At 47.8% G+C, this 287,706-nt stretch overlaps 3 protein-coding genes and 2 pseudogenes across 9 annotated transcripts; 3 read left to right on the top strand and 2 right to left on the bottom strand.

Moving 5' to 3' along the window:
• The first annotated feature begins 8,198 nt into the window (after window positions 1-8,198).
• MLLT11 (MLLT11 transcription factor 7 cofactor) lies at window positions 8,199-12,173 on the top strand. Of its 2 annotated transcripts, none has more exons than XM_083715413.1 (2): window positions 8,199-8,471; window positions 11,731-12,173. In XM_083715413.1, exon 2 carries the CDS (start codon window positions 11,737-11,739, stop codon window positions 12,019-12,021), a length of 285 nt encoding a protein of 94 aa, XP_083571539.1. In that variant the 5' UTR covers window positions 8,199-8,471; window positions 11,731-11,736; the 3' UTR covers window positions 12,022-12,173. The 2 variants fall into 2 exon arrangements, with proteins under 2 accessions (XP_083571539.1, XP_083571538.1); XM_083715412.1 differs by lacking the exon at window positions 8,199-8,471 and adding an exon at window positions 9,654-9,781.
• Window positions 12,174-18,629: 6,456 nt separating this feature from the next.
• On the top strand, window positions 18,630-33,759 carry GABPB2 (GA binding protein transcription factor subunit beta 2). Its single transcript, XM_083715890.1, has 9 exons — window positions 18,630-18,855; window positions 21,253-21,392; window positions 23,067-23,234; window positions 23,808-24,002; window positions 25,452-25,602; window positions 25,745-25,858; window positions 26,995-27,177; window positions 28,397-28,548; window positions 29,518-33,759. Exons 2-9 carry the CDS (start codon window positions 21,285-21,287, stop codon window positions 29,794-29,796), a joined length of 1,350 nt encoding a protein of 449 aa, XP_083572016.1. The 5' UTR covers window positions 18,630-18,855; window positions 21,253-21,284; the 3' UTR covers window positions 29,797-33,759.
• Window positions 33,760-40,653: 6,894 nt separating this feature from the next.
• On the bottom strand, window positions 40,654-52,347 carry LOC310833470 (cortexin-3 pseudogene; annotated as a pseudogene). The gene is made up of 2 exons (XR_014568616.1): window positions 51,282-52,347; window positions 40,654-43,753 (listed from the first exon to the last, which is right to left on the bottom strand). The product of XR_014568616.1 is annotated as a cortexin-3 pseudogene (transcript).
• Window positions 52,348-72,244: 19,897 nt separating this feature from the next.
• On the bottom strand, window positions 72,245-197,754 carry SEMA6C (semaphorin 6C). Of its 4 annotated transcripts, XR_014558578.1 has the most exons (20): window positions 197,428-197,752; window positions 124,991-125,169; window positions 124,285-124,399; window positions 123,209-123,266; window positions 122,429-122,485; window positions 121,966-122,067; window positions 120,973-121,063; window positions 119,086-119,208; window positions 118,536-118,624; window positions 115,448-115,665; window positions 114,045-114,176; window positions 109,909-110,064; window positions 109,146-109,319; window positions 106,363-106,500; window positions 102,760-102,837; window positions 99,354-99,409; window positions 98,609-98,659; window positions 93,727-93,882; window positions 73,417-75,771; window positions 72,245-73,369 (listed from the first exon to the last, which is right to left on the bottom strand). XR_014558578.1 is itself a non-coding variant. In XM_083715592.1 (19 exons), exons 2-19 carry the CDS (start codon window positions 125,088-125,090, stop codon window positions 74,534-74,536), a joined length of 3,132 nt encoding a protein of 1,043 aa, XP_083571718.1. In that variant the 5' UTR covers window positions 125,091-125,169; window positions 197,428-197,752; the 3' UTR covers window positions 72,245-74,533. The 4 variants fall into 4 exon arrangements, 2 of the variants coding, with proteins under 2 accessions (XP_083571718.1, XP_083571719.1); XR_014558577.1 differs by lacking the exon at window positions 93,727-93,882 and having other exon boundaries at window positions 197,428-197,754; XM_083715592.1 differs by having other exon boundaries at window positions 72,245-75,771.
• LOC310834424 (small nuclear ribonucleoprotein E pseudogene) lies at window positions 110,101-112,260 on the top strand (annotated as a pseudogene). Its single transcript has 2 exons — window positions 110,101-110,104; window positions 111,742-112,260. The product of its transcript is annotated as a small nuclear ribonucleoprotein E pseudogene (transcript).
• Window positions 197,755-287,706: the final 89,952 nt, after the last annotated feature.

Raw genomic sequence — 287,706 nt, forward strand, 5'->3', positions numbered from 1 at the left:
CCGATCAGAAGGTCGGCGGTTCGAATCCCCGCAACGGGGTGAGCTCCTGTTGCTCGGTCCTTGCTCCTGCCCACCTAGCAGTTCGAAAGCACGTCAAAGTGCAAGTAGATAAATAGGTACCGCTCCGGCGGGAAGGTAAACGGCATTTCCGTGCACTGCTCTGGTTCGCCAGAAGCGGCTTAGTCATGCTGGCCACATGACCTGGAAGCTGTATGCCGGCTCCCATGGCCAATAAAGCGAGATGAACGCTGCAACCGTAGAGTCGGCCACGACTGGACCTAATGGTCGGGGGTCCCTTTACCTTTTTACCAACAGAGGGTAGCAGCTGATAGCATGGGGGGGGGAGAGGACACCCACCTGTCACTATCCTGTGCCTGGCTCTGTCTAGCAGAAATGTCTCAACAACAGCTGTTCTATATTACTTTCTTTTGAGCTGTATGCCGGCTCCCTCAGCCTATAGAGCAAGATGAGTGCCGCAACCCCAGAGTCGGACACGACTGGACCTAATGGTCAGGGGTCCATTTACCTTTACCTTTAAACAAGCTATAGCTTAGGGCCTTACTCTCTTGGGGGCCCCAAAAAAAATTAAAGGGGAAAAAAAACCTGGGTGCACATTTCCAAAATATAAGATAAAAAACCCGACAATTATTATCTCATGTTGTAGCAATTTGTGAGTCTTTGCAAATTGTGTTTCTAAATTGTGTTTTTGCTATTGCCAAATGCCAATGTGTTTGCATGATTAAGTTTGTTATCAATAAAAAATCATTTTACGTTAGAGCTTAATAATTATTTCACTTTTAACATAAAGGTAAAGGTAAAGGGGACCCCTGACCATTCGGTCCAGTCGTGGCCGACTCTGGGGTTGTGGTGCTCATCTCGCTTTACTGGCCAAGGGAGCTGGTGTATAGCTTCCAGGTCACATGGCCACCATGACTAAGCCGCTTCTGGCGAACCAGAGCAGCGCACGGAAACGCCGTTTACCTTCCCGCCAGAGCGATACCTATTTATCTACTTGCACTTTGACATGCTTTCGAACTGCTAGGTTGGCAGAAGCAGGGACCGCGCAATGGGAGCTCACCCCGTCACGGGGATTCGAACCGCTGACCTTCTAATCGGCAAGTCCTAGGTTCTGTGGTTTAACCCACAGCGCCACCCGCATCCCTATCATTATCGATATACTTCTTCTTAATTGTATGTCACTATTAATATACTTCTTCTTAATTGTAGTTCAGTTCAACAACTACTTTGATAAAATATATATTTTGTTATGTGCAAATGGCTTGAGATACCTATTAGGTATCCACCTGAGAAACAGTTTCTATCCAAATGCGATTTTGGTTTTAAACGCAGTGTAAGATAGTCTTTATGTGAGTATATTGTATTCAATTATGGGGTATCAGAGTTTTTAGGGGCTAACCAGGCTGGGATAGCTGGGATAGCAGGCTTTAGGGGTTTTTGAATTTCTGATGTAGATTTTTTTCAATTTCGTTGTTCTGTATGGGACAATGACAATAAAGATTATCGTATCGTAGGTCCATAAATTACCATATAGCATATATTCAACAGAAAAAACAGCGACAATTTGTTGTTGACAAAGGACAGCTGGACATAGAAAGGGCCCTGTTACCTTCTGTAGCTTAGGGCCTCATCAAACCTGAATCCGGCCCTGGGCCTGATCCTTTTCTCCCTTGATGATTCTGACGCCCAGCCCCAGCGGTTGGGCATCTGTTCTGTGTGCTGAAGAGCCTCCATGTTTAGAGGCAGTCTACCAGCAGAGGGTAAGGATGCGGGTGGCTCTGTGGGTTAAACCACAGAGCCTAGGACTTGCCGATCAGAAGGTCGGCGGTTCGAATCCCCGCAACAAGGTGAGCTCTTGTTTCTCGGTCCCTGCTCCTGCCAACCTAGCAGTTAGAAAGCATGTCAAAGTGCAATTAGATAAATAGGTACCGCTCTGGCGGGAAGGTAAACGGCGTTTCCGTGCGCTGCTCTGGTTCGCCAGAAGCGGCTTAGTCCTGCTGGCCACATGACCTGGAAGCTGTATGCCGGCTCCCATGGCCAATAAAGCGAGATGAACGCTGCAACCGTAGAGTCGGCCACGACTGGACCTAATGGTCGGGGGTCCCTTTACCTTTTTACCAGCAGAGGGTAGCAGCTGGTAGCATGGGGGGGGGGGGAGAGGACACCCACCTGTCACTATCCTGTGCCTGGCTCTGTCTAGCAGAAATGTCTCAACAACAGCTGTTCTATATTACTTTCTTTTGACCCCAAGCGCTCAGAAGAAACCTGTGCAAATCTTTCTACAATTTCTACTTTCAGTATTTTTATTTATTTATTTATTTATTTATTTATTTATTTATTTACTTGATTGGGGGGGGGAGATAGCCCCTGAGTATGCCCATGGCTGGTAGACTGCCACTAAACTTAGAGGCTCTTCTGCTTCGCTGTTTAGGGACAAATCCAGGCTGCTGGTTTTCTCAGTGGCTTTCGGGGGTTTCGGGCGACAGGCGTTCCTAGCCCTCCTTGGATTCGCCAGAGTTGGAACCCGGGACTTTTGGTACACCAAATAAAGTTCTCTGCTGCTGAGGTGCGTGGCCCTTCTCTTAAACAGAACAATAAGATTCCAGTCCTCATTGTTGCGAAGGAAAGGGCTGGTTTAAACAGAAGCTGCCCAACATATAATTTAGTTTTGCTTGGTAAGTAAAACGTAAAATTGCATAGAAATCATTAAAATGATTGCCATTTATATTCTAATTTTAGTAGTAGAAGTATTTAGCATTAGCTGACATTTTCAGAAAGTAAAATTAAAATTATTTGGTTTTCCAAAAGCACTTGATGTGCTGCTTCGATGAATGTAGACTTACCAAACTAAATGTAGGACATTCGCTAGACTTTAAAAGGCCTCTCTTATCTGAATTTTCATTTTTCACTCAGCTCACTAAATTTCTTAAATGCCTGCTTGCAATAATAATATTGTTATAATTAGAGCCGATTTCCAAAATCAGCCTAACCCTTTTCATGTTTTTTTATTGAGTAGGCCCACTGAAATTAACCAGGTCTATGAAGTTCAATGGTCCTACTCTGAGTAGAGCTTAAATTGGCTGCAACCCTTGTAAGATATGTATGCATGTGGGATGTTTTGCAAATATTCATCAACAGGATAGAAGGTTGCTTACATAATATATTTTTTAAAGACCTTGAGTGGAATGCCTCTGAGCGCGTCCAGAGTTCTTCTCCCCCTAAAACACAGGAAGAAGCAATCTGAAGGCAAAGATTGAAAGCATATGGAGCAGGCTTCTCTTTTTGTTTTTGAAGGGATGAGATCCCCTCCCAGCGTGTCAAATGACATGGACAGGAAGCTGATAAAAAAATAACATCGAATAAAAAGCAACAGAAGTTTGTACAATTACTTATATTTAGACTCACAACCGCTATGCATTACAAATCTTCAGGGCCGTTTTCTAAAAAGAGATTACTCTTCCTAAAAGGAGGCTATAAGCGACGAGATTACGTCAGCATGAAACACGACAGCTCCCATAATCTACCTCTTCGCGAGTGCTCAAAAAGCATCCGCTGCTGAAAGATTCATGAAATTGAAGACAAGCTGCGAGGTTGTTCCGAGACCTGCTGAGCAATGTCTCCCAGGGGTTTTAAAAGAACACGTCGTATCCATTGCTGGCAATGCTACAGGCTCATTCAGAAGAGGTTATTAAAGCATTTCCCTGTGACGGGGAGTTCCACAGGCTCCCTGCAAATGCCGGCAAGGCATAAGGATGGGGAAATGAGTCAATTTCAGGTTCTGTTTTTATTTGTTTCCAGTCTTCAGTCCCCCACATTTCCACATTAGTTTGGGTTTAGGAAAGAGAGGGTCATGAACACATTCTCTTTCTCCCAGTCTAGCCTGCCTCACAGGGTTGTTCTGCAGCTACGATGGAGGAGGACAGCATGCAGATCATAATCTGAACTCCCTGAAGGCTGGTCGGTGCGTACTGGCTGTCCACAGTCTTTCCCAGCCCTCCCTGGAGATGGAGTGGACCTGGGACCTTCTGCATGCAGAGCAGGTATCCTACTACTGAGCAAAATCCCTTAAGTAAAATATCAAGTTTCTAGTCCTCATAGTCCTCATGACAGCAGTCACGAAATTAAAAGACGCCTGCTTCTTCGGAGAAAAGCAATGACAAACATAGACAGCATCTGAAAAAGCAGAGACATCACCTTGCCGACAAAGGTCCGTATAGTTAAAGCTATGGTTTTCCCAGTAGTGATGTATGGAAGTGAAAGCTGGACCATAAAGAAGGCTGATCGCCAAAGAATGGATGCTTTTGAATTCTGGTGCTGGAGGAGACTCTTGAGAGTCCCATGGACTGCAAGAAGAACAAACCTCTCCATTCTGAAGGAAATCAGTTCTGAGTGCTCACTGGAAGGACAGATCCTGAAGCTGAGGCTCCAAGACTTTGGCCACCTCAGGAGAAGAGAAGACTCCCTGGAACAGACCCCGATGTTGGGAAAGATGGAGGGCACAAGGAGAAGGGGACGACAGAGGACGAGATGGTGGGACAGTGTTCTCGAAGCTACCAGCATGAGTTTGACCAAACTGCGGGAGGCAGTGGAAGACAGGAGAGCCTGGTGTGCTCTGGTCCAGGGGGTCACAAAGAGTCGGACATGACTAAATGACTAAACAACAACAACAGTCCTCATAGTTCCGAAGAAAGTGCGGACGTGGATAGGGACATAGGAAGCTGACTTACACTGAGTCAAACAATTGGTTCATCTCGTTTTTCTTCTGTGCGTTGCTATGCGCAAGGACTGAGCTAAAACCTCCCTGTGACTTTCTCCCCAAATCATAGGCTGTTTTTGTTCAGTTTGCTCAGTAAAGTGTCATCTTTCACTCCAGACTGTGTTATTTAAGTTACCTTTCTAACTCAGGAATCTTTTTATTTTTAAATGGTGCAGGGTTCCCTGGGAAGAAGAGTTGATTGTTAAAGAGCTCTGGGAATTGTAGTTCTGGGAGAGGGGATAGAGAGAGGGGTCTCCCAACAACTTTCAGCTCTCTTAGTGAACTATAGTTCCCAGGATTCTTTGGGGGAAGCCAAAGTCTGTTAAAGTGCTATAAGAGTGCTTTAAATTTATGGTGCAGACATAACCAGGCTCCTTGCCTGAAGTGTTGGAGAACTGCTGCCTACCAGTGTGGACAATATTGATCTAGATGTGTAGCCTTATTAGACTTTACCAATTGGGTCTGCGTTGCTCCCGGGAGGAAGGAAGGAAGTCAAATGACACCGAGGTTGATTCAGAGAAAGAGTTTATTCTGCTCTCCGGATAGCAGAAGGCACTTGCGTGGTCAGCTCACAGCAAGTCCAAAGAAATGAGAAATTTCATGCAGTATATATATCCTCCAGGCACCCTCTCCCCCATTCCCCAGGAATCCAGCCATGTCAGCTTATACACACAGGTTGACATCACAGATGTTCCTGCTCCGGTACTCTTAACCATATAAGGTTGTTCCTCTTCCTGTACTCTTGACCATAAAAGGGTGTTCCTGTTCCTGTATTCCTTATCTTGGGGTAAGAAGGTCACCAACTATAAGAGCACTCCTGGCGCCGTTCCCGGACTAGGTCTGTGCGTCAGAGTGTGGTCAGGATGTAAGATAAGACCCAGACGTGCCATCCCTGCTCCACTTTGGAACGGACAAGGCCATTCATTAGGCGTCAAGGACTGATAAAGGAGAGAGCTTTGAGCACTTGTTTATACTGCTGGGTTTTGGCTTGGAGAAGAAAAAATGCGGATTTTGGGGCCCGTTCCAGACTGACTACACAGTCAGGTTTTGGGGTTTGGGAAACCCATTCCTTCAGATGGACTGATGGTCTCAGTTAAAGCCAGCTTCCTAGAGTATCACTAGAGCTATATCCCTGAGAATATTTAGAGATATACACTGCCTTTGAACATGGAGGTTCTCTCATGATCAAGAACGTGGCTTTATAGCAAGTAAAAGCTTTGATCCACATAACTCAGTACTGTCAGCCCTGGCTGGCAGCATCTCTCCAGAATCTCGGGCAGGAAGTCGTTCTCAGCCCTACCTTGGGACTGAACCAAAGAACTTATGCACAAAAAGCAGATTTTTCAGCGCTCAGCTACTGTCATTTCTCCTCCTCTTCCTCCAATCTGCCAGACCCGCCCCTTCAAAACACCTAAGGCAGCATTCATCATCAAATCCTGCAGCGGGGAGTTCCGCAAGTGAAACCCTGCCTTGTGTGGTGAAATGCTTCAACCGACTTCCCATCATGGCCACTGGTCCCATCGCCTCCTGGCAAATAGAAGGGGAAGAGATGGAGGCAGTGAGAGATTTCACTTTCTTGGGCTCCATGATCACTGCAGATGGTGACAGCAGCCACGAAATTAAAAGACGCCTGCTTCTTGAGAGAAAAGCAATGACAAACCTAGACAGCATCTTAAAAAGCAGAGACATCACCTTGCCGACAAAGGTCCGTATAGTTAAAGCTATGGTTTTCCCAGTAGTGATGTATAGAAGTGAGCTGGACCATAAAGAAGGCTGATCGCCGAAGAATTGATGCTTTTGAATTCTGGTGCTGGAGGAGACTCTTGAGAGCCCCATGGACTGCAAGAAGATCAAACCTCTTCATTCTGAAGGAAATCAGCCCTGAGTGCTCACTGGAAGGACGGATCCTGAAGCTGAGGCTCCAAGCCTTTGGCCGCCTCATGAGAAGAGAAGACTCCCTGGAAAAGACCCTGATGTTGGGAAAGATGGAGGGCACAAGGAGAAGGGGATGATGGAGGACAAGATGGTGGGACAGTGTTCTCGAAGCTACCAAGATGAGTTTGACCGAACTGCGGGAGGCAGTGGAAGACAGGAGGGCCTGCCGTGCTCTGGTCCAGCGGGTCACGAAGAGGCGTACACGACGAAACGACTAAACAACAACACTTCCCATCAATTTCGCCAGGTGACCCCAAGTTCTACTATAACAGAAAAGTACGATTATTATTATTTTAATCATCTGCAGGGGCCACATTTGTAAGAACTTGATTTTTCAGTGTGGCAGCACCTGTGGAACTCCCTGCCTAGTGACACCAGGCAGGCTCCTTCGCTGTGCTCTTTTTGGCACCTGCTAAAAACAAACCTATTGTTACCTTAACTTTCCAAAAGCCTTATCAATTGCTGCTGCTAATTTTTATTATTGGTAACTTTATCGTTTCATCTTTCTTTAAAAACTGCTTTGAGGTTGTATTTGTCTTTTTAACGACCAAGCAGTGTGCAATTTTTATTCAATAATTTGCAATCAGAAGAATAGGATGGATACATGTATGTGTGTGTACATGTGTGTGTGTATATATAGTTAGCCTTGGTGAAGACTTGACGTTTTTATCCCCCCAAAAGTTTTTGATTGAGTTTCCGCTGAAATGCGGCTGCATTTTAATGTTTTAATGTTGTATTTTCATCTTGTTTTTTAAGCTGTATCTCAATCAATTGCTTTTATATCTGGTGTTAGCCGCCCTGAGCCCGGTCTTGGCTGGGGAGGGCGGGGTGTAAATAAAATTATTATTATTATTATTATTATTATTATTATTATTATTATTATTATTAATGTGTGTATATATTCTGGTCTTTGCTACAATAGATAGATCAATAGATAGATAAATAGATAGATAGATAGATAGATAGATAGATAGATAGATAGATAGATATTATTATTAATGTGTGTATATATTCTGGTCTTTGATACAATAGATACAATAGATAGATCGATAGATATTATTATTATTATTATTATTATTATTATTATTATTATTATTATTAATGTGTGTATATATTCTGGTCTTTGATACAATAGATAGATACAATAGATAGATCAATAGATAGATAGATAGATAGATAGATAGATAGATAGATAGATAGATAGATAGATAGTTGATAGATAGATGATAGATAGCATCAAAGGCCAGAATAAAGACGTGTGTCACCAGCGTTTATCTTTCCTTTTCTCCACATCGTGCATCGTAATTGCTAATAATGCAGCAATTATCTAATCGTTGCCGTTTTAAAAACACACACACACCGGTCCTGGCAAGCTCACAGGGATTGCATCCGCCATGCATATATATATGGAAGGAAAATCTCCATAGCTTCAGCCTCCTTCCCCGACTGAAAATAGAAAATTCTTCTTAGAGCTGATTCACTGGGGCCGCTGCAGTCCCTGCGATGAAGGCTTAGGAGGGGCTGCATTGCAGCAAAAAAAAAGAGGAGAGGCGTGTGCGCAACAGAGACAGACCCACACAGAGACACACACACACACACACACACACACAGCCAGCCAGACAAAAGCAGGAGGGGAGAAGGATCACACCATCTGCCCATCTCTCTGGACCACTAGAGATCTCTCTGTCTCTCTCCTCCGGCACAAAAGGCATCTCCTTCTTCTGTTGCATTCTGAGCCCCTTTTGGTCCTTCTCTGAGGAAGGTAAGGAAGAGTCGGAAAAGAAAGAGGGTATTTGAAATATATATTATTTGGAGGGAAATGGGGGGGGGTGTATTTTAATTCTGGTCGGTTTCTTCCATCTTCCACTTGTCCTTTAAAATAAACAAATAAATCTCACATTGTTGTTAATCTGTTCAGAGTTAGCATCTACCTGCATACAATACATTTTATCTTATTTTTTTTAAAAAAAGGCTTATTCAGACCTGTTAAGCCTGTCTGGAGGGGTACGTTGGGATTGGAAGGGATAAATGTAATAATAATAATAATAATAATAATAATAATAATAATAATAATAATTTTTATACCCCACCCTCCCCAGCCAAGACCGGGCTCAGGGCGGCTAACAACCAATAATAAAAACAAGTTGATTGAAATACAACTTAAAAAACAAGATGAAAATACAACATTAAAACATTAAAATGCAGCCTCATCACAGGGGGAGAAAGGAAAAAAGAAAGAAAGAGGGGGAGATTATATAGATATAGATAGGTGTTTAAATTAGACTGATTGAAATAAATGGGCTTAAGAATGCCACCTTGATTAATTTCCATGGGTCTCCTCAGAGTAGGGCTAACATCGACTTCTTCAACCCATGTCATCGCCAGCCACCTGCTCAGTGTTAAAAACGTTTTAAAGTGCTAATTTGGTCCTCTTTATTGAAACGCAACCCTTCTCTGACCACTCCCTTGTTGTATGGAGAGATACAGGTATTTTTAGAAACCCGAAGAAGCGAGGGTGGTCCACAAATGAAATGGTCTTTGAAAATGAAAATTTTAAAAATCAGGTTTTTCTAAAACAAGAAGGCTGCAATCCTAACCAAGTCCACTCAGAAGGAAGTCCCATTTAACTCAAGGGGGCTTACCCCCAGGTAAGTAGGGTGAGGATCTCAGCCCATCTGATGGCTCTCTCTCTGTCCACCTCCTTTCCACTTATTAAATTAAGCAGGTGGTGATTCGGGGCTCGCGGAGCCTCTTCGGCTTTGATTCCGACAGTCATTTGGTTCCTTTCAATAAAACGATTATCCGGAAATAATGTTAGAAGGAAGTGTCTGCGTACATAGAAATATCCACGCACCCACCCCCCCATCTTGAAGAGGGGGCTATTTTCAAAACGCAGATGTCTGCCACATGCCTGGGATGCCACACAAAGGTCTTTCAGAGGAGCCTCCCCACCCCGCTTTTAAAATTAAAAGTGATGTAATTTTTCTTGGGAGCCCAGAAAGGCATTGAAGGCAGAGATAGATATAGCACAGCAGGAACCAGGAGATGGCTCCCTTGAAGGAAAACACGGAGGTGAGTTGCATGCGTACAATTATATTTTTAAAAAATGCACACTGAGGTGAAGCGTAACCTCCAGATTTCAATTCCTCTTTCTTTCTTTCTTTCTTTCTTTCTTTCTTTCTTTCTTTCTTTCTTAAAAAAGTGTAAGTTTCTAGAAGCTGAGATATGAGGCAAAATAGACAGGCGCTGCTCTTATTTTTGTGGGGAGGCGAGGCGAGAAACTAGCCTGCTCTCCCCCCTTTCGGAGTTTTATTTTTGAACCCCCGTAAAAGATACTTCGCTGCACCATGGGAATACAGTCTTGCTAGCCAAGGACAGCTTGTCTGAGAAAAGGGAGCAGTGAAAATTGGCAGAGAACGTGTAAAGAGGGGCAGGTTGGGGGGCAGCCCCTCCTTGGATGATGGCTGGATGGATGGATGGGGAGATGTGCTATGTGCCTGAAGAAAGGAAATCTCCAGACTGAGAGGTGGGGCAGTGAGGAGGCAAAGGAGATGTGTGCTTGGGGGGTGGGAGAGAGGGAAGGTACTGCAGTTAAGACCCACCCAGGGGTGTTGCTGTTGGGTGTGGGGAGAGGAACTCACAGCTGGAGGAGGGATGGGCCCAGAGCTCAGGGTCCTGTCCTCTCCCCCATGCTTTTCAAGATCTATATGCAGCCGCTGGGAGAGATCATCAGGGGGTTTGGGCTGGGGGTCCATCAAAATGCAGATGATACCCAGCTCTACCTCTCTTTCAAATCAGAACCAGTGAAGGTCCTGTGTGAGTGCCTGGAGGCAATTGGAGGATGGATGGCAGCTAACAGGTTGAATCCTGACAAGACAGAAGTACTGTTCTTGGGGGACAGGAGGCGGGCAGGTGTGGGGGACTCCCTGGTCCTGAATGGGGCAACTGTGCCCCTGAAGGACCAGGTGTGCAGCCTGGGAGTCATTTTGGACTCACAGCTGTACATGGAGGCGCAGGTCAGTTCTGTGTCCAGGGCAGCTGTCTCCCAGCTCCTTCTGGTACGCAGGATGAGACCCTCCATGCCTGCAGACTGTCTCGCCAGAGTGGTGCATGCTCTGGTTATCTCCCGTTTGGACTACTGCAACGCGCTCTACGTGGGGCTACTTTTGAAGGTGACCCGGAAACCAGTGGCATAGCGTGGGGGGTGCAGGGGGGGCCGGCCGCACCGGGCGCAACATCTGGGGCTTAGGGGGCGCAAATCCACGGGTTAGGGGGTGCAAATCCACGGGTTAGGGGGTGCAAATTACTTGCCTTGCCCCGGGTGCTGACAACCCACGCTACGCCACTGCCGGAAACTGCAACTAATCCAGAATGTGACTGCCAGATTTGGTGACTGGGAGCAGCCGCCGAGACCATATAACACCAGTCCTGAAAGACCTACATTGGCTCCCAGTATGTTTCCGAGCACAATTCAAAGTGTTAGGGCTGACCTTGAAAGCCCTAAACCAGACATAGGCAAACTCGACCCTCCAGCAGTTTTGGGACTACAACTCCCATCATCCCTGACCACTGGGGTGATGGGAGTTGTAGTCCCAGAACAGCTGGAGGGCCGAGTTTGCCTATATCTGCCCTAAATGGATCAGACACTGAGGTCCAGCTCCGAGGGCCTTCTGGCGGTTCCCTCCCTGTGAGAAGTGAGGCTACAAGGAACCAGGCAGAAGGCCTTCTCGGTGGTGGCGCCCGCCCTGTAGAACACCCTTCCATCAGATGTCAAGGAAATAAACAACTATCTGACTTTTGGAAGACATCTGAAGGCAGCTCTGTTTAGGGAAGTTTTTAATGTTTGATGTTTTATTATGTGGTTATATGAGTTGGAAGCTGCCAAAGAGTGTCTGGGACAACCCAGTCAGATGGGCGCCATATAAATAAATTATTATAATTATTATTAGCGACATGCCTAGCGCTCTGTCCCCCCAAGCGTTCCCCTAACAGAAGATCCCTTCTTCCTCTTTTCTTCTCAGCGAGAAATGAGGGACACAGTCAACTCCCAGTACGACTCCTTCCTGTACTGGAAGATGCCCATCCCAGAACTGGACCTGAGAGAGCTGGAACACCTGGGCTTAGCTGAGCTGGTCGCCTACAAGCCCAAGGGAGGCTATGGCAGCTTCGCGGCAGAGCGGAAGAAGCAGAACCGCAGCAGCTCCGACACGGAAGACGACGGCGAAGACACCAGCCTCCTCCAGTTCAACAGTTTCAATTTCTGGAGGGCTCCTATACCCTGTGTCGGCCCTTTAGATTTTGACCTGATCTGAGGCCTGTGCAGCTGGGCTCCTGTCCTTTAATGTGACGAGTGAGGCGGCTAAACCTTTTGTCTACACTCTTCCCCTCCTGACCAATTCCCCGTAGTGTTTTCCTTTTCAAATTGTACGGCGAGGCTGAATTGCAAAATTGCTTCTGTCGGTGTCGTCTGCCTGTGTCTCTCTCCTTCTCGTGTTCTGTCTCTTATGTGTTTTCACGGGCAGGGAAGGGGACTATGGTTTGCAAAATTGGGACTGAATGTATTTATTGGCTAGAGGGTGAACTACATTGAGATGGCCTGAGGTGCGCCCACGTTCCTGTTTGTGGCGATGGCAGCCGGAAGCGTGCGGGGAATCAAGCGAGGCATTTCCACACACCCTTGATCATAAAAACGACTCAGTACAGCTGGGTGGCTTTTGAGGGGATCGCAGCTAGGATCTGGAGCAGGAGTCGGCAACTAAGCAGCCTGTGAGCAAATTCCAGCCCACGAGTCTTTGGCCCGTTGAGCTGCAAGTTCCGTTTCCTTCTTCCTTTTGCCCGCAGCCACTTCCAGAAAGCGTGAAATTACACATCTTGCTTCTGAATAACTTGAGAGGGATAATTTGGGGGGGGGGGTTTGGGGGGTCTGCGCTGCCACTTCCGGGTTCAGTCGAGGGGGGTGGGGGGGCCAAAGAAGCGCCATTTCTTGGGGGAGGGAGGGAGATGTGTAGGCCAAGATGAAAGCTCAGCTCCTGGACGTGTTTGAGATTAAACTGCAAAAGAAAAGAGGTGTCTTTAAGAGTGTTTGTGGTGGTGATTTCATAATAACCACAAGAAATTTGCGCACCTGGAGATTTATCGTGCACCGAGCGGAGGAGGTCGGCTGCCCCCCGCCTTGCCGCCTGCACAAGTACACTATCAAATTACAGCTTTGTCTTTTAAGCAGCTGCTGGGAAAACAGGGTTGCGGTTCAAAGTCAGGAATCAGGACGAATCTTATTGTATCAGCTGGAATGTGGGATAAGACGGGAACTAGGTAGTGGCCCTTGGAGCGGGAATGACTTTCCTCTCCAACTGTAAAACAAAAAGGGAGGGGATTTTGGCCGACTGCAGCCACAATCCACAGCAGGAGTTAGCAACTAGCGGCCCGCAAGGGAAATCTGGCCCAGGGGGCAATGTGGTGCCAGGGCAAGAGGGAGTGAATTGGGTAAAGGCTGGCAGCAGCCAATACTATAAACACTGTTGCACCAGCCACCTATCCACTTATCCAGAGACCAGAACAAAGATCCGGGTTTTTCAATAACATCATGTGTGGAGACTCAGGCCTTATCATGTGACCTGCAGTGGCCCATTGGCCTCAGGCAGCACATCCCTGGGAGCAGCGCCAGTCTCTGCCGCTCTCATTCCCCGAGCCGGAAACCTTAAGAGAGCCAGCAGCAAACTTCTAAAGTTACAGATAGATATAGATAATTTATTACGGTCGGAGACCAGCTTATAAAACACACTTGGGGGTACAATCCCAGAAGGAAAACAAACATTTAAAACAATGTACAACAATAAATTTGAAATTTATAAATGCGATAAGCATATAGACACTTAAAACTTTAAGATAAGCTACCGCAGAGAGATGACCCAGAGTCACCTATGGAACTGAGTTTGGGGATTTTCTTAACGAACTAGGTTCTGTTAGGGGATGGTCTGCGCCTACAGATCTGTACACAGAATCCGGCGACCATCCGGGTCGTCTTATGATCTTTGCCTAACAGGAAAAGGTCAGATTTTTGCTTTTCTGGGAGGTCAGCGAGCCTCACCAGCAGGGGATCAATGTAAAGTTACAGTATTCTGCTTCTGGCACGGCAGAAACAGTGGCATCAGGTTCCCGTTGGGTCTGGTAGGGTGGGAGGCCGGGAGGCTAGCAGTAGGGGGTGCCAGAGCCAATGGCAGGTATAGCCAACTCATTCCAGTTTTGTCCCCATCCTGCTCCTCCGCCCTGCTGAGTTCCACAAGCAGCAACACTGAGACTATGGAGGAGAAGAGTCACGCGCCAGGGCGACCCCCTGAATTGGCTGTAAGTTAAGTGGGGAGGGGGTTTGAGAGGCTGGCTGAAGGTAAAGACTGAGGGTGGATGTACACACAGGAAAAAATGTATAGATGTGCGTCTTTTCTGGAGGTACGCAGGGGTATGCATACCTCTAAACATTTTGTGAATCTTTGTACTTTTGCCCATTTCCTGTATTTATTTCCCCCGATTTGAACTATAAAATGGTGGTTTTCTTGAGTCAAAATGAGAGTACCCCTAAACATTTTTTTTAAGCACTGTAGATATGTCAGAAATTATAACAAAGGGGAAAAAACCTCTTTGTAAAATCGCGTAGAAAGGTTTTCTGCTCTACAGCGCCATCTGGTGTCACAGTGTTATAACACATATAGAACGCTTTTTCTTTACTAACGTAGCTGAGTAGGGTGCCAGAGAAAGTTTTAAGGCAGCATGACTGATGTGGCTGCACTGAACACCGTGCTGTAGGGGGTGCCGCAAAAATGTTGTGGAACGGTGGTGGGCGCTGAATTTTAGCATTGCATGGGCTGCTGTTGAAATGTGAGAGCCCAAATTCTGCCACTGTTGGTCAGTGTCCCCTTTGCCCAAATGCACAAGTGAAGCACAATGCAAAACCTTGCATGTCCCTGATCAACGTCCGTCCAGCCTCTCTGTAAATACGTTCGTTGGAGGGCAGCCGGCCACCTCCCATTTGCCCTATCGAACCAGCCTCCATTACGTGGTGAAGGATATTATCCCATGGGCAGAGTTGGGATAATTCACTGCCAGTCTGGTCGGGTTCTGCAGAATGACTTGGGCCAGTCTTGTCGTGACAATCAGCTGGAGTGTGCGAAAAAGAGGAAAGGAGGGATTCGGAAAAAAGGAGGTGTTAGAAAATGATTGAAAGGGTGTGTGAGCGTGTAAAAAGAGAGAGGAGAGTGTGTGGCAGAAAGGGAAAGAGAGAAAAGATAAACAGAGAAAGAAAAAGAAGGAAAAGGGAGTGGCACAGTGAGAATAATAATAATAATAATGATAATAAATTCTGAAGGAAATCAGCCCTGAGTGCTCACTGGAAGGACAGATCCTGAAGCTGAAGCTCCAAGACTTTGGCCCCCTCATGAGAAGAGAAGACTCCCTGGAAAAGACCCTGATGTTGGGAAAGATGGAGGGCGCAAGGAGAAGGGGACGACAGAGGACGAGATGGTGGGACAGTGTTCGCGAAGCTACGAACATGAGTTTGACCAAACTGTGGGAGGCAGTGGAAGACAGGAGGGCCTGGCGTGCTCTGGTCCAGGGGGTCACCAAGAGTCGGACACGACTAAACAACAACACAACAACAATAATAAATTTTATTTATACCCCGGCCAGAGCAGGGCTCAGGGTGGCTAACACCAGTAAAATCACAGTACAAAACATAATAGGGGAAAAATGGGGGGAACCCAATTTAAAATACAGGTTAAAATGCAATTTAAAATGCAGCCTCATTTTAAAAGTAGCCGATAAATCAAGACCATAAGGGGAGGGAAACATAAGGGTCAGAGTGAGTCCAAACCAAAGGCGAGGTGGAACAGCTCTGTCTTGCAGGCCCCGCAGAAAGATGTCAAGTCCCACAGGGCCCTGGTCTCTTGTGACAGAGTGTTCCACCACGTTGGGGCCAGTACTGAAAAGGCCCTGGCCCTAGTTGAGACCAATCTAACCACCTTGTGACTTGGGACCTCCAAGGTGTTGTCATTTGTGGACCTTAATGTCCTCCATCGGGCCGATCAGGAGAGGCAGTCCCATAGGTACGTGGGTCCTAGGCCAACATGCAGCCCCACATAGATTTTCCTCCCCAAGGGAGAGTGGTCTTTGACATTGGGGGCTCCTGGCCTACACAAATCCTTTGACCACATCCCAGACTAAAAAAAACCCCAGCTTCTGTTAATACAGCCTGCGCCAAGCCAAACGAAAAGGCGGTCTGCCCGTATGTCTCACGGAGATCCGAGAGAAGAATGGGACTTTGAATACCCGAACAGTGCACTGGGGCCCAATGCATCGCAGCCTCCCAGCGCCGGACAAAAGCCTCATTCAAAAGACGGCAAGATGCCTGTTTGCACCATGCAGACTTTGCTCAAAGCCAAGCTGAAGGTCTCATCGATGGCGGTGGCCGCTGGCGAGGAAAACACATGACCTAAGGCCTCAAACGTAATAAATTGTGGGGTGTGGAGGCAGGAGACAAGTTGAGGCTCTGTTTCCTAAGAAAGAGAAGCCTTTCTTTTGGGGGGACAGTTGTTAACGGAAAAATGTGAGGGCTCCCTTGGACAAAAAAAAAAACCAAGGACACCAGCCAGGAATACCAGAGCAAAACAGCAGCCAGTAGGCTTGGTCTTGATTGAAGACTGTTGCAACAGGACTCCCACCTGCCACAAGGTGGAACAAGATGGAAGCCCCCAACAAAAGAGAACCCAAACTTTTATTAGCTGCTAATCCCCATGTTACACCCCCAAAACTGCATTACTCATACATCACGGTTACATCACGAAAGGGGAGGTCTGGTGGCCGCAATCTGAGCATCCTGGACCCTGCCCCATGGTTCTCCTTGCCCTCCACCAAACACCCATCAAGTGGAACAAAAAAATATTTACATTTCCCTGCTTCCCAGCCAAGTTAATCACACCCTTTTGTCTTCATCTGGCTTTGTTATTTCTGGAATGGCTACCTGTCTGGCACTCAGGTATCAGGATGCCAGGGATTATCACTCAGGCAGAGGGGCTGCTGAGTAGCTGAGCTCACATGTCTAGATTAATTTCTGAAGTTTTCCAGTGAGCCAGTACAGAGATACCCATTTATCAGTGAACATTTATCGTGCAGCAAAGGCCCTTTGAATAGATAGGAAGAAACTCTGATGAAGTGTTTTGTGGGGACAAATCACAAAAGTCACAAAAGGGATTGTGCTGGTTTTGGTAGTGGGCTGCATGTGCATGATATCTGCTGGAGGGGCAACCCCCCCCCCAACCTATACATAAATTCCTGCAACACAGTTCTGACGCCTTTGGGGGATTCATCAGATGATGCCCCTGCTGCGCATCGCCACAACCTCCCTGAGGTTTCCTGAAATGGACAAGAAGTGGAATAAATTGAGTCCTTCCAAATCTTACAGTGTGCTGCTGCATGCATAGTTTAAGTACATTTCATGAAGTTTAATCCTAAAGGAAGAATCGCAGGTCAGTGGGCGGACTAGCTGCCTTGAGTGCGGAAGGTGCCAGGTCCCCAGTTGCAGCCCAGTGTGGTGTAGTGGTTAAGAGCAGTGGACTCGTAATCTGGTGAACCGGGTTCGCGTCTCCGCTCCTCCACATGAAGCTGCTGGGTGACCTTGGGCCAGTCACACTTCTCTGAAGTCTCTCAGCCCCACTCACCTCACAGAGTGTTTGTTGTGGGGCAGGAAGGGAAAGGAGAATGAGAGCCGCTTTGAGACTCCTTCGGGTAGGGATAAAGCGGGATATCAAATCCAAACTCCTCCTCTTCTTCTTCTTCTTCCTGGTAGGACTGGGGGCAATCTCCCACCGGAAACCCTGGAGAGCTGCTGCCAATCAGTGTAGACAGCACTGGGTCTGGCTGGGTATGAGGCTGCAAGATGGACATTTAAAGCACCTCCCTAATCATGAATTATGGGAATTGTAGTTTACCATTGTCAGAGCTATGGTTCCCTGCACCTTTAACAATTGCAGGTTGATTTTTTTTTTATTTCTTCTTTTATTTCCTATACCTATTTAGACAATTCTATTTACTTAGACAATTTATTTCCCGCTAATTGCTATTGCCCCTAACTGGTGCACAAGGTACGCAGCGTAAATAAAAATAAAAATAAGTGAAGCCTCTAAAATCCATAGGATTAAGATTTTTAATAAAAAGAATGCAATGTAAGAAATAATGGGAGTGGTTAAAAGACAATTAGAAGTCAATGCAAACATTTAATGCGGCATCTCCCCTCGGGCCACCAGTGTGGAGTTCGCGAAGCACAGCCTGGGACCCCAGAAGACCGGAAGAAAAATAAATTTTAAATGACTTTTTGAAAAATATCAACAAATTTAGATTCACACTAAGGCAAACCAGTGCAAAAGAATGAAGCAGTAAGTCACGAGTAACGTCTCCCCTCTGGAGCAGAAAAATAAGCTGAAGACGTTAGCCTTGAGGTTTTTGGGCAGATTTTAGCTTTGAAAACCCTTGGAAAAAGTCACCAATATTCAAATTGCTACTTATCGCCATAGAAAAGCCCATGGCTAGAGCGGCTCCATCGCTCAGCGCCCATAGAATCTCAGTCTATGGGGCAGTCTTCAGTCTTACCATAGAAATGAGAGGGATGGAGAGGAAGGAGGAGGAGGAAAACATGGCCGCTCCCCATAGAGGTGGCAAGGGATAGAGCGTCCGAGAAAGTCCTCCGGGCAACCATGGCCGCTTACCATTGTACCATGGAGCTGGCGACGGATAGAGCGGCAACCCCTCTAGGAAGAGAGCGGATGAACGCACGTCGGAGGAAGGGGTGGGCCTTTCCCGTACGTACCGGATATAGCCATTGTGAGTCGCTCCCTCACCTCGAAAGGCTTCGTTTTCAAACCCAGCCGAGGCGCACTTCCGGTTCCGCCATTTTGCCTCCCTTTCGGCGCCGAGGGGGGAGGGGAGGAGAGGGGAGGGGCTTGAAAAACAAAACCAATTTAATATATATATATATATATATTCCCATGATGATAATAACCTATATTTTTAAAAAAGGCTAAGGGCGTGTTTTTTTTAAAAAAAGGAAAGATGCCGGTAGGAAGTTAGGAGAGAAGAACCGAACCCCAGACGCCTCTGAGGGGGTGAGTGAGAGGGGGAAAGGGGGTGGAGGGGGGTCGTCGTTGTTGTTGGGGAAGCCGGGTGGCTTTATGGGGGGGCAGTTGGCGTGAGGGGATGAGGCGGCGGAGGCCCGAGAGAGAGAGAGAGAGAGAGAGAGAGAGACGACCTCGCAGGGCTGTTGTGAAGAAGAAAGAGAGAGAGAGAGAGAGAGAAAGAAAGAAAGAAAGAAAGAGAAAGAAAGAGAGAGAGGACCTCGCAGGGCTGTTGTGAAGAAGAAAGAGAGAGAGAGAGAAAGAAAGAAAGAAAGAGAAAGAAAGAGAGAGAGAGAGAGAGAGAGACAGAGGACCTCGCAGGGCTGTTGTGAAGAAGAAAGAGAGAGAGAGAGAGAAAGAAAGAAAGAGAGAGAGAGAAAGAAAGAGAGAGAGAGAGAGAGGATTTCATGTAGGAATCAACAAATACACCAATGCTTTGAGGCTTCCTCTTCTTCTTCTTTTAATGAAGCGGTATATAAACAAACAGATAAATACTGGGAGCAATGACAATAAAGGAATAAACAAAAAAAATTCCTTCCAGTAGCACCTTAAAGACCAACTAAGTTAGTTCTTGGTATGAGCTTTCGTGTGCATGCACACTGTATCTGAAGAAGTGTGCATGCACACGAAAGCTCATACCAAGAACTAACGTAGTTGGTCTTTAAGGTGCTACTGGAAGGAATTTTTTTTTTTGTTTTGACTATGGCAGACCAACACGGCTACCTATCTGTAAATAAAGGAATAGACACTCGAAACAACCGCACCAACCAAAGCAGATCCTGCCCCACAGAAAAGAGGCCACAAATGTTTTTTTTATATATATTAAAAGCTTCAAACTAAGGGAAGCTTTTCCCCTAATGAGTTTGCTGGTTTTTCAAGGTTGCAGAAGACTCTTTGGGGCAGGGAGATCTGTAAATGGAGTGATGGGAGTGGTTTTCTTCTCCCCCCCCCCCAATGGGTATCGAGGATTAGGGATTTAATATGGCTTCATTCCCAAAAGAGACCTCAAAGCCCTTTGCCGTATAATGATGGACGAGCACACATTATGCATATATATATGTGTGTGTGTGAATATATATATGTATATATAATGTAATATCTAAAATGTAATGCACACACAAATATATAGGGACAGAAACAGGATGCTAAAATAGGACAGGAGGGCCGTGGCCTCTTGCCAATACATTTGAGTGGAAATATAACAAACAAGCACGCTTCTTCCTGTGACCCCACTTTCGGGTCTTGCCTTTGGTGGGGTTACAGAGGGAGGAAGAGGCCTCCCCCCTTTTTATCTTATCTCATTGTTTCTTGTGGGGGGGGGGGGGAGAGACATGCCTGCCTCTGTGGGCGGATGCCATGTGCATTTCAATGAAATATCGGCGTTCGCTTTCCCCCACAGTTTTAATATTTGTACATACCCCTTCATTTGTGCCTCCTGGCAGCCAGCTAGGCCAGTGGCAAGGGATGATGGGAGATGGAGTCCAGGGGAATTGGGAAGGCTGCAGGTTTCTCACTCCCTGCTGTAAAGAATTGGCCTTGCTGTACAGTGGGACCTCGGGTTACATATGCTTCAGGTTACAGACTCCACTAACCCAGAAATAGTGCTTCAGGTTAAGAACTTTGCTTCAGGATGAGAACAGAAATCATGCTCCGGCGGTGCAGCAGCAGCAGCAGGAGGCCCCATTAGCTAAAGTGGTGCTTTAGGTTAAGAACAGTTTCAGGTTCAGAACGGACCTCCGGAAGGAATTACTGTATTTTTCGCCGTATAGGACGCACTTTTTCCCCTCCAAAAATGAAGGGGAAATGTGTGTGCATCCTATGGGGCGAATGCAGGCTTTCGCTGAAGCCTGGAGAGCGAGAGGGGTCGGTGCGCACCGACCCCTCTTGCTCTCCAGGCTTCAGGAAGCTATCCCCCCAGCCCGGCAAGCTCCCAGAGCGATGCCAAAGCTGCGCACAGCTTCGCCATCACTATGGGACCCGTTCTGGGGGCTGGGGTCGGGGGAAGCTCGGGCTTCCCCCACCCCCAGCCCCGCAAGCTCTGGGAGCGATGCCGGGCTTCCCCCGCCCCAGCCCTGCGCCTAGGGGGGGAAATAATTACCCCCCTTTATTCCCCCCCCCCCAATCTAGGTGCGTCCTATGGGCCGGTGCGTCCTATAGGGCGAAAAATATGGTAAGTACTTAACCCAAGTTACCACTGTATTGTGAACCAGCGCTTAAGGTCTTACCTGTTGTACTGTGCTCCTGGTGAGTGGTTATAGGAGGGGCTGGAGCATTTGATAATTGTCATGCCTTTTAAAATGCTAAATTATAGCCTCGTGGAGTTTGATGTCCTCTCCTTGAACCGTACTGTATCCTCTGCTCTCTCTCGCACCCCATGTCAAACTCCAGATTTTTGAAACCACCTGTTCCCATGTATCAAGATGTCCCTGGTGGACCTGGGGAAGAGGCTGCTGGAAGCGGCTCGCAAAGGCCAAGATGACGAAGTCAGGACGTTGATGGCAAACGGTGCGCCTTTCACTACGGACTGGGTGTGTATGGAGGGCAACAATATTGCGGGGGACAGGAGAGGGAAATGGGGGAAAGGGGGAGGGTTCTTTTGCTGGGATCACAGCAACAGATTCATGGCTACTAGTCACAATGGCTCTGCTCCACTTGCAGACAGTGTTTCTAAATACAGTGGTACCTCGGGTTACATACGCTTCAGGTTACAGACGCTTCAGGTTACTATTGCTGGACTCCGCTAGCCCAGAAATAACCTCGGGTTAAGAACTTTGCTTCAGGATGAGAACAGAAATCGTGCTCCGGCGGCGCAGCAGGAGGCCCCATTAGCTAAAGTGGTACTTCAGGTTAAGAACAGTTTCAGGTTAAGTACGGACCTCCGGAACGAATTAAGTACTTAACCCGAGATACCAGTGTACCAGTTGCTGAATTCCATGGGAGCGGGATGTGCTGCTCAAATCCTACTTGGTTGTTTCTTATGTACTATAGAGCTATGGACTATTTTTTTAATTTGTTGAATTTATATCCTGCCCTTTGTCCCGAAGGAGCCCCAGGAGCAAGCAGATTCAGTGGTACCTTGGTTCTCGGACTTAATTTGTTCTGGAAGTCAGTTCGACTACCAAAACCATTCGAAAACCAAGGTGTGGTTTCCGATTGGCTGCAGGAGCTTCTTGCACTCAAGTGGAAGGTGCATCGGACTTTTGGCTTCCGAAAAGTGTTCACAAACCGGAACACTTACTTCCGGGTTTGCGGCGTTCAGGAGCCGATTTGTTCATCAACTAAGCTGTGCGAGAACCAAGGTACCACTGTATACAATTTGACAACAAAGCAAAACATTCTAAAACATTTCTAAAAACAATTACAATTAAAAGCATCTAAAAGCAGGTACAGTTAGGAACATTCTAAATGCAACTACATTGAAAAACATTTGAGCATCTAATGATCTTGAGGGTCTCTCTGTATTCTTCAGCCACCAAATTCCTGGGTAAACAGGAGAGTTTTCAGATTGCTCCTTGAAGTTAATGATGATGGAGACAGGTACACTTTGCTAGGGAAAGCATTCCACAACCGGGGAGCCACTACTGAAAAGGCCCTGTGATGGGTCAGTGCCAACCAGGCAGCCCCCTGTGGCGGCAGCATCAACAATGCCTCACCTGCTGATCTTAGGGTCTGGAGCATTTTGTACTGGGGAAGGCGCTCTTTTAGATACTTGGATCCCAAACCTTTTAAGGCGTTATATGCTCATACTAATACATCTACTGAAATAAATAATCGTGTATTTGTGATCAGTATATTATGACTATTATGTGCAGCTCTGTCTGCACCAGTTTCAGAGGAACCCACATTTGCAACCTCTCAGACAGTGTTGGACTCCCAACGCCCATCAGCGTACCTGCCCATTGGCTGTGCTGATGGGGAATGATGGGAGCTGGACGCCATTGACATCTGGAGGGGCTTAAGTTCCTTACACACTTGTTATGGAAGACTGCATGGTCAGCTGAAGCCCTTTGTCCCCCACTCCCCTGTCCACAAGGCACACAGTACCCGCACACCTCCTGAGTCACGGAGATTGTGTGCCGCCTTGAATACAAGGGGAGCGTCCGCAGAGCTATAGACGAGCCCGTTCATCGTGGAGTGTAGTCAGAGACGGTGGACCATGCGGTAAGAAGGTGGTAACATTTTCCTGTTCACTCGTCCTGCAGCTGGGAACATCCCCTCTTCACCTGGCAGCTCAGCATGGCCACTATTCCACGGCGGAAGTCCTGCTCCGAGCGGGAGTGAGCAGAGACGCACGGACCAAGGTGGACAGGACGCCGCTGCACATGGCGGCCGCTGACGGGCACTCGCACATCGTGGAGCTCCTCATCAGGGTAAGCGAGGTTCTGTCATAACGGGGGTGGCTTTAAAAAGACCTGAGCAACGGTTAAGGTTAAGCAACCAGGTGTCAGGTTGGGAATAACAGCAGAACCTAAAGCCCACCATCTGTTTTCACCCATAGAAGCAGTAATAAGAAATTATCCTCTATTCCCTCTCATCTGCTGAACCTTCACTGATTGGTTTACCCACGTCTTGCTTTTGTCATAGTGTCTTGTTCAGGCATAGGCAACCTTTGGCCTTCCAGATGCTTTGGACTACAATTCCTATCATTCCTGACCACTGGTCCTGTTAGCTAGGGATCATGGGAGTTGTAGGCCAAAACAGCTGGAGAGCTGAAGGTTGCCTATGCCTGGTCTTGTTGGTACATCGGGACAGACTAGCATAGTTGTATTCTTGTTGTCTCGACTGTGGCTAGAGTAGCATTTGCTGAAAAGCACTTCCTTGGAGCATCCTTGATGGTGTGGGTGGCTTGATTTCTTTGCACGTCCGGGGAGCAGCGTTCCCCATGCTCCTCCTGTAGTTGGCTTTGACCCATAGCTACTGTTTCTCTTCCCTCTGCTCATCAGAACGGTGCCGACGTAAACGCCAAGGACATGCTGAAGATGACGGCGCTGCACTGGGCGACGGAGCACAACCACCGCGACGTCGTTGAGCTGCTCGTCAAGTATGGGGCCAACGTGCACGCCTTCAGCAAGTTTGACAAGTCTGCCTTTGACATCGCGCTGGACAAGAACAACCCAGAGACCTTGTTAATACTGCAGGTAGGAGAAAAACGCTGCCTTTTTGTTCCCAACAGAACACCAGCCCTGATAAACTATATCTTAATGAGGATCTAAAAGGGATTAAATATCCCAAACGCCCTCCAAAACAGCAGTGCTTAATTATTATTATAATAATTTTAACTTGCTGTCTGAACCTCCATTGGCAAAGGAGCTGAGTGAATTCCTTCTTGGAGGGTGTGCCACAATCCAGGCACCCTCGCCACGAAAGGAGCACATCAGACAATGGGGGAAAGGGGTGAATAGGGGAGCAGGTAGAGGCTTTGGGGCAGGCATAGGCAAACTCGGCCCTCCAGATGTTTTGGGACTACAACTCCCATCATCCCTGACCACTGGTCCTGTTAGCTAGGGATGATGGGAGTTGTAGTCCCAAAACATCTGGAGGGCCGAGTTTGCCTATGCCTGCCTTAGGAGATCCTGGCCCAACACCGTTATCTGGGTCTAGGATAACGCTATGCTTCTGACTAGCAATACTGGCATTTATCTTTTTTAGACCCGAAGGACCGTCACCTAAAAATGACACTGTCCCTTTTAGATTTCTGATGTCTTTCTCCCACCTCACAGAATACGCCGACAAGCCTTGAAAGTTGAATTTCTTTTGACCCAAGGCAGTGGTTTTATCTACGTATTTGGCAAGATTTTTTAGCTGTTTGCATAAAACAGTATAAAGCATTCGTTAAAAATACTGATAGAACCAAAGGTTCAAAACTAATGGATGTCCAACTCATCAAAACAGAAATAAAACCAGAAGTTTTAAAAATAGACGTATGTCATAAGATTGTGTGTCTGAGTGTTTGTACGTAAATGAAAAATGTTTTAAGCAGATGTTGCAAAGAGTACAGTCATACTTTAGTTGCCGAACGCCTTGGTACTTGTACGTTTTGGCTCCCGAACTATCAAAAATCGGAAGTGTTCCGGTTTTCAAACAGTTTTTGGAAGCCAAACATCTGGCACGGCTGACGCGGCTTCTGATTGAGTGCAGGAAGCTCCTGCAGCCAATTGGAAGCCGCACCTTGGTTTTTGAACGGTACCGAGAGCCGAACGGTGACTGTATGGTGAAGGCATTTTCCTAATGTCAATGAGCAGTGCTGCAATGCTGAAAGATTGATTCCTTGCAAGTGTGAAATGGATGTAATGTGGCTCTTGTGAAAGTGGTTGAGTAGGAACATAAGGAGCAAGGTGATTCCCCGTTGAGTTTGGCTGGGGAACAAATCGGCCCCCAGTGCAGATCTCTGAGCCTGACGTGTAACACGCTGAGAGGGTCTTGCTCCTGTCAGGGGTCGTGCCGCAAGAACGGCAGTTTCTGGACCAAGGATTCTCCAGTAATGGGCTTGCAAAGAGGCGGGTGGATATGGCAACTGGAAGGCTGTTTGGGGGCAAGCATTTAAGGACGAACATCTGCCTGAATCAGGGCATCGTTCTCTTCCTCAGGAAGCAATGCAAAACCAGGTCAACACCAACCCTGAGAGAGTGAACCCGGTCCCAGGCTCCGTCACCGTGGGCCAGCCGTTTATTTTGGCTTCAGGGGACATGATGAGTCTGGCCAGCATCGTCTCCTCAGCAGGCACCAAAACAACCTCAGGTAGGACTCTGGAAGCGGCCACACCCACTTCCTCCCCTCTTGCTGTGTCAACACAGGATAGTGAAACCGCCTCTGCGGGTGTCTGCCATTCTGGGACGTCTCTGTTAACATCCTTTGTTCCCTCTTCCACCCTCCCGGGCAGGCGATTCCCACATTTCCACGGTGCAGTTTCCAAACTCAACAACCTCAGTCCTCGCCACGCTGGCAGCCATCGCAGAAGCCTCCGGCCCGCTTTCCAATTCAAACAGAGCCCCCGGTAGGTCGAAAGGAATCTGGGTATCTGTCGCCAGGGATGGGTGGACGGGTGGAAAGACTGGGCATTGTCCCTATGCAGGCTGTCTCAACTCTGACGGGAAAAAGCAGGTCTGTTCCCTCTCCAGCAGCCCTCCTGTCCGTCCAGATCATAAGCAGGGAGGGGGGGATTGGCTTAGCTCGCTGGACTTCCCCCAGTAACCTGGTGGGCATAGTAAGAACTAGTTAGTTATAGTAGCATTCTCTTCAACGAGTGCTAGTAATAAAAATAATCAGAAAAGCAATACAGAAAGTTACAGAATCCTATAAGCAAGACCAATGAACAAAGAAACAATTACATCACAAGGTAAACAAACAAAATTACAACATGAATTAATATTTCCAGTTTAAGGAAATGCAGCCCTTGAGGCTAGCAAGGCTGCCAGGTACCCACTGCTTAACCCCTGAGAGGCCAGCCGCAAAGACACACTTCTGAAATATTTAGGGGTAGGATAAGGAACCAGGACTCTTCAAATGCTGACTTCAACCCCCAGCAGCCAGCAGGTTGTAGGTGCAGCAATATCTGGATAGCGACAAACTCCCTATCCCTGTTCGGATCCTCACAAGCCTTTTATAAATAAATAAATGTGGAAATCACAAAGAGCTAGTAGTGTTACTCTGCTAAAGTTACTCCGCCTCCAATCCTCCCACAGTGCATTTTAAAGCAGGAAGAGGGAAACTGCCCGCCCCCCCCCCCCACCAGCAGGACAAACAGCCAGGGGTGAGCACCCGGCAGGCCTCAGGTCCCGCCAGTCCTGAGTTAGGCCATTCAAGGTCTCTGTGTTCAGAAAACGGCCATCCCCTACACGAAAAAGGGAGCAAGAAACCCTTCTGTTCTCTGTGTTGCCATGAGGTCTAGAAACCTCGTTTTGAATTTCTCGAGCCCATTCCAACAAACGTGAAAACCGCAGCTGTGTGTGGGTTGCTGGACCTCATTTGTTCATTTTCTTTGTGGCGCCAGTTCTTAAACGCTGTGTTTGTCCAGGTGGCCCCCAAAGCTGTGATTTGAGCTCTTTCCTCCCTGGTTAATTTTTTTAAAAAAGAAACAGAAGCGGCTGAGCTCTTCCCTTTTACATCTTTCTTTCTCTCTTTTTTTTGCAGCATCTGAAGAAACAGTGGACTCCAGCTCTGCCAGTTCCCCCCTCCAGCACGTGGTTGGTGGCGGGGGCCGGCGGATTATCACGATCATGACCGACGGCGTCCATCTGGGCAACCTCCAGGCGGCCCTTCCCAGTGGGGCCCTCGGCCAGCCCTTCATCGTGACGATGCAGAATGGGCAGCAAGGTAAAGGGGAGGGGGCGACTCCAAGGGAGAGGTACAAGCTGCTCCCTTCTTTTTGGGCTCAGCCAGCATCAATCAGAAGACCAGAGAGTGTGGGGGACACACCTCTGGCCCTTCCAGTGTGGCTGGACACTGACTGCATCTGGGACGTGATAGGAGAGCCACCTTCAGATACCTGGAGGAGACATGCAAGCTTGTTCTTCTGTTGCTCTGGAGGGGAGGATCCCAAGCAGCAGTTTCAAAGGACAAGGAGATGCCAAGCAAACATTAAGAAGAACTTTCTGACGGCAAGAGCTATTTGACAGTGGATCTTGGAAGGCGATGGACTCTCCTTCCCTGTAGGTTTTTAAGCAGAAGTTGGGTGGCCGTCCACCAGGACTTCCTTTGCTGTGATTGTATGTCAGGAGTGCTCTGATGGTGTTTCCTGCTTGGCAGGGGGTTGGACTCGATGGCCCTTGTGGTCTCTTCCAACTCTGATTCTATGATTGCTGCATTGCAGGGATTTTGGACTTTGATCGCCGTCCCTGGCCTTTGGAAGGCATCCCTGTCTGGAAGGCAGCAGGTTGTCAAAGGCCTTCATAGTATCTTTTTGGCCTGGCAAGCCAGACCTCATCTCTCCCCCACCTTCCCCTTACACAGTCCCAACTGTGTGGGGCCACCCATCCGAAGGAACTTTGCTGAAGATCATGGGTATAAAATAGGGTTGCCATTTGGAAAACCCCAAAGTTGAGGAGCCTTTTAAAGACAAACCCCCAAGTTGTTGAGATGATTTTTTTTTTTTTACAAAAATGCCAAAACCACCCTGCATTTTTTCGATTGAGTTGTCTGAGATCCAGGGCAAAGCCAGACGTCAATTCCGCCTTTGAAATCCCAGTAACGTCTGGCAAAATCTGGGTGTATGGCAGGCCTGTATAAAACAATAGAAACCATAATATAATAATAATTTTTATTATCTTTATTAGCATGCCACAATTCAGTCTAAGGTACCAATGGGGGGTTGCAACAATTTAAATACAGTATTAAAGAAATTGAATTGAGCTGTGAACTGAAGATGAACCGACCAAGCTCTGATCTGTAAAGGGGCGAACGTGAACTGCAATTAGTTGAGGCTGGAATGGCTCCTGTTCTAAAAACTGAACTTTCCAACCCCTGAGCAGCACTGCGTGCTTTCCTCCCCTCACCAGATTTCCCTGTGTCTCCCCCCCCCCCCCGCACCTTGCAGTCCTCACAGTGCCTGCTGGTCAGGTTGCAGAAGAAACCATCATCGAGGAGCAAAGTGACAGCAATCACCACATAGTAGAGGAGGAGGAGGAGGAGCCCCCTGCCAAGAAGATCAAGATAGAGGAAGTTGCAGATGACCTGGAAGAAAGCAAGGTAAAGGGGGGGGGGGAGAGACCCAATGCCTTTTGGGCACCCATGTCCTAGAACGGCGAGAGATTTTACTTATTCTTACAGTCATACCTTGGATCCCGAATGCTCTGGAACTCTGATATTTTGGCTCCCAAGCGATTGAAACCCGGAAGTGATTGTTCCGGTTTGCGAATGTTCTTTTGGAAGCCGAACGTCCTTCTCCGGCTTCCCATTGGCTGCAAGAGCTTCCTGCAGCCAATCGGAAGCTGCGATTTGGTTCTCAAACGTTTTGGAAATCAGGTGGACTTCCGGAATGGATTCCTTTTGACTTCCAAGCTGCAACTGTTTTTATTTTGTTGCAATCATATCCCATCATTTTCCCTCCCAAGAAACTCAACATGGCGTAATCTGGGGGACCGGGTTCGCTTCCCTGCTCCTCCACATGCAGCTGCTGGGTGACCTTGGGCCAGTCACACTTCTCTGAAGCCTCTCAGCCCCACTCACCTCACAGAGTGTTTGTTGTGGGGGAGGAAGGGAAAGGAGAATGTTAGCCGCTTTGAGTCTCCTGAAGGGGAGTGATAAAGCGGGATATCAAAGCCAAACTCTTCTTCTTTATTCTCACAATAGCCCTGTGAGGTAGGTTAGGCTGAGAGGCAGCGACGGGCCCAAGGAGCTTCATGGGCAAATGGTAGGATTTGAACTCTGGTCTCTCCCAGGTCCTAGTCCGACACTCTTAAGCACAAGTGGTTCTCCCTTTTTGCCAGAAAGATTTTACTTGTGCGGAATATTCCATCCCTTCTCAGAGGGATGCCTTTTCCCTCCGCTGCTCATGAGGTCTAGAACCTTGCTTTCCCCCCAGCAATAAAGTGGGATTTTTTAGCCCAGTCCTGCTCCACCATCCATCCCCTCTTTGGAAGAAGCCCTCTCTGCAGCTGCCCTGAGCCGCCCCTCCTGACAAAGACCCATGGGTCTGCTTCCCCCCCCCCCCCGTAGGAGAGGGAGATTTTGCAGCAGCAGCTGCAGGAAGCCAACCGCCGCGCTCAGGAGTACCGCAGCCAGCTGATGAAGAAGGAGCTGGAGGCCGAGGGGTACCGGCAGAAGCTGGAAGCCATGGACAGGCAACAGGCCAACGGGACGGAAGAGGTCGCGGAGGACGACGGCGAAGGCCAGGCGGTCAGCTCCGCCGCCGTGTCGGAGGAGGAGGCCGTCAGCTCCACGGTGGACCTGGAACTCCCAACCGACGTCGCGGTGGAGACCGTCAGCACCTCGTAACCCTTCAGGTCGCCCTTTCGCTTACTTTCTTGAAATAGGAAAATCAACAGGATTAAAGCTTGCCTGGGAAAAGGGGTATAGCGGAATGAAGGAAGCCACACCCCTCCCTCCAAAGAAACTCTGGATAAAAGTCCTTTGGTGGGGGACAGTTCACAGTCAACCCCCCTATCCCCTCTCCTGTCCTTTGTCCTCGCTCCCCCCCCCCTTTCAGAACAGGGCTTTAAACACCCACAGCCATAAAATAAATGCCTTTTTTATAATCTTCTTAGCCATTCAGAGAGAGATATTTTTGTTACCGGAAGCCCTTTTTATAAGCCGCCAGCAAGTGACCTAAAGCTCCAACCAAACCTGGCCCTTTTCATGAGGGCGACGCCGCCTTACTGTCAGGGTGCCGGCCCTCTCTGGAACGGGGTGGGAATGCAGATGTGTGCAGCCCAGTTTCTCGGGGGGCCGGCGGCAGAAAACAGGAGCAGATCCACAGGATGTTCTCTCCCTCCCCCCCCCCCCGGCCAAATGGCCCCAGTTGCTGAAGGACCCTGCGCACAAATTGACAGGAGACACTCACTTTCCTGTTTCCCGAGGCCTTGACAATAGCGGGTGCGGCAAAGGCAGGCTCTCCTCTTAGAAACACGGGCAGCGGCTTGTATCAAAAGCAGGGCCCTGGGTGCTGAGCCTCTGAGCTGCCCTCTCTGTACCTCCTGGGGGCCGAGGGAGAGGGTTTTATTAGCCCTGGGGGTGCCCTTGAATTCCAGTCGTGCCTCTCACTTATCTGGCTAGAGGGGCGTGTATGTGTGTGAGAGAGAGACTGTACAAACCAGCCTTCTTAGATTACAAAAGGTAGAAATCCATGCCCGTTGCTCCACCCACTATCTCGTCCCTGCGCACCTTTGCCAGGTGGCCCCTGGAAGATGGGGATGTGGCCCCTGGTCTGCAGAAGCTTCCGTGGCCCCATCATAAGTCTGCCTGCCTGTGCCTTGTGAGATGTGCATATTTACCTCTGGCTCAGGGATGGAGGGATGTCTGCAGCCCTTCCGGATGCTCCCAGGCCGCAAGTCGTGCCCTCCTCGTCCTCCTTAACCCCCATCCTATTCTGACCAGGGCTGGTGGGACTTGGGGTCAACCTGCGGAAGGCTGCAGGTGCCGTCTCCCCCCTGTTTCTGCCCCCCAGGCTTGCTCTTCGCTCTATTCAGGCCTTTGAAATATTCAGCTTTCAGAAGGACCCCAAAGGCTCCCGCCCTTGTCTGTCTCCCTTCACCCTCGCGCCCCCAGCCTTCAGTTCTACCCAAAATACAACATGTACCGTATTTTCCCATCTATAAGACGTCCCCATGTATAAGACGCCCCCTATTTTGTGGGGCTCAAATTTAAGAAAATGGGGAAAGATGGCTAAGTGTATAGGACGCTCCCCAAATTTTTGACATTACTTTAAGGGGGGGAAAAACCTAGTCTTATACACAGAAAAATACGATGACTCTTAACAACTAGGCCGGTATTTTAGAGGAAAGGAAAGAGCCACCCCATGGCAAGGAATCTTGCTAACGAATCTGTTCCCTTTGGACTGCAAAGCCACTGTGCGGCGGAAGCAGGCTTAATTTCAAAAGGTGCATTTATTTATATTTGCCATAGCTCTCTATATTTTTAATATATATATATATATATATTGTATGTATATAACTGATTGTAGTCCAGTTCCCAGGGTTTTCTTCGTGCCTTTGAGGACTAGAACCACATTTTTTAAAAAAAGAAACAACCCCAAAAACTGTATTCAGGTTTACACCCGTCTATCTGCTCTACTGTGTGTTGCACTTGATGCCTTAGGGACCGGATGGGAAAGCCCCCATTGCTATCCCTGATGATTGGCCAGACAGGATGCTGGGAGTTGAAACCCAACATTGTAGGGAGGGCCTACCCCCCGCCCCCACCCGGCTATTATAAAATAGAAGTGGGAACTGTAGGGGAACTAGTTAGCCTCTGATAACAGCCCTTGATGTCGCTCTTGTCTCCCTGGTTCTGGGGCGTGTGTGTTCAAGGGTGGGTTGAAAGGCAGCCAGCAACTGCACGCGTGTAGGAACATAGGAAGAGCTCTGCAGGATCAGGCCGGCGGGAGCTCGTCTGGCCCAGCACCCTGCTCTCACAGTGGCCAAACGCCCCAAGGAACCGAAGGACCTAGATAGACTGTCTCTGGGTCTGGAGGTCCCGTAAGAATGTACGGAGAGCCCTGCTGTGCAGGATCAGGCCGAAGGGGACCCATCTTGCCCAGCACCCTGTTCTCACTGTGGCCAACCAGATGCCCCAGATGCGAACGGGACTCGAGCATGACGGCAGCAACACACTCCCCACTTGGGATCCTTGCGAGGCCTTTGTTCCCTCCAGAGGATGATGGGCAAGACCTATGGTCAGCAGCTGAAGTTCCTCATTACCCAGATCAGAGGTAGCCAACATGGACGGGGTTTTGCAGCTCTCAGCATCCCTGATGGTTGGCCGTGCCGATGGGGGATGATGCGAGTCCCAGCACCCTCTGCAGGGGCACCTGAGCAGCTGCTCAATGAATTTGAAGAAGCGAGGGCCCTGGCAGAGCATCAGAGCGGCTGCCTTGTGTGCCGAAGGTCCCTGGCTCAGGCCCTTGAGGCACCCCCTCTCTGCCTGAAAGCCCAGAGAGCTGCTGCCGGTCAGTGCAGACAGTACTGCCCTTTGCGGACCAACAATCTGCATAAATCAGCTTTCCACATTCCTAAGATTTTCAGGGATAGCTTATAAAAGCAAATGTCGGGCACATCAGCAACTGGGAACTGATGATTTTGGCGGGGCAGGTTTCTTGCAGGGTTGTCGTTTAAACATTCCTAAGAGTTGTCCACTGAGCTAGAGGTGTCCATGCATTCTCAGGATACGCTGTTGAATCCCTGGGGCAAGCTGTGGGCTTCTCCGTTCCTCCTAAGGGAGGGAGGAAAATCAGGTATGCAAAGGACCACGGACCCACAGCCCCGTCCCCCACAAGAAATGGAGACCCCCCCCTCTCACAACACCTGTCACTAGGGCCAGATTCACACCCTGTATTGAAAGTACTGCAGTACCGCTTTAAGCAGTCATGGCTTCCTCCCAATGAATTCTGGGAGCCGTGGTTCGTTGTGGGTGCTGAGAGTTTTTAAGAGACACCCCCCCCAAAAAAAAAAATATAGGAGCTGTACGTGATTTAGCAATCAGTCCCTCTTCCCAGGGAACTCTGGGAATTGTAGCTCTGTGAGAGGAAATAAAAGACTTCTAGCAACTCTCAGCACTCTTAGCAAAACTACATCTCCCAGAAGTCTTTGGGGGAAGCCATGACTGTATTGTTGTGGTATATAGTGCTTTGAAATGCACGGTGATTGTCAGGACAAATAAAGTGTAAGCAAACAGGTTTCGTGAAGAACCTTCCCATCTAGGAGCGAGGGAGGCAGTGAGCACCGGATTCATGCTCCTGCGTTTTTAGGAAAAGGAAGCCTATTTATTTAATGTGCAATTTAGAGAAAGGAAATAAGAAGCTTTGCTGCAGCCTTTCACTTTTAAAGCAGCGATCTTGAAACGACCTTCTAAGTGCTAAAAACCGTAGCACCTTGGCCTTCGCCTGGTGCCTCGGTGGTCTCTAGAGAGAAAGGGGAGCAGGCAGCGCAATGACCCTCGTCTCTCGTCAAAACTGCAGCGTCAATGTCGGGGCCCCGCCGGCCTTTTACGGACACGGAAACCTCCTAACTTGACCCAGTGCAGACTCCAGGAGGCAGCTGTTACAACTGCCCTACAGATTTGTAGATGACTTTCTCTTTTTTTATTATGAAAAATAGCTTTATGTACAGGCTGGCTTGTTTAAGGGGTGGGGGGAAATATATTTTATATTTTAGGGTCTTTTGCCCGAAAATGTTACGTTTACAATGTGTACAATTTCCTCTCTTTTTTTGTACTCTGGTTTGGTTAATAAAAATGCCATGATCACCCGTTTTCTTTCCGAGCTGGGAAATTAAAACAAGGAGGTGTCCTTCGTGGAGTAGCGAGACAACTGTTGTTACGGGTTCTGTGGGTCTGGGAGTCTGCGGAGTTGAGCCTGACCCATTGCAAGGGGGTCCTGCTTCTGGAAGGGTTCCTTGACACCCTGGGCCATGTCTCCACATTTATTACCCATATCTCAGTCTCAAGGGATGGGGGAGCCCATAGCCCTTCAGATATGGCTGGCCCTAACCATTGGCCCTGCTGGCTGCCGGGAGTCGGGAGTCCGACGACGACATCTGGAGAGCTTCAGGTTCCCTGCTGCTGGCTGATAATCCCATGAGGCAGGGAGGGAAATGGAAGAAGGGGATTGCTGGGGAATACAGTGGTACCTCGGGTTAAGTACTTAATTCGTTCTGGAGGTCCGTTCTTAACCTGAAACTGTTCTTAACCTGAAGCACCACTTTAGCTATTGGGGCCTCCTGCTGCCGCCACGCCACTGGAGCACAATTTCTGTTCTCAACCTGAAGCAAAGTTCTTTTTTTTTAAAAAAAAAAATTTTTATTAAATTTTCCATTTTGACAGTCTAATCAAATCACATTAAATATTCCAAATTATACAAATACATATCATATAGTCCGAATATTCTGCCAAATTATAAATTTTTATTGGGACTTCCCATGCTTCAAGTTTTTTGAGGGGGGGAGCGCTGATCATCTCTGAAGCAAAGTTCTTAACCCGAGGTGCTATATCTGGGTTAGCGGAGTCTGTAACCTGAAATGTATGTAACCTGAAGCGTATGTAACCCGAGGTACCACTGTAATAGGAGTGTAGCAGTGGAAGGGACCCCAGAGCATCATCTAGTCGAGCCCCCAGCACTGCAGGAACCACCGCTAGAGATTCCCTGAAAAGTGAATCCCATACAAGTCAAACCAGCAGACTGACTTGCTAGAAGGCCACTTGCTAAATTCCCAGTTCAGAGAGGAATCAAATCGCCCTGAGAATCTTAGGAGAACCAGTCCAAAGGGAAGCTTGGTTAGGCTGAAAACAGCTGTTTATTTCCCTCCTTTGACTTGCCAACCCCAGGTGGGAAAACGAGCGCGTTGTTTTCATCCACGGATCTGAGGCCCCTCAAGGTGGCACCATCCGGACATCGGCCCCAGATGCCCCCGTCTTCCCTGCAAAGAGCCTGGATCTTGTTAAGATTCCTGGGGCGTCGCAGGCCTAGCTCTCTGCCAAGCGCTGACTAATAACTAACATTTCGCCGCTGGTAACGAGGCGCCAGCCGAGCCCCGCTTTGATTTATAGCGGCTTAGCGGGCTTTTGACGGGGAAAGTAATTAGCTTTCCCCAGGAAAATGAAAAGTGGGGGGGAGAATCGGGGAGCAGCTGAAAGGCAGCCGTGTGCCAAGCGAGGGATTCTGGGCCTCTGGCTCCCCTAAAGGCATGGAGTCGGGGACCCAGGTGGGTGTTCTGGGGCGAACATACCTGTCTCTTCCTCTTCTGGTCCTGGATCTCGGTTGGCTTACGAAGATGATTGCCCCTGCTTCAGCTTTTTGGCTTCAAATGTCCTTGTTGCTGGTTGCCCTTCTGCTACTGGGCCGAGTTCGAGGTGTCGTCCTAAGCAGCCCCTAACAAATTGGGGCCACTTTACCTGTGAGTTCACCTTAACCCGCATGCGCCCACTCAACGGCTCCGATCTGTGAAACCAGCGCCGTTATAGGTCTCACGTGATTCTCGATCCACACTTGTAAGACGTCAACCTTTTTTAGTGTGGCACTTTGGAACTCCCTGCCAATTGAACGTCAAGCAGGCACCTCCACTGCGCTCTTCCGCACCTCCTATAAACATTTGCACCCAGGCAGGCTCGCCCAGACATTTTGGACCTTGACCCGAGTTTTAATCCATTTTATCATTAATCTGAATGTTTTTTCCAATGTTTTTAAGAGCTGTTCTTAACTATTTTAAACCGATGGTTTCATTGTTCTTTTTGGAAAGAGCTTTTGAGTTTTTTCTGTTTTTAATTAGCCACCAAGCGGTGTATAGGTAAAGGTAAAGAGACCCCTGACCATTAGGTCCAGTCGTGACAGACTCTGGGGTTGCGGCGCTCATCTCGATTTACTGGCCTAGGGAGCCGGCGTACAGCTTCCGGGTTGTGGCCAGCATGACTAAGCCGCTTCTGGCGAACCAGAGCAGTGCACGGAAACGCCGTTTACCTTCCCACCGGAGCGGTACCTATTTATCTCTTTGCACTTTGACGTGCTTTTGAACTGCTAGGTTGGCAGGAGCAGGGACTGAGCAACGGGAGCTCACACTGTCGCGGGGATTCGAACTGCCGACCTTCTGATTGGCAAGTTCTAGGCTCTGTGGTTTAACCCACAGTGCCACCCGTGTCCCTACTGGACCTTTTATTTCCAGTCCAAGAGTCGCATTCCCTTCTGAGCAATCTTTTGGGGGCTGCATGCTAGAGGTGGGTGAGGCCACTGACAAAACTGGCAGAGCAACAGACATATAGTTTACACAGTGCCACCCACGTCCCAAGCGGTGTATACATTTTATGAAATAAATGATGTTGGCATCCATCCATTCTTTTGGGGGGCAAAGTCTAACCCCTGTGTTAGCAGCACCCAGTTGACTTCCCCGGGGTGGTCAGTGTGTATGGAGGTCCAGGGCTTCCCAGATGACAAGACCCCCTCCTTGGCCTTGAGACCACCTGCTGCCATCCTGTGCCCTCCGATAACCCCCTCCACCCTCATTTCTCGCCATGCCTGGGTCTGCCCCCCAGTCTCAAGCTGCCATTCCCTTTGCTCTTTTCCTTATTCCCATCCCAGGGCACCTGGGGGGGGGGGGCGATTCCTCTTCCTCTCCCCAAACCTTTTCCCTATACACCTTTTTTTCACAATACACCCCCACCAAACGATACAGAAACCATGGTCACATAAGCACAGAAGTCCTTATCAATCTGGCCCATGGCACACCTTTTATTCCCAACCCCCTTCCTCAAAGCGCTTTGACTGTGCCCGAATGTGTCATTGAGCCAGGATCATGCCCACACCCCCTTGCCAGGATGGAGGACAGAGAGTCAGAAACCTCCAGCTTTCACACGGCCATATTGTGGTGCAACAAACACAAAACCTCTCGTCTGCAGAGCAGCCTGCTCTTGCCTCTGAGCTCACTTGCGGCTTGAATGTGGACCTCAGAAGGTTTCATATGAAGGAATGTGGCCCCTGGGCTGAATAAAACTGCCCTGTGATATTTCCCCCCAAATCAGATGGGCACTGTTTATATAAGAATGGTGAGTTACTGTTCCCAACCCTAACCCTGCAGAAAGCCATCTAATTAGATTTTAATTTGATTTTGACCTGTCTTTGGGAGGTAATTTAATTATTGTTTTATTTTATACTAATGTTATATATTTGATGTTAGCCGACCGGCTGGGGAGGGTGAGATATAAATATTATTATTATTATTATTAATTAGAGCCTGCTGGATCAGGCCAATCAATGGCCCATTCGATCCCACATCCCCTTTCCACAGTGCCTGTGAATTTGAGGATTTGAGCATGAGATTTGAGCACTAGAGCAACTTCTCCCCTCCTGGTATTCAGAAGCATCGCCTTCTCCTCCATGAATTCGTCTCACCCTCTTCCAAAGCCGTCTCAGTTTGTGGCCATCACTGACTCCTGTGGCAAGGAGTTCCACAGTTTAACTGTGCAAAGCAGCAAGCGCCTCTTCTCTAGGCCAGTCTCCCCCAGCCCATGGCACCCTCCCCACCCAAAGGTGCTAATTTATCCCCGCAGTGGAGAATTTATGGGTAGCTACGACTGCTTTTAAGTTCAGGGAAAGAGACCCAAAAGCGCTTGGGTTGCGGGTCAGCAGCATCGCATTTAATCAAATATATATATATATATATATATATATATATATATTTGCTTTCGTAGATTTTCACGGGTACAGGAATGCAGGTTTTGGTGTCCTCGGGTGTCTTCCCGTGTAAAAGTTGGGGTGTCTAGGCGACGTTTCGACGAGGTCTCACTCGTCATCTTCAGGCTGGTGCTTTCGGCTTCTTGTTACTGGAACAGAGCGGGATCTCAATGTTTGAGTTCCTATAAATACTGTAGAGGGGGTGTGGTGTCTAGCCTCCAATGTTCTGGGCAGAGAGGAAGTTCCCAGGCTAGTGTGCCTTTTCTTCTTTTGTTCCTTAATTACTTGAGAGATACCTTGAGTGATTTCTTGAGTGATATCCTGAGTACCACTTAGGTGGGTCATTAGGTGTGGATTAGTTGCTAAAGTCTTTGTGTCTTGACCTCTTGAACTTTGTGAAGGGTTTTCCTGAGAAGATGGCTGTATTGCACTTAGTTGTGCTTTGGCTTGGCTTCGTGTATAGGGGCGAGCTGTGGTTTTGTGGCTTGTGTCAGCCAGATCTGTGTAGGGATTGCAGGGGGGTGCAGCATCCGGAGGTGCCACCATGGACTGGCTACTGGATGGTGTCAGTAATTCATCTGTGGAGAGGGTCTGGGTTTGGGTCTGGTGTGGTTGATTGGTGTTGGCGTTCTGTGTGCCTCTGGATCTGGTGTCAGTTTTTGTGGGGAGGGCTAATTTCCAGATGTCTGGCAAGCGGGATGTGTCGTCACGCTTGTTCATGTTGTGAGGGTGTTTCTCTATCTCGATGGCTTCCATGATTATTCTCTTGTGGTGATGTTCCGTGTTAAAGAGCAATTTGGAATCTGCAAAATTAATTTCGTGTCCTGTTTCTTTCATGTGTTGGAAAAGAGAGGAAGTTTTTTCTTCTTTTTTGACGGCATTCTTGTGTTCTGCGATACGTGCATTTATTCGTCTGTTTGTTTGTCCAATGTACGTGGCTGGGCAGACTTTGCAGGGTATTTCATAGACCCCTTGGTTTTCCAACTGGATTTTATCCTTGGGGTTTCTGAGGATATTGGCTATTTTTTGGTTGGTGCAAAAGGCTGTTTTGATATTGTGTTTATGGAGGATTTTGCTAATTTTATCTGTAGTGCCCTTGATATAAGGAAGGAGGGCCATGCCATTGTTTTCTTCTGTGTCTTGGTTTTTGGGGGGTGTTTCCTTTTGGATTAGCTTCGTAATCCTGTTTTGCTGGTATCCATTGGCAATTAACACATTTGAGAGATTCTGTAACTCAGTTGTCAAGTGGTCTTTGTCAGCCAGGCGTTTGGTTCTGGAGATGAGAGTCTTGGCTACGGAGTTTATTTGTGCAGGGTGGTGGTGTGATTGTGCATGTAAGTAGCGGTTGGTGTGTGTTTTTTTCTGGTAGATAGTGTGTCCTAGGGAGCCATCAGGTTTTTTGTAGATTAGGACGTCAAGGAAGGGAACTATCTACCAGAAAAAAACACACACCAACCGCTACTTACATGCACAATCACACCACCACCCTGCACAAATAAACTCCGTAGCCAAGACTCTCATCTCCAGAACCAAACGCCTGGCTGACAAAGACCACTTGACAACTGAGTTACAGAATCTCTCAAATGTGTTAATTGCCAATGGATACCAGCAAAACAGGATTACGAAGCTAATCCAAAAGGAAACACCCCCCAAAAACCAAGACACAGAAGAAAACAATGGCATGGCCCTCCTTCCTTATATCAAGGGCACTACAGATAAAATTAGCAAAATCCTCCATAAACACAATATCAAAACAGCCTTTTGCACCAACCAAAAAATAGCCAATATCCTCAGAAACCCCAAGGATAAAATCCAGTTGGAAAACCAAGGGGTCTATGAAATACCCTGCAAAGTCTGCCCAGCCACGTACATTGGACAAACAAACAGACGAATAAATGCACGTATCGCAGAACACAAGAATGCCGTCAAAAAAGAAGAAAAAACTTCCTCTCTTTTCCAACACATGAAAGAAACAGGACACGAAATTAATTTTGCAGATTCCAAATTGCTCTTTAACACGGAACATCACCACAAGAGAATAATCATGGAAGCCATCGAGATAGAGAAACACCCTCACAACATGAACAAGCGTGACGACACATCCCGCTTGCCAGACATCTGGAAATTAGCCCTCCCCACAAAAACTGACACCAGATCCAGAGGCACACAGAACGCCAACACCAATCAACCACACCAGACCCAAACCCAGACCCTCTCCACAGATGAATTACTGACACCATCCAGTAGCCAGTCCATGGTGGCACCTCCGGATGCTGCACCCCCCTGCAATCCCTACACAGATCTGGCTGACACAAGCCACAAAACCACAGCTCGCCCCTATACACGAAGCCAAGCCAAAGCACAACTAAGTGCAATACAGCCATCTTCTCAGGAAAACCCTTCACAAAGTTCAAGAGGTCAAGACACAAAGACTTTAGCAACTAATCCACACCTAATGACCCACCTAAGTGGTACTCAGGATATCACTCAAGAAATCACTCAAGGTATCTCTCAAGTAATTAAGGAACAAAAGAAGAAAAGGCACACTAGCCTGGGAACTTCCTCTCTGCCCAGAACATTGGAGGCTAGACACCACACCCCCTCTACAGTATTTATAGGAACTCAAACATTGAGATCCCGCTCTGTTCCAGTAACAAGAAGCCGAAAGCACCAGCCTGAAGATGACGAGTGAGACCTCGTCGAAACGTCGCCTAGACACCCCAACTTTTACACGGGAAGACACCCGAGGACACCAAAACCTGCATATATATATATATATATATATATATATATATATATATATAATGCCCCGGAACCAGCTCCGCCTGGTGTTATCTTGGGCTTCTGCTCAGTGGGGATCTGGAGAGTGTAAGCTCTGCGGGGCAGAGACCATTCTCCCCCAAGACTGCTATTCTGTAAATCATCTCCATTGCTGCTGCTGTGGCCACATCGATTTTTTAAAAAAGGACAAGACACCAACGCTCTTCAGATCTGTTCATTCCCAGAGTACATTTCTGTCACAAGCCACCCCCCTCTTCTGGTCTTACTTAACAATAATTTCTGCTTGGCATGGCAGCTATTTGCCACGCTCCTCCAAAGCTTAAATATGTGCTGATCGGATCATTCCCTCATTCGAGTCTCGCATAATGATCCATCAAAGACATTTCGGGATCTCTAGAAGTCTCGTTCTTCTGGCTGCGGTGCTGCCCTCTAGTAGAAGTTCTGGTCTGGTGCAGTTTGGTTGACGACTGGGAAAATTCCTCTTTCCACAGACTCCCCCCCCTTCCTGCGGTGTCGCTGTCAGAGGTAAGTAGGGGCATTATTTTAAGAACATCGGATTGTAGCTGGATCTGGCCCACCTGGTCCAGCATCCTCTTCCCATTTTGGAATCAAGATAGACTGCCACTGGACCTGGAGGTTCCATAAGGATATCAGAAGAACCCATGTCCTGAGATCAGGCCAGTGGTCCATTTTATTCCAGAATCTCATGTGGGAAACCCGCAAGCAGCATTTAAGCATCAGAGCAACACCCCTGCGATTTTCAGAAGCTTTTGTGTCTGAGCACGGCCATCATACCTAGTAGCCACTGGTAGCCTTTACTTCCATGAGTTTGTCTTTTAAATCCATCCAATGTGGTGGCAGGGAGTTCCATAGTTCAACCCTGCGCTGTGTGAAGAAGTCATTTCTGTTACCTGTTCTGAACCTTCGTACATCAATGCATTATACGTACGACTGCCTCTGAAGATGGTTCAGAAACTGGTGCCGAATTCGGCAGCCAAGTTGCTCACGGGGGGCCAGACGGTTTGAGCATATTGCACCGATCCTGGCCTCACTAGCTGCCAACTAGTTCCCATGCCCAATTCTGGGGTTGACCCATAAAGCAGGGGTCAGCAACCTTTTTCAGCAGGGGGCCGGCCCACTGTCCCTCAGACCTTGTGGGGGGCCGGACTATATTTTGAAAAAAATGAAGAATAATGAATTCCTATGCCCCACAAATAACCCAGAGATGCATTTTAAATAAAAGCACACATTCTACTCGGGTAAAAACACACTGATTCCCAGACCGTCTGCTGGCCGGATTGAGAAGGCGATTGGGTCAGATCCGGCCCCCGGGCCTTAGTTTGCCTACCCATGCCATAAAGCCTTAAATAGCTGAGGACCGCTGTTCCTCAAGGAATGCCTCTCCCCATATGAATCAACCCAGACCCTGTGATCAGTGCCTCTTTCAATAGAGGTCCGCAGGGTGGCAACACGAGAACAGGGCCTTTTTTGCACTGGCTCCTCAATTGTGGAAGTCTCTCCCCAAGGAGGTTCGGCTGGCTTCTTCCTTATATATCCTTAGGCGCCAGCCAAAAACGTTCCTTTTTAACCAGGCCCTTGGCTGACTGACCTCAGATGCCCTTTCAAATGTGCTGTGAATTTTTGGTGTCTTTTTGTTCTAATTTTATTACGCATTTTGCGTTTTTTATATTGCGGTTTTATGTTGTGAGACCTACGGTTGGAAGGCGGCATACAGATTTATTAAAGAATGAAAATAATAGCTGCACGTCGAGTTCAGGAGCTCCTGTTTGCAGAGTGAAACCAAAAAGCCCGCCTATTCCGGCATCCTGTTGTTGCGATGGCCAACCACATCCTTCTTCTGGGAAGGCGTCGATCAGGATCCGAGCACGGGAGCGCTCTCCTTGCTTGCAAGTCCCAGAAACTGGTGCCAATTCAGAGATTGGCAGTAGCCCAGAGCTGTGACTACTGGTAGCTGCTAAGTCATAGAGGGATAAGGCTAATTCCTTATCCTTATTCCTGTCTCTCTTGGGAATGAATTATCCCTGCTCTGTGTGAAAAGGTCTTTGCTTTCGCCTGCCTTGAATCTTCCAGTGTTCAGCTTTGTTCTCGCTGCCTCAGGACCAAGCGGGCGGCTGAGAGACTTTGTGGTCCCCAGGGAAAGATCCCCATGGGTGCCAGGTCTCACAAGAAATGCCGCTTGATTCCTGACCTTTGAGAGACTGTTCCTCCTCTGGATGAACGTGCCCGGTTCTCTTTAAAAGCCACCAACAGCCCAGGAGTCATACGGTCTTCATGAGGCAATGAGTTCCGCCGGTTAACGCTGCATTTCATCCCCTCTCTACCCTGGGCCAAAAGCACAGTTTGCCAGAAACGCTACAGGTGGTGTAAGCTGATCCAAGCCCCACAAATTCCAGGCGCCTCGGGGCCACATTTCTGACTTCCTAGCTGAAGTTCCCAGACAGTCTTCAAGGGGAAGCCCCACACAAACCTCATTGCAGCAGTCTAAAACTGCACGACTCACTTTGGCCAGGTTATCTTGAATCCAGGAATGGCTGATGTTGGGGGGAAAGGCACTGCGCTATTTAGGGTTTGTGGTGTGGTTTTGGTTTTCGTTCTACTCTTCCCCCTTTGTTTTTGGTTTAAAGATTAGTGTTGTGGTTTTTTTAAAAAAGTTTAAGCTTTTCTTGTTATAATTGCCCAGAGGACATCGTTAATTGGCTGGGTTACAAACAATGTACATAATATAAGCCACGACGGATCAGGCCATGAAGGCAAGAACATTCCCTTGCTGTTATTCACCCAGCAACTGGCATTTAGAGGTAGACCATTCCTGTCCATGGAGGTTCGACGCAGCCCATCCCCTCACTTCACCCAGAAACCAGCATTCGTAGGTAGACCATCCCTGTTTGTGGAGGTTTGACACGACCTACCATGACTTCCGGCAGGAAAGGGGGCAGATTCCAACTTTGGAAGCCCTGCGTATGTCTCTGAAACAGCCTTAAAAAAAAGTAATAGTCCGTCCATCAGGCCAGCCGGTAATCAAACGTATCTTTCTCCATGTAATCGGTCCATGTGGACGATGGCATGCTGCGGTACGGATCCAGCAGGATCCGGAAGCAGCGGACGATCAGGAGCCCCAGGAAGACGAAGAGGAAGAAGACGAAGACGAAGGCTGCTTTCTGCTCCAAGGTCAAGGTGGGGTCTGGACGGACAGCGCTGGCCAGGGCGGGCAAAGTACCAGCGAGACCATCGGCCATCGTTTCAAAACCTGAGAGCCAAGAGCTCATCGATCCAGGAGATCTGCAAGGAGAAAATAGCGGGTTACTAGCCACTCGGGACGGGCAAATTTGCAGGAATGTTTGTTTTTCTGCTTTCCTCTAAGTTCCGCTCTCCTCATTCCCATATTAGTCTGCAGATTTATTTCTTAAAAGAAAGTCCCCATGAAAATTCGCTAGCATTTGGGTGTGAATTTCATCTCTAACACAAACATTTTTGCCAAGCAATTTCAAGTGTTCCACTGGAAAATAGCCCAAAATCTTACGTTTGGTACCACTTGCCCTGGAACATCGCTACAATGGGGGAAATTACGTACAATTTGAGATTTTGACAAGGACCGGAACCTGCAGGCACTTTTTATACGATTTGATGTTCCTTTGGGACATATGCAACACAGCCATCATTTGCAAGACAACCCTCATCACAAACCTGGCAAATATGGTAATCAGATATTCTTTACCAGATATACCTCACAATCAGATATTCTTTATTTGGAGTTTTGTTGGTGCTGACCTTGACCCTGAATGAGCGTCTCCACCCCCATCGTCCAGCCCGGACACTGAGGTCCAGCGCTGAGGGCCTTCTGGCGGTTCCCTCCCTGTGAGAAGCGAAGTTACAGGGAACCAAGCAGAGGGCCTTCTCGGTGGTGGCACCCGCCCTCTGGAACTCCCTCCCACCAGATGTCAAGGAAATAAACAACTATCTGACTTTTAGCAGACATCTTAATGCAGCCCCGTTTAGGGAAGTTCTTAATGTTTGATGCTCTATTTTGCTTTTAATTCTGTGAGGAGCCACCCAGGGTGGCTGGGGAAACCCAGCTGGCTGAGTGGGGTATAAATATTATTATTATTATTATTATTATTATTATTATTATTATTATTATTATTCCAGCTCTATGATTCCCTATGACGGGACGCAGGTGGCGCTGTGGGTTAAACCACAGAGGCTAGGACTTGCCGATCAGAAGGTCGGCGGTTTGAATCCCTGCGACGGGGTGGGCTCCCGTTGCTCAGTCCCTGATCCTGCCAACCTAGCAGTTCGAAAGCACCTCAAAGTGCAAGTAGATAAATAGGTACAGCTCCAGCAGGAAAGTAAATGGCGTTTCTGTGTGCTGCTCTGGTTCGCCAGAAGCGGCTTAGTCCTGCTGGCCACATGACTTGGAAGCTGTACGCCGGCTGCCTCGGCCAATAAAGCGAGATGAGCGCCGCAACCCCAGAGTCGGCCACGACTGGACCTAATAGTCAGGGGTCCCTTTACCTTTATGATTCCCTATGCAGATAGGTCTGAGAGGAGGGTAGTGATTGGAGCAACGGCTCCCCTCTGGTGAAAAAGGGACTAAATTTCTTGTTGGTCAGACCAAGCTGTGATTGACGCTGGCCTGGAGGTGGGGAATGATGATCCATTTGCACGTTAATGGGAACACTCTGTGCAATTTCTTCAGTCAAGCGAGTGGTTCAGAGCGACTGTTCTGAAGCCCAAGTAGGACCCAAGCTGCTGCGTCTTCCCACCACGCACTCCCATCCCCAGGACTGGCAGCTTCAAAAAAGCAATTTATAACCCCTTCTCTTTGTTTTAAAAAAAGTTTGTAAAAACCTCCAACCGGCTCTTTGCAATTTCCAGAGCTTGTTCATTTGTTTCCGGAAACGAACTTGCTTTCCGAGGCGTTTTGTACCCTTATCACTGAAGGGGAATATAAATATATCTGTACCCCCGTTACGACAAACTCTCATTTATAAGGCTGATAAAAATCGACAAATCGCTTCGGAAGGCGGCCTGGAACATTGTTCTCGTTTTCTCCGGGTAGGGACTGACTGTGTACTGTTCCGAAATGACTGATGAGGGGAAAATGGCTGTGTTGAGCCTCCCCGCCCAGGGGCAGTCTACCTCTGAAGACCAGCTGCCAGGAGGCCATGATGAGGGACATTCGAGGCCTCTTTGTGACATGCCGGATGCAGCTTATTGGCAGCAGTGGGAGAAGAGAGAAGGCCCCTCTTGGTCCCGTCCAGCAGGATTTTGATTTATTTTTTTAAATTTTTATTAGTTTTTATTAAATATTACAAGAAAAAGAAAACCCAAACAAAAATCCATGCATAACATTGTAAACACGTTTGTCTACGTGTTTTCCAAAATGCAGACTAGAAAAGAAAAAAGACACAAGATAAAATAAAAGGAAAAAGGAAATACTTTTCATAATACCAAATTTATACTTTAAACATTACCATATATAAATCCTCGTTAAAATGTCATAAAAGACTTCCACCGCATTCACCACACGTCTCTTAATTTCTAATTCACCTTTACTTCTGTTCTTCAGTCACTTCCTTAAGTTCTTTCATAGCCCATCAAATCTTTGTATTCTTTATATTCTTCACAAGGTTAGTCTAAGCACAACCAAACTTTCATATCTGAGCCCTGCTTCTGTAAGTATTCATTTAAACATCCCCATTGTTTCTGTACCACACTTTTGGGTTTAATGCCTTATTAAATCTGTCAATTTTGCTAACTCCAGATACTCAGATAATTTACTTAACCATTCCCTTTTTGTTGGGATATTGTTTCTTTTCCAATAACTGGCTACCAATATCCTCGCTGCTGTTGTTGCATATAGAAATATGTCAATTTTGTCTTTGGCGAATTTGTCTTACTCAAAATTCCTAATAAGTATGCTTCTGCTCTTTGGTTATACGAAACCTTTATCGATTTTTTAATCTCTTCGTGGATCATATCCCAATTTTTAAAATCTCTGGCGCCAAAAGATTCAGCCGTGATGAAGAAGAGCTCTTGGCAAAGGTGTTAGAACCCCAGAATTGTAGCGTCAGAAGGGGCCCTACTGATCATCTAGTCTAACCCCTTGCAATGCAGTTATACTGCCCGCATCTTGTTCCTGGGTGGGCTGAAGAGGTCCAAAAATAACAGATTGGCAAATCAAATTACAGGAATTGGTGGAGACGGCTCAACTGACTAGTAAACTCAGAGGAAACTCAAAGCAAAAATTTGCGGAAAAATGGGATGGGTATAGAAGATATGTTCAAAAATACAATAATAGTATTGACTCCGTGCTAGCATTCGAGTGATAAAGGAACTAAAAGGAGGCGGACAACAATTAAGGATTTATTATGTTTTCAGAATGTATTAGAAAAATTATATAGAAAGGTTTATTGTTTTGTGTACATTCAAATGTAAGATAAAACATATGCAAGGGGACTTGACAGGAAGTCAAAGTTGAAGAAAAGATTTTGGAAGATAAAAGGGGGAAAATATTTACTTTCATTATTATCATTTTCTGTGCGGGTGTGGCTGTGTGGGTGGCTGCACATATGTGTGTAGTTGTATGCAATGTTTGGGAGGAAATAAGACGGTAAATAACAAATGAACTAAATATCGATGTATGTAATTTTTATTTCTTAATTATATTTAGTGGTAGTATGGCTGTATTGTTTTTTGTAACAAAACTATTCAATAAAAATTAATTTTTTTAAAAAAAAAGAGGAGGTCAATTTGCTGCGGGAACGGGGTCTGTGGAGGGTGCTTTGCCCAACGCCCGCCCCACATTGTATAGAAAACAGGAGCCTTGTTTCTCTCCCTCCCTATCTCTGCCCAAGGCTGCGATAGCTACGTAGATCCTCCAGATTCAGGAGCACTCTACCTCAGACTGCCAGTTAGTTAGTGCAGGGGCCAAACACGGGCAACGGTTCGCCTTGATGCTCTGTGTTAAGTTGTGGGTTGACATAGTAGACGACACAGCGATTTCTCCAAGCAGCTCTTTGTTTTGTAAGCTGGAATAGAAACTGAACTGCAAACAGCTCAGCCGGCCTGCTTTTATAGGCAGCCGGCTGTCAACATTGTAACAACAACAGCCCAGAGTTCCCGCCTAAAATAACTGACGCGGACCTGAGTGAAAACTATCTACAGACCTGAGTGAAAACTATATACAGTATCCCCCTGCTGGCCCAGGGTGAAACTTCACTACATAACACCCCTCCCCACCGAGATAAGCCGTTAGTTACAATCGTAATGGTTTCCTTATATACAGCACTACGCGTAATGGTTCAATTAGGCACAAAAGCATATCGGTTACATTTCCCATACTTAGACCAACAGTGTTACATGTCCAACAACATAGTCCTTTAAATACGGTCTACTGGCCTTGTGGATTTCCTGGGCGGAGAGTTCAACAGCTTCTGAGGCCACGGCCTCCGCAGTGGCTTTCTGCAGCGTGAGGTCTGGCTTGGCGAGAAGATGCCGTTGCAGACGGATGTCCCGGACCCCACAGACGATTTGATCCATCAGGGCATCATCTATGTCTCGGAACTCGCAGTGCATTGCAGCCGGTTGGAGGGCGGTGGTGTAGTTGTTGATTGACTCCCCCTCTGCCTGGTTCCAGTGGTAGAACGCATGGCGGGCAGCAATCTTGGACAGCTTTGGGGCATAGTGGTTGCGGAGCTTCTCTTGAATCGTGTCTCAAGGTGCTGCCTGGACTGCTAGAGGCGCAACCAATGCTCGGGCCGTCGCGAACACTTCGGGGCCACAAAGGCTGAGGAGAGGCCCCGCTTCTGCTCTACAGACCCTCTTGTCAGCTCATTTGCTTGGAGGTAGCAGTCAAACCGAGCGAGGTAGGAGTCCCAGGATTCAGAGGCTGGGGCAAACGGTGGTAGAGGCACGAGTGAAGCCATGGTTCCGATGCCGACGTGGAGGTGATGGATGGTACACTGTGCTCTAGCCAGAACGGTCAGCTCTGTATTGGTTCTGCTCCGTGATTTCGCTCAGTGTTTCAGCTCCGTGATTCAGCTCATCTCAGAGGGTGGCCGCGTCTGGCTGTGCTCTGATGTCCATCGATCCCACCTTCGTCGCCAGTGTTAAGTTGTGGGTTGACATAGTAGACGACACAGCGATTTCTCCAAGCAGCTCTTTATTTTGTAAGCTGGAATAGAACTGACTGCAAACAGCTCAGCCGGCCTGCTTTTATAGACAGCCGGCTGTCAACATTGTAACAACAACAGCCCAGAGTTCCCGCCTAAAATAACTGACGCGGACCTGAGGGAAAACTATCTACAGACCTGAGTGAAAACTATATACAGTATCCCCCTGCTGGCCCAGGGTGAAACTTCACTACATAACACTCTGCCTGGGGGGCTTCCTGGAGAATATTAGAAGAGGGGTGTAGAGTTGGGCAACCAGTGGCTCTCCAAAACGTTGCTAGACTCTTCACTGTATTGCTAATGGTTGCGGAAGTTTCGATCTCGTGCCCCAGGAGATTCTGGACACAGTCCCCAGTAGCATCTCCAGGTCGGATTCAGAAAAGCTCTTTCCCGAAACCCCGGAGAGCTGCTGCCAGTCTGTGTAAGCAGTACTGATTTAGAGGGACCAAAGTCTGGCTCAGTATGCGACAGCTTCCTCTGTAGCCTCTGGGAAGGAAATGACGGCCTGTGCCTCTGCCCCTCTAGCAAGCCAACCGCCTCAAAAACAAGCCCCCCATTCCAGAGGTCCTTCTGCGTCAAGTTTCCTTGAATGTCTCTGCAAAATTCGGCTTGCAACCAGATAAACCCGGGCCAGATCTGCGGCTGCATTTGTGGATTTTTTTGCACTTGGGCAAAAAAAAATGAGAGGCACAAATACAAGATGGGTGACACCTGGCTTGAGAGCAGTACATGTGAAAAGGATCTAGGAGTCTTGGTTGACCACAAAGTTGACATGAGCCAACAGTGTGACGCGGTAGCTAAAAAAGCCAATGCAATTCTGGGCTGCATCAATAGGAGTATAGCATCTAGATCAAGGGAAGTAATAGTGCCACTGTATTCTGCTCTGGTCAGACCTCACCTGGAGTACTGTGTCCAGTTCTGGGCACCACAGTTCAAGAAGGACACTGACAAACTGGAACGTGTCCAGAGGAGGGCAACCAAAATGGTCAAAGGCCTGGAAACGATGCCTTATGAGGAACGGCTAAGGGAGCTGGGCATGTTTAGCCTGGAGAAGAGGAGGTTAAGGGGTGATATGATAGCCATGTTCAAATATATAAAAGGATGTCACAGAGAGGAGGGAGAAAGGTTGTTTTCTGCTGCTCCAGAGAAGCGGACACGGAGCAATGGTTCCAAACTACAAGAAAGAAGATTCCACCTAAACATTAGGAAGAACTTCCTGACAGTAAGAGCTGTTTGACAGTGGAATTTGCTGCCAAGGAGTGTGGTGGAGTCTCCTTCTTTGGAGGTCTTTAAGCAGAGGCTTGACAACCACATGTCAGGAGTGCTCTGATGGTGTTTCCTGCTTGGCAGGGGGTTGGACTCGATGGCCCTTGTGGTCTCTTCCAACTCTATGATTCTATGTCGCAAGACCGCCTCCTGCTGGTGGCCAAAGGAACCACGGCACAACGGCTCTCAGTGTAGCTCAGTGCTGTCCGATGGCGGCAGAACCAAATGCCGTATTTAAGGAGGGAGAAAGCGAGTCGCGGTTACACACCTCCCAGTTGAACTGGGGGCAAGGGTTTTGAAGGCTCGGCCGACGTGGTGGCATCAGCGATGGGGTTTAGAGGAAGGAAGAGTCACTTAAGGTCTCGGGGGTTTCTGTGTGTGGTTCCTGGCTTAAGGAGCCTTGAAGCTGAAGTCATTTAAGAGTGTATTCGTAAAAAAGGCCAGATCTTTCTGGATCCTTGCTGGATTAGACGCTACGGTTGCCACCTGCCCACCGAAGATAAAATAAATCTTCCCACCCACTCACCCTCCCATTCCTGCCTTTTTTGTCACATAAACTGATTTTTGGGGGTCAATATATGTACCGGTATATTGATGCACCTACATTGATTCACATCAGCCAGAAAGGCAAAATACGTACATTTCTAGCTTTACTTATCAGCAATTCCGGAGGAACAGACCTAGAATTTATTTCTAAGTTCTGAAATTGTTTGGACGACAACCGCCTTGTCCCTGTATTTCACAGTCTCCGGTGTTTGAGAAGGTGAGTTCTTTTAAGAATCAAATCTCATCGGGGCGAGGGTTCAACTTTAGTGAATATGAATCGGAAGGGTGGGGATAGCTTATCCTCTCCCCTACGAATAAGGGGTATTTGGCCCTTCTCTCCAAAGCAGGGGGGGTTGTCTTGTTCGAACGTAATTTTGTACGATTTGGGAGTGTCAAATCAAATGCGTATCAGTTTTTCTGGTTTGTGAAATCGGGAATGTGTATCCCTCCCACCCACAAGGGAGGAAAAAAACCAAACACTTAGAAATACATTTTCAGCACAAAAAGGGTTTGAAATTATTATTATTATTATTTTAAAAAAGAGGAAAAGCAAGACTATATTAGCAGGGAAATATAAGCCTGTAAATTAAGTGCCATTATAGATTCTTGTTGTTTCTCCGGCGGAGATGAGAAGTGTCTCTGTGTTCAGGCAGCAAAAACGTGGGTTTTTTTTCCTGTCTCTCTTACACACACACACACACACACACACACACACACTTGAACTTACCGTACATCCTGCACTCTGTGCAGACCTGGTCTGTGCATATTCACCTGTACCCACCAGTACAAATTCAGTTACCATGCAAAAAAGAAACCCTCACCTGTGTGTCTCAGGTAAGTCAGCCTTCTGGAGTCCTCAGTGGGCGGATGCCTCGGCCCCCGTACCCATTCGCCTGGCTACGAAGATCCGCTTCTTAAACCCCATTCCTGGTTGGATCTGCAAACCAACCGGTGTATTGTCCAGCGGGTTCCTCCTCCTACCTTGCTGATGACTGGAAACATACAGAGGCAGAGCTTGGATGCTGAGGGTGGCTGGATGAGGGAAGAGCGCTTCCCCTTGAGGGGCGAGGGGGTGTACCGCTCAGCCCCACGCAGGATCGGGCCGGGGAATTCCGGGAGGCGACAGAATCGTTTTTCTACAGCTTTTCCTTGCCCACACACGCGTGGACAGAGAGATGCTTCAAAGCTGTTGCCGGTGGCAACCGGTTGCTATGGAGATGCCGGAGCAAACTCATTTGCTGCTGGACCAGGGAGGGGCCAGGAAGCTGACGGAGGCTTGGTGGGGGTCCCTCTCATTCCATTTCATGTCTGGCTGTTTTTTGGGGTAACCTTGCAGTTGTTGAAATGATATAGTGATGGGGGACAGTATCTATCGTTCTGCATTGCTGAGGTGGAATGATGGGCCAACCCGCTTCCCCCCCCCCCAAAGATACAAGGGTTAGGGACACCCCTCTCTTAGAATGAACCAAATCAGCTCATTCAAAGATCAGTCTTGCCGATGTGGTGGACTTGAAACCTGAAGATACGAGTTCAAATCCTCCTCTTTCAGCCTAGCCTATTGTTTGTTTCTCAGATTTGCAGACCGTCCCTCAGCTGGTAGGCTGAAACCAACCTCGCAGGGTTGTTGTAAGAGGAATAAAAATGGGGCGAGCTCCCCAAATTCTACCCCGCTGTGAGCTCTGTGGGGGCAGAACAGGCTGCAACAGAGATGGATAGGAGGGCTGTAGAGAAAGAGGGAAGGAAGAGCGTTTGGAGAGATAGAAAGTCAGATAAGTTAGTTAGATAAGTAAGTCAGAAGTACATCACATGGGGAAGTTAGATAAGCGAGTCGGAAGACAGGAAAGTAATAAGTGAGAAGTTGGATAAGTCTGTGAGATTGGTTCCGTAGGTGTTGTGCAAAACGGGAAACGACAGCAAGAGATCCACGATAATGCTCCAGAATGCACACCTAGCATTTCTCTATTTTTTGCACCAAATAAGTTCATACAATGAAGCAGAGACTCATAGAATTGTAGAATTGGGATCATCCAGTCCAACCCTTTGCAATTCAGGAATATGCAGATAAAAGCCAAAAAGGATGGATGAATGGCTTAGATCAGTGTTTTTCAACCACTGTTCCGTGGCACACTAGTGTGCCGCGAGATGTTGCCTGGTGTGCCGTGGGAAAAATTGAAAAATTCTAAAGATTTAAAAATAAAGTATTTTATAATTTTTCATATTTCTGTTTGCTTACTATTTCATAATAAAGTAATTATAAAATACTTTCTTTGTGTTTATTTGATTCCTATTCAAGAGAATTACTTTATAAATAGTCAATATAGGCACAGAGTTAATTTTTTTAACATTTTCTAATGGTGGTGTGCCTCGTGATTTTTTTCATGAAACAAGTGTGCCTTTGCCCCAAAAAGGTTGAAAAACACTGGCTCAGATGGATGGGAAGAATCTACCAAGAGAGAAGCAAGACAATATGTACAGTGGTACCTCGGGTTACATAAGCTTCAGGTTACATACGCTTCAGGTTACAGACTCCGCTAACCCAGAAATTTGTGCTCCAGCAGCGCAGCGGCAGCAGGAGGCCCCATTAGCTAAAGTGGTGCTTCAGGTTAAGAACTATTTCAGGTTAGGAACGGACCTCCGGAACCAATTAAGTACTTAACCCGAGGTACCATTGTATCTGAAAAGTGTATGAAGGCAGAGATGACCAGTCAAAAGGGATGAAACTTCTTGGAGTTGGAGAAGGAGAGAAAGGCTGTGCTGAAGGACATTCAAGGAAGCTGAATGTTAGAAAATTAGGGACAGTTAAAAGAAAGTCCTTCACGCAGCACACCAACTGATAGGAAGTGTCTACAGAGGGTGGGGAATACAGCATAAGATATTATGGGTTGTCCCATGAATCCGCTGGATGAAATAACGGGAGAACGTTGCCTCAGGAGAGTGAGGAAAATTCTCAGGGATGATTCACACCCTGGCCGGCACTTTCTTTATCTCCTGCCATCGGGCAGAAGATATAGAAACATGATTAGTCGCACCAACAGGGTAAAGAACAGCTTCTATCCATGGGCTGTTAGGCTGCTGAATGAAAAGATAACAACAGGGCAACTGAGTTTTGGGTTTGTTGGGTGTGCGTCAGTAAACGAGGGGAATTAAGACTAAGAGAGCGGAGTGGCGGGTGCTCCTGTAATCTCACTGTATACAAGTTGTACAAGTGACAATAAAGTATTTCTGTTATACTATGGAACTCCCTCGCACAGGAGACAGCGATAGGCACCAATTCAGATGGCTTTAAAAGAGGCGTGGAAAACTTCACAGAGAAAGCTATCAATGGCTACTAGCCACGATCAATGCCAGATTTAGGTTTGATGAGGCCCTGAGCTACTGAAGGCAATGGGGCCCTTTATACGTCCAACTGTCCTTTGTCAACAACAAATTGTCACTGTTTATTGTGTTGAATTTATGCTATATGGTAATTTATGGAGCTAGTAAAGGTAAAGAGACCCCTGACCGTTAGGTCCAGTCGTGGCCGACTCTGGGGTTGTGGCGCTCATCTCGCTTTACTGGCTGAGGGAGCCGGCGTGCAGCTTCCGGGTCATGAGGCCAGCATGACTAAGCCGCTTCTGGCGAACCAGAGCAGCGCACGGAAACGCCGTTTACCTTCCCGCCAGAGCGGTACCTATTTATCTACTTGCACTTTGACGTGCTTTCGAACTGCTAGGTTGGCAGGAGCAATGGGAGCTCACCCCGTCGTGGGGATTCGAACCGCCAACCTTCTGATTGCCAAGTCCTAGGCTCTGTTGTTTAACCCACAGTGCCACCTGCGTCCCTAATTTATGGAGCTAATAGGTATCTAAAGCCATTCACACATAACAAATAGGAGCCTACACAACACAAAACACTGTTGCTGTATGCAGGTTATATTTCATTTGTTTTTGGAAATGTACATCCAGGTTTTTTTCCTTTAAATTTTTTTGGGGGCCCCCAAGAGAGTGGGGCCCTAAGCTATAGCTTGTTTAGCTTATACGTAAATCCGACACTGGACACGATGGCTCTACTCTTGCCTCCACAGTTGCAGGCAGGAATGCTTATGAACATCAGTTGCAGGAAACCACAGAGAGATGCTCTTGTGCTTGAGTCCTGCTTGCAGGTTATCCCATTTGGCATCTGGTTGGCAACTGTGGGGACGCGGGTGGCACTGTGGGTTAAACCACAGAACCTAGGGCTTGCCGATCAGAAGGTCGACGGTTCGAATCCCGTAACGGGGTGAGCTCCCATTGCTCGGTCCCTGCTCCTGCCAACCTAGCAGTTTGAAAGCACATCAGAGTGCAAGTAGATAAATAGGTACCGCTCTGGCGGGAAGGTAAACGGTGTTTCCGTGCGCTGCTCTGGTTCGCCAGAAGTGGCTTAGTCATGCTGGCCACATGACCCAGAAGCTGTGCGCCGGCTCCCTTGGCCAGTAAAGCGAGATGAGCGCCGCAACCCCAGAGTCGGTCACGACTAGACCTAATGGTCAGGGGTCCCTTTACCTTTATCTTTTTGGCCACTGTGAGAATGCTGGACTAGATGGGCCCTTGGCCTGATCCTGCAGGCTCTCTTATGAAGGTAGCAAGTCAGAGGTTGGTGGGGCAGTTCCCCATTCGCCCAAACATAGCAGGCACCACTGCTTTATGGAATCCCACACACCGTTTAAAGCCCTAAACGGCCTCAGTCCAGTATATCTGAAGGAGCGTCTCCACCCCCATTGTTCTGCCCGGACGCTGAGCTCCAGCGCCGAGGGCCTTCTGGCGGTTCCCTCGCTGCGAGAAGTGAGGTTACAGGGAATCCAGGCAGAGGGCCTTCTTGGTGGTGGCACCCGCCCTGTGGAATGCCCTCCCACCAGCTGTCAAAGAGATAAACAACTATATGACATTTAGAAGACATCTGAAGGCAGCCCTGTATCGGGAAGTTTTTAATGACTGATGTTTTAATGTATTTCTAATCTTTTGCTGGAAGCCGCCCAGAGTGGCTGGGGAAACCCAGCCAGATGGGCGGGGTAGAAATAATAATAATAATAATTCATCATCATCATCATCATCATCATCATCATCATCCCAGAGGCACAGGAACCCTTGGCAAGGGGGGGGGAAGGTGGCAATAACCCTACCAGAACAGTTTCCCCAACATTGTCTTCAGGAAAGTAGCTTTGTATGTAAGAAGGTTCCTTTTTTTCAATCTCCGTTATCCCCTATTAGAAGGATTGAGTAAGACCAGACAAGAAAGGCACCCACTTCTACATTGGAAACCCAGGAGCAGCCGCTGCCAGCCAGAGTAGACAGTATGGAGCCAATCTGCCTTGTTTTATGGCAGATTCCTCTTCTGAGCCTACAAAAACATCCCCAGACGGACCACAAGGGGGCACATTTTCTCTTTGAAGAAGCAACATCTCATTCCCTTTTAAGCAATGCTGAGCGGTGGGAGACTAGGAAAGGGGAAGTGAAACCAGTCCAGCATTTTTTGTTTGTTTGTTTCTGGGGTCTCCACACCACAGATCTGCTCTTCAGCGCAAGAAAGTGGGCAACTGAAAAGCCAAACAGACAGACACAGATCTTGTGCCTTCAAATTTCAATAGAGAGCCTTGGACAATAGAGAGTTGGGTTGTATCTAATGCTAAAGAGGAAACGTAGAAATGAATCGACTTGGACTAACTTAGGCCCTACCTGGAGATGAACCTGGGATCTTCTGCATGCAAAGCAGGTGTCCCAACACCACTGAACTTCGGCCCTTCTCCTTAACTGGAAAACAAATGGAAGCAGATTTCAACTAGGAGAAATTCGCTTCCACTGCCCAACAATTGAACAGGCTGTCTCCCCGCAATTGAGTTATTTATGCAGGGGCTGGACAGCTGTCAATCAGGGATCTGGCCTTGCAAGGCTCTGCAGTTTGAGCAGCGGAGGCAGGCAGGTCCATTCGGATGAAGGGGGCACTGCCCCACCAAACTCGGCCTGCCCTCAGCCAGCCTCTACCTGCCTGCCCCCTTACTTAGAACCAGTTTTTTTTTGGGGGGGTGCTGTATCACTTTCCTATTCTTCCTCACTCTCGGCGCTGCCCCTTTGTGAACTCAGCAGAGCGGAGGAGGAGGAGGGGGACAAAACTGGAATGAGTCGGCCTGCCATTGGCTCTGGCGCCCCCTACTGTTCGACTCCCTGCCTTCTGTCCCATCAGTCTCACTGTTCACCGGGCTGAATGACTTGACTGATGGATTGCATTTATAAATCACCTTTTTCTCCTCCAAGGAGGTCAAGGTGCTGTATTCGGCTCTGTCGCCTCCTCATTTAGTCTGCACAACGACCCTTCGAGGTAGGATAGGCTGGGAGAGGCAGTGACTGGCGAAAGGTCAAACCCAGTGAGCTTCACGCCTGAGTGGGGATTCGAACCCTCGTCTCTCCCAGGGTTCCTAGTCCAGAGGTCCTCAAAGGGTGTGGCAGGAGAGGAAGGCAAGTGTGGCAGGGAGATTCAAGGACACTCAATACTCTATTTTGGGAATGATTCATGTTCTTATTTATCTGCATTGTTTGTACTTTCTCAGTGTCCCGTGATCACATTATGAAGCAGCTGCGTACTGTGTCATAAATCAAGCACGGCAAGTTGTTGTTTCTTTTCATTTTCCAGTGTTATTTCTTAATCAATAAAAAATTCGGTGTGGCGTGAGCAAATTTTTATTCCGAAAGTGTGGCCCAGAGGAAAAAGTTTGAGAACTGCGGTCCTCGTCCAACATAACCAGTACACCACACTGCCTTTCCAGTTCCACGATTCTACATTCTGCGTTCTCCTTGCAAGCATTGGCTGGGCTGTCACTAAAAACTGGGCCGCCTTGGTCGGATCCAGAAAGGCTCTGTTTGTACCCTGACTCTCTGCAACTCGCCGCCATAGATCTAATCGGAATGTCAAGATTCAGAGGACGTGCTCGTCTGAAGATCAGGCGCCGGGAACGGACAACTCCGCAGGCAACTTGCGGTTTCTGATAACCATCCGGCTGACCGCTGTCGGAAACAGCATACTGGGTTAGGCAGGACTCAGGATCTCAGCTTGCCAGCAGAGGGCGCCAGAGAACTGCTTCTGCAATGGACTTCCTCCTCCTTTTGATCAATAACTTTCTACACCTCGACTTCATTGAGCCAATTCCCCGCGCATTGTTCCCTGTAGGCAAGCGATTGTTTGGCCACGGCTGGTTCCTTCCTCTGCCGGCCCGAGATGAATGGTCTCTGGAAACAACAGCTGCCGCTGCATCTCGGACGTTTCCTGCTCAGCAGCTGCAGCAGGAGAAAGCAAGCTTGAATCAACAAGGCAGGCCCCGTATTCAACGCCACCCCTGCGGGCACAAGGCAGAGGACCTCGTGTGAGTTTGCATGCACACACGATTTGCATGCATCATAGTGCACACGCCCTGACTACGATTTGTCCCCTGCATTGGTTGTTTACATCACAATCCCCAGTTGTTCTGCGCCAGATTAACAGCTGGGAGGGTCTTTGTGTTAAAGCCTTGCTAAAACAAAGGGTCTTGGGAGAAAAGCAATGACAAACCTAGACAGCATCTTAAAAAGCAGAGACATCACCTTGCCAACAAAGGTCCGTATAGTAAAAGCTCTGGTTTTCCCAGTAGTGATGTATGGAAGTGAGAGCTGGACCATAAAAAAGGCTGATCGCCGAAGAATGGATGCTTTTGAATTCTGGTGCTGGAGGAGACTCTTGAGAGTCCCATGGACTGCAAGAAGATCAAACCTCTCCATTCTGAAGGAAATCAGCCCTGAGTGCTCACTGGAAGGACAGATCCTGAAGCTGAGGCTCCAAGACTTTGGCCACATCCTGAGAAGAGAAGACTCCCTGGAAAAGACCCTGATGTTGGGAAAGATGGAGGGCGCAAGGAGAAGGGGACGACAGAGGACAAGATGGTTGGACAGTGTTCTCGAAGCTACTAACATGAGTTTGACCAAACTGCGGGAGGGAGTGGAAGACAGGAGTGCCTGGCATGCTCTGGTCCAGGGGGTCACGAAGAGTCGGACACGACTAAACGACTAAACAACAACAACAAAAATGAAGGGGCGCTTCCTGAACTTTGGCTTGCCCTCAAGAGGTAGACTGGGGGCTGGACCTGGCAGATTTGACACCGTTTGCCCTGGGCCCCTCCCTCCTCTGCCAAGCGGCCCCTGGAAGGCTGCTCAGAACGGGGTGAGGCCCTCAATTCTCCTCTCTCCTTCTGCTTCAATTCCTTAGCAAGAAGGACCTAGAAACCATTAACCAGCTTTTCTGCAGAGACCAGGACCAGCCGTACCAACTCATCATTAACCTATTTGGACGCCAAGCCTCTAGTCATCATTATTCTTTCATCAGCACCCTTCCCCGAGGAGGCTTTCCGCACGCTCGGCCCTCACCTGCCGTTATTTGGGGGTAAATTCGGACAGGCAGGCTCCGGATTAAACAGCAAGCACTTAAATCGTGCTCTCTGTGTATCTGGTTTTTCCCCCTTCCCTTTCTATTTTTATTAAAAATGCCCTGAAATATTGACGAAGGATGGAACGCTTCAGCTGTTTATGAACTCCAGGAAGCTACCGGGGGCAGACGGAGGCGTTGGCCGCTGTTCTCCGCTGTGACAGGCCCATAACACTGTATGGCTTTTTACAGCTGGAAGTGGGGGCTGGCTACGAAAAACACTCGGCCGAGAGGGGGTCGCTTTACTGTCGAAGCGTCTCCCCTGCCCTTCCAGCCCAGCTCTCACGCACAGCCAAAGACTCTGTTCCCTGCCTTTTGCAGACTGTAATTTTCATTTGCTCTGAAATTGTCCACCTTCCGATTTTTTTTAAAAAAAGGGGGGTGAGACTCCTGTCGAAAACCTGCCAGCCAGTGTAGGCACAGACCCTACAAGTGTCCCTATTTTCCAAGGCTGTCCCAGATTTACAGAAACTGTCCAAGTTTCAGATCTGATCCCAGAATGTCCCACTTTCCCCTATTTTCTTTGCAGAAATGCTGGAGGGTATGGAGCTACTGTATCTGCCCCCCCCAAGCCATCTGAAGGCAGCCCTGTATAGGGAAGTCTGTTGATGTTTAATGTTTTATTAAGTTTTTATATATGTTGAAAGCCACCCAAAGTGGCTGGGGCCACTGAGTCAGATGGATGGGGTATAAATGTGGTTGTTGTTGTTTAGTCGTTTAGTCGTATCCGACTCTTCGTGACCCCCTGGACCAGAGCACGCCAGGCCCTCCTGTCTTCCGCTGCCTCCTGCAGTTTGGTCAGACTCATGCTGGTCGCTTCGAGAACACTATCCAACCATCTCGTCCTCTGTCGTCCCCTTCTCCTTGTGCCCTCCATCTTTCCCAATTGTTGTTGTTTAGTTGCTTAGTCGTGTCTGCCTCTTCGTGACCCCCTGGACCAGAGCACGCCAGGCCCTCCTGTCTTCCACTGCCTTCCACAGTTTGGTCAAACTCATGCTGGTAGCTTTGAGAACACTGTCCAGCCATCTCGTCCTCTGTTGTCCCCTTCTCCTTGTGCCCTCCATCTTTCCCAACATCAGGGTATTTTCCAGGGAGTCTTCTCTTCTCCTGAGGTGGCCAAAGTCTTGGAGCCTCAGCTTCAGGACCTGTCCTTCCAGTGAGCACTCAGGGCTGATTTCCTTCAGAATGGAGAGGTTTGATCTTCTTGCAGTCCATGGGACTCTCAAGAGTCTCCTCCAGCACCAGAATTCAAAAGCATCCATTCTTTGGCGATCAGCCTTCTTTATGGTCCAGCTCTCACTTCTGTATATCACTACTGGGAAAACCAGAGCTTTAACTATACGGACCTTTGTCGGCAAGGTGATGTCTCTGCTTTTAAAGATGCTGTCTAGGGTTATAAAGAGTAACATTATTATTATTAATTATTATTATTATTAGGGACGTCCTTATTTTCATTGGAGAAATGTTGGAGGGTCTGTAGGCAATACTGTAGTAGACTCAGAATAAGTACGATAAAGAGAGGCTGCAGTGCTACTATGGTTGAACATCTGCTTTGCATGCAAAAAGTTCAGTTTCTAAGTAAGGATGGGAACTGCTACCAGCTGGTGTTGACAGTATTAGGCTAGAGGGACCCGTGGCCTGATGCGGTCGATGCTGGCTTCATCCTATGTTGCACAGAAGGATCATGCCAACGAAAGTGTAACAAGGCAGTAGTCAAAGTGAGGGTGGGGAGAAGCAAAGTAAAAAAGCCACAGTGATTTTCCAGGGAGCAAATAGGAAAACGGGAACAGCAGCACTGGATTCCTAACTCTTGCTGCTATCTGACTCAATTAGAATGAAGTTTCTTCCAAGCAGTTTGGGAATCGGGCTGCTTGGGCCTGTAATTTTTAGCAAAATCTGCACAGACAGGGAGGGCTGGTTTTTGCAGCTCCCTGGGCCCCCATGTTCTCAGACACCGGTCTTGAATTTATGAGACCCTACGCAGGAGTCATATTTATACAACACGCGAGAGAGGGGCTCACGGCTCCCTTCCCATTCGGGTTCCACCTGATCTCTCACAGCAATGAGATACCAAGTTTCCTTTTCGATTATCAAGCCACCGGTCTTCAGAGAAAAGCTGCCTTTTAAACAAGGACGCAGATTGGGTATCAGAAATCGAATCAGCCGGCGGCCCACCTAGACCGGCATCTTCTTCGCAGTGGCCAACCAAGGTAGCCCCACTGGGGAAACTTTTAAATTCCCCGAGTGAGGGGTGCTAAAAAGTTGTAATATGACTGGGGAATTCAGAAGACATTTTGGTTAAATGAATTTAGTTTTGCTTGGTAGGTAAAATTGCAGAGAAAGCCTTAAAAATGACAATGGAGTTCGCCTCCAAGGGTGAAGTGAAACTGCTGCATTAGCGGGGCGCAAAAAAAGGGGGGGAAGGACTTGTAGTTATGCTATTTATTTATTTAGCATTTCCTGGCATTTTCAGAAGGTAAAATTAAAGTTCTTTGGTTTTCCAAAAGCAGTTTGTGTGTTGCTTCATCAAATGCAGACTTGCCCAGCTAAATGTTGCCCAATCACAAAAATAATGGATTTGAATTCCTCTCTCTCACACACACACCCAAATATTAAGACACCTCACGGAAGAAATTTGCAAAAATTACTGTATTTTTTGCTCCCATAAGATGCACTTTTTTCTTCCTAAAACGTAAGGGGAAATATCTGTGCGTCTTATGGAGCTAATGCATGGTCCCTGGAGCTGAATTGCCCAGGGGTGAAAAGCAGATCGTGCTCTCTTTTTTTAAAGAGGGAAGTGGGTGTTGAAACAAAGCCACTGATCGGCAAGCGATCGGGAGCGAGATAAGGGACCCTAGCAATAAAGGAGGCTGCCTGGGAGGGGGGAGGTAAAGACTTGCAAAGGGGGGAAACAGGAAGACGAAAGCAACGAGGAGAGAAATTAGAAGAAGAGGAGGAGCAAAAAACTGCTCCAGCTAAGGAAAAGACACTAAGGCAAACAAGAGGGAAAGGAGAGTTGAAAGGAAGCAGCTGATCAGTAAGTGATTGGGAGGGAGATAAGGGACGCTAGAGATAAAGGAGGCTGCCTGGGAGGGGAGAGGTAAAAGCCCATGGATCCTCAGGATTTTTACACTGGGTCACCCCAAATTCACCATCAGATCACATTGCATGTCCATGGCTACAGCCTGCACCCAAAAAATCACGCACCCACTGTTGCATGGGGCTGCAACGGCGCAAAAACGTGGTTACAAAGCATGGCTCCACATGGATTCTCAGGATTTTTGCATTGGGCTACTCACCGTCAAATCACATGTCTGTGGCCACAGCATGAACCACAAAAATCATACATCCACTGTTTCGTTCAGAATATTTTTTTCTTGTTTTCCGCCTCTAGAAACTAGGTGTGTCTTATGGTCAGGTGCGTCTTATGGAGAGAAAAATACGTAAGTTAGAAGGAGACACCTTAACGCAGGGGTAGGCAACCTAAGGCCCATGGGGGATAGGGGTTGTTTAACTGGCCCCTGAGCCGCCCCCAAACTGAGCCGCTCACTCAGCGAGTCCCCGTGCACTGCACTAAACCAGCACGGCGCGGGGACTCGCTTTTGCGGTGCCGGAAATCGTGTCTGTACATGCTCAGATGCCAAAAATCGTGGCTGCATGTGCTCACATGCATGTGTGATCTGGCACATGGAGGGATCTCCGCTGGAGTGAACCAGCCCAGGAGAGGTGAACCTTGCTGATCCCTGCCTGAACGCCACAAGGCAACCATTTCAGCCTCACGCGACACTCTGTTGATGCTCTTACAGTGACCATCAAGGAGCAAAGGAACTTCAAAAGGAAGGTGGCAGCAGGAAACAGCTGAACTGCGATTGATCTTGAGGTTCAATGCTATCATTTGTGGAGCGAATCAGGAGAAAACCTATTTTTTAAAAAACCACAGTACATCCGTCACTAAACTCACCAATGCCTGGATGTCTGCGTTATCAAGAACAAAGACTGATTTCTCTTAATTGTTCTTCTCTGCAGTTTTCTTCTTTACAACCTCGTGGTTCAGTCTCACCTACCTGACGATGGATGTGAACCTTGAGGCTGCAAAGACCCCCAAAATTAATCCTGTTCTGTTTGAGAGGAGCTTTCCTCCAGTCTGTCCCCACTCACCTGCCTATTTCATTTCTGATGACGCAAAGTATTGCGAGAAATAAATCCTCTGTTCTTCCATGTACTCCACACCTTGGCCAATACTCAACAGGGCTGCGGGAACATGAAAGCATGCTAATAGTGGACTCCTGGAGCATGCACAGAGTGTGTTTCCTTCAACATGTTCCTTCTATGTTTCCTTCAACATCCACGAGGTGGGTGGGTGGAGAATAGTGAAAGAGCGTCTCCACCCCCATCTTTCTACCCGGATTCTGAGGTCCAGCTCCGAGGGGCTTCTGGCGGTTGCCTCCCTGCGAGAAGCCAAGTTACAGGGAAACAGGCAGAGGGCCTTCTCGGTAGTGGCGCCCGCCCTGTGGAACCCCCTCCCACCAGATGTCAAAGAGAAGAACAACTACCAGACTTTTAGAAGACATCTGAAGGCAGCCCTCTTTATGGAAGCTTTTAATGTATGATGTATTATGGTATTTTAATATTTTGTCGGGACATGGGTAGCGCTGTGCGTTAAACCACAGAGCCTAGGACTTGCCAATCAGAAGGTCGGTCGTTCAAATCCCCGCCACGGGGTGAGCTCCCGTTGCTCAGTCCCAGCTCCTGCCCACCTAGCAGTTCGAAAGCACGTCAGAGTGCAAGTAGATAAGTAGGTCCCGCTCCGGTGGGAAGGTAAGCGGCGTTTCCATGCGCTGCTCTGGTTCGCCAGAAGCGGCTTAGTCCTGCTGGCCACATGACCCGGAAGCTGTACACTGGCTCCCTTGGCCAATAAAGCGAGATGAGCGCCGCAACCCCAGAGTCAGCCACAACTGGACCTAATGGTCAGGGGTCCCTTTACCTAATATTTTGTTGGAAGCCGCCCAGAGTGGCTGGGGAAGCCCAGTCAGATGTGTGCGGTATAAATAATAAATTATTATTATTATTATTATTATTATTATTATTATTATTATTATTATTAAGCCCAGGAGTAGTTGAGATTCTTGCATTGCAAGGGGGTTGGACTAGATGACCCTGAGGTCCCTTGCAGCTCTACAATTACAAAGCTGTTTCATTTTAAGTAGTTGGCAAGTGGGCAAGAAACGCCACTGCAAGGAAGCATTTCTGACACCCCCCCCCCTTCTCACCCTCTCTACCATTCCGGCAAATCTTCCTCAGGGCTTTTTTTCCTACTCCCCCCTCCCCAACCCGTCTTTTAATCAGTTATTTGAAGTGGAGTTAAACAAAGACTCAGAGACAGCCTCATATGAAGTGAGCACTTAAACCTCCCTTAAGGCGCTCTCTGAAACATTGAGGAGGGAGCAGCGCATCCACGGTTATTTATGAGCTTGAGACGGGGGGGGGGGGGGGAGAGGAAGGCCTGTTCTATTGGGCTTAATGGGTGTCCCTTTGGGGATGTTTACGTCCCCTGGGCCCCGGACCAGGCCGAACAAGGCCCCCAAGGATCCTCTGAAGGTGCCTGTAAATTCAGGGTGGCAATTAATAATAATAATAATAATAATAATAATAATAATAATAATAATAATAATATTTATTCCCCAGCCACTCTAGGCAGCTTCCAACAAAACACTAAAATACAATAACCTATTAAACATTAAAAGCTTCCCTAAACAGGGCTGCCTTCAGATTTCTTCTAAAAGTCAGAGAGTTGTTTATTTCCTTGACGTCTGGTGGGAGGGCGTTCCACAGGGCGGGTGCCACCACCGAGAAGGCCCTCTGCCTGGTTCCCTGTAACTTCGCTTCTCGCAGTGAGGGAACTGCCAAAAGGCCCTCGGAACTGGACCTCAATGTCAGGGCTGGATGATGGAGGTGGAGATGCTCCTTCAGATATACTGGACCGAGGCTGTTTAGGGCTTTCAAGGCCAGCACCAGAACTTTGAATTGTGCTCAGAAACGTACTGGGAGCCAATGTAGGTCTTTCAAGACCGGTGTTATGTGGTCTTGGCGGCCACTCCCAGTCACCAGTCTAGCTGCCGCTTTCTGGATTAGTTGTAGTTTCCGGGTCACCTTCAAAGGTAGCCCCACATAGAGCGTGTTGCTGTAGTCCAAGCGGGAGATAACCAGAGCATGCACCACTCTGGCGAGACAAGTCTGCAGGCAGGGAGGGTCTCACCCTGCGTACCAGATGGAGCTGGTAGACAGCTGCCCTGGACACAGAATTAACCTGCGCCCCCATGAACACCTGTGAGTCCAGAATGACTCCCAGGCTGCGCACCTGGTCCTTCAGGGGCCCAGTTAAGTCCAGTTGTGAACGACTCTGTTCATCTCGTTTTACTTGCCGAGGGAGCCACCGTTTGTCCGCAGACAGTTTTTCCAGGTCATGTGGCCAGCATGAGTAAGCCGCTTCTGGCGAACCAGAGCGGCACATGGAAACGCCGTTTACCTTCCCGCCAGAGCGGTACCTATTTATCTACTTGCACTTTGATGTGCTTTCGAACTGCTAGGTTGGGAGGAGCAGGGACCGAGCAACGGGAGCTCACCCCGTCACGGGGATTCGAACTGCCGACCTTCTGATCAGCAAGCCCTAGGCTCAATGATTTAGACCACAGCGCCACCCGTGCCCCTGCCCCTAATACAATGAATAGTATACCTTATTTTTTCAGACGTACAGCCGGTTACTTCTTGTGTGTTTATTGAATATGTTTCACGTAATCAGTGGTTTGTTGTTGTTTTGTGAGTGTTTATATACACTGAGAGGCAGGGGCTCTGCAGGGTTTTGGGTGGGGTGGGGGGCCACCCCCCAGCCCTGCTTGGCGATACCTTCAGGGACTGGACCTGGGATGTTCTGCATAGAAACCAGGTGCACTGCCAATGAACTACAGCCACTCTCTTAAAGCTCAGTTTCTAGTCCTCATGGTTCTGGAGAAAAGAGCTGATTTAGATAAGAGCAGAACCTCTTGCCGTATCCCAAGTCAGGCTACGGGTCTATCTCGCTCAGTATTCCCCACACTGACTGGCAGCAGCTCTTGAGGGGGTTTCAGGCGGGGTTCTCGCCCCCCCTTTAGCTGGAGAGGCAGGGGAATCAAACCTGGGGGCTCCTGCAAGCAAACAATGCAGTGGCCCCCCGCTAAAAGCAAAGCAAGAATCTAGTCCTCATTGTTCAGGATGAATGGCTACTAGTCCTGATGGTTAAGTACCACCTCCAGTATCGGAGGAAGAGGATGGTGGCAGCCCTCTCTCTTCCACTTTGAATTCATAGAATTGCAGAGTTGGGACCCCGAGGGTCATCTAGTCCAACCCCCCTGCAAGGCAGGAATCTCAACCAAAGCATCCATGAGAGATGGCCACCCAACCTCTGCTCAAAAACCTCCACGGAAGGAGAGTCCGATTCGTCCAATCCTCTTTTAGAGGCGTCCAAGTTGGTGGTCCTTGCCGCTTCCTGTGGCAGGGAGTTCCGCAGGTTAACGACGCACCGCATCACAAAGTCCTTTCTTCTACCTGCCCTGAATCTTCCAACACGTGGTGGACTTGTGATAAAGTTAAGAACTATTGGGAGTTAATTTACAATGAACTTAAGAAAATATTTAAACACACCTTTTGCTGGGTTTGATGGGGGAGGGCAATTAAGAAAATGGACCAAAGACTCTTTATGTGCGCCACAGCGGCAGCAAGAAACATGCTTGCCCCAAACTGGGAATTGCAAGAAGTTCCCACCATTGTGGAGTGGCAGGCGAAAATGATGAGTTATGCAGAGTTCGCCAAACTGACGGGAAGAATCATAGAATCATAGAGTTGGAAGAGACCACAAGGGCCATCGAGTCCAACCCCCTGCCAAGCAGGAAACACCATCAGAGCACTCCTGACATATGGTTGTCAAGCCTCTGCTTAAAGACCTCCAAAGAAGGAGACTCCACCACACTCCTTGGCAGCAAATTCCACGGTCGAACAGCTCTTACTGTCAGGAAGTTCTTCCTAATGTTTAGGTGGAATCTTCTTTCTTGTAGTTTGGATCCATTGCTCCGTGTCCACTTCTCTGGAGCAGCAGAAAACAACCTTTCTCCCTCCTCTATGTGACATCCTTTTATATATTTGAACATGGCTATCATATCACCCCTTAACCTCCTCTTCTCCAGGCTAAACATGCCCAGCTCCCTTAGCCGTTCCTCATAAGGCATCGTTTCCAGACCTTAACTGTAAAACTTTAAAAACACTGGCAGGACTGAAATAGCTCTTAAAATGTACGGCAGATGTAAGGTTAAAAAATAGAATAAGCAATATAAGAAGATAAAGGGATGGAGGGAAGTTGCAAGCGCCGTAGAGCTAAAAGTATCTATGTGATTTACTGAAGCTCAACATCAAAAAAACTAAGATCATGGCCACTGGTCCCATCACCTCCTGGCAAATAGAAGGGGAAGAAATGGAGGCAGTGAGAGATTTTACTTTCTTGGGCTCCATGATCACTGCAGATGGTGACAGCAGCCACGAAATTAAAAGACGCCTGCTCCTTGGGAGAAAGGCGATGGCAAACCTAGACAGCATCTTAAAAAGCAGAGACACCACCTTGCCAACAAAGGTCCGCATAGTCAAAGCTATGGTTTTCCCAGTAGTGATGTATGGAAGTGAGAGCTGGACCATAAAGAAGGCTGGTCGCCGAAGAATGGATGCTTTTGAATTCTGGTGCTGGAGGAGACTCCTGAGAGTCCCATGGACTGCAAGAAGATCCAACCTCTCCATTCTTAGGGAAATCAGCCCTGAGTGCTCACTGGAAGGACAGATCCTGAAGCTGAGGCTCCAAGACTTTGGCCACCTCATGAGAAGAGAAGACTCCCTGGAAAAGACCCTGATGTTGGGAAAGATGGAGGGCACAAGGAGAAGGGGACGACAGAGGACGAGGTGGTTGGACAGTGTTCTCGAAGAGACCAACATGAGTTTGACCAAACTGCGGGAGGCAGTGGAAGACAGGAGGGCCTGGCAAGCTCTGGTCCAGGGGGTCACGAAGAGTCGGACACGACTAAACGACTAAACAACAACAACAACAACAACTGTAAAAGTATGTACAAGACAAATAATGATATTTTATTTAAAAGAATCTTCCAACGTTCAGCTTCACCCGATGTCCTGAGTTAAAGTGTTAACGCATTGGGGCATTTGCGGGGGCTGCTGAGTGAGCTGTGAGGATGCCAGATTTGAGAGGTTTGGGGCCTGATCTGGCACATGACGCCCTTTTGATAAATTTTATTAAAGTGTGGCAGAAAGCATGCAAAGGTCTCCCCTCTGTTTTGTGCTTCCAGTGAGATCGGTTTCTTTTTATCTTTGATAACGATGATATTGAGTATTTAATATTAACAGGCATGGCCGTTATCCACCCGAGTTTGACTGAATCTCCCCGTTTTTTCCGGAGGGAATGAGGCCATCAGAGTAAATAAACAAAGAAAACGATGAGAGGAGAAGGAGGAGTGGTCACCAATGGCATTGGGCATCCATCGCTTTCCGCCCTGCCTTAGGAAATTAATTGAAAAATCCATTTGCCGTGGAACGGTGGGAGATTGAATTGTCGAGAGGGGGGTTGGCAGAGAAGGAATGCTTCGCGTCCCCCGCTGCAAGGTAATCACTGAGCAGAGAAAATCTCTGCTGGGTAATTTTCTGCTAAATCCTCCAAACAGCCGAGGAGAATTACACATCCCGTCTCCTTTATTGTGTGTACACACACACACACACACACACACAGAGGCGCAAACCCAGGCGCTTGCCTAGGCCAGATATTTATATATATCTATCTTTCTATATTTGGGGTTTTTTAAGGTGTTGTTGCTCCTTAAAAGTTATTTCCAAAAGAAAGATCTCCGGAGGATCATCTCGGCTAAGTGCCGTGTATCATCTTGTAATGGGATTGGCAGATCACCCAGAACTCTCGCTGGAGGGGAAAAAGCAATTTTGCAAACATCGGCGTAAACACTGGCGTCAGGATGGCATTTTGAGAGAGAGAGAGAGAGAGAGAGAGAGAGAGAGAGAGAGAGAGGTGGGAGTCTGGATTAAAGCCCCCTTTCAGGTTCCTTTTTTTTTTTGGGGGGGGCACTGAGACCCCAACAGTTTATTTTATAAATTGCATTTATATCCCCCCTCCCAAGAGGGTGCGCGTGGTTCTCCCTCTCATTTAACCCTCATTTAAACCTCACATGCAACCCTGTGAGGTAGGCTATGAGAGGCAGGGACTGGCCAAAGATCACACCCTATGAACACAGGTGGCCGAGTGTCAGGATTCGAACCCGGGTTGCTCCCAGGTCTGAGTCCGGCACTCTCTAACCGCTACACCATGCTAGTAAAGGTAAAGGGACCCCTGACCGTTAGGTCCAGTCGCGGCCGACTCTGGGGTTGCGGCGCTCATCTCGCTTTACTGGCCGAGGGAGCCGGCGTACAGCTTCTGGGTCATGTGGCCAGCAGGACTAAGCCGCTTCTGGCGAACCAGAGCAGCGCATGGAAACGCTGTTTACCTTCCCGCTGGAGCGGTACCTATTTAGCTACAGTCATACCTTGGGTTACTGATGCTTCAGGTTGTTGTTTTTTTGGGTTACGGGCCTGCCGAAACCCGGAAGGACCGGAACGGGTTACTTCCGGGTTTCGGCAGTCATGCATGTGCAGAAGCACTGAATCGCAACCTGCACGTGTGCAGATACGCAGGTGCAGGTTGTGAACATGCATCCCACATGGATCACATTCGCAACCCGAGCGTCCACTATAGTTACACTTTGACGTTCTTTCGAACTGCTAGGTTGGCAGGAGCAGGGACCGAGCAACGGGAGTTCACCCCGTCGCGGGGATTCGAACCGCTGACCTTCTGATCGGCAAGCCCTAGGCCACCCGCGTCCCCCACACCACGCTAGCCCTCATTTAAAGTAGTTGCCCTGCCAGCCCCGAGGGGAGGGGATTGTGCCGTGTGACCCGCCACTGCCGACCCCAATGTGACAAACCTGAAACCAGGAATATCCTTTCCCCCGTCTCAAGCCTCTCTGCCTTCCTTCTGCTCACTTGGAAGCCAGAAAGGCAAGCTGGTGGAGTAAACGAGGGGGTCAGCCTAGACTACTGCATTGGTATTGACATGGAAGCCACCCTTGGAAGCCGCACTTGGAGACCCGGGTTCGAATGTTGCACAGAGTGATGAAAGCTCACCAGATGCGACCTTGGGCCACACGCCTCTCAGCCTAACCTACCTCATAGGGTTGTCGTCGGGATTGAGGAGGGGCAGAACCACCTACACCCCTTGGAGGGCGATAGAAATACAAGAAATACAGGAAATAATTATTATTTTTTAAATGCAAAGGGCCTTTGTGATTTATTATGGCATTGGCTTTCGGGAAGCATGGCCATGGTTGATAAACTGTAATAAATCTATTACGGTCAAACGATAAACAAATTATATTGCGTTCTAATAAACCTGTCTGATTTCCGGACAGGCTCGTTTTCCAAGCCTGCTGCGTTCTCAGCCTTCTCCACCTGCAAAAACAACACGCCCCCCCTTTAACTAATTCAAACAATGAGTTCATCAATGGCCGGGAGATCAGGTGTTTCCTTGGTGGGTCGGGGGTCCTTCCGTACCCACCGGCCACCTGGGACGGTGTGGGGAGAGAGAGAGACAGACAGAGTGGGGGGAGCCATCTGTCAGTGGGAAACAGGAAGGAACAGCAGACGCCCCCCCCAAAAAAACCCATGGAGTCTCCGGCTCACAGCCATCAATTCTTCTTGCAGTCAACGCAAGTCAAGGGGGAGGAAAGGAGAGAGAAAATCTCACCCAGACGTCTAGCAGGCGGCCCGATCAAACGGAGTGGTGGTGGAGGAGGTCGTAGCAATCTGCCAGATGTTCAGGGAGAGTTGGAACTCGCAAGGAGAGCATAGATTCCCCGGGAGCATCTGGCCCGAATTTTGCAAAAGGACCACGGTTCCAAACAAGAGAACTCGCATCGCCCCTGCTAAATGCATCATTATTAGGCTAACCTGCATAGCTGTCAACTTCCCCCTTTTCTTGCGAGGAATCCTATTCGGAATAAGGGAAAGGGTGGGTGGGAAATCCCATCAATAAAAGAATGGCAAATTCAACTTTGTGAATATATAAATTTGGCAAGATTTGCAGCATTCTTAGGGGGACAATCGGACCAAAAATTAGCAAAAGAATGGGACTGTGTCAGCAAACTTTTTCAGCAGGGGGCCAGCCCACTGTCCCTCAGAGCTTGCGGGGGCTGGACTATTTTTTTTTTGGGGGGGGGAGAAATGAACGAATTCCTATGCCCCACAAATAACCCAGAGATGCATTTTAAATAAAAGGGCACATTCTACTCCTGTAAAAACACGCTGATTCCCGGACCGTCTGCGGGCTGGATTGAGAACGTGATTGGGCCAGATCCGCCCCCCCGGGCCTTAGTTTGCCTACCCATGTCCTATAGTAAGTATATTGGTATGTGACTAATGAAGCTTTGTAGGGTTAAAGAAATGGAAAAAAAGGTGTAAAAGATATAAAGATAGAGGTAATTTACATTAGAAGCAACAATTCAGAAAGATTAAAAACTTTGAGGTCTCAAAACAGAGGAAGGAAGTCAATGTGTACGTGTATTTGTACGTAAAGTTTGTTAAGATAATATGGTTTTCTTTGTAGGTTTGTTTTCTGCTCTTTTTGTTTCATTTCCTCCCCCCTTTATCAATTTTGTTTCTAATTTTTGTTGTAATTTCGCTTTGAAAATAAATAAAAATAAAAAGGAGGGGAGAGTTGCTCTTGTGTTGGAATCCTCCTTGTAGGTTTTCCACAGCCATTTGGTTGGCCACTGTGAGAAAAGATGCTGGACTGGATGGGCTCCCTCTGGCCTGATCCAGCAGGGCTTTTCTTATGGAATCAAATAAACAAGGAGAGTTGAGAGCTCACCAACTGCTTTATAGATCTCTGTGCAATTCCAGTTGGAGGGGCAGGTATATTAAGGGTGCAGTTTTATGTACCAGAGACTGGGAGCATCTATCCCCCCCCCCCTTTCTGGTGCTGCTAGGCTCCTTCCTCCTTTGCTCATCCCCTGTGGTCAGCATGACCAATGGTTGGAGCTGATGACGGGAGCCGGGAGTCTTTCAATATCTGGAGGTTCCCCCCCCCCAAAAAAAACCAAGATATAATCCAAACTGGCAACTCCGGAGAAAACTCACAAAACAGGGTCTCCACAGACGTCCCCGTTTCCAAATTCCGCGAGGAAAGAATGCAAAGAAACGGTTCTTCAAGACACAAAGAGATTATACATATATTTCAAGCATCGACTTGGGACAGATAATTCTGGATACCAAATGTACAGGTCCTCAGCTCTGCCGGACAGGGCCTCCGGATTGGTGTTCCTACACAGTAGGATATATTTATTGTCTCTGCTCTTTTCATATATGAAGTTAAACAAGGAAATATACACATCTATGAATACCTATGTACAACGCTTTTTTAAAAGACCTTCCGAGAGCAGTGTGCCAAAAAAAACCCAACCACCCTCCATGCGTGCGTTTTCCCCCTCCTTTTTTTGAAAAAAAAAAAAAGGAACGGAGGCTTTCGACCTCGCCTGACACCCGCTCGGTTTGTATTCGTGGCAGGATCAACTGTCCTTTCAAAGGCTGCGGAAGCAGACGACGGCTGCTGAATCCCTTCCAAAGGAGAGATTTCTCCCCTCTCTGCTTCTTGAATTGCTATCAAACCCATAAAGGATGCAGCCAACAGTTTTAGGGACTGATGTAAACATTTGCAGAGATTCAAACGGGGGTCTATATTTTTAAAAAGAGAACCCCCTCCCCGCTTTTTTAAATATCTCATAATTTTTTTAATATGGTTGCGTCTAATCAGCAAGGGAAATGGGGCTTTAGACCTGATCGCCTCTAGCAAGTCAGAAATGTTCCCAGGTGACCAAGCTGAACTTTTGTAAACTGGGGAGCTAGCCTGTCCTTCCTGTGTTTTGCTTGCTAGTCACCAACCCATGCATGTTCTCATACGTGGGGCAAATTCCTTGGAAACGAGGCCGCCGGAGGTCTTGAGGACTAGCGACTTGTGCGAACTTGGTTTGCAAAACCGGCTTAATTCGCGGAGCTAAAAACGAATAAAAAAGGAGGGGTTAAGGGCCAAGGGAATAAATGGACAATCTTAACTCTGGTGTCGGAAGGTGGCAGTGAAAAGTCGGTGAATGAAAAATATGAGGTTTAAGGGGATCTCAAATGCTACATTCTGCTCTCCAGAAGGAGCTGGGATCCGCACGGTCCAGAATATTCTTGCCGAAGAAGTAACTCGGAAGCAACTGTTCAAGAGTGAGCCACAAGCTTGTCCCTGTCCCAGTTCCACCTTCGCTCCAAAAGTCAAGCCCAACAACTTGGAATAGTTCTGGAAATTATTTCTCCAGGGAGACTGTCCCCAACTTTCAGAGTCCACTACTTCACATTCCCAGGATGGCTGCACCAAAGAAATAAAATAAACGGACACCACGTTCTGGTCTCGAAGAAAGAAAAGTGCTACAATTTTGGTTTGGGGGACAAGGTCTTCCCTTGGTGGGGGGCAGCCAACATACTACATTCTAGACTCAAGGAAGGGTGCCGATAAAATGGCTCCAAAGGCAGATTTTGTGCTGGAGGCGGCTGTGGCCACGTCAAGAGTCTCATTTCCAAAAGCAGTCCTCCTGTGTGTGTATAGGGTACCCAGCCCCAAAGCTAGCAAGGCCTGGGCCATTGTGGCTTTGAAGCCTGCTGTGAGAATATGGTGAACCTCAAACGAAGATCGGAAGCCAATTCAAGGTGAAAATAGCCTAAATTGGCCAAAGTGGTGAGCCTATTGTGATTTTTGCCCAGAGGGTGCAGAAACCCGACATTCTAGAAAGCTCAAGAGTTTGCGTTCTGCTTTAGCAACCTTCTAGTCCTCAAGTCCTCAAACGGGGGCGATCTGGACACAGAAGTCGCCCGGACTTCTCCTACAACAACCAGTTGCTACTTTCCTTCTCCCTTTATGAACCCCATCTCGGCCATCTACCTCCTTGCCCCCCAAACGAGCCTGCCCGAATTTTCGGAAGCAGAATTGCACGAAGGCGAGGCGAAAAGAACTGTGGTAACCTCTATTGGTGCATCAATTGTGGGTGCCCGGGATTCAGGAATGGCCTTTGCCCCTCAAAGCCACCTGTCTGAATGCCTTCGAAGACAGGAAAAAGGAGCGGAATCTGCTTATTTTGGCAACTCGGCTCAGTGGTCACGGGGAGGACCGGATAGGTCAAAGGAGCTGCCCGCAGCACGAGGCAGCCAATGGGGAGAGAGGAAAACCCAGCGCTTCCCCTCCCACCATTTCCCATATGCAAACGCCTCCCCCCCGGCGAACCGCTGCAAGGCACGCTGGGAGTTGTAGTCCAGTTGTAGGCAGGTTGGCAGAAGCGAGTCGGTCCGCTTGCCTTCCATCTTGAAACGGCTACGGCAGCGGGGGGGGGGGCTCCACTTTAGGCCTTGCTTGCCCCCCGGTACAGCTCCGGGCATCCAAAAAACAAACCCTGGAGGCTCAGTAACTGAATTGCCTGGAGGACTGGGCCGGGGGCGAGGACGGCATGAAAAGCCCCTGGGCGCCCCCTCCTGGCTTGACCAGGGAGACCGATCGCTTGATGCCCCCGTGGCTGGCCAACGGGACCTGATCGCCGTAGCTGTGCTGCCGGGAGAGGAAGATGGCAGGATGGGCACCCTCATGGGGCACCGAGGTCCCCGTGGAGTGCATGCGAGTCAGGAGAGACGAGGGCGGACGGCCCGCCTGGCCCAGGCTGTGGTGGCGCGACAGCATGCCCCCGCCAACGTTCACCAACTTGGGGGCGGCGCAGAGTGAGTGTCTGTGCGGCCGGGCGCCCGCTTTCTCGCCGGCCGCGGGTGGGTCCGGCGGCACGTCCAGCCTCCGCGGCAGGCTGTCCCTGGGCAGCGTGGAGGAGCTGTAGTACGGGGCGCTCTCCACGTCGGGAATCTGTGGCTGCACCCGGTTGGCGAAGGAAACAGCCGCGGGGGCGAAGCGGGGGCCGGCAAGGCCCTTGGCCGAGGAGCCCTCGGCTTCGTGGAGGTGTTTGAGAAGTTCCTCTAGGGCGGCCACCTCCACCCCTTTGGGCAGGTAGCACTGGGAGTGCCGCACCAGGACTCGTTCCGGGTTGGGGATCTTCTTCTCGTCCAGGTAGCCCGCCAGGGGGGCCTCGTAGCCGCGCAGGTGCCCGGGCCCCGCCACGGCGCTGGCGAATGGGAAAGGGTGGGCGTTGGAGACAGGGGTGTGGAACAAGGGCACCTTCCCCTGCGACTCCTTGGCATTGTTGAAATTCTGGTTCTTCTCCCACTGGTTGCGAATTGCTTTCATGTTCTTGACGGGAAGCTCCGGGGTGGATTCCGGGGTGGGCAAACCGGACAGCTCTGGGTGGTGATCCTTGACGCCCGCCTTGGCCGCGACGGAGGTGGCCGGCGGTTCCTTCTCGCTGGGCAGCAAGGTGGTGTACAGCTTGGTGGCGGCGCCTTCGGCCAAGGGGTCTTTGGCCTGCGCCTCCAGCAACCCGTTCATCTTGGCCAGGCTCCGCAGCGACAGCGGGCGCTGGAGGCCGCCCTCGGAGTCCTTCCCAGCTCTCTTGGCTTTCTGGAAGCTGTGGTTGCAGTAGCAGGAGACCAGCAGCCCCGAGAGGAAGGCCCCCAAGACGAAGGCCACGAAGATGCATCCGATCAAGAAGGTGAAGTGGACCGCCGGGGCGTCCTCGCGACCGCCCGACTCCTGACGCACGCCTGGAGCCAGAGAAACAGAGAGTTAGGGGGCTGGGCGCCAACGTGGCCGCCTCGCTTTACCTGGCAGGTGTGAGGGCACCTCTGGCCCTCTAGGTTGGGACAGCCACCTGACCTGCCGGGGTCAAGACGTGATCTCTGCGGGTTGGGCTGGATGACCCTCGGAACCCCTTCCAGTTGCCCAATTTTATGATTCGATGTTGCCCAACTACAACTCCCAGCATGCATAAGGAAGGATGATGGGAGTTGTAGTTCAACAATCTGGTGAGGGCGGGGAGCAAATTTGCCTCATTCGTATTATACTGGGTTGTGGCTAATGCAAGTCTTACTCAGAGGAGACCCACTGGAATGACTAAGACTAGAAGTAGAATTGTAGAGCTGAAAGGGACATGGGTCAGCCTCCTGCAACGCAGGAAACGTTTGTCCAACAGGTGACTCGAACCCACAGCCCTGAGATTAAAAATCTCGTGCTCTATCCCATTGTCCTGTTCATTAACTTCTATGGGTCTACGCTGAGTAGGGCTTGCGTTGCGTACAGCCCACCGCTCAGGTCCTTCCGAATACTAGGGAAGACTGGGAAGAGTTTCAGGGACGGGGCAGAAATTTTGGACTTATTCCAAAGTCTTTCCTACTTTCCAGAAGTGGCAGCCAATTTTTTAAAAATAGAGTTACTACCGAAATTTCACCTCAAGCAGACTTGAAAAAAAGAACAGAAGAAACAAACCCTCAACGTGGAAGAATCTCATATGAGAAATTTGGAAATCAGCCCAAATGAGAAGAAGGTTTTGCTGTAAAGATTAGCAGAACATCACAGCTAGAAAAAGAGCCGTGGGCGTGTGACTAGTCAAATATCTCAATCTGTCTTGGATTTTTCCCCCTGTCTATACATCAAAACAAAACCCACAGAGGTCACATCCACACCATACATTGAAGATGTATGACCCCCCCAAAAAAAAGAATTCTGGGAACTGTAGTTTACCCCTGCGGCGCTACAATTCCCGGCACCCAGAACAAACTATGTTTCCCAGGATTCTTTGGGAGACGCCAGGTGTGTTAAATGCGCTTCAAACGCACAGTGTGGGTGCGTCTGCTATTTCTCCTCCGTGGAGAGACAGAAAGGCGATGAGGTGGGATGAGGAAGGTTGAGATGGGCGATGGAAAATGGAAATGGTGGTGGATTTTGCAGGCGTGGGGAGACGGCGCCCCTCTTTACCCAGCCGCCACAAAGCTTCAAGGTTTCTCCTCCTCCCTGTGTGTCCAAGGAAATAGCCAGTAGGATTCACAATGCGGCCCTCTACAGGTCTACAGCAGCCACGAAATTAAAAGACGCCTGCTTCTTGGGAGAATAGCAATGACAAACCAAGACAGCATCTTAAAAAGCAGAGACATCACCTTGCCAACAAAGGTCCCTATAGTTAAAGCTCTGGTTTTCCCAGTAGTGATGTATGGAAGTGAGAGCTGGACCATCAAGAAGGCTGATCGCCAAAGAATGGATGCTTTTGAATTCTGGTGCTGGAGGAGACTCTGGAGAGTCCCATGGACTGCAAGAAGATCCAACCTCTCCATTCTGAAGGAAATCAACCCTGAGTGCTCACTGGAAGGACAGATCCTGAAGCTGAGGCTCCAAGACTTCGGCCACCTCATGAGAAGAGAAGACTCCCTGGAAAAGACCGATGGAGGGCACAAAGAGAAGGGGACAACAGAGGACGAGATGGTGGGACAGTGTTCTCGAAGCTACCAGCATGTGTTTGACCAAACTGCGGGAGGCAGTGGAAGACAGGAGGGCCTGGCGTGCTCTGGTCCAGGGGGTCATGAAGAGTCGGATACGACTAAACAACAACAAGTCTACTCGGAAGTCAGTCCTGCAGAGCTCCATGGGGCTGACCCCTAGGAAGTGGGGGGCTGGACCAGGTTGTAGGGATTTCAGCCTATTTCCGGTTTGTGCCGATGTTGCATTGGCCGCCCTGCCGCAATCTGTGGCCCGATTCCCCCCAGAAACCAGCCTGATCAATAGCCAGAGAAGTTGGGAGTTATAGTATGGCAACGCATGGAGGGCGCCAGGCTCCCAATGGCTGTGCTAATCGAGAGCGCCTTCCTTTCCTGCAGAAGGTCCTGGGTTCAGGTCCCGAGATCTCCCAGTGGGTCTGGGGACAGACTGTCTGCTTGAAACCCTGGACAGCTGCTGCCGGTCAGTGTAGACAATATTAGGCGGACCAGCAGCTCTGACTCAGTGCTCCCAGGCTTTGCGTACGCTCAAAGGTTCACAGAGGCCTTGGCCCTGGAAGCACAGCCACAAAACATTAAAGCAGATTAAAAATGCCTTATGCCTTTTTAAACATTCTTATATTAAGATCCCTTTAACGAGCCCTTTTAATGAGCTCAAACGGTACAATTAAAAGAAAATGGATCATTTAATATGGCTTTAAAGGGCGCTAATGTAAAATTTCCATTTATACCACACTTTTAATGGACCAGAATAATATATATATTACTATTTAATAATAATAATAATAAAAATCTTTATGCTATGGAAGATTGTGTCTCACTTACCCAGGGCACGGGAGAAGTCTAGAGTTTTAAAATACAATATTAATCTCAATTATTTTTAATCTTGCCGCTGCTTTTTTTTACAGAAAAAGATCTTTACTGCTGCGTCTCTACTGCAATTTTGCCAGGGCGGAAAAGGCAGAACATTATATGTATTTTAGTAATGAAGTTCATTTATTTTACTGGATTCCTGCTCCCTCCCTCCTCCCCGGTTAATTATCTTTGATGCTTTCACTTTGGGCTTTTAGAAGTCTGAACGCCCCAATTTAATTAATTTCAGTATTCGAACCCGATTCTGCCTTCCCCTGTGTAAATAACGATCATTGAGGGAAAAGACTTTCGAAAGGCAGAAAATATGCTCTCATTTAATATGGGAGGAGGGGACCCTCAGGGCATTGCTCACAAGCGGCCCTCCACACCTCTCTTCTGTGGCCCTCAGAACTCTTCCACCCTCCTTGAGTGCTTTTCCTGCCTGGAAGGAGACCTTGAAATACAATCACCTCTCTCTCTCTATCTGCAAATATCGTGACTTTTCCGTGGGCGGAGCCTACTATGCATCAGGGGGTGGCCTCTTTGGCCCCGCCCCTTTGGTCATTGACCCCGCCCACCAGATTCAGGGCATGTGTGTGATGGAGAATAGAGCACAAAAGCTCAGGAGAGCGAGAGATGGGCATTCTGCACATGCTCAGAGGCTTTTCATGATTCGTTCTTCTATTTTCCTAGAATTCCCTTTTAACTGTTCTGCTACTTTAATGGGTTTCATTGCACTTTTTAAAAATAGCAGACGCTTGTTTCCGTGTTTTGATGCAATGGTTTGATCGTGTGTTTTAAATGCGTGCACTTATATTCTTTCGGCATGTGATTTTCCGCTTGCAAACAGCTTGGGAGTCACCTTGACAATTAAGCGGTAATATAATACATGATTATTAATGATGGTGATGATAATACTACTACTAATAATAATTACATTTATATACCATTCAATTATTAGGGTGGCTTCCAAGCAAATAATAATAATAATAATAATAATAATAATAATAATATTTAGATTGATATCTGGCACTGTCAGCAAGTTCAGAAACAATAGTTTGTCTCCAACCGAGTCCTACTCAGAGTAGAACCTATTGAAACCAATGCACGAAAGGGAGCAATGTCAATTCACGTCATGGGCTCTACACTTAAGCAGGCCTAGCAATGGATCTAACACTCTGGTCCTGTGGGAGCCTAGAACATTAATGGAGTGTTAGGAGAAAACTGGTTTTCTTTTTAAAATATATGTTGTTGTTTTTTGAGCAGGATAAGTTAGGGGTGTGTGTGTATATAGAATCCACATGCTTTAAATTAATTCAGAACCAGAGGCAAAGACTCAGCCAAATGGCTCTGGGATGCGTTTGTTCCTCACAGACCTGGATGATCAGGAAAAGCCATCAATGTGCTGACCGTTTCGTTGTTAAAAATGTGGAAAAAGGATAAGACTGGGGTTTATTTGCGGGGCAGGGGGAGAAGGCGAATAGGGGGGAAAGGAATAAAAGAAAAAACAGATGGCAGGAGGGGGGAAGGGACAAAGGACGGCCTAAAAAGCAAAAATCTGTATATATAAAAAAGGAAAATACTAGGGGAAGATGAGAAGGGAAATGATGGCTGCTGTGTTTTTCTCCTTGAGAGGGTCAGTTCCACCCCAAATTGTGCCCGACAGTTTCTCTCCTTCCCACTTTTGGAAGAGAGGAGAAACGGGCCCCTTCAAACTGGCTCAAACTCCACAGACACCCAACTGTGCAAGCACCCAGGTTTCACAGAGTTATGCGTCACATGTGACGAAGAGCTCCGTGTTACCCAGAAGACTGCATTCAGCGACAGAGGTCCGCATGGTTTTGACCTCACCGCTTTTAGGAGGGTGGGATCCAGCTGCCTGAGGGGTTGCTGTTTCTGATAAGCCACCTGCGCAAGCCTCGGCTGTGACCCTCGCCGCCAAGGTGGACCTCATTTCTTCCCTGTTTAGCCTCCCTGCCCCTTCTCCTCCCTAAGATCTCGTGTGTGGGTCAGTTTCGCCCACACAGGCCTAGCCATAACCTGCCGAAATTGGGGGGTCCCATTTCGGAATGGAGGCTCCTAGGGGCCAGAGACCTACCTGCCTTGACAAACAACCTTCCTTTAACCACGGATATTTATGCTGTTAAAGGGGAAGGATCTTCGAAGAGGGAAGGTATTCGGGACACACAGAGAGAAGGAGGAGAAACCACGAAGCTTCGGGGCCCAATAATAGTCAAAAGTGATCAGCTTAGGGGGCAGGAATGGGGTCCCCTCTTCTTCCCTCCCCTCCAAACTTGTGCTCCTTTTTCAGAAGTCTTGATGGTGGCCAGGAAGACCCCAGGACACACAAAAAGAATCAAGCCCGCTATTTACTGGAACCAGACTTATCGGCTGCCGGGGAGAGGGCTGGCTCCAAAATTGAGCCCATCAACGTGGCACCTGGTCTACTCTGCTCCTCGCGTGAGCAGAAAAGTTGGGGGATTTTTTTGTGATCATCCAAAGGCCACGGAAACCTCTGGACCATGGCAGTTCCAGACACAAAGGCACGTCCGGTGGGTGCCAAAAATGGGGCCCGCCCCCTCCCTCCCTCCCTCCCGGCAAAACACATTTTTTGTACAATGCACAACCTGGGATGGGAAGAACAGGGTGAAATATTTTGTGGAACGGGCCAGCCTCTCCTCTCGAGGGTGCGATAAACCATGCGGTTAGTAACCGGGAAAATCTCTTTCAGGAGAAGCGCAGACTCTTAGCCCCCGCTTCCCCCCCCAAGGTTACCCGGAGCAAACGTGCACAAGTGTGTTAACACGAGGGTCATGAGACACGTGCGGAAAAGGGCACCCGTTCCACGGGGAAGCTACCAGGCTGTTAGAGGAAGGTGCAAGGCGCTGAGAGGAAACACGGAGCCACGTCAGACCGGCTGCCACACATAACCAGACCACATGCCTCAGGGGCTCACGTTCACCAGCCAGTGGCGTCGCACGATGGTGTTACGGAGAGTCTGTATTATCCAAACAGATCACACCTCTTCTGCTCATCTCAGCAAATTTCTCTTTCTGGGCCTCCATCTGGGGACAGCTGAATTCGAACCCGGTGCCTTTGGCCTCTATTGCCTTTCTGGCACCAGTCAGATAAACGCTACTCAGATAGATGCTTCTAGGAAGCATAAAGCCATGCCTGTTAATTGCAAGGGAGCTACTCTCGCACAATGCAGCACTTCATCCTCTAAACCGGCCTTTCTCAACCTGTGGGTCCCCAGATGTTGTTGGACTACAACTCCCATCACCCCTAGCTAGCAAGGCCAGAGCTCAGGGATGATGGGAGTTGTAGTCCAACAACATCTGGGGACCCACAGGTTGAGAACCGCTGCCTAAACTCTCTTTAAAAACCTCTCCCTCTTTCAATGCTGGAACCTAGAGGGTTATCTGAAGAGTCTTTTCAGACTCAGGAGCGGCTTGGTGATGGAATGCCTAGTAGGATGGAATAAGCCTGCGGAACTCCGGGCCACAAGATCCGGCAGTGGCCGAGGGCTTAGAGGGCTGGGGAAAGGACGAAGAGAGGTCGTAAGAACCTAAGAAAAACTGGGCTGAATCAGGCCAGCGGCCCATCTAGTCCAGCCAAAACGATGCTGCAATGGGAAGCGAGGGCGACTCTCCCCATTTACGACCCCCAGCAACTGGTATTCAGTGGAAGCTGATAGGCCTTCCATGAGCTCGTGTAGTTTAAAGCCATCTAAGTTGGTGGCCTCCTGCAGCGGTGAGTTCCACAGTTTTATCCATGCTCTGCGCATGAAGAACTCCTTCCTGAGTCTCTCAAACTTTGGCCTCCTTGGATAACGGTGTGATGGGAGAAAAGCATCCCTCTGGCTACTTCCTCAGTACCACAAATAATTTGAGATGCTCCTTACAGCGTCCCCCGCTTCCTAGATTTATCTTTTGAGATCTCTTCCCCTCCTGTAAGTTTATTTGCAGCTTAATAGGCCCAAAGTACGTCAGCCGGCGCAGCAGAGATGATCTCGCCTTCGGATTTCCCCCGCGGACAGACAGACTCTCCCACTGTCTCTGCCCGGCAATTTCTATCTTCTGTGTTCTTCAGGGGTCAGCGGACAAATGGATGCGTCCCCCCCCCATCGCATTATCCGTGCCTCAATTCCCGCCCCCCCTCCCAGTCCACAGAACAAAGTATGAGGTGCGCAGGTTGGGGGGCGAATTTTGTTAGCTTTCGGGAGTTGCAAAAATCCCATCATTTTGTCGGAAAGAAAGAAAGGCATTTCCCAGGGAGAAAACAATGAAGTGCAGAAAAAAGGGCCTCCATGGAAACTCAATTTCTTTCTTTGCTTTTTTATATTGTTATTTTTTTGTAAAAAGGAAAAACACTGGGCGAGCGGAGGAGAGAGGGACAGAAATAAACAAGGCGGCTATAAAACCCAATGAATGTCAAGAGCTATATAGCTAGCTAGCACTCCAGGTTTTTCAAAAGAGGGCATTAAAAAAAAACAACGACAAGAAAAGGTGCCGGTGCTTTAAAGGAGTAGATTAACCAACTATTTGTCGAGTTGATTAATCTGTCAGGACCCATTTGTAAGCATGTGGGCAGGAGAGTGGGCAGCTGTCGTGTTTTTTTCAGAGGCGGCTTGGGCTTTGTTAACAGGGGAAAAGAGGAGTGAACAATATTTCTAGACAGGCAGCCCTTTTTCTGCTAACAGCTGCCGTTGAGCTCATCACGGGCTGCACAAAAAGATCTGGATCGAGCCTTGCTTACTGTCCTGCTTCTCCAGCAGAGGCCAGGTTTGATGACTTGCGGGGGGGGGGGGCTCCAAAAAAAAGGGCATGGAAAACACCAGCCCTCTGCTGTAGTTACACCTGCTATACTGCTCCTGGATCTGGAGGCTCCACTTACCGTATTTTTCGCTCCATAGCACGCACTATTTCCCTCAAAAAACTAAGGGGGAAAGTCTGTGCGTCCCATGGAGCGAATGCAGGGGGGAGGCAGGCAGGAAAACCCCCCAAGAGTCGCACACGAGCTTTGTGTGGGCTTTTCCCCAGGAGGGAGAATGGACCACCGCTCCCTGACCTGTTCTGGGGGCTAGGGCTGGGGAAAGTTTGGGCTTCCCCCACCCCAGCCCTGCGGCTAAAAACGAAGGCAAGACAGTGAGCGGGATGGATAATTTTTTTTCTTTATCCCCCCCTAAAAACTAGGTGCACACTATGGTCCGGCGCGCCCTATGGAGCGAAAAATACGGTAAGTTCTCAATCCTCTGATTGGCCAACCTGCCCTTTCCTAGCTGTTATATCCCTTCAGAAAACCTGAGCGATGCCCCTTGTCTAACTCGCTTCCAACCCCCTCCTTGAAACCTCGTCTTTTCTGCAACCCTTTCGGCAGAATCCCCTGGTCTCTGATCGTGTTTTAAAACCAATGCAGTGGTACCTTGGTTCTCAAGCATAATCTGTTCCGGAAGCCCGTTCCAAAACCAAAGCGTTCCAAAACCAAGGCACGCTTTCCCATAGAATGTAAAGCAAAATGGATTAATCCATTCCAGACTTTGAAAAACAACCCCTGAAACAGTAATTTAACATGAATTTTACTATCTAACGAGACCATTGATCCGTAAAATGAAAGCAATGAACAATGTACTGCTGTCCCACAATCAATCAATCAATCAATCAATAGCTGAACTGGGTTCCACAAAGTCGCAAAAACAAAACAAATAAAGAGCTGCAAAAACAAAAACGCAAAATAAATAGCAAAAACAGACAGACCTCAAAACGGAAGTGTGACAACTCAAAACGGAAGCGTAAGACTCAAATGGAGCACGTTCGGCTTCCGAAAAATGTTCGCAAACCGGAACACTTACTTCCGGGTGTGTCGCGTTTGAGTACCAAGGTGTTTGAGAACCAAGGCACCACTGTATAGCAGAATAGTTGATCCTGCTTCCCTTCCCTTTGCTCTGGCACCACAGCATGATATACAGTCGTACCTTGGAAGTCGAACAGAAACCGTTCTGGAAGTCTGTTTGACTTCCGAAATGTTCGACTTCCTAAGTGCGACTTCTGATTGGCTGCAGGGAGCTCCTTCAGCCAATCGGAAGCCCCATCAGACGTTCGGCTTCCGAAAGAACGTTCAAAAACCGGTACACTCACTTCTGGTTTTCGATTGTTCGGGGGCTGAAACATACGAGTTCTGGGGCGTTCGAGAACTGAGGTACAACTGCACAACTGTAAGCCCTTTGGGGCAGGGGTCTACAAGGTCCCCTATTGTAACACCACCATGTGCAGAGACCGTGCTACATACGCAAGTAAAAATATATATTTTTCTAGCTTTAGGTAGGTATATTTTGTGGTGTATCATCCTTGCCCCTAAATCTGGATAAGGGTGGGGTTTAAGCCCTACTGAAACCTTGCGACAGGAACATAACATTGCTAACTATTATTTCTCGTCTATTTCCACCCATTGCATCAACAATCAGGACTAGCCTCTTTGGATTCTATTGGGGTTTGAGGAAGAATATCTAACCATCTCCCTCCTGGAAAATTCTGATTTCTCTCCCCCCTCCACTTCAGTTCACCACTTCCTGTATAGAAATTGAATTTTTTAATGCCTCGGTTTTCCTGGGACACCCCCCCCAAAAAAAATCCCTCAAATTTTGGAGGGATTTAGCAAGCAAGGCCCAGAATCTATTCAGACGCTGCAAGGTCCACAAGCATTTTTACAGGCAAGGTGGGTGGAATCTGTGGCCCTCCAGATGTGGCCAGAATCTCAACATCAGTCCTGACCATCGGTCATGCTGGCTGCTATGAGCTGGACCCCAGCAGCAACATCTGGAATGCCACATCTGTTCCCCAACTCTGCTCATTCATAAAACCCAGGTGAATTTATTTTGTTGAATATTACGGCTCTGCAAAAAAAAATCCAAACCACTCCCCCTTTGTAAGGACCTAATTAGAGTCTGGTTTCTGGATCAGGCCAGTGGCAAATTGAGTTCAGTATCCTGTTTTCACATTGGCCAATCAGACGCCTCTTTTGGGAAACTCAACGTTTTGTTCGTCTTTTTGGGGTGAAGGGGGAGAATGTAATCGCAAAATTCGGAGAGGTGTGAATTTCAAAGCTGCCGTTCAGTTATTGAATTCTTTCGGGGAGAGTGAATTACTTTTAAACACAGAATTAACTGAATTCCTTCCCCATCACTAAGCACTGCCTTGTTTTATAACGGGAACAACCTGGTGCTCTTTGGAACGCTAAAATTATTTCGGAGGTGCTTTTGAACGCAGCCCTTGCTTTCGGAAAGAAGATTGACAAGCCAGCGCTTCCTTCGATAAATACTCTCTCTCCGAGACCCCTTTTCTTTCTCCTTAACCCCCTTCATGGAAAACAGGAAGTCTCAAGTCTGGCGTATTTTTCCTGCCTTTTCAAAACTTCACAATAAAAGTCTCCCTGGCTGCAAGCCCAGATAGCAGCAGCCAGCGGTCTTATTTTACTGCCTCCAACTCACAACTATAACTTAAACCCAGAGAGGCTTTTGCCCGGCTAAGCTCTACTCAGAGTAGACATGTTGAAAATAATAATAATAATAATAATAATAATAATAATAATAATAATAATAAAATTTATTTATACCCCGCCCTCCCCGGCCAAAGCCAGGCTCAGGGCAGCTAACAACAGTAAAAATACAGTAAAAACATAAGGGGGGGGGAACCAATTTAAAACACAGGTTAGAATGCAATTTAAAATGCAGCTGTATTAAAACCATAAGGGGAGGGAAACATAAGGGTCAGACTGAGTCCAAACCAAAGGCCAGGCGGAACAGCTCTGTCTTGCAGGCCCTGCGGAAAGATGTCAAGTCCCGCAGGGCCCTAGTCTCTTGGGACAGAGCGTTCCACCAAGTCGGGGCCAGTACTGAAAAGGCCCTGGCCCTAGTTGAGACCAATCTAACCTCCTTGAGGCTCAGGACCTCCAAAGTGTTGTTGTTTGTGGACCTTAAGGTCCTCCGCGGGGCATACCAGGAGAGGTGGTCCCGTAGGTACAAGAGTCCTAGGCCGTATAGGGCTTTAAAGGTCAAAACCAGCACCTTAAACCTGACCCTGTACTTCACCGGGAGCCAGTGCAGTTGGTAAAGCACTGGCTGAATGTGATCCCGCAGCGAGGACCCCATAAAGAGTCTTGCCGCGGCATTCTGCACCCGCTGGAGTTTCTGGGTCAGTCTCAAGGGCAGCCCCGCGTAGAGTGAGTTACAATAATCAAGCCTGGAGGTGACCGTCGCGTGGATCACAGTGGCCAGATCAGGGCGAGAAAGGTAAGGGACCAACTGCTTAATACGGCGGAGATGGAAAAAGGACCTTTGTTTGCCATGCCTGCTAATTTCAATGGGGCTATCCTGAGTAGGGCCCTTGTGGGACGCAACCCTCCAAAATTCTCTTTGAAAAATCCCTCCCTTAGAGGATACTAGAACTTGCGCATCGTCTTGGAGAAACTGTTTTGCAGCATATTTAGGAGTGGCCAAAAAGGGGAAAGGCTTCATTGTGGAATGCGTAGTAGGATGGAACAAACCTGTGGAACTTCTGGCTACAAGATCTGGCAGTGGCCAGGGGCTTAAAGGGCTGGGAAGAGGAGGAAGAGAGCTCATAATCTAAGAAGAGCCAGTCACCCATCTAGTAGTTCATCAGCTTCCTCCTCCATGATTTATCTAATCCTCTTTCAAAGCCCTCTGAATTGGTGGCCATTACTGTCTCCTGTGGCAGGAAGTTCCACAGGGTAACGATGTGCTGCATCTATGGAAACGGAAACTGGAGAGGTGGCGGGATACGTTTAGCATTGTAATTGTACAGGCCGCAGAAAACCGCTTTCCTCAGCTCAGGATTTCATTGTTCGGGAGCTTTTTTTGTTTTTGTTTTAAAGTGGTGTGGGGTCAAATAATTAAAATAACGCCGAACAAGAAGAGCATCTGAAAACGGCATACACAAACACCGTCCCGTTCACCTCAGCAAAGGCAGGCCAAATGGAAGGTTTAATGCTGAACAGCTGATCTCCAGAAATAAAAAAAAAGGGAGAGCGTCCCTTTTAAAAATAAAATAAAAGACATGTTTGCCCCTTGGCAAGAAGATTGCAAGCTAATTAGCGGCGGGCTTCTGCCAAGCCTGCCTTCCTCTCCCCGCCCCAGTCAGGGTTGTGCAACGGTCTGATGTTTCGTTCCTTGAAAGCTGTTCTGTGGGTAGCTGTGCTTTTCTTTGCTCTGAATAGGAGGAAGCCCTCGTTTTGTTCAGAGGTTTCCCCCTTCTAACTGCACCCCCGTTTCCTCGAGTGCTGTTTCCTCGGGGCCTGCGTGTTTGGATCTGCGCGCCAGGTCAATAAAATGAGCAGAACCCAGAGCTAAGGGTTTGGCAGCCTCAGGGCGGCTGCCTGGCCCTTGGAACTACTACATCCAGGCCATTCGCTTTCTCTCTCTCAACCACATCCCCAAATATCACTTGCCTTTCTGGGACACGTCCCTGGGCTCTGAGCAATGCCTCTGGCCTGCCGGGCTGGAAGGCAGAGAGTGGGCAAGAGCTAGCCTGCAAAACACTACTAAACCTTAGGGTACCTAAATACAATCCTGGTAACAACACACACGACGTAACAGGCTGTTTTTGACTATGCAACTTCTATTTCAAACACAATTCAACATATAATAAATAAATAAATTTTATTTATACCCCGCCCTTCTCAGTTCAGAAAACCGGGCTCAGGGCGGCTTACAACAAATTTAAAACACTTAATTGATGCAACAAAAAACAGCATAAAATGCAGTATAAAACAGGAACAACAATAAATTCAGAATTCAAAAATCAATTTAGGGGGGAAATCCATCCAATAAACATCAGACGATCACCAGGGCTAGCTGGCTAAATTGGTCCTATTTGGGCCAGCGAGGAGACCAGGGGAGAATTAGCTGTGGGATCCCAGAGCGGGTAATCTTCATAAAAAAGGGGAGGGGGAGGGAAGGAAGGGGAATAAAAGATCAGGCTGAATTCAAATTGAAAGCCAGGTGGAATAGCTCTGTCTTACAGGCCCGACAGAAGGAGGTTAAATCCTGCAGGGCCCTGGTCTCATGGGACAGAGCATTCCACCAGGTTGGAGCCACCACTAAGAAGGCTTTGGCCCTGGTGGAGGATAGTGTGGCTTCCTTAGGGCCTGGGACCTCTAAACTATGGTTATTCATGGACCTTAAGGTCCTCTGCGGGGCAGACCAGGAGAGGCGGTCCCGTAAATACGAGGGCCCTAAGCCATATTATATCTCACAAAGTGTAATTCCATAGAGCAACAAAGCATGAAAACAGAACGTGGTCAGGAGACAATCCATTGGGCTTTAATTTCTCTTGACATGTTCTGCTTGCATGATCTGTTGGTCTATGGAATTACACTTTGTGAGATATTATATGTTGAATTGTGTTTGAAATAGAAGTTACATAGTGAAAAACAGCCTATTACCTTGTGTGTGTCGTTATCAGGAGCTAGCCTGGGGCAGGAAAGTAACCTCTCCATTAACTGGACCACTCCCTTTTGCCTCTGGATCCGTCCCCCATCAGAATGTGGCCCACAGGAGGTTTCAAAGAAGGGAAAGTTGCTCTCGGAGCACTGCTGGCAGTCAAGATGTTTTGACAAGCCAGAATTTGCTTTTTTTTTTTATAAATATTTTATTGAATTTTCAAATACATAATACAAGATCCCTACACCAAAAAGCCAGAACAAATACACCAAGAAACTATATAAAAGGAAAGAAATAAAAAATAAAAAAAGAAGAGAAAAATATAACCAACCGTTCAGAATAACTTTTCTTATATAACTAACTGGACTTCCTCACATCTCCTTACCCTGCATTATTTATAATAAGAATGTCAGCAAATTATTACCTTGTTTCATACCTTATTTTGTACTTTCCAAATATTATACTTCTAAATTTAAGGTAATTTTTATCAATTGCTCATACCTTAAAGTTAAACAAAGTGATGCCTTAAATTTCGACCTTTTCTTACTTATAACTTAATTTTCTATTTTACAAAGTCTATTTGCTGGAACAAGCCAGAATTTGCTTTTGCTTCCAAGGGTCTGGAAACCATGCCGGATGAGGAACGGTTGAAGGAGCTGGGTTTGTTTAGCCTGGAAAAGTGGAGACTGAGAGGAGATACAACAGCCATCTTCAAATATCTCAAGGGCCTTCACCGTGTTTTCTCCTGCTCCAAAGGATAGGGCTTGCAAGAAAGGAGGAGAGGGCCTTCTCCGTGGTGGCGCCCGCCCTGTGGAACGCCCTCCCACCAGATGTCAAGGAGATAAACAACTATCTGACGTTTAGAAGACATCTGAAGACATGTGGGTTGTTTTACGAATGCCACAAAACCCCTGGACCTGTTCAGGCAGACGAGTGTATGGCTCTCACCCCTCCAAACTGAGGATTTTCCTGCAGCCAGAGAAACGCTGCCCTATTTTCACAAGACCCAGACATGTGGGCAGGTGCGAGGATAAGAGAAGCTAAAACTGGCTGACCCAGTTTGGCCTTCCCAAAATAAGGATCTAGTCCTCATGGCATTGGGGGAGAAGTTAATGGCTGCCATTTATGGCGAAGGGGCAAAGCTGGAACAAGCCGATGAGATCTCTCTCGTTATATATACATATAAAGGAAGATGAGCTATGTCCCAAATTCCTTACAGGCTGTGTGTCCCGTCCCCCATTCTGCTTTATTTAGGATTACCGGAACGTATACTGACAGGCACTTAGGCATGTCTAGATCAATATAGCCCACACTGGCTGGCAGGAGCTCTCTAGGTTTTCAGACATTCTCAGCCCATCTAGAGAGGATGGCGATTGACCCCTGTTCTGCCGCTGAACTAGGTCCCTTTCCTCCTTGCAGAGATACAGCAAGGCCATATTTCTGCTAGAGGCAAAGCCTGAAGATTCACAACAAACGGATCAATCCATTTTATTTAATCCTTTTTTTAAAAAAGCCCTTTATAGTGGTGGTCATTACTGTTTCAAGTGGGAGGGAGTTCCGCCGTTTAACTATGCACCATGTGAATAAATCCTTTCTTTTATCTGCCCTGAGTCTTCTGAAGTCCACGAGTTCCAGTGCTTGGAGGGAGCAGGAGAAATTTTTTTCCCCTCGCCACTCACTCTGTGTCATGCATAACTTTATAATTTTATAAAATGCAGATTACCACGTGAGCTTCCTTGAAGCGGTTTGCTGCCTGTCTGCCTTAAATATTGGTAACTGCAACCCTCATCTAGTCTCTGCTAGACAAACCCTCTGTGATTCTTCTCTGGTTCAAAAATGAAGAGACATACAGACTCATATAATCGTAGCAATGGCTCTCACTGCCCTGCTGGGTGGAAAGGGAACCTCTGAGCATGTACAGAGAGGGACCTGGACTCAGAAGAGGAAACCATTCCAAAATCAGATTCTGCCTCGGGTTTGGCAGGAGAGAACGCTCACAAAACACTTTCCCAGGAGACCTGCTTCTCCCTAAATTGAAAAACAAAATCCAGCTTATTTCTGGCGGCTGTTCTCTCCCCTCGTACACCTTTATCTTCCCTGCCAGCTTAATTCTCTCATTTCTACGCAGCTGTCTGGGGGCATTTTGTTTGCAATTTGAAGGCTATTTTGTCCCCCCTGCCAAAACCCCATCTCCTCACATTTTGCTTCGGAGTGGGGGCAGAAATATATATATATATATATATATGCAAGTAACTGTTCCAGTAACAAGAAGCCGAAAGCACCAGCCTGAAGATGACGAGTGAGACCTCGTCGAAACGTCGCCTAGACACCCCAACTTTTACACGGGAAGACACCCGAGGACACCAAAACCTGCATTCCTGTACCCGTGAAAATCTACGAAAGCAAATATATATATATGCACCTTGTTGTGTTCAGGAGGGAGCGTGTTTGCAATACGCATTACGCCTAATTCTCCCAAAATGGATCAGCTCTTAAGAGCTATTTCCGCTGGGGACCGTTTTTCTGTTCTTTCTCTCCTGCTTCATCAGGGTTATTTCCCCCACCCTGACGCACAGAAAGCTTGCGGTTCTCTTCCTCTCCATCCCATCAAGTCCTCCTCAAACTCTGCCTGCCAGCGAGGGGATAGTGCCCACCACACAGCACCCCTGCGAGGTGGGACACACCAATCTCAACAATTTAATGTATTTTTAATCTTTTGTTGGAAGCTGCCCAGAGTGGCTGGGGAAACCGAGCCAGATGGGCAGGGTATAAAATAAATTACTATCTTCATCATCATCACCATACCTCTTGTTACATTTGCTTCAGGTTAAATCTTTTCTGGTAGCATCCTGCGGCGACCCAGAAGTACCAGAAAGGGTTACTTCCGGGTTTCGCCACTTGCGCATGCGCAGACACGCAAAATGGCATCACACCCATGCACAGAAGTGGCGAATCGTGACCCGCGCATGCGCAAACACGGGCTGTGTTCTGCTCATGTTGAAAATGGGGCTCCGGAACAGATCCTGTTCACAACCAGAGGTACCACTGTATTATTATTGTTGTTGTTGTTGTTGTTATTATTATTTACAGATGGGAAGACTGCAGACTGGACTCATTCAAAGCCTCCCCATGCCAGCTGAATCTGACAACTGAGCTGAACCTAGAGGCTTGAGAAGGAATTCGCTCCAGCTTGCACTTTAAAGCAAACCTCACTTAAGCTGCACCTGCAGAAATTTTGATTTGTGCTTCCCAGGATTTTACAAACTCGTGTAAAGAAAGGGGTGCAAGCTAGGGAAAAGTGTGCATAATTAAAAGCACATATATTCAATGAAAATAATATAGGGGGGAAATGAATTTTCAGGGAACACTCCTCAAGAAATGTGTATATATTATTAGGGCTACGCTGAAGCAGTACATCTAAAGCACTACAATACCACGTTAAATGGGCACCTCTCCCCCCCCCCAAGAGTTCTGGGAGATGTCCTTTGTTAAAGGTGGACCTAATGGTCAGGGGTCCCTTTACCTTTTTACCTTCACCCCAGTATGGCTCCTCTTCATCACATACAAGCCCAACAAGACAACGACAAGAATCCACCAACAGTATATGAATCAATATGGCTAACCTGACTCAAAAACACCCACCCACCCCACTCACACACGAAAACCAAGTTCAACACAAGCAACCGCACCCGGGGCCAACCCCAATTTCTCTCACCGCCAAAGGAACAGAAGCGATTAGCGAAGAGAACCTGCGCGAATGACGACAACACAAAAACCCACGCATACATTAAGCAAAATAGAAATATCGCCTCCCGACCCCACCCCCACAAACCATGGCCCCCTCCACCTCTTATCCTCTTTTTTCTTCCTAAAGGTAAGAGGACACCTGACCATTAGGTCCAGTCGTGGCTGACTCTGGGGTTGCGGCGATCATCTCGCTTTACTGGCCGAGGGAGCCGGCGTACAGCTTCCGGGTCATGTGGCCAGCATGACTAAGCCGCTTCTGGCGAACCAGAGCAGCACACAGAAACGCCGTTTACCTTCCCACTGGAGCGGTACCTAATGATCTACTTGCACTTTGACATGCTTTCGAACTGCTAGGTTGGCAGGAGCAGGGACTGAGCAACGGGAGCTCACCCCGTCACGGGGATTCGAACGGCCGACCTTCTGATTGGCAAGTCCTAGGCTCTGTGGTTTAACCCACAGCGCCACCCACATCCCTTTTTTCATCCTAATGTCTCAACAAATGAAACTGACCTGTGGAAAATGTAACTGGGAAAAAGAGACGTTGCGCGCATACCTTTGTAGACCAAGAAAACATAAATAAAATATTATGGAAAAAATAATAATAGAGAGAGAAAGCTTTCGCTTCCGGTGATCGCAATCGCACCTCCCACCTCAGAGAGAGGCGACTGTTATGTACTGAAGTTCTCACCCTGGGCTAGCAGGGGGATACTGTAGATAGTTTTCACTCAGGTCCACATATGCAAATAAGGGAATTGAAAGTGACGTTCAGTGATTGGAGAGTTACAGAAAATGGTTACTGTTGCGTTCTAATGGAGCTCTATATAAGCAGGCTGGCTGAACCCTTCAGTTCAGTTCTGTTCTGGCCTGTGAATAAACAAGAGCTGTTGAGGAATCGCTGTGTCGTCTGATATGCTCACCCACAACTTAACAGCGACCATGCGCGGCTTGCGCAACCCCCGCTCCCCGACGTGCAAGACGCGGCGACGCAACCGTTTCGCATGCCTCTGCATTCCAGCGCCGCCAGGCCCTCCCCGCGCAAGTTAGTGGTTCTTGCACAGCTTGCTGTTATCACGGGGGTGCCATACTGCGGGGACGAGTTGTGGGGACACGGCACATGTGTCTGTTTGTGCGCATGCGGGCAGAGAGGGTCGGGGGTCAGGTGATCGGCCCCTTCTTACCCTGCTTGCTCACAGCCACGTGGAGGGTGGAGCGTGGCCCTCCTGCGCCCGGGGCCAGGCGGGCGTCGGGAGCCAAGCTAGCGGGAGGAGACCCGGTGGGCGCTTCTGGGAAGGGAGAGGAGAGAGCGGTGGCGGCGGCGGAGGTCTGCGTCTTTCCTGCGTTGCCGGTGATAAAGACAGTGTCAGGAGGAGGAAGCAATACAATAATGACTTTTGGGGGGGGCCAGTTAGGGGTTAATGAGAGGAGGGCCCCCCGAAGAGCCACGGTGAAGGCTGCAGACCCAGGAAAGGTCTCCGCCAACACCATACAATCACCTCTTATGCAGGGGATCAGTTTCGAGGTTTCCTCAAAAACATACACCGTATTTTTCCGCATATAAGACGCCCCCATGTATAAGACACCCGCTACTTTTTTGAGCCCCAAATTAAGAAATAAATAAATGCAACATTCTGTGTATAAGGCAACCTCCAATTTTAAACTTTAATATTTTTTTTGGGGGGGGGAATATAGTCTCATACACGGAAAAATACATATTCAAGCCACTCCTTTGGCTTGTGCCACCGGCAAGGATTTCTAGACTTCCGTAGTTGGCAGGCTGAGAGCTCAAAAGCTGTTCTTTTTGCGCAGAGTAACGCATAGGGACCAGGTGTGGAAAGAGCTTTTATCCCTCACCTGCCAAGGCATATGGGGAAACCGTTCTGAAAGGGTTGGTTGAGTACTCAGTTCTACTCAAGAGTAAACCCACTGAAATGAATGGGCCGAAGTTAGTTGTATTCATTCATTCCACGGAGTCTGCTCCGGCCATGGCTAATGTTGGGTAGTGTCGCTGAGAGGAGCCCCACTGAAAATAAATCAACACGACTAAGTTCCATTCATTCCAGTGGGTCTACTCTGAGTAGGGCACACGCCCTATGTTTAAGGCACTGTGATATGGCTTTAAATCAGCCTTTTTCAACCTGTGGGTCTCCAGATGTTGTTGAACTACAACTCCCATCACCCCTAGCTAGCAAGGCCAGAGCTCAGGGATGATGGGAGTTGTAGTCCAACAACATCTGGGGACCCACAGGTTGAGAACCGCTGCTTTAAATGGTCAGGGCCTCCCCCAGAGAATTCTGGGAGCTGCTGTTTGTTGAGGGTGCAGAGAGACCCCTATTTCCCCTCCTGGCGCTACAGATCCCAGAGGGGTTTAGTGATTTCCCTGGAAGAGGGATCGCGGTGGGAATTGTAGCGCCGGGAGAGGAAATGGTGGACAGTCTTTAACCAGCACTGTTAACCAACTACAGCTGCCAGAATTCTATAGGGGAAGCCATGATGGTCGAACGTGGAATTATTGCGCTTTAAACGCAGGTGCGAATACGGCCTTAGTCAGATATCACCCAAAAAATGTAACCATGTGTCTATTTCCACCCTCAAAATGTTATGTGTCCTGGGCTTTATGTAGGCGATTAAGAGAAGGTTAAAAAGCCCCCCCCCCCCCAAAAAAACTGATCGGCAGAGTTTGTGCAACTGTTTTGCAATCCGCAGAGCCTCCGTCTGCTTGCGTGTCAGCTGGTCCCCCCAAAAACCGCCGAGCCAGCCAAGTTGCCTAATGAATCCCAGACACGTGTGCCCCCCCACGTCCCCCGCCGGCCCCACAGTCCTCGCAGGAAGTGGGGAGTGGAAGCGGCCAAGATTTGCAGCGAGACAGGGATAAGAAGCGGGGAAGGGGAGGAAGGGGGAGGCCTGTTGCTCCAGAAGACCCCCCCTAAAAAATCACCTTCAGCTGACCCTGGAGCCCTACTCAGAGCAGACCTAAGTCAACCGTGTCCGTTGCATTTCAATGGGTCTACTCTGAGTAGGACTGAGATCGAAGACGAGCCCGGAGAAGGACCCGTCTCAGGTCAGGAGAAAGGGGAGGCTTGAGAGGGGCTAGGAAATATGTGCGCACCCCCAAATTTTGCCCTCCCCCCCGCAAAAGATGCTCACAGAACACATAGCCTCCTGTTCCTCCTTCTTCCCGCTCCTTCCTCCCCCCACCCATTAAATCAAGAGATTTCTCCCCTGCTGGGTAATTAATGGAGTCGCTTCGGTTTTAATTTCCTTCCAGGCGTCGGATTGGCTCTGGAGCTCTCTTGCTTGGGGGAGCTGGACTCAGGGGGTGAGGTGGGGAGGGCAGAGAAGCAGGGCCTCCTGCGGGGAGATGATTGCCTGCGCAGAGAGCTTCATCGCCAGAGCTGCTCGCCCCATCTAAGCTCTGGAGTGTGTGCTTGTCGGCATGTCAGGACGCCTGGGTTCCACACAACCCGGATGCCTGGGTCCCGTATTCCCCAGGTGTCTGGGTTCCTCACACCCTGGACGCCTGGGTCCTATATCCCCCAGGTGTCTGGGTTCCTCACTCCTGCGGATGCCTGGGCCCCGTATTCCGCAAGTGTCTGGGTCCCTCAACCCTGGACGCCTGGGTCCTGTATTTCCCAGTTGTTTTGAGTTCCTCACACCCCGGACACCTGGGTCCTGTATTCTCTAGACACCTGGGTTTTGTGTGCCCTGGACTTACTTATTTAACTAGAAGGTGTGCTTGTGTGTGTATGAAAAGGTCTTTTCTACCCTACAAGCTCAAAGATGAGATAAGAGGGGGAAATACGCTTTTTTAAAAGGTTCTGAGATATGGGGCACTTAGGTGACATCACCAACCCATCCGATTTTAAGTTACGTAAGTGATGAGGAAAGGACTGAGGGGAGATATTTAGAGGCCTCCCGTATCCGTTGCATCCTTGACTTTGGCATCTTTTACCCCTCCAGAAAAACCCTTTGCTAATAATAATAATAATAATAATAATAATAATAATAATAATAATAATAATTTTTTATTTATACCCCGCCCTCCCCAGCCAAGGCCGGGCTCAGAGCGGCTTACAAGCAATAATAAAAACAAGATGAATGATTACAAACTTAAAAACAAAAATAAAACACAACAATTAAAATAATGGAACATTAAAATATTAAAATGTAGCCTCATCGCAGGAGGAGAAGGAAAAGAAGGGGAAAAAAGAGAGAGGGGGGGGGAGGGAGGGAATCAAACTGGCTCCAAGCCAAAGGCCAGGCGGAACAACTCTGTCTTACAGGCCCTGCGGAAAGAAATCAGATCCTGCAGGGCCCTGGTCTCATGAGGCAGAGCGTTCCACCAGACCGGAGCCAGAGTTGAAAAGGCCCTGGCTCTGGTCGAAGTCAATCTAACTTCCTTAGGGCCTGGGACCACTAGGGTGTTGTTATTTATGGACCTTGAGGCTCTCCGTGGGGCATATCAGGAGAGGCGGTCCCGGAGGTACGAGGGTCCTAGGCCATGCTTAGAGTAGAGGGAGCCTGTGGAGATCAAGTTGCTATTGGTCTCCCCTCAGACCTGGGATTATTGAGAGGACCATGGCTGAAGATCTAGGAGGACCGTGGCTGAAGATGCAGAAATTGCTCCTTCATCAAATAAACAGAAGCCACGTTTCCACCATGCATCTTGCTTTGAACGGTCATGGCTCCCCACCCAAAGAATTATGGGAACTAGTATGTTTTAGGGTGCTGAGAGGTGGAAGAAGGACCCCCTCCGCTGTATTCCCCTCCCAGAACTACGATTCTCAGAGTGGTTTAATGGCCAATCCCTCTTCATGGGGAACCCTGGGAACTGTAGCTCTGCAAGTGCAAACAGGGGTCTCAGCACCCATATCGAATGACCCGTTCCCAGAATCCTTTGGGAGAAGCCACGACTGTTCAAAGTTGTGTTATAGAGCTTTAAATGGCACAGTGTGAGCGTGCCCCGGAGATGGTTCGGTTTCGACCCTTCGGGCTCGACATAAAAACCGCAGCTGCGTTTGTTAAGGGAGGGTCAAATTCTGCCCTGGGAGAATGACACACACACATAAAAAAAAGGAAAGGTTTCTTGGTTCGCACGGAGACAATCTCAAAAGCCATAAAGGGGAGAGTGGGTTTTATACACAGTCTCTGGAAATAATTCAAAGAGAGCGGCAGGGGGTTGGTTAACCGTAACAAGACCTTTTGCCCACCCCGGCAGTAAATGATGGGAGTGGGATGTTGGTGGGATGGATGAGGAAATGGTGCTTGACGTGACAGGAAGTGAGCAGTGATTTGTCCCTTGTTAGTTTTGAAAACCAGTTTGTGGGAATTCCCGCATTCCCCAGACGACAGAAGCGGAGGGTATGGGGTTTCACTCTTCTTCCTCCTCCTCCTGTTGCTTTTGAGGAAAGAGTTTGCCCCTGTTTTAAGAGAATAAACCTTCAATGGACTTGGCCGGCAGCCATCTTGGGCCTAAGCAACAGGAGGCTGGTAACCGTGGCAACCGGGAAAGGCCTTGGACGGAGGCGGCTTTGTCCCAAGGGGTCTTTTGAGACCCTTGCGATGGAGAAAATAGGAACATCCTGTCATCAGTTCACATACCAGTAGCCTTTTTGCTAAAAAAAACAACAACCACTGGAAGCTGACTGCATCCTCTCAAGATGGCGCCTCCAATTGGACGTCAATGCAGAGGATCCCAAGATCCAATGGCTTGGTCCTGCTTAGTGCAGACACGTTGAAATTGACATAAACATGGCTAACGCAGAGGTCTATTAATTTCAACGCCTCCACTAGCAACAGAGCTGAGCTGGCTCTAACCCAACAAATCCAACGTTGAACCGCCATGATTGTCCCGTCCAATATGGCGGCCTTCCTCCATTTGAACCTCAATGGCCGAACGGGCTTTTGAGTGTTGACAAGGCTGACCTCTATGCCACCGCTAGAGCGTAGGGTGGTGGGTGATAGGGTTTTTGGGGGTGGAATAAGCGGCAGAAGGAGACTGGAGGCGTAGGAAGGACGATGAGCTTGGGGAAGGAGGGAGAGAGGGGAGACAGACGCACTGACCATATGCAGAGTCGCTGGTGCCATCGCGGTTCCCGGGGGCCGTTACGACATCTAAAAAGCGAAGGGGGAGACAAGAGACTGGGTCGGGGATAAAGGCAGAGGAACAGGGTGAACCTAGGCAGCTAAGCATGGGGCAAAGGAAGAAGCCATTTTGCTTGTGGGTAGAAACATCAGCCCTGGCCCTCCAGGTCTCTCCATCTGGCCCTTGGAAGCCTCCACAGACTACTCATGGCCCCTATTTCGTGCCCTGAGTGTCTCCTCTGCCCTCGAACCCAAGATAGTGCCTCTCGCCAAGAAACGAGTCCGCTGTGCTTCTGGTCCCGTCCGCCCCAGAATGTGGCCCTCGGGACAGTTGCTTGGAAGGGGGTGTGGCCCTCGGGAATTGGCGAAAAGGGCCGGAGAGGCAAAAACAAGCTGACTCGGTGGTCAACGTCTCGGAAAGACTCAATGGGCTTAGTGGAGAAATCTGGAGTGCTGCCAACTCAAGGCAAAAAGAGAGAAAAACCCTCTTTAGGGGATGAGCCGTTATTTCCTACACAAAACAGCTTTTCAGACGCCCGCCAACGGAGCCGATGTTTCTGTGCGCGAGCAACAGGAAAAGGACACACACCCAGCCATTTTCGTTCGGCTCAGTGAGTTTTATAACAGGATCGGAACTCGGAGCAAGCGCCGGTTCTCCGCGCGAAAACAGCAATGTGGCTTCCTGGCTGAGAAAAAGACCCCTTTGCCCCCAGAAGACTCTCACCTTGGCAGTTCCCCACGTACTTGACGGAGCCTTCGACGTCTTGCTCAAAGCCGCCTCTGTGGATGGAGGTGGGGGAGTGAGAGAGACAAGGGTGGAAGAGAGAAATCTCATTAAAACAGAGCCTGCCGGCTTGATTAAATCCTCCGCTAATTAATCAATTGGCTGGCACTCAGGGAAAAAAAAACACGAGGTGGGAAATTAAAGAAAGCAGAACCCGACAAGTTACGAGCCCCCAAAGAGCCAGACAATTCACCCTCCTGTTCCCTTCCTTCGCCAGTCAAAGATGTTTGAGGAAACACGCTGGCATGGGATGGCTGTGGGTCAAGGAGAATATTTAGAAAATGGAGCATTGTGGGGGGCTGGGGGTTTGCGGAGAGAGGGAGGATGGATGGGATTCGGGGTGAGGGGCAAAAAGAAGGTCTTCGCAAAATCAGCCAAGTCCTTCAGTGACCCAAAAGGCCCCTTTGGTTCATTGTTTCCAAGCAACAGAAAGTCAGGTTTCTAATCCTCATGGTGAGGCAGAAAGGATGCTGGGGCAGAGACAGTTGAGGATGCTCAAACTGACCGGGCAGGGGGTGTCTTGGGGTTTCTAGGAAGCACCATCAGATACAAAAGTGGGGGTGGGGTGGGGGGTAGAAGAAGTGAGGAGGAACTTGGCTTTATCTGTTAAATAAATCTTTACGTAGCTTGCTTTCCCCTGTGTACATTCAAAATGGTTCGCAGCAGAGCATGTACATCCAGCTACATTAAATCATTAAATGCAGGAGGGAAAAAAGCGAAAGTATATACAGTATTTTAAAAAAACCCTTAAGAAAATGCATCTGTCAGCTGGAAGAGCATCTCTTCAGGAGGAATTTGGTCCAATTGAGAGAAATAAGATGCTTTTACAGCCCTTATTTATTTAACAGAATGTGTAAGGCCACTGAATCGTAAAAACTTCTAAGCGGCTTGTGCAAAATATGAAATATACATTAAGGCGATCATAAAACATTCATTAAGATGATTGATAAGAGTCAGAAACAAGTTCACCCAAAAGCAAATTATAAGTGTAACCAGTAGTTGAAATGTACATTGTAAAACGAAATTACGTATTAAAATGAGCGGTCCTGACATATCTAAATAGGTTCGCCTCCTAGCAAATAGAAGGGGAAGAAATGGAGGCAGTGAGAGATTTTACTTTCTTGGGGTCCATGATCACTGCAGATGGTGACAGCAGCCACGAAATTAAAAGACGCCTGCTCCTTGGGAGAAAGGCGATGGCAAACCTAGACAGCATCTTAAAAAGCAGAGACATCACCTTGCCAACAAAGGTCCATATAGTTAAAGCTCTGGTTTTCCCAGTAGTGATGTATGGAAGTGAGAGCTGGACCACAAAGAAGGCTGATCACCGAAGAATGGATGCTTTTGAATTCTGGTGCTGGAGGAGACTCTTGAGAGTCCCATGGACTGCAAGAAGATCCAACCTCTTCATTCTGAAGGAAATCAGCCCTGAGTGCTCACTGGAAGGACAGATCCTGAAGCTGAGGCTCCAAGACTTTGGCCACCTCATGAGAAGAGAAGACTCCCTGGAAAAGACCCTGATGTTGGGAAAGATGGAGGGCACAAGGAGAAGGAGACGACAGAGGATGAGATGGTGGGACAGTGTTCTCGAAGCGACCAGCATGAGTTTGACCACACTGCGGGAGGCAGTGGAAGACAGGAGTGCCTGGCAAGCTCTGGTCCAGGGGGTCATGAAGAGGCGGACACAACTAAACAACTAAACAACTAAACAACTAAACAACTAAACAACTAAACAACAACAACAACAACAACAAATCAGAAGTTTTTAGTAGGCGCTGAAAACAATGCAGTGAAGGCTGTTGTCAATGGCCAGGGAGTTACAAAGTTTAGGAGATACCACACTGAAGAAGAAGAAAAGATCTCTAGAAGCAGGTGTGGGAACTGTCGCCCCTCCCTATGTGGCCGAACTACAACTCCCATCATCATCCCTGACCTCTGGCCATGTTTGCTAAGGCTGATGGGAGACGTAGTTCAAAATATCTGGAGGGCATAAGGTTGCAGGCAGTGTAAGAAAGAGGAAAGAGGGAGTCGGAAGCCAAAGAAAGAATGAGAAAACAGGATGTTAGAAAAGGAAGGAACGAAAGGAAAAGGGGTGTCAGAGGGATAGATATAAGATATATGTTCAAAAATACAGTAAAGGTTCGCTATCCATGCTAGCATTCGATTGACGTTGGAGAGAAATTGAGAAATAAGATTAAGGGTACATATTGATATGGGAATGTATTAGATAAAATGTAAAGAAATATACAATAATAAGAGTACATTCATTTGTAAAAAAGGAATATACAACGGGATTGACAGGAAGTCCAAAGTGTTGGTACATATATTATTTTGGAATAGCTTTTTGTCTTTGTTTTGTCTTTCTTTAGGTATATAAATTTTGTATATAAACTTTGTATACACATTGGAAATTATATTATAATGAGTCCTGTAATGTAATACGACAATGTATGCATATGTAACATAAGAACGCTAATAAATAAATAAAATGGAAACAAAAACAAAACAAAAGGAAAGGAAAAGTGGGTGTCAGAAAGAGTGAGGAAAGAAAGAAAGAAAGAAAGAAAGAAAGAAAGAAAGAAAGGAAGGAAGGAAGGAAGGAAGGAAGGAAGGAAGGAAGGAAGGAAGGAAAGGGGTATCGGGAAGAGTAAGAAAAGGGCGGTGTTAGAAAAGGAGGTGGAGAGAGAGGAAGAGGGGTAGCAGAAAAAGAGAGAGAAAGCGAGGCAATTCAGGGAAAACTTTTAGAGGGACAAAGGTCCTTGCCATAGCTGTCAGCCGTCCCTTATTTGGCGGGAAACTCCCTTATCCCAGCGCTGTGTCCCGCTGCTGTCCCTTATTGATGATGTCCCTTAAATTTCCCGGGTTTCAAAGGAAGCAGCTCCTCTCCCTCCCTCCCTCCCTGCCGGCCAGGGAGGAGGGAGGCTCCAACTGTGTTGATTGGCTGCGTTGCTCACCCAATAAGGAGTCTGAGAACGACTGGGGGGTGGAGCTTGCATGCCTTGTGCCAATCAAATCGGCTGTGTTGCCTGGGGACTCGCTTTTGCTCTGCGCTTCCCAGCGGAGAGGTGACTGTGGTTTCCCTTGCTGCATCCCCTTTGCCGGGTTGCTGCACTGTGGGAACCACCACTTGAGGCTTCGTTTGGCTGCTGGCTGAGCTTTCTGCCTTTGGCTCGGAGGGGCCCAGAAGTTGAACCTACCTGTGCTCTGAAAATCCCTTATTTTGGCTGCTGATCCCTTATTTTCGAGGCTGCTGGTCCCTTACTTTTCAAATCTGTAAATTGACAGCTATGGTCCTTGCCCACCTGCTTCGTAAGAACAGGGATGGCTGCCTCCCAAACCACCTCACCTGATCTCGCTGCTGAACGCAACGCAGGCCCCCGTGCTCAGCCAAACGCAGTACGGATCGCGGGATCCCAGGCAGCTCCTGCAAAAGGAAAATAAATGTGTTCACTCAGAAAGCGGGAAATTCAAAGGCCTCTGCCAACCCTCCCCTTAAATGAGCTGGAGTTCTTGTTATTAAATATACCAAGAAAAAAACCCACACCATGTAATTATTATTAATACTGATCATTTTCCGTTGTTGTACCCGAGAAACGTAGAAAATAATAGTGGCTGAATTTTTGAGTGCTGTGCATGTAGAAAGACTGGGCCATTATAAAGAGATTTAGTGGTTCGTAATTGATTGGTGATGTGGTAGTGTTATATTGTATTATTTACGCAAATTGAGATTTTGGGGGTTGCAGTGCCTTTGCGTCGCCCCCGAGCCCCCGTGTTGCTCGGAAAAGCCTTTCAGAGGCTTCTCCGCGCTTCCTCACTGTCCGCGATCCAAACCGGAAGTCGCAAATTGATTTTCTTTGGAGTTAAAGATCTGACTGGAACAAACCTTGTTATGCTGAATCCATATTTTGCACAGTTTGTATACGGTGTTTGTTTGATAATGTGTGGTTTGCTATGCCTAATAAAGGATTGACTTGACTTTATGTAGAAAATAACAGGATATATTTATCTGAAAGTCTTCAAACTTACACGACCCTTTAAAAATTAGGTAGGAACCAAACGTTATATAACACTGTTTTATAATTTATGACTGTTTTATAATTTATGATAATTTAGAATTTAAATGTATTTTCGTGTAATATTTGATACTTCCAGCTGAGGTGGGATATGAATGCAACAAACACACACACACAGGCCAGCTTCCGTTTTGCTCTAGCCACTAGTCACCGCTTCCCTGCCCCGATTTCTGCAGAGATGACGGGAAGGCGAGCCAGGATGCCGCCCTCTGTCAGCGCAGAGGCTGCCTCTCTCCCTCCCTCTCCGCCCCTAGAGATCTTTGGGTCCCTGCCACGCTGGGATTTAGAAAGGGGGTCGTGGCCTTTAGGAGAGCGAGAGAGCAGCTGGCTCAGTTGACCATTAAAGGAAGCGGACAGCTGCGGCCAGAATATCACGACGAGCGGCATTTCCTGGAAGCGGCGAGGTCCGGCAGCCCACACCTGTTCGGGGCAGGAGGGGCTGGGTGGGAAGGGTCATGCAAGGTGAATCAGGGGGCCCTAGGCAGCCCCTTGTAAGGACCACACACACACACACACACACACACACACAGCCTCTGTTGCCTTGTCGCAGCGCGTCAAATGTTTCAGATATCAAATTCCAAAAAGGAGGGGTGCTAAAAAAAATTGTAGCATGCCTTGGGAATTCAAAAGACATTTTGGTTGAATCTATATAATTATAATATTATATATATATATATATATATTGGTATTTGAAGGTGACTCGGAAACTACAACTAATCCAGAATGCAGCAGCTAGACTGGTGACTGAGGGCAGCCGCCGAGACCATATAACACCGGTCTTGAAAGACCTCCATTGGCTCCCAGTACGTTTCCGAGCACAATTCAAAGTGTTAGTGCTGACCTTCAAACCCCTAAACGGCCTCAGCCCAGTACACCTGAAGGAGCGTCTCCACCCCCATCGTTCTGCCCGGACACTGAGGTCCAGCTCTGAGGGCCTTCTGGCGGTTCCCTCACTGCGAGAAGCAAAGCTACAGGGAAGCAGGCAGAGGGCCTTCTTGGTAGTGGCGCCCGCCCTCCCATCAGATGTCAAAGTGATAAATAACTACCTGGCATTCAGAAGACATCTTAAGGCAGCCCTGTTCAGGGAAGTTTTTAATCTGTGATATTTTAGTGTATTTTTGGTTTCTATGGAAGCCGCCCAGAGTGGCGGGGTACAAATAAATAATAATAATAATAATAATAATAATAATAATAATAATAATAATAATAATTATTTTCCACACAGCAGCAGCAACAACAAAAAACACAAAAACAAGCATACAAAAACACACACAACTCCAAATCTTACAAATTAATAATATAAACACTAAAAAGAAAAACAAACGTTGACTTCCACCAATCGCACAGCACCTCCTTTATCTGTCATTGTATCTTCCTGTTTCCCTTATCATCTCTATCCTAACATCTAGATATAAATCCCTCTTCCTTATCCTTTTACTTCACAAGGTTATTCCAGACTCAGCCAGATTTCTGTCCTCGAACCTTGGCTTTTAAGGTATTCATTTAGGCACTCCCATTCCTTTTTCACTTCACTTTTTGGTTTTCGTCTTATTATATCTGCCAGTTTGGCTAATTTTAAATATTCTGAAAGCTTACATAATATAATTTAGTTCCGCTTGTTAAGACTGCACAGAAATCATTAAAGCGGATTGCCAATGATAACCGCAGTCGACTCCCATATAAAAATAAAAAAAAAAATCCTGCAAACACTCTCTAAAACTTTAGAAACCCTTGCAAAACCCAAACTACACCAGAGGGGGATGCTGGACTAATCGGCCTCCCCTCTGTGGCCGGTTCTTACTAGGTCCTTAGGAAGTCTTGGAGAGCCAGGCGGCATACAGACAAACAGGCTGATTTGGTATAAGAGACCTCCCTAGGCTCCTGTTTCAAATGAGCCCATCACTTGGAATCATGAGGACTGGAAACTTGGCTTTATTTTTAGCGAGAGCACCTGCTTTGCTGGGGGCGGGGAGAGGTTCCGGGTTCAATCTGCAGCTATGGGGCAGGGAGAAAGCGTATTCTATCGTAAAATAATAATAATAATAATAATAATAATAATAATAATAATAATAATAATAATAATAATAATAATTTATATGCCGCCCTCCCCAGCCAAAGCCGGGCTCAGAACGGCTAACAACAATAAAAAGCAAGACAGCATTCTAAAAGCAATTCATTCGAAAATCAATCCAGAATCAAATTAATGGCAACCATTGGGCTAGAGGATTACCAAATTAATTAATCTGTGAGGATTACCAAAGGAGGGGGTCAGACTGTGCCTTGGCCAAAGGCCTGGTTGAACAGCTCTGTCTTGCAGGCCCTGTGGAAAGGTGTCCTGCAGGGCCCTAGTCTCTTGTGATAGAGCGTTGCATCAAGTCGGGGCCACTATTGAAAAGGCCCTGGCTCTGGTTGAGGCCAGCCTAACCTCCCTGTGGCCCAGGACCTCCAAGATGTTTTTGTTTGAAGACCGTAAGGTCCTCCGTGGGACATGCCAGGAGAGGCGGTCCCGTAGGTACGAGGGTCCTAAGCCGTATAGGGCTTTAAAGGTTAAAACCAGCACCTTAAACCTGATCCTGTATTCCACCAGGAGCCAGTGCAGCTGGTATAGGACCGGGTGAATATGATCCCGCGGCGAGGTCCCTGTAAGGAGTCTCGCCGTGGTATTCTGCACCCACTGGAGTTTCTGGGTCAGTCTCAAGGGCAGCCCCACGTAGAGCGAGTTACAATAATCCAGTCTGGAGGACCACAGTGGCCAGATCAGGGCGAGAGAGGTAAGGAGCCAACTGCTTAGTGAGTTGCAGCCAGTCAGTGTAGACGGGCAGAGTTAGGAAAGAAGGAAGAGGCAGAAAGCAAAAAAATTAGGTCATCCCACTAACCTGCGGCAGGCATTGTAGGCAGCGCAGCGACTGAGAGGGACCCGCACCACGCACCCCGAGAAGGCCACGTAAACGGCGTGGTTGGCTTTGTCAAGCTTGAGTCCCAGGACGCGCCGGTCTTCCCTCCTGACGCTACACCTGGGATGGGGGCGGAGAGGGGAAGAGAACACCAAGGAAATGCAAGCTTATAGAAATCCAATCAAGCATTGCGGCAGGTTGGGCTGGATGACCCCTGGGGTCCCTTCCAACTGCACAGTTTGATACGATAATCTTTATTGTTATTGTCCCATACAGAACAACAAAATTGAAAAAAATCTACATCAGACATTCAAAAACCAACAAGCCTGCTATCCCAGCTACCCCAGCCTGGTTAGCCCCCTAAAAACTCTGATACCCCATAATTAAATACAATATACTCCCATAGAGACTACCTTACACTGCGTTTAGAACCAGAATTGCATTTGGGTAGAAACTGTTTCTTAGGCGGCTAGTCCTGGTCTTTCTAACCCTGAACCTTCTTCCAGAAGGCAGAAGCTGAAAGAGATCATTTCTGGGGTGCGCACTATCCTGCGCTATCTCTGCAGCTTTCTTATGGCACCTGGAAGCATAGATTTGATCCAAGGTGGGAAGAGTGCACCCAATTATTCTCTCCGCAGTCTTTACAACCCTGGACAGCATTGTTTTTTCCCTGACCGTGAAGTTCCCAAACCTGTGTTTTGTGATTCTCAGTCCATCTCTCTACCAGATGTCCGGTCAGAAAATTTCCCCTACGGGAAATTTCCCAAGACATCTGGAGGGCCAAGTTTGGGGGGTTTGGGTTAGGCCCACAGCCTTTCTCAACCTGTGGGTCCCCAGATGTTGTTGAACTACAACTCCCATCACCCCTTGCTAGCAAGGCCAGAGCTCAGGGATGATGGGAGTTGTAGCCCAACAACATCTGGGGACCCACAGGTGGAGAACCGCTGGGTTAGGGTCTGTAGAGTTTGCCACGTAAGAGGAAATGGTCATGTTTTATTAGGCATTTTAGCTGCGGTTGCAGAAAATTCAGGGAATGCGGGGGTTGGGTGAGTGGGGTCGCGAATGGGTGGTTAGGGGGCACCCCAGGGAGATAAGGAAATGGCGACGGGAAGTTGCGCAGAAGTGGGGTAGGAAACGGCTCGCCTCTCAAAACTACTTGAAGCGCAAAGAAATTAAAAATGGTAAGACAGAACCCTTTTCCCCCTCCAAACTCCGATAAGATAAGGATGTTATTGCCAATTAAACTAGCTGTTCTATTTTTGCCTCGGCGGCTCCTGCCGATAATATTTAGAAGGCTAAAAACAGCAGAATTAAGGGGAGTTTGCATAATACGTGTGTGTGTGTCTGGAATTGTTGGGGGTAACACCCCCCCCAAAAAACCACCCTCCATGCCCCTTTGCTGAGACGGGAAGCCGAAAGAGACCTTTTACGCCTCCTCAGATGCAGTAAATTTCCCCACGCTGGAACACCTGCAAATGTGGTTAGTAAGGCTGGGGGAGAAGGTTTCAAATTCAAAATAAAACAGGTTCCTGCTGCGAGAAGAAGGAGCCTAATTGAAAAGATAGTGTGGGTGGAGAAGGGCAGAGTTGATTTCGCAGGAGGCGGGGAGGTTCTGCCAGGCTTGGGCTTTTAAAAATATTTTTTAAGAGAAAGACTTGAAAGCCATGCGATGAAAGCTACCATTTGCTGGGACATGCCCAAGTTATTATTTTCCCCTCCACTGATGTCTTGGTCAAACAGGTCCAGCTGGCTTCTGAGAAGTACAGCAAAAACCTGCTGGACCTGATGTAGTAGGGTAACAAAACTTGGGAGGTGGACAGATTGCTGTTGCTCTCACATTTCTCATTGTTTCCTAGTTTTTAAGTTCAGTTTGCTACAATTTTTCTCTTCCAAAAGTCCTCACAAAAAAACATTAGTTAGTGCACGGTGCAAGAGACAGGTTTTTTTGCAATTCAGTTCCGCCCCCCCCCCCTCCGTAATGTGTGGGTTTTCTTTGTTTTTTTTCCACTGACCAATACATTTTAATGCGCCCTCTTCCCCAAGCTGAGCAGTTTTGTACGGATTTTTTTCCAGAGTTGGCAAAACTCTATTGCAAAATTCGGAGAAGCGTGGATTTCAAAGGATAGCTGTGCCACAGCTCACATATTGCTGTGAATTAGGCAAATGCACATTAATATACCAAGCAAACAGAAATGTGCATTAAATTCCACATTAAGTTTTGCATTGAGATGTGCATTCAATTCCACATTACATTTTGCATTGAGATGTGCATTCAATTCCACATTACGTTTTGCATTGAGATGTGCATTCAATTCCACATGAAGTTTCGCATTGAAATGTGCATTCAATTCCACATTACGTTTTGCATTGAAATGTGCATTCAATTCCACATGAAGTTTCGCATTGAAACGTGCATTCAATTCCACATGAAGTTTCGCATTGAAATGTGCATTCAATTCCACATTAAGTTTCCTATTTCTCTATTTAAATGGGCATTAAAATTCACATTAAGATTGGTACTTCACACTGAGATTTGCATTAGATTTTGCTTTAAGTTTTGCATTTTGCCTTCAAATGCACATCAAATTTTGCATTAGAATGCAGACCAAACCAAATCCCCCCCCCCCAATTGTCAACGCTCTGGAAGGAAACAGTGGCTGAGCTCCAATCCTGCAAGCGGAAGGCCTCAGGTTCAGCCCCAGATATCTCCAAATTAAAGGATGGAAATAAAAGAGCGTGCATGGAAACAGAGGGGCAGGACTCACAGCGATGGGTTGTAGACAGACATCTCCTCCAGCAGCAAAGTCTCGACCGTGGAATTCTCAGTGGTGGCGGAAAGGACCTTCAGCACCGTGCCATCTTCCGAGCCCAGAAAGAGGACCGTGTAATTTCGAAAGGGGCCAGCCGTTGTGTCCACAGCCAGCCGGGTCAGCTTGTACCTGGGAGGGGAATGGAAGGAGCCAGGAGAAAAGGCCACACTTTGTAGATTTTGCAAGGCTTGTTTAAAGAACTTGCAAAGGGGATGAGGCTTTCAAAAGCTAGCAGTTCAGGTTGTACGATGCTTCGTTTAAAAGAAGGTTTCACATGAGAATTTACCCAGCCCCTAGCTCAGGTCCTGCAAGGCTTATTTTAAAGGCGCTGGTTCACAAGGGGAGATTTCTCCCTAGCTAGCAGCTCAGGTTCTGCAAGGCTTATTTTAAAGGCGCTGGTTCACAAGGGGAGATTTCTCCCTCGCTAGCAGCTCAGGTTCTGCAAGGCTTATTTTAAAGGCGCTAGTTCACAAGGGGAGATTTCTCCCTCGCTAGCAGCTCAGGTTCTGTGTGGGTTCTCTTCCAAGAAAAGGAAAGCTCAGGTCTTGCAAAGCTTCCCCCAAAATGGCTACTATCGAGGGGAAAGCCAATCTCAATGGAAACAGAGTTAACTCAAGGGAAAGGAATTCAAAAGTATACCAGGAGCAGAGGGGGAAATTAAGCAGAACGGCACATGAGCTCCCAAACCTGGCTGTATCCATGACTGGCAAACATTTACCTGCTGGTGGTCTTCGTAAACCAGGGCTGCTCCGTGACCGAGGGCACGGCTTCATCAAGGAGAGGGAAGGACTTGATGAATCCAAGCATCTCGTCCGGGAAGCTGCTGGAGGTTTTGAAGCCGGACGCTTTTCCGATACCAGCACAGCAGCCCGGTCTGGAAGGGAAGTGCATTGGGAGATCAGGAGGCAAGATGGGTGGGTGTGGTAGGAAAAAACAGATAAAAAGAAGAACTACACACATACCCAACCTCCAAGCCTCACTCCTGCTTCTGCACACAGATTTCTACACACCCTGCCTACATGTTTGGACAATGAGGACTAGAATCTTGCTGCTTTATTTTAAATTGTGATGTGTGTGCAGGCCTCTGTGCATGTTTGTGTGTGTGAGTGTCAACAACTATTTGAAATTTTGAGAGACAAGACTGATGGTGCATTTTCAGTTCTGGGCATGGCTGATTTCTTTACACTCTCTGCCTTCCGAACATTTATTTATAGTGGTACCTCGGGTTACATATGCTTCAGGTTACAGACGCTTCAGGTTACAGACTCCGCTAACCCAGAAATAGCACCTTGGGTTAAGAACTTTGCTTCAGGATGAGAACAGAAATCAGGCTCCGGTGGCGCGGTAGCAGCAGGAGGCCCCATTAGCTAAAGTGATGCTTCAGGTTAGGAACAGTTTCAGGTTAAGAACGAAGCTCCGGAACGAATTAAGTTCTGAACCCGAGGTACCACTGTACTTGAACCATGCAGCTTAAAAAAACTAACAAAAAACCCTGATCTTTGGGGGAACATATACAGTCATACCTCAGGTTGCGAACGCTGCGGGTTGCGAGTTTTCAGGTTATGGATGCGCCATATGGGTTTCGCTGGAATGGGTTTTGGCGCTCGCGCATGCACAGAGACCCTAAATCGTGCTTTACGCATGGGCAGAAGCGCCGAATTGCATCACGTGCGTGAGCAGATGCGAACGTGCCTCTCGCACAGATCACGTTCGCAACCCGAGGTTCCACTGTATATATTATCCTAGAAATGAAGTTCTGTAAACAAAAAGTGAACAGCGCTGCTTACAATTATTTAAAAGAGTGGGAGAGGAGGATAGCAACGGCTGAGGATGCAGTTTCAAAAACAGCTGCCATCTGCTCCTCAAATTCAATTTAAAAAAAAAAGAAAAAAAGGCCACGTGTACCAGAGAAATCTCTCTCTGCATTGCATGACAATCTGCACTACTTCCCCCCCACCCTAAAATTAAAGTTTGCTGCCCAGGTGACCAAAACTCTGCATGCTCTGCCCAAATGATGTGAAGAATTGCTACTGCTTCTCCTGCAACTCTGAACAGCTAAGGACGTCAGGAGAGCTTGGTAGATCAGGCCCCTTCGAGTCCAGCATCCTGTTATCACAGGCAGGTGCCTTTTTGGAAGGAAACCTGCAAGCAGAATTCGAACACAAGACCGCTCTCGCCTCCTGCAGTTTCTAGCCACTGGTATTTAGAAGCAATTGCTGCTTCGACCGCGGAGTCAGACCGTAGCCACGGAGGCTAGTAGCCGTACCGGTAGCCCTCTCCTCCTTCCTGAATTTGTCCAATCCTCTCTTAAAGCTGTCCAATTTGGCTACCATCACTGCCTGCCTCCTGTAGCAGTGAGTTCCACAGTTTAACGGCAAAGATTCCTACAAGGGCGCCGGCTAATTTTTGGCCCCCAGCCCCTAGAAAACCTTATTTGCACCCTGCTCTACGCTTCTCAAATTTCGGCAGGCTTTCAAGCCTCTTTTCCCCCAAACGACATGGGCAGGAGCTAGATCTTAGGGACTAGAAACCTGATCTGTTATTTTTAAAGATGGAAACAGGGCGGTTGGCTGCCCCGTCCAGCCTAAGTCGGCTCGTCCTGTCGGGGTCGTTCCCAGCCCAGCTGCCGGCCAAGGCCAGAAGGTGCAGAAAATGATGGTGAAGCCCATCAACCTCATTGTCAGACACCTACAGAATAGGTCCAGAATTTAGGTGTGGCTGTATGAACAGGTGAACGTGAGGACAGAAGGCTGTATTATTGGATTTGATGAATATCTGAACTTGGTTCTGGATGAAGCTGAGGAGATTCACTCCAAGACAAAATCAAGGAAACAGCTGGGTTGAATCATGTTAAAAGGAGACAATATTACTCTTCTACAGAGTGTTTCTGACTAGAAATAGCTATTGAGTCTGTTTTGCTTATTAGTTTAATCCTTAAACCTACAGAAGAAAATATAGTTTAATGGTATCACTCCCAATTCTACCATTGGTGTCTGAAGAGTGAAGAATGAAGCCAGTTACTTAATTTGTGCTTGCATAATTTTCAATAACTTTTCTGCATTGGTGTTGAATTGTAAGGTAAAGGTAAAGGGACCCCTGACCATTAAGTCCAGTTGTGGCCGACTCTGGGGTTGCAGCGCTTATTTCGCTTTACTGGCCGAGGGAGCCGGCGTACAGCTTCCGGGTCATGTGGCCAGCATGACTAAGTGGCTTCTGGCGAACCAGAGCAGCGCATGGAAATGCCGTTTACCTTCCCGCCGGAGCGGTACCTACCGTATTTTTTGCTCTATAAGACTCACTTTTTCCCTCCTAAAAACTAAGGGGAAATGTGTGTGCGTCTTATGGAGCGAATGCAGGCTGCGCAGCTATCCCAGAAACCAGAACAGCAAGAGGAATTGCTGCTTTCACTGCACAGCGATCCCTCTTGCTGTTCTGGCTTCTGAGATTCAGAATATTTTTTTTCTTGTTTTCCTCCTCCAAAATCTAGGTGTTTCTTGTGGTCTGGTGCATCTTATAGAGCGAAAAATACGGTATTTATCTACTTGCACTTTGATGTGCTTTCGAACTGCTAGGTTGGCAGGAGCAGGGACCGAGCAACGGGAGCTCAAACTGTAGCGGGGATTCGAACCGCCGACCTTCCGATCGGCAAGTCCTAGGCTCTGTGGTTTAACCCACAGCGCCACCCAGTTCTTTATAAATAAAACTTTTTGTTAGTACAAAAAATAATAATAATAAAGATGAAAGGAGGGTTTCTCAGAAAGGAGGAGAGGCAGAAAGGGAGAGAGGAGTGAAAGGGGGAGAGACCACCCTCCTTTGGCTCTCACCAGGGCCGTCTTACCCATAGGCGCTAGGGGTGCGGGGCACCTGGGCGCGGGCTCTCAGGGGCGCCAGGCCGAGAGTCTGGGGCCCAAGAGTTGAGTCCGGGGAAGAGCCTGGCCGTTGGTCAGAGCGCCGCGACGGGCTCTTCTGCTGCAGACGGCTCTGCGCCGCGAGTTCGGGGGCGACTGAGCCAGCAAAATGCTGAGGTGGCCAGCTGGTATTGCCCTCCTGTCCGCCTGGGACTGGGCAACGGGGGGGGGGGGCGCTGGGCCGATCTTTGCACCCCGAGCAACACGGTCCAGGTCCAGTCCCGAATCCAAGGGTTCCGCGAGGAATTAGTCCGTCAGGACACGAGGCAGAAAACCAGGCAAGGTCAGCCACAGGATCACAGGCAGGTTCTGGCAAACAGCAACGTTGCTCCCAGAACCTGGGGCGAGGTCCGACAGCCTTTTATCTCTGTCAGGGTAACGGCGGGTCCTGATCCCCCGGTGACTCACCTCCCTGTTTTGCCCGAAGGCGAGCACTCCTCCTGCAAGTACTCAGGTCTCTCCTTCTCTCAGACCTCAGTCTCTGCAGCTCGGGAGATGTCAGTGGGTTACTAGACCCAGAGGCTGCCTCAGCCTCTTCTGACCCAACTGGTAGTGGAGCAGCTGTAAGTGATGGCCCAGCTGGAGGCAATGAGGGAATCCCCGAATCTGGAGCCAGGGCAGGCTCAGGCCCCGGACTCGGCCCAGCTGGTGCTTGTTGCAGGGAAACCTGTGCAGACTGGGGCGCTTCAGGATTAGGCCCCAGACTAGGTTCAGCTGCCGCCTGAGGCAAAGGATCCTGTGCGAACTGAGACTCCTCTGGCTCCGAATCCGAGTCCCAGGGCATCACACCAGCGCTGCATATGCTTAAACTCTGCTCACATCTGGCATGAGGCCTGACAGAGATTACCCCCTGTGGGAATATGCTACCATTGACAAGGGGGAAAAGCTTCTCTGCCCCTGATCTGTCAGTTCCAGGGGTGGGTGGGCGGGCAGGGGACGTTCCTACCTGGGCCGTGGTACTTTCTCCTCTGGGATGGGGGTCCAAGCCGCATCCACGTTCCTCTGTTCCTTGAACCTTCCGTTGAAGACCCTCTCTACTTCATCCATGTAGAAGGCGCAGACAGCCGAGCCCGTGATGCTGGATGCAGAGGAGACCAAGAACAGGGCAATCAGTGAGGACTAGCAACTTGCGACGTCTCCCCCACCCCATATTTTATTACATTTCAAAAATTTCACATATATAATGATTTGTTTTGTTTTGTCGACTTCCCACCCCATTTTCCATGTTTTTTTTTAGTTTCTCCCCCTTGCTTCACCCTGTCTTCTCCCTATCATAACCACAATACAATAACAATAACAATAACATTTTACGGAAGTTTTTAATGTCTGATGCTGTATTGTTTTTAATATTCAGTTGGAAGCTGCCCAGAGTGACTGGGGAAACCCAGCCAGATGGGTGGGGTATAAATATTATTATTATTATTATTATTATTATTATTAGCATCTCTAACTCCTTCTGTAGCTCAGAGTTCGAATCCTGCTTGTGAATTCATCATGCTATAATGTTTCTTTAAATATTAAAAAAAGGAAAAAGCTTCCATTCTTCCACAAAGAATCTTCATTAGGTTCTCTTATTTTGGCCGTTAACTTTGCCAGTTCTGCATAGCTCATTGCTCTAATGATCCATTCTTTGGTGGAAATCTCTCCTTCCTTCAATTTTTGTGCATAAAGGATCCTAGCTGCTGTTGTTGCATGCATAAACCATGCGCCGTCTTTAGGAGGGAGAGCTCTCGGTGGCAGAGCAGCCACACAGACAGCCACAAATTCAATTTCCAGGAATGACCTGGGAACATCCCCTGGACAGCTGCTGCCAGTCAGTGTGGACAATATTGTGCTAGATGAACCAACGGTCCGTCTCCCTCTAAGGCAGCTCCCTGTATCTCTCCGAAGCAAAGCAGCCTCATCTTGTCGCGTGTTACAGCCGCTAGGATGCAAAACTGCAGCTCAGGTCTTGCAAGGCCCTGCCAGAAAGACGAGAGTCATACAAGCTAGCGGCTCGGCAAAACTTACTGACCGACCACCTGTCCCATTCGTATCCTTCCTTTCCACCAAATGGTGGCTAATAGCAAGGAAGCCTTGTAAAAACAACTATCAGCTCAGGTTCTGCAAAGCTTATTTTAAGGCTGCCGGAAAAGAGGCAAGACTCATGCAAGCTAACAGCTCAGGTTCTGCAAGGCCCATTTCAACCACCTGAGCTCTGCGCAAGACCCTTTAATTCCTTCTTGCCAAAAGAGAGAAGATCCCTTCGAATTAAGTGCTCAGGTTGGGCAAAGCTCATTTTAAGGACCCAGACAAACTAGCAGCTCAGATTCTGCAAAGTTTGGGGGAAGGCAAGGCTTTGCAGGTTACCTGTTGGACTGGGTGGCAAAGACCCCAAAGATGGCCGGCCGGCCATTCACCTGCGTCACGTCCGTCACAGCCTGAAGGACGTCGAAGTAGAAAAAGGAATCTCCAGGGACAGAGCAGTTGAGGCGAGCTTTGAGGAAGGAGGTCCAGTATTTTTCCAGCACTCGGGGAGAGCCCCCCATGTCGTTCTTGCACACCCGCCCCACCCGGGAGAAGATAACCTGGAATCGGAGATAGAGGGGAGAGAGATCAAGGCGGGTTGTTTTTCCCAGAGGGACAAAATGCATCTCTGCTGGAATAGCTAAACAACGAACCTTTGGATATTTAATAATGTTATCAGTAGCTATTGCCACACATTCGGTTTCATTAGTCCTCTATGCTATCATATCACAATCAAACAGCGTCATCATAAATTTGCTGTTTTTATACTGTCATGATCCACCTTGTAATAAAGAATGCCCTCCTCACAAATTTAATAGTCTATACATTTAATAAGGGGACGCGGGTGGCGCTGTGGGTTAAACCACAGAGCCTAGGACTTGCCGATCAGAAGGTCAGAAGTTCGAATCCCTGCGACGGGGTGAGCTCCTGTTGCTCGGTCCCTGCTCCTGCCAACCTAGCAGTTCGAAAGCACCTCAAAGTGCAAGTAGATAAATAGGTACTGCTCTGGCAGGAAGGTAAATGGCGTTTCCGTGCGTTGCTCTGGTTCACCAGAAGCGGCTTAGTCATGCTGGCCACATGACCCAGAAGCTGTACGGCGGCTCCCTCGGCCAACAAAGCGAGATGAGCGCCACAACCCCAGAGTCGGCCACGACTGGACCTAATGGTCAGGGGTCCCTTTACCTTTACCTTTTACATTTAATAAGCTACCGTATAAGACACACTTTTTCCGCAGGGCCTGTAAGACAGAGTTGTTCCGCCTGGCCTTTGGCTTGGAGCCAGTTTGATTCCCTCCCTCCCCCCCTCTCTCTTTTTCCCCCTTCTTTTCCTTCTCCTCCTGCGATGAGGCTACATTTTAATATTTTAATGTTCCATCATTTTAATTGTTGTGTTTTATTTCTGTTTTTAAGTTTGTAATCATTCATCTTGTTTTTATTATTGCTTGTAAGCCGCTCTGAGCCCGGCCTGGGCTGGGGAGGGCGGGGTATAAATAAAAAATTATTATTATTATTATTATTATTATTATTATTATTATTATTATTATTTCTTCCTAAAAAGTAAGGGAAATGCGTCTTACGGAGCAAATGTGTGGTCCCTGGAGCCGAATTGCCCAGGCGCAAAAAGCAGATCATGCACTTTTTTTTTGAAAGAGGGAAGTGGGTGTTGAAACAAAGCTGCTGATCGTTTGTCAATCGGGGAGGGAGATAAGGGACGCTAGAGATAAAGGAGGCTGCCTGGGAGGGGGGAGGTAAAGATAGCAAACTTGCAAAGGGGGGAAACAGGAAGACGAAAGCAATGAGGAGAGAAATTAGAAGAAAAGGAGGAGCAAAAAACTGCTCCAGCTAAGGAAAAGACACTAAGGCAAACAAGAAGGAAGAGAGTGTTGAAAGGAAACAGCTGATCGGTAAGCGATCGGGAGGGAGATAAGGGACACTAGTGGAGGCTATCTGAGAGGGGGGAGGTAAAAGCCCATGGATCCTCAGGATTTTTACATTGGGTCACCCCAAATTCACCATCAGATCACATAGCATGTCCATGGCTACAGCCTGCACCAAAAAACACACGCACCCACTGTTGCATGGGGCTGCAATGTTGCAAAAATGTGGTTACAAAGCACAGATACACATGGTTCCTCAGGATTTTTGCATTGGGTCATCCCAAATTCACCATCAGATCACATGTCTGTGGCCACAGCATGAACCACAAAAATTACACATCCTCTGTTTCATTCAGAATTTTTTCTTCTTCTTGTTTTCCTCCTCTAAAAACTAGGTGTGTCTTGCGGTCAGGTGCTTCTTATGGAGCGAAAAATATGGTAACACACCAATGCTCCCAGTTACAGGAACAGATTATTTCTCCCAACCAAATCTCCTAAAAATGCAGTAAGGTTCCAGTCCTCATGGTCAGAATAAGAGAGGAAGCCCCCTTATTTCGCATAATTATAGAGCTGGAATGGACCCCAAGGGGTAATTTTTTATATATTTAAATTTTTTTTTAATTGCTGCTTTTATTTCCCACCCTTTTCCCTCCAAGAATTCAAGGCGATAGTTTTCTGTCTCCCCGTTTTATCCCCAAAACATCCCTGCTAGGTCGCGCTGCCCCAAAGTCACCCTGGGAATGTCATGTCTGAATGGGGATATGAACCTGGGTCTATCTCCCAGATCTGACACTCTAATCAGCACAATAGTCTTACGGCAATTCCCCCAGAGAGAAGAAGCCACAGCGGTTAAAAGCTAGTCGAGGGCGGGGCCCGCGCATGTGGCCCTGTCGAACACGCACACTCGAAACCCCAGAAAACTCATGCGCGCTGTCTGCCATCTTGGATACCCCAGAAAACTCATGCGCGCTGTCCGCCATCTTGGATACCCCAGAAAACTCATGCGCGCTGTCCGCCATCTTGGATACCCCAGAAAACTCATGCGCGCTGTCCGCCATCTTGGATACCCCAGAAAACTCATGCGTGCTGTCCGCCATCTTGGATACCCCAGAAAACTCATGCGCGCTGTCCGCCATCTTGGATAACCCAGAAAACTCATGCGCGCTGTCCGCCATCTTGGATACCCCAGAAAACTCATGCGCGCTGTCCGCCATCTTGGATACCCCAGAAAACTCATGCGCGCCGTCCGCCATCTTGGATACCCCAGAAAACTCATGCGCGCCGTCCGCCATCTTGGTTACCCCAGAAAACTCATGCGCGCCGTCCGCCATCTTGGATACCCCAGAAAACTCATGCGCGCTGTCCGCCATCTTGGATACCCCTGAAAACTCATGCGCGCTGTCCGCCATCTTGGATACCCCAGAAAACTCATGCGCACTGTCCTCATGCACACTGTCCGCCATCTTGGATACCCCAGAAAACTCATGCGCACTATCCGCCATCTTGGATACCCCAGAAAACTCATGCACACTGTCCGCCATCTTGAATACTCACCCGTCCCAAGGTGGTGTATTCCATGGAGATCTCCCGGAAGAAGAAATAGACGTAATTGCCGTACTCGAGCGCATGCAGGAAATGTGGTTCTGGAGGGGGAGAAGTTGTTTTTTAAAACGTGGGCGCCTGGCAGTTTCTCAGCAGCGCCGGGCCGTCCCGCCCGACGCCATTTTGTTTATCAAGGAAAGGGAGCAGAAATTGAGCAGTTACCCCCATTCTTCCCACAGGAGACTTCGTTCATTTCCCCCTCCACCGCGCCATCTTCCCGTATATGCGCTTAGGGGCGCATGTTCCCCTCACAGACGCATTTCCGCCAGAGAACCGCACTGCAAAATTTGGGGTTTTTGGCCTTCCGGTTGGCGGACCGCTTCGGAAAGCGTAAGTTGGGTTGGTTCCCCTTCCGCTGGCAAACCGAATCGAGCTCTTCCCCATCACCCGAACTCGCTCCCCCTTTCGCCGACTCCGGAATGTGGGCAAAAAAGAGGACTTGCAAATCGCATCTGTTGGTCACACTCCGCCGTCAACAGTTCCCTCTGCACCCCCCCCTCACCTCTCAGCCACTTGGAGTCATATTTGACAGTCCTCAACACCGGACTCCTCTCGCCCAGACTTCGGTAGATGACGGTGTCGCTGGCCTGGAAGTCTGCCACCGTGGCAGAATAGAGATTTCCTTCTGCGAAGGAGAGGGAAAAGAGGGAGGGGCACACCCCCAAATTTCCCATGAGGCTGCATTCAAACGTGCCAAAACCTCCAGTTATTAACTCCTGTTATTAACTTCCTTCATAGTATCAAAACAGAAGTGGGAACTTCAGCAAAGACGTTCAAAGACACGCAACATCACAAGCATGGGACCAAGCTGGAGCTGCAACCGAGTGTTGCAGCACAGAGAGAGCTTTCATTGTGATGCGCCATTACCATTCGACACCTTGAGCTGCTTGAACATCATGTCAATGTAATGTGCTTTTTCAGGGTGGGAAGGAGACTTTTATTCCAAACCGTGAGGACTAGAATCTTGCTTTTAGGGAATCTTTTTGGCCTTCCGGGCCAGATATTTTACCCTACACCCCACACCCCACCATGGACCAACTTTGATGGGTACGTGGGACCACCACCCCTGTCCGTCACCTGCCGTCAGAACGATGTGCCAGGTGATTGACACCTGTCAAAGCGCAAAAAGAGGTCGCTAAAAATGGAGCGTTTTCCCCTCCGCAGAAAAAGCAGCTTGTATTCAAATGGAGCATCTTTTCCCTTTTTAAAAAATATGTGTCTTTATTGACTTATAGAGAAGAAAATTAAAATCATAGAGAATTTTTTAATATAAAAAAACTTCCACTTAATCTCACTGTACTTTATCCATCAATTACTTTATACTGCACAGTTACATATCTCTTATACATCTTTTTCCTTCCGTAGAAATTTGCAGAGATCTTTGCAGAGATCTTTGCACAATGCTTCCCAAGGCCCCTCACTAGCCAGATGTCCGGCGGGTCAAATTTAGCCGGTGGGTTGGGGAAAACCCTAACTCACTCAGCATCTTTCAGGCAAGGCTAGGATGCCAAGGATGAACTCTTAAATATGCCATCCCACTTTTTTCTCCAAGGAGCTCAAAGTGGTGTGCATGGCTATCCCTCTGTCTTTTTCATCCTCACAACGACCCTGCGATGTAGATCACCACATTGCGCTTCATGATTTGAACCCTGGTCTCTCCTGCGTCCTGGTTGTATACACTCATACCTCGGTTTACAGACGCTTCAGGTTGCGTTTTTTCAGGTTACGGACCACTGGAACCCAGAAGTACTGGAACGGGTTACATCGGGGTTTCGGCGGCTGTGCATGCGCAGAAGCGCTAAATCACGCTTTGTGCATGCACAGAAGCACCAAATCGCAACCAGCGTGTGCGCAGACGCGGGTTGCGAACCTGCATCCCGCACGGATCACGTTCGCAACCCGAGCGTCCACTGTACACTCTAATGACGACACCACACTGGCTCTAAGCTGGAGGCGCATTGTTGGAGTTGAGTCCAGGTGGGATGCAGGTGGCACTGTGGGTTAAACCACAGAGCCTAGGACTTGTCGATCAGAAGGTCGACGGTTTGAATCCCCGCGACAGGGTGAGCTCCCGTTGCCCGGTCCCTGCTCCTGCCAACCTAGCAGTTCGAAAGCACATCAAAGTGCAAGTAGATAAATAGGTACCACTCCGGCGGGAAGGTAAACAGCATTTCCGTGCACTGCTCTGGTTCGCCAGAAGCGGCTTAGTCCTGCTGGCCACATGACCCGGAAGCTGTACGCCGGCTCCCTCGGCCAATAAAGCGAGATAAGCGCCGCAACCCCAGAGTCGGCCACGACTGGACCTAATGGTCAGGTGTCCCTTTACCTTTACTAGTCCAGGTACAAAAACGCACACCCTGAAACGCACCGCACAAGTTCAAAGACGTACCTGCGAAAAGCGCCACGTTGTTCTGCTTTGCGTCAAAGGGACACCGTGCTTGTCCGTTCAGCTCCTCCCCTTCCTGCTCCAAGTTGTTGATCTGGGGGCCACGGAAATTGGGGTGAATATAGTCAAAGGCTGACACCCTAAGCCACAAACCCAAGAAAGATCCCCACACGCTCGCTTGCGCAGTGCCACAACGTCCCAGCATGATTCCACCCAATTTGCGACAGGAAGGTGTCTCCCTTTGCGGGTGAGGACTCTTTCTTAGTGCAAGGGCCGCAATGACCGCTGAGGGCCGCATGCCAGAGGTAGGCGGGGCCAAAGGGGGCGGGATAAAACACATGCAAATTTCGCACGTGCAAATGCATTTGCAAATTTCACCGGTGTAAATTTCGGAAAGGCAAATCTCCCTGTTGCGCGGCAGGTAGGGTTTCCATCTTGTCTTAAACCTATTTGTTGTTGCCGCTTTTAGTAATCTTATGCGTCAGTTGCCTTCAGGTGGTTTGTTAGGAAGGCGGTTAAATAAGCCCATGACAGCAAAATAAAACAAAATAATTAAAACAAAATAAAAAACAGACCAATAAAAAAATTAAAAAACAAAACAAAAATAAATTAAATTTAAAAACAAAACAATAAAATAATTACATTACATTAGATGAAAAAAACAAAACAAAAATAATTTAATTAAATTTAAAAACAAAACAATAAAATAAAATAAAATAAAATAAAATAAAATAGAGGCTACTTTTGTCACCCTCTCACAACCCCTCCTCCATTCAGAAAAGCAAGAGGCATTATCAGATATTATCCAGCTGGTCAAAAACGCTCTGGGAAGGTGTGACTCAAGGTCAGTGGAGGGGCGTGGCTTGGGGACAGGGGGCGTGTCTAGAGGTGTGGCTAAGGAGAGTTCTGTGGAGCAGAGATAGGTGGCCGCATTTGGCCCCCGTGGGGTTACGGTTCCCGACCAATCCATCAACTGGTCCCAAACAATCTCCATACCTTGTAGGTCCGGCACATGGGGTTGAAGGCGTTTGTCCCACAGGCCAAGAGGGTTTCTTCGTTCTTTTGAACCAAGACTTTAATGTAGTTGTAACATTCGTTCTGGAATCGGGGCAGAGAGAGAAAGGTCAAGGACTTACCCCAGAGTTGGGGGAAGACTTAGAATATTTTTTTATTTTCATGTTGCGATTTTATGTTGTAAGCTGCTTGAGACCTGCGGGTTTATTTAATAAATAAGTAAATAGAATAATAGAATAATAGGATCATCTAGTCCAATCCCCTTCAATGCAGATTTATTTCGCACCACGTGGGGCTCAAACCCACAACCTTGAGATAAAGCGTCTCATGCTGTACCCACTGAGCTTTCCCACCTCACACAGGCAAATGTCGCTGTCAGTCCCAAGGATAATCAGGACACAGAAACTAATACAGATCCTAGAACCGAGACCCTCGTGGTTCTTACCCGGAGCTTTCCTCTCATCGCACAATTTTCCATGTCTTGCGTCTTCCATGTGAGGTGCTGAGGGTGCGGTGGAGGAAAGAGAAATCAGAACAAGGCAATGGTTAGAGGGTGGTGAAATCGTGTTCTAGGTGATACATGATCTAGAACAAGCAAGGGACTGGTTTTCAACGTTGCAGACATTTAGCGGAATTCTTTCTAGGTAGTATGCTCTTCTCAGTGAAAGAGCGGTAGGAGGCAACACAAAAAAGATCCTACTGAGAATGTGGTCTAGGTTCCTCATAGCAACAATGACAGGTTCTAGCTAGCACAACTAGGTTCTAGGTAGCTGGACTATAAAGAAGACTGATTGCCGAAGAATGGATGCTTTTGAATTCTGGTGCTGGAGGAGACTCTGGAGAGTCCCATGGACTGCAAGAAGATCCAACCTCTCCATTCTGAAGGAAATCAGCCCTGAGTGCTCACTGGAAGGACAGATCCTGAAGCTGAGGCTCCAAGACTTTGGCCACCTCATGAGAAGAGAAGACTCCCTGGAAAAGACCCTGATGTTGGGAAAGATGGAGGGCACGAGGAGAAGGGGACGACAGAGGATGAGATGGTTGGACAGTGTTCTCGAAGCTACCAGCATGAGTTTGGCCAAACTGCAGGAGGCAGTGGAAGACAGGAGGGCCTGGCGTGCTCTGGTCTAGGGGGTCACGAAGAGGCGGACACAACTAAACGACTAAACAACAACAGGTAGCACAACCAGGTCTTAAGCCATTGGGTTAAAAAAAAACAACTCACCCTTTTTGGAGAGAAGTCGTCTTTGGTCCGTCTGAGATCAAAGGCATAGACGTGGTCTCTGGTGGCCGGCAGGGCGGTAGGGAGAGAAAAGAGAAATAGATAAATAATTTCCTCACTTGTACAACTCAAGCACTGCTGAGGAAGGTAAAAGGTGAGAGCCACTTTGCATTGGAGCAGTCTGGCATCTGGTAGGTCCTCCATCATCTTGGAATCTCTGTATCCTGATTTTATTACGGCTTTGGCTGGTCCATGGCTGGTTCTCAGGATCAAAGGGCAAGATCCTAGCTCAGACCAGATCCCAGGACCCCAAATGTTGGAAATGCAAACAGAAGGACAGAAAGAGTGTTGGAGATGTGAAACAGAAGGTATATTTCTATCATATGTGGTGGGATTGTAAGAAGGTAAAATCCTACTGGGAAATGATATACAATGAATGGAAGAAAATGTTAAAAATAACTTTTGTAAAAAAAACCCAGAAGCCTTTTTATTAGGTGTTTTAGATCAAGACATACCAAAAGAAATGAGGACTTTATTTATGTATGCCACTACAGCAGCAAGAATGTTGATTGCACAAAATTGGAAGACTGGAGAAATACCAACTAAAGAACAATGGCAAGAGAAGTTGGTGAACTATGCAGAACTGGCAAAAATGGCAGACAGACTAAGAGAAAAAGACAACAGAGACTTTGAAAAAGATTGGGAACCATTCGTATTATATTTGCAGAAACAAAGAAAAGCAATAGACTTGATGGCAAGATTTAAATAAACATCCACATTATCAGCATCAGAAAATGTTTGAAAGATAGTGAAATAAGATGATGGATTTAATTTTATTTTTATGTTTTTAAGGTTTGATGTTATGTGATTAATAACTTTTTCTGTTGAGAGATAGCGAAGCGGGTGAGAATAGAAGCAAACCAGAAACACAAGTCTTGGAGGGGAGGGAGGGAGGAATATACAGTAACCGTTAAGGGTTTGAGATGTATGTACTGAATGAAAAATGAATAAAATTAAATTTAAAAAGGAAACAGAAATAAAATGGCTGCCAAGGCCACCTTCCCTGCTCCGTCACTTACCGCGCAGCAATGAAAAGGGTTTGATTGAGTCTCAGCATACTCTGGAAATCCAGGCCTAGCTGGGCAGTGTCATTGTCCCCTGCGAGGCCACGGAAAACAGGATACTGGGATGTTCCTGGTGGGTTGGGAGAGAAAGAATGCCCTATTAGAAAAGAAAAGGCCTCCTTCTACAGGAAAAGCATCTTCGGGGCCAGTTCTTCCCCCTGCCCTCCATTCTCTCCAGTCGAGGGAAGAGGGGAAAGCAACACCTGTTGAATACCTGTCTGCCTGTTAGAAAGACTGCTTCCTTCCTTAGGAGACGCACCTTCAAACAGAGCCGATTGTTTTCCCACTCTCCATTCCCTCCGATCAAAGGAGGTTGGGGGAAACAACACCTGTTGAATACCTGTCCGCCTGTTAGAAAGACTGCTGCCTTCTTCCTTCCTTAGGAGACGCACCTTCAAAAAGAGCTGATTGTTTTCCCACCCTCCAATCCCTCCGGTCAAAGGAGGATGGGGGAAGCAACACCTGTTGAATACCTGTCTGTCTGTTAGAAAGACTGCTTCCTTCTTCCTTCCTTAGGAGACGCACCTTCAAACAGAGCCGATTGTTTTCCCACCCTCCAATCCCTCCGGCTCAAGGGAGGATGGGGGAAGCAACACCTGTTGAATACCTGCCTGCCCTGGTTTCACCATGCAAATAGTTTGAAAGCGGGCTGCAGACTCACCTGCCCCGCCAACGGTGCTGAGCGGAGTCAAATCCTTAGGGAAGGAAGTCGCAGACGCCAGGAAGAATAAAAGGGCAGGCTGGAGGAAGGGAAGGGTCATTCTCAGAACTTTCCCGGGAGGAGAGGAGAAGCGAGGGAGGCGGGTCCTAGGAGCGAAACATGCTTCACTTTGGCAGGCCCTGGAAGAGAGCAGGAAAGAGGAGGGTTAATAATAATAATAATAATAATAATAATAATAATAAATAAATTTTATTTATACCCCGCCCTCCCCAGCCAAGACCGGGCTCAGGGTAGCTAACACCCGATATAAAAACAAATTGACTGAAATACAACTTAAAAACAAGATTAAAACACGGATGCATATATGGTGGAATTGTTTAAACATCAAACAATTTTGGGAAACAATATATAACGAAATGAAAAAAAATGTTCAGATATTCATTTAGGAAAACACCAGAAGGTTTTCTATTGGGAATAATACCAGGAAGTCTAAAGGAAGAAGACAAGACATTATATTTATACGCAGCAGTAGCCGCAAGGCTATTGATTGCGAAAAATTGGAAAAGTGGTATTATACCGACAAAAACAGAGTGGCTTGCCAAATTATTGGAGTATTACAATATATCCAAAACAATGGGAGAAACTGGAAGGATCTCAAAAGAGAAGGTAGACAAGGATTGGAAGGTGTTTAAAGAATATTTGCAAAATCATATTGAAAAACCAGAACTCCTATTAGAATAAACAAGTTCCGTTATAAATACTGAAATACTAAATAAGATGGATAACAATGTGTAACAAAAAAAAGTAGAAAATTGGTTTAAAAGTGTGTGAAAATTTCAATAAAACTGGTTTCACAGCAAAAATAAATAAATAAAAGGGGTGCATGTCAGGCAAACATTCATGCAGATATGAGCGTATTTGGAGAGATTTGCGGATATATTTTCACGAGGATTAAAAAAACCACAACTTTCCCAAAGTGATGTATGATTGCTAATAGGTGGAATGAATGAATGAATTTTATTATTTTGGTCACAAACCAGTACCAGCCCACATATAATATCTAGGAAGTCATAAAACACGATAGGGATACATTTGAATTTGCAATTAGGTAGAACAGGGACAATACAGATATAGCAACAGATATATATATATATATATATATATGCAGGTTTTGGTGTCCTCGGGTGTCTTCCCGTGTAAAAGTTGGGGTGTCTAGGCGACGTTTCGACGAGGTCTCACTCGTCATCTTCAAGATGTGAAGATGACGAGTGAGACCTCGTCGAAACGTCGCCTAGACACCCCAACTTTTACACGGGAAGACACCCGAGGACACCAAAACCTGCATTCCTGTACCCGTGAAAATCTACGAAAGCATATATATATATATATATATATATATATATATATATATATATATATATATATATAACTTGGCTAATAGGAGGAACAGCCCAAAAGTCAGAAATTAGGTGGCAACGATTGGATAAAATAACTTCAGACATTGATATATCGGCCCATTCCTTTCCAACTGCAGTCAAGCTGTGGGAAGGCTAGGTAAATGAACTCTGTGCATGCTCAGATGCACCCAACACACTTCAGGTGCTTGCTGAAGCAGAGCTGAAAAACTGAAAACAGCTTTTGGGGGGCAGGGAGGGTGAACCCACAGATTTTGGGGGGCAGCTACGGCTGCAAACGAGCCCCCTCAAATTTTCCTGCGGATCCGGAGAGAAAGGCAGGTCAGAGTCTGCTAAGAGAGCCTCAATGCTCACAGAATCAAATGCTATAAATATCTAATCCATGGCCACCCCAATTTGTTTAGTGAATTAACAGTGTGTACAATTTGTCTATTTCTGAATGCGCGGCCATGAATCGGCGTAGGACAGCTGGCATCCTCGATCGGGTTGCAGTGGAAATCCCCTTCCACAGATCGGATGGAAACAAGCTCCACCCCCCCCAAAATATTTTGGGGAAATGGGGACATCGACATCATCCCAGAGCCCTAGAGGTCAGATTGTGTGGGACAGGCTAGAATCCAGCAAGGATCAATTAAGGCTCGGAGCGTCTCTCTCTTTTAAGTTCTCTCAACTTTTCTTATACACATTGTATGTATATAAATAGTTATTTCCTTAAACAAACAAGGCAATTGCAAATCAGCACCTCCAACACATAAGCAACAGGTGTAAATTAGCATTCCCTATTGCTATTATTCAATGCTATGGTTTTCCCAGTCGTGATGTATGGAAGTGAGAGCTGGACCATAAAGAAGGCTGATCGCCAAAGAATGGATGCTTTTGAATTCTGGTGCTGGAGGAGAGTCTTGAGAGTCCCATGGACTGCAAGAAGATCCAACCTCTCCATTCTGAAGGAAATCAGCCCTGAGTGCTCACTGGAAGGACAGATCCTGAAGCTGAGGCTCCAAGACTTTGGCCACCTCATGAGAAGAGAAGACTCCCTGGAAAAGAGCCTGATGTTGGGAAAGATGGAGGGCACAAGGAGAAGGGGACGACAGAGGACGAGATGGTGGGACAGTGTTCTCGAAGCTACCAGCATGAGTTTGTCCAGCTTTGGGGGGGCAGGGTATAAATAATAAAAGTAATAATAAAATTGTTGTTTGAGAATAGGATGTTCCTATTTTCATTGGAGAAACGTTGGAGGGTATGTAATAATAATAATAATAATAATAATAATAATAATAATAATAATACAGCCATCGGTTTTTCAGAGTATAATTCCTCTCCCAAGTTATCGCTCATCTTTTTTGTAAAGACTACAATGCACAGGCCATCGGCAGAGAAAACAAACAAGCTCTTATTCTCCGCTGCTACCAGTACTAAATAATTGGCAACTGTGGCATGGACGGCGCTCTTATTACAGACAGGCCTTGCGCTAAATAATTAGCATTTATAGTATTTATGAAGCTCTCGTTACTTGCAGCTCCCAGCTCTATAATAACAAATCAGCACATTTATCGTATTTATGGAGTGCTGTTTCTGTACAGCTCCTAGCACAGAGTAATAACGGACACGTCTAGCATTTAAACTCTTTTTGCTTCCCTCTCCAAGTGCTTAATAATTGGTTAGCTTTTATGAAGCAGTGATTATTACAGCAATTACAGGCTGCTTGATAGCCTGCGCCTCTCGGAGAGGTTTGCAGACCATAAGATAATTATTTTTAAAAAGTCGAAGTGGAAATCAACAAATCAAAGTAACAGAATTGTGTAAAACCCGCAATAAAACCAGCAGCGATGACTATAAAAATCAAATCACATTTCCTACATGGGGATTTCACTTTCCGGACAAACCTATAATGAAATGAAGGAAAAGCATCAGCTAAATATTCAGTTCACTGGGTTCGATACCAGCAGAGCGAGAAGCACAGAATTATCTAGGATTTATTACAGCGCAGGCTGAAATCCACAGGATCGGATGAAGTTTCTTACTGGTGCCAAACTGTTAAGACTTCATCCGAAAAGGTTCTACTCAGAGTAGGACTCTTAGACTATCCATTTCAAGCCATCTATTCTCATCTTTTCTTAGCTGCCCAGTTCTACGCTGTAAGCTCCTTGAGGGCAGAGACTTTCCTCACCAGCCCTGATGAACAAATTACCGTATTTTTCTGTGTATAAGTCTAGTCCCCCCCTAAAAAATAAATGTCAAAAATTAGGGGACGTCTTATACATGGATAGTGTATTTAAGATTTTCTTAAACCTGAGTCCCCCAAAACAGGGGGCGCTCTTATACACGGGGGCGTCTTATAAATGGAAAAGTACGGTAATTCAGAATTTTAAAAGGAGTTGTCTCTTAAGGCCTCTCTCTCTCTCTCTCTCTCTCTCTCTCTCTCTCTCTCTCTCTCCTTTCCAGCTCTTCTTCGTCTTCTTTGGCGATCTCTCGTAGCCAAGTAAGATTGTCTTCCATAAACACGGTTTTAACAATGAGTCCATAAGTGACTGTGGGGGCCAATTCTGGACCCACACGTCCTTCCACAGTGGGGACATTGGTTTCCGGGTATGGATTTGCCAAGCGTGCCTTCCTCTTAGCATGTTTCTCCCTTGCGTCCTGAGTTCGAGTGTCTTCAAAGCCCATGACACCTTTGGTAAAGGCTCCAACTGAAGCGCTTGCAGGCCAGTGTTTCCCAGTTGTCAGTGTTTAAGCCACTTCTGACCTACGGAGGAGGTGGGGTTGCGGGTTTCACGGCCCCCTCCACGTGTGCGGGGACTGGAGCCCAGCCTCCCGCGAAATTGGGGGGATTCCCGGCCGCATCATGCCCTGGCTAGCCAATCGGCTGGCTCAGGGGGCGTGGCCTGCCCTATTTAAGGCAGGACGTGGCCGGGGATCTCCCTCTTTGCCGCCCGCCAGCTGTTCCTGCTTTTCCCGCCCTATAAGTTTTTCGTTCCTTGACCTTGCTATGGACCTCAGTTGGTCGCCATTGAGGGGCCTGGTAGGAATTTTTCCACTTGGAAAATTGGCACCAGCTGCTTGGTTTTCGCCTAAAGTAAAAGGGACCCCTGACCCCTAAGTCCAGTCGTGGCCGACTCTGGGGTTGCGGAGCTCATCTCGTTTTATTGGCCAAGGGAGCGAGCGTACAGCTTCCGGGTCATGTGGCCAGCAGGACTAAGCTGCTTCTGGCGAACCAGAGCAGCGCACGGAAACGCCGTTTACCTTCCCGCCAGAGTGGTACCTATTTATCTACTTGCACTTTGTGCTTTCAAACTGCTAGGTTGGAGCTGGGACTGAGCAACGGGAGCTCACCCCGTCATGGGGATTCGAACCACCGACCTTCTGATCGGCAAGTCCTAGGCTCTGTGGTTTAACCTACAGCGCCTAAAGGTAAAGGTACCCCTGCCCGTAAGGGCCAGTCTTGACAGACTCTAGGGTTGTGCGCCCATCTCACTCAAGAGGCCAGGGGCCAGCGCTGTCCGGAGACACTTCCGGGTCACGTGGCCAGCGTGACAAAGCTGCATCTGGCGAGCCAGAGCCGCACACGGAAACGCCGTTTACCTTCCCGCTAGAAAGCGGTCCCTATTTATCTACTTGCACCCGGAGGTGCTTTCGAACTGCTAGGTTGGCAGGCGCTGGGACTGAACGACGGGAGCGCACCCCGCCGCGGGGATTCGAACCGCCGACCTTTCGATCGGCAAGCCCTAGGCACTGAGGCTTTTACCCACAGCGCCACCTGCGTCCCCTAACCCACAGCGCCTACCTCGTAGCAAATTGTAGCAAGGTTTTCGCCTACCTTGTAGCAAATCGTCACAACTTTCTGGATATTGGCGGTTAGGCATTGGTATAGTTCTGTAAGGTGGAATAGGGGAGGTAGTGCCATCACCTGCCCCACATATTGAAGGGTAGTCCAGTAAAGGATTCTGGGGGGCGTGGTCCTGTCCGAATCCTGGGGAGGTGGGGGCCTAAGGCACGCCCCTTATTGGTGACCCTGGGGGAGTTTCTAGTTGATATGCGTCAGCAGAACTCCCCCTACTGGTGCTTAACCCTTCCTGGACTTCAAGCGGACGGGCTGAAGCCGGATATACAGTGGTACCTGGGGTTACATACACTTCAGGTTACATATGCTTCAGGTTACAGACTCCGCTAACCCAGAAATAGTGCTTCAGGTTAAGAACTTTGCTTCAGGATGAGACCAGAAATCGTGTTCCGGCAGCAGCAGGAGGCCCCATTAGCTAAAGTGGTGCTTCAGGTTAAGAACAGTTTCAGGTTAAGAACGGACCACCAGAACAAATTAAGTACTTAACCCGAGTTACCACTGTAGTCAGTTAGGACCAGTGCCTAAGCCAATACCGCTCATCACCTGTAACCAATAAAGCTGCGGCCTTATTTAGCCCATTAACCTTAATAATTGCGTCATGTGTCATTATTTCCACTGTGGGGGGGGGGCGGGAACTCGCCACACAATACTACATTTTTAAAGATTTGCCTTGAGACAGTCTTTAAACCTCCAGCCCCGCTTAACCAGCACCCCCCTCTCTCCCCACATGCCCCTGTCTCTCTGGATCCCCAAAGTCACAGAAGAATCGGTCACCGACAGTCTGGTGACGTGAGAGGAAACTCTTGTGGGAACTGTCTGTCTCCTTTCTCGACGTCTACCTGGCGTAGTTTTGCTTCCTTGGGGAGCGCAGTCTCTCTCTGTGTGTGCGTGAGCCAGAGGCCCAGATGTTCCTCCAATTACTGCAGGGGAAAAGTTGCACAGAGAGAAAAGGGGATGTGTGCCTTGCCGGCAGGATGGGACAATGAGATTTAATCCTACTTCTCTGCAATATGGGGAGGTATTGTCTAAACAGCGCCTAGAATAGCCCCTTTTAAAAAAAATAAAAGAGGGGTTTGTGTGCTGCAAGTTAGGCTGCATATACACACCGTAAAGCACACCCCTTCTTCTAAGGAATCTGGGAACTGTAGTTTGCCCTTCCCAGAGCTACAGTTCCAAGCACCCTTAACATACTATAGTTCCCAGGAGTCTTTGTGCTTTGAATGTAAGGTGCGTATGCAGCCTTATACAACGTCATAACAGAGTGAAAAGTTGAAACTGTAATGTTGTTGTTTAGTCGTGTCCGCCTCTTCGTGACCCCCTGGACCAGAGCACGCCAGGCCTTCCTGTCTTCCACGGCCTCCCGCAGTTTGGTCAGACTCAGGCTGGTAGCTTTGATAACACTGTCCCACCATCTCGTCCTCCGTCATCCCCTTCTCCTTGTGCCCTCCATCTTTCCCAACATCAGGGTCTTTTCCAGGGAGTCTTCTCTTCTCCTGAGGTGGCCAAAGTCTTGGAGCCTCAACTTCAGGATCTGTCCTTCCAGTGAGCACTCAGGGCTAATTTCCTTCAGAATATTACAGTTTCCTTAAGAAACTGTAATAAATGCTGACTAATAACAATAATAATTTGAAATGATGTATTGCTCTTTATCAAAAGATCTCAAGGCGGTGTACAACATTAGAAACATATTGCGAAGCATCAATGATAAAAACATTAAAAATATAGCGAAAAGCATGCTGACAGGCAGCCTAGTCACGGTGAAAATTACCTCTTGGAAATTGAGCCTTCTAATTCAAAAGCAGTCTATCTCCATTTTGAATCCTAACCAAGCCTGAGCATCTTGGCTACTGGCACATCGTACAGCGGCTAATCCTAAAACCTATATGGACTATATGGGGGGGGGGGAATGAACGAATTCTTATGCCCCACAAATAACCCAGAGATGCATTTTAAATGAAAAGACACATTCTACTCATGTAAAAAACCACTGATTCCTGGACCATCCACGGACCGGATTTAGAAGGCGATTGGGCCAGATCCGGCCCCCGGGCCTTAGTTTGTCTACCCATGTTCTAGAGTAAGTATATCGGTATGTAATGAATGAAGCTTTGTAGGGTTAAAGAAATGGAAAAAACGGTGCAAAAGGTATAAAGATAGAGGTAATTTACATTAGACACAACAATTCAGAAAGATTAAAAATTTTGAGGTCTCAGAACAGAGGAAGGAAGTCAATATGTACGTGTATTTGTACGTAAAGTTTGTTAAGATAGTATGGTTTTCTTTGTAGGTTTGTTTTCTGTCCTTTTTGTTTCATTTCCTCCCCCCTTTTTTTGGATTTGATGTTTGTAATTTTTGTTGCAATTTCGCTTTGAAAATAAAATATAAAATATATGGCCTAGAGGTTTGTAAGCAAAAGGCTGGCGGCTGCCTGATTGGTGGATTTTCTGCGTTGGTGAGGGGGTGGATTAGATGTCCTTGGGGGAGCCCTTTCAGCTCAACGAGTTGAACCCCAGGTGGCTTCAGCATTGCTGCAATAGTTCAAGCCCCACGGCGATCGCAGATTCATCCCAATTTCACTTTACTGCTGTGTTGTGGTTGTTTTTTTTTTAAAGGAATTTGCCTACCTCAAAAGGTCGTTGTGGAATAAGATCCACAAACGGAACGTGAGGAGAAGGAACACGAAGTGGATTTCCAATGCCCTGGGCAACGGGGCAGCCGGCCCAGATCGAGGGGCAAAGCGCCAGCCTTTATAAATAGCCCGTGGGTGGTGCACGTTTTAGCCATGCATGGCAATGAAAACAGCCGTGTGATATTTATGGAGGCAGAATCGCCTAGCCAGGGAGATGGAGGAGAGATGGAAAGGGTATGTGGGGAGAGAAACACTGGGTGGCCTTTGGAACGAAGAGGTGAACCAACAGGAATTTCGCACAAAACTGAGAAACACTGGACTTTTAATTTATTTTTAAATGTCAAGTTCATAGTCCTTGTGGCAGAAGAAAACAGGTTGCTTTTATGAACAATAGTCGTAATTATTTATTATTTATTCTTTATACCCTGCTAGAGATGGAAAGGCCGGGGGGGGGACGGAAAAATTGGGGGGAAAACAGTCCCCCCCCCGATTCCCCCCCAGAAAAAATGAAAAAAAATAGTTTGATATAGTTTGAATATTCCACCCCCCCCCCCATATTTCCATTTTTTCCCCAGGTTTTCCAGCACCCACACTTTGGAGCTCCCTGTGGCAACAGCTCAAAACGTTTTTGTTAGGACCGGCCCATCTGAACACGTAGAAGCTGCATGCGATTTACTTCCTTTTAACCACTGCTGACTTTGATCATCTTTCGAACTCTCTCAAATACCTGCTTTTAACTGTGTTTTATCAATCATTTTAATGTTCTGTTGTACATTAGTGTAAACTGTTTAGAAGCTCTCTTACCATCAAGTGGTTTATAATATATAATAACAAATTCAATTCAAAACACAAACACACAGACACTCCTTTTCCTTTCAAACAGAGTTTGAGCCTTAGTGCAACATACTATTCAGTAACTGGGTGTTGGTTCCTTCAGGGCCTGGCATGCAAAAGATTTGCCTTACGCTTTGCCCAGCTGTCCTCAAGTAGAGATGAGAAGAAGGCCTGGAAAAAAGCCGGAAAAATTGGGGGGGGAACACAGGTTTCCCCCCGTTTCCCCCCAAAGCTGTATTTTCAGAAGTCCATGAGAAAAATGACGAAGAGGAAGAAGAAATGGAAAATGATAGCAGCAGTTCAGAAAATGAGATGGATAGAATAAACTGCATGTATATGTTGTGTTTTCTGTTTTCTTTTTAAAGCACTACTCAAAGGGTAGACCTTCTATGGAGCTTAAATATTGAGGTGGACCTTAACTTTATTTGCTGTTGGTGCTAAGGGGCAAATCTGATTATCATTTATCTTGATGATTTCTTGCTTCTTCTTCTTTTGTTGCTTTTGAGGGAAAGGGGGGTGGTTACCTGTTTTATTGCAAGCATAACAACAACAACAACAACAACAACAACAACAACAACAACAACAATAATTTATTTCTACCCCGTCCATCTGGCTGGGCTTCCCCAGCCACTCTAGGTGGCTTCCAACAAAATAATAAAATACAGTAATGCATCAAGCATTAAAAGCTTCTGTAAACAGGGCTGCCTTCAAATGTCTTCTAAAAGTCTGGTAGTAGTTGTTCTCTTTGACATCTGGTGTGAGGGTGTTCCACAGGGCGGGTGCCACCACCAAGAAGGCCTAACCCTAACCCTCTGCCTGGTTCCCTGTAACCATAACCCTAATCCTAATACTTTTATATACACTGCGTTTCACGCAATTTGTAAAACTACTCCACAATGAACTTTTTTTCAATTTTTAGGAGGGAAAAAGTGAGTCTTATGGAGCAAAAAAAATCGGTATTTTCCCCCACTCCCAGCAACCAACACCCAACGAACTCAGAGACTCACTAAAAACATCTCCCCGAACACATTCATTCTCCAAACTCTTTCCCTCCCTCCCATATTCCATCACTCCAGGATGCCAGGAACTTGGGCAAACAGCCCCCCGCCCTCCTTCTTCATACCGCCCCCCCCTCGCACACACTAGCAATCAACCATCTGAAATGAGTTTGCCAGTGAACAGAACAGGCAGCCAAGCAACCTTATTTTGGCTCCCAGCTCACCCCTTCTTCCCTCCCACCTTGCAAACGCCACACATCCTTTTCTCAGGGAGCCTGAAAATTAATTTCCACCAAGATCTCCTTCATTGAAGTCTCCTTAATCCTTCGATGAGGCGCTCGTTCGCTGGGGTTGTCTGTGGGTTGTTGCAGAGGGTTGGGTTTTTTTTTTTGGGGGGGGGGGAATATTACACACACACACACATATATACATATATATATATATATATATATATATATATATATATATATATATATATTCTCCCAAGACGCGGACGAGGTGAGAAGACTGTGATGTCGGATTATGTTTACACTTGTTAAACTGAACTTTCCAGCTGGTGTATAATTAGAATCCAAGAAGCGAGACGCCAGAGATAGAATTGATTTAATAATAATTCTATATCGCGTATTTATATATCGTATAGGGAAGGAGGGGAGGATTCTGGGAGAGCACAGATACAGAAGGGATGGTGCACTTCTGGTCGGCAGGCCAAATCCGGCCCCCCGAGTAGCAGAATGCGGCCCCCGGGACCCTCGCAAGGCCACGCCTCTTTTTCACTTCCAAATACAGTGGTACCTTTTGTTCTGAAACTGAAACCGTTCCGGAAGTCTGTTCCAAAACCAAAGTGTTCCAAAAGCAAGGCGCGCTTTCCCGTAGAATGTAATGCAAAATGGATTGATCGGTTCCAGACTTTTAAAAGCAACCCCTAAAACAGGAATTTTTCGTGAATTTTACTACCGAGCGAGACCGTTGATCCGTAAAACGAAAGCTATAGACAATGTTCAGTGGTACCTCGGGTTACAGACGCTTCAGGTTACAGACTTTTCAGGTTACAGACTCCGCTAACCCAGAAATAGTACCTCGTGTTAAGAACATTGCTTCAGGATGAGAACAGAAATCGTGCTCCGGCGGCACGGCGGCAGCAGGAGGCCCCATTAGCTAAAGTGGTGCTTCAGGTTAAGAACAATTTCAGGTTAAGAACGGACCTCCGGAACGAGTTAAGTTCTTAACCCGGGATACCACTGTACTGCAACAAAACACCACCACCACAATCTGGCTTATAAATATACTAGAATAATAACTGGAATAGACAATGTACAACTGTACCTTAACATCTTGTACATTTATCCACTCCATGTTTACAGTATCTCCAGGCTTTGTTTTGCAAATGGCACCTTAGAATGTTTGTTGCTTGAATGGTTACAAGTCTATTTCTATTCCACTAGTGGCGTTGCTGTTTTCTTGCATTAGTATTACTGTCACCACATTTGATACTTTGTGCATATACCACTGTACTGCAGTCACACAATCGATCCATCAATAGCTGAACTGGGTTCCACACAGCCACAAAAAAACAAAAACAAAAAGAGCCGCAAAAACGCAAAATAAATAGCAAAAACAGACGGACCTCAGTGTAACACACAAAATGGAAGTGTGGCACAAAGCCACAAAAAGAAAAACCCCAAATACTGTATTTTTCGCCCAGTAGGGCACACCGGCCCATAGGGTGCACCTAGTTTTTTTTGGGGGGGGACCCCAGCCCGACCCCTGCCCCCAGAACAGGCTGCCATCCGCAAGCCTAGGGAGCCTGGCGGGAAGTTGCTCCAGTCTCCCCAGGCTTGTGGATATCTGCCCGAAGCCTGCAGGCAGCTCTCCGCAAGCCGTGGGAGAGCTGCACGACTTCGCGCCGGGCTCCCACGGCTTGCGGATAGCTCCCTGAAGCCCGGAGAGCAAGAGGGGTCGGTGCACAAAAGCCTGCATTCGCCCCATAGGACGCACACACATTTCCCCTTCATTTTTGGAGGGGGAAAAGTGCGTCCTATAGGGCGAAAAATACGGTAAACAGCAACACTCAAAACGGAGCAGGTTCGGCTTCCAAAATATGTTCGCAAACTGGAACACTTACTTCTGGGTTTGCAATGTTTGTGTTTGCAAATTTGTTTTGAGTACCAAGGCTTTTGAGAACCAAGGTACCGCTGTATCAGAAATGTTATGCTGACGCAAACTGGCCTCACCAGCAAACCTTCCTTTCTCTCTCTTTCCTCTAATTCTTCAATTAGCACAGGGGTGAAAAACTTGCACTGTGGCTCTAACTATCAGCTTGTGGGCGGCATTTGCATCCCTCTCTTCAAGGTGACTAAGCGTTGGCATTTCACGCCACACCAGATCAATTATATTATTATACTGAACAGGTGCGACCGACGCCTCCAACCACGGTGGCCAGATTTGGCACGCGGGCATCTTCCCTCCCCCCCCCCGGCTCGTCAAGACCTCACTGATTTGGGCAGGCAGGAGCAGTTGATGATGTTGATGATGATTATCAATTTGTGATTGTTGTTGTTGAGTCGTTTAGTCGTGTCCGACTCTTCATGACCCCATGGACCAGAGCACGCCAGGCACTCCTGTCTTCCACTGCCTCCCGCAGTTTGGTCAAACTCATGCTGGTAGCTTCGAGAACACTGTCCCACCATCTTGTCCTCTGTCGTCCCCTTCTCCTTGTGCCCTCCATCTTTCTCAACATCAGGGTCTTTTCCAGGGAGTCTTCTCTTCTCATGAGGTGGCCAAAGTCTTGGAGCCTCAGCTTCAGGATCTGTCCTTCCAGTGAGCACTCAGGGCTGATTTCCTTAGGAATGGAGACGTTGGATTTTCTTGCAGTCCATGGGACTCTCAAGAGTCTCCTCCAGCACCAGAATTCAAAAGCATCAATTCTTCGGCGATCAGCCTTCTTTATGGTCCAGCTCTCACTTCCATACATCACGACTGGGAAAACCATAGCTTTATTACAAAAATCAATTTGCAATAAAGAATAATAATTCATTATTTGTCAACTTGAGTTCCCTAGGAAGAGGGGGTGGCTGTTTAACCACTCTGGGAATTGCATGCCCTTCAACATTTCTCTGATGAAAATTAGGGGGTCCTATTCAATTATAATGATGATGATAATAATAATAATAATAATACCCCATCCATCTGACTAGGTTGCCCCAGCCCCTCTGGGCGGCATCCAACATATATAAAAACATAAGAAAACATTTAAAAGCTTCCCTATAGAAGGCTGCCTTGAGATGTCCTCTAAAGGTTGCATAGCTATCGATACAAACTGCAGCCTTCCTGATCATCAGATCAATAATTTGATGGTGACCTTCCACCTTCATCAGCAGAGAAAAGGGAGACACTGTGTGGGCAAAACACACACACAACGTGTGAGAACGAGTGATGACCACATTCACTCCTCACTGCATCCCCCTGCGGCCCCTGGGTGGGCGAATGCGGCCCTCGCTATCCTACCCACAATACACAGCGACCACTTCCTGTGGGAGGAATTTATTCTTTCGCCCCCTCCCTCCCTCCCGCTCCCTCCGCCAAGCCTTCCATTAATTAAAACTTGTTCCTCGCTGCGAAAAAGAAGAGAGAAAAGGAGGGGAGGGGGAGATGGAGAGATAACCGTAACGGAACAGATGGGAAGCAAGATGGTTCTGGAAGAGACACCCGTCTAGCTTTCCACGGGGCGACAAAACACGGGCCCAGCACCGACGCCTGAGTGGGGTGCGAGGTTTGAAAGACAAAATGCGAATTCGCAAGGGTCGGGGATCTCATCGCCGCGGCAACTGCCTCTGCCTCTTCCTTCTGACCAGATTGGTGTGGTGGATTTATTTTGCTAAGTGTGGTATAATGGTTAGGGTGTCGGACCAGGGTCTGAGGGACCAGGGTTCGAATCCCCACCCGGTCATGAAGCGCACTGGGTGTCACCGTGGGCCAGTCCCCGCCTCTCCCAGCCTAAACCTACCTCACAGGGTTTTTGGTGAGGACCTGCGTGTCCGACGAGGACCCGGGTTCTAATTCTACCTCAGCCACGGAGATCACTGGGCGTGATCTTGGGCCATCGCTGCCCCACAACCCAAACCAACCTCACAGGGTCGTTGTGGAGAATTCAGCGAGGAGCGGGGAGAAGCAATATTCTGCATCATCTCCAGCTCCTTGGAGAAATAGATGGGATTGCAACGTGGGGGAAACAATTCCCGCATTTCCCATCGGGAAAGAGAAACTGTTTGCATTGCCATGTGTTCTGGAGACTTCTGCGGCTGAATTTTACTTTTTTTGGAGGGGAAACAAGAACCAGAAAGGGGAGGGGGAGAAGAAAACACACACCACAACAACAACAAACAGTGCAAAAAGGATAGACCTGTGTTATCGAGTGAGATACTGCTAACACGACAGTGCTTGGGAAAACCATCTGTCAGCATCAAATGCTTCGGCGCTATAAATACAACCACAATCCAGGCGCTCGGCTCTGCATTTTATCCCAGGATCTCGGTCTACAATAGGAGGATCCACACCCCCAACATGATCACAGATGTGTCCGTGGCGAGGAAGGGAGAGAGTCTGGAGAGTTCTGGTGCAAAACCCAAAACCCCAGCCCTACGAGAGTCACAAGTTCCTAGAAACACACACACACACACCTCTGTCCAAGCAAGCCAGAGGTATTGTGCTGGGCCCAGGGGTTAACCCGAGCAACGCGGTCCAAATCCGGTCCTGAAACCAAGGGTTCCTCAAGGAGTCAGTCCAACAGGGCCAAGGCAGGAAACCAGGCAAGGTCAGCTACAGGATCACAGGCAGGTTCTGGCAAACAATAACGTTGCTTCTGCAACCTGGGAGAATGAACTTGAGACTTTTTGCATGCAGGGCTGCTGCTTGTGCTGGGCCCGGGGATAACCCGGGTAACATGGTCCAGATCCGATCCCGAATCCAAGGGTTCTGCGAGGAGTCAGTCCAACAGGGCCAAGGCAGGACACAAGACAGGAAACCAGGCAAGGTCAGGCGCAGGATCACAGGCAGGTTCTGGCAAACAGCAACATTGCTCCCACAACCTGGGACGGGGTCTGACAGCCTTTTATCTTTGTCGGGGTAAACGGCTGGTCATAATCCCCCGGGGACTCACCTCCCTGTCTTGCCTGAAGGCGAGCACTCCTCCTGCGAGTACTCAGGTCTCTCCTTCTCTCAGACCTCAGTCTCGGCAGCTTGGGAGACGTTGGTGGGTTACTAGACCCAGAGGCTGCCTCAGCCTCTCCTGACCCAACTGGTACTGGAGCAGCTGTAAGTGATGGCCCAGCTGGAGGCAACAAGGTCATCCCTGTATCTGGAGCCAGGGCAGGATCAGGCCCCTGACTCGGCTCAGCTGGTGCTTGTTGCAGGGGAACCTGTGCAGACTGGGGCTCTTCAGAATCAGGCCCCAGATTTGGTTCAGATGATGCCTGAGGCAGAGGATCAGGTGCGGACTGAGACTCCTCCGGTTCCGAGTCTGAGCCTGAATCCCAGGCCATCACAGGTATCATCATGGCTCAACGGAAACATTCCCGACTGGGCAGAACCACTCAAAGGGGGCGTGGCTTGGGCAAAGTCCCAAGGGCCAGATGGGAGATATTTTGAGGGCCGCCTTTGGTCAGTCTCCGTAAACGGACAAAGTCATTCAGAAGGAAAAGGAGCGGAACAGGGGCAATTTGGCTCATAAATGGTAAAAGCTGCTTTACGAAGCAAGGAGATCTACGTACCCTCCTCTCTGGACCCCCCCCCCCCCCCCCGCTATAAGATTTTTCAGTCATCTCGTGGCCCCTCCTGTTTCCCTCCCCTCAACTGAAATAATCTGCGCACCCCCAGCCGTATTGTTCAAAAGGATGTTCTTGATCCAGCACACGCATCGTTAGCAGAGTTAATTACCGCCGCGCAGCCAGCAGCGCCTCAGCCATGCAAAGGCGGTCGCTTTTAATTACAGAGCAAGGGGCTGCAGGGAAGAGGAGATGAAATTGGAAGGCCGGGCGCCGGAACGGGCCACTTGGACGCTTCCAGCACAAATTGGTCGTGGGCCAGCAGAGCCGAAAGCAGCAAACAGCCCCGTTCGGAAGCAAAAGAGTTCTCAAAGTTGGGAAGATGTTGCAGTTTTATATATATATTGCACAAGACCTGCTGGCCAGCAAGAGGAATGCAAAAAAAAGAAGAAGCTGCGATTGCGGGTTCGCGAAGTTTCCCAAGCAATGGCATTTGCAAAGGTTGCAATTGCGGGCTCTTGGCAATTTTTGCGCAATGGCAATTCCTCCCCAGACAGAGGGGTGTAGCCAGGGTCTTAGAAAGACATAGGTGCAAAATTTGCTGGGATAATTTATAAGAACAGGTGTTCCTGGGGACTTGAAGAGGCTGGGTGATTTCTCCCTAGGGTGGCTCGCCAGAAGACCCTCGGCGCTGGACCTCAGCGTCCGGGCGGAACGATGGGGGTGGAGATGCTCCTTCAGGTATACTGGACCGAGGCCGTTTAGCGCTTTCAAGGTCAGCACCAACAATTTGAATTGTGCTCGGAAACGTACTGGGAGCCAATGTAGGTCTTTCAAGACTGGTGTTATGTGGTCTCGGCAGCTGCTCCCAGTCACCAGTCTAGCTGCCGCATTCTGGATTAGTGGATGGCTCCGAAGTCATTTCAGCACCAGATTTGCTCCTCACAACACCCAACCACCCCTCCTCCAGTCCTGTAATTTGCCAGAGAAAAGGTGGCTGCCCCGTTTCCACCTAACCCTGATCTGGTCCCCAAATTGAACACCTCGGAGGACGAACAGGCAGGGTCCCCCTGAACGTGATGCTGAGGATTCCCTAGAGGGGTCCTGTGGGTTGATGAAACCCGATGAAGAACCTCAGAGGAGGAGGAAGGGGGACATCTGATAAATTAAAAAATCCCCAGTGACCTGCTTAAGATGTTTCCCTATGTTTTTATATGTGCTGTAAGCTGCCCAGAGCAGCAGGGAGAAAATAATAAAATTATAATTATAATGTAAGAACAGGGTGCCAGACTAAAATTATGGAAAGAAGGTTTAAAATTTGCTGCATGCAATGCCCTAAAAGAAAATGTGATGAAAATAATGTATAGATGGTATATAACACCTGTCAAGTTAGCAAAAATGTATAAAGTCAGTAATAAATGTTGGAAATGTAAAGAAAAAGAGGGAACATTTTATCACATGTGGTGGGAATGTAAAAAGGTGAAATGCTTCTGGGAGATGATATATAATGAGATGAAAAAAATGTTGAAATATACATTTATAAAGAAACCAGAAGCATTTTTACTGGGCATTGTGGGGAGTGATATAAATAGAAAGGAATATAAGCTCTTTTTATATGCAATAACAGCAGCAAGAATATTACTGGCCCAAAAATGGAAGCAAGAAGAATTACCGACAATTGAAGAATGGAGGATGAAGTTAATGGACTATGCAGAATTAGATAAACTAACAGAAAGGATTCGAAACCGGTGGGACCAGAAATTCACAGAAGACTGGAGTAAATTTACGGACTACTTGAAAAGTGTTTGTGAAGATCAGACAACGTTTGTAGGTTTGCAAGAAGTTTTGAGAGGAGTATTATTGGAAGTATTGCAAAAATGGAGAAGAGGAAGGATGATTTGTTAAGAGATGTAAAGGCAATAAAAATTTAAGAAATGCATAAGAAGTGGTTAAAACGGTGGATCATCAGAGGTGCTGATGGAAGTCTAAAAAGATTGTATAAGTGATAAGTTTTGTGGTACCTTTTATAATTTATATGTTAAAATCAATAAAAATTTAATAAAAAAAAGAGAGAGAGAAGAGGGTACCAGATTAGGTGGCCCTCTTTGGCCTGGCCCAACTTTCCTAGCTTCTTGCAGAACCTCCAGGTGTAGAGGCAGTCTATCTAGATTCTCTTCGGGGCATTTTTGGGCACCGTGAGGAACAGGAATCTGGACAGCATGAGCCAGAGGCCTGACGCAGCTTCAGAGCTCTCCGTACATTCTTAAGGACTAGAAACCCGCAGCGAAGTATGCAACAACAGCAGCAAGAATACTCATCGCGAAGTATTGGAAGACACAAGATTTACCCACCCGGGAAGAATGGCAGATGAAGTTGATGGACTATATGGAACTGGCAGAAATGACTGGCAGAATCCGAGACCAGGGAGAAGAGTCGGTGGGAGAAGATTGGAAAAAGTTTAAAGATTATTTACAGAAATACTGTAAAATCAATGAATGTTAAAAATGTTGGAATGAAGTTATACGGCTTTAGTAGAAATGTTATAAGGAATTAAGTACAAATAGATTATTAATGTATTAAAGGGAAAAATAAGGTTAGAATATGTGAAGATAATTACAGGACAGAAAACAGAGGAAGAGGGAAAGGAATTGCTGAAACAGTTAATTGAAGTGGAATACAAAAAGGGAGGTGCGAGGAAGTCGTTGAAACAAGTGAATGAAAGATAAGATATTGAAATTGTTTAATGTGTCTTAACTTGTTTTTGTTTTGTTTTGTTAGTTTAGTGTTTTAGTGTTAGTGTTATGTAGTGTTTTTGTTTTTGTATTGTATTGTATTATTTTGTTTAATTTTCTTTTTTTCCTTTGTAGTGTTTAAATTGTTGGAAAGTAATAAATATTATTTTTTAAAAAATAGAAACCCGCAGCGGCCTTGCAGAAACTGTCTGACCACGGCTGCTATCATCATGCCCCTGAACGTTGACGAAGCCGATGGGCGACGGAGACCCACGCTGCCCAGATCCCCACAAGCGCCCCACATTTGCAGGAAGGCTGGGGTCCGTTGCCTCCATGTTTTTGCAAGGATGCAAACACACGAAGCCGTCGCTTTTCACAAGGCAGTCACCAGGAAAAAACAGGTTTATTTTCCAGTCCTGGGGTGGGAAAAGCGCAGGAGATCTTATCCCACCTACACTGAAAACACTTTGGAAGGTGGGGGGGGGAGTGTTAAGAAGATAATATTTTTTTGGGGGGTGCCTATCAGAATCCAGAGTCCTCTCCTTGGAAATACAAGCGCTTTTCTGAAAATTGGGCATTTGTTGGAGATGGGCTGGAGTCGCAGATAAAGGCACAAACAGACGCTTCTCTAACCTCGCACCCAGCACAATCCCGGTATCAAAAACTCATTATTATGGTCTTAAAGCCTTCCGTGCTTATTACAGACAGTCATCTAGCGAGATCCACAACTGCTATTTCCTTCCGTCGCCCCCTTCCAGCTTTACCTGAAGGAGAGGGGGTAGCACAAACGTGCTTCTCTCATTCCCCCACCCCAATCTCCATGCCCAGATCTGTTTTTTCCCCTCGCAGCCCCCAACAAAAGCAGAACCCTGCTTGTTGTTGTTGTTTAGTCGTTTAGTTGTGTCCGACTCTTTGTGACCCCCTGGACCAGAGCACGCCAGGCATTCCTGTCTTCCACTGCCTCCCGCAGTTTGGTCAAACTCATGCTGGTCTCTTCGAGAACACTGTCCCACCATCTCGTCCTCTGTCGTCCCCTTCTCCTTGTGCCCTCCATCTTTCCCAACATCAGGGTCTTTCCCAGGGAGTCTTCTCTTCTCATGAGGTGGCCAAAGTCTTGGAGCCTCAGCTTCAGGATCTGTCCTTCCAGTGAGCACTCAGGGCTGATTTCCTTCAGAATGGAGAGGCCTGATCTTCTTGCAGTCCATGGGACTCTCAAGAGTCTCCTCCAACACCAGAATTCAAAAGCATCCATTCTTCAGCAATCAGCCTTCTTTATGGTCCAGCTCTCACTTTGCAGGCAGAAGGTCCCGGGTTCTCATTAGACCTGAGGATGCTTCTAGCCCTCATGAAGAGGGAACATCTCAAACAAGTTCCTGCATTGCAGGCAGGCATCAGGCATAGGAAAGCTCGGCCCTTCAGATGTTTCGAGACTACAATTCCCATCATCCCTGACCACTGGTCCTGCCAGCTAGGGATGATGGGAGTTGTAGTCCCAAAACATCTGGAGGGCCGAGTTTGCCTATGCCTGGACTAGATGAGTCCCTTCCGACTCTACAGTTCTGTGGTTCTAAGTTCTCATTTGACCTGAGGAGGCTTCTAGTCCTCATGAACAGGGAATGTAGCTTAGCAAAATACAGGCTTGCAGCCAGTTGCTAGCCCTTACAGTGGTACCTCAGGTTAAGAACTTAGTTTGTTCTGGAGGTCCATTCTTAACCTGAGACATAACCTGAAACACCACTTTAGCTAATGGGGCCTCCTGCCGCCACTGCCGCCGCGCGATTTCTGTTCTCAACCAAAGTTCTTAACCCGAAGTACTACTTCCGGGTTAGTGGAGTCTGTAACCTGAAGCATATGTAACCTGAAGCGTCTGTAACCCGAGGTAAAGGGTAAAGGGACCCCTGACCATTGGGTCCAGTTGCGGACGACTCTGGGGTTGCGGCACTCATCTCGCTTTACTGGCCAAGGGAGCCGGCGTACAGCTTCCGGGTCATGTGGCCAGCATGACTAAGCCGCTTCTGGAGAACCAGAGCAGCGCACGGAAATGCCGTTTACCTTCCCGCTGGAGTAGTACCTATTAATCTACTTGCACTTTGACGTGCTTTCAAACTGCTAGGTTGGCAGGAGCAGGGACTGTGCAGCGGAGCTCACCCCGTCGCAGGGATTCAAACCGCCAACCTTCTGATCGGCAAATCCTAGGTTCTGTGGTTTAACCCACAGCGCCACCCGCATCCTAAGTACAGAGGTACCTCGGGTTAAGTACTTAATTCGTTCCGGAGGTCCGTTCTTAACCTGAAACTGTTCTTAACCTGAAGCACCACTTTAGCTAATGGGGCCTCCCACTGCTGCCGCACCGCCGGAGCACGATTTCTGTTCTCATCCTGAAGCAAAGTTCTTAACGCAGAGCGATTAAGCTCCGCTTCACGGGGCAGCAGCCAAGCAGCGAAGGGGCATCTCCCCTGGGCCGTCTCAGCAGTAATTTTGCCGGCCTCACATCGGAGCTGCCTGCCACTTAAGAAGGACTCTGCCTTTCAGACGCCAGGAGGAACAGGCGGATTTCTTCCTCTCTGAAAGAGGGAATACGCCCCCAAGTTTAAGGCCATTAAGAAGCCGGCGTGACGGAGATGTTGGTGGGTGGCCCGCCGGGGACCAGTGCGGGCGAAAAGGGCCTGTCGCCGAGGGAACGGCAGGCCGGCTCCTCACATCTCACTACCGCTAGGCCAGAGCCTGTTGCCTGAGACTGGGCAGGTGCCAAACCCCCTCAGCCCAGTTTCTGGCTGCGGAAATCCCCGGGGCTGAGCTGTCCTGCGTTCGAATCCTCGGCTCGGCTGGCACGTTCATGACAGGGAAGGAGGAGGCCGTTGAGGAGAAGCAAAGCGTGTGCTTGCCTCGTTCTTGTTTCGCATGCAGAACAGCCTCTGCGCATCGCCAGAGAGAGGGGGGGGGAATGTCCCTACTGAGGACGGAAAAAGTGCCAGTGGTTTTCCCTATGTGCCAAAATGCTATTTGCAGCTGCTGCTCCTCCGCAGAAGTGGAGTGCCACTTTGGACCACTTGCGCCTCTTCTGAACATTTTCTGTGGGGCCACATGGGCTCATGGACTCATAAAATTGGAAGGGACCTCGGGGGGGGGGGTAATCTAGCCTGTCACCGAGGGAACGGCACGCCAGCCCCTCACATCTCACTACTGCTAGGCCAGAGCATGTCACCTCAGATTGGGCAGGTGCCAAACCCCTCCACCCAATTTCTGGCCACGGAAATCCCCGGGGCCAGGCTGTCCTGCATTCGAATCCTTGGCTCAGCAACGCAGGGATTTCGTGGTCCCCATCTCAACTTGACACCAGACTGGACTCTGCTTAGCTTTGCAAACGTACCAGCCGTTTTATTGCAAGGCAGATGCTCTACTATTGAGCTGCCGAGTTTCCCTTAAAAACAAAGTAAGCTTCCAGTCCTCATGGTTCGGAAGAAGAAGCTGGTATAAAGGAGAAGCAGCAGACCTAAATGGACAGGTCTACTCAACTCTGGTTTTCCCAGTAGTGATGGATGGAAGTGAGAGCTGGACCATAAAGAAGGCTGATCGCCGAAGAACGGATGCTTTTGAATTCTGGTGCTGGAGGAGACTCTTGAGAGTCTCATGGACTGCAAAAAGATCAAACCTCTCCATTCTGAAGGAAATCAGCCCTGAGTGCTCACTGGAAGGACAGATCCTGAAGCTGAGGCTCCAAGACTTTGGCTACCTCATGAGAAGAGAAGACTCCCTGGAAAAGACCCTGATGTTGGGAAAGATGGAGGGCACAAGGAGAAGGGGACGACAGAGGACGAGATGGCAGGACAGTGTTCTCGAAGCTACAAACATGAGTCTGACCAAACTGCGGGAGGCAGTGGAAGACAGGAGGGCCTGGCATGCTCTGGTCCAGGGGGTCACGAAGAGGCAGACACGACTAAATGACTAAACAACAACAACTCCATACCTTCCAACACTTTGGAGCCAAAATCTGGGATGCCATTTTCCCGTGTGTTTTTTAATCTCGAGCACGATGGCCATTTTGGATGCCACAATTTTGCACCACGGTCCCCCCCCAAAGCACTTTTTATGGGCACAGCAGCCCAGAATGTGCATTTGGGGGCACCATGCAAAATCACAGCCCCCCCCCATTTTTGCAGAGGGAAATCGTGCTGCGAAATCGCGGCGTTTGGCCGCCGTTCTTTTGCGATATAAAAACCACGGGATGTCCCGTTTTTCCCCAGGACATTTGTGGGGTGTGCTACTCTGAGCAGAAACAGAAGGAACTGACGTATATATGTTAGGTTCTCTCGCACCCAAAAAGCAAATCGGACACTTTTGTCGTGTGCAGGACACCCCTGCCCACTCTTCCTTCTGACTCCCTACTCACTGAGTAGCCCCGAAGGTCGGGAAGTGGTGCATGCTGGGAGCTGCAATCTTTTAACCCAACTTTGCAGATCCCCTAAGTGGCTCAAAAGGCCAGGAACTGTGGCAAAACTCTTTGCTCCATATCTGGCTAATAATAGTGACTTAATCATTCGCGGCCTTGGGAGGCAGGATGAAGCCTTTCACCTAATGCATGGGTGGGCAAACTAAGGCCCCAGGGCTGGATCCGGCCCAATCACCTTTTAAATCTGGCCCGCGGACAGTCCGGGAATCAGCTTGTTTTCACATGAGTAGGATGTGTCCTTTTAATTAAAATGCATCTTTGGGGTATTTGTGGGGCCTGCCTGGTGTTTTTACATGAGTAGAATGTGTGCTTTTATATAAAATGCATCTCTGGGGTATTTGTGGGGAATAGGAATTTGTTCATTACAGTGATACCTCAGGTTACATACGCTTCAGGTTACAGACTCCGCTAACCCAGAAATAGTGCTTCAGGTTAAGAACTTTGTTTCAGGATGAGAACAGAAATCGTGCTCCGGTGGCGCGGCAGCAGCAGGAAGCCCCATTAGCTAAAGTGGTGCTTCAGGTTAAGAACAGTTTCAGGTTAAGAACGGACCTCCGGAACGAATTAAGTTCTTAACCTGAGGTACCACTCTATTTTCTTCCAAAATATAGTCCCCACAAGGTCTGAGGGACAGTGGACCGGCCCCCTGCTGAAAAGTTTGCTGACTCTTGACCTAATGCATTGCCGCCCCTCACCTTTACCCAGAAATCTTCTTGGCTCAAGCTGCTCCAGGGCAGGCAGATGTTCAACAGGTGTAGCGGCCTGTTGCTGCACCCCTGGGCCATGGCAAAGCTGCATTAAGCTCCTGCTTCTCGTGCAACCAGGCTTGCCAACTGACCAAAAAAACCCCTCTCTGCCCGGCTCTCTCCTGCGGTTGCAAACATCAGCTCATTCTGTAGAAACTAGCTGCTAGAAGAGAAATGAGTGCTCAGTTCCTGCTTCCCCTTTGGGGCATCTGATTGGCCACTGTGAGCACAGGAGGCTGGACTAGGCAGGCCATTGGTCCATCTCCCATTGGGCCGATTTCCCATTGGCTTGAAGTTCTGATGGAGACTCCAGGAACAGTGGCAGTCTATCAGGATTTCTCCTGGCATTCGGCTGTTGTGAGAAGAGGATGCTGGAGCGTTGTAGGAGAGGATATCAATAGACAGGATTGTAAGTTGTTTCTAGTCGTAAGACTAGAGAATGTGGACATTCAGCGAAGTGAAGATCCAGCACAGTCCTTCATAGCTGGACTATGGAACTCCCTGCCACATGAGGCGGTGATGGCTTTAAAAGGAGATGATATTAACAGACAGGGTTGTAAGCTGTTTTTATATGCAATGACAGCAGCAGGAATATTATCGGCACCAAAATGGAAGTGAGAAGAACTGCCGACGAAAGAAGAACGGAGGATGAAGTTGATGGACTATGCAGAATTAGATAAATTAACAGGAAGGATTCGGAACCTGCGGGATAAGAGATTCTTAGAAGACTGGAGTAAATATATGAACTACCTGAAAAGTAATTGTGATGAACAGATTACCCTAGTAGGACTGCAAGAAGTTGTGTAAGGTGGGTTATTTGAAATATTGCAAGAAAGACTAAGAAAAGAATTATTAGTTAAGGATAATTAAGAGTAAAAGGAAATTAAGAAATGCAGAGTAAGCGATAAAGAACGGAAAATCATCAGAGGTGTTGACGGAAGTCAAAAATATTGTATACGATGTGAAGATATGTTGTATGACTGTTGGAACTGATATCTTAAAAAATCAATAAAAATGTATATTAAAAAAAAGAGAGCCTGATCCACCTAGCCGGTCTCTTCTTATGTAACCAGCGGGGGAGAATTTGTCAAGAGGCAGGGAGAAGTGTGATCGGTCGCCGCCATCTGCAGACCGTGTGTGATCTTAAGGCGGAGGAGCACGGGCTGGGAAAAAAGTTGGCAACCCGGTGTTCGAGGCAGCACCCTGCGAAGATATTGAGGGGGGGGGGAGTGTTGGCTGCCCTATTCTATATCTGCCCTCACGCTCAGAAAGTATGAATACCAGTCTGGCTTCCTCAGCGGGTTTAAGACTTGCCACTTAGCTACCCGCTAAGGAGTTAAAACCTTGTCACCGAATTGATCGCAAGGAGCTAACGGGGCCCCCATTATGGGGCCAGGCGCTGGAAAAGAGTCCCTCCTCGCATTAAGATTTAAGACCCCGCGATGGCGTGGTCTCCGAAATTAGACAATGTAATTAAATGAAATATTATGCCAATTAAAATCCAGAGCCCCCCACACGCCAGTCTAATCCTTACCCTGGGCCATCTTCGATGTAAATTTAATATATTACTTCTCATCAACTCCACATTATATTCCGGCGCCTCTGAGCAACGATGGGCTAATTTTAGAGAATTCTCCAGCTGTCTTGCTGCCTCCCCATAAAGGGGGGGGGGGGAGAGAAAAAGAGAAAGAGAGATGACTTTGGGGGGGAAAGCGGGGAGTTTGACTGTGTCGTTAGGGGTTTTTTGGAGGAGCTGACAAGGTTCCACATTGTTAGGCTTTCTACCTTCTTGGAATCGAAGTGGTTTAAAGCTGAGCAGACTTCTAGTCCCTATGAAATGAGATTTTTGGAATCCAAGCATTTTAAAGCTCAGCAGGCCTCTAGTCCTCATGAATAGAGATTATTGGAAACAAAACATTTAAAAGCTCAGCAGGCTTCTAGTCCCCATGAACACAGATCTTGGAATCTAAGCGTTTTAAAGCTGAGCAAGCTTCTAGCCCTCATGAACAGAGATTTTTGGAAACTAAGCATTTTAAAGCTGAGCAGGTTTCTAGTCCTCATGAACGTCCTAAAGCCGCCTGAACTTTGCAAAAGGCACTGCTAGTTTTTCTAGCCTCCAAATCCCCTTAAATCAAGACTCAGTGCTTGCTTACTCTGCGAATCACATATTTTGTACCGCTAAGCGAATCCAGAAGCAAAGAGAGCTGCCCTTCGCCGCGTCCATTAGCAGCTTTCCAAGTTTGCAGCCCGGGACTCTTTCCTCAGCCCTACCTAGAGAAGTCTTCACCAACCAAACCTGGAACCAGGCCCTCCCTCACGGCAAACACACAGACATCCTTTATAGCTCTTTTTTATATAAAAAAATCCCCAACCTCACGGCCGACGCCGCAATTCCCCGGACAGAACCGCCTCCCTCAAAACAGGGATCCCGAATGAAAAGAACGATTCAACAAGTTTCTGGGTGGGGGAAAGAAGACCAGCATCGCATTTTTGTCAAATCTGAGGGCAGGATTCGCACTCGTGCCCCTGGCTCCGCCCACCACGGCATGCGGCCCCCGGGAAGGCGAGGCGGCCCTGGGGTTTCGCCATTCCTGCCTTACAGTCTTCCTTCTAACTCCAGTCCTTTTCCGTCTTCTTTTGCAGGGGGGGACCTGGGGGGGTGGGCCTTCAAGGTGGGAGAACCCCCACTCACCCCCCACGTGTGGGTCCACCTTGTTCCGGCCACCAGGGGGCAGCAGCGACGGAATCCGGTCGGCACAGCCCCCCCTTCCCAGTTCTCCCCCTCTGTCCGCAGGGCTCTGGCGCTCGCATTGGAAATTAAACTATAAATAATTCAGGCCTCGTTGCCGTTGCGAATACGGAATATGGAAGCGACAGAGGAGGGGGGGCTGCGGGAGTCATGCAGCGAGCAGAAATGGGGCTTAATACTATTTTTTTGGGGTGGGGGGAGAGCAACCAGGACACACACAAACCCCATTTCTCTCTCTTCCCCACCACTTGGAAACAGGAAGAAAAATGAGCAGCTGTGTACAGGAGAAGACTATTCCAATGAAATCCAGGGCAGGCAAAAAACAAAAACGCAAGCAGAATGCCAAAATGTGCTGATTTTCCTCTATACAAAAAAGGCAGTGTTGTGCAGTGGTTAGTCAAGGACCTAGGAGAGATCAGAGTTCAAATGGCCGCTTGGAAGCTCACAAGGGGTGAGCTCGGGGGTCAGATCACCGCATGGGGAGGTTGGGGCCCAGAGGGAGAGGCGGTGGCAGTCTGTACATGCTCAGAGGCTCCGCTGTGGAGACAGGTTGCAGTTTTGCTCCAGCTGCATATTCCTTCACTGGACTATATCAGAGGTCAGCAAACCTTTTCCGCAGGGGGCTGGTCCACTGTCCCTCAGACCTTGTGGGGGGCCGGACTATATTGGGGGGGGAATGAACGAATTCCTATGTGCCACAAATAACCCAGAGATGCATTTTAAATAAAAGCACACCTTCTACTCATGTAAAAACACGCTGGGCGGTCCGGATTTAGAAGGCGATTGGGCCGGATCCGGCCCCCAGGCCTTCGTTTGCCTACCCATGATCTAGCGCAATATTTCCAACACGGACTGGCAGCAACTCTTCACGGTTTTTGGCAGAGCTTCTCTCACCACCCTACCAGATTACGGAATTTGAACCCGGGCCCTTCTGCATTCAACACAGCTGTTCTCCCGCAGAACTGTGGCCCTTCCCCAAGGTTTTGAGCAGATAGTGATCAGAAAGGATTAAGGATTTTCACAAGGATCTCCCAGCGGGGCGGCCTATAGATCACAACCCCGGCCTTGAGTGCGAATTCAGCTAAGAAGACCAAGCCAGCGTTTTATGTATGAATGGATCAATGCGCTCGTTCCTGGTTTGCATGTTAATTTTAGCACTCGCTTAGAAGGGAGGGACGTTGCCAAGTAAGTTAGCGTTCCCCGGTTTAATCCATCTTTACTATTTGCAACAGAATGTAACAGTTACGTTCCAGGGATTGGCAAATCGAAGCGATTGCCGCTCATTTGGCGGCGGCTTTTTATCCCCGCGTTCAAAAAACGAAACAATCGGGGGCTGCTTGCTGACATTTTCCTCCCGGCCTTTTCGCACAAACGCCCTCTTTGCTTTTGAGGCTAGATTACGGCAGGATTGAAAGTTAAAGGCAGCTTTCCCGCAAGGTGCCAGAGTTCACTTCCTCCTCCTCCCTCCCAATCCGCCTTTCCTTTTGTGCTGTGGCTTTTCAAGAGCGTTAAGAGCAAAGGGCTGTCTTGTCGCCGAAAAGTTGCTCAGGGAGCCTTTGTGGTGGGGGGAGCTGAAAAAGGAAGGGGTCAAAAGGTCTTCATTTAATTCAGGAGTGGTGAATCTCAGGCCACCCCTGCCCTTGGGACTCTCCCCCCCCCAAAAAAAAACCCCTGTGGATTGCATCCTAGAACTGTTTTCATGCCTCTCATTTTCCCGTAGGGAAGACCATGTGGTGGTGTAGATGCTTGGCTTGTTGTATAATAATAATAATAATAATAATAATAATAATAATAATAATAATTTATTTATACCCTGCCCATCTGGCTGGGTTTCCCCAGCCACTCTGGGCGGCATCCACAAAGACCAAAAATACACTAATATATCATTTATCTCTTTGACATCTGATGGGAGGGCGTTCCACAGGGCGGGTGCCACTACCGAGAAGGCCCTCTGCCTGGTTCCCTGTAACTTCGCTTCTCGCAATGAGGGAACCGCCAGAAGGCCCTTGGCGCTGGACCTCCGTGTCCGGGCAGAACGATGGGGGTGGAGACGCTCCTTCAGGTATACTGGGCCATTTAGGGCTTTAAAAGTCAGCACCAACACTTTGAATTGTGCTCGGAAACATACTGGGAGCCAATGTAGGTCTTTCAAGACCGGTGTTATGTGGTCTCGGCGTTATGTGAACACAAAAGGGAGAAGCGGAAAAATGTGTGGGTTGTAAACAAAAATCTGCCCCTTTTCCTCCCTACGGGGTATCCAAGAGCCCATATAGAGTTGTTACGTATGTTCCCTATTGGTAGGAGAAGATAACAGAGGCCAAGCAGAGAATATTGCAAGCATAGGAGCTAGTAATCTTGATCTTTATTGATCTGTTGCAACAGGGTTGCAACAGGGCCTTATATAGACATTTTAAACTCCCTGCCCTGGAGCTCAAGACCACCCCTCCATACATCATACATACATCACAGAAGGGGTGTAGCTCAAGACCTCCACCCACATACCTACATCACAGAAAAGGCGGTCTACAGCAGAAATCTGAGTGCTTTGTCTACCTCCTGTCTGCCAGGTTACTTGTTTAACGGTCACTTGATTGGATTGCATGGGGAGCCTGGCCAGTCTTTTGTAATGATAAATACTTAGGTCCTGAGCCAGGTCACAGGCTCACACCCTAATCCAGGGGTCTGCAACCTTTAAGACAAAAAGAGCCACTTGGACCCATTTCCGAAGAAGAAAAAAAACTGGGAGCCGCAAAACCATTGCGACATTTAAAACAAATATATCTCCAGAGCCGCGATCTGACAGCGGGTGGGAAGGTGACGTCGGGACAGTGCGTGACTAACGCACGCACCGCCCCCATGCGACATCACAGCCAGTACAGCGCCCGTCACAGTGGGGAGTGTCAGGGCGCACAATGCGCCTCCTCCCCTCGCTAGTATCCGCCCCGGAGCCGCGGCAAAGGTGTAAAAGAGCCACATGCGGCTCCGGAGCCGCGGGTTGCAGACCCCTGCCCTAATCATATCTTAAATGTGCCCTTAAGAGAGGATTTGTGAAGGAAAAGACAATGGGGAGGATTTTCCGTTTTCCTTTGACCTTGCAGAGAAAACATTTGCTCAGTTGGGGAATCAAAAGTGGTTTCAGGTCGGTCTTCCTGTGTTGATTTATGTATGTGCTTGGTTGGTACACTTATGAACATTTAACATATATCTTGTTGTTGTTGTTTAGTCGTTTAGTCGTGTCCGACTCTTGGTGACCCCCTGGACCAGAGCACGCCAGGCCCTCCTGTCTTCCACTGTCTCCCGCAGTTTGGTCAAACTCATGCTGGTAGCTTCGAGAACACTGTCCCACCATCTTGTCCTCTGTCACCCCCTTCTCCTTGTGCCCTCCATCTTTCCCAACATCAGGGTCTTTTCCAAAGAGTCTTCTCTTCTCATATGGTGGCCAAAGTCTTGGAGCCTCAGCTTCAGGATCTGTCCTTCCAGTGAGCACTCAGGGCTGATTTCCTTCAGAATGGAGAGGTTGGATTTTCTTGCAGTCCATGGGACTCTCAAGAGTCTCATCCAGCACCAGAATTCAAAAGCATCCATTCTTCGGCAATCAGCCTTCTTTATGGTCCAGCTCTCCCTTCCATCCATCACTACTGGGAAAACCATAGCTTTAACTATACGGACCTCAAAATTCCTATCACATGTGCATGTTCTTCCTTCTTTGAGTTCCTTGGAAGAATGAAGGCAGGGGGGAGGGGCTGTCAACGGCTATCAGCCACAATGGCTATGCTCTGCGTCCACGAACAGAAGCAGAGGTGACACCGTGGGTCTGAGCATCGGACCGTTAACCAGAAGGTTGGTGGTGCGATCCCACCCAGGGGCAGCTGCAGGCAGGATTCTTGCATTTGCAGGGGTTGGACTAGATGTCCTTTGGGGTCCCTTCCAGCTGTACGATTCGATGATTCTGAATGCTAGTTGCAGGAAACTAGGTTCTGTGCTCAGATGCTGTTTCTTGGTGGTTTCCAAGAGGCAACGGGGTGTTGGACTTAACACGGGCCTGATCCAGCTGAAGGCCTGTAATGGTTCTACGGGTTGCTCATGTGTAAGTTGCCGCCACACCTGGCTGGGTTACCTGGGTGAACCCTTTCTGTCTGGACAGCCTCTCACCCGTGGCTGTCTCAATCGCTGGCAGAACCCGTCAGTGGGCGTTTCTTGAACTTCTTCCAGCAAAGAAGTTCTTTGACGCCTAGTCTCCTCCTACTCTCCCTGCGCGGAAGCCTTCTGCGCAGGGAGGGTGTGGGCAGCGGAGGACCTGTGCTCTCCCCGCTGGTCTCTGGAGAGGAGTCCTGGAGCCCCCTCTCCGATTTCCCCATCTGCCCCCTTCTCCACTGGTGCTACGCTGATTTCCTTCCCCAGCAGATGGGCTGCCTCTCTCCCTACTGGGACCCTCTCCGGCATCCCTCTGGAGCCTTCCCTCTCCCTCTGGCTCCGATGGCAGTTCCCTGACAAGGCCCTTCTTACGTTCTTAAGAAATAAAATATTAATCTTCCAAAATCTGGGGACGATCGAAAAGAAAGAAAGAAAGCAGAAGGGCTAAATTTTACTCGCATCCATTAATGCTGGCGGATCTGCTCTGAGTCAGCTGTGCCCATGGATTCCAGTGGGTCTACTCAGCCAGCCAACCAACCAACGGCCTGGCTGGCTGGAGTCCACAGGCTGCCTGGGATTCAGAGATTTACCTCTGACCGCCTTTTCTGAAGATCCTGGGCCTTAATCCTGTTAAATACACACCATTTCCTGCCCAGACGCCAAGCTACCTTCCTCCTGCCCTCTCCAGCCAAAACGCCCCGTCGGTAGCTGCAGCCTGGCCTTGAAAGCCGCCCGGCAGTGAGGCTTTCCTGGAATACTGCCCGCTCCTTCCTCCCTGCGAGGAAGGAAATCTACAGGGCTGGCTCTGTCAACCTGGGCAATTTCAACCGGGTTTCATTTGCAGCCTTGGACAGCAGAGCATCCCTGACTCCCTGGGGCGAAATCTGGGGGTGGTCTCTCCTCTGCCACATTACTCCGATCCACAAATGAAGTTGGCACACCCCCTGCATTCGTGAACCCTTGTCTTCTTTCTCTATAAAACTGTGCAGCTGGAAGGGACTCCAAGGATAATATACCGTATTTTTTGCTCTATAAGACGCACCAGACCACAAGACGCACCTAGTTTTTGAAGGAGGAAAACAAGAAAAAAAATATTCTGGACCTCAGAAGCCAGAAGAGCAAGAGGGATCTCTGCGCAGTGAAAGCAGCAATCCCTCTTGCTGTTCTGGTTTCTGGGATAGCTGCGCAGCCTGCATTCGCTCCATCAGACGCACACACATTTCCACTTACTTTTTAGGATGGAAAAAATGAGTCTTATAGAGCAAAAAATATGGTAGTCCATGGGTAGGTAAACTAAATCCGGCCCGCGGACGGTCTGGGAATCAGCGTGTTTCTACATGAGTAGAATGCATCCTTTTATTTAAAATGCATCTCTGGGTTATTTGTGGGGCATAGGAATTCGTTCATTTCCCTCCCAAAATATAGTCCGGCCCCCCCACAAGGTCTGAGGGACAGTGGACCGGCCCCCTGCTGAAAACGTTTGCAGATCCCTGGTTTAAGGCTTTATAGGTCAGAACCAGCACTTTGAATTGGGCCCGGAAACTAATTGGTAGCCAGGGCAGTCAGACCGGGATTTGTATAATAGGCACAAACCGTCTTGATCTGGTGAGCAACCTGGCCATCAAATTCTGCACCGGCTGACATTTCCGAACTGTCTTCAGAGGCAGCCCTACGTAGAACGCCTTGCAGTAATCTAACCTTAGTTACCAGAGCACAGACAACAGTAGTTAGGCCATCCCTGTCCAGATAGGGGCGTAGCTGGGCCACCAGCCAAAGCTGATGGAAGGCATTCTGGGCCGCTGAGGCCACCTGAGCTTGAGCGACAGCAAAGGACCTAGGAGCACCCCCAAGCTATGAACCTGCTCCTTCAGAGGAAGTGTGAGCCTATCAAGAGCAAGGGTTTCCAGCAGGGGACTTTCCCAGGCTTCCAGGGTTGGACCCGGGGCAAGGTTCTAGTCCTCATGGGGCAGAGGGCTGGTGCAAAGGAGGCCACATCCAGCTGCCTTTGGGGGCCGTTTTCGTGCAGAGCAGCCGTTCCCCTGCCTTTCTCTGTCCCTTGCTCGAAATAAGAAACTCTCCCTGCTGTGTGGCTCTGATGAGACTGGCACGGACGCGGTCAGGCGGGAGCCGAATATATATATATATGTTTTCCGCTTGGGTTCCCCCACCTTCGACATCTCACTCAGGGTCGCCTGAGACGAATCTTTCTCCTTTCATTATGGTGATAAGACACTCCCCTCCTTCCAAAAGCGGAGAGGGGCTGCGAATCCATTGCTTGTCCGAAATTTAGGGCGGAGGAGAAGGGCAGTCTCAGCAGGACCCGGGGCGGGGGATGAATGCACCCCTAGCTATAAAAAATGGGGTCTCCGTCTGTTTCTCCCAAATGTCTTGGCACCCCCATTGCCCAGGAAATCTCAACACAAAATGTTGTATTAGTGGGAGGTGGTATCACCCAGCCCTAGTGTAAGAGCTGGGAGATCAGGGTTCGAATCCCCGCTTAGGGCGACTTTGGGCCAGTCGCTGCCTCTCTCATCTCAACCTCACAGGGGTGTCGTGAGGATAAAATGAAGGGAGTGAGAACTACGGACGCCATCTTGAGCTCATTGGAGGGAAGCTGGGATAGAAATGCAATCAATCATAATTAATCATCTGATGCTCTAACCACTACGCGACACTGCCTCTTGGAGACCTTCAGGGCAACAAGTGATTCATAAGTCAAATCTATAATCATTATAGTAAAGGTAAAGGGGCCCCTGACCATTAGGTCCAGTCATGGCCGGCTCTGGGGTTGCGGTGCTCATCTCGCTTTATTGGTCAAGGGAGCCGGCGTACAGCTTCCGGGCCATGTGGCCAGCAGGACTGAGCCGCTTCTGGCAAACCAGAGCAGCGCACGGAAACGCCGTTTACCTTCCCGCCGGAGCGCTACCTATTTATCTACTTGCACTTTGACGTGCTTTTGAACTGCTAGGTTGGCAGGAGCAGGGACTAGGCAACGGGAGCTCACCCCGTCACGGGGATTTGAACCGCCGACCTTCTGATCAGCAAGTCCTAGGCTCTGTGGTTTAACCCACAGCGCCACCCGCGTCCCTAAATAATCATTATAGTAATGAATGAAAAAGGAGATTTGGGGCAGGAAAGCAAAAGGGCCCAGGGACACCTCCTAAAAAATGTCCCCGTCTGTATTCTTTTAGCCTCAGAACATTCTCACACTTGGAAAGTTTTCATAAATTCTGACAGATGGGGAGGCAAGGGAGCCCCTCATATTTATTCCACCCCAGGATTTCGAGGAAGCGTTGTCTTGTCCCCGATCAGGAATCTTGCCCATCTGTCGCCGGCACGGACCCCGAATCCCAACCAGCCGGAAACCTCGCTCGACGCGGCCCCTCGCTCGACGCGACACCTGAATCCAAACCCGCCGCATTTAATAAGGGGGGAAAGGAGTGCTCAGAGGAGCATCGCAGCTGCTTCTGTGACCTGGGGCTGCGCGATGGAACAGGGCTGGTGCTTTTGGGGGGAAACAACTGCCAAGATTTTGCCTGCCACTCAACAAAGCACACTTGGCGTCTGTAAGCAGACAGGCAAGCGGGCAAACTTGTAATGAGAGAGAGAAAAAAGGGGGTCTTTCTCTCTCTCTGCCCCTCCTGACACTCCTTGTTCATCTCTAAATTGCTTCTTCTTCAACGCTGGCCGTCCCATGCTGGTCAAATGACCCCCTCTTGACAGGCACACTTCATTTTGGGTGGGGAGGCACAGGGCTGGCAGGGGGGGCGGAGAGGAGAAAAGGTTGAGATATTAAAAGGAGAGCAGTGTCTTGGAAACCTAAAGTAGATGATGTTAGAAGGGGAGACGAAAGGTGAAGAGGTGAAATCAGTTACGATTAAATGGGCACAAGATATAGGTCATAATATTACATTGGAAGATTGGGAAAGACTATGGAAAACTGACTTAAAATTTACAGATTGCTCTCTTTGCTGAAAGAAAATTACATGAAAATGATGTATAGGTGGTACACAACACCAGTGCAGCTAGGAAGAATGTACAAAACCAGCTCAAATATGTGTTGGAAATGTAAAGAAAAAGAAGGCACCTTTTATCATATGTGGTGGGATTGTAGTAAAAATCTGGGAAATGATATATAATGAGTTGAAGAAAATGTTCCAACTAACATTTGTCAAAACAACTGAAGCATTTTTGTTAGGGATTGTAGGAAAAGACCTGCCAAGGAAATTTAAAAATATTTTCATGTACGCGACAACAGCAGCAAGAGTCTTAATAGCACAAGGATGGAAGAACGAAGAAATCCTGACTAAAGAACTGTGGCAAGAGAAATTGATGGACTAGGCAGAATTGGCAAAACTGACACATAAACTACGTGACGAAGATAACTGCGACTTCAAAGATGAATGGGAACACTTACAAAGTACTTAAAGAAACAACAAAATGAACTGGACTCCTTGGCAGGTTTTGAATAAACATTCACAAACTTTTTATTGATAACATTTAGATAGATGAATCAAGAATTTGTACAATTTTGCAACATGCAGAGAATAGCAAATGTTGATAAATCAGAGAAAGGAGCTGAGGAAAGTTTGGGGGGAGGGAAGGGGGTTATATGTTTGGGGGAGGGAAAAATAGGGGAGGAATTAAGGATGACTTGTTTTTCTTTTGATAAAATGTTATGTTGAAATTCCTAATAAAAAAATGTTAATAAAAAAAAAAGGGAAACCAAAAGGAGATGTTAACCAAATGCAAGATTTGCGGGAGCTCTAGGGGGGCTGGAGTGAAATGCAGAGCAGAAAAGACAGGCTGATTCCTCTTTTGGCTACACCCCAAGCTACAGATCAAGAACACTGTGATGTACAGATAGACTGTGCTGGACTACGGAGGCTCCATTTAGCCGTCACAACCAAGCAAGGTCAACAGAACCCCTTCTTCCTCCAAGAATGTGCCAAATCCTTTTTTTTAAAAAAGTTTGTGGTGTGGTGGCAGGGGACACCAGCACCCGCTGAAGGGTGCTAAGGACCCTGATGTGAGATCATATGGAGTTGTCGTCTTTCCCAGCCAGTCCAACTTCCGACAGCTGTTCAGACAAGGGCTTTCGACAAGCCCACAAGCTTGGGTACAAAAGCAGCAGCAGTGCCCTGCCACTGTTCCCGAGCTGAGTGGCTTTTTGTGGATAGACCGCTCTTGAACATGGAGGCTCCGTTTAGGACTACGACTCATTTCTCAGGAAGAGAGGGGGAGAACACAGATCAGAAAACAAAGCAAAAAAAAAACAAAAAAAAACAACCAAACAACAACCAGCTATTTATCCTCACAACACTGAAACCACTATTCTGTCACTAAATAAGTAAATCACCAAATCTATCCAGTCATAGGGATGTGGGTGGCGCTGTGGGTTAAACCACAGAGCCTAGGACTTGCCGATCAGAAGGTTGGCGGTTCGAATCCCCGCCACGGGGTGAACTCCCGTTGCTCGGTCCCTGCTCCTGCCAACCTAGCAGTTCGAAGGCACATCAAAGTGCAAGTAGATAAATAGGTAATGCTCCGGCGGGAAGGTGAACGGCGTTTCCGTGCGCTGCTCTGGTTCGCCAGAAGCGGCTTAGTCATGCTGGCCACATGACCCGGAAGCTGCACACTGGCTCCCTTGGCCAGTAAAGTGAGATGAGCTCTGCAACCCCAGAGTCGGTCACGAATGGACCTAATGGTCAGGGGTCCCTTTACCTTTATCCAGTCATACAAAATCTGGTTCAGGGCAGGGACGGGCAGATTTTGAACCGTGCCACCCTGTTTCGAACTTCACCCTAACTCCTTTCTGACCTCTTAGGTTTTTCATCCATGCAATGCCCAGAAACCCTCCTGGCAATGAGGACTAGGAACTTGAACACTTTGCAATTCCCTTCCCAGAACACCGAGATGTTCAAAGTTGCTGAGCGAAGACTCCTGAATCCACGTTGGGCCCCTCCCTGGCTCATCAAATTTTATTTTACATGTAATAATTATAAACGAACACCAAGGACAAATTACAGCGCAGTGCCAGGAGTTTGGAACTGGAAGAGCTCCAGGAACGACAGGCAGGCAGGCAGGAGCGCAAGGAAGAGGGAGATAAAAGGATTCTCGGCCTTTGCCGAGATCATGATGCTCACGCAGGCAACCAGTTTGCTTTTTAATCCCCTCTCCGTGACCCGCTGCAACCTGTATTGAACCGGCGGGATTACGGCCTGTCTCCGTGCTACAAGGAGAGCTTTGCGGCTCCCTCGGCAATCCTACCAGTTAGAAACGCCAGAGCGGAAGAAGAAGGGAATAATTCACGAAAAAAGCAACATCACCAACACTGCTGACACTTGAAACCGCCAAGAGAGGCAGGTGCGAAATATCTGAGTCCGGTGTGACTCTGAATGGGGGCTGCAAAGGAGGAGAGTTGCTGTCATCCTTTCCCTTTGCGGCAATTGGCCGGCCATTGTGCCAGCAGGGCGCTGCACTAGATAGGCCCCCTATGGCCTGATCCAGCAGCCAGGCTCTTCCGATGCTCTTGTGGAACCTCCAGGTTTAGTCACAGTCTATCTGGATTCCTAGGTTCCTTGGGGCATTTGGTGTCTCTAGGAAAACAAGGTTTCTCATAGGGAAAGGCCCGTATAGTTAAAGCTATGGTTTCCCCAGTAGTGATGTATGGAAGTGAGAGCTGGACCATAAAGAAGGCTGATCGCCGAAGAATGGATGCTTTTGAATTCTGGTGCTGGAGGAGACTCTTGAGAGTCCCATGGACAGCAAGAAGATCCAACCTCTCCATTCTGAAGGAAATCAGCCCTGAGTGCTCACTGGAAGATCCTGAAGCTGAGGCTCCAAGACTTTGGCCACCATATGAGAAGAGAAGACTCCCTGGAAAAGACCCTGATGTTGGGAAAGATGGAGGGCACAAGGAGAAGGGGACGACAGAGGACGAGATGGTGGGACAGTGTTCTCGAACCTTTGACCAAACTGCAGGAGGCAGTGGAAGACAGGAGTGCCTGGCGTGCTCTGGTCCAGGGGGTCACAAAGAGGCGGACACGACTAAACGACTAAACAACAACAATGAGAACAAGGATGCTGGACTAGAGGAGATCCCTTCAGCTCAGGGATCAGCAAACTTATTGCGCCTCGGGCTGGTGTCTCCTGCGCCGATTGCGCGGTGGGCTGCAAGGCGGGGAGCACGTGCCCATACGTGTGCACACCAGTGGCATAGCGTGGGTTGTCAGCACCCGGGGCAAGGCAAGTAATTTGCACCCCCTAACCCGTGGATTTGCGCCCCCTAACCCTAACCACCAGATGTTGCGCCCGGTGCGGCTGGCCCCCCCTGCACCCCCCACGCTACACCACTGGTGCACACACACTATTTCTGGTGCACTGGAAATAGCTTGCGTGCATGTGCACGGGCCTCCTCCGACCCGGATGTGCACTGGAAATAACACTTGTGCATGCACAAATAACGCTTGCGCATGCGCACTAGCTATTTCCAGTGCTCCTCCGACCCAGAAGTGGGCAGCTGCACAGTGCAGTGCTGGTAAGAGCGGGTGGCAGGGGTCGCCGTGGGCTGGATAAATGAGTCCCTCGGGCTGTATCTGGCCCGCGGGCCTTAGTTTGGGGACCCCTGCTTTAGCCTGATCAGACAAACTCTTCTTCTGCATATGAAAACCCAATAAAGGTTTTTTTAACAGCACCAAACCAAGTCCTTTTCACTTCCCCAGACTTTAAGAAACTTTTGCGTTTCTATTTATTTTTAAATTTTCATTGCGTGGTACCAGAACAGGGAGTAGTCAAGATCCACAGCAGCAAACAAGGCTTGCAGGAGGCAGGGGCTGGAGTGTGCAGTCAAGTCATCTACCTTGGATGCTGTAGCTGAGATTCTTGCATTGCTGGGGTTGGACTAGATGACCTGTTGGTCCCTTTCCAAATCTATGATTCTAAATTGAGGCAATGGTCAGGTTCCAGTGATTGAACCCGGCACCTTCCGCATGCAAGCCAGCCGCTCAGCAACTGAGTGACAGCTCCTCACCCCCAAACAAAGCAAACTTCTGGTCCTCATGGTTCATGGAAACTGCCGTATTGGCTGAGTCGAACCCTCCATGGGGCGTCCACCCAGCTCAACGGTCCATCTTGCGAGGGTGGAGGACAGAGTTTATCTAAGGGAAGAAAAACTGCAAATATCTAAATGCCTCCTCTCAGAAATCATGAGACGGCAGATTCAGTCATGGGGCCAAAAAGAAGACGCAAACAAGGTCATTTATCCGTTTTCCTGCCTCTCCTTCCAGAGAACTCCTTGTTCTCAGCGACTTACCTCCTGCAGACCTTGTGACTAAAATAAGATTAAGGACAGGGAGCTGGAAGCGGCAAGGCTGCTCAGCTTCGAAAAGCTTTGAAGGGCTCCGTTCGGCAGCAACGGGCTCAGCTACGGAGAGGAGCAACAGGCGACTGACCAAAAAGACACTGAGAGATGAGGAAAGGACTGGCAAGGACTGCCTACCTTCTGTCTGCCTCTCCCCTAACCCTGCAAGTCGTGAAGATGAACAGTGAAAGATTCCGGACAGCGAAGAGAAAGGACTTCTTCACGAGGTGAATAGTTAAACTGTGGAACTCCCTGCCTCATGAGGGCAGCGATGGCCCATCAACTTGGATGGCTTTGAAAGAGCCAGCGTGGCGTAACGGTTACAGCATAGGTAGGCAAACTAAGGCCCGGGGGCCAGATCCGGCCCAATCGCCTTCTAAATCCAGCCCACGGACAGTCCGGGAATCAGCGTGTTTTTACATGAGTAGAATGTGTCCTTTTACTTAAAATGCACCTCTGGGTTATTTGTGGGGCATGGGAATTTGTTCATCCCCCCTGTTTTTAAAAAGTTCAACAATTTTGGGGGTTTTCCTAAAAAAAACTCAACAAGTGGCAACCCTAGAAAATGGGGTGTTGGAAATAGACGAAGTTTGGATTCCCTCCTTCGCACAGTGCTCACTGGAAGGACAGATCCTGAAGCTGAGGCTCCAAGACTTTGGCCACCTCATGAGAAGAGAAAACTCCCTGGAAAAGACCCTGATGTTGGGAAAGATGGAGGGCACAAGGAGAAGGGGACGGCAGAGGACGAGATGGTGGGACAGTGTTCTCGAAGCTACCAGCCTGAGCTTGACCAAACTGCAGGAGGTTGTGGAAGACAGGAGGGCCTGGCATGCTCTGGTCCAGGGGACACGAAGACGCGGACACCACTAAACGACTAAACAACAACAAGAACAAGAGAACAGCCATTGGTGTACCACATGCCTGTTTATTCCCTTCTGTTTGCTTTTCAACAAAGCCCAGGTAAGGATCCCCACCACATCGAGGTGTGAATTTGATTCCCTCATGATCTGGCGCCTGCGAGCCTCCCGCCCCCCCCAATTCTTCCCCCAACCTTGAGGAGAAAAGTCCTTAAAACAAGGGCTTAGTTCACAATCTAAGCAGCAAAACAACAAGCGACGTTTCTCCGCCCTCAACCTTCGCCTCCAGAACTTTTCGACCCAAGCACAGAAACAATGCGAGGTTTCTTTTTTTAAAAAAAAAAGTTAAATGCGCCATCCATCAAAATTATAGACTTTGCGAGACAATGAAGAAGGGGGGGAAACAAAGGAGATGAAGGGAGAATTATTGACTTCCTAGATAAGGGGACAGGGGACGGTTGCCTGTGTAGGCCGTTCGGGTATTTCTGGACTACAACGTCCATTGTCCATGACCGCATCGAGAGAGGGCCACAGGTATTCTTTTATACCTTCATCAGGCTTTGTGAGCCTGGTCACAGATTTGCACAATCTCAACTTCAGGTTTCATTTTGTTTAAAAAACAAAAACAAAAAACACTCCCCCCCAAAAAAAAATTTCTCCTGGCAAGCAACATATTTATTGCCTCTCCTTTTGCCCCATATATACATTTTTTTTGGGGGGGGAGGGCAAATAATTTCCCTCAATACAATGCATATTGGGAGTATGCATTTTCCCACAAATGCATGCATTCTTCCCAAAAAATCTTATGCATGTTTTTCAACAGAAGTGCCACAAACCTGCCCCCCCCCCCCGAGAAGCTCAAATTTCAAAGAAGAACCGGGTTTTGTGTTTGGGGATGGTTCCTTCAACTGCGAATTGTAAATAAAATTAAAAAAGAATAAATAATAATAATAATAATAACCACATAAAGCGACCTCATTTTCTCCGTGTTCCCCACTGTTTAGTCCACAGAAAGGTCTACATCAATCTTGGGATGTCCCAATCTACACCTCCATCTCTTTGGAAGTCCAAAAGCGCAGGCTCTTTCAACACCCTGTGCCAAGAGGTCTCTGCCCCGATGAGCATACAGTCTCAGGTCAGCCGGCAGAGAGAAATCAATGGAAACCTCATAAGGGTGTAAGAAGACGCCTACTGGATCAGGCCATAGGATCACATTGGCTAACTAGATGCCAAGCAGGATTCGAACTCGCACCCAGAAGCATCGTTGCATCTGATTGTGGAGCAGAGCAGAGCCATTGCGGCTAGTCACCACCAACATCCCTCCTTCTTCCGTGAATTTGCCCAAACCTCTTTTAAAGCCATCTAGGCTTGTGGCCATGACCGCCTCCTGTGGCAGGGAGTTCCACAGACTAGCTGTGAACCTCGTCTGCGTTTATCACAGAGTTCAGCAGCCTCTCCCTTCTTTCAGAGGGCGACAGCTGGGAGAAAACAGAGAGCCGCTTTCAAAACGCTCCGCTGGGCTCTCTCCCTGTCGCAGCGACTTTCCACCCCAGCCACCGTGGCACCGAGAGCTCACCCCCAGACAGGCCCCATGGACTCCATAAACAACAAGTCCTGGAGGATCTCAAATAGATTTCTGTCACCGAAAGCCAAAAGGAAAGAGGAAGAGGGAGGGGGAGAGTAAGAGCGATGAATCCTAAAGAGCAATTGTGGACTTGAGCCAATCTGATCCCTCGACAGGCCATATCCTTCCTAGGGACAGAACTGCTTCTCCGTTGGAGAAAATAAACAGTATTGTCGGAGCAAAAGGACGAAGGCTTTCTAACTGTTCTTGGGGTCACCAGGGATGGATGGCTCGGTCCATTTCTGTCCTCAGGCTCGCTCATTTTTCCCAACCTTAAATTCAATTCTCCGCATTTCTGCAGTGATTTGCAATTAAAAAGAAAAGAAAAGTCCTCATGAATATTTGTCAGCCTCTCTGGGTGAATTTCTCCTAAAATGCACCTCCTTTTGCATTTCTGCAAAGCCATTTCCCCCAGACAGAAAGCGTTTTTGGATGTTATCTTCACAGTTATATGCATCCTTAGGCACGCTTTCCCTCAGTACGTGGGTTTGAGGCAGGAGATTTTCCACTCTGCCCTACCTGGAGACGGCAGGCATCAAACCTGGGAGGTTCTGTGGGGAAAAACAGGAGCTCTCCCACTGAACTACTGACATCCGCCGTACAAAAAAAGCAAGTTTCTGGTCCTCAGGGTTCTGAATAAAGAACTGGTTTAAATGAGATCACAGCACAGACTTGCTCCAAGGTAAAAGACTTCTGGGGAAAAAATTATCATGAATTAAAAAAAATGATGAAATATACTTTTATGAAGAAACCAGAGGCCTTTCTCCTTGGAATAACAGGTTCTGAATTGCCTAAAAGAGATGTAAAAGTATTTTTATATCCACAACTGCTGCACGGATTTCACTAGCCAAAAAATGGAAAACACAAGAACTACCATCGGTAGAAGAATGGCAGATGGAGCTGGCTGATCTCACCGGGAGAATCCGCGACCAGAAAGAAGAGGAACACCAAGAAGATTGGAAGAAATCTAAAGACTATCTGAATAAATATTGTAATATTATAGATATGTAACCACTTGAAAGAATCAATTAGGCCTGGGATTAAATATATGAAAAAGAAAATGTACGATAAGAAAAGTTAGGAAATATTATTATGACTGTGACATGGTTCTATGAAATAATGATATTGGCAACTGCTACATATAATTACTAAGAAATTCAGATGGAGGAGATTTGAAGAAGTCAAATAATATGTTTATGAAGATTGATCTTAATTAATTAATTGTTATTGTAGTGATGATTTGTTTTATTTTATGTTCTATATTCTTTTTTCTTTTTCTCTCTTTTTCCTTTATTATTGTTCATTTTTTCTTTTGCTATGTTTATGTATGGAAAATAATAAATATTATTGTGAAAGCCAAAATAAAATAAAATAAAATAAATGAGATCACAGCAAGCTGTGTTTTACTGAGTCAGACCACTGCTCCATCCAGCCCAGGGTTGGTCTACACTGGCTGGCAAAAGTGCTTCCTGAGATTTCAGGCAGAGGTCATTCTCAGTCCCACCTGGAGCTGCAGAGATTTGAACCCAGGACCCTCTGTGTGTGAAACGAACCCTCTGTCACCGAGCTATGCCCCTTTCCCCGTATCTTAGTGAGATATCTCGCCTATCCCTGAGCTGCTAGATTACTCAATGCGAGGAAGGCGTTTAGACCGACACCCATTTGGTGCCACCTGCGACTCGCATAGCCAGACACAGCCCCTCTGGCGCCATGTGCAGATCGGCATGCGTCAGGCACGACGCGGCCGCCTCCAGCGCCCCGCATTGATTAATCTGTTAGCCGGACCGCTTGACAAATGGTGTCTTCTCCACCTGCCAGCGGGCAAGGCTGAAGCAGGGAGCCGGGTGGCGGTGATTAATACGCAGCCAGGCACTAATTTGATTCACTTTGATCGGGGCAGCGGTCCAAAAGCATCTTTAGTCCGTCAGGCCCATCCTCTCCCCGCTGCCAGATAGAGGCAGATAGAGAGGGACGTGGAGAGAGAGAGAGAGACGAAAAAAGAAAGAAAGAAAGAAAGAAAGAAAGAAAGAAAGAAAGAGAAAGACTCACAGAGAGAGGTGTGGATAGGTCACAGAAAGGCTTTCAAATCTGAAACTTGCTTTCCTTAAGCACAGAGGGTTGACCCCAGACAAACAACACAGGAAGCTGTCCTCTATCATCTTCTTCTTTTAAAAAATAAATTTTTATTTGATTTAAAAAATATAAACACACAACAAACGTCAATTCAAAATCCAAATGCTGAGATTACTCTGAATCTCCTGACTTCCCCCCATTGCTTCTGTGGGTCCTAATACAAATAATTACAGCTGCATATCAATATTTGTCCAGTGTTTTTTCTTCTAAATTGTCCATAGTTTCCATTAGGGGGCTAACCAGGTTGGGATAGCTGGGATAGCAGGCTTGTTGGTTTTTGAATCTCTTATGTAGAGTTTTTCAATTTCGTAGTTTTGTATGGGACAATGACAATAAAGATTATTGTATCGTATCGTACTTTGCAAGTGTGATTTAAATCCTGCCAGTGTTTTAACCTGGTTACAGTGGTCTCATATATACGTACAGTAAAATATAAGCTGTCCCCATTCTTTTTTTAAAAGGTTCTAGTCTTCTTGATTTCAGAGCTTCCCAGTTAGTTTTTGCCATTTCGGCCTAGTCCGTCATCTTGGTTTATCGATCTTCTCTGGTTGGGGTTGACTTTTCCTTCCATCTCTGAGCCAAGAACTTCCGTGTGGCTGTTGTCACACACATAAACAATCTTTTTGGGTCCTTTGAGATTCCCTCTTATCAGGCACCTATCTCACCTGTGCGAAGGGATATTGCACCTGTGCTAAGCGCATGAAATCAGGGTTGGCGTGAAGAAAGCCAACGGAGAGACGTTTTCTTCTCCCCCTCTCCTAACACCTGAACTCGTGGACACCCAAAGATGGAAGGACAGGGGGAAAAGGAACGACTTCTTCACACAGAGCAGAGTTGAACTGTGGAACTCACTGCCACAGGAAGGCAGCAACTTGGGATGGCTTTAAAAGCGGATGGGGCAAATACAGATGTCAGTGGCTACTAGCCACGATGGCTGTCTCTGCTTCCGCAGTCAAAGGCAGCGATGCTTCAGAATATCAGTTGCTGGAAGCCACAGGGGGGAAAAGAGTTGTTCTTGTGCTCAGGTCCGGCTTGTGGGTTTCAACAGGATACTGGCCTGATCCAGTAATCTCATGTTCTCATGGATTCACACTGGCTGCCTATTAGCCACTGGGACTTTTAAAAACTCCTGCTGGTTATATATAAATTCCTTTGAAAAATACTCTGGACCAGGTTACCTGAAAGAGGTGCTGGTCTTGACCTTTAAAGCTCTTTGTGGCTTAGGGCCTTCGTATCTATGGGACCGCCTCTCCTGGTCTGCCCCGCAGAGGAGCTTAAGGTCCATGAATAACCATACTTTAGAGGTCCCGGGCCCTAAGGAAGTCAGACAATCCTCCACCAGGGCCAGGGCCTTCTCAGTGGTGGCTCCAACCTGGTGGAATGCTCTGTCCCATGAGACTAAGGCCCTTCAGGATTTAACCTCCTTCCGTCGGCCTGTAAGAGAGAGCTATTCCGCCTGGCCTTTAATTTGAATTCAGCCTGATCTTTTATTTCCCTTCTCTTCCCTCCCCGTCCCCTTTTATGAAGATCACCCGCTCTGAGACCCCACAACTTATTCTCCCCTGGTCTCCTCGCTGGCCCAAGTAGGACTAATTTAGCCAGCAAGCCCTGGTGATCATCTAATGTTTATTGGATGGATTTCCCCCCTAAAATGATTTTTGAATTCTAAATTTATTGTTGTTCACGTTTTATACTGTATTTTATGCTGGTTTTTTGTTGCATCAATTAAGTGTTTTAAATTTGTTGTTAGCCGCCCTGAGCCCGGTTTTCTGAACCAGGAAGGGCAGGGTATAAATAAAAGTTCATTATTATTATTATTATTATTATTATTATTATTATTATTAAAGATCACCTTCTCTTCCACTGCCTGGGAGGGGCATGCAGATCATCAAACCGAACGCAGATCATTCTGCCACAGCCTTATCACTAATACAGAGGCAAGCTTTTTCCCTGGTGGCCCCCGCCTTGTGGAATGCCCTCCCTACTGAAATACGAAAGGGTCCCATCAGCCTTGGCACCCCACCAGCTTTCGAATACGCACCTGCAGAGACAAACATTCCCCTTATCTCCGCGCTGGTTTCAATTGCTGGTTTAACTCTCTTTAATTGTGCTGTTTTAATGGGCTTTGCTTTATCGCACGTTTTAATTGTGAATGTTTTAACGTTTCGATGAATTTTTTTTATTGTGCATTTCAATTATCCGTGTTTCCGCAATCGGTTTTTACACTCAAAGCAGTCTTGGCAATTAAGCAACCAATACAGATATTGATGATGATGATGGCAATAATACTAACACTAATATCAATATATCAGTATCAATATCATCAATATTAATGAATTGAGTTCTGGAGCTGCCCTTATCCTGAACTTTTATATGCCTTTAACCTTTCGCAGCTCAAAGGAGAAAATGGAAACAGTCCCCAGTCTATCTCTTGTGGATCAGGCAGCCACAGATCCTATAGCTAAACCTCCTAAACTCTGAGGATCTGCACTTGCCTGAGAGCCCTGAGAAATGGGCTACCGACTCCCCTGATGATTGTGAAAACCCCACTGAGCATCCATTCAGCCAATCTCCACATTCCTGCCACCTAGAGTGAGAACAGGGGGTAAGGTGCCAGCACTAGAATGCCAGCCAACACTCTGCAGGGAAGTGAAAGGTCTGTTCAGCTAGGGGTAATAAGTCGTGCTTAAGAACGTAGGAACAGTGAAAGACTTCTGGGAAAAGATTTATAATGAATTGAAAAAAATGTTGAAATATACATTTATTAAGAAACCAGAAGCCTTTCTACTTGGAATAATAGGTTTGGAACTGCCCAGGAAAGATGTTAGATTGTTTTTGTACGACTGCAGCTAGAATTTTGCTAGCCAAAAATTGGAAACTACAAGAAGTCCCAACAGTGGAGGAATGGCAGATGAAGATGATGCACTTTTTGGAGCTAGCCGACCTGACCAGAAGAGTCCGCGACCAGGAGGAGGAGGAGGAGCACCAAGAGGAATGGAAGAAATTTAAGGATTATCTAGTTAAATATGTTAAGATAATTTAAATAGAATTACTTGTGAGTAACAGACTGGCCTAGGATTTAAAGATGTGAAATTGTATAATATTATGGATAGAAGTCAAAATGGAAAGAAAGAAAGATATTATTTGAACAAGTAAATTTTATATGAAAATAATATTGGAAAACTGCTACAATGAGCTATATGGAAACTCAGCTGGGGGATTTGAGGAAGTCACCCAGCAATGGTAACAAAAGTGGGACTAGAACAGTTAGGATAAATGTTTGTTTGTTTTTTGATATTGTAATGTTTTGTTTGATTGTTGTTATGCTTGCTATAAACTTGGAAAATAAAAAATAATTGAAGAAGGAAAAAAAAGAACGTAGGAACAAACCAAGAGCCCCAGGGATCGGGTCCAGCACGCTGTGGCCAACCACACGCCGGCAGAAACATGCAAGCAGGATGTGAGCACAAAATCAAAGATGACACTGTCGCTTTAACGGCAGGCTGCAGTGACCCAAGGCGGAGCTTGAACCCGGGTCCTCTGAGCCAGACCATAATGTTCCAGCTGTTGCACTGAGCCAGGCTGGTGCTGAAGCAACATGTTCCCTCTTGCTCTCAGCCAACAGCTGCTGTCCGTGGTCCTGAAACTCTCGCCCTTGAACTCTGACCCAGCACCTTTGGCCCTGTCCAGGGTCCTGAACTTCCTCCAGCGTGAAGCCAACTTGGGAAGTCCTGAGCTCCTGAATTCTGAGTCCTGAGTTCCTCCCTGTGAAGGCCTGGGTATCGGATTCAGAGGCTGAACCTGAGGAATCCCAGCCTGCACAGGATTCCCGCCTCCAGAACCAGCTGAGCAAGGGCCGGGGTCTGAGCCTGAAGGGTCCTCACCTGTGCTGGGTCCTCAGGTGCAGGCACCAGCTGAGTCTGCTCTGGCTTCTGCGCTGATGGAGGACCCATTGCCTGCAGGTGCTCCACTCTCTCTCTCTTTTAAAAAAGTAATATTTATTAAAATTTCAAAAAGTTACAAAAGTAAGAAAAAGATAATAAAACAAAAAATTACAAAAAACTGAAAAATAAAAACATTTAAAAACAAATCAATTTTTCCATAACTTATCTTTCATTTACTTGTTTCCTTGACCTCCTCACACCTCCATTTTTTTGTATTCTAGTTCAATTAGTTAATTCAGCAAATCCTTTCCATCTTTGTTTTTATCTTAGTCATTTATCTTAAAATATTGTACCTTTACCTTCTCACCTGTTGACAACCCATTTTTACATACTCCTTTATAACATTACTTCTAAAACCACATAACTTCATTCCAGCATCCTTCTAACATTCCTTAATTTTACAATGTTTCTGTAGATAGTCTTTAAATTTATTCCAGCCTTCTTTTACCGATTCTTCTCCCTGGTCTCGGATTCTGCCAGTCATTTCCGCCAGTTCCATACAGTCCATTAAGCAGGTGCTCCACTCTCAGCCCCATCAGAGGAAGCTGAGGTTGCCTCTGGGTCCGGTAACCCTCCAGCCTCTCCTGAGCTGCAGAGGCTCAGGGCAAAGAGGCGGAGGGAACTAAGTTCCTGCAGGAGGAGGGCTCGCCTCCAGACCAGGAGAGGCGAGTCACCTGTGGACCAGGGCCGCCCTAAGTCTCGGGGCAGATAAAAACCAGCCAGCCCCAGTCCCAGGTTGCAGGAGCAACGTTGTTGCTAGCCTGTTCCTGCCTGCACCCTGTCCTGCTCTTCTGCCAGAGTTCCTGACCTCACCCGACTCCCTGCCTTGGACCCAGCTTCAGCTTTGACGGACGGCCTCAATACTGCACCCTCGACCTCGACCTCGGACTCGGACCTCGCCACACGGTTAGCCCCCGGGACCAGCACACTCCCTGTTGTTCGGGTCTTCTTGGTGCAACGGAGGTCGCTGTGAATCAGATCAACTTTTTGGGTTGCACACAGACCAACAGCCAAGAAGCAAACCATTTCATGGCTGAAATGAGCACAGAACAACTGCATGGGGGGGGGGGGCAAGAGAAGGAATTTGAGAAAGAAATGCTGGAAAGGTTTGCAGCAAATCAACGAAAACTTGCTTTGGTTTAGATTTTTTTAATCTAAAAGGTGCGCTCTTCGGAATTTTGCAAAACTGAACCACACGAAAGGTACTCCCTGATGTTAATTTTCTATTTAACTTCCTCATTTTCAAGTGAAGATTTGGACAGATTTTTCTGAGCCCTTGGGGTCCAAAGAAGGTAATTTAAAACAACTGTTGTTGAGAGATTTCATTCCAAATCTGCTGGAGTCAGACAGAGAATAATAATAATAATAATAATAATAATTAATAATAATAATAATAATTTATTTATATCCCGCCCTCCCCAACCAGAGCCAGGCTCAGGGCAGCTAACACCAATAAAATCACAGTAAAAACATAATAGGGGGAAGAAGAAAAAACAATTTAAAATACAGGTTAAAATGCAATTTAAAACGCAGCCTCATTTTAAACGTAGCCATGACCCTGCCGGATTGGAGCGGCAGTCCACACATGACACCTAGTCTCCTGCTTCCAACCGCGTGCAGCAAGCAAGACGCAGGCTGCAAACAGGTGACTTTGGGGTGCGTGCCGTGGCGAGAATCAAGGGCACGCTGGCACAAAACATCTCTCAATGCCTCCAAGGTCACAAGATGCTCCCCAGCAAAAAACAGATAATGTCTCTGGCTGTTGCGTCTAAGTTTGCTGTATCTCTCTAAAAGCGAACAGGACCCTGCCAGGTTCCGCTTATCTCTTGTGCAAGGCTGGGGTGGTTTAATAACAGAAGCTGTTCCTGGAAGGTTAAGGACCGTGTGGCCATCACCCGGTCTCAAGGCTGCCTGGCGTTCCTGGAAGCGCTTCAACTCTCCTCTCCCACTCTCTTCGGTTTGAGAAGCAGGGATTAAGCGCCCGTAATCACTCCCTAAACCAGCCAACAGGGCTTTTCCTGCTGCTGGGTCTGCCATCCCTCTGAGACATCCGAACGCAGCCCCACACGGCACAAATTGAGGGGGCCCCGCTTCCCCCTAAGGCAGTGAAAACACATACATACACCCATGCTTCCTGTCTTGCCAGAATAAATTCGGCAACACATCCGGGGGCCATTCGAGAGGAGACCCCCAAAGAACTGGAAGTTCCAAGGAAGAACTTATGAAAAGTTTTCTGGATCAGGAAAGAGGCTCATCTAGTCTAGCATCTTATTCCCACAGATGCCGGTGGAAAACCAGGAAGCAGGACCCGGGCTAAAGAACACTCTCTGCTCCTGCAATTTCCAGGAACTGGGTTTCAGAAGTACTGTATTCCTGCTTCCAGAGCACAGCCAACATAGGTAGTCTATAGACTTAATCTCCCTCCATGAATTTGTCTCATCTTCTTCTGAAGCCACCACTGCATCCTGTGGCAAGGAGTTCCACAGTTTAACTTTGCACTGCATGAAGAAGGGACTTTCTTTAGTGCAATTCGAATCTCCCAACAACCCTATAAGGATTAAGACAGGGGTCAGCAAACTTTTTCAGCAGAGGGCCAGTCCACTGTCCCTCAGACCTTGTGGGGGGACAGACTATATTTTAAGGGGGGGGGGGAGAGAACGAATTCCTATGCCCCACAAATTCATTTTAAACAAAAGCACACATTCTACTCATGTAAAAACACCAGGCAGGCCCCACAAAATCCAGAGACGCATTTAAAACAAAAGGACACATTCTACTCATGTAAAAACATGCTGATTCCTGGACCGTCCATGGGCCAGATTTAGAAGGGGATGGGGCCGGATCCAGCCCCCAGGCCTTAGTTGGCCTACCCATGGATTAAGAGAAGACATATTTCAAGGCACTTCGCTTCCAAGCGGCCCATGACTGTTCTTATTCCGCTTCCAAAATCCTGCCTCGAAATTATGCCCCACTACACAAGGAATGGACTCCGAAGCTGTGATGTGGGCCGGAGCTTTTCCCCAGCACTTCATGAATTCTTCCTCACCGCAGAAAATGTTCTGTTTCGTGAGTTCTTTAGTCAGGACCCTGGCTGGGCGCCAACTGCCTAGGCGAGAGCAAGGCCAAAAACTGGCAAGCGTCAAAGCTTTTGTTTACTAAATGCAAACAAAAAACCCAGAGAGGGTCCATTGGATGACTGTGGGGCACCGGACCCCTCGCTTATATTGGGAAATTCCCTACTTTCCAGTAACGGCCTTGAGGACTAGCACCTTGCCTAGTGGGTCCACGTCAATGCGATTCCTATTGGCATGTGTAAAGGTCCATATAGTTAAAGCTATGGTTTTCCCAGTGGTGAGAGCTGGACCATAATGAAGGCTGATCGCCGAAGAATGGATGCTTTTGAATTCTGGTGCTGGAAGAGACTCTTGAGAGTCCCATGGACTGCAAGAAGATCAAACCTATCCATTCTGAAGGAAACCAGCCCTGAGTGCTCACTGGAAGGACAGATCCTGAAGCTGAGACTCCAATACTTTGGCCACCTCATGACAAGAGAAGACTCCCTGGAAAAGACCCTGATGTTGGGAAAGATGGAGGGCACAAGGAGAAGGGGACGACAGAGAACGAGATGGTGGGACAGTGTTCTTGAAGCTACATGAGTTTGACCAAACTGCGGGAGGCAGTGGAAGACAGGAGGGCCTGGCATGCTCTGGTCCAGGGGGTCACGAAGAGGTGGACATGACTAAACAACTAAACAACAACAACAACTAGAAGCCAGCCACAACCGTCTTCTTGTCGCTGTTTTTTTAAACAGGAAATTATCCAAATTATCCAGAAATGGAAGAAATTGAGGCCAACATCCCACAGCGAGAGCATTTCGCTGTAGTGACACCCACCCCTCTCCAGGGCGTTCCACCCGCACGCCCCCCCCCCCTCCCCAGCTTAGAAGGAAAAAAGGAATGTCTCTAAACAGCTTTAGCTGGTTCCCCAAGCTCAGGGCTGGGTATAAATCACAGAGGAACAGATGTCAGATATCATCGGCTTTGCAAATCAACCTCCTTCTCCTGCTAAGATATTGGGATTTGGGAAGGGGGTGGGGAATCAGAAAGGAATTTTAGGTGGGTGGGGAGACCTGGCCTGAACAGAGCCCCCCTCCTTCCAGCACCAAAAACACCTGCTTCAAATGTCCAGAACTGGAACTGGCCAGCTTCTCTTACACCTGGGGGGACATCTATTTGGATCAGTCAACTCTTTGTACTTTCAGGAACAAAAAGCGCTGCTTTATACAGAGGCAGATCTAGCTCAGGACTGTCAACATGGTGGGGGTTGGGGTCAGGATGCTTTTATTTGTCATTATGGTATGCATTTTTGTGCCTTTATATTGCAAACCATAGTTAAAGCTATGGTTTTCCCAGTAGTAATAATAATAATATTTATACCCCGCCCATTTGGCTGGGTTTCCCCAGCCACTCTGGGCGGCTTCCACAAAGACCAAAAATACAAAAATAGTGATGTATGGAAGTGAGAGATGGACCATAAAGAAGGCTGATCGCCAGAGAATGGATGCTTTTGAATTCTGTTGCTGGAGGAGACTCTTGAGAGTCCCAAGGACTGCAAGAAGATCCAACCTCTCCATTCTGAAGGAAATGAGCCCTGAGTGCTCACTGGAAGGACAGATCCTGAAGCTGAGGCTCCAAGACTTTGGCCACCTCATGAGAAGAGAAGACTCCCTGGAAAAGACCCTGATGTTGGGAAAGATGGAGGGCACAAGGAGAATTGGACGACGGAGGACGAGATGGTGGGACAGTGTTCTCGAAGCGACCAGCATGAGTTTGACCAAACTGTGGGAGGCAGTGGAAGACAGGATGGCCTGGGGCGCTCTGGTCCAGGGGGTCACGAAGAGGCGGACACGACTAAATGACTAAACAACAACAAATTGCAAATCACCCTGTGATCTTCGGATGAAGGGAAGGGAAGTATGGAAATTTAATAAACAAATAAAAAATATACACGGACTGGCAGCAATTCTCCAGGGCTTGAGTCAAGCCTGACCTGGAAACAGCAGGCATTGAATATAAATCTTTTGCGTGTGATGCAAATGATCTACTGCTGAGCTCTGTAGCTCTGTAAAAGTAAAGTAAGGTTCTAGTCCTCATGGTCCCAAGTAAAGGGCTGGTTTCAATAAGGACACTGGAAGCTGCCTTGTACAGAGCCAGGAAATTGTTGCATCTGGAGATGTTGGCGCTGAATCTTTTGCGTGGCGTTTTGGGATGCCCTTTCTAACTTATTTTTAAAAGGGTTAAATCTAGTTTTGGAGGTTCAACAGGGGTAGCCTATATCCTCCAGATGAGGATGGCAACATCTGCAAAACTGTATGTTAGTTATCCTGGGGCAAAACATTATTTCCCCCTTCAATTTATATCCTTGCCCTTCTTCCCAAAGAAGTCCAGGGCAGCAAATAACTGAATTATTATTATTATTTAAAAAACAACTTTGAAAATGATTCCAGCACAGATGCACTTTAAAAATCAGACATCCACTGTTTCATTCAGAATATATATTTTTTTCTTGTTTTCCTCCTCTAAAAACTAGGCGCGTCTTATGGTCTGGTGCGTCTTATGGAGCGAAAAATACGGTAATTGAGGAGGAGGAGGAGGAGGAGGAGACTACTAGTCACAATGGTTCTGTTCTTCCTCCATGGTTGGAGGCAGTAAATGTTCCTGGATCCCAATTTCTGGAAGTCACAGGACGGGAGAGGGCTCTGGTGCACGGATCCTGCTCACAGGCTTCTCATTCAGGCATCTGGTTGGCCACTGTGACTCGATGGGCGATTGGCCAGATCCAGCAGAACTCTTCCTATGCTCTTATGTCAATATTTCAGGGCATTTTTTAGGCCTTCAGTTGCTTTAAATCGTTTTGCGAACGGATTGCAAGGAAGCCCAGTAATTCAACCCCTGGGAACTGCCAGATAAGAGATTTGGGCTGAGATTCCTCCTTTTGTCCAGAGAGCAGAGTTACTCACTCGGTCAGAAAGTGACCCTTACTGGTCTAACCAGACGGCCTTATCCCATTGCAAAACAGGAGGATGCGTCTCGGAAGGCAAAACCCAGCAAAAAGCTCTTCAGATAAAACCCGCAAGCGAGCCAGAGACGGCTGCAAAAAACGGCAACTCGAAAGCATTGCAGCTGCAATTTGTTATGGATGAATAAGATATAGCTGCAATTAACACAACGTAAATAGAAGCAGGAGTACTGTACTGAGGGTGCCCAGACAAGGAAGGGAAAGAGACGGGTTCAAACGCCCCCTCCATCATGAAGAGCTGCTGGGTTCCCTTAGTCCTTGGATCCTTTTCCCTCATGAAGGGCCGGTTTCTCTCTCGGAAAAGCCTTCGGAGGCTGCATGCTGGAAGTGGGAGGAGCTAGTTGCAAAACAAGTGGAGCACCGTTCTACTAAATTCACCTTTAAATTGACGTCGGCTAGTTTCTTGAGAGTCCCATGGACTGCAAGAAGATCCAACCTCTCCATTCTGAAGGAAATGAGCCCTGAGTGCTCACTGGAAGGACAGATCCTGAAGCTGAGGCTCCAAGACTTTGGCCACCTCAGGAGAAGAGAAGACTCCCTGGAAAAGACCCTGATGTTGAGAAAGATGGAGGGCACAAGGAGAAGGGGACGACGGAGGACGAGATGGTTGGACAGTATTCTTGAAGCGACAAACATGAGTCTGACCAAACTGCGGGAGGCAGTGGAAGACAGGAGTGCCTGGCGTGCTCTGATCCAGGGGGTCACGAAGAGGCGGACACAACTAAACAACAACAACAACAAAGTTTCTACACACCCCTCTAAACCCTCCATCCAGCGACCCAGAGGCCCCAGAGAGTCCCCGAGGGCCAGAAAGAGAGTTTGGGAGGGCCGCCTCCAGCTCTGAGGTTCCCTACTCCAGCATCATAAAGTTTCCCAATGGGAATTTGCCCAGAAAACCTCCATCCTTGATCCGTCGCTCAGCAGTCGAGCCGTGCGTGCAGAAGATAACCTAGATTCAACCCCTGGGGTCTCCAGTTAAGAAAATTCTGGGATGTCGGGAATGAGAACGACCCTCTTCTGCCTGCTGCCAGCCAGAGTAGGGAGGTGGGGCTATACACACCGACTCGGGATAAGCAAGGATAATGGATTCAACCAAGAGGCCACAAGTCAGAGTTGGTGGTTCCCCCATCCCTCGCCTTCCTGCATTCTTGCTTTTACAGGGGTCTCCTGCGTGAGATGGGGGGTTTCAGTTACACACTGCCAAAACACACACACACAGATATGCATTCCCTCCCCTCCCCTAAAAAGACAAAAGACGACCCATCTGCGTGAAATAGGCACCAGCTAATTAATATGCACGGATGCAAATTGAGAAATAATCACTGTAATTTTGCCCGGAATACAATGCATCTCGCCGCAGGGAAGGAGACTGCGGCCAGGTGACCTGCGGGCGCCAACTCAGCTGGCAGCCCAGGTGCGGAGGACTTGCGGGTGGGCAGCTGCAAGACGCCTCGTCCCCCCCTCCAGTTTCCCTTCTCAGGGTTCTTGATCCTTAAAGGGGGGGGGGGTTGGACGGGACAACTCTTCGGACAGAGGAGGGATGCCGAGAAAGGGCTGTCCTCTACAACAGTCATTCAGAGAGAGGGATGCCCACTCGGGGGTGGGCAAAATATCTGAAGGAAAAGGGTTAGCGGAATACGACAGCTCCACACACACACACACACCCCCGCCGAAAATGAATGAAAGAGGACATCCATTTGCATTATATTTGTACAGTCTAATTTACAGGCAGGGATGAAAATTGAGCAACAATGGCTGCTATTTGAAAGGAAAATTCAGCACGTCTCGCTACAGTGGGGAGAACAGAGATCAGTTCTGCTGGGCAGGTGTAGACTGTGGAAGGGAAACTCAACAATAATTAATATTAATATTAACAACAACAACTGGACTAGGACTAAGAATACCTTCAAGTAGAGGACTGCTGAGTAGTGCCCAAGCACCGTGCAAAGTCCTAACCGCGGGTGGCGTTGCTGAATCTATTAACTCAGGCAGGAGAGTCTTTCAAAGACAAGGTGCCTTCAAATAGCGAAAGAGAGATCTGGGTTTCGCAAAGAGGAACCTTCTTCCAACTTCTGGCATTTCAGCACAGTTCTTCCGCATTAGGACTACATACGGAAGAGAAACTGGTTTGAGTCTGCAATCTGAAGGTGATCCTACCTAACTTGTACTTTTCGATACAATACGAGAACCAAAAACACGGCCATTTGTTGACGTTTGCCCTCCTCTGAATTTTGCAGTGGGATTCCCCAATGGGGGAAATAAATATTCACAGAATGTGCATATTAGAGCAAAGCATGCATACAAATGCGTATTATTTGTGCAACCAACATACAGAAATAGTCATATTGAGGGAAAGGGCAAAACTGCATAGGCTGGGCACAGGAGCCAACTCCAAGGGGCCAAGGTCTCTTCACTCCCCCTTGAGGGGACTTACCCCCTCCCCCAGTTGATGGGTATTGCCATTCAAATGGCCTCTTGCGATCAGTTATGTGGGGCAGAGCTTACGTCCCACCCCAGTATTTAATTCAAGGTGGCACCCCTGACGTTGGGTAAAATTGCATTCAAACTGTTCAGGTAAATTTGCACTGGGATGTGGATGAATTTTCATGAGGACTTTTTTTTTATTAAAAAAAGAGAGAAGTGAATTGATGTGGATAAACGAGGAACAGAAATGAACTGGTATGATGCTCTCTAGCTAGTTCACGGTTGAAAAGAAGTGTGTGTGTGTGTGTGTGAGAGAGAGAGAGAGAGAGAGAGAGAGAGAGAGAAAGAAAGAAAGAAAGAAAGAAAGAAAGAAAGAAAGAAAGAAAGAAAGACACAGACTGTGTGTGAATGAGAGAGAAGAGGGACAGACAGATACAGCTATCTATTGATCACTCAATCAATCTTGTTTGCCTGAGAGAGAAAGAGACAATGTGTGTCTTTGAGAGAATCAGTGTGTGTAAGAGAGATTTGTGAGTGAGTGAGTGAGTGAGTGAGTGAGATATAGAGAGAGAAGGAACACAAGAGAACCCATCATTCCTAGTTTCCCTGTCCTCATCCTATTGTCCTTCGAAGAAAAAACACTCCCCACAACCCACACGATGCTTTGTTGGCCTTGCCGGTGGAGGGTACACCCCCCGAACTGCGGCCTCCCAGCATCCCAGGCAAGCCGTCCTGAGAGTCATGGGAAGGGCCGGAGGTCCGGCGGCTGAGGCTGACCCTGCCATACTTTTGTCCCACTGTTGCGTCCTTCTCCAGGCCCTCCGGGGAACTGCCGGCACAGAGCCTCTGTCCCGAGGGGATCGGGCGCAGGACTTTTCTGGGAACTGCTGCGTCCCCAACAGCTGTTCCGGGAACCTCGGAGCTGCAAACTTTGCACCCTGCGCGCATCAGCACGTTCCAAAGTTTCCGAGTGTGGGAAAAACGGATCCCGGCATCTCCCAGGCAATCTGGGACACCTCGGGAGGAAAGCAGAAGGGGTCTGTGCGTGCTTGTTTGCGTTTCTGGCACATAAAACCCGGCCAAATGTATATCACTGATATACATTTCAACACACACAAACACACACACACACACCCCTCTCCAGATCTGAAACGCAGAGGTCTGCTTGTTTATTGTTTCTTGGCTTCATGCATCCATTGCTCTGAGTCGTACATCACCTTGCCAACAAAGGTCCGTATAGTTAAAGCCATGGTTTTCCCAATAGTGATGTATGGAAGTGAGAGCTGGACCATAAAGAAGGCTGATCACCGAAGAATGGATGCTTTTGAATTCTGGTGCTGGAGGAGACTCTTGAGAGTCCCATGGACTGCAAGAAGATCAAGCCTCTCCATTCTGAAGGAAATCAGCCCTGAGTGCTCACTGGAAGGACAGATCCTGAAGCTGAGGCTCCAAGACTTTGGCCACCTCATGAGAAGAGAAGACTCCCTGGAAAAGACCCTGATGTTGGGAAAGATGGAGGGCACAAGGAGAAGGGGATGGTGGAGGGCGAGATGGTGGGACAGTGTTCTCGAAGCTACCAGCATGAGTTTGACCAAACTGCGGGAGGCAGTGGAAGACAGGAGTGCCTGGCATGCTCTGGTCCAGGGGACACGAAGAGTAAGACACGACTAAGCGACTAAACAACAACAAGATTCAGAAGGGACCCGACGGGTCATCTAGCTCAACCCCCTGCTTTCGATAAAAAGCAACTAAGAAGTATCTTCACTTCATCACTGTCATATAATAAATAGATTCCTGCTTTAGTGAAGTGAATTGAAAGTAGTAATAATAGTTTTCGATTCCTTCAATTCACCTGTTTCTAACACCCCCATTGTGGTAGGCACAGACCTGCAAAAAAAGTCATTTTGCTGTGAATCAATCCTTTTGAGGGCAGGGCTTTCGAGGAAAAGCAAAAACATGAGGAGTCCGATACAGAGGGGACCCCCCCAGGCCATCCTACTGACCCTGCTCCTTCCTCCCTTGTGAGTAAATCTTGCAACTCCAGCATCTTGAGGATTTTTAATCAACGACACATGCAGTCGCTGGGATTGCTAATAATAATTATAATAATAATAATTTATTTATTTATACTCCGCCCATCTGGCTGGGTTTCCCCAGCCACTCTGGGTGGCTTCCAACAAAACACTAAAATACAATAACCTATTAAACATTAAAAGCTTCCCTAAACAGGGCGGCCTTTAGATGTCTTCTAAAAGCTTGGTAGTTATTTTTCTCTTTGACATCTGGTGGGAGGGAGTTCCACAGGGCCGGTGCCACCACCGAGAAGGCCCTCTGCCTGGTTCCCTGTAACTTGGCTTCTCGCAGGGAGGGAACCGCCAGAAGGCCCTCGGAGCTGGACCTCAGCGTCCGGGCAGAATGATGGGGGTGGAGACGCTCCTTCAGGTATACTGGACCGAGGCCATTTAGGGCTTTCAAGGTCAGCACCAACACTTTGAATTGTACTCAGAAACATACTGGGAGCCAATGTAGGTCTTTCAAGACCGGTGTAATGTGGTCTCAGTGGCCACACCCAGTCCCCAGTCTAGCTGCCGCATTCTGGATTAGTTGCAGTTTCCGGGTCACCTTCAAAGGTAGCCCCACGTAGAGCGCATTGCAGTAGTCCAAGCGAGAGATAACCAGAGCATGCACCACTCTGGAGAGACAGTCTGCAGGCAGGGAGGGTCTCAGCCTGCATACCAGATGGAGCTGGTAAACAGCTGGCCTGGATACAGAATTGACCTGTGCTTCCATGGACAGCTGTGAGTCCAGAATGACTGCCAGGCTGCGCACCTGATCCTTCAGGGGCACAGTTACTCCATTCAGGACCAGGGAGTCCCCCACACCCACCCGCCCCGTCCCCCCAAAACAGTACTTCAGCCGTGTCAGGATTCAACGTGCTGTGTTTGTGTAGGTACCTCACCACGTGATGTGCCAAACCCAAACCACCTGTATTTTATTCACAAAACCAGAGGTAAAAAATGAGGCTTCAAAGGGGCAGTTGAACCAGGCTGTTTCCGGCACGGATCAGGCCCTTCCTCCTGGCTGCTCCCTCCTCACATCGCCACACATCCCAAGACCTACAGGCCACTTGGAGCTGGAGGACCTGATGAGCAAGCTATCTAATTTTATTATTTCCCATATTAGAGGGAACCTCAGCTACACCCCACAGTCTGTTTTCTACATGCAAGAACCAGAGGGGATTTTCTTTCTCCCTCGATGGTGTGAAGGAGCCTCTGCACACCGGAGAGTCTGCTTTTATAGGAAGAGTTTAAGCGCATGCACAACATTGTCCCGTAATAATCGCCTTTCCTTAAAGTTATACATGACCCATCTGGGCAAACGCGAAACGGGAGTGAGTGGAAGCTGCGGGGAGAAACAGAGGCAGAAAATATTCCCATAAAAAAGGCATCAGGAATACTCTCGAGGGATTACTCAGCCTTTCTACGAAGGCAGGCGGGTAATTTCGGAGAAGGAAGTCGCCCAGCCCCAGAATTGCCCAGAAGATTTTTGAGATTTAAAAACTATCCAATAGAAAGTTGCTATTGGGGGCTGTTCCCAGGCCCAGGCAGGAAGTCAACAGTGGCGCATTTGGTGATCCACAGGCCAAGAGGCTTTATTTATTCATTTTTGACAGTTCCTCTACCACTTTATGACTCTATAATTGATTTAACTTCCCATTAGTGATGTATGGAAGTGAGAGCTGGACCATAAAGAAGGCTGATCGCCGAAGAATGGATGCTTTTGAATTCTGGTGCTGGAGGAGACTCTGGAGAGTCCCATGGACTGCAAGAAGATCAAACCTCTCCAATCTGAAGGAAATCAGCCCTGAGTACTCACTGGAAGGACAGATCCTGAAGCCGAGGCTCCAAGACTTTGGCCACCTCAGGAGAAGAGAAGACTCCCTGGAAAAGACCCTGATGTTGGGAAAGATGGAGGGCACAAGGAGAAGGGGACGACAGAGGACGAGATGGTGGGACAGTGTTCTTGAAGCTACCAGCATGAGTTTGACCAAACTGCGGGAGGCAATGGAAGACAGGAGGGCCTGGCATGCTGTGGTCCAGGGGGTCACGAAGAGGCGGACACGACTAAATGACTAAACGACAACAAAAATCGGTTTACAAGGAACGCGAGACCATAGGAACTAATTCGGTTAAAATCTGGGAAGCGCCCCAGCAGGCCCTGAGTGCGAGAGCAGCCCGCTCCCCACCTCTGTTTTCCAAGCCTTTCAGCTCACCCAACCCATCATAGCTATGCTGAGGCCAGAGATCAAAGAGTCACAGATTGGAAGGGACCCCGGGGGGTCATCTAGTCCAACCCGCCCAGCGTGGCTATCGAACCCACAACCCTGGGATTAAGAATCTCATCCTCTACCGAGTACCATCCTGACTGTGGCCTGCACCTCAGGCCCAGCGCTCTCCCTCTCTCCCACAGCCGGCGTCCTCTTTAATTGGGAATTCAAGCCACGTGGCGGTGGCAGACGCCGATTCAATTTCTCCCCTCAGTCACCTTTTTAATAAAATTATGATGAACAATCCGAGGCCTTAAAATAGAAAGCGAGGAAGGAGAGGGAGAGGGAAGAAAGAAAGAAAGAGAGGAGCCTTCTTTTTCACCAAACCGTTCCACAGTATTTCTTTTTGGGGGGTAAGTGCAAGAGAATTTACCCTTCGATTCTACCCCCCTTCCGCAATCTCAGCAGACTAACTCTGCAAAGGCTAGGGAGAGGCGAAATTCTAAGGGGGGGAGAGAGCAATCGCCAGCAGAGAAAGGCCACCCCCACTTTAAAATAAAAATAAAAATAAAAGCTCCCTCCTAATCTTCACTTTGCCTTTGGCTCATTTTCCTCTTCCCGGTGGGATATTCGTCTGGCTTGATTAGCAATTAACGATGCAGAAATCAGCTGTCACTCGTTAACGGCGCAACTGGAACGAGCCAGTTGAGATGTTCCCTTCTGCACACCAGCTTATTTGTAATTATTTTTGAAAGTAAAAAATAAAAAAATGGCTTCCACAGTGAGCCTTGCTGGCATCGAACACCACCCACCTTCCTCCTGCTGCTGCCTGCTCCCACAAACTGGGCCATGATCCGAACTCAGGATCCTTGCTCCCAAGAAAGGTGTCAGGTTTGGAGAACAAGTCTGTTCCCGAGTGACCCTAGAACATGTGCAGAGGACGGCGGGCCAAGACGACTGAGGCTCTGGAAGCTACGCCTGATGAGGAATGGTTGAAGGATGGGGGATGCTTAGCCTGGAGAAGACAGAGAGGTGATAAGATGGCCGTCTTCAAATATCTCAAGTAGAAGATGGAGCAAGCTAGTTTCCTCCGGCTCCAGAGGGCAGGACTCGAACCCAGGTTACAAGAAAGGAGATTCCAGCTAAACACCAGGAAGAACTTTCTGAGGGTAAGAGCTGTGTGGCGGTGGAACGGTCTCTCATGAGAGACGGCGGCTGACTCTCCTTCCTTGGAGGTTTTTAACCAGAGGTGGGGTTGCCATCTGTCATGGATGCTGAGATTCCTGCATTGAAGCGGGTTGGTCTAGATGACCGCATAGGTCCCCTTTCAGCTCTATACAGTGGTGCCTTGCAAGACGAAATTAATCCGTTTCGTGAGGCTCTTCGTATAGTGGGTTTTTTGTCTTACGAAGCAAGCCCATTGACAGCTTAGTGGATTAGCGCTATTAGCGGCTTTTAGCGGATCAGCTGATAAGCGGCTTAGCGGCTTAGGAAAAGGGGGAAAAAGGGGGGGAACCCGCAGGAACTCGCAAGACATTTTCGTCTTGCGAAGCAAGCCCATAGGGAAATTCGTCTTGCGAAGCGCCTCCAAAACGGAAAACCCTTTCGTCTAGCGGGTTTTCCGTCTTGCGAGGCGTTCGTCTTGCGGGGCACCACTGTAGTTCTGTGATTCTCAAGTCACAAGGTGGTTGGATTGGTCTCAACTAGGGCCATGGCCTTTTCGGTACTGGCCCCGACTTGGTGGAACGCTCTGTCCCAAGAGACCAGGGCCCTGCAGGACTTGACATCTTTCCGCAGGGCCTGCAAGACAGAGCTGTTCCGCCTGGCCTTTGGTTTGGACTCAGTCTGACCCTTATATTTCCCTCCCCTTACGGTCTTGATTTATCGGCTACTTTTAAAATGAGGCTGCATTTAAAGTGCATTTTAACCTGTATTTTAAATTGTGGGGTTTTTTTTCTTTTTCCCCTATCATGTTTTTTACTGTCATTTTATTGGTGTTAGCCGCCCTGAACCCGGCTCTGACAGGGTATAAATAAAATTTATTATTATTATTATGACCCGATCCCATACCTGTCAACTTTTCCCTTTTCTTGCGAGGAATCCTATTCAGAATAAGGGAATTACCCTTAAAAAAGGGAAATGTTGACAGCTATGCCCGATCCTCAGAGCTGCTTTTGAGATGAAGAGGACCTTTAGGAGCTCAGCAGTGGCGGCATAGAAGAGAGCCTTCTTTGTGGTGGCCCCTAAATTGTAGGAATCACTCCGCTAGCGTTGCACCTGGTGCCTTCATTTTACAGCTTTCGATGAATGCTGAAGTCGCCCCTCTCTGACCCCTGAGATATGTGTTTTTAGGAAACTACTCTGTTCTCGGGGCTGTAACCGGTTTTTTAATGTTAGGTCTTAAATGGCTGCGATGCTCCCTGGACCCTCAGGGTAAAAGATGAGTAATAAATCAAAATAATAAATAATTATAATCTTGCTCCACCCACTTTGCCTCTGGCCCCACCCACCATCCACATGTGGCCCCCCGGAAGGTTGGCCAGAACGGAATGTAGCCCCAGGATTCCCTGACCTAAGAGGATCGCAGTGAGGTGATCACACAGCCAGAGAAGCAAAAATTATAATTAAGGGTTTTGGGCGCCTTGAACGCCAGCAGGGCAGGAGATCTTGTGCTGACTGCGGTCTATTTCAGCACATATCGGAAAGCAGATTCTCAGAGGGCAGGGATGATTACTTGGTGTGTGTTTTTCGGAGGGAGAGCTGCGAATGGAGAGATCAGAAGGAAAAGGAAATGCAGAACAGCAGAGACAGAAATATAATTACATAATGAACAGCAATATTTCACTGCCGCTTCAATATTCAAAAGCTGGTCGGCGGAAGGGGGGGGCGGATTTTAGCCTCCCAGGATACTCTGCAAATTTCCTTAAAGTGGCCACCCTGGAGCAAAGGCACTTCAAAGAGAGGCTGCCAAGTGAAACTGCTGAATTATAAAGCACCCAGAGGTTTGGTGTGATCATTTATGACCTGAGAATGAAGTGTTATTAGCGTGTTGCCTGGGTCAGTTGGCTTACCAATGCCAGGATGCCTGCATTATCAACAACTTTTTTTCTTCGTTGATTATCCCTGTCTGCATTTTTCTGCTTTTCCCCCCTGACCTCGTTGTTTTACAACCTTCCATGCCTCCACCTCAGCCCTGTAACTCAAGATCACGCTCCACACATCTAGAAGGGGCCGCGACCCACAAAAATATTATGAATTTGTCGGGGCTGCGTTTGATGTTAGTGCTGCAGACCCACTGAAAGGCATGGCCGTGGCTAACTGCCAGGAGCAAGCCAGCAATAAAACACACGGCGTTACGTGAAGTTAACTCTTTATGAGAAGAAACAAGGTCTGCTCAGGGGTGCCAGGCCTAGTGAGCACAGCAAGTCTACCTTGGAAGGTCTTGCCCAGGGGTCAGCAAACTTTTTCAGCAGGGGGCCGGTCCACTGTCCCTCAGACCTTGTGGGGGGCCGGACTATATGGGGGGGTGAATGGATTCCTGTGCCCCACAAATAACACAGAGATGCATTTTAAATAAAAGGGCACATTCTACTCATGTAAAAACACGCTGATTGCCAGACCATCCACGCAGCCAATCAGAAACCACACTTTGGTTTCTGAACATTTTGGAAGTCGAATGGACTTCTGGAACGGATTCCATTTGACTTCCAAGGTACGACTGTAAATCAATGTTGAGTCCAGGTTGGTTGGAGACAGGTGATTTTGTTAACAGGGCAACCCCCTTCTGAAAATCTACCTTTGAAAGTGACCCGGAAACTACAACTAATCCAGAATGCGGCAGCTAGACTGGTGACTGGGAGTGGCTGCAGAGACCACATAACACGGGTCCTGAAAGACCTACATTGGCTCCCAGTACGTTTCCGAGCACAATTCAAAGTGTTGGTGCTGACCTTGAAAGCCCTAAACGGCCTCAGCCCAGTATACCTGAAGGAGCGTCTCCACCCCCATTGTTCTGCCCAGACACTGAGGTCCAGCGCCGAGGGCCTTCTGGAGGTTCCCTCCCTGTGAGAAGCCAAGTTACAGGGAACCAGGCAGAGGGCCTTCTCAGTGGTGGCGCCTGTCCTGTGGAACATCCTCCCACCAGATGTCAAAGAGAACAACTACCAGACCTCTAGAAGACATCTGAAGGCAGCCCTGTTTAGGGAAGCTTTTAATGTTTGATGGATTACTGTATTTTAATATATTGTTGGAAGCTGCCCAGTGTGGCTGGGGAAGCCCAGCCAGATGGGAGGTGTATAAATAATAAATTATTATTATTATTAATTGAAACATCAAGGGTCTCCCCCGAAATAGCAGCACTCAAGACATCAAGATATTTGATCCCCGTTCCCTGTAAGGGAATCTCCACATGGTAACAAAAGGAGGCAGACACCGATGTACTGGAGACCTCCCAAATTTCGACAGAGGTGAAAAAAAGATGATTGGAGAGGTTCTATCAGCTTTCCAAAACTCAACTCAAGTCCGATCGATTCCCTGACTTTCTGCTCCCCCAACCGCCAGCTGCCCCTCCTCGATCTTTGGGCCCCTCCTCATCCTCCTGCCCGAAATCTATATAAGCAACATCAATTGTTGCAGAAATTATTAACCTTACAGCTCGTTCAACGCATATCGATCCGTAAGCTTGTTCGATGCAGCCTTAATGCTACGAGAAAAGGCACTGGGATTTCCCATCCATTCAAAACCCAGGACTTAATTCATGCCCTGGGTGTGATTCATGAATCTTTGATGCTCCAGCTTAACCCTGGCCCATCCAGGGATTAAAAGAAGAAGAGGGTCCCTGAGAAAGTGCAGGGTGCACTTCCGCTGGAAAACCGGGAAGAGTCCACACACATGCAGAATTAGGGGAACAGCCCACAGGAGGACCTAAAAGCCTGAGAAAGAGAGAAAGAACTGGGTTCAAATCCCCACTCTGCCATGAAGTTATTTTCCCCGGACCTTCGACTAGTCGTAAACTCTCTCAGCCTCGCCTACTTGACAGGGTTGTTGTGGGAAATAAGAGAGGAGGGAGGGAGGAACCATGGAGGAAAAAGCAGGGTGTGAATGCAACAAATAAATAAATTCTGCCATTTTTGTTTCCGTTTTTCAAGGAACTACGCAATTAAAGCACGCTTTTAAAACTGTTGCACCGTGTACGAAACGTTTTCGCCTTGCTCACGGCCCCGATCTTACTCTTTTCCTGGGCGAAAGGGATTTTGAAAATAAATAAATAAACGAACGAGCCGCCGAAACGTCAGCCTTATCCCCAAATTAATCGCAGGAGCGGATAGCGAGCCACCAGCAGCGAAAAGCCCCTCACGGCATCTCGGCGTCGCTTGACAGAACGAGGGCAATGGACCCTTCAGATTAAGTGAGGAGCAACAGCCTCCCCCCCCCCTATTCTCTGCAGAAACCAAGGCGATTAAATTCCCCTCTCGCCCAAATCCCTCCTACGAAACATTCCAGGGGAAAGCTTCCTTAAGTAACCTTTCAAAACTTTAAAACGGGGAGCCTGTGGCCAGCAGGCTCAGTGGGCAGTTGAGAGTCCAGCAACCTCCTTCCGGGGGCTATGGGGTCATCATTCCTGCTTTAAAAACTATGTCTAAGGCAGGCTAGGGGAGAAAATGGATGACAAATAGGATTTTAAAACAACTTTCCAGCTAGTTTTTCCGAGCACGCTGCTAGCAGGAAACAGAGGGATGTTTTCACAAAACTTGCCCGTAAAAATTGTGTGTATATGTGGGTTGTGTGTGTGGATAGGGGGTTGTGCCTTTGCTGGATCTGCTCATCAAACTTCCTGCCATTCCCACACCCCATTAACCCCCCCCCCCGAGTTTCCCCTTCCCACCCCATGCAATTCCCCAAGCTTGCTTTCCACCTTCCCAACCCCACTGCTTCATTCAAATCTGGGGCCGTGATGCAGCACTGCATATCCTCCAATGGGGGCTGCGTGACGACAGCCTTCAGTTTTTATGCATATAGGAAGATAGAGCGATAGGCAGAGGAAGCGACTTAGGGGAGCGGTACCTCGATTTTTTTCGTTCGTAATTAACTCCCCCCCTCCTAGCAATCTACTTTAAGCAGACGAAATTCAACAGGTGTGGTTTTGCTCGCAAGGGGCTCTGTTCAAGGGAAAAGCTTCATCCACAGGATTTCTTTGGAGGGCAACTAAACTGGTGGGAAAGTGTGCAAGCATCCAGATCAAACTGCACTCTTCGTCATCACACCCCCTGCTTCCACTTGGCACCCCACCCCTGGAGGAGGGAGAGAAACTGGAGGTTAACCGTCTGGAACTGGGACCCCTCCCCTGGCAAGAGACACCTCTCAAAATACGGCTAAAGGTGGTAGAGCATGAGACCCTTAATCGTGGGTTCAAGAACCCTTTTGTTGGGCAAAAGATTCCTCCTTGCAATGGGTTGGACTAATAGTGGTGTCCAAACTTTTTTCACAGAGGGCCAGATTTGATGAAGTGAAGGGCTGTGAGGGCCGACCAAAGTAGTTGGTTTTTTTTGGATTTTTTAAGGATTGAAGTTGTTGAGGTTTTTTAGGATTTTACTGGAGGAAATCAACTGCCACAGGGGCCAGATGAAACTGACCGGCGGGCCGGATTAGGCCCCCAAAACAGACTTTGGACATGACCCACATGGCCCCTTCCAACTCAACAGTTCTTCAACTCTATGATCCCCTGATTAAAATAACTAAGTAAAAGTGAAGCTTCGTGGATTACCACAGTTTACTAGAGCAGAAGCCGAGAGCTTTGAGTTTTATTTACTTCACAAAATTTGGGGCTGCTTGATTGTAAGAAAAAAACCTCTCTGGAGGCCACCACAATGGCCCTACTCAGAGGTGACCCACTTAAATAATCAAAGGCGTAACTCTTGAGAATACTAATTTCAATGGGTGGTTTCCAACTAAGTCCTGCTTAGCGTGAACCCATTGATACGGATGGATCTAAGTTAGTTGTGTTAGTCAATGGGTCTTCTCTGAGCCAGCGGCTTTGCTTTGAATAGAACTTCGTCAGAGACAAATGTAAGTCCCCTTGGGTGAAAAATCTCAGTCTCCCAGCCTAAACTACCCTGAAGGGTTGTTGTACGGCCGGAGTGTGGACTCTGGCCATTTGGAGGAAATATTTTAAAAGCGAACACTTACAAAAGGGGCTGGTTCTCTATTAACCTTTTATAAAAAATCAAAACCGGAAGGCGCTGCTTGAGGAATTCACTTTCAAGCATAAAAATCTTCAAGTTTATCTACCGCTCTTTCAAACAGGCAGAACATTCCCTTATTCCCATCAACAGCCTTACAAAAACACCCCTGTGAGGTAGGCCTGCGATGTTTGAATGCATTTGTTCAACAGGTAAAAAACGAACATGGACCACCAACCCCTCAAACACACTTTCCAGGGTGTCCACACCGCCAAGATTTAAGATGAAGAGACAATAGACAACTCGAATCAATAAAAACAACAGCATAGTGGCCCCACCCTCCAAAGTTCTTAAAATCTCAGCAAAGTAATAAAACAGCTCCATAGAATCCTAGATTTGTAAGGGTCCACAAGGATCATCTATTCCAACCCCCGGCGATGCAGGAATCTTTTGAGGCTGAAACCCCCAACCCTGAGATCAAGAGTCATGCTCTACCGACTGAGCTATCGCCTGTCAACAACCAGTAAGACAAGTTATTAGAAAGCAGAACCACAAAATGTGGAGCAGAACAAAAACAAGCCATCAGGGTTCTCCTGAACGCCCATGCAGAGGAGGCCCACACACTTTCCTCCTTTCTAGGGAAGGTATTGAAAGCCACAAGAGGCCACCACAGAGAAAGCCCTGTTTTATTTCCCTATGAACGAGAACCTGTGATGAGGTCTGTGGCAGAGGCAACGGCATAGCTGCAGGCAAGGCTACTCCTACTCAGAAAACTCCAGTGGCTCCCCAACGTTTGGGGGCCACTGCCCCCTTGGTGCCATAAACTCATCCCCTTACCCTATAAAAAGCATTATTTGTTGCATGTTGCCTTGGGCAAGTTTAAGGAATGTACAAATTTAATTAAATAATAATAATAATTCAGAATAGCAGTTTGCACGACACACTAGGGAAGATAACAACACGACGAAATTCAGGACAATTAACTGCACCTTTGTTCAAAATCTACCGGTAATTAAAACTATTTAGCTTAGTTCAACAGAACTGATGAATTTGATCCAGTGCCACCAGCTTCTCAAAGTCTGATAGTCATTTAGCAGGAATCTTCAATGTCACATTTACTAACTGCTGTACTTCAACGCGCGGTAAATTCTTAATGCGATGGTTGGGCTTGATGGAGAAATAGCAGTTTCCCCTAGGTCTGGTTTAAAGCCACGTAGCAGGAGATTTGAATCCCCACCTCCAGTCCCCTTGCTTCTAAGTGCCCCCCTAAATTATCCCACCGCCCCGCCCCCCAAGGCAGGACTGATCACTCCAGGAACCACTGAAACAGGCCTATCAAAATCAATGGGCATCACCAACTTAGGTTCTTTCATTTCAATGGGTCTACTTAGAAACTGATTTGGATACAAGCCCTGGGTCATCCGACCAGTCCTAGGCCTGTGATTGCACCCCCTGCCAAAGGGGTGAGACCACTCCCCCATTTCTCCCATAACCGCCCATGGACACAAACACCCACCCAGCTTATAACTTCTCTGACAATTAAGAGAGTGCAAATCTGACACATACAAAAAACCTCAAACCACCTGCTCATACGATCTGATAAACCTTTCCAGAAGTTGCCACAGAAAAGACACTCTGCCCGTGCTCAGAGACACTGCCTTGGGTGGTGTTCCCTGTATTTCTGGGGCTGAATGCTCTGCTGGGAACTGGGTTCTGACTAAAGTTCAAAGCAAGCCCCATGCTGTCTTATAACATCACGATCATCAGAATTTATTATTTATACCCCGCCCATCTGGGTGGCTCTCAACAGAACATTAAAAACGCGATAAAAGATCAAACATTAAAAACTTCCCTAAACAGGGCTGCCTTCAGATTTCTTCTAAAAGTCAAAGAGTTGTTGATTTCCTTGACATCTGATGGGAGGGTGTTCCACAGGGTGGGTGCCACCACTGAGAAGGCCCTCTGCCTTGTTCCCTGTAACTTCACTTCTCGCAATGAGGGTACTGCCAGAAGACCCTCAGAGCTGGATCTAAGTGTCCAGGCTGAAAGATGGGGGTGGAGACGCTTCTTCAGGTATAAAGGGATCCCTGACCATTAGGTCCAGTCGTTGCTGACTCTGGGGTTGCGGCGCTCATCTCGCTTTCCTGGCCAAGAGAGCTGGCGTACAGCTTCTGGGTCATGTGGCCAGCATGACTAAGCCGCTTCTGGCGAACCAGAGCAGCGCACGGAAACGCCGTTTACCTTCCCGCCGGAGCGGGACCTATTTATCTACTTGCACTTTGATGTGCTTTCAAACTGCTAGGTTGGCAGGAACAACGGGAGCTCACCCCGTTGCAGGGATTCGAACCACTGACCTTCTGCTTGGCAAGCCCTGGGCTCTGTGTGGTTTAACCCACAGCGCCACCCGCGTCCTTCAGGTATACATTACTATTATTCCTCAGGAGCAAAGTTTCTGGAAAGCTACTATTGCCATTCATTTCACATGGGCAGATGGAGTATCAGTGGCTGTACAGATGTTGTTGGGCTGGCTCAGGGGTGGTGGTGGGGGTTGGAATATGCCAACATCTGGAGGACCAGGCCACAGGTGCCTCTCCATTCTTGGGACAGTTTAGCAACCTCTGCAGTGATCTATATAACACGCCCACAGGATTAGGCCCATCTCAGTGCATTTCACCCTCCCCACCTGGAATTAACACACCATCTCAGCCCTCAGTTGCCATCTCTGTCGCAAAGACCAGGTGGGAATGAATGAGGTTCTGGAAGGGATGGGAACCTCCAGCTCAGAAGACAAAACCTAATGGCAGCAAGAGTCTGGCTAGCACAAGGATGGAAGAATGAGGAAATCCCCACGAAAGAACAATGGCAAGAAAAACTGGTGAGCTATGTGGAATTGGCTAAATTGACATACAAACTGCATGATAAGGACAATCGTGACTTCAAGGAAGAAGTTTTTACAAACTATCTAAAAAGACAACAAAAAGATTTGGACTCCTTGGCAGGTTTTGAATGAACATCCACAAATTTATTAGTTGAACATATAATAGGCAAGGCAAGGATATGTACAATTTTATAATATGCAGAGAACAATATGGGTAAAGAAACCAGAGAGGGGAGCTGAGGGGAATGGGTTTGAAATAATGTAACTGATTATTTGGACTGATAATGTGTTATATTGTTCAATAAAAATTTTTTTTTTTTTTAAAAAAAAGAAGAAGACAAATCCTAATGAGGGCGTGCTCAGAAGTTAGCCCCGAACAGAGTTTGGCAAGGTTTGTGCACCTCAAAAAAGCCCCATATCAGGAACAGGTAAAGGAGGGCCCTTTCAAAGGTCTTTTCCACCTTACTGCCAGGAACATCAGGAGCTGCCTTCTACAGAGTCCATCTACCTCAGCACTGCCAGCACTGGCTGGCAGCAGCTCTCCAGAATTCCAAGCATTTCCCAGTTCTACCCGACGTTGCAAATCACAGGAGGGGGAGAGAGTTCTCTTGAACTCGGGTCCGGCCAGGGGGGGCGCTTCCCACAGAGGCATCTTTTAGAATTTTGGAAGACTGTCTGAAGGCAGCCCTGCTTAGGGAAGTTTTTAACGTTTGAAGTTTTATTTTGTTTTTAACATTCTGTTGAAAGCCGCCCAGAGTGGCTGGGGAAACCCCAGCCAAATGGGCAGGGTAGAAATAATAATTTATTTATTTATCATCATCATCATCACCATCTGGTTGGCCACTGGGAGAACAGGAGGCTGTAGAAGCCCCCCCCCCCACTTTGTCCTGATCTCCAGATTCTTCAACTCAACTCAGGGAAAAACACATCAAAATTAAAACTCATTTCGTTCTGCAACATTTATATACCGCTCCGTTGCATTAAAACACAAAACAAAACCAACGCCTCATCTAAGTGTTCACAAACAAAAGATGAACCAAAGTTTGCCAAGTCTATTTACCGCAAAAGGACTACTCAAGGTAGGGCTAGCATTGGATTCAACCCTTTGTGTGTGTCCCCCCCCCCCCCACTTTTTCTTGGATTCTGGCAGTCCCTGAAGTCAGCTGAGCCTACTTTGTCCAAGATCAATGCCACAAAAAGAGTTTCAGAGCTGGCTCCTTTGACTGCGCCTCCTCCCCCTTTCCCCTCTCCGACTACGAAGGGAGCTCAGTTACAATTCTCCAGCTGTGTGAGTTTTGGCTTCACTTAATTGTTTCAAAACAAGAGTTTTTTTGGCCGCAGGATGGGAGTCCTGGAACTCCAGCCAACTCCACACACACACACACACTTTTTCTCTCTGTGTTGCTTGCCCCCTTCAACGCACGCACACACACCAAAATAATAGCCTGTTTATTTGGGGAGGAAAGGAGAGCCCGACTGGAAAACAAGCTCGTGGCTTGATCCCTTGAAAGTAAACCGAAGTCCCCCAAGAAGACAAGAGACATAATTCGAGGATCTCAGCTCCTGCCCGTAACCACCACTACCACTTCCTCCTCCCTGCCTTTCTCGGAGGAGAAGTTTCCAAGCCAAGAGCAACAACGGAGCCGAAAGCCAAAGCAACAGGATTGGAAGTTCACCAGGTATAATTTCGCCGTCAGCAGCTCTGGGCGAAATTTCGGACCAGGAAATTGACTTACGAGGCGCTTTGGGTTCCAAACAGTGGCGCAAGCTGGGCGAAGGAGTCGTGCAAATAGAATATTAACAGAAACACTAAACAGAATGCAATATAAATTCGTGTGTTATTCCTTGACGATTTTGTATGCGATTTTGGCTTAAAACCCAACCAGTTATTGGTTACTATTACGGACACTGCAATTGAGCTCTGATGGTTTGTTTGTTTTTTGGAAAAGTGACGCTTGTTCTTCTTCTTGTTAAACATCTAATGCAATTTTTTTAAAAAAAAAGTGCGTGCGTTTATTTATTTATTTAAAAGGCAATGAAATCGACCAGCTTCTAAAGTTGAAACTGAGGGGGGGGGGTGTTCTGTTTCGTGATCCTCGGAGTGGATCGGAACTGACGCGCGAAGAGAGAGGGCGCGCGCTGGTTTGGGGGCTACAGGAGAATGGTTTGTTGTATTTTAGGAAGGTTGAAGAGGGGGTTGAGGGTTTTTATTTCTTTTTTTCTTTTTGGGGGTGACTAGACGCAAGCCACCCCGCGCGCCAGCCGCCGCCGCCGCCGCCGCAGCGAAAAGACCATCGCCAGAGCGCGCTTGGCAATGCAAGCCCCAAGCGCATCTTCGCCAAAAGAATGCCACCCGCCTCCCGGAAAGAAGAAAGAAAAGAAGGAGAGAGATGTTGCCTTACCTTGGGAATCCAGGAGCTCCTTTCGTCGCCTCTGCAGAGGAGAAGGGATGGGGCGAACCGTCCGAGGGGAGGGAAGAAAGAGAGGGGTTCTGAAAAGGCAGAGCCAGTACAAAAAATAAAATAAAAAATAAGGATCAATCTGGCGCAAGATTCTCTGCGCGCCTGGAGAGGACTTAAAGAATTAGATGCCTTGCGTGGAGCTCCGATGGCTGAGCTGGAGGAAGGAAAGGCATAAGGCAGGGGTGGGGGAAGAGAGGGGGGGAAAGAGGTGGAGAGAAGGCGAGAAAGCTTACAAACAAAGCCCCTGGCAAGGCACAGGCTCGTAACTCAACGCCCCAGCGCAGGCCAGCCCGCCCCTTGCAGCAGGGCGCGCCAATCTGTGCCGGGCGCCCTTGCGCGCAGCTCCGCCTCGCCTCGCCCGGCCCGGCCAGGCCCGCCTTCGCCTCCCTCCGCGGCTGCCGCCGCCGCGAAAGCCGGGATCGGGGCCTCCGGCGGCGGGAGGCAGGACCTGGGCACGGGGAGCAAGAGGGTCCGGGTGACCTTCAGGTTCCTCCGGATAGCAGGGCGGTGAGGGAGAGGAGGGCGCAGGATGGAGGAGGGAGACAAGGAAGCAAAAAAAAGACCCAACTCAGCACTTTCCTAATACAAGGGGGGGGGGTTCGAGAGAGAGCCCTGCTCGGAGTAGACCCATTGGGGTTGGAGGGCGGGGCGGATCCGGCTTGGGGTGGCAAAGTTGCGATGGGGTAAATCGGCAAGACTTCGGCGTTTGCAGAGTTCAGACGTTGTTGTGGTTGGAGAAGCGAAGCAGCTGAAAAGGAAGGCTCTGATTTTTGGGGGGAGGGGGGGTGTTGCAGGACTGAGCCCCGCTGCAGGATTTAATTCCTAGGCCAGCCTTCCCCGCGTTAGAAGCCTTTTTTGTAGAATCATGCCGTTCTGCGGAACAATGAGGACTGGAATCTTGACTTCATTTTGAAGAGCAGTGCTGTGGTTCAGGAGTGGAACGGCTGCTCTGCGTGCAGACATTCACTGTTCAGTCTTCCTCGTCGTCAGATAGGGTTGGGAATGTCCCCCGTCTGAAACCCCGGAGAGCTGCTGCCGGTCCGTGTCAACAGTATGGAGCCATATGGAGCATGGTCTGAAGCAGGATAAAGCAGATTCCTGGATTCCTATTTGAAAATAGCTGCAGGATAGCTCTGCTGGTAGAGGATGAGACTCTCACTCTGAGGATTGAGGGTTCGATTCTCAATTTGGGCAAATGGATTCTTGCATTGGAAGGGGTTGGGATAGATGCCCTTTGTGGTCCCCTCTGATTCTGTAATTTCACGAGCAACACTGTGTGTCGCAGGGGTCAGCAAACTTTTTCAGCAGGGGGCCGGTCCACTGTCCCTCAGACCTTGTGGGGGGCTGGACTATATATTTTTTTTAAAAAAATAAACAAATTCCTATGCCCCACAAATAACCCAGAGATGCATTTTAAATAAAAGCACACATTCTACTCATGTAAAAACACGCTGATTCCCGGACTGTCTGCAGGCCGGATTTAGAAGGCGATTGGGCCGGATCCGGCCCCCGGGTCTTAGTTTGCCTACCCATGGTTAAGGAGAGCAACAGTCAAATAAAACAGGTCAACAGAAGCTGAAGAATGAATTTGTTTTCTTCTTAAGCGCCTTTCTGGGTCCTGTGGCACTCACCCAAAGAGAGCTCTTTCCCACAGCTGAGCCGCAGTGTGCCTCTGAGCATGGGCTGAGTGCAATTCCTGCATCTTCCAATAACTGTTGCCTGCCTTCCACCCAGCCAGAAATGGGGCTAAGGAAGCTCAAATTATTGGAACAGTTCAGGGCCTCAAAATGACTTTAGGCAATTACTCAACACGTTTAAGCGCCCCTTGGTCAGTTGCGGACTCTACTACATGGAAGGTTTTTAAGCAGGTGTCGGGGTGTGTGGGTGTGTGTGGATATATTGCTGAATTGTCAAAACATCAGGGAAAACCCGGATGTATGGCAACAGAATGGAAAAAGCAGCAGAAACCGCTCCTAAAGCTTAAAAACACTATTTTGGGAGTGAGGTTTCCCGAAAAAGCTCAACAATTTGGGGGTGTCAGGAATTTTGCTTTTTTAAATACGGCAACACTAGTCATGGATGCTTTAGTTGAGATTCCTGCATTGCAGTGGGTTGGACTAGATGACTCCTGGATGACTCTGTCTCTCCTACCAGGGTCTAATTTGGGGTTGGACGAACCACACTCACAATTCCCTTGAGTGGAAAGGACATTCACTCGATGTCTAATGGTGTGAGCGGAGTCAGGTTTTGTCTGTCTCTCAGTAGCCAAATAAGGAGCCTGAGGACTAGCGACTTGTTTAGTACATAATAATAATAATAATAATAATAATAATAATAATAATTTATTTATACCCCACCCATCTAGCTGGGTTTCCCCAGCCACTCTGGTCGGCTTCCAACAGAATATTAAAATACAATAGTCTAATAAACATTAAAAGCTTCCCTAAACATGGCTGCCTTCAGATGTCTTCTAAAAGTCTTGTAGTTGTTCTCTTTGACATCTGCTGGAAGGGCGTTCCACAGGGCTGGCGCCACTACTGAGAAGGCCCTCTGCCTGGTTCCCTGTAACCTTGCTTCTCACAATGAGGGAACCACCAGAAGGCCCTCAGAGCTGGACCTCAGTGTCCGGGCAGAACGATGGGGGTGGAGATGCTCCTTCAGGTATACAGGACCTGCCTGTTTCGCCAGGTGCTGCTCAAGGCGAATAAAGGGACCAGAATATAACATCAAACACAATATAACAGTATCATTCATTGTTGTTGCTTAGTCGTGTCCGACTCTTTGTGACCCCATGGACACCAGGCACTTCTGTCTTCCACTGCCTCCCGCATTTTGTTCAAACTCATGCTGGTCTCTTCGAGAACACTGTCCCACCATCTTGTCCTCTGTCGTCCCCTTCTCCTTGTGCCCTCCATCTTTCCCAACATCAGGGTCTTTTCCAGGGAGTCTTCTCTTCTCATGAGGTGGCCAAACTATTGGAGCCTCAGCTTCAGGATCTGTCCTTCCAGTGAGCACTCAGGGCTGATTTCCTTCAGAATGGAGAGGTTTGATCTTCTTGCAGTCCATGGGACTCTCAAGAGTCTCTTCTAGCACCAGAATTCAAAAGCATCCATTCTTCGGCCTTCTTTATGGTCCAGCTCACTTCCATACATCACGACTGGGAAAACCATAGCTTTGACTATTCGGACCTTTGTTGGCAAGGTGATGTCTCTGCTTTTTAAGATGCTGTCTAGGTTTGTCATTGCTTTTCTCCCTAGAAGCAGGCGTCTTTTAATTTCATGATATATTAAGTATCATTCGTGTGTGTGTGTGTGTGTGTGTGTGTGTATAAATAAATAAAACACACACCCCAAACAACATGTGGGGCAGAACAATTCAATTCAAACAATAAAGCAGATAAACAACCACTGCCACCAGTTTATCTGGCTGGGGGAATTTTTGGCCCTCTAGACATTTTTCAGCTCCCATCAGCCCCAGCTGTCTTGGCCAATGATCAGGGATGATGGGAGTTGTAGTTCAGCAGCATCTGTAGAATCAAGGGTCCCGCCAGCTTTGAGTGAAAGAAACGGAGAGAGGCCTGTGTCTGGATACGAGGTGGAAATCGCAAGTGAGATTTCAGCCGAAGATCAGGCGCAACATCCAAACTCAGCCTTCTGCTAGCTAGCTGGTGGTTGGGCAGATGTTTGGGACTACAACTCCCATCAGCCACAGCGAGCACATGCAGAACTGCTGGCTGATGGGAGTTGTAGTCCAAATCTCCAGGCCTCTGGCTTGGAGAAAATTGCACAAAGAGTGGCTAACCTGTAGCACACTGGCAGCATACAGCCCCCCAGGACCCCCCCCCTATTTGTGATTATCTCTTTTTCTTGCTCCTCGTGTCCCCTGCTGTGGTGCCGAAAACTTTATATGACCACCCCCACTCCCAGCCTCTGCCTCCCAATTTTGGAGCATTTTTAAATTTAATTTTTATTCTGAAACTGGGCTTTATCCAACCTTAGAGTAGTGAAATGGCTGGACCTGTTTAATTTGGATCCATCAATTTTGCTGGGTCTACTCTGAGCAGGACTTAGTTCATCGCCTCCCTTCGTTTCATTCCCTGCTCCTGTAACGCGATAAGGTTTTAGCTCTATTAATTTCAGCCAGTTTACTCTGCCAGTCAGTGTAGTACTGAGCTAGATGGGACTAATGTGTTGCTATATCTGGGCTAAGAAATCCCCACAGCACCAGTTCTCAAGGATCCTTGGCAGTATCCATGGCCATTTGAACTGAGGAGGTTTCTGTTGTTGTTTAGTCGTGTCCGCCTCTTCGTGACCCCCTGGACCATAGCACGCCAGGCCCTCCTGTCTTCCACTGCAGTTTGGTCAGACTCACTGCAGTTAGGTCAGACTCCACTGCAGTTTGGTCAGACTTCCCGCAGTTTGGTCAGACTCATGTTTGTAGCTTCGAGAACACTGTCCAACCATCTCGTCCTCTGTCGTCCCCTTCTCCTTGTGCCCTCCATCTTTCCCAACATCAGGGTCTTTTCCAGGGAGTCTTCTCTTCTCATGAGATGGCCAAACTATTGGAGCCTCAGCTTCAGGATCTGTCCTTCCAGTGAGCACTCAGGGCTGATTTCCTTCAGAATGGAGAGGTTTGATCTTCTTGCAGTCCATGGGACTCTCAAGAGTCTCTTCTAGCACCAGAATTCAAAAGCATCCATTCTTCGGCCTTCTTTATGGTCCAGCTCACTTCCATACATCACGACTGGGAAAACCATAGCTTTGACTATTCGGACCTTTGTTGGCAAGGTGATGTCTCTGCTTTTTAAGATGCTGTCTAGGTTTGTCATTGCTTTTCTCCCTAGAAGCAGGCGTCTTTTAATTTCATGATATATTAAGTATCATTCGTGTGTGTGTGTGTGTGTGTGTGTGTGTATAAATAAATAAAACACACACCCCAAACAACATGTGGGGCAGAACAATTCAATTCAAACAATAAAGCAGATAAACAACCACTGCTACCAGTTTATCTGGCTGGGGGAATTTTTGGCCCTCTAGACATTTTTCAGCTCCCATCAGCCCCAGCTGTCTTGGCCAATGATCAGGGATGATGGGAGTTGTAGTTCAGCAGCATCTGTAGAATCAAGGGTCCCGCCAGCTTTGAGTGAAAGAAACGGAGAGAGGCCTGTGTCTGGATACGAGGTGGAAATCGCAAGTGAGATTTCAGCCGAAGATCAGGCGCAACATCCAAACTCAGCCTTCTGCTAGCTAGCTGGTGGTTGGGCAGGTGTTTGGGACTACAACTCCCATCAGCCACAGCGAGCACATGCAGAACTGCTGGCTGATGGGAGTTGTAGTCCAAATCTCCAGGCCTCTGGCTTGGAGAAAATTGCACAAAGAGTGGCTAACCTGTAGCACACTGGCAGCATACAGCCCCCCAGGACCCCCCCCCCTATTTGTGATTATCTCTTTTTCTTGCTCCTCGTGTCCCCTGCTGTGGTGCCGAAAACTTTATATGACCACCCCCACTCCCAGCCTCTGCCTCCCAATTTTGGAGCATTTTTAAATTTAATTTTTATTCTGAAACTGGGCTTTATCCAACCTTAGAGTAGTGAAATGGCTGGACCTGTTTAATTTGGATCCATCAATTTTGCTGGGTCTACTCTGAGCAGGACTTAGTTCATCGCCTCCCTTCGTTTCATTCCCTGCTCCTGTAACGCGATAAGGTTTTAGCTCTATTAATTTCAGCCAGTTTACTCTGCCAGTCAGTGTAGTACTGAGCTAGATGGGACTAATGTGTTGCTATATCTGGGCTAAGAAATCCCCACAGCACCAGTTCTCAAGGATCCTTGGCAGTATCCATGGCCATTTGAACTGAGGAGGTTTCTGTTGTTGTTTAGTCGTGTCCGCCTCTTCGTGACCCCCTGGACCATAGCACGCCAGGCCCTCCTGTCTTCCACTGCAGTTTGGTCAGACTCACTGCAGTTAGGTCAGACTCCACTGCAGTTTGGTCAGACTTCCCGCAGTTTGGTCAGACTCATGTTTGTAGCTTCGAGAACACTGTCCAACCATCTCGTCCTCTGTCGTCCCCTTCTCCTTGTGCCTTCCATCTTTCCCAACATCAGGGTCTTGGAGCCTCAGCTTCAGGATCTGTCCTTCCAGTGAGCACTCAGGGCTGATTTCCTTCAGAATGGAGAGGTTTGATCTTCTTGCAGTCCATGGGACTCTCAAGACTCTCCTCAAGCACCATAATTCAAAATCATCCATTCTTAGGCGATCAGCCTTCTTTATGGTCCAGCTCTCATGACTAGGAGGTTTCTAGACCTCATGAATTGCAGGTAGGGAGCATTACTTAGCAATATGGCATTATGTCTAGTGCTAGGCCTGCTCAGAGTAGACCCATTACAACTAATAGGCATGGCTAGCTTAGATCCATTCATTTCATTGGGTTTACGCTGAGTCAAACTTCTGTATAATCACTTTTGTGGGTCTCCTCCTGCGATTCTGCAACTTCTAAAGGTTTTGGGTGGTCCTCCAAGGCTGACAAAATGTATTCTTAAAACAAAAAAGGCCCCACACAAAGACACACAATTTAGTGGTATGGCCCTCTGCTATGGGTCCATGTGGCCCCCAGCTTGAAAAATGTCAGCCACTCCATCCCTACCTAATGATATCATTTGTTTGACAGTGGAACTGCCCGCCTCATGAAGTAGTGGACTCTCCTTTGCTGGGAGTTGTTCCAGCAGGGTCTGTGGGACTTTTTGACAAGATCCTGTACTACAGCCTGAGTCGGGGGTTGGGATGCATGACTACAAAGGGTCCCCTGCAGCTCTGTGACTTTAGGATGAATGGGTGCCGAGAAGAAGCGTTTGCTTTTCTTCGTTATATGGAGGGAATACTTCTCCGCAGATGGTACTTGCTGTAAAATACATACCACCTTTTTTTTAAACCCGAAAATAAATAAAAAAATAGTACAAAGCCTGCTTTTTTGTTTTCCTTGAAGGCTGTTTTAGTTGCAAGCAAAATTTCAGCAATTAATCAACTGAGGGTTTCTTGAAGGAGGTGACAGCTGTGATCTAGAGAACAAACCGTGGATCTCTCTCTCTCTCTCTCTCTCTCTCTCTCTCTCTCCGATAATACATTTATTTGCTTGTTTTATTCAATCCGTTTGTCAGCTTTTTATTTGTTGCATTTATACGCGTACAGAGTTCTCCCTCATCCTCATTTCATTGTCACAACAACCCTGTGAGGTAGGCTGAGAGAAGCAGCGATTAGCCCAGGGTCACCCAGGGAGCTTGGTGGCTGAATGTAGAGATTTGAACCCAGGTCTCTCGGGTCCTATTCCGACACCCTAAGCGCTTCACCACAACGGCTTTGTTGTTTGTTCCAGTTGGAGGGTGGAATCCCCGATTCATCTTTCGTAGGGTTCCCCCCATCTCTGTTTAAAGTCAGAAAGTACCATCAACACACTCACTCCGAATCATAAGTGGTGCTTTTAAGTTAAGGGTTTTTATTTTTCAGTGAGAGAGCAGCTATAGAGCTTGAAAGCAGAATTGAAACTCTAATGAAATACCTGCCCCTAAATGCCATTCCTTGCCACACATTAAAATAACTCGGCAGCAAATCCTCAAATATCATCAGAGCTAAAATATCATCAAAATTGGGTAGAAAAAAGAAAGGACATCTTCCTGCAGAGCATAGTTAGACTGTGGAACTCCCTCCCACAGTAGCCACTGAGGTCCACCAGCTCTCGTCAAATGTCAAACAGTTAAATATATGATTTTGAGAAGACATCTGAAGGCATCCTTGTTATAGGGAAGTTTTTAATGGTTGGTGTTTGATGTGTTTTTAAAATTTTGTTGGAAGCCACCCAGAGTGGCTGGGGCAACGAAGTCAGATGGGCAGCATATAAATATTATTATTATTATTATTATTATTATTATTATTACCCAGAGATCCCGCTGGGGATGGAACTGAAGGACTTCTGCATGCATGCGCTACTGCAGAGCTATGTCTACCTATATAAATAGAAATGTAAGGTGTCATCACGCATAACCTTTATCAAAAAAAACCAGAAGCCTTTCTTCTAGGGATAATAGGACATACCGAAAGACCAGAAGGAATTATTTATGCATGCAGCCACAGCTGCCAGGATGTTTGATGTGCAGAAATGGAAGGAAGATACCGTCCCAACCAAGGAAGAGTGGCGAGCGAAATTAATGGACTATTCAGAAATGGCAAAATGTACGGGAAGAATAAAAAAATCAAGAAGAAAAAGAGCCTTAAATAAAGATTGGGGAAGTTATGTAGTTATTTAAAGAACTATTGTAAAAACAACAACAACGTTATTATTTATACCCAAGCCACTCTGAGCTGCTCCCAGCAGAATAGTAAAAGCACAATAAAGCATCAAACATTAAAAAAACTTCCCTAAAAAGGGCTGCCTTCAGATAAAATCAAGCAGTTAAAAGTTTATGGGGGGGGGGAGTAGAAAGAATCTAAAAAAGAAGTCAAGGGGGAGGTGCAGTTTAATTACTGTATTTTTTGCTCTATAAGACTCAATTTTTCCCTTCTAAAAAGTAAGGGGAAATGTGTCTGCGTCTTATGGAGCGAATGCAGGCTGCGCAGCTATCCCAGAAGCCAAAACAGCAAGAGGGATCGCTGCTTTCACTGCGTAGCGATCCCTCTTGCTGTTCTGGCTTCTGAGATTCAGAATATTTTTTTTTCTTGTTTTCCTCCTCCAAAAACTAGATGCGTCTTGTGGTCTGGTGCGTCTTATAGAGCGAAAAATACGGCAAATGATTTTTCTATGTAACCAGAGAAGGGGGGGAAGGGTCGATACAAATGTAAAGGAAGATTATTGTTAAACTGAAACTGAAAATAATATAGATCATAATATAAATAGATGGATAGATAAAAGGTGTTGTCACCAGGCAGTTCGGAGTTGGCCAGCGACATGGGCAAGGGCGGAGCCCCTAGTTCCTTCATATCAAGGCTCGAATCCTCTACTCATTTCCTGGTAAGAAGCCCCACTGAACTCAGTGAGACTTACTCCCAAGTAGACATTGTGCCATCCAGACAGGTTGTGCTATTGGCCTTTCCAAAAGCTTTCGACAGAGCACCTCGCCGAAGATTCCTCCGCAAGCTTAGCAGTCGAGGAAGAAGAGGAGAGCTTCTTTTATGGGCCAGGAATTGGTTCAGTTGCAGGAAGCAAAGGGCAGCTCTCCCGAATGGAGAGAAATAGAAAGTGGGAGTCCCTTAAGGATCAGTATTGGGACCTGCGGTTTTTATATTATCCACAAAGGATGTTTAGATAAGAGTGAGCAGTGAGGTGGCCAAGTTTGCTGAAGTTCAGGGTTGGGAAAACAAAAACAAAGCAAAGAGAGAGAGATTGAAGGACCTCTCCTGACTGAGTGACTGGCCTGATCCAGAAAGCTCTTCTTGTGTTGGGCTTGCTGATCGGAAGGTTGGCGGTTCGAATCCCCGCGATGCAGTGAGCTCCCATTGCTCAGTCCCTGCTCCTGCCAACCTAGCAGTTTGAAAGCACGCCAGTGCAAGTAGATAATTAGGCACCACTGTGGCGGGAGGGTAAATGGCGTTTCTGTGTGCTCTGGCACTCGTCACGGTCTTCCGTGCACCAGTAGCAGTTTAGTCATGCTGGACACATAATAATAATAGTAATAATAATATATTTTTATTTATACCCCGCCCTTCCCGGTTCAGAAAACCAGGCTCAGGGTGGCGGACAACAAAACACTTAATTGATGATACAAAAAACAGCATAATATACAGTATAAAATGTGAGTAACAATAAAATCAAAAATCTGTTTATGGGGAAAATCCATCCAATAAACATTAGATGATCACCAGGGCTAGCTGGCTAAATTAGTCCTATTTGGGCAATGAGGAGACCAGGGGAGAATTAGCCGGAAAGCTTTCTGCGGACAAACGCCGGCTCCCTCAGCCTGAAAGCGAGATGAGCGTCGCAACCCTATAGTCGCCTTTGACTGGACTTAACCGTCCAGGGGTCCTTTCCCTTTACCTCTTGTGTTGGAATAAATAAATCTATATATAGGAGATGATTGGAGGGGAGATGCTCTCAGGTGCCTGCTGAAGACCAGAGAGAGGACTGTGGCAAAGGCACCCCCCCCCCCCCGTGGCCGGCACAACCAGGAAATAACAGGATGAGCCGTGCTCCCTGCGGAACAGGCCAACAACCACATCTCCTTCCCAGGCTGAGCTCATTAGTTCCAGCGAGCGGATCCATTAGTGACACTGGCAATTAAGTGTGCAAAAGCAACAGCAACGTGCGACAGCCGGCCTCTCCCCAGTGGGGGGTGGGGCGGTGAGGCCCCCGTAGGAAAAATGGGCCAAGCCCCCGAGCCACCATGGGGTGTGGTCTCCAGGATTCTCGTTAAGAAAATAAAGATGGGAGCGAGTTGTTGAACGCTGGTTTCTGGGAATCCCAGACTCTCTGATTTACAGAAGCCGTCCCGGTTTCTGATTGGATCCCAGAATGTCCCACTTTTCCTTAGGATGTCCTTATTTTCATAGGAGAAATGTTGGAGGGTATGGACCTGCTAGCCAAGAAGATAAGAAACTATACCACCTTCAGAAGACATCTGAAGGCAGCCCAGTATAGGGAAGTTTTTGAATGCTTAATGTTTTGTTGTGCTTTTATATACCATATTTTTCGCTCCATAAGATGCACTTTTTTCTTCCTAAAAAGTAAGGGGTCCCTGGAGCCGAATTGCCAAGGGGTGAAAAGCAGATCATGCTTTTTTTTTTTTTTTTGAAAGAGGGAAGGGGGTGTTGAAACAAAGCCGCTGATCAGCAAGCGATCAGGAAGGGAGATAAGGGATGCTAGAGATAAAGGAGGCTGCCTGGGAGGGGGGAGGTAAAGGCCCATGGATCCTCAGGATCGTCACCCCAAATTCACCATCAGATCACATAGCATGTCCATGGCTACAGCCTGCACACAAAAAACACACGCATCCACTGTTTCGTGGGGCCGCAATAGCGCAAAAACGTGGTTACAAAGCATGGATCCACATGGATTCTCAGGATTTTTGCATTGGGCTACCCCAAACTCACCGTCAAATCACATGTCTGTGGCCACAAGAATCATACATCCACTGTTTCGTTCAGAGTATTTTTTTCTTGTTTTCCTCCTCTAAAAACTACGTGCGTCTTATGGTCAGATGCGTCTTATGGAGCGAAAAATGCGGTATGTTAGAATCCGCCCAGAGGGGCTGGGGAAACCCAGTCAGATGGGCAGAGTATAAATGATAGAATCTGGTACGCAGGCTGAGACTCTACCTGCCCGCGAACTGTCTCGCCAGAGTGGTGCATGCTCTGGTTATCTCCTGCTTGGACTACTGCAATGCACTCTATTTGGGGCTACCTTTGAAGGTGACCCAGAAACTACAACTAATCCAGAATGCGGCAGCCAGACTGGTGACTGGGAGTGGCCGCCAAGACCACATAACACCGGACTTGAAAGACCAACACTGGCTCCCAGTATGTTTCCGAGCACAATTCAAAGTGTTGGTGCTGACCTTGAAAGCCCTAAACGGCCTCAGGTCCGGTATACCTGAAGGAGCTTCTCCACCCCCATCGTTCTGCCCGGAGACTGAGATCCAGCGCCGAGGGCTTTCTGACGGTTCCCTCACTGTGAGAAGACAAGTTACAGGAACCAGGCAGAGGGCCTTCTCGGTGGTGGTGCCCGCCCTGTGGAACACCCTCCCACCAGATGTCAAAGAGAACAACAACTACCAGACTTTTAGAAGACATCTGAAGGTGGCCCTGTTTAGGAAAGCTGTTAATGTTTGAGGCATTGCTGTATTTTAATATTCTGTTGAAAGCCACTCAGAGTGGCTGAGGAAACCCAGCCAGATGGGCGGGATATAAATAATAATAATAATAATAATAATAATAATAATAATAATAATAATATGGAAGAGGCCCCCACATCCCATTTTTATCGGAGAAATGTTGGAGGGTATGGAATCCCAATTGGGGAGAGTTGTGTTCATGCCCCGGAAGAGGAATCTGGTTGGCCACTGCGAGAAGATGATTCTGGACACGAGATTCCATTGGCCTCAGCAGCAAGAATGTTGATTGCACAAAATTGAAAGACTGGAGAAACACCAACTAAAGAACAATGGCAAGAGAAGTGGATGAACGATGCAGAACTGGCAAAAATGACAGAAAGACTAAGAGAAAAAGACAACAGAGACTTTGAAAAAGAATGGGAACCGTTTATATTATATTTGCAAGAACAAAGAAAGTGAATAGACTTGATGTCAGGATTTAAATAAACATTCACATTATTAGTTTTAGAAAATGTTCAGAAAATAGTGAAATATTCCAGGGAGAAGAGTCGGTAGAAGAAGAATGGAAGAAATTTAAAGACTATTTACAGAAACATTGTAAAATTAAGGAATGTTAGAAGGATGCTGGAATGAAGATAGGTGGTCATAGCAGTAATGTTACAGAATTAAGTAAAATTGGATTATGAATAGGTGAGAATGTAAAGATACAATATATTAAGATAAATTATTAAGGAAAACAAGCAAATGAAAGATAAGATATGGAAAGATCAATTTGTTTTTAATTGTCTTTATTTTTATTTTTATTTTGTATTTTCTGTTTTTGTAATTCTTTGAAACTAATAAATATTATTTCAAAAAGAAATATTATAGTGTATTTACTTTTATTTTTAGGTTTTTAGGCTTGATGTTATGTTATTAATACCTTTTTCTGTTAGGAGATAGCAAAGTGGGTGAGAATAGAAGCAAAACAGAAGCGGAATTTGGGCGAAGCCCTGGAGTGGAAGGAGGAATATATAATATATGTTAAGAAATTGAGATGTATGTAATGAATGAAAAAGAAAATGAATAACTTTAAAAACAAAAATTAAAAGAGGAGCCATAGGCCTGATCCAGCAGGCTCTTTGTATCTTTGGATTCAGCTTGTGGGATGAAGATTCCCCCGATCCCTGAATCTTAAGAGATGGAAGGGACCAAGGAGTGGTCTCAGCAAAGCAGGAATCTCATCTCAATCCCCTTTGACAGGTCCTGAAAGACCTACATTGGCTCCCACTACGTTTCTGAGCACAATTCAAAGTGTTGGTGCTGACCTTGAAAGCCCTAAACAGCCTCGGTCCAGTATATCTGAAGGAGCGTCTCCTCCCCCATCGTTCTGCCCGGACATTGAGGTCCAGCACTGAGTGCCTTCTGGCGGTTCCCTCATTGTAAGAAGCAAAGCTACAGGGAACCAGGCAGAGGGCCTTTTGGGTGGTGGCGCCCGCCCTCCCATCAGACGTCAAGGAAATAAACAACTATATGACTTTTAGAAGACATCTGAAGGCAGCCCCGTTTAGGGAAGTTTTTAATGTTTGATGTTTTATTCAGTTTTTAATCTGTTGGGAGCCACGCAGAGTAGCTGGGGAAACCCAGCAGATGGGCAGGATATAAAGGGACCCCTGACCATTAGGTCCAGTCGTGACCGACTCTGGGGTTGCGGCGCTCATCTCGCTTTACTGGCCGAGGGAGCCAACGTACAGCTTCCGGGTCATGTGGCCAGCAGGACTAAGCTGCTTCTGGCGAACCAGAGCAGCGCACGGAAACGCTGTTTACCTTCCTGCCGGAGCGGTACCTATTTATCTACTTGCACTTGACGTGCTTTCGAACTGCTAGGTTGGCAGGAGCTGGGACCGAGCAACGGGAGCTCACCCCGTCGCGGGGATTCGAACCGCTGACCTTCCAATCGGCAAGTCCTATTATTATTATTTTTGTGGATGGGGGGGGGGTTCAGTTTATCGGTCTGGATTTGGGGAATGCAGTGGCAAAGGTGATGGCAACTGCCAAAGTTTTCTATGAGCAAGTTTTCTATGAGCAAGCTGCAGGCCTTTGGCTTGTATTTCAAGCTTGGCTTCTCGGCTCAGGAAAAGAAACACACTCCTCAGGTTGCGACTTGTGGGGCTGCGAAGAGGAGGAACCGGCTGCTAGTCCAGACCCGGCACCGGCAAGCCCGGGCTTGGAGATCTGCAGGGCACGCCGATACCCACGCCCCTCCTGCGCTCCCCCAGGTTTCTACTCCCTTGCCCAAGGTTTCGACACTCAGATTTTGTCGGATCAAGAGACGAGAGAAGCAGACCGGGCAAGAAGAGGGAGAGGCAGCGAGAGACCGGCGGTCTGTGCCAAGAGATCCCTCGTTCGAAAAAAATGCCTCACTTCCCCAGAAAGGATGCTGGCTGGGGGCCATTTGCACAGTTGGCTCGCATCTTGTGCAGGCGCCGAGTTCCGAGGGTTCTGAGTTCGAGAATGGCTTCTACTCAAACCCTCAATATTTTACTGCAGCAGCACCTAGACTTTGGAACTCCCTGCCTCTTGATTTCAGGCAGGTGCCTTCACTGTATCCTTTGCAAGGCTAAAATATTTTTTAAAAAATAAATATATTTTATTGAGTTTTACATTGCAAATTTAAATTCAAACAAAAAAAATCCTCTTCCTCCTATAGGATTCCCTGAATCGTCCGACTCCCCTCAACCCCTCCGTGGTTACCATTTTCAAACCTTTCCCACTGTTTCACATATTTTCTCATATAATCCAATTTTTCTCTAGTTCTTAATATATTACAAACGTTATTCAAATCCTGTCAAAGTTTTTAGTTGTCTCCAATGTTCTTTTAAAAAGGTAAAGGACCCTTGACCATTAGGTCCAGTCGTGGCCAACGCTGGGGTTGTGGTGCTCATCTCGCTTTACTGGCTGAGGGAGCCGGCGTACAGCTTCCGGGTCATGTGGCCAGCATGACTAAGCCGCTTCTGGCCAACCAGAGCAGCGCATGGAAACGCCGTTTACCTTCCCACTGGAGTGGTACCTATTTATCTACTTGCACTTTGACATGCTTTCGAACTGCTAGGTTGGCAGGAGCAGGGACCGAGCAACGGGAGCTCACCCCATCGCGGGGATTCGAACCGCCGACCTTCCGATCGGCACGTCCTAGGCTCTGTGGTTTAACCCACAGCGTCACCCGTGTCCTTAATGTTCTCTTAGGTACATTATTAATTTTCCCCATTCCTTTTTAAAGTTCTTCGCTTCCCGGTTTCTGATTTTCCTGGTCATTTTCGCCATTTCGGCGTAGTCCATCATCTTCATCACCCATTCATCTCTGGTAGGGACTGTGTCTTCTTTCCATCTGCTAAAACATTTTAGACAAGCTGAACCAGATGTTTAGGAAACTTAAGCTGTTTTCAGCCAGCTGTTATTTTAACTTTTCAAATGTCCTAAATTATTGTTGCTCATTTTTCTAGCTAATTTTTCAACGTTCTCTCTCTCTCTCTCTCTCTCTCTCTTTACAATCCAGTGGAGTATAACATTTACGAAACGAAACAAGAAATAATTAAATATAAAGCAGTTTCCTGTATTTCTGGGTCCTGGGCCCGGTGAGTTTTGACGTCTTTGTGAAAGACAAGGAGTAAATGACAAATCTGTAGGTGACACTCCGATGGGCGGGGCGGCTAATAGCTCGCAAGACAGATTGGCGATGATCTTGACAGGAGGGAGAAACCGAGCCAAGACTAACAACATCAATTTCAGCCGAGATAACGTGCCGAGTGTTGCAAAGAGGGCGCAACCCAGACAGGATTGGCGAATGCCAGACTTGGCAACTGAAAGGGACCTGGGCGTCTGCTTGTTTTTATATAGACTACAAGCTGAACATGAGCCAGGAATGTGATGCTGCGGCAGAAAAGGCAAAGGTGATCCTGGAAGCTCAGATCACCAGGAAATAACGGCTCCCCCTCTGTTCTGTTTTGCCCAGACCCCACTCGGAGTCTAATAATAATAATAATAATAATAATAATAATAATAATAATAAATAATTTTATTTATACCCCACCCTCCCCAGCCAAGACAGGGCAGCTAACACCAGATATAAAACAATGGATTGAAATACAACTTAAAAAAACAAGGTTAAAATACAACATTAAAATGCAGCCTCATTTCAGCAGAAACTCAAAAACTTTTTGGGGGATGAAAACGTCAAGTCTTCACCAAGGCTAACTATCCAGACTGGTCCTGTGTGGGCCAGAAAAAAGCCTGGAAAGTCCCCAAATACGAGTTCCATCACAGAAGGAAAAAGGAAAAAAAGAAAGGAAGAAGGATATTAACAAGATGTGGGATTAATTCGGAGAAGGGCAACAAAGAGCTTGATTAGCTGAAATAAATGAATGAATAAAGTTAATATGCAGCTCGATCGGAAAGGGAACCTCAAAGCTGATGGAATAAAAACAATGGAAATTTCAGTAGAAACAGTTCTAACATAGAATAAGAGAAGAAGAAGAACATAGGTTGAAAGAAGATTGGGAAATGTTTATTGAATATATGAGGGGAAATGGTGTCCGTTTGAAAACCTGGGCAGCATTAAGATAAATTCAGCAGTGTAAATAAGTTTTGATGGAAGTAATAACGGAATACTGAGCGGTTTAGTTGATATAAAATATGCAGGGATTTTTGTTATGCAAAATGAACCATGGAAAGAGAAGGAGGGAAGTCACTGATATTTTAAGGTTGTTTAAATGAATATTCTAAATTGTAAAACAGACAATTTAATTAAAAATTTATATATATATATATATATATATATATATATATGCAGGTTTTGGTGTCCTCGGGTGTCTTCCCGTGTAAAAGTTGGGGTGTCTAGGCGACGTTTCGACGAGGTCTCACTCGTCATCTTCAGGCTGGTGCTTTCGGCTTCTTGTTACTGGAACAGAGCGGGATCTCAATGTTTGAGTTCCTATAAATACTGTAGAGGGGGTGTGGTGTCTAGCCTCCAATGTTCTGGGCAGAGAGGAAGTTCCCAGGCTAGTGTGCCTTTTCTTCTTTTGTTCCTTAATTACATGAGAGATACCTTGAGTGATTTCTTGAGTGATATCCTGAGTACCACTTAGGTGGGTCATTAGGTGTGGATTAGTTGCTAAAGTCTTTGTGTCTTGACCTCTTGAACTTTGTGAAGAGTTTTCCTGAGAAGATGGCTGTATTGCACTTAGTTGTGCTTTGGCTTGGCTTCGTGTATAGGGGCGAGCTGTGGTTTTGTGGCTTGTGTCAGCCAGATCTGTGTAGGGATTGCAGGGGGGTGCAGCATCCGGAGGTGCCACCATGGATTGGCTACTGGATGGTGTCAGTAATTCATCTGTGGAGAGGGTCTGGGTTTGGGTCTGGTGTGGTTGATTGGTGTTGGCGTTCTGTGTGCCTCTGGATCTGGTGTCAGTTTTTGTGGAGAGGGCTAATTTCCAGATGTCTGGCAAGCGGGATGTGTCGTCACGCTTGTTCATGTTGTGAGGGTGTTTCTCTATCTCGATGGCTTCCATGATTATTCTCTTGTGGTGATGTTCCGTGTTAAAGAGCAATTTGGAATCTGCAAAATTAATTTCGTGTCCTGTTTCTTTCATGTGTTGGAAAAGAGAGGAAGTTTTTTCTTCTTTTTTGACGGCATTCTTGTGTTCTGCGATACGTGCATTTATTCGTCTGTTTGTTTGTCCAATGTACGTGGCTGGGCAGACTTTGCAGGGTATTTCATAGAGCTTCGATGTTGTATCTCTCTTCACACAAGTGCCCATTAATGAAGCCTTGACAGCTATTCAAAACAAATACAATCCCCCCGAATACATCTTGGACCTGACCAACCACTGCCTAACCAACACGTACTTCATCCACAATGGACAAAGATACAAACAGATAGAAGGAGCACCTATGGGATCACCCCTCTCACCGGTCATCGCAAACCTGTACATGGAACACTTTGAAACCAATGCTTTAGACAAGTCAGAACACAAACCCAAACTTTGGCTCAGATATGTTGACGACACCTTTGTAATTTGGCCACACGGGAAGGAAAAACTGGATAGCTTCCTCACACATCTCAACAACTTACACCCCAAAATACAATTCACTATGGAAATAGAAGCCAACAACCAACTTCCCTTCCTTGACGTCCTAATCTACAAAAAACCTGATGGCTCCCTAGGACACACTATCTACCAGAAAAAAACACACACCAACCGCTACTTACATGCACAATCACACCACCACCCTGCACAAATAAACTCCGTAGCCAAGACTCTCATCTCCAGAACCAAACGCCTGGCTGACAAAGACCACTTGACAACTGAGTTACAGAATCTCTCAAATGTGTTAATTGCCAATGGATACCAGCAAAACAGGATTACGAAGCTAATCCAAAAGGAAACACCCCCCAAAAACCAAGACACAGAAGAAAACAATGGCATGGCCCTCCTTCCTTATATCAAGGGCACTACAGATAAAATTAGCAAAATCCTCCATAAACACAATATCAAAACAGCCTTTTGCACCAACCAAAAAATAGCCAATATCCTCAGAAACCCCAAGGATAAAATCCAGTTGGAAAACCAAGGGATCTATGAAATACCCTGCAAAGTCTGCCCAGCCACGTACATTGGACAAACAAACAGACGAATAAATGCACGTATCGCAGAACACAAGAATGCCGTCAAAAAAGAAGAAAAAACTTCCTCTCTTTTCCAACACATGAAAGAAACAGGACACGAAATTAATTTTGCAGATTCCAAATTGCTCTTTAACACGGAACATCACCACAAGAGAATAATCATGGAAGCCATCGAGATAGAGAAACACCCTCACAACATGAACAAGCGTGACGACACATCCCGCTTGCCAGACATCTGGAAATTAGCCCTCTCCACAAAAACTGACACCAGATCCAGAGGCACACAGAACGCCAACACCAATCAACCACACCAGACCCAAACCCAGACCCTCTCCACAGATGAATTACTGACACCATCCAGTAGCCAATCCATGGTGGCACCTCCGGATGCTGCACCCCCCTGCAATCCCTACACAGATCTGGCTGACACAAGCCACAAAACCACAGCTCGCCCCTATACACGAAGCCAAGCCAAAGCACAACTAAGTGCAATACAGCCATCTTCTCAGGAAAACTCTTCACAAAGTTCAAGAGGTCAAGACACAAAGACTTTAGCAACTAATCCACACCTAATGACCCACCTAAGTGGTACTCAGGATATCACTCAAGAAATCACTCAAGGTATCTCTCATGTAATTAAGGAACAAAAGAAGAAAAGGCACACTAGCCTGGGAACTTCCTCTCTGCCCAGAACATTGGAGGCTAGACACCACACCCCCTCTACAGTATTTATAGGAACTCAAACATTGAGATCCCGCTCTGTTCCAGTAACAAGAAGCCGAAAGCACCAGCCTGAAGATGACGAGTGAGACCTCGTCGAAACGTCGCCTAGACACCCCAACTTTTACACGGGAAGACACCCGAGGACACCAAAACCTGCATTCCTGTACCCGTGAAAATCTACGAAAGCATATATATATATATATATACAGAGAGAGAGAGAGAGTTAAAAGCAGCTATTTAAAACATTAAAAAAATAATAATTTTCATGAACGATAAGCTAAAAACTAGATAAAAACACAGGTCGACATTCTACACCTCTGCATAGGCTTGCCCAGACTAAAATGTTTTTAGCGGGCACCGAAAAGAGTACAGCACCGACCTGATAGCAAGTGGCAGTGAGTTCCACAGTGTAAGTGCTATCACACTCAAATATTGATTTCTCACCAGTTTTGCCGATCAAAGCAGTCAGCAGGGCATATGTGAGGCAAAGCAAACTCACAGGGAAACTGCCCTCAAGTTGTTTTGATACCTGACCTGGGAACAAATTTCTACCAGCGCAGATTTCTGAGCCCAGATGCTTTCCCCGCCTTGCCCCCCCCCCCCGCAAAACATGCCCCCCATCCCCGTGATGTGGTACAGCCCTCCCTGGTCTACTTGCTGGAAGATTCAGGACACATACAGTATAAGGAAGTGCTTCTTCGTGCCACGCACCGGTGAAACTCCCTGCCACAGGAGGCATAGATGGCCAATGATGTGGGGGGCTAAGGATGAGGATGGGACACAGCCATGAAGGAGGAGGGGGCTATTAATGGCTACTAGTCAGAATGGCAATGCTCTGAACCCAGAGACGCTTCTGAACCCAGTTGTGGAAGCTGCAGCAGAGGAGAGCTGGTGTTCCGCTTTCCCACGATCTCTCCATAGTACAGTGGTACCTCGGGTTACAGAGGCTTCAGGTTACAGACTCCGCTAACCCAGAAATAGTACTTCGGGTTAAGAACGTTGCTTCAGGATGAGAACAGAAATCGTGCGGCGGCAGCGGGAGGCCCCATTAGCTAAAGTGGTACTTCAGGTTAAGAACAGTTTCAGGTTGAGAACAGACCTCCAGAACGAATTAAGTACGTAACCAGAGGTACCACTGTAGTACATGCTCTGGTTATCTCCTGCTTGGACTACTGCAATGTGCTCTACGTGGGGCTACCTTTGAAGGTGACCCGGAAACTACAACTAATCCAGAATGCGGCAGCTAGACTGGGAGCGGCTGCCGACAGCATATAACACCAGTCTTGAAAGACCTACATTGGCTCCCAGTACGTTTCCGAGCACAATTCAAAGTGTTGGTGCTGACCTTGAAAGCCCTAAATGGCCTCGGTCCAGTAGACCTGAAGGAGCATCTCCACCCCCATCGTTCAACCTGGACATTGAGATCCAGTGCCGAGGGCCTTCTGGCGGTTCCCTCCCTGCAAGAAGTGAGGTTACAGGGAACCAAGCAGAGGGCCTTCTTGGTGGTGGCACCTGCCCTGTGGAACGCCCTCCCATCAGATGTCAAGGAAAGAAACAACTACTGTGGTACCTCGGGTTACAGACGCTTCAGGTTAAAGACGCTTCAGGTTACAGACTCCGCTAACCCAGAAATAGTACCTCGGGTTAAGAACTTTGCTTCAGGATGTGAACAGAAATCGTGTGGCGGCAGCAGGAGACCCCATTAGCTAAAGTGGTGCTTCAGGTTAAGAACAGTTTCGGGTTAAGAACAGACCTCCAGAACGAATTAAGTTCTTAAACCGAGGTACCACTGTATCTGACATTTAGAAGACATCTGAAAGCAGTCCTGTTTAGGGAAGCTTCTAATATCTGATGAATTATTGTATTTTAATATTTTGTTGGAAGTCGCCCAGAGCGGCTGGGGAAACCCAGCCAGATGGGCGGGGTATAAATAATAAAATTATTGTTGTTGTTCCCATGGGCAACTGCTTGGCCACTAGACTAGGCGAACCACTGGCCTGATCCTGCAAGTTCTCATGATGGTCTTCACCCGGATGCTCGAAGGCTGTGTGAGCACAGCTTGTTAATTGGACTGCAATCGATGTCCCAGCTGGAACGCCATCAATTAAAGACATCTCCTGTTCCTTCACTGTCCTCGCTCCCTCTTCGAATTAATCAGCTCCTGTCCCAGCCACCTTAAACCTCCCCTTCTCCGTCTCCCATTAGTATTTTTTATCCTTCCATCTATTAATTATACTCTTTCGTTCCCTAACCATCAGAGTTTCACCCTTCCAACGTTCCCCCCCCTTTCTGCCCCTCCATTATCTCGCATCTTCGCTCTCCATCTATCTCTCTCCCCCTGACAAGGAGGTATGGATCCGTACCACGCCAGGAATACCAATGCAGCACGTCCGAAGCAGATTTGGCGACGGCGGGCGAGGGGCTGCCGGTCTCTGTGCAAAAACAATTGTCTGGCCCAGTCAGTGGGTGCGGGGTGGTGATTGCCAGTCTTCGGTCTATGTTGGGACAGCGGCGGCAGCGTCGGGTAGTGGTTAGAGCTTCGGGCTAGGGCCTGGGAGAGGCCAGGGTTCGAGTTAATGCTTGTGCTGGCCCGGCCCCAGGGGTAACCCTTGAAACGCAGTCCAGGACCAGTCCAGAATCCGAAGGTTCTGCTGGGAGTCAGTCCGGCAGGGCCAAGGCAGGACACAAGGCAGGAAACAAGGCAAGGACATGCACAGGAACTCAGGCAGAGTCTAACATACAGCAGTGTTTCTCCCGCAACCTGGGACGAGGTCCAGCAGCCTTTTATCTCTGTCAGGGTAACGGCCGGTCCTGATCCCCCGGCAACTCACCTCCCTGTCTCGCCCGAAGGCGAGCACTCCTCCTGCGAGTACTCAGGTCTCTCCTTCTCTCAGACCTCAGTTTCTGCAGCTCGGGAGACGTTGGTGGGTTACTAGACCCAGAGGCTGCCTCAGCCTCCCCTGACCCAACCGGTAGTGGAGCAGCTGTAAGTGATGGCCCAGCTGGAGGCAACGAGGGAATCCCTGCATCTGGAGCCAGGGCAGGCTCAGGCCCCGGACTCGGCCCAGCTGGTGCTTGTTGCAGGGGGACCTGTGCAGGCTGGGGCTCTTCAGGATCAGGCCCCAGAATTGGTTCAGCTGCCGCCTGAGGCAAAGGGTCCGGTGCAGACTGAGACCCCTCTGGTTTCGAGTCTGAGTCCCAGGCCATGACAGCACTCAGGCCTAAGACACCTTAAGATGTGACCTTGGGGGCAGATCACTGCCTCCCTCAGCCTCAGCCTGCCCCATAGAGTTGTTGTGGGGAATTCAGTGAGTGGAGAAGCAGGTGAATACTGCCTTGGATAACCACCTTCTCCTTGAAGAAGAAGAGAAGTGCGGTAGAAATGCAATCAATAAGTAAATAAATACAGTGGTACCTCAGGTTACAGACGCATCAAGTTACATACGCTTCAGGTTACAGACTCTGCTAACCCAGAAATAGCACCTCGGGTTAAGAACTTTGCTTCAGGAAGAGAACAGAAATCGTGCTCTGGTGGCACGGCGGCAGCAGGAGGCCCCATTAGCTAAAGTGACGCTTCAGGTTAAGAACAGTTTCAGCTTAAGAACGGACCTCTGGAACGAATTAAGTACTTAACCCGAGGTACCACTGTAAATACTTCGCAGGGTTGTTGTATGGATAACACGGGGAAGAGGAGAACTAAGCAGACCACATTGAGGTCATTGGAGAGGGGAAAGTGGGATATGAATTCAATGAATTTATGGCTCTTCCTTGTTTGTATAAAGCATCCCTGCGTGTCACACAGGAGACGGGTTCGATTCCCCGACGGTGAGGCTGTATTGCTTTCACTGTTTGGCAATTTGAGATATATAGCTCAGTGGGTTAGACAGTGGTGCTGATAATGCTAAGGTTGCAGGTCCGATCCCGATATGGGATGTTTGAAAATTCCTGCATTGCTGGGGTTGGACTAGATGATCCTCAGAGTCCCTTCCAGTTCTTTGATTCTATAAATAAATAATAAACAGTTTGATGATGATGATGATAACAATAATAATACATTTTATTTATACTCCACCCTCCCTGACTAACACCAGTAAAATTACAATAGAAACATAATAAGGGGGGTCCAATTTAAAATACAGGTTAAAATGCAATTTAAAATGCAGCCTCATTTTAAAAGTAGCCCATAGATCAAAACCATAAGTCAGAGTGAGTCCAAATCAAAGGCCAGGTGGAACAGCTCTGTCTTGCAGGCCCTGTGGAAAGATGTCAAGTCCCGCAGGGCCCTAGTCTCTTGGGACAGAGCGTTCCACCAAGTCGGGGCCAGTACTGAAAAAGCCCTGGCCTTAGTTGAGACCAATCTAACCACCTTGCGACCTCAAAAATGTTGTCATTTGTGGACCTTAAGGTCCTCCGTGGGGCAGACCAGGAGAGGCGGTCCTGTAGGTACGTGGGTCCTAGGTCACATAGGGCTTTAAAGGTCAAAACCAGTAGCTTAAACCTGACCCTGTACTCCACCGGAAGCCAGTGCAGCTGGTAGAGCACTGGATGAATGTGATCCCACAGTGAGGACCCCATAAGGAGCCTCACCGCAGCATTCTGCACCCGCTGAAGTTTTTGGGTCAGCTTCAAGGGCAGCCCTGCGTAGAGCGAGTTACAATAATTAAGCCTGGAGGTGACCGTCGCCACCTATGCAGCCATCACTTCCATGAAAGGGGGGGAAAGGGGGTGGGATATAAGTGTAAGAAGCTGGTGAACAGTAACACAGTGGCGACAGCTGGGTCACTCATCCCAAGCCGTTGGTTTTGAGAGATAGACTGCACCTAACCAAGGAAGTTCCATTTCTTTGCCCTTTCATGCTCTCAGAAGATGCTGGAAGTAGTCGGGGTACTACTGCCTCTCTTTTTTTGCCATCGGGGATCATTCAGGATGTGTGTGTGTGTGTGTGTGTGCGTGTGTGTGTGTGTGTGGAGGACATCCCTGATGCTTTGTGTCAGGAAAAGATGCAGGGCGCTCCCCTCTGCTGTCAAGAGTTCGAATCCACCCCCAGCTCTGCCTGGAGACTGAACCCAAGAGCTTCTGGATTCAGAGCCAAGTGCTCTGTCCCTGAGCGAAACAAGCTTCGGGGGGCCTGAATAGAGGAACCAATATAAACAGGGGCCTAAGAAGCCGAGACAGGCCCAAATGCGCCCATTTCCCCCACCCGAGGCCTGATTTCTCTCCCCCAGCCCGCAATCCCCGAATCAAACGCTCATTGAAAAAAGCCCCCCAGTGGCAGGGGGCTGGGAAGCGGCAGGGAGACCAGCCCAAGCCCTGGGGCCGCTCTGATGCCTTGCCGGCGGGCAAGCGCCATCTGCGACAGAAATGCCAGCAGTTCCAAAACGGCCTTCATTGCAGCCCAGCGGGGGGACGGCCCCCCCTATGAGCGGGTGTCAGCCAAAACGAAGGCGTCACTTTGGCAGCGGTTAGCGAGAGGAGCAATCCAAAAGTGGCACGTAGTGGGACACCGCCTCTGAAATTGACTCGGGTCTCTTTCTCTCTCCTTCTTCTTTCTCTCTCTCTCTCCTCCGCAACCTTTCCTTTTCTCCCCTAAGAAAGAGATTAATTGAGTTGGACAAGTTGGAGTCACAGAATCGACAGGGAAAGGGAGCAAGCGAGTTGGGCTGGGTGGGGGGGGGGTGGAGAGAGAGAACGCCACTGGGGAGAGATTGTGTATTTTGGTTGTCGTGCTTTTGTCCCCCGTTTCCCAGTCGCCCGTTCTCCAGGTTGCACGGAAATCCGCCAGCAGTTTGCCGCAAATTTCTCCCAATTGGTGCATTTTTTTAAGATGCGTGTTGCACATTTTTCGCAAGCTTGTTTCCACACTAATACGATGCTGGTTTCACTAATGCGTTCATTCTTAGGCGTGCTCTCCCCTACAATAAGATTTATTTATTATTTTGTAAATATTCTTCAGTAGGCGAACTGCACCTCAAAATTCAGAGAAGTGTGAATTTCATTTCGCAAGATTGTTTAGAAAGTTCGCTTTAAAAAAAAGAAGAAAGTTTACTTTTACAGTGTCTGCGCACTCGCGGGTCACAATTTGATGCTTCTGCACAAGCGCTGAAATCTGGAAGTAACCTGTTCTGGTACTTCCGGGTTCAGTGCGGTGCACAACCCGAAATCGCTTAACCTGAAGCGTCTGTAACCCGAGGTACCACTGTAAATGCAAACTGAATTGAATTTCTCCCTCCCTCTTGGCCCCAATCCCTTGTGTGAGCAATCAAATTGAAGTGGAAAAGCAAAGACTTTGTTTTGTTTTGCGTGACTCTTTTTCTCTCTCTCCCTATATAATAAAAATGTAAGTTGTCGTCACGCAGACTGATGGGCAGCCATGCCAACTGCAGTGTGAGAAACAGGAGGCAGGGAGACCCAGGCAAGCTGTTTATTGGAGGTGGGGAAAGAGTATTTCTCTGTGTGTGGAAACCTTGCAATAGGTCTGGCGTGATTACCAGGAGGTCCAGGGGTCAGGGGACCTTCGATTCATTTGTGAACAGCAACTCAGCCTAGCAGCTGGGACTTGCTACTAATGTAATCTTGAGCTTCTTCCAAGTAGTTCTCCGTGAGCTATAGCAGGAACCACACCCAGGGAGCAATCAGGGACGTCTCTGAAACAGACAAGCCACACTTGCCACACTCACGGGTGTCAGAATTCCTTCATCCCAGGGACCCCTCAGAGCCCAGCCTTACCTCAGGGCCTGCCTGGTATATCCCTTAGTTTCTAGGGAGAAGTTCTCTCTTCTCATCCCAGTATGCCTTGGGGCACCCTTCCAACGATGCATTTTCTCATATCCCCAATCTTAAGTTCGGCTCCTTGCGAAAATTCATCACAATATTTCAACTAATGCACGTACCTTCCTCTTTTCTTCTTCTTCTTTTTTTTGCAAGTGATTTCCCCTAATCTAATGCCATTTATTTTGTGTACCATTTCCGATAATATGATGATATGATATGCATTTTTTTATCCACTTTCCTCTGACAGATGCATTTCGGCACACTGCACCAGGAAGCATTTGGAAAAGCGTGGGCTTGTTTTCTTTTTCTTTTAAAAAATGGAGAGCTGCCTTTCAGTCTCAGTGGAAATTCGGTTGGGTTGCCTTGAAATGCAAGTGAAATTTATCCCCCACGCAAAGGAATCGTCCAGCAAACACAGTGTGACCGCTTGCTAAGCTGTTCTCGGTGCCGGTTAAGGCAGGCATCTGGGCATGCGCAAAGTGTTTACCTCCTTCCTTGATCTCAGCCATCAGGGACTCTGGGAGAAGGGCTATGTCTTCTTCTTTCATCTTCAAAGGACGCACGGAGGTCACAGGCCACCACAGGCTCCTTTGGGAGGAAGAGATTGAAATCCAGTAAATAAATGCAAATAAATAAATGCAAAGTCTGAGCGGAGTGGGAAGGTTCTCGCTAGTCATCATCGTACATAACATTTTGCAGAACATTTTTCAGGGTTCTGCCTGCGTGTTACTATGCCAGGCTACACAGCTGGGTTATTGTAAGCCCTTCTCTCTCCCCCCCCCCCCAATCTCTTAATTGTCCTCAGCAGTTAAATTTGGTTGCTCTTTTTTTCTGTGCCGGGGGAACTCTCAGCGCAGAGAAAAGGGCAACGCAATTTAATTTAATCACAGCAATAAAAACAAAGGGTTTTGACTCTACAGTCAGAAGTTTTCCAAAGGCTGGTATAGATGGCAGCCGCCCCCCCAGGAAACAGATAACAGAGACAGACAGAGGGGAAACCTCCTAAAGACCTCCTAGGAGCTGCTTTCAGCAAAAACCCCAGGCTGAAAGGCAACTGCCGAGCTCAGCAGATCTCTTCCCTTCGACAGCCTGCAAAATGGGTCTCTCCCGCCTCTTTCTCCCGCAGGTTCCCTGCCACTCAGCTTGCCAAATGGGACTGAGCAGGCCTCTGCCCTCAAGGATGCTCCAGTTAAGGTTCATTATCATGCTGATTAAGACTGAAAGCGTTTTCTAAGCACCAAATTAAGAGGCGAGACAGCTCCGGCCTGCAGGCTCACAGTCTAATAGACGTGATGCAAAAGGGGAAAGGAGCTGGAGAACTGAACCCGGGACCTTATGAATGCTTGCAAAGGAGGTGCTCTTCCACTGGTGGCCTTTCAAAGGATAAAAAGCAACGTAAGATGCCAGTCCTCATGGTTCCCAAGAAAGGCCTGGTGCAAATAGGAAGTTGGGAAGCTGCCATAGAGTAGCGTATTTTTCGCTCTATAAGACGCACCAGACCACAAGACGCACCTAGTTTTTGGAGGAGGAAAACAAGAGGGAAAAAAATTCTGAATCCCAGAAGCCAGAACAGCAAGAGGGATCGCTGCGCAGTGAAAGCAGCGATCTCTCTTGCTGTTCTGGCTTCTGGGATAGCTGCGCAGCCTGCATTCGCTCCATCAGACGCACAGACATTTCCCCTTACTTTTTAGGATGGAAAAAGTGAGTCCTATAGAGCAAAAAATACGGTGAGTCGGACCCTTGTTCCATCTCGCTCGGTGTTTTCTACGCAGAGCAGCAGCGGATCTCCGAGGTGGTTCTCAGGCCAGCCTGGAGATGAACCTGCGCTCTTGTGCACGCAAAGCAAATTCTCTATCCAACAGCTAAGGGCCGTCCCCAAACCTGGGGCAGTGCCAGACCACGCGATTGCCACTCAGAATATCAAGATGTGGAAAGCAAGGTGCATGCTCATTCCTTTCCCCTTATCTGCACCGCTGATGTTGGTTTTGCATTTAAATTTCCACCCGAAAGGGAACGAGAGAGAGACAGGCAAGCGACGGGCTGCAGGCCTCTCCGACAAGACAAGCCCGCTTCCTCCCGGGTCTCTGTCCAGGCACGCAGAGCCAGGAACGCGGTTTGTCAACTCCGCCCCTCTCCCCCCACCCCACCCCGTCAGAAACGCTAAACAGGCTGCCGCCATCGGGAGCACCTGTTGACGCTCTGCCAGGAGGAGAGGGTGAGCCCAGGCAGGTGAACAGGTATGCGGCAGGTGTACGCAATCCAGGGAAGTAAGTTTTTGTAGGCAGAATTTTAGGGATTGGAGGCAACCCGTTGTCATCTAGTCCAACCCCCCTGCAATGTACGAATCGCAGCTAAAGAATGTCTGACAGATCTCTTTAAAAAAAAATATTTTTAATAAGAATTTCAGCATAACAATTTATCAAAGACATATCATCCTCATTCCCCCCCCCCCTAATTTTCCCTCCCCAAGAAAAACCCACCCTCCCATCCCCGCCCGGACTTCCTTCAGCTCCTCTCTCTGGTTTTTTCAGCACATGTTATTCTCTGCATATTATAAAATTGTAAAGATCCTTAAATTATCTGTCTGTATGTTACCAGTAATAAATTTGTGTTTGTTTATTCAAAACCTGCCAAGGGGTCCAGTTCATTTTGTTGTTTCCCGTTCTTCTTTAAAATCACAGTTGTCCTTGTCGCGTAGTTTGTGCGTCAATTTCGCCAGTTCCACATAGTCCATCAATTTCTCTTGCCAGAGTTCTTTGGTCGGGATTTCCTCGTTATTCCATCGTTGTGCTATTAAGACTCTTGCCGCCGTTGTCGCATACATGAATATGTTCTTCAATTTCCCTGGCAGGTCTTTTGCTACAATTCCTAACAAAAATGCTTCAGGCTTTTTTACAAATGTTAATTGGAACATTTTCTTCATTTCTTAGTATATCATTTCAGATGATCCATCCAACCTCTGTTACAAAACCTCCAAGGAAAGAATGAATGAATTTTATTATTTTGGTCACAGACCAGTTCCAGCCCACATACAATATCAAGGAAGTCATAAAACATGATAGGGATACATTTGAATTCACAATTAGGTACAACAGGGACAATACAGATATAGAAACAGTTAAAATATATATATAAATTATAACTTGAAATTATCATTTAAGGCCTTAATCATTATGATAGCACAGCTTGTTCCCTAAGTTTTATGGCAATCACATAGAATTTGGCTACCCTTAATGTGATCTCAGGATCCTTGTCCTCTACCAGGGATTTCACACATTGACGTTTGGATTCATTTGCAGATTTTTTGCAAAGCAGGGGTAATAAATACCTAGCATATATCCCTGTAGAAACAGCAGCGTAACCAGGCATGTGAGAGAGTTTCTACCTCCATCAAGCCACAGGGGCAGACTCGTTGAATCTGCCCTGCAATAAGGTAGATGGCAGCATGTTGAATCTAGCGAGGGTAAATGACCGTCTGTATTTGGGTATTTGTCTCCAAGGAAAGAGAGGACACCATCTTCCGAGGGAGCCAGTTCCGCTATCGAACAGCTCTTAGCACCAGAAGTTTCTTCCTAACGTTTAGTTGGAATTGCGTGGCAAGGTCCCAAACCCTCCCAGGAAGTGGAATAAAGACACATGAAACAGTATTTTTGGTTAATAGGCAAAAAAGGCCACAACTTTATTGGTTACAGAATGTGAGTGGTATTGGCTTAGGCACTGGAAACCACACAACTATATCTGTCACGGTCCGATCTACGGGTGATTGAAGTACTGGTTGAGGACGTTGGGACCAGAGGCAAGATGGTGGGGTGGGAGCAGGAGCGAGAGTCCAGAAGCCAGGGGTCCGAGGGTCAGGAAGCACGGAGTGACGAAGTCAAGCATCCGAGGGTCGAGAAACAGGGAGTCCCGAAGTCCAGGGTCCAAGGGTCGAGAAGCAGGGAGTCCTGAAGTCCAGGGTCTGAGGGTCAAGAAGCAAGGGTCACGAAGTCAAAAGTCCGAGGATGAAGAAACAAGGGGTCATGAAGTGAAGTGTCTGAGGATCAAGAAGCAAGAAGTCAAGGAGCCAAACGCAGCAAGACAGGGAACGTGTTGCCGTGGCAAAGAGCTGAAGGGAAATGCTGACCTTATATCCCTTCCCGGCTCTTGCCACCAGGTGCAGCGAGTTACCAATCGGCCTCACCTGTGCGGCCTCGCCTTACCTCTCCAGAACAAACTTAGGAAGGCCCCAGTCCTGCAAAGCCCTACTGGTCCCAGGGCCCGGCTCCTGCACGCACTCCTGACAATATCTGACTCCTGCCCATCTGCAGGACCAGTGGTCAGGGATGATGGGAATGGTAGTCCCAAAACATCTGGAGGGCCGAGTTTGGGGGTGCCTGGGCTAGCCTAAAGCACCAAAAGTAAAACTGGCACCCTTTGCTCTACCCACTTTCGTCTCCGGCCATGCCAGGTGGCTTGTGGGAGGTTACATGTGACAAATATTCCTCTTCCCTGTTGGTTTCCAGAGCCTTCAACACTCCCTGATGGCCCTCATCCTCCAGATTATCAGGATCTTCAGTGAGACTTGGCACTTTTCCTGGAGATTTTTTTAACCTTCACCATTCAGCTCTGGGTTACAGTCAGGGATCCACAGAGCAATGCATTCCCCTCCATCCTTTGGGAAGGACCGATGGCAGATTCAGTACATCACAAATCCATTGACAGGAGAGAGTGGCAAGCGGCCGTCTTTCATCTAAGCTGCAAACATTTTGCCTTTATATGTATGAGAAAAAAGGGGCGGTGGGAGAGAGAGAGAGATCTGATATCAGCCAGCGGCTAACAGAGCCTGCTTGGCTAGTAAATAACGGGGCCGTTTATTTATAAAAGGATCTCTTTGATGTAGATAATTAAAAAGTTGGCCTCCTTCCCGCGGGAATTAATTGTCCCTCTCCGAACGCGGCGACGGCAGCGTTTTTCGGAAACGGCAAGAATCGGCAAGGGGCTGCTGGATATATATATATATATATATATATATATATATATATATGCTTTCGTAGATTTTCACGGGTACAGGAATGCAGGTTTTGGTGTCCTCGGGTGTCTTCCCGTGTAAAAGCCTAGACACCCCAACTTTTACACGGGAAGACACCCGAGGACACCAAAACCTGCATATATATATATATATATATATATCTCCTTTAATTTGGGGCACTTGTGCAGCAGTCTAAATAAGTTCAATATTGGAGATTAATGGACGTTTAGCCTCGCTGAATTAATAACTTCGCTGGCACGCACACAGAAAAAGATGCAACACGTTTTATCTTTTCTGGGAGAATGACATTGGAAAGGTGGCGTGGGCTTGGCTCTGAACCAGCACTAGGCCTCAAATAATAATAATAATAATAATAATAATAATAATAATAATAATAATAATAATAATAATTTATTATTTATACCCCGCCCATCTGGCTGAGTTTCTCCAGCCACGCTGGGCAGCTCCCAACAGAATATTAAAAACACAATAAAACATCAAACATTAAAGACTTCCCTAAACAGGGCTGCCTTCAGGTGTCTTTTAAAGATAAGATAGCTGCTTATTTCATTCACATCTGGTGGGAGGGCGTTCCACAGGGACTAGAAGCTGACTTTTGCATTTGTGGAAGGGCACTAGTTCAGCGAGAGGACACCTGCATCTGAATGCAGAAGGTCCCAGGTCCCACGAGGTCACAAGCACACCCACCAACCCCCTTGTACCTGCCCACTTACGTCTCTCTAGCCAGGAAAGAGAGAACTCAGATATTACTAGAAAAGGGGCACAGCCTGCCCCATTCATCCGGGCAGCCCAGTGTAATAAACGAAAATGTGCCCTTATTCCCTTATGGGGAACACAAGAGCCCTTATAGAGTCCTTTGTAAGTTCTCCATCGGTTGGAGAAAAGAACAGAGGCCAACCAGAGAATATTGAGAAGCAAAGCAGCTAGTAAGCCTGATCTTTATTGAACTGTTGCAACAGGGTGCTCCCCTCTCACACAGGAAAGGAGGAGGACCCCGAACCAAGGTGTGCCCGCCCTTATATAGACATTTTAAATTGCCCGCCCTGGAGTCCAAGACCACCCCCAGACACATCATACCTACATCACAGAAGAGGCGGTCTACAACAGAAATCTGAGTGCGTTGTTTACCTCCTGTCTGGCAGGTTACCTGTTAATGCTTACTTGATTGGATACCCTGGGGAGCCTGGCCAGTCTTTTGTAATGATAAATGCTTAGTTCCTGAGCCAGGCCACAGGCTCACACCCTATTCATACACAGGCATACCCTTAAGACAGGATTTGTGAAGGAAAAGACAATGGGGAGGCTTTTCCATTTTCCTTGACCTTGCGGAGAAATCATTTGGTCAGTTTGGGAGTCAGTATGGTTCCAGGGCTGTTTTCCTGTGCTGCTTCAGACATGTGGTTTATATATTTATGTACGTGTTTGCTTGGTACATTTATGAACATTTATTATAAATATAAGTCCTTAATTTTTTTATTCCACCAGCAAGGAATGAATCAAGTCTGTACCTACCTGGCGGCCACACCTCCTTCGTTCACATCACAGCCCCTTCTGGAATGCCCGTCCCTTGGTCACACAAGAGGGTGACAGAAACTCTCTGTGGTGCTGAGGATCCTGGGAAGCATTCTAAAAACGAGAGAGAGAGAGAGAGAGAGAGAGAGAGAGAGAGAGAGAGAGAGAGATATTAAATCTCACACCTGCTGTCCTGGATAAATCTGACAGGCCAGACCAGGGGCCAGCAAACTTTTTCAGCAGGGGGCCGGTCCACTGTCCCTCAGACCTTGTGGGGGCCCGGACTATATTATTTTGGGGGGGGAATGAACGAATTCCTATGCCCCACAAATAACCCAGAGATGCATTTTAAATAAAAGCACACATTCTACTCATGTAAAAACACACTGATTCCCGGACCATCTATGGGCTGGATTGAGAAGGTGATTGGGCTGGATCCAGCCCCTGGGTCTTAGTTTGCCTACCCATGGGCCAAACTCTAGACTCAATGTAGGAATTCAGTAAATGTCTTGGGTGGGGGGCTTCTCCCTCCCCTCCTAAACTGGAAGCAGCTATCAGGAATAAATTGCGGGTCGTGTCCAATGCTAGTCCTAACTCAGAGGCGGCATATTTAAATGAATGCATGTGACTTTGATTCATTACCTTCAAGGAGTGGCGTGATTCTGTTTAAGTTTGGGAAAAACCAATAAAATATGTTAAACATTTCCTCCCCCTGTCCCCCGGAGCTTGCTCTGAGTCACAACTTGGTTGAATACAACCCTCAAGGGGTTTTGTGGGAAGCTTAAAGTGGCGTAGAGAAAAGAAGAGGCCCCAATCCAGTTCACATGCTGCCAGCCCCCACCGCCGCTACAGTGGCCAACACTCCTCTTGGCTTATTCGTCGCCATGACATGCCCAGTTTGACCCTATAATAGCAGACCTAAATTTCATTTCATCCCAGTGTGCAGAAATTAAAATGTATCCAGCTGTAGCCTCTTGCTTAAAAATAAGCAAGATTCTAGTCCTCATCAGTCCTGATTTAAATAAGAACATTGCCTGTTTCATTGGGGGGGGGTGATTTCTTGGGAGGTTCCTCCTGCCCTCCTCCCAACCAAAGAAAAAAGGAAAATATTCGGTTGATACCCAGCTCTACCTCTCTTTTAAATCGGAACCAGTGAAGGCAGTGAAGGTCCTGTGTGAGTGTTTGGAGGCGGTTGGAGGATGGATGGCGGCTAACAAATTGAGGTTGAATCCTGACAAGACAGAAGTATTGTTTGGGGGGATAAGAGATGGGCAGGTGTGGAGGACTCCCTGGTCCTGAATGGGGTAACTGTGCCCCTGAAGGACCAGGTGCGCAGCCTGGGAGTCATTTTGGACTCACTGCTGTCCATGGAGGCGCAGGTCAATTCTGTGTCCAGGGCAGCTGTTTACCAGCACCATCTGGTACGCAGGATGAGACCCTCCCTGCCCATAGACTGTCTTGCCAGAGTGGTGCATGCTCTGGTTATCTCTTGCTTGGACAACTGCAATGCGCTCTATGTGGGGCTACCTTTGAAGGAAACTGTTACAATTAATCCAGAATGCAGCAGCTAGACTGGGGACTGGGAGCGGCCACCAAGACCACATAACATCGGTCCTGAAAGATCTTCATTGGCTCTCAGTATGTTTCCAAGCACAATTCAAAGTGTTGGGGCTGACCTTTAAAGCCCTAAACAGCCTTGGCCCAGTGGACCTGAAGGAGCATCTCCACCCTCATCGTTCAGCCTGGACACTGAGGTCCAGCTCCGAGGGCCTTCTGGCGGTTCCCTCACTCCAAGAAGCCAAGTTACAGGGAACCAGGCAGAGGGCCTTCTTGGTGGTGGTGCCCGCCCTGTGGAACACCCTCCCACCAGATGTCAATGAGATAAACTACCTGACATTTAGAAAACATCTGAATGCGGCCCTGTTTAGGGAATTTTTTAACATTTAATGCTGTATTGTTTTTAACACTCAATTGGAAGCCCCCCCAGAGTGGCTGGGGAAACTCTGCCAGATGGGCGGGGTATAAATGAATTATTATTAATATAAAAATGCTTTGCCCAGAAGACGTCTCTGTGAAGAAGCCTTGCCTGATGCAGAACAATAGCTGCCTACGCAGAGAGACACCAGCGCACACAAACCCTTTATCATCGTCTCCATCAATCATGCTAAAACAATTAAAGGCAGAGGCAATTAGCAGAAAAGCAATAAACATCTGCAGAGCCCAGGTATATTACACTCATCCATTAATATCAGGCCGCAGAGACTTCGATGGCGAAATAGCAGGAGACACAGTGGCAAGGAGGGCTGGCTTCATTCAGAAGTGGGGGGGGGGGGAGTGGGACAGGGGAGAGGCCATGGGCTGCCCCCTCCCTGGGCTCCTGGCAGGGCCCTCACAGCTGTACAGCAGGCAGAAATGCCCCTGGGCAACACTCTTCCCTCTCACTGCGGAGCCAACCAGAAGCCGCACCTGTTGAACATCGGCCATGCAGATGGCTACAGCCATTTTGTTTATGTTTTTTTTTAAAGATTTTTTTTTAAGTTTCAGAAATTATATAAAAACAAAACAAAACAATAATACAAACAGACCAAAGTAAAAACAAGTATAATTTCAATCCCTTATTTTCTTATAACTTACTTCCCCGATTTCCTCATACCTCCCCTTTCTGTATTCCAGTTTCTAATTTATTAATTCAGCAAATCCTTTCCCTTAATTTTCATTTAATTTTTGGCTTTTCTTTTCTTTTTACTTATCCATTACAGCTGGAAACCACGTAATTTCTAAACCAACGTCATTCTAACATTCATTAATTTTGCAATGTTTCTTAAGATAGTCCTTAAATTTCTTCCAATCTTCTTCCGCTGTCTCTCTCCCCTGGTCTCGGAGTCTGCCAGTCATTTCTGCCAGTCCCTCAGATGGCTACAGCCATTTTGAGGCCTGCTAGAAATTGTTCTGCCGGACGTGCTGTTTGTTTCTGAAACTCTCATCTCGTATAAGATTTTGCAGGCTCCATTGTCTTGAGCAGCACCTGGTGGAACAGGCAGGATGCAGATTTACTTTTTTAAAAAAAGCCACTAGTCCTCAGGTTTTTGTCCGTGGAGTTTTCTTAGCAGGGAAACTGGAGTGGCTTGCCGGTTCCTGCTCCAGGTGGATCACGTTTGATCAAAACTCTCCACTATGACCTGTCCATCTTGGGTGTCCCTGCACAGCATAGCTCATAGCTTCTCTGAGTTATCCAAGCCCCTTCGCCATGGCAAGGCAGTGATCCATGAAGGGATCTAAAAAACTAAGATCATGGCCACTGGGCTCATCACCTCCTGGCAAATAGAAGGGGAAGAAATGGAGTCAGTGAGAGATTTTACTTTCTTGGGCTCCATGAGCACTGCAGATGGTGACAGCAGTCACGAAATTAAAAGACGCTTGCTTCTTTGGAGGAAAGCAATGACAAACCTAGACAGCATCTTAAAAAGCAGAGACATCACCTTGCCAACAAAGGTCCATATAGTCAAAGCCATGGTTTTCCCAGTAGTGATGTATGGAAGTGAGAGCTGGACCATAAAGAAGGCTGATTGCTGAAGAATTGATGCTTTTGTTTTTTTTTTTTATAATAATTTTTATTAAGGTTTTCCAAATTAGAACAAATCAAAACAAATTAAATCCAATCTATTACCAATAACTAGGACTTCCCCTCCCTACCCCCTCTTGTGTTCCAAATCTTCCAAATAAGCAATTAAATTCAACAAATTCTTATCCCCAAATTACACTCTTCGTCAATAACCCAATTTATCCAAATTCTCGTCCCCTAAGATCGATCTATACCCTTCCACGGGCTTCCCCCTTTCGAACATAGTACAGATGAAAATAAGATAAATGTAAATAATAATTTTACAGCCTTTGGATTCCAATTTTCCCTCCCCTCTTTCCCCTTTGCGTTTCACCTATCCCTCCACTTCTAATATCTTCCTGGAGTTCCCACATTACACTATATCCCTCCGGTTCTTTGCCAGTCTTTAATTACGGATGTCCAATCGTAGAAGGAGTCTATCAAATAAGGGCCCATTTCTTCTATCCAGGTTTTTGTATCCAGGAGTAAAAACTCCAATTTTGTATCCATAAGCTTGTCAAACCTGAATATCCCAAATGATCCCCCAGTTCTGTCCAGTTCTTGTTGTTTCCTTGTTCTTATCAATCATTCTCCTCCTTTTTATTTCTCTGTTCTCCCACAGAAATGTTCTTTTTCCAAAAGTTTCTAGTGTCTCTGCAGAGGTTTGTTATTCTTGAAGCAAAGCATTACATCATGTTCCTTTCATTTTCCAACAAATAGTTCCATTGTTTCCTGTAGTGTGTAGACCTCTGTAGACAAAATAGTGTTCCATTCCTGCAGTTTCCCAGGAGATTGAAAGTTCCATTCAACTGTTCACATTTCCTGTGAAAAACACATGCAATGTCCCTCGGCTCCTCTAGGTGGATTGCAGTAACAAAGTTCCCTTCCAGAATCACATCCACCAGACCAAGTAGCTTGTTGACCGATATTTAAAACAGTTTGTATTCAATTTGTAACAAATATAACCGGCAAAGTCCTCATAACAAAGTCTCTATTTTAATCTTCCTTTTTGACAGCTCTTTGACAGCTGTCAAAACCTCCATCACTTTTCTCCAGGCAGTTTCACGAATCGCTCCAGGGATTCCGGGGGGGTTGCTTTTTTTAAAACAATTCCACTTCTCTCCTCCAGCTCAATCTTATAATTTTCCCTCGCGAAGTTGCTGATTCGGCAAGATAAGGTTACACTCGATCTTAGTTGTCCAGTCCTTTGTTTTGGCTCTTCTACAATTTAGGGGTAGGCTGACTTCCTTTTTTCCACCTCCCCCGTTCGCTCCGAATTTTAAAAATTTATCCCCTTTTTTTTTAGTCCATATTCCAATTACTCACGGGTTCTTCTTTAGAGCCGAATTTTCAATAGAAGAAGTCAGCGCTCTCCGCCGGATGGCATGCGGCTGCGCTCGGCAGGGATAGCAGAGAACTCAAAGCACCACGCTTCTCCCCGGCACCCGATCCGTAGCCTTTAAAAAGGCTCCTTCACGAGTCGGGAGGGCGCTAACGGTGCCAGCCGAGTCTCCATGTCCACGGCCTCAATCTGGCCGTGGTTTTTAAGGGTCCCCGCATCGCCGGTGCGGTAGGACCCAGCCCCTGCCAAGCCGGCTCCCTCCGGAGCTCGGAGGGAGCCCGCCATTCGGCGATGGCGCCGACCCGGAAGTCCAGAATTGATGCTTTTGAATTCTGGTGCTGGAGGAGACTCTTGAGAGGCCCATGGACTGCAAGAAGATCAAACCTCTCCATTCTGAAGGAAATCAGCCCTGAGTGCTCACTGGAAGGACAGATCCTGAAGCTGAGGCTCCAAGACTTTGGCCACCTCCTGAGAAGAGAAGACTCCCTGGAAAAGATCCTGATGTTGGGAAAGATGGAGGGCACAAGGAGAAGGGGACGACAGAGGACGAGATGGTGGGACAGTGTTCTCGAAGCTACCAGCATGAGTCTGACCAAACTGCGGGAGGCAGTGGAAGACAGGAGTGCCTGGCGTGCTCTGGTCCAGGGGGTCACAAAGAGGCGGACAAGACTAAACGATGCAACAACAACAACAACAACAACAGTCCTCAGGTTTCTTATTTGGCTGTGGAGGGGCAGACTAAATTCACACAACTAGCAATTGAATGGCTGTGGATTCAAGGGAATCATGAAGACCAATTTCAAATGGGATCCTGCCAGTGGAGATAAAAGAGGGGGTGGTTCCTTAACCTGTTGTACATCTGCCTTGCAGAAGCTGAAAAGGTCTGCTGGAAAAATCCTGAAGAATGTGTCCATTCCAAGAGTTTGAGCTTCTCTAAAAAGGCTTTTCTGGATTGGTGGAAGGCAGGTAACAGTTACACAAAAATGAGGCAGTCCGCAGGTGCTCAGGGACACAGTTGCTCGGCTGTGGAAAGGAGCTTCCTCGGAGCTGAGTATTGCTGAAGACAGCAAGGCCCTTATGAAGAAAACAAATTAATTCTTCAGCTTCCGTTGACCTGCTTTATTTGACTGTTGCTCTTAACAGTGTTGCGCGTGACAGTTATTTTAGGGTATTTTAAAACAGGAATATAGGAAGCTGTTTTATACTGAGCTGGGCCATTGACCCATCAAGCTTAATATTGCCTACACTGACTGGCAGTTGTTCTCCAGGGTTTCAAGGCAGGGAACATTCCCTTCCTGGATATGTCAGCGATTGAACCTGGGACCTGCTCTGTCAATGAGCTATCGCACTTCCCTTAAAATTAAAGATATAAGATTCCAGTCCTCATGGCTCTGATTTAAATGAGAACATAGCAAGCTGCCTTCTACAGAGTCAAGCTATTGCTCCACTTAGCTCGGGTTTGTGTCATCTATCAATATTCTTGTTAATTAGGTGAACCAGCCAATCAGGGACCATGCAAGCATTGTGATGACATCACAGTGCCACATAGCCAATCAGAACCGTCACCAAGCCGAACTGGAGCAAGGGCAATGCTTTTCACCCTCACTCTGTATGCAAAATGACACCACCACCACCACCCCCCCATTTTCAGCAGACTCTCCATATTATTACCAAAGCAGACAATTTGCAAGGGGCAAACTGTTTGGAGAAAGGGGAAACTATTATTTGGGTTTTTGTCTTAGCACCGCTTATTCTGTGTGCTAGATCTCCACCCCTGATACACACACAAACGTCTCAGCATCACTGATGGCTTCTGGCTAGCAGCCCTAAATGCTAAATGAGATGATCTCTGGCTAACAAGGATTACGATCTATCTTTAGGGCCGAGAAAAGCAATCCACTTTAGGAGCCGTGAACCCTTCTCTCGGAGGGTGACATCTACATACGTTTAAGCCAATCTCTTTGGATGGATGGATGGGGGTGCTTACGACTCTGGGGCCTTCCAGCTTCACCCCACAACAACACTGGGACGTTTTCCCCTTACGCAACCTGCCCGTTCCACAAACCCTTCAGCCTCCCTGTCCTTGAATTGACGCAATAATCCAATTTAGCCAGCTGTGCAGAGAGACACCAAACTTAACTCAAGATGGGAATTAACTCCTCTCAAACAGCAAGGGCCTGATCCCGGAATGTGCAAGGTGCTCGTAGAACATGTGCAGAGTGCATTCGCTTCCCCGCTACCTATTATACAAGGTGTGACCAGAAAGTTCGGTGAACGGTCACAGAAATCTGACAGCGAGAAATATTTGAACATACAATTGGCATTAGGTAAAGGTAAAGGGACCCCTGACCATTAGGTCCAGTCGCAACCGACTCTGGGGTTGCAGCGCTCATCTCACTTTACAGGCTGAGGGAGCCGGCATACAGCTTCCGGGTCATGTGGCCAGCAGGACTAAGCCACTTCTGGCGAACCAGAGCAGCGCACGGATACACAGTTTACCTTCCTGCCAGAGCGGTACCTATTTATCTACTTGCACTTTGATGTGCTTTTGAACTGCTAGGTTGGCAGAAGCAGGGACCGAGCGACAGGAGCTCACCCCGTCATGGGGATCCGAACCGCCGACCTTCTGATCGACAAGTCCTAGGCTCTGTGGTTTAACCCATAGCACCACCCATGTCCCTTACAATCGGCATTGGAAACCCACAACATCCTCACAATTGTTTATGGAGATGAAGTTGAAACTTGGAAGACAGTGTACGAGTAGTTTAACAATTTCTGTGAAGGGTGGCAAACCATCGAAGATAACCCTCAGTCTATCAGGCCATCACCGAGCAGAACGGCAGCAAATGTCAACAAAATTCATGAGTTGTTGATGCGGGATCGGCGTTCGTCCATCTGAACGATGGCGGAAGAATTGCATATTCCGTGTGAAATCATTACTGAAGTTACTGAGTTGCCCCACCCTCCATATTCTCCCAATCTGGCCCCATCGGATTTCTTTCTTTTTCCCAAACCGAAATCTGCACTCAAAGGGCACAGATTTCCCAACATTTCACACGTCCGAGCTGCTGTGACAAGCGAACTGAAAGCAGTACAAGAAGAGGACTTCTCCAGAAGTTTGTTAACAGTTCAACGAACGTTGTCAATGGTGCACGAAGAGTCGGACACGACTAAACAAATGAACAACAACAAACAACAATGTATGTATGTTGGAATATGTCTCGCTGATTATAGTGAGCATTCACTCAACTTTCCGGTCACACCTTGTATGGATTTGTGTGCAGAGGTCAGAGGCTGGAATTCCTCTGGTGCTGGGAAGGTTGTTGTTGTTGTGTTGTTTAGTCGTGTCCGCCTCTTCGTGACCCCCTGGACCAGGGCACGCCAGGCACTCCTGTCTTCCACTGCCTCCCGCAGTTTGGTCAAACCCATGCTGGTAGCTTCGAGAACACTGTCCCACCATCTCGTCCTCTGCCGTCCCCTTCTCCTTGTGCCCTCCATCTTTCCCAACATCAGGGTCTTCTCTTCTCATGAGGTGGCCAAAGTCTTGGAGGCTCAGCTTCAGGATCTGGCCTTCCAGTGAGCACTCAGGGCTGATTTCCTTCAGAATGGAGAGGTTTGAACTTCTTGCAGTCCATGGGACTCTCAAGAGTCTCCTCCAGCACCAGAATTCAAAAGCATCCATTCTTCGGCAATCAGCCTTCTTTATGGTCCAGCTCTCACTTCCATACATCACTACTGGGAAAACCATAGCTTTCACTATACGGACCTTTGTTGGCAAGGTGATGTCTCTGCTTTTTAAGGTGCTGTCTAAGTTTGTCATTGCTTTTCTCCCAAGAAGCAGGTGTCTTTTAATTTCGTGACTGCTGTCACCATCTGCAGTGATCATGGAGCCCAAGAAAGTAAAATCTCTCACTGCCTCCATCTCTTCCCCTTCTATTTGCCAGGAGCTGATGGGACAAGTGGCCATGATCTTCGTTTTTTTGATGCTGAGCTTCAGACCATATTTTGCCCTCTCCTCTTTCACCCTCATTAAAAGGTTCTTTAATTCCTCCTCACTTTCTGCCATCAAGGTTGTGTCATCTGCATATCTGAGGTTGTTGATATTTCTTCCAGCAATCTTAATTCCGACTTGGGATTCATTCAGCCCAGCCTTTCGCATGATGAATTCTGCATATAAGTTAAATAAGCAGGGAGACACATATACAGCCTTGTCGTCCTCCTTTCCCAATTTTGAACCAATCAGTTGTTCCACATCCAGTTCTAACTGTAGCTTCTTGCCCCAGATCAGAGTTGGGCTGATCCAAACCTCATAATGGGAGATTAAAAGAAACTTTATTGGATGTTAAATTACAACATGAATTAAAATGTAAAATACAATCAAGGTAACTACTTGTATCTGTAAATAGATATAGACAAACAACAAGACGTGTATATACAGAAAGATTTATTTGTATATAGACACTGTACAGATAAAGTTGAAAGAAGAAGAATATACAAAATCGATAAAGACAATGTGAAAAACTTATAGAGACGACATAAAAAAGCCAGAAGAAGGAAGGAGGGAAGTCAACTCTTAGGAGTAAATGTAAAGTAATGTGTATATGTGTTATGTACTGAGTTGAATAGGATCCAAACTGCCGCAGTCTGATTGGTCCTAGAACAATAGGATCCAAAAGGCAGCAGTCTGATTGGTCCTAGAACAATAGGATCCAAAAGGCAGCAGTCTGATTGGTCCTAGAACAATAGGATTCAGAATGCAGCAGTCTGATTGGTCCTAGAACAATGCAGCAGTATGATTGGTTGGCAGGAACCATCCAATCATGCTCCAGATAGAAGTGAATCCACAACCTGATTGGCCTACAGGAGAATTTCGGAATTAGCCAATCATGTGCAGCCCATTGTGTAAATAATGTATATAAAGCAGATACTTTGAGGGGACTCTCATCCATTCCTCCTCACCACTATGAGCTGAATAAAGAGCATGAAATCACTTTGCAACTCTGAGTATATTTCAATATGTATAGTATGTAATCATAAAATCAATAAAGATTATCTTAAAAAAAATAGAGTTGGGCTGATCCGGCTACAGGGCTCTTCTGATATTCTTATCGAACCTCCAGGTCTGGAGGCAGTCTATCTCAGTTCTTAAATTCTTGGGGTAACTGGCAAGTATGAGAACAGGATGCTGGATTAGATTGCTTCCCGCCTACGCTTCCCCCTGATCCAGCAGGACCCTTATATCCAGCTGGGCTGGGTATAAATACAACAACAACCATCATCACCATAATCGGCACAGCTGTGTTTTTAATACAGCCTCAAATTATCTACCTTTCCCACTCAAACTGACCAGTAGCCCTGCATATCTCTGAAGCCTACATACCCACCAGGGCACTTTGGTCAAGACAGATGTCACCAGGAAGGAAACGCACCCCTCCCTCAAATCTCTGCTGATTTTCATTTCCTTTTCCCTAACGCGGCTCACAACCCCATTTAAAGATTGTGTAACCTTTCTTGCAGGCCACCAGCATTAATTGCCTGAAATCAATTTGTTTTGAAGTGGAAGAGGCTGCCTTGGCCCATTCTATGCGGGTGCCGCAAAAAGAGGCAATTTTTTTAACATACGCAAACGTAGACCTACCCAGCCAGCTTGGGGAAAAACATCAATTACTGATGGACGGACACAGGGAGATTTATCTGAAGGACTGATGCTATGGGATCATTCTTCTGTCTCTCTCGCTGCTGGGCTGTGAACATCCATCTCCCTGGGATTACAGATGATAATGAATTCCTGGGCACGATCCAAAACTGAAGGGATGGGGAGAGGAGGGGGGAGGAACCCATAAAAAGTGGATTGATGCGCCCTAGTTATTTTTCTAAGGGGCATAAAGATTGGAGCAGGGTGATGTGGGAGCCAGAATTCTGCAAGGCGCAAGCCCAACGGGATATTGGACGCCGAATCCAGCTTTCAGAGTAAAAACAGCAACTCCGAAAGGTTGTACGTAAATCAGTCCCTACTCCGAGTAGACTCCTTGGGTGGTGTCCAACTCAATTCCACTTACAAGTCCATTTGAAATGAACGGACCAAAGTCTGGCTGTGTGTACACACGCCGTATGTTTAAAGGACATTTTCATCCCCGAAGAATTCTGGGAACTGTAGTTTGTTAAGGGCGCTGGGAATTGTAGGGCTTCAACTTGTGGGGTGGGGATGTGCTTGGAAGGTATGGTGTGTATGCAGACCTGGTCACGTTGACTCATTTCAGTGGGTCTACTCTGAGTAGGACTTGCGGGGCGATACAAGACACATCCTTTGAAGGAAATATGATTTCTATTTATTTATTTCTTGTTTATGTATTAGATTTATATACCGACTTTCATTATAATATCTCAGAATGGACTTTAAAATAAACTTTCAAATCAAATAAAATTCTTAGCCCTTGCGATCAGAAACATGCTCAAATTTTGAACTATTATTATTATTTTTCTCAAATAATTATGTTCTGGTATACAGGTGGCAAAGAACTGTACAAATCTCCATTTCTGGGGGTGTCTGGCTTAGGGTTTCTTTTCACCCTGAGATTAAGCTCCTGTTCCTAACGGCTGCAAAAAATATCTGAGATTTCATTTTCTTTTTGAAAAACAGATCAAGTTCCTAAATCTTGAAAAAATCTAGGAGTTTGTTTGGGTTTTGTTTTTGTTTTTTAATCGAGTTCCTAGGCCAATGCTTGCAAAAAATATATCCAAGTTTTCTTTACTAGGATTTAGGGAGAATGTCAAGCCTCCCTCTCCCTTCTTAGGGATCTTTGTTTTAAAACTGGACTTGCACAAGAAAACCCTTCAGACAGAAGACACCTTGTGACAGAGGACTGTCTGCAAAGTACTGTAAAGTAAGACATGGATTGTCGACGTGGTGCCCTTGAGATGTTGTTGGACACAGGCTCCCCATCCCAGACTTGGTTCAGCTGCTGCCTGAGGCAAAGGATCCGGTGCGGACTGAGACTCCTCTGGTTCCAAGTCCAAGTCCAAGTCCGAGGCCATCACAAAGGGATTTTTCAGAGACAAAGGGAGCAGCGGCCAGTCCTTCCTAATAACAGGAAGATGCTGTTGCTCTGAAGCCTAGAGACCTGTAGAAATTATGGTGTCGGAGAGGAAAAGGCAATTAAGGGACCCGCCCAGCAATGTGAAGCCCGGAGCTTGGAGGAATCGGCAGAAGCAATTTTGTCCCACTTGAGGAAGATGCAGACCTCCTCGCTTTGAAAGAGATTTTTCATTAATCCGCTGGGGAAACAGCCTAACAATGGAAGCGGCGGATGGTTGACAAGTCCCCATTTTCTCGCAGCTCAGGAAAAGGCTTGGCTGGGCATCTGGGGAAACGCTTTCGCGCGAGGATTTGAGGAGGGCCGCGTTGGATCAGGAAAAAGCTATTGCGTGTGTAGTTCCCCAGGCCACCCCTCAAATAACTTCACACATAACACGTAATTTAGTTTTGGTTTTTGGGCACTATTTTGGCCACAACTTTATTAAAATACAAAATCAGTGAGTGGTTGTTTAGACATTGGTTATGACTATCTGTCCCCCCGCCTGGGACAGAACTGACATCCCGAGGTCCGATCGGTAGCCAGTAGAAGGGAAAGTCTAACTTGGGGATCATTTGAGCTAAGCGTCGGACCCACGCCGCTCACCCCAGCAACTCCCCGAAAGCTTGCCGGCCCGGTCCTATGACAAGGATTCCCATGACAGGGATTGGGCGGCCCTGGTCCCATGACAGGGATTGGACGAAATCATGGCAAGCCCCAGGATTCCTTTAACGGAATTCCCTTCAGCGCAACGGGAGGGGCAGGCATGGCCTAACCTGACCCCTCCACCACCAGCATATTATAACCAATGCCTAACCACAACCTTACAAGTTGTGACGAATTGCTGAGTAGTAGGCAAAAACCAAATGGCACAGCCAATCACCAAATGGCAAAATTCCTACTAGGCCCCTGCGCCAAGGCAGACGACCCCATGACAGGCAAAGCAAGGTCAACCGGAAAAGAGGGCGGGCGGGCGGGTGATCCGATGCACTCTGCAAAGAGAAAGAGAAACCAGAGTGCACCAATATTTAAAGACTATGGTCCCACCCACCCAATTTGCAACATACAATTTGCCCCAGCAACCCGGTTACCCAATAATGATGCCAGGCAACAACTATTAACCTGCCTGGCAACAAGAGGCCTGGCCTGGTGGCCCACACCGCAACACATGCTCTCATTTATTGGAGAACATGCTTTCCTTGCTGCAATCCCCATAATGGCCTGCCCGAGGCCACAGGGGAAGCCTGCAATGAGGACAGGAAGGCGACAGACCTCTCCCGTGCGCCGAGGGCGAAGCTTTCGCCTGGTTGAAATGCCCTTTCACTTCTCCGCAGAATGTTGGACAATATTCCATTGCTGACAGCTCACCTGAGCTGTTAGGTAACCCCCCACAGCATCTCAAAGCTGAGAGCGGAAGGACGCCTCACTGACAAACTTAGCACACACGAAAGCAGCACTAGAATCGGCCCCATCTGCACTATACATCTAAAGGAGCGGCAGTAGCGCACCCCCAGGGAATCCTGGGAACTATAGTTTGTTAAAGGTGCAGAGATGCTGTCGTTCCCCCGAACAGAGCTACAATTCTGAGTTTTCTGGGAAGAGGGAATGGCTGTTAAACTACTTTGGGAACTCCATACCCTCCAACATTTCTCCAATGAAAATAGAGACATTCTATTTAATAATAATAATAATATCGCCCCAGCTACTCTGGCGGCTTACAACATACAGTCATACCTCGGGTTAAAGTCACTTCAGGTTAAGCGTTTTCAGGTTGCGTTCCGCGGCGACTCGAAAGTAACGAATGGGTTACTTCTGGGTTTCACTGCTCGCGCATGCGCAGACACTCAAAATGACACCACACGCATGCGCAGAAGTGATGAATCGCAACCCGTGCATGGCAGATGAGGGTTGCATTCTGCTCAAGATGCGAACGGGGCTCTGGAACGTATCCCGTTCGCATCCAGAGGTGCCACTGTATATAAAAACATAATAAAACTTTAAACATTATTAAAAAAAACTTCCCGATACAGGGCTGCCTTCAGATGTCTTCTGATGGTTGTATAGTTCCTTATCTCCCTGGCTCGGGGGTCATATAGCTCCATACCCTCCAACATTTCTCTGATGAAAACAGGGACGTCCTAAGGAAAAGTGGGAGATTTCAGGATCAAATTAGAAACCGGAACAGCTTCTGTAAATCTGGGACTGTCCCTGGAAAATAGGGACATTTGGAGGGTCTGGAATTGTAGCCCTGTGAGGAGGGCTTTAACGGCTGTTAAAGTGGTTTAAGAGTGCTTTAAATGTATCTTGCATATGAGGCCCGAGTGTGTATCTGTGCAAGGAGAAAGGATTTGTGCTCTTTTAAGGTTCGGTTGAAGAGGAGAGCGCAAAATATGGTCTGAAGCTCAACATCAAAAAAAACACTCATGGCCACTGGTCCCATCACCTCCTGGCAAATAGAAGGGGAAGAAATGGAGGCAGTGAGAGATTTTACTTTCTTGGGCTCCATTATCACTGCAGATGGTGACAGCAGCCGTGAAATTAAAAGACGCCTGCTTCTTGGGAGAAAAGCAATGACAAACCTAGACAGCATCTTAAAAAGCAGAGACATCACCTTGCCAACAAAGGTCCGTAGAGTGAAAGCTATGGTTTTCCCAGTAGTGATGTATGGAAGTGAGAGCTGGACCATAAAGAAGGCTGGTCGCCGAAGAATGGACGCTTTTGAATTCTGGTGCTGGAGGAGACTCTTGAAAGTTCCATGGACTGCAAGAAGTTCAAACCTATCCATTCTTAAGGAAATCGGCCCTGAGTGCTCACTGGAAGGGCAGATCCTGAAGCTGAGGCTCCAAGACTTTGGCCACCTCATGAGAAGAGAAGACTCCCTGGAAAAGAGCCTGATGTTGGGAAAGATGGAGGGCACAAGGAGAAGGGGGTGACAGAGGACAAGATGGTGGGACAGTGTTCTCAAAGCTACCAGCATGAGTTTGACCAAACTGCAGGAGGCAGTGGAAGACAGGAGGGCCTGGTGTGCTCTGGTCCAGGGGGTCACGAAGAGCCGGACACGACTAAAAGACTGAACAACAACAAAAGGTTTGGTTGATAATCGGTTCCTCTATTTTCCAAATTCAGACAGTGAGTGCTGGTGGCTGCGTGGCTGAAAATGGAAAGACCCACAGACATCAAGCTGCGTGGGAGAAACTCACAGTGTGCAGAAGTACATGAAAAAATGGGGAGAGAGAATGTTTTACAGGGGCACCCCCAAAACAGCCAAGACAAGGACTGAGCATGCTCCATGCCCACAGAATGCTAATTTCAGCTAAGGGGCGGCAGCAGAAAACCAAGTGAGCCGGGGAACCAAACGGAGAGCTCACACACGGCAACATTTTCTGTTCCCGTTGCCGTTTGCATAGCTATCGCTGGTCTCCGATGTTCAAAGCCCTGCACATCAAATGAAATTAAAGTCAAGTTGTGTTAACTTCAGCAACGCGAGATCAAAAAGGCCCGTTTTGAAAGCCCAGATCTCTCATTACGCAAAGCCAACACCGCCCGCCGCCATGTAGAAGGCTTCCAGATTCATTCCCCAGCATCCGCAGGTAGGGATGGCCTCAGCCAGAGCCAGGGCTTTCTCGGTTGTGGCCCCAATCTGGTGGAACGCCCTGTCCCAAGATACCCTGCGGGACTTGACATCTTTCCGCAGGGCCTGCAAGACGGAGCTGTTCCACCAGGCCTTTGGCCAAGGCACACTCTGACCCCCTCTCTCCTTCTGTAATCCTCATGGAACTCTAGCCCAATGGTTGCCATTAATCTGAATTGATTTTAGAATGAATTGATCTTAGAACATATTTCAATTAATTGATTGTGATTTTATGTAAACTGTGTTACTTTTACTGTTGTTAGCCGCTCTGAGCCCGGCTTTGGCTGGGGAGGGCGGGATATAAATAAATTATTATTATTATTATTATTATTATTATTATTATTATTAAGATCCTTCTCTAAGATCCTGGAGAGCCTCTGCCGGTCAGTGTGGATCAGCTTTTGCCAACGTGGGGGGTGTGTGTGCCTCCTGATGCTATTGGACTACAAAGCCTATCAACCCTGATCACTGATCGTGGGATGATGGGAAATGTAGTCCAACACTATTTGGGGACCCAAGACTGACGAAGGCTGTTGATACTGAGACAGATGGGCCAATGGTTGGACCTGGTGTAAGGTAGCCTCCTGTGACTCTGTCTCCATGCCGTGTGCTGTTTTATTATTATTATTATTATTATTAAAGATTTTCTTGATTTACAAAAGTGTGTGCAATGTCTCTCTCTCGAATATGTTTTTTCCCCATGTAACATTTTTACAAATCAGTTTCATTTGTTGAGACATTAGGAAGAAAAGGAGGAAAGAGGTAGAGGGGGGAGATGAATGGGGGTGAGGTCTGGTGGCAATGTTTCTATTTTACTTACTATATGTAAGGTTTGGTGTCAGCGTTGTTTGTGCAGGTTCTTTGCTGTTCGCTTGTGTTCCTTTGGTGATGAGAGAGGTTGGGGTTGGCCAAGGTGTGGTTGTTCATTTGTGGTTGGCTGTGGTGGTCTTTGTTTACGTGTGTGAGTGGGGTAGGTGGGTGGGTGTTTTGGATCAGGTTAGCCATATTGATTTGTATGTCATTGGTGGATTTTTGTCATTGTCTTGTTGGGCTGTTGTTATGTACTGAGTTGAATAGGATCCAAACTGCAGCAGTCTGATTGGTCCTAGAACAATAGGATCCAAATTGCAGCAGTCTGATTGGTCCTAGAACAATAGGATTCAGAATGCAGCAGTCTGATTGGTCCTAGAACAATGCAGCAATATGATTGGTTGGCAGGAACCACCCAATCATGCTCCAGATATAAGTGAATCCACAACCTGATTGGCTTACAGTAGAATTCCAGAATTAGCCAATCATGTGCAGCCCATTGTGTAAATAATGTATATAAAGCAGATACTTTGAGGGGACATTCATTCATTCCTCCTCACCACTATGAGCTGAATAAAGAGCATGAAATCACTTTGCGACTCTGAGTATATTTCACTGGCGACGAAGGTGGGATCCCGCTGAGCTGACTGCCACACACAGCACCGCAGCACCGCCACCTGCCGCACCGCTGCCTCGCACCGTGTATCCAGGCTTCAGCTCCGGCACACAAGGAACTCAGAATGGCAACCGACAGCAGCTTCTCGCCATTCAACCCAGCATCCGGAGACCAGGAAGCATACGCCTCCCGTTTCACCTTCCTCCTAGAAGCCAAAGGGGTCACCAATGAAGAAGACGCCAAGAAGAGGGCGATATTCTTCAGCGTCTGCGGAGAGGAGACATTTGAAATCGCCCGGGCTCTCCTTGCGCCTGAAGACGTCGCTACTGTTCCATACAAAACAATAATGGAACAGCTTAAGGGGCACTTTTCGCCACAGCCCTCAGTGGCGGCTCGTCGAAATGCCTTCTACGCAAAGCGGCAAGCCCCTGGGGAAACCATAACTGGGTTTGTGACCTCTCTCCGCCAAGCCGCCCGGTTCTGCAACTTCTCAGAGCTGGAGAACATGCTTCGGGACCGCCTCGTCGGTGGCCTGAAGGATGAGAAGCTGCAACGACGCCTCTACGCTAAGAAGGACCTAACGTTCCAGGTCGCTCTGGAGGAGCCCTGGCAATGGAAGCTGCCAAGAGGTCGACACAAGAGGCACGGCCGAGCCTGCCATCCCAACCGAGGGTTCACCACGAAGACCTCACCGACGACTCAGGATCTGACAGGGAGGAAGTGCACCGAGTACAGCAGCACACTCAAGCAGCCCACATACCACAGCTGCCTCGACGAGAAGGAGGGAACTGCGCAAGCTGCGGGGAAAGTCACGAGAGGAGGACCTGCCGTTTCCGCAACGTAGAGTGCAGGCAGTGCAGAAAATTGGGACACATCGCCCGGGTGTGTCGGGCTCGGCCCACCCGACGCCAGGCATCAGATGACCAATCCAAGAGCCCCAGGTCCCGGGGCCCAACGCACCAAGGCAACTCGACGGAGCTCACGGACGTCCAGGTATACCAGTTGCCCTACCCCAACATAGAGAAAATTTATGTAGAGGTACGGATAGAGGGGGCCCCATGCCGCATGGAGCTTGACACGGGTTCAAATCTATCCATAATCTCGGCAAGGACCTTAAGGAAACTGTGTCCTACTGGGGGTCCCAAACTCAGGCCGGCCCTATTCACCCTCCGGGACTTCCAGAAACGTAAGGTCCCCACAATGGGGGTGGGGACCTTCAGGGTGCAATACCGAGGGCGGACGCGGCAACTGGACTTGCTTGTGGTCAAGGGCCCCTACATTAGCTTACTGGGATTGGCATGGTTTGGACCACTGGGGCTAGCCATCACCGGGGTGAACCACACTACCTTACAAGTGGACGTGGATGCCATATGCAAGGAATTTCCAGAGGTTTTCGATGGGAAATTGGGACAGTATACGGGCCCCCCCATTGCTCTACAGCTTGACCCCGCAGTACGACCGGTCAGGCTAAAGGCCCGCCGGGTCCCGTTCGCCCTGAAACCCCGTATAGACGAGGAATTGGACCGGCTTGTGGAGCAAGGAGTGCTGGAGCCGGTGCCTAATGCCCCCTGGGAAACCCCAATCGTCACACCCGTCAAGCCTAATGGTTCAGTCCGCATCTGCGCAGACTACAAATGTACCATAAACAAGGCCCTCACGGCCCATGCATACCCAGTGCCAGTGGTCAGCCATGTCCTTGCCACCCTGGCTGGGGTCGAAAATTTTCGGCAAGCTGGACTTGGCCCAAGCATATCAACAGCTTCCAGTAGATGAGGCCACAGCAGAGGCACAGACAATTGTGACGCACAGAGGAGCGTTCAGGGTAAAGCGGCTGCAATTCGGTGTCAGTGTGGCACCAGGCATATTCCAGAATCTAATGGACTCGCTCCTTAAAGGGATTCCTGGCATCACCCCCTTCTTCGATGATGTGTTGATTGCCGGGCCCACACCAGAGGAGTTTGAGGACCGCCTCCGCACCGTTCTGCACCGTTTCCAGATGGCGGGTCTCAAGGTGAAGCGGGAAAAATGTCTACTAGGAGTGCCTCAGGTGGACTTTCTGGGATTTATGGTGGACGCAGAAGGGGTCCACCCAACTGGGGACAAGGTACGGGCCATTTGTGATGCCCCAGCGCCCAAGAACAAGACTGAACTTCAGGCCTTCTTGGGACTATTGAACTTTTACCATTCCTTCCTTCCCCACAAGGCGGCGGTAGCGGAGCCCCTACACAGACTCCTGGACAAGCGGGCCCCTTGGGTGTGGGGCCAGCGCCAGGAGGCTGCATTCCAGGCAGTCAAGGACCTGCTTGTCTCAAACTCGGTCTTGGCACACTTCGACGAGAGGCTGCCGGTGGTGCTAGCATGCGACGCCTCGCCCTATGGCATTGGCGCTGTCCTGGGACACCAACTCCCGGATGGGAGAGAGGTACCGGTAGCATACTTTTCCCAGACACTCAACGCAACCGAGCGGAACTACTCGCAAATAGACAAGGAGGGACTCGCAATCGTGAAGGGAGTAAAAAAATTCCATGATTTCTTGTACGGGTGGCCCTCACCGTGGTGACTGACCACAAGCCGTTGCTTGGCTTGTTTGCTCCCGAAAAGCAGACCCCCCAAGTGCTGTCTCCTCGTGTCCTCAGGTGGTCAATTTTCCTTGCCAGCTACCAGTATGCACTGATTCACCGCCCGGGGAAGGCGATGGGCCATGCGGACGCCCTCAGCAGGCTACCACTACCAGAAACAGGCCCCGACCCAGCACCTGCACAAGAGGTTATGAGCCTGGAGCTGCTTCCTGACCGCCCCATTCAGGCACAAGAAGTTGCACACCATTCCAAGAAAGATAGGGTCATCTCCCAGGTCCTGGACTGGGTGTGGAGGGGATGGCCCAGCAGCAGTCCTGGGCCAGAATTCGCTGGCTACACAACCCGCAAACATGAACTGTCGGCCCACAAGGGGTGCCTGTTATGGGGAAGCAGGGTTCTTGTTCCCTAGCCCCTCCGCAAAAGGGTCCTCACAGCCCTACATGAGACACACCCAGGGGTAGTAAGAATGAAGGCCCTGGCCAGGAGTTATGTGTGGTGGCCAGGGATCGACGGAGAGATAGAGGCCTGGGTCAAACACTGCCAGGCCTGCCAAGAATCCCGCCCAGATCCCCCAAGGGCCCCAGTCCAGTCCTGGGAGTCCGCCCGAGCACCATGGTCACGCCTGCATGTGGACTTCGCTGGCCCCTTTCAGGGGAAAACATTCTTCATAGTGGTGGACTCCTACACCAAATGGCTGGAAGTTGCACTGGTACCGTCCACTTCTACATCCGCAGCCATCCAGGTACTACGCAGGCTCTTTGCAACCCACGGGCTCCCTGACACTCTCGTCTCAGACAATGGGACTGCATTTACGTCAGGAGAATTCCAAACCTTCACAGCGCAGAACGCCATCCGCCACATCCGTTCGGCGCCATTCCACCCTGCCACCAATGGCCAAGCAGAACGCATGGTGCGGACCACCAAGGACACCCTTCGCCGCATGACGCAAGGTGATTGGGAGTACCGCCTTGCCACATTCCTCCTAGCACAGCACAGCACCCCCAGCTCAACAACTGGCCGGAGCCCCGCTGAACTACTAATGGGTCGGCGCCTTGCAATCAGATTGGACCGCCTTCACCCCGATAGAGCTCAGGATGAGGTAGTGGTGGGGGAAGGAAGGAACCCCCGGACCTTCAAGGCCCAGGACCCAGTGTACGCAAAGAATTTTGGGGCAGGCCCAGCATGGGTACCTGCCACAGTCACCAGGGTCACTGGCCCCGTGTCGTACGAGGTGCTAACGGATGGGGGGCAATGCTGGCGCCGCCACTGCGACCAGATACGGTGACGATTCCCGGGAGAAAACCAGGAGGAGGAAAGGTCAGAGGAGTCCCAAGGGAACAGCGGGGCAGTGAGGCCCATAGAGCAGGAGGGGGCAGCAGGAGAGGCAGAATCAGTAAATACAGAGAGGACCTGCGAGGCCGAAAGGACACCAGAGCCAGGACCATGACTGAGCGAGCCGGTTGCGCCAGACCAAACAGGCCCATCACAGCCAGCATCCTTGGAACACGAGCCAGAACCTGAACCCCGGACCAGGGAACACCCCAGGCCACAACGCACACGTAGGCCGCCGGCGTACCTCGAGGACTATGAATGCGACCTCCCGGGTAGGACTGGAACTTAGAGGGGAGGGGTGTTATGTACTGAGTTGAATAGGATCCAAACTGCAGCAGTCTGATTGGTCCTAGAACAATAGGATCCAAATTGCAGCAGTCTGCTTGGTCCTAGAACAATAGGATTCAGAATGCAGCAGTCTGATTGGTCCTAGAACAATGCAGCAATATGATTGGTTGGCAGGAACCACCCAATCATGCTCCAGATATAAGTGAATCCACAACCTAATTGGCTTACAGTAGAATTCCAGAATTAGCCAATTATGTGCAGCCCATTGTGTAAATAATGTATATAAAGCAGATACTTTGAGGGGACTTTCATTCATTCCTCCTCACCACTATGAGCTGAATAAAGAGCATGAAATCACTTTGCGACTCTGAGTATATTTCAGCTGTGTATGTGATAAAGCGGAGCCATACCGGGGTGAAGGCGTCTTCTTCTATTTGTCCCCGTGTCAGTTTCAGTTTATCGGCTATTTTTTCTAGTAAGGCTGTTTCCCATACTATTTGGTACCATTGCTCCAGGCTTACTCCTGACAGGTCTCTCCAGTGTCCGGCTATGATGCTTCTGGCTGCTGAAAGTAGGTGGGTTATGAGTTATTTGTGGTGTGTTATTGTTTAGTTGTTTAGTCTTGTCTGACTCTTCATGACCCCATGGACCAGAGCTCGCCAGGCCCTCCTGTCTTCCACTGCCTCCCGCAGTTTGGTCAAACTCATGCTGGTAGCTTCGAGAACACTGTCCCACCATCTCATCCTCTGTCGTCCCCTTCTCCTTGTGCCCTCCATCTTTCCCAACATCAGGGTCTTTTCCAGGAAGTCTTCTCTTCTCATGAGGTGGCCAAAGTCTTGGAGCCTCAGCTTCAGGATCTGTCCTTCCAGTGAGCACTCAGGGCTGATTTCCTTCAGAATGGAGAGGTTTGATCTTCTTGCAGTCCATGGGATTCTCAAGAGTCTCCTCCAGCACCTGATTCAAAAACATCATGGTGGTGTAAGTGGTGTAAGTGGGCATTATTGTCTTGGAAGATGTTTAGCCCAGACAGCAAGACCCAACTCCCCTCAGTGCAGATGCCCGAAAAATGTCCAGGCTTAACCCTTTGACTCCTGAGGCCTCTCACGAAAGGAGGGCGCTAAGCCTGGGAAACATCTGAATCTATATCGAGGACTGACCCCAGAGATTCGACAGAAATGTTTACCGGTAATCCAGGACCCAGGTTGTCAGACTGGTCACAAAAATAGAGGAATGGTGCAATCCCCAGCAAACGGAGGAGGCTGGTCCATCAGGGCAAATGGGGCACTGCCCCACTAACCTCAGCCTGCCATCTGCCAGCTTCTTCTTTACAACCAGCCTGGATCTCAACCAGATCCTTACAACCAGATCTCAGCAGGGAGGAGCGCAGCAAAGCTAGCGTTATCTGTCTCGGCCTGCCGTTGCCTCTGGCGCCCCCTACTGCTGGGCTCCCTGCCTCCAAACCTACCGCCGGCAGCAAAAGCATCTCTCGCTCTCTCGTCAAGGCCATCGCTTCAATCGCTCAGCACCCAGAGTCCCCCTTGCAGGCTGCCTCGCCAGCCCTCCCACCACCACAACGGCATCTTTCAGAAGTGCTGGCGGCCAGAGATAATTGGCACCTTTCATGTCGCTGCTGAGCAGACGCTCGGAGGGAGATCTGATGCAGAGATTGGACGCCACGAGCGGGAGAGACGGATTGCCGGCGTTGTAGGAGCTCAAGGTCATGGGTGACGCAAAAGGGGGAAAGGAGCTCAGATGTTATAGATATGCACAGGACATGCAGTGCCAGAGTTAAACGCTGGGATTTTGGGTGGCCACAATAGCTGTGTTTTACCTTCTCGGTCAGAGGCCGGATTCATCTGACTACAGATTGCTGACAGCCACAGGAAGGGAGAATGGGGCTGCCAGAGACAGTATACCTCTGAATTGCCCATTGCTCGGAAATGCATGTTTCCAAGCGCAATTCAAAGTGTTGGTGCTGACCTTAGAAGCCCTAAACCACCTCGGCCCAGTAGACCTGAAGGAGCATCTCCACCCCGATCGTTCTGCCTGGACACTGAGGTCCAGCTCCGAGGGCCTTCTGGCGGTTCCCTCCCTGCGAGAAGCCAAGTTACAGGGAACCAGACAGAGGGCCTTCTCAGTGGTGGCATCAACCCTGTGGAACACCCTCCCACCAGATGTCAAAGAGAACAACAACTACCAGACTTTTAGAAGACATCTGAAGGCAGCCCTGTTTAGGGAAGCTTTTAATGTTTGATGGATTGCTGTATCTTAGAATTTTGTTGGAAGTCAGCCCAGAGTGGCTGGTGAAGCCCACCCAGATGGGCGGGGTATAAATAATAAATTATTATTATTATTATTATTATTATTATTATTATTATTATTATTATTATTACTACTACTACTACTACTACTACCAGAGGACAGGATCACACTTCAAAACGACCTTGACAGATTAGAGAACTGGGCCAAAACAAACAAGATGAATTTTAACAGGGAGAAATGTAAAGTATTGCACTTGGGCAAAAAAAATGAGAGGCACAAATACAAGATGGGTGACACCTGGCTTGAGAGCAGTACATGTGAAAAGGATCTAGGAGTCTTGGTTGACCACAAACTTGACATGAGCTAACAGTGTGACGCGGCAGCTAAAAAAGCCAATGCAATTCTGGGCTGCATCAATAGGAGTATAGCATCTAGATCAAGGGAAGTAATAGTGCCACTGTATTCTGCTCTGGTCAGACCTCACCTGGAGTACTGTGTCCAGTTCTGGGCACCACAGTTCAAGAAGGACACTGACAAACTGGAACGTGTCCAGAGGAGGGCAACCAAAATGGTCAAAGGCCTGGAAACGATGCCTTATGAGGAACGGCTAAGGGAGCTGGGCATGTTTAGCCTGGAGAAGAGGAGGTTAAGGGGTGATATGATAGCCATGTTCAAATATATAAAAGGATGTCACATAGAGGAGGGAGAAAGGTTGTTTTCTGCTGCTCCAGAGAAGCGGACACGGAGCAATGGATCCAAACTACAAGAAAGAAGATTCCACCTAAACATTAGGAAGAACTTCCTGACAGTAAGAGCTGTTGGACAGTGGAATTTGCTGCCAAGGAGTGTGGTGGAGTCTCCTTCTTTGGAAGTCTTTAAGCAGAGGCTTGACAACCATATGTCAGGAGTGCTCTGATGGTGTTTCCTGCTTGGCAGGGGGTTGGACTCGATGGCCCTGGTGGTCTCTTCCAACTCTATGATTCTATGATTCTACTACTACTACTACTACTACTACTACTACTACTACTACTTATAAGCTGGGAGAGTTGCTATTGCATTCCGGTCCTGCTTGTGGACTTCCCAGAGGAGTCTGGTGGGTCACTGTGAAAACTCTGAATTATCCCTGCATGCCAGAGGTTTTTGCACCACCAGTTATTTTGCATGCAAAGGGAGATTGCCTTCCTAAGGATGGGTGCCACTGCTTTTCGGCAACATGCCACCGCCGCAATAATAGCTCGTTTGTGCTGGGTTTATACTATACCTTCCATTCATCCTTCCACTTTATTAGTTGTTCTGTGATGTTTCCCCAGTATCACCCTATTGTTGACAGCTGGGGGGGGGGCACTCCTCCTCTACAGTACAACAGGAGTGGAACAAATAAACAAACCAGAATATTTGGGATACAATATGTTGCAGGATTTTGGCAGGAAGTTATGGGACATGCACGGGTTGAAAACCAAGGGCCTTTCCATGCTTTTAGTGGGATACTCGCTTCCTCCATGCCCCATGGATTTTTTTGGCATGTTGCCACATGATGTTGGCATCCTAAAAAAAATGAAATTAGTGGACATCAGCTCTGAGTCCCCAGATAAGGCCTTCACCCAATTGCAATGGGCATTTTATTATTTCATTAAACTACTCAGAATGCAACAGCTAGACTGGTGACTGGGAGCGGCTGCCGAGACCTTATAACACTGGTCTTGAAGGACCTACATTGGCTCCCAGTACATTTCTGAGCACAATTCAAAGTGTTGGTGCTGACCTTGAAAGTCCTAAATGGCCTCGGCCCAGTAGACCTGAAGGATCATCTTCACCCCCCATCGTTCAGCCAGGACACTGAGGTCCAGCTCCGAGGACCTTTTGGCGGTTCCCTCCCTGCGAGAAGCCAGGTTACAGGACACCAGGCAGAGGGCCTTCTCGGTGGTGGCACCTGCCCTGTGGAACGCCCTCCCAGCAGATGTCAAGGAAATAAACAACGATCCGACTTTTAAAAGACATCTGAAGGCTTCTGAAGGGAAGTTTTTAATGTTTGATGTTTTATTGTGTTTTTAATATCCTGTTGGAAGCCGCCCAGAGTGGCTGGGGAGGCCCGGCCAGATGGGCAGGGTGTAAGTAATAAATTACAGTCATACCTTGGGGTACAGATGCTTCAGGTTGTGTTTTTTCGGGTACAGACCCGCCAAAACCTGGAAATACCAGAACGGGTTACTTCTAGGTTTCGGTGGTCACACATGCGCAGAAGCGCTAAATTACGCTTTGCGCATGCACAGAAGCACTAAATCGCAACCGTGTGTGTGCAGAAACGGCACTGCGGGTTGCAAACGTGCCTCCCGCATGGATCATGTTTGCAACCAAGCATCCACTGTATTATTATTATTATTATAGTGGTACCTTGGGTTAAGTACCTAATTCATTCCAGAGGTCCGTTCTTAACCTGAAACTGTTCTTAAGCTGAAGCACCACTTTAGTTAATGGGGCCTCCTGCTGCTGCCACGCTGCTGGAGCACGATTTCTGTTCTCATCCTGAAGCAAAGTTCTTAACATGTAGCACTATTTCTAGGTTATCGGAGTCTGTAACTTGAAGCGTATGTAACGCGAGGTACCACTGTATTAGGAATTCCCAAGACTGTTTGGACGGGTTTTGCCTTTCTCTCCCCCTCCATAAACTCGTGTTTGGTTTGGATGCACCCCCTTTTCCCCTCATCGCCCCAGAGCCCCCACTGCCTCACTCCACCCCCCTTTCTAAGTTGGCATAGCTTTGCCGGACATGCAAACTCAAGTGGCAGATATTCACCAGGTGAAGCCTCCCCCGCCTGTCGTCCTACAGGTGTTAAAGCATGCCTGCCACCCCCCCCAAAAAAAAACCCCCAGTGCCATGCACTGCTGCCCGCAGAAGAGGCTGGCAACTGGCCATGCCAGCCATTTCTATTTTTAAACAGTGTTTAGTGAGTGGAGTCATTTTTCTTTAGCAGCGTTCGATGTTGAGCACAGCTCCCTTCCGAGAGCAGCAGTTCCGACACGGGATTCTTTTGTAAGAGCAAAAGCGGGGGAATATATATATATATATATATATATATATATATATATATATATATGGGAGGGGAGGGAATGAAGACAACACATGGCCCTCTAGATGTTGCTGGAGTCAAAGCTATCTCAGCGTCAGCCACAGTGGAGGTGGTGGGAGCACAGCTGCAAAGAATCACATTGGCTAATGTAAGGACACAAGAAGAGCTCTGCAGGATCAGGCCCGTTGCCCACCTAGTCCAGCATCCCCTTCTCACAAGGGCCACCCAGTGGGAAGCCATGAATCAGGATTCGAACACAAGACCCCTCTCCCCTCCAGTGGTTTCCAGCAATTGGTATTCAGAAGAATTGCTGCCTCCCAGCATGGAAGCAGAGATGGACATCATGGCTCGCAGGAGGGGCAGTGGGTGGCGTTATGGTCTAAACCACGGAGCCTCTTGGGCTTGCCGATCGGAAGGTCGGCGGTTCGAATCCTCACGACGGGGCGAGTTCCCATTGCTCTGTTCCAGCTCCTGCCAACCTAGCAGTTCGAAAGCAGGCCAGCACAAGTAGAAAAATAGGTACCACTCCGGCGGGAAGGTAAACGGAATTTCCGTGCACTCTGGTTTCTGTCACGGTGTCCCATTGTGCCAGAAGCGGTTTAGTCCTTCTGCCCACATGACCCGGGAATCTGTCTGTGGACAAACGCCAGCTCCCTCAGCCTGAAAGCAAGATGAGCGCCACAACCCCATAGTCGCCTTTGACTGGACTTAACCGTCTAGGGGTCCTTTACCTTTACATGGCTAACAGGCCTCCCTAGACACTGAGGTCCAGCTCTGAGGGCCTTCTGGCGGTTCCCTCCCTGCAATAAGTGAGCTTGCAGTGAACCAGGCAGAGGGCCTTCTGGGTGGTGGCACCCGCCCTGTGGAACGCCCTCCATCAGATGTCAAGGAAATAAACAACTACCTGACTTTTAGAAGACATCTGAAAGCAGCCCTGTTTAGCGCGCTCGTTCGGTGTTCTGCGGACTCCCGTCTGGCGTCCTCCAGAACTTGGCACCCTGGCGCCCCGTGCTACTAGCCTCAATGGGTAAGACGGGCCTGGTGACTAGAAGCATCTCCTCTGGCCTAATCCAGCAGCCAGTTTCTTCTGGTATTCGTAAGTGGCTCAGTGCCCTGTTGGATCAGAACACCAGTCCGTTTTTACCCAGTCTCCTGCTTCCAACCATGCACAGCTGGGCAGTGAGCCGGTGAGAGAGACTGCCACCCTTTTCCCGCTGCCAAGAGGCAAAACTGCCTCCGTCTGCAGAGAATCCACAGATTTCATCCGAAAGCTGGAGAGGGGCATCGCTCCCCCTTGTGGCGGCAAAGAGCTCCCCGAGATCTCATTCCTTTTAATCTCAGTCCGTTTGCTTGCATTAAAGAGACAGACAGGGAAAAGATGGTGGAGGGCGTTGCCTGGCAGGAACCCGGACGGATAATTAGCTGGTGCCTCGTTAGCTAGGCAAATTTGCATTGCTCCTAGGAGCTTCCTGGGACTTAGCCCTGGCACAGGATCCTGGGGCGAGGGGAGTGGAGGGTGGCCTTATTGGAGTCAACAGCGCTTACCCTCCCAGAGGCCTTTGGGCGTTGCCAGCATATGCCACTGGGGGGGGGGGGCGTTGAGAGGGGGAGACTTGCCAGCGAATGACAGCTTGTGCTGCCAGCTCAGAGTTGCCATCCGAGAAGGGCAAACAGCTGGCCAAGATTAGTCGGGCACACTAAGTGGCGTTATTAGATTGGCATCGGGAAGGAAGCACGCAGGGTAGGGGTGGGGGCAGTGCCAACTGGCTGCGGGTGGGACTCAGGCATCCGGGGAGGGATTTTTTTTGGGGGGGGGGTCTTCGTCTGCTAGCTAGAGTTACCCTGCAAAGGGTTGCCTGTTTCCTTCTTTGATGTGTAGGTTAAAAGCAAAATTTTAAAAATATAAATGTAGATATAAATAAAAGCAGTGCTCTTTTCTGGGGGGGGGGGATTCATACCCCTAAATATTTTGTGACTCTTAAGTTTGGTCTCATTGAGGGACAGTATTTCAATATGAGTAGGAAAATGAGAGTAGCATTTTTTTAAAGGAAAAAAAGCACAATAAAAGCAACAGATAATAAACTTTACATTATAAACTAGAATTAGGTAATATTAGGACCCACCCTGTTCTTGCAGTTGCAATTTATTTTAAACAGTTTTTGATGTTGAGGTTTAAATGGTTGTGACATGCCCTTATAGTGAGGGACGAGAAATAATAATAATAGAATAGAATAGAATAGAATAGAATAAAATAGAATAGAATAGAATAGAATAGAATAGAAAAAACAATAACCACCACCTGACAGATTACAAACCAGAACAAATGAGCACACACACATGAGTGCATGTTCACACACACAATTTTGCCAAATACACTCACACAAATTGCAAGTCCACAAAACGGCTTGCTAGATAGCCGGACCACTTGTGCCCATGTCTGACATTTCTGGCAGAAGGTGAGGACTTGGGGACTTGGCCTAAGATGGGGGACTTTGCAATAAAGTTTGCAAAGTTTCCCCCTCTGGTTGCCTCCGTGCGCTTCCCACTCACCGCTAGGTGAGTCACGGCATAAATGCCAAGCAACTGAACAGCTGGCAAGTCTCGCTTTCCCCTTCCCTTCTGTTTGCAAGACTGAGTAAGGAAGAGAGAGATTTATTCCGAGAACACCTGAAACTGGCTGTTCCTGGGTATTTCGAGAGCTAATTGCAGCGTGCCCAAGCCATCTGGCGCCAGAGCGATGCTGACAGTGTGAGGCGCTGCCACGGCGCATAAGCACGGGGGGGGGGTGATCTCAGGTGCTGCTGACGGAATGCAACATTTGAAATAATCCAGCGTTCTTAAGTCAGATTTCCTCAGCCACCAGCACACCTCCCCCCCCCCGAGCTCCTGTGCCTGTCAGCTGCGTGACAGGCGCCAATTCAACAGGTGAGCTTTTGCCACTGCAAAGGTGCAACAGGGAGCAAGCCTTCCCTGTTGCAGCTCTGCCTGTGTTGCTTTCGGAGGCTGACCGGGGGAACTCCAGATGAAGATCAACTTCACAGCGCTAAAAGAATGGTGGTGTTGGGATGGCGAAGGACTTCGTTGCGCACACCCTAAATCTATGGACGGACCTTCTTCGCACAGTTACAGGTTCAATCAATGGCAGGCATAGACAAACTCTGGCCCTCCAGATGTTTGGGACTACAATTCCCATCACCCCTAGCTAACAGGACCAGTGGTCAGGGATGATGGGAATTGTAGTCCCAAACATTTGGAGGGCCGGAGTTTGCCTATGCCTGATCTATGGCATCTCCAGGTAGGGCAGAGAATGACAGCTGCCTGAAACCCTGGAATTAATTTGATTTTGAATTGATTTTAAAATCAATTGATTTTAGAATGATGTTATGTATATTTTTGTTAGCTGCTCTGAGCCCGGCTTCGGCTGGGGAGGGCAGGATATAAATAAATATATTATTATTATTATTGAAGTTTCGAACACCATCTCCTTTGCTAAATACGTTCCCAGTGAAATGACATTACAAACACTAACCGAGGCTTCCCATGGTGTTTTTTTTAAAAAAAGATTTTTATTGAAGTTTCAGAGATTTATATAAGAAACAAAACAAAACAAAAATACAAACAAACAATACACAAACAAAAAAGAACAGGTATAATTTCAATCCTTTATTTTCTTATAACTTACTTCCCCGACTTCCTCATACCTCCCCTTTCTGTATTCCAATTTCTAATTTGTTAATTCAGCAAATCCTTTCCCTTGTTTTTCATTTAATTTTTAACCTTTCTTTTCATTTTACTTATCCATTACCGCTGGAAACCACGTAATTTCTAAACCAATGTCATTCTAACATTCATTAATTTTACAATGTTTCTTAAGATAGTCCTTAAATTTCTTCCAATCTTCTTCCGCTGTCTCTCTCCCCTGGTCTCGGATTCTGCCAGTCATTTCTGCCAGTCCCATATAGTCTGTCACCTTCATCTGCCATTCTTCCAAGGTGGGTAGATCTTGTGTCTTCCAATACTTTGCGATGAGTATTCTTGCTGCTGTTGTAGCATACATAAATGTTCTATCCTTCTTTGACACCAATTGGCCCATGTTGCAGATCAGGTGTGAGAAGCCTTTGGCCCTCCAGATGTTGATGAACTACAACTCCCATCAGCCCTGGCAGTCATGGCGGGTGTTGATGGGAGTTGTAGTGCAGCAACATCTGGCGAGCCAAAGGCTTCCCACACCTGTGCTGAAGGGCACTAAATAAATCAGTGCAGCCTGGTCTGCTAGGGCAAAGGGGGATATTACCTCTCCAAGCTCAGCCCGCCATCTGCCAACCCTCACCAGCCTTCCTCCTTATTTACATCCGGTCAGGGGGCGGCGGCACTGTCCTGCCTGCTTCTTCCTCCTCCATTTCTGTGTTGCCCCTTGTACTTTTATTTTATTAAAGATTTTCTTCTTTTACAAAAGTGTTTGCAGTGTCTCTCTCATATATTCCCCCCCCCCCCCAGTAACATTTTTACCTTGTAGAACTTGGCAGGGAGGGAGAGGCTGGGAACAGAACTAGAATGAGCTGGCTCTGGCGCCCCCTGCTGCTGGGCTCCCAGCCTCCTGCCCTACCAGTTCCACTGGGCACCAACAGCCTCTGAAACACCATTCGACTCCTGGAACAATTCGAAAACAAAGGTGCGGCTTCTGATTGGCTGCAGGAGTTTTCTGCATACTCAATCAGAAGCTGCGTCGGACGTTTGGTTTCCAAAAAACGTTCACAAACCGGAACACTCACTTCTGGGTTTGAGGCATTCAGGATCCGAAACGTCCTTGTTCCAAAGCGTTTGACAACCAAGCTGTTGTTGTTGTTTAGTCGTGTCCGACTCTTCGTGACCCCCTGGACCAGAGCACGCCAGACACTCCTGTCTTCCACTGCCTCTTGCAGTGTGGTCAAACTCATGCTGGTAGCTTCGAGAACACTGTCCCACCATCTCGTCCTCCATCGTCCCCTTCTCCTTGTGCCCTCCATCTTTCCCAACATCAGGGTCTTTTCCAGGGAGTCTTCTCTTCTCATGAGGTGGCCAGAGTCTTGGAGCCTCAGCTTCAGGATCTGTCCTTCCAGTGAGCACTCAGGGCTGGTTTCCTTCAGAATGGAGAGGTTTGATCTTCTTGCAGTCCATGAGACTCTCAAGAGCCTCCTCCAGCACCGGAATTCAAAAGCATCATGGTGGAGTAAGTGGTGTAAGTGGGCATTATTGTCTTGGAAGTGGTGTAAGTGGGCATTATTACTTTGTGGTGTAAGTGGGCATTATTGTCTTGGAAGATGTTTAGCTCAGATCTGGAGACAGCAGGACCCAACTCCCCTCAGTGCAGATGCCCGAAAAATGTCCAGACTTAACCCTTTGACTCCTGAGGCCTCTCACGAAAGGAGGGCGCTAAGCCTCCTTTCAGCACCCAAGGTACGAAAAACAGCGCAATTAAATTTGACAGGGCCACCTTTTCATGTGCTCTTTGTCTGCGCTTCAGCCAAGAACCTTGAGCCTTTTCGTGTGCAAGCAACGAGAGTCCCTTTTGCTCAGCCAGAGAAATAGAACAGGATGGAAGTGCCTGAGGCCTCTCATGGTTGACTGGGAGAGAGAAAAGGAGCTGGGAAGCGGGCGGGGTAGAGAGAGGCCTGCTACACCCCCAGGCCGCCTTTGCAGAAAGTAGGGGGGAGAGGAGGGGAGCGAAGCAGCAGGATCCAGCAGGCTGTCCTGAATTTAAGAGGTGTCGTGCTGAGTCCCTTTTCAAGGCAGGTGGCTTTCAAGGAAGGGCGACGCGGCAGGACTGAAGAATGAGCTGGAGGCCGCCGACCCGAGCCAGCGATGCATTTTAACGTGGAGTGACACTCAACCAGGCACAAATTGTATTCCAAGGATACAAGAGGGTTCAGCCCAGACATACAGGGCCGCCATTATACCATCTGCTTTATAGAATCAAATAACTGTACGGCTGAAAGGGACCACAGGGGTCATCTAGCTCAACCCCTTGCAGTGCAGGAATCATAGCTGAAGAATCACTGACAGATGACCATTCGACCTCTGCATAAAACCTCCAAGGAAGGCGAGCCCTTTCTGTTCCACTGCCAAACAACTCTTGTAATAAAAAAATTAAGGTCTTATATCATAGAATCATAGAATCCTAGAGTTGGAAGAGACCACAAGGGCCATCGAGTCCAACCCCCTGCCAAGCAGGAAACACCATCAGAGCACTCCTGACATATGGTTGTCAAGCCTCTGCTTAAAGACCTCCAAAGAAGGAGACTCCACCACACTCCTTGGCAGCAAATTCCACGGTCGAACAGCTCTTACTGTCAGGAAGTTCTTCCTAATGTTTAGGTGGAATCTTCTTTCTTGTAGTTTGGATCCATTGCTCCGTGTCCGCTTCTCTGGAGCAGCAGAAAACAACCTTTCTCCCTCCTCTCTGTGACATCCTTTTATATATTTGAACATGGCTATCATATCACCCCTTAACCTCCTCTTCTCCAGGCTAAACATGCCCAGCTCCCTTAGCCGTTCCTCATAAGGCATCGTTTCCAGGCCTTTGACCATTTTGGTTGCCCTCCTCTGGACACGTTCCAGTTTGTCAGTGTCCTTCTTGAACTGTGGTGCCCAGAACTGGACACAGTACTCCAGGTGAGGTCTGACCAGAGCAGAATACAGTGGCACTATTACTTCCCTTGATCTAGATGCTATACTCCTATTGATGCAGCCCAGAATTGCTATATATACACACCATATATATGCTATATATATCATAAATGTTCATAGATGTACCAACCAAGCACAAACATAATATATGTGGACCACATGTCTGGAGCAGCACAGGAAGACCCCCCTGAAACCATTTTGACTCCTAAGCAGACCAAATGTTTCTCTGCAAGGAGGGAGGAGGTGAAAAACCCTTCCTTGTTACAGGAATTGGGTAATCACCATCTGAAAGGAATGGCCAGACTAACAGGAAAGGCAATCAGGCAAGGCATTATTCAGATAACCTGGCAGGCAGGAAAAACAACAGCACTCAAATTTCTGTTGTAGATCGCCTTTTCTGTGATGTAGTCATGATGTTTGTGGGGGGAGGTCTTGGGTTACACCTCTTCTGTGATGTATATATATGATATATGGAGGGGTGGTCTTGAGCTCCAGGGCAGGGAATTTAAAATGTCCATACAGTGGTACCTCAGGTTACAGACGCTTCAGGTTACATACGCTTCAGGTTACAGACTCCGCTAACCCAGAAATATTACCTCAGGTTAAGAACTTTGCTTCAGGATGAGAACACAAATCGTGCTCCAGCAGCGCGGCAGCAGCAGGAGGCCCCATTAGCTAAAGCAGTACCTCAGGTTAAGAACAGTTTCAGGTTAAGAACGAACCTCCGGAACAAATTAAGTACTTAACCTGAGGTGCCACTGTATAAAGGCAGGCACAGCTTTGTTTTGGGTCCTCCTCCGTCCTCCTGTGTGTGAGTGGAGCACCCTGTTGCAACAGCTTTAATAAAGATCAGGCTTGGCCTCTGTTATTTTCTCCTACCAATAGGAAACCTGTGCAAGGACTCTATATGGGCTCTTGGATATCCCATAAGGGGAAAAGGACAGATTTTGTTTACAGCATACATTCAGAAAGGTTTAATCAGAATCTCCCTTCTTGTAATTTGAATCCATTGGTTCAGGTCCTCCCCTCCAGAGCAGGAGAAAACAAGTTTTCTCCATCTTCCATGCAGCAGCCCGTCAGATATTTGAAGATGGACATCTCATCATCTCTCAGCCTTCTCTTCTCCAGGCTAAACATACCCAACTTCCTCAAGAGTTGGAGGATGGATGGCAGCTAACGGATTGAGGTTGAATCCTGACAAGACAGAAATACTGTTTTTGGGGGACGGGGGCGGGCTGGTGTGGGGGACTCTCTGGTGCTGAATGGGGTAACTGTGCCCCTGAAGGACCAGGTGTGCAGCCTGGGAGTCTTTTTGGACTCACAGCTGTCCATGGAGGCGCAGGTCCATTCTGTGTCCAGGACAGCTGTCTACCAGCTCCATCTGGTATGCAGGATGAGACCCTCCCTGCCCACAGACAGTCTCGCCAGAGTGGTGCATGCTCTAGTTATCTCCCGCTTGGACTACTGCAGTGCACTCTACCTGGGGCTACCTTTGAAGGTGACTCGGAAACTGCAATTAATCCAGAATGTGGCAGCTAGACTGGTGACTGGGACCAGCCGCCGAGACCACAGTGGTACCTATTTATCTACCTGCACTTTGACGTGCTTTCAAACTGCTAGGTTGGCAGGAGCAGGGACCGAGCAATGGGAGCTCACCCCATCGCAGGGATTCGAACTGCCGACCTTCTGATCGGCAAGTCCTAGGCTCTGTGGTTTAGTCCACAGCGCCACCCGCATCCCAAAGAGACAATAGAACTTGCCACCTGGGCAAGTCCAAAGGAGTGCCTTTGCCCAGCGGCTGACACCTATGAGTACCTTCCTGTGAGTAGGTGACCTCCCAACTTGAGGGATTATGGCAGCGACCGAGTGGTTTCCAAGTCCTTGGCCAATGAAGGAAATTGGTGGTGGAATGAAGGAAACTGGCAAAGGAGTTGATTTATATGATTTTTAAAGCTAGGTAACTTCTCTGAGGGACACGGGTGGTGCTGTAGGTTAAACCACAGAGCCTAGGACTTGCTGATCAGAAGGTCGGCGGTTCGAATCCCCATGATGGGGTGAGCTCCCGATGCTTGGTCCCTGCTCCTGCCCACCTAGCAGTTCGAAAGCACATCAAAGTGCAAGTAGATAAATAGGTACTGCTCCAGCGGGAATGTAAACGGCTTTTCTGTGCGCTGCTCTGGTTCGCCAGAAGCGGCTTAGTCCTGCTGGCCACATGACCCGGAAGCTGTACACCGGCTCCCTCGGCCAATAAAGTGAGATGAGCGCCACAACCCCAGAGTCGGCCACGACTGGACCTAATGGTCAGGGGTCCCTTTACCTTTACCTTTAACTTCCCTGAGCTGTCAAGCCAAAAGGGTTCATTTATGCATAATATTGTAACCTTTAACAACTTAAAAGTTGTGCCCCACCCTAATTTCTGTAACACCCATCAGCCTCGAAAACCAGCACAAGCCGAGTTGCGACAGGGAAGGTTTGCTGGCTGCTGAGCCTTTGCAATAGCAAAAGCTTAACCTGTTGAACTGGTGCCTGCCACACACAGCTGAGGCAGGCAATGAGCTGCCCTCCCAGGCTGCGTGGACCCCCCTGCACTCGGCTTATATTATCCGAAAACAAATTTTACAAAGTGCCTCCAGGCTTTTCTCTTCGTGAGAGAATTGGCTGGTCCTTGGGGAGGAAGGAAAGGGAAAAATAAACACAAAACCTTCTCTTTAGCCCCCTCCTTCTCCACGCCAAGGGAACCCAGTTCTGTCTGATTGCTGGGTGCCAAAGGGCTCCCAATCCTCTCAGAGTCTGCAGCTCCTTTCCACGGAAGTCAGCAGAAATTTCATCCCTAATGTGAGGGCCCCAGTGTTTCATATTTAAAAACCTTCTCCCCAGCCAACATTAATTCTGACCTCGCTTCCCCCACCTGCCTGACCTTATATGCAGAACAGCAAAGCCTTGGTTATTAAAGTCCCAATAGCTAGAATTTCTCATAAGACACCGCTTGATCAATTTGTGTTCTAGCCTAGCTTCTTCTTCTTTTTTTATATATAAAAAAATCCCCCTCCCTTTTTTCATTTTCCAAATGCAGGGCCCCCAAGGAGCTCTGGGAGGAAGAGGGCCGAGGGGGCAGGAGGAGAAATGTGCTTATTAAAATGCAAATCAGCTGGAAATTAAACTTTCAAAAAATGTATCTTGCTGCCCTCCCCACCCCTCTTTCAGCCAATTGCACCAGGAATCTGCAACGTGAATAAATAAGCCTTAAGTTTGGAGTGTTGCATTTTTGTTTGGTTTGTGCAAAATCAGGGTACAAATCCCAGGCCTAGATTTTTTCAATATTTGGGACTTTTTAACCTGGGCAGGGGAGGAAGAGGGAACAGGACTGGGGTGCATGCAAATATTACTAGAGAAAGCAGAGAGGGAGAGATCTTTTTCTCCCTCTCTCATAACACTAGAACTCTCATTGACCTCAAAGGAAGCTGAATGTTGGAAGATTTGGGACAAATCAAAGGAATAACTTTTTAAAAATGTCGGTCAGTGTTAAACTCTGGAACTCGCTGCCACAGGAGGCAGTAACAGCTACCAACTTGGGTGACTTCGCAAGAGAATTTGACACATCCAAGGTGGAGAAGTCTGTCTATGGTTGCTAAACCTGATGGCTATCCCTTGCTGGTGGCAATATGTCTCTGAATACCTGTTTCTGGAAACCAAAGGAGGGGAGAGTGTTCTTCTGCTCAGGTCCTGGTTGTGCGATTCCTAATAAGGCATCTGGATGGCCACTATGAGAACAGAAGGCTAGACTGGATGAATCTTGGCCTGATCCAGCTACCTCACTCATCATCTTCATTGGTGATCACTCGTGGCTGAGTAAGGTTGTCTTCCATAAACATGGTTTAACAGTGAGTGTGTAAGTGACTGTGGAGGCCAATTCTGGATCCACATGTGGGGACATAGGTTTCCAGGTGGGAGTTGATGAAGATGAGAGTTTGCCAAGCGTGCCTCCCTCTTAGCACGTTTCTCCCTTGCGTCCTGAGTTCGAGTGTCTTCAAAGCCCATCACACATTTGGTAAAGGCTGTTCTCCAACTGGAGAGCTCGCAGGTCAGTGTTTCCCAGTTGTTGGTGTTTATACTACATTTTTTTTAGTTATGCCTTGAGACAGTCTTTAAACTTCTTTTGTTGACCACCAGCATTACGCTTTCCGTTTTTAAGTTTGGAATAGACTAGTTGCTTTGGTAGACGATCATCAGGCATCTGCACAATATGACCAGTCCAACAAAGTTGAAGTTGAAGAATCATTGCTCCAACACTGGTGATCTTTGCTTCTTCCAGTACACTGGCATTAGTTTGCCTGTCTTCCCAAGTGATGTGTAAAAATTTTCGGAGACACCGTAGATGGAGTCTTTTGAGGAGTTGGAGATGGTGTTTATAAGTGGTCCATGTTTCACAAGCATACCGTAAGGTTGGTTGTACAATAGCTTTGTAAACAAACATTTCGGTTTCCCTGCGAATGTCCCAGTACTTACATATATACTACCTCACTCAGTGTCAAAGCAATATGTCTCCGAATACCAACTGCTAGGGATTGCAAGTGGGGAGAGTAGCTGGGGCACCCAGGTTTATGGGCTTCCCTCGAGTTTTCTTACACCCTTCAAACTTGACTTGCCAGTGGATGAGATTTTATTGGCGGCCCCACTTTAAGCTTGAAAGGTCTTTAAAAAAAATTGCAAAGAGGACTTTTGAAATCGCTCTCTAAAGGAGAGTGGTTTGGACTTCTCTTTTGAACAATGTGCAGCCTGTGATTCTTTCCTTTGTAAGCGGAGGTCTCGAGTTCCTTTGAAGTGGGAGATTTTCAAAGTGCGCTAGGAGCCTTCGCTGCCGTTTCAATAATAGCTCATTTGCAGGAGAGACCTCTCTCTTAACCTCAAGTCACAGGTGTGTGGATCAGATTCAGCAGGTGGGTTGGGTGGGGGTGAGGCTAACACAATCACCTTGCAAAAACCTCCATTTCTCAGAATTTTGCAATGCAGCCAAATAATGTGTGCAGGAATGCCTCTATTAGGGCAATGTAATGTATATTACTGAAATTAACATACCCAAGTGCATTATAGTAGGCAAAATTGCTTTGCGAGAATGTGGGTCTATTATATGAGATTGCACATTTCTGTTTGCAGATGGCTTCAGTACCAGCTGCTCAGCTCCCATTAAGTCTATCAAGTTCCTATTAGAATCATAGAACTGTAGAGTTGGAGGGACCCCCCAGGGTCATCTAGTCCAACCCCCTGCAATGCAGGAATCTCAGCTAAAGCATCCATGGCAGGTGGCCATCCAGCTTCTGCTTAAAATCCTTCCTGGGAGCCCACAACTTCCCAGCTATTGCTTAGTTGCTCAGGAGTAAGTCTCCTTGAAGCCAGAGATCCCCTCCCCCCCGAATCAAGGCATCGATGACCAGGCCAGGACTAGTGATGGAAAGACACTCAGCACATGCTCAAGGGCAACCTTCACTATGCCTTCATACACCCCAAGGCTGAAATTAAATTTCCAAGTTGAGAGATTGAGCTTTATTTAAAACAGAACGTCAGCTGGTCACCGTCTAATTCTCAACATTACCAGATTTCCTACCTGATGCCTCAGTATTGCCCTCGGTTTAAATGGGGCTTAAATCTCCTTATTCAGGAGGGGATGGAAGTAGAACAGAGGGCTAGGCATGGACAAATCTGTCGATTCTGATTTCTCCCTGTTTCTCTCCCCCCCCTTTTTAAATTTTACATAATCTTTATTAATTTAAATTACACACTTATGCAAAGAATTTACATAGAATTCACAATCTCATACTACAAAAAGAAAATTAAAGAAAAAAGAATTAAGAAAAAAGAAAATACAGAAAAGAAAAAGCAAATTTACATACATTTAAAAAACTTAATCTTCCTAATTAAGACTTAAACACTTAAATAAAAAAGACTTCTGACAAAACGAGTCTTCCAATCATTCTCATCGTACTATTTATACTGTCGTTTTTTCCTGCAGTTTTATATTCTTTAATATTGTTCCTGTCTACTCCACAAATGGTATTTGTTGTGTTTACAAGTATCATTCAAGTTCTGCTAATATGGTGTGCTTGGTACAATATGATCTTATATAATTTCTCCCTGTTTATCAGTTTGCCCCTGTTTGTGACTTTTGTTTCAAAGGCCTTCATCAAATTCCTTTACCGTGCATATTTCTTAATGTAAATAATGTGCAATTTTCTCCACTATATATATCCTCCTCTATACATAAAAAGGCAATGCTGTCATCACACTGCAGTTTGCATGGTCACCAATAGGGGGCAAACAGGTAAGTGCGTGAGCAAGCAGCATGGGGGAGCATGTGGCTCAGTTGAAGTGTTTACTGGCAGTGGGTGGAGGTGCTTCGCAGAATGGTTTAGGATGTGCCTCCCCCAGTTAAACGCAGCTACAGCCAGGGGGAGGCACTTCTTTAAAAGGGCTTGGGGTGAGCTGCGAGGGAATAGGGGAGTGGGCGGTTGAGGTGTAAAGGGAGCAGAGTGGACAGGGTGGGCTGGTCCTAGTATGTGCGTGTGTGTGTGTGTGGAGGGAGGGAGGGAGGGAGGGAGGGAGGGAGAGGGGGAATGCAATTTCCCAATACAATGCATTTTTAAAATCCTATATACACATCCCCCACTAATATATACATTTTCCTGCACAGTCTTTATTTGGAGAGCTATGCTGCAGGCAGGCAGGCAGGAAGGAATGAATTTGGAAGGGTACCTGAATGAATTTGGAAGGGTACATTGTTTTGGGAGGTGCGAACAGAACCAAACTGACCTCCCTCCCCCCCACTCCCGCCGTACACCCACAAGGACCACCTCACAGTTGCAGCAGAGGCAGAAAGCCACAAACAGCAAGAGCTTCTGTGACAGCAGTTACTTGGCAGATGAATGAGCTACCAGCACAATTTCATAAATTCGTCTCTACGTGTCGCCTGGAACAACGGATCAAAGCCCGCCATTTGCCATTATTCAACATATTTGGTGGGGGGCTTGGAAAAGCAGTGCTGTTTTTCTAGAAAACGAGGTGCCAGAACTCACTGTGAATACCTCCCTTACAACGGAGCCCACTGGAGAGGTGCTGGAACAGAGTTCCAACAGAGAAAAAGTGCAGCGCACCAGGTTGTGAAACTGATTTAACACACAGCACATATTCCCCACCCACCCAAATTAGGCTCTGTCTCTTCCTATCTTTTGTCTCTTGCTGGTGTCCATTCACCACTTGTGGCCACATGGACCCAAGAGCTGAAAGTGAGACGAAAAGTAGGAATCAGTCGATGGTGAAGAAAGGTGGCCAGCTCTTCAGCTAGGCTCTGCAGCTGTGCCAACAGTGACTCGTTGTGCAGACCCAAGCAGGCAATGGTGTTACTCCCAGGGGGAGCTCAAGACCTCCACCCACATACCTACATCACAGAAAAGGCGGTCTACAGCAGAAATCTGAGTGCTTTGTTTACCTCCTGTCTGCCAGGTTACCTGTTTAATGGTCACTTGACTGGATTACCTGGGGAGCCTGGCCAGTCTTTTGTAATGATAAATACTTAGTTCCTGAGCCAGGTCACAGCCTCATACCCTATTCATATCTTAAATGTCAGGATTTGTGAAGGAAATGATAACGATAACAGTAACAACGATAACGGTAACGGTAACGGTAACAACGATAACGATAATAGTGACGATAACGGTAACGATAACGATAACAACTACGATAATGGTACATTCGATAATGACGATAACGACGATAACAGTGAGGATAACGATAACAACGATAACGATATCGTTATCGTTGTTATCGTTATCATTACCGTTATCGTCATTATCGTTGTTATCGTCACCGTGGAGGCTAATTCTGGATCCACACTTACTTCCACAGTGGGGGCATTAGTTTCCGGGCAGGAGCTGATCACGGTGTGGATTGGCCAAGTGTGCCTTCCTCTTAGCACATTTCTCCCTTGCGTCCTGAGTTCGAGCGTCTTTAAAGCCCATGACACCTTTGGTCAAGGCTGGAGCGCTCGCAGGCCAGTGTTCCCCACTTGTCAGTGTTTATACTACAATATTTTAAATTTGCCTTGAGAGAGTCTTTAAACCTCTTTTGTTGACCACCAGCATTACGCTTTCCATTTTTAAGTTTGGAATAGAGTAGTTGCTTAATAATAATAATAATTATCAGATCCTGCCTCACGGACCAAATCTGACAGGTGGGTGGCCCCCCCACACCTGCCAATCAGCAGATGTTGCAAATGACCTTTGGTGATTTAGTGCTTGGAAGCCCCAAAGCGGGGACTTCATAGCATGGCCCAACTGAGCAGGACCCTCCTTTATTCAGAGCTCAGAAAGAAAGGAGAAGTGCTTGGGAAGATGGCCACAGCTACCGCCATTTCACTACCCCATAATGTTTCTCGGCCCTGACCCAGAGGCATTCTGGGAAAATAACAACCACAGACCCCCCCCCCCCAGTCATGTTCCTGCCCTGTAAGATTACCCTTCCAAGGTCCCAATTTTGACAAACTGCACGCTGAAGAAAAAATGAGAAGTTAATGCAAATCTCCTATATCCAGGGATAAATTTTGGAAATCTTCATGGCTTTCAAAAAACAATCTCCTCTGTGGCATCTGTCGCCTTCCTCTCCATCTTCATCCCACGACTTGGCCATTTCCCAGCCTGACCCGAAAGAGGATGCACAAAGAAACCCCTCCAATCTGTGGCCTCCTGTCCTCATCACCTTCCACTTCATTCAGCTGATCAGTGCATGTTTCCTGCTGATGTTTGCAAACCCAAACAGACGCTGCTGCTCTCTTGCGTTCTCCTGCCTGGGGGCAGGGAAGCAGCTGGCCAGCTCTGCAGGGTGGAGAGCAGTTTGCTCCCAGGGAGTCAGTTCAAATCCAGGGCATTGGAAAAGAAAAGAAAAATTGCTGCTCGAGTCAGACGGATAGTGGTTTAGATTCCTCCCTCCAGGATATTTGTCGATGGTCAGCAAGAAGCATTTCATCAGGCAAATAAGGCCCTCCGTGAATTATTGTTTTATTGATTCAATTTACATCCTGCCTTTCCAAAGGAGTCCAGTGTTGCAAACGTATCAAGAATAGCAATTTTTAAAAGCATTTTTTTAAGTAAAAAATGTTCTATAAAGAGGGAGCTACAGTTGCCAGGAATGATATCTTCCAGCCATCAAACGCCTGCATATAGAGGAAGGTTTATAAATTCCTCCTGAAAGTCAGTAATGAGAGAGACAAGGGCATCTCACCAAGGAGGGCAATCCACAAATGGGGAGCCACCACTGAGAAGGTCCTGTGGTTTATCAACAGCTGGGTACATTACAGGGTTAGATATCGAGATGCAAACACCCAACACCTCTCCAAAAATTAGGGGGAGCATGGTGCTGGGATAGAACACCCTACACACTTGCTGCAATCAGAATGGATGCCTTTGATCTATCCGAAAACTAAAAAAAACTAGGAGAGAATGTTATGTAAGCTTTCAGAATATTTAGAATTAGCCAAATTGACAGATATAAAAAGACAAAAACCAAAAACTGAAGTGAAAAAGGAATGGGAGTGTCTAAATGAATTCCTTAAAAGCCAAGGTTCGAGGACAGAAATCTGGCTGAGTCTGGAATAACCTTGTGAAGTGAAAGGAGAAGAAAGGGATTTATAGCTAGATGTTAGGATAGAGACGATAAGGAAAACTGGAAGATACAATGAGAGGTAAAGGACGTGCTGTGGGACTGGTGGAAGTCAATGTTTGTTTTCCTTTTTAGTGTTTATATTAATTTTTAAGATTTGGATTTGTTTTGTTTTTTAATATGCTTGTTTTTGTGTTTTGTGTTTTGTGTTTTGTTATTTTTCTTTGTTGTTGTTGTGTGGAAAAGACTAATAACATTTACTATTTAAAAAACAACAACTAAAAATTGGTACTACTCTTAGCTTCTTTCCTCTTATTCTACCCCTTCCCACAAAGCACGCGCACACACACACACAAACACAGATGTATGGTGTGAGAACCACTATGGTATGGTAGTTAGAGTGCTGGACTAAGACCGGGATGAGTAGGGTTCAAACTCCCACTCAGCCATGAAGCTGTGACCCTGAGCCAGTTGCTACCTCTCAGTCTAACCTACCTCACAGGTGTGTTGTGAGAATAAAATGGGAAGTGAGAGAACAATGCTCCTCCTTGCAGAAAAGATGGTGAATCAAGCTAAAATAACAGCAATAAAATTATCGCCATCATTATAATTGCAGCCATAGTAACAATAGTAATAATGATAGTGATAACAGCAATAACCACAGTAATAATGTTAGTAGTAATAATACTAGTAACAGTAGAAATAGTAATCCCAGTGTCTTCTGCATGCGGGAGAACTACTCATCCCAAAATGCCCACTCCGCCACCAAATCTGGGGGGTGGGCCAGGACAGAACACCCCACACAGGTGAGCAAGGAAAAGGAGGCATCATTTTAAGGGAAGGGCTCTATTTTGGTGTTAGTAAAGGTAAGGGGACCCCTGACCATTAGGTCCAGTCGTGGCCGACTCTGGGGTTGCGGCGCTCATCTCGCTTTACTGGCCGAGGGAGCCGGCGTACAGCTTCCGGGTCATGTGGCCAGCATGACTAAGCCGCTTCTGGAGAACCAGAGCAGTGCATGGAAACGCCGTTTACCTTCCCGCCGCAGTGGTACCTATTTATCTACTTGCACTCTGACGTGCTTTCGAACTGCTAGGTTGGCAGGAGCAGGGACTGAGCAACGGGAGCGCACCCCATCACGGGGATTCGAACTGCCAACCTTCTGATCAGCAAGTCCTATGCTCTGTGGTTTAACCCACAGCGCCACCCGCATCCCATTTTGGTGTTAGAGCACCTCTTTTCGATGCAGAAGATCCTGGCCATTCTCTCCATCTTGCGGTACCCAAAAATGACCGCTAGATGTCTGCCTGGCTCCACGTTTGAGAAACCCTTCCTCACCCATCCCGTTTAATGATCCCACTTTAAAACTGTCATAGCTTCCTGGGAAGCATAGTTCGTTAAGGGTGCTAGCCATTGTTAGAGAGGGCCCTCGTTCATGCCGGAGCGCTGCAATTCCCAGGGTTTTCTCGGCAAGAGGAGGGAACTGTACCAATATTGAAAGATTGGCAACATATTTGTTTTTTTTTTAAAAAAGATTGAATTAGCAAAAGTGACGGCAACAATTGGAATGCAATCTAATCAAAATCTCAAACAGGAATGGAAATGTGTAGAAGAATACGCGACCAAAACTTGCTCCAACAAGAATTTATTGATATGTATAGACTGATTTCACAAAGTTAAGCTAAGCAGATATACAAGACTGAATGTTTAATAATTAAGATACAAATGTACAATCTCGATAATAAAGCTATAAAACAATAACAAGGAAGTGACGCACGGGTGGAGAGAAGACACAGGGCGAGAAATAAGAAATGGATAAATATTGGTACATAATGAAATGTGAAAATGTGAATTTACGAATATAATGTATATGTATCACTATGTAAAGATTTTATATGTATTGCAACATTAATAATAAATGTTATGTAGTGAAGTTCCCCCTGGGCCAGCAGGGGGATACTGTAGATAGTTTTCACTCAGGTCTGTAGATAGTTTTCACTCAGGTCCACGTCAGTTATTTTAGGCGGGAAACTCTGGGTTGTTGTTGCTACAATGTTGACAGCCGGCTGCCTATAAAAGCAGGCCGGCTGAGCTGTTTGCTGTTCAGTTTTCTGTTCCAGCTTACAAAATAAAGAGCTGCTTTGGAGAAATTGCTGTGTCGTCTGCCATGTCTACCCACTATTCTACAATAAACAAATAAAGAAAGGGGGGGAGAGGAGGGAACTGATAAACCACACTGAGAGTAGTAGCTCTGAGAAGGGAACGGCAGTTACTGTTAAGTTGTGGGTGAACATATCAGACGACACAGCGCCCCCCTCAATGGCTTTCTGCAGTGTGAGGTCTGGGCTTGGCGAGGAGAGGCCGTTGCAGACGGATGTCCTGGACCCTCCAGACGATTTGATCCATCAGGGCATCATCTAAGTCTCGGAACTCACAGTGCATTGCAGCCTGTCGGAGGGCGGTGGTGTAGTTGTTGATTGACTCCCCCTCTGCCTGGTTCCGGTGGCAGAACGCATGGCGGGCAGCAATCTTGGACAGCTTTGGCGTGTAGCGGTTGCGGAGCTTCTCTTGAATCGTGTCCCATGGTATTACCAGATAATGGAGGCATATAATTTGGACAAAAAAAAATGGCTTCCAGGTGGAAAAATCAAAATTGGAAACAGAACTGTTAGATCCTAAAATTAAGAATTTGTCAAGAATGTATAACTTGCTGTTGAAATGGAATACTCAGGATGAAACGGTGAAATCTGCTATGATTAAATGGGCACAAGATGTTGGACATAATATGATGGCTGACTGGGAACAGTTATGGACCACAGGTATAAAGTTCACGGCATGTAATGCCTTAAGAGAGAATATAATGAAAATGATATACAGGTGGTACGTGACACCAGTCAAGCTTGCAAAAAATTATCATTTGCCCGATAATAAATGTTGGAAATGTAAAGAGACTGAAGGTACATTCTTTCATCTTTGGTGGACATGCCCAAGGATTAAGACCTTCTGGGAGATGATCTATAATGAAATGAAAAAGGTATTTAAATATACCTTTCTGAAGAAACCAGAGGCCTTTCTCCTGGGCATGGTCGGCCAATTGGTGCCAAAGAGGGACAGAACTTTTTTTATGTATGCCACAACAGCAGCAAGAATACTTATTGCAAAGTATCGGAAGACACAAGATCTACCCACCCGGGAAGAATGGCAGATGAAGGTGATGGACTATATGGAACTGGCGGAAATGACTGGCAGAATCCGAGACCAGGAAGAAGAGTCGGTGGAGGAAGATTGGAATAAATTTAAAGACTATTTACAGAAACATTGTAAAATTAATGAATGTTAGAATGATGTTGGAATGAATTTATGTGATTTTAGCAGAAATGTTACAAAGATTTAGGAAAAAACAGACTGTTAATTGATGAAAGGAGAGAAAGTAAAGCTATATTAATATCAAGATAAATTACAGGACAAAAATTTGAAAAGAGGGAAAGGATTTGCTGAAATGGATAATCGATCTAGAATACAAAAAAGGGAGGTGTGAGGAGGTCGGGGAAATAAGCTAATGAAAGTTAAGTAATGGGAAGATTTGCTGTATTTTTCTTTGTTTTTTCTTTTTTGCTTAATGGATTTTAATTCTCTGCTTTTTCTCTTTTATATTTCTTTTTTTTTCCTTTTCTTTTTTTTCTTTTGTATTTTATCCTTTTTTCTTTACCTATTGGGATGTGTGGTATTGTTTTTTGTTTAAAATGATGTTTTTTGCTTTTTCTTTTTGTACCTCTTAAAACTTTAATAAATATCTTATAAAAAAAATGAATCGTGTCCGATGGTGTTGCCTGGAGTGCTACAGGCGCAACCAATGCTCGGGCCATCTTGAACGCCTCAGGCCCACAGAGGCTGAGGAATAGGCCTCGCTTACGCTTCTGTGATATTTCCGTCAGCTCTTTGGCTTGGAGGTAGCAGTCGAACCGAGCGAGGTGGGAGCCCCATGATTCTGCGGCTGGCGCAAACGGCGGTAGAGGCACGAGTGAAGCCATGGTTCCGATGCCGATGTGCAATGGATGGAACGCAGTGCTCTAGCCAGAACAGTCAGCTCTGAATTGGTTCTGTTCAGTGATTTCGCTCAGTGTTTTAGCTCAGTGATTCAGCTCCGCTCAGAGGGTGGCTGCATCTGGCTGTGCTCTGTTGTCCATCCATCCCATCCTCGTCACCAGTGTTAAGTTGTGGGTGAGCATATCAGACGACACAGCGATTCCTCAACAGCTCTTGTTTATTCACAGGCCCGAACAGAACTGAACTGAAGGGTTCAGCCAGCCTGCTTACCGTATATAGAGCTCCACTACAACGCAACAGTAACCACTTTCTGTAACTATCCAATCACTGAACGTCACTTTCGATCCCTTATTTGCATATGTGGACCTGAACTATCTACAGTATCCCCCTGCTGACCCAGGGTGAGAACTTTGGTACATAACATTTACCCTAAGAGGTTTTGGCACCCTTCACAAACTACAATTCCCATGAATCTTTGTGGGTTGGGGGGGAATCAATGTGTTATAAGAAAAAACTGCTCCTTTACCCCTTGTGGGGTATCCAAGAGCCAGTATCTTTATCTCCCTGGCAGTATCCCAACAACCTGATCATGCCTTATCAATTGCTTTTTCTGGGTAGCCTGGCCATTCCTTGGAGGTGGTAAGTACTTGGTTCCTGAATCTCTTACGCATATTGATAATGTGCTCAACTTAACAGATACAGTGGTACCTCAGGTTACAGACGCTTCAGGTTACAGACTCTGCTAAACCAGAAATAGTACCTCAGGTTAAGAACTTTGCTTCAGGATGAGAACAGAAATTGCGTGGTGGCAGTGTGGCGGCAGCAGGAGGCCCCATTAGCTAAAGTGGTGCTTCAGGTTAAGAACAGTTTCAGGTTAAGAACAGACCTCTGGAACGAATTAAGTTCTTAACCAGAGGTACCAGAGGTACTTGCCAGTCTGTATTTATAGGGAGGTGTAAGCCCCTACAGTTCAAAGACAATTGGAAAGCTTTCCCCATTTCCTTCCTCCTTGCAGGGAAATATTTGAGGTCAATTTGGGAGAGTCAAAATGGCTTCAGGATTGTTCTCCTGTGCTATTTCAGACATTGTGGTTTATATACAGTGGTACCCTGGTTTACAACCATAATCCGTTCCCGGAGGTCCGGTTGTAAACCAAAACAAGTTGTAACGCAAGGTGCGCTTTCGCCAGTGGGGCCTCAAAAAAAATAATGGGGCGTAATAAAAAAAAATGGGTTGCAATCCAAAAAAGGGACACGCACTTCCGTGTTTGATGTGGTTGTGATTCAAAACAGTTGCAAACCAAGGTACCACTGTATGTGTTTGCCTTGTACATTTATTGAACATTTATTTTATATATATAAGACCTTAGAATTTCTGTAACACATGGATGATTAAAGTGGTATCGTAGTGCTCTAAATGCATGGTGCAGATGGGACCTAAGCACCAAATGTGAAGAGTGGGATCCTGTCCACCTCTACTCTGAGCAAAGCAAGCCTGGTTGCTCTGAGTGGGACTTACTCACACGTATGTGTGACCTTGACAGATTAGAGAACTGGGCCAAAACAAACAAGATGAATTTTAACAGGGAGAAATGTAAAGTATTGCACTTGGGCAAAAAAAAATGAGAGGCACAAATACAAGATGGGTGACACCTGGCTTGAGAGCAGTACATGTGAAAAGGATCTAGGAGTCTTGGTTGAACACAAACTTGACATGAGCCAACAGTGTGACACAGCAGCTAAAAAAGCCAATGCGATTCTGGGCTGCATCAATAGGAGTATAGCATCTAGATCAAGGGAAGTAATAGTGCCACTGTATTCTGCTCTGGTCAGACCTCACCTGGAGTACTGTGTCCAGTTCTGGGCACCACAGTTCAAGAAGAATACTGACAAACTGGAACGTGTCCAGAGGAGGGCAACCAAAATGGTCAAAGGCCTGGAAACGATGCCTTATGAGGAACGGCTAAGGGAGCTGGGCATGTTTAGCCTGGAGAAGAGGAGGTTAAGGGGTGATATGATAGCCATGTTCAAATATATAAAAGGATGTCACATAGAGGAGGGAGAAAGGTTGTTTTCTGCTGCTCCAGAGAAGCGGACATGGAGCAATGGATGCAAACTACAAGAAAGAAGATTCCACCTAAACATTAGGAAGAACTTCCTGACAGTAAGAGCTGTTTGACAGTGGATTTTGCTGCCAAGGAGTGTGGTGGAGTCTCCTTCTTTGGAGGTCTTTAAGCAGAGGCTTGACAACCATATGTCAGGAGTGCTCTGATGGTGTTTCCTGCTTGGCAGGGGGTTGGACTCAATGGCCCTTGGGGTCTCTTCCAACTCTATGATTCTATGATTCTATGTGTGTGGCCGTAGGACTGCCACCTTAGGCACTTTAAACAGCAGCAACTGGCTATAACTTATAGGTTGTTGAATTTAAAGAGCAGGAATCTCCTCCTCGGGCTGCTGAGAGGATTATATTAATTTAACCTGCCCCACAATTCCATTTAATTAACCGCCATCACTTTGTGAGTTATTCTTCTCTCATCTCCATTGCTCTGCAAGGCAGATTCCTGGAAAATAGCAAGGATGCCCCAGCAGGGATGAGCTACATAGGAAACTGCTCATACAGAGTCAGACCATCAACAAGTGTAGCTCTGTGCTCTCGACACTGGCTGGCAGAAGCTCTCTAGGAGATTGTCCCCCCCCCCAAGTCCTACCTGGAGAAGCGGGAGAATGAACTTGAGACTTTTTGCATGCAGGGCTGCTGCTTGTGCTGGGCCCGGGGATAACCCGGGTAACATGGTCCAGATCCGATCCTGAATCCAAGGGTTCTGCGAGGAGTCAGTCCAACAGGGCCAAGGCAGGACACAAGGCAGGAAACCAGGCAAGGTCAGGCGCAGGATCATAGGCAGGTTCTGGCAAACAGCAACATTGCTCCCACAACCTGGGACGGGGTCTGACAGCCTTTTATCTTTGTCGGGGTAACGGCCGGTCCTGATCCCCCGGCGACTCACCTCCCTGTCTCGCCCAAAGGCGAGCACTCCTCCTGCGAGTACTCAGGTCTCTCCTTCTCTCAGACCTCAGTCTCGGCAGCTCGGGAGATGTCGGTGGGTTACTAGACCCAGAGGCTGCCTCAGCCATCCTCTGACCCAACCAGTAGTGGAGCAGCTGTAAGCGATGGCCCAGCTGGAGGCAACGAGGGAATCCCTGCATCTGGAGCCAGGGCAGGCTCAGGCCCCGGACTCGGCCCAGCTGGTGCTTGTTGCAGGGGAACCTGTGCAGACTGGGGCTCTTCAGGATCAGGCCCCAGACTAGGTTCAGCTGCCGCCTGAGGCAAAGGATCCGGTGTGGACTGAGACTCCTCTCGCTCCGAGTCCGATCCCGAGTCCCAGGCCACTTCCTACCTGCTACCACTGCTACCACTTCCATCCTTAAGGTTTCATTGGCACAAAATGCAGTACAGATCTGTAGGTGTAGACCTTCTCCCAACTTAAACTAGTTCGTTAAGAAAATCCCCAAACTCGGTTCTATGGGTGACTCTTGGTCAGCTCCCTGCGGTAGTTTATAGTTGCACTTTGTTTTTAAATTTATTGTTGTACATTGTTTTAATTGTTTGTTTTCCTTCTGTGACTGTACCCCCAAGTGTGTTTTATAAGCTGGTCTCTGACCGTAATAATTTTTTTTAAAAAATAATTTTTATTAACAGGCCAATCACATCACATTATTCAAATCACATTAGTTCCAAATTATACAGCCAAATTTTAAATTTTGTTGAGGGTACCCATACATCAAGCTCCGCACGAGTCCAAAACTCCGGATAACTCCAGGCATCACTTATATTACTGCTTTAATTAGACAGTTCTATCCAGTTCGATCTGGATAGTTGTTTATTACTTTCTTTCTCTTCTTGTTGTTATCGTATATTCCTTTCTTTGCGATCTCTGATGATTTTCACAAGCAGATTGAAAACTGGCGTCTCTGTGTGGGTTTTGTACTCTTTAAAGATCATATCACTCAGGGACAGCCTCTGTTAAACGCTTCCATAAACAAAATTAATCTTCGGTCTGTCATTTATTTTTCTCAGGCTAGCCAAATAAATGAATCAGGGGGCTCTGTCAGGTCAAACTTGCGTTCCAACATTCCTTCTCTTTCAAACAATCCTGATTCTCCTCCCCCTGTCCTTCTTTCTCCGGCAAGCCTGTCTTGGCGAGACGCCATTTTTTAACTGCGTCATAAAAAAAATTCCTCTTTCTCACCATTCACCAATCTTCTCTCCTGTTGTAATCCATCCCACACAGTTCTTAAAATCCTGCTTATGATTAGTAAAAACGCGACGATCTTATTTCTATCTGGGGTGAAGGGTTATTAATATCACATCGTGCAAAAAAAAAAAGAGTTTTTTCCTCCACCCCCCCCCTTCATTCCAAACATACAGTCTCCTAGTGGTGATTCATCAGAAGATTTACGTATCCATCCATCACTCCCGGTCACAGAGATCCATTAATCAGCAGTCTTATCTGTCAAGCATTACTTGATGTATGTGCTTCAGCTTCCTTTCCAATCATATGTTTCCAATTATAGTTCCAAGCTGAAGCAACCAGCACGCGCTAATTGGAATTGGCGTCAGGAAGATCTGACTTCACTGAGGGCTCATGCCAAGGGTTCGACACCCCCATCTCTCGGATGAGGGGGTGCATTGTGAACACCGCTGGCAAGACAGTTCCCCCCACCTCTTGGGGGGGGGAAGGCTGCATACTTCCCATAGCAACCCCTTAATTACCTCGTATGGGTCAGAGAGATGTTATTGTCGGCCATCTTCCAACGCGCCACCTGGTGGCCCGTAATAAATTATCTATCTCTCTATCAGTCGCCAAGCAAAGTGTGGTCAAACGTGGCCTTGGAATTTCTGGAAATAAACTTCTAAAGCTGATTCACTTTGGAATCAGATGAGCGTAAGAAGAGCCCAAATACCAGGATCAGGCCGAAAGGGGCCAACCTAGTCCAGCATCCTGTCTCTGTACTGGTCCGATGCCCCTAAGAAACTAGGAATCCAGATAGACTTGCTCTGGACCTGAGGGATCCATAGGAACATCAGCTGGCTGCTGGATGAGGCCAGAGGGGACCCAGTCTAGCCCAGCCTCCTGTTCTCACAGTGGCAAATGAAATGCCTCTTCTGTTAGATACGAAAAATTTTCTTTTCTTTTCTTTTCTTTTCCAATGCCCTGGATTTGAACTGACTCCCTGGGAGCAAACTGCTCTCCACTCCAATCAAGCAGTTTCTAAACGCTGTGAAATAAAATAAATATAATATTATGAACGGTGATGAGTTTTAGCTTTAGGAAACAAGATTTCAAATCACTCCCATTTCCTCAGCTTTAAGTAGGAGTCTGTGGTTCTGCCAGATTCGAAATGTGTACAAACTTCCTCCCTCTGCTGTGCATCCACTTGGAAGATGCATCTGCCATGCTAAAGCGTCCACATGAATACAAATAGAAATATAAATACAAATAATATCACTGAACACCACACGCAGAGGAAAATTGCTTTGCAAAAATGTCACCACCCGCTGTGTGTCTCCCCCCCCCCCAGCCCTTCGGAGGAGGCACATAGGAGAGAGAAAATGGTTCCCCTTGTTCTTTTAGTTCCCTGAAATGAGCCATAAGATATGGGCGTAAGAGATGCATTGAAGAAGGCACAGAGAGTCCCAAAGTCATGGGAAGAGCCTTTTGCCCTTGTGGGAAGTGTTGTGTATTGAGTCAAAGGATTTTATATCTGTATTATTATTGTCTGTATTGCATTAGGGTAAAGTAACTGCCTTTTGGTTCCAGAGGGTACAGCTACTATTGGTTCATTTAAGCTGCTGTATTTGGATCCTCTGTCTTATTGGTTTCCTCCAAAAGGCAGGACTGTGATTACCTGAGATTGTTCCCTCCAAAATGTATCCTTTCTAGTTAGTTCCCTCTCCCTATAAATGTAGCTCTCCCCTCCTCAGGCCCCAGTCTTGTTTGCTTTAATAAAGAAGTGTTACTAGAGAACTGTCTCCAGCATATTATGTCAAGAGAGCTGAAATCACAAACCCCACGTCACAACAACTGGCGACGAGGATGGGTTCCGGAATGCTGAGGAGTGGTTAAGCGCAGCCCTGCCTCAGAGAGTCCGGATTGTAGCTAAAACAAGACTCACTGCCCACAGGACAATGGAGAGTCCAAGGGTATTGGAGCCCTTCCAGCCATCAGAGCCCAACACGTGGGAAGACTACGTCGAACGCTTCGAGTTCTTCGCAGAGGCTCAAGGGATCACTGATGCCAGCAAAAGAAGGGCCACATTCCTGAGCTACTGTGGGCCTGAGATCTTCACGCTGGCCAAGGCATTGCTTGCTCCAGCGAAGCTAAGTGAGACATCTCTCAAAGATATTCTTGCCTGCCTAACAAGCCATTTGGCGCCTACTGAGACCAAGATAGCCCGGCAGATGGAGTTTCATAAGAGGCAGCAGCGTGCTGGGGAGTCTGTATCTGCATTTCTAGCTGAACTGCGGAAGCTCGCTCAGCACTGCGACTTCCAAGATCTGGAAGAGACTCTCCTGGATCGTTTTATCGGTGGTCTGAGCAGCAAGAAAGCCAGAAGACGCATCGTGGCTAAAGAAGAGGTTACCCTTGCTTCAGCCTTGAAGGAGGCCACCGCCACGGAGAATTATGAAAGAGAGGAGCTTGATGCCAGTCGCAGGGCCCCTAAGCCACAGATAGAAGTTGCGCATGCCATGGACGAGCTAGAGGCTACTCCGAGCCAGAGCCCAGTCCGTGGGGTCGAGTCAGTGCGTCAGGCCTGCACAGTGCACAAACATCACCGAGGCAGGTGCCCTGGTTGTGGCGGAAACCATGAGCGGAAGAGTTGTCGTTTCCGGGATGCTATGTGCCGGACGTGCGGAAAGACAGGTCACATCGCCAGGGTCTGTAGATCGGCGGCGTTGGGAGCGACAGGAGCACCTAGACTGGAGCATCGCAGACCGCCCACAGCAACCCATGTTCCACAGGACTGCCACTACGCAACGGAGATCAACGGGAGGGTCGTGCAGTTTCCAGCGCAAGGCAAGGCACACGTCAAGGTGAAGATTGAGGGTCAGCTGTGCGACATGGAGGTGGACTCCGGATCTGGATTCACTATCGTGTCGGACCAGACCGCGAGGACATTCTTCCCCAGGGGTAAGTTGCCCCCTCTGGAGCCCTTCCCGGCAACTTTGCAGTCATACTCAGCGGGCCGCATCCATGTCATGGGAATGTGTGCCGTGAGAGTACAGTTCCGCGACAAACAGGCGGTACTCAAACTGGTGATTGCGAAGGGCAGTCGCCCCAGTCTCCTGGGCACTGACTGGTTCCCCGCCCTGGGACTGAGTATATCAGGGCTTAATTCAATCCAAACCTGCCCTGACATGAGCGAGGCATTATGCAAAGAATTTGCTGGTTTCTTTAATGGAAAACTGGGTTGTTATAAAGGGCCCCCAGTTGACTTCGAATTGGACCCTGGGGTGGCCCCAATCCGACTCAAACCGAGGCGAGTGCCATTTGCACTGCAACCCAAGATCGAAGCAGAGCTGGATAAATTGGTCAAGCAGGGAGTTCTCTCACCCGTGGACTCCGCTAAGTGGGAGACTCCAATCGTCACGCCCCTTAAAGCAAATGGGGAAGTCAGGATCTGTGCTGATTACAAATGTACTATCAATAAGGCACTCAGGGGAAACTCATACCCCATTCCAGTCGTATCACATCTGTTGGCTAAACTGGCTGGGGGCAAGGTGTTCGCCAAAATTGACCTGGCACAAGCTTACCAACAGCTGCCAGTAACCCCACAATCAGCGGAAGCACAGACTATTGTCACACATAAAGGGGCGTTCAGAGTTAACAGATTACAATTTGGAGTTTGTGTGGCCCCAGGGATTTTTCAAGGGCTCATGGAACGCCTGTTAAGAGGTCTGCCGGGGGTCTTGCCATTTTTTGATGACGTTTTGATTGCTGGAAAAGACCCACAGGAACTGGTTGCGCGTGTCCGTGCAGTGTTGCTCAAGTTCAAGGAGGTGGGATTGCAACTAAAAAAGGAAAAATGCAGTTTTGGGGTGCCAACTGTGGATTTCTTGGGGTTTAAAATTGATGCATCAGGCATCCACCCCACAGATGCTAAGGTTAAGGCCATCATCGAGGCACCACGACCACAGAACAAGACGGAGTTGCAGTCATTCCTGGGACTTATTAACTTTTATCATTCGTTCTTACCCCAGAAAGCTTCGGTAGCTGAACCATTACATAGACTGTTGCAGAAAAAGAATGTGTGGCGATGGGGGCAGGAGCAGCAGAAGGCTTTTGACTCCTTGCGAGGAATGCTGAGTAGCATGAGCGTCCTTGCTCATTATGATGAGTCGAAGCCTCTGGTCCTGGCATGTGATGCCTCTCAATACGGTCTGGGGGCGGTGCTGAGTCATAGGGAACCAGATGGGTCGGAAAAGCCCATCTCTTTCTATTCCCGTACGTTGTCGGCCACGGAGCGCAACTATGCTCAAATTGACAAAGAGGCGCTTGCAATTGTGGCAGGAATCAAAAAGTTCCATGATTATGTGTACGGTCGCCATTTCTCCATTGTAACGGACCACAAACCACTGTTAGGGTTGTTCAACCTGAACAAACAAACGCCACAAATTCTCTCCCCCAGAATGTTGCGCTGGTTTATATTCCTGAACGGGTTCCAGTACACCTTGACCCATGTGCCAGGGAAGCGGTTGTGCCACGCTGATGCACTGAGTCGATTGGGGAAAACTGTGCTGTGAAAGTGCTCGAAAGGTATGATGTGTGTACCTCTGTGGCCAGGATAACATATGCTCCAAATATTACGCTAAAGGAGCATGAATGATTCAGGAAACACCCCAAGTCCCATTAAGAGGAATATCCAAGATGAAGTTGTGGAAAAACAAAGCTAAACGGCTTCCTGAGCAAAGGGGTGGCTGACATGAAAGGTAATTTATTGGAACATGCTACATTTAGTCCTCCTAGTGGTGCAGCAAGAAAGCTGCTAGCACATTAAGTTCCTAGACATTAGTGCATAGGTAGGCAAACTAAGGCCCGGGGCCCAGATCCGGCCCAATCGCCTTCTAAATCCAGCCCACGGACGGTCCGGGAATCAGCGTGTTTTTACATGAGTAGAATGTGTCCTTTTATTTAAAATGCATCTCTGGGTTATTTGTGGGGCCTGCCTGGTGTTTTTACATGAGTAGAATGTGTCCTTTTATTTAAAATGCATCTCCGGGTTATTTGTGGGGCCTGCCTGGTGTTTTTAGATGAGTAGAATGTGTGCTTTTATTTAAATGCACCTCTGGGTTATTTGTGGGGCATAGGAATTCGTTCATTTTTTCCCTTCAAAATATAGTCCGGCCCCCACAAGGTCTGAGGGACAGTGGACCAGCCCTCTGCTGAAAAAGTTTGCTGTGACCTCTGCATTAGCACATAGAATCGTGGGATTGTGGAGTTGGAAGGGACCCCAAAAGCCATCTAGTCCAGCCCCCCAGGGAATCTCAACACATAGTCCCCCATCCAATCTGAAACCATACAGGACCCAGCTTAGCTTTGCAAAGTAATTAATTGGTTGGGGACCTGCATCACAAATTCATAAAAGGTAAAGGACCCCTGACAGTTAAGTCCAGTCGCAAACGACTCTGGGGTTGCAGCGTTCATCTAGCTTTACAGGCCGAGGGAGCCGGCGTTTGTCCGCAGACAGTTTTTCCGGGTCATGTGGCCAGCATGACTAAGCCGGAGCAGTACCTACCGTATTTTTCGCTCTATAACACGCACCAGACCATAACACGCACATAGTTTTTAGAGGAGGAAAATCTGTAGGCATGCCACCCGTAGGCATTCCCTCCATAACACGCACAGACATTTCCCCTTACTTTCTAGGAGGAAAAAAGTGAGTGTTATGGTGCAAAAAATGCGGTATTTATCTACTTGCACTTTTTGGGGTGCTTTCGAACTGCTAGGTTGGCAGAAGCAGGGACCGAGCAACAGGAGCTCACCCCGTCGCGGGGATTCAAACCGCCAACCTCCTGATCGGCAAGCCCTAGGCTCAGTGGTTTAGACCACAGCACCACCCTCGTCCCCACAAATTCATACAAATGTGCAATTCGAAGGCTGGTGTTTTTCCAGTTCTCATACCATTTTTGGAAACTGAATCTGAATCTGTTGAATGGTCTCTTTAAATTTGAAGGTTCATTATTGTTTCACAAGATGTGTATGTCTTTAAGGGCCAGAGTAAATAACGTGACCTAGTTTTACAGCTGTGAAGCAGTGTAGCAGGTGGTAATTAAGCTGTTGGGTATGGTATTTTACATGGGTTCTTTGAAGAAAATATGTTGGCATGGGGTCACTAATTTGACTACCTTTACCCCACCTAGATTCACTTGATGTTCCTAGCAATTCAGATGCAACTTGACTCCAGTGTTATGTGTTTGGATGAATTACTGTCATGTCAGCATCCCCCTTTGCTTAGCAAGCTGTTTTTGGGGTGGTTTTTTTGCTTGGCTTCCCTTTGCATGATGTTCTTCATGTTCCTTCTAATGGAATTTGGTGAGTGTTATTGTCTCCCTGAATAAGAATAATGGTAATAATTATTTTAATTTTGTTTTTTTCTACCCCATCCTCTGATTGGGTCGCCTCAGTCACTCTGGGCAGCTTCCAGCATATACAGAAACATAATAGAACATCAAGGGACGTGGGTGGCGCTGTGGGT

This window comes from Podarcis gaigeae, assembly GCF_964106915.1.
Source record: "Podarcis gaigeae genome assembly, chromosome: 16".
Taxonomy (NCBI): Eukaryota; Metazoa; Chordata; class Lepidosauria; order Squamata; family Lacertidae; genus Podarcis; species Podarcis gaigeae.

Bases quoted from the DNA above. Each gene is read 5' to 3' on its own strand.
- MLLT11 (XM_083715412.1), top strand. From the start codon at position 9,755: ATGGCTCCCTTGAAGGAAAACACGGAG. The intron at 9,782-11,730 runs GTGAGTTGCATG...TTTTCTTCTCAG, and splicing joins CCTTGAAGGAAAACACGGAG to CGAGAAATGAGGGACACAGT.
- GABPB2 (XM_083715890.1), top strand. From the start codon at position 21,285: ATGTCCCTGGTGGACCTGGGGAAGAGGCTGCTGGAAGCGGCTCGCAAA. The intron at 24,003-25,451 runs GTAGGAGAAAAA...TCTCTTCCTCAG, and splicing joins AGACCTTGTTAATACTGCAG to GAAGCAATGCAAAACCAGGT. The intron at 25,859-26,994 runs GTAGGTCGAAAG...TTTTTTTTGCAG, and splicing joins CAATTCAAACAGAGCCCCCG to CATCTGAAGAAACAGTGGAC.
- SEMA6C (XM_083715592.1), bottom strand. From the start codon at position 125,090: ATGACCCTTCCCTTCCTCCAGCCTGCCCTTTTATTCTTCCTGGCGTCT. The intron at 119,209-120,972 runs GTACGTCTTTGA...TCTCCTTCGCAG, and splicing joins CAACGTGGCGCTTTTCGCAG to AAGGAAATCTCTATTCTGCC. The intron at 109,320-109,908 runs GTAAATGTTTGC...TTCCCCTCCCAG, and splicing joins TTTACGAAGACCACCAGCAG to GTACAAGCTGACCCGGCTGG.